Raw genomic sequence first — 288,358 nt, forward strand, 5'->3', positions numbered from 1 at the left:
TTCTACTCTTTTTAATAAATGGCCCAGATCATTGTGTAATGTTGTCATTTCAGTTTTTTAAGATTTTTCTAATGCTGCGAAAATAGCAGCCATTTCTCCCTTTGTGAGCAGTTGTGCGCTTACTGTTTGCTCTGCAGTGTGGTCCAACTCTGAAGCGCTCTCTAAGTCTCGTTCCACTCTTGATTGCCCTGTGGTGTCCATACCTGATGCTGACCTGTTTTGTCCACTTTTTTCCTTTACTTCTGTTTGGGTTCCATGTTGTTTCTCTAGGGTCTGTTTGTCTAGGCCATCTTCTTGTGTCATGTACTTTTTAATTGTTCCAGGGCTTGAACTCACTTTGGGTGATTTTGCAGTCGCTCCACCTCTTGCTGTTTTACCGCTCATATTTTTAAGCTTTGCTATCCAACCCCCTTGAACTCACAGACCCCTGTAATGTTTCTACCTCTCCCATGTAGATGGTCAAAATCAACAGGCATTCAGTCAGTGCAAAACAAGGTCAGCAGTCATAATAAGTAAAGGAAAAAAGAGAAGTAGATTCCACCACTCTGCTGGAGAGGTCTGCGAGGATATGGTTGATGTTCGTTGGGGGGGTGGATATGTTTCCTATTTAGAGGCTATCCAGGGTTCAGATGTACTCCGTTACACTTTTCCAGTTTTGACTCCTTCCCCAAATAAGATCATTTGTCTGTGTGTGACTAGATCAGTCTGTCCCCCAATCTCTCATTCCTTGGGTCTCAACTCCAGCTCTCCTGTGACTCTCAGAGATCCCCCAGCCCTGCCGGACTCTGTCAGCCCCCACTTGTCTCACTCCCCACTCTGCGCCATGGGTCTGCCCAAGACTCAGCAAACAACAAACGGCTGACCCTGGGATCGCTCGGGTGTACTAACCGACTTGCCTTTCAGCTGGTCGGTCTGTGCCTCGCTGCTCTGGCTGCCAGGTCTGGGCTGCCATCGCTGGTCTTGGCAAATTGCCCATCCCTTACTCATACCAGGAAAAGGATAGGGCCGCGCTGGGCTAGATGGGGGGGTTGTTGGGCGGGACCGCTAAGGTAGACAAAACCATGCAGGCTTCTTCGCCCCAGCATGTAGTCAGTGTTTAGACAAACCATATACAGGAAAATCAGTACTGTACATGGAAATTCTCCAACCTACACCTGACCCTAGTTAAGCACTAGGTTTTATTGTGAGATTTGAAAGCTGTTACTGCAACTACTTTTCTTTCTTTTTTCTTAAATGAAGCTGTAGCTTCAGGGCGGTCACGTGACTCCCGGCTGCTTTGCTATTACGATCCATGGCTAGAGCAGGAGGAGCCGAGCTCTCCCTCTGATGTCAGCTCGGCTCCTCCCGCTGTAGCCCTGGATCGTAATAGCAGAGCGGCCGGGAGTCACAAGACCGGCCTGAAACGAACGCAAAAAAAGGTATTTAGAGCCTTTGTTTCTAAAAAAAAAAACACTTTTATAGTGCAGGATGGGAGCTTAAAAGAGAGGGGCTGGCAGTGACATTTTTTTTTTTAATAACAGCAGCGAGGGTGGAGTCAGAGACACAGCTAATAAAGGAGGCACGTAAACTGACCACGATGTCGGGGCTCAGCAGCCATGATATACCGTTCACAGGGGGAGGGCAGAAACTGGCAGGAATAGCCAGGTTTTTTACAGTTTCCAGAGGGGCAGGTTAAAACTGACATAGTGTAAAATTGCTAAACTTTAATATAGTATAAACGCCAAAGAAACACTTACAAGCATCCAATTAACTTAAGGCATGTATACAGAAACAGATGGCATGAATGACGTTCTGACGCGTTTCCTCTAAGCAGACATAATCATAGGAAGTTGCCATTATGGATGCTTAAGTTCATTGGATGCTTGTAAGTGTTTGTTTGGCTTTTATACTATATTAAAGTTTAGCGGTTTTACACTATGTCGGTTTTATCTGGCTTCCTCCATGTATGACTGTGAGAGATCTACGGCTTCCGTTGTGACACTGTGGCTACCTTCCTGATATCTGGTGTTCTTGCCTTATCTTGGGAGTATAAAGCAATATCAGTCCGTATGACCCATATACTATACAGTATTTTGGGTCCATACTGTCCGGTGAACGCAATTATTTGATCCTTGGTGTGGGGTTTCCCGGCACGGTTCAATATCACCTTTGAATTTGCATGCACAACTCTTATTATCACTACCTGGGACTTTCTTCATGAACTTCTTTTTAGTGGCAACACTTTTCATTACCTTGTATCACATTTTTGATTTTATATATCATTCATTGATGTATATATCCTTTATTCGCATATGGTCACATGTTGTTTACATTTTTGGTTTAGCGCTGCAATTTCCTATTTTTCACATAACTCTACTCTTGTTGAGAAAAAAACGTTCCCCTCTGGGTGTTCTATGTAAATTACACGGATTTAAAAAAAAACGTTGTTGCAGATTCCTACTTTTTGTAATTCTGAATAAATCCCTGTGTGTTCCTCTGTGCCCCTGTTCTGAGTGAGTCTAATGGGAGTGGTTTCATAATTATCAACTGGCTGCTGCAGAATTAGAGCTCTAATAAGGAAAGTTACAGGGTCTGCATACCGTTATTTACTATTGCGATATCACAATATTTCCTATTGGGAGTATCTTACCATAAATTTCATTTTTGTTGCAGGGGATGCCAAAAATCTGACTTGTATCTTAGTGCAGACTTCTAGGAAAATCAGTAAGCTAATCATTCACGCAGGAAACTATGTTTCTGGGGGGCATTCTGTACATATTCTGTGTACAGAACATCTCCAGGTAGCCATATTGCATTGCATGTTAGAGAAAGTTACAGCGGGTGCAGATTGAAAAGGAAAAGTAATTGTTAATATCATTCAATTACAATATGACCTGTGTCGAAATTGTATATAGCATTTTTGTTTGCTATTTTTTTCTTATGAAAGTGGTGTTACCCTTTAAACTTAGTACTATTCATTCATATCGTTTAGTAATGTTTACTTTCAGTAATGTGATAAGTTGAGCTTATTAAAATAGAGTACCATAAGGTAAAATAAACAAAGAATGCAGTGTTGATGCTCAGGCATTTTGATGTAGGTGTTATGTTATTAGACAGCATGTGGTCGGTAACCTGAATAGCTATAATTAATTGCTATTAGGAAGTATAATGTTTGCAGCATATCAGTGAGTATGACTCGAAGAGTGTGGGGCATACATTAGCTGTGAGTCATATTTTATGCCAACCCTGCACAGTATGTAATATTCCCCCATCACTTAACACATCAAGCAGTGTTTTCAGGCGTTTAAATTAATGTATAAAGTGTTTGCTAGCAGGGTAAATGGTGTAAATGGTAAGCTCCATGACCATCATGCTGTGAGAGCTTTAGTAAATGCAGCTTCCCTCCCTTTCATTTAGTACCTATCCGACTAATCCTTTGCAGCGGCAAGTGCTTTTATTCCCAAGGTGCCATAAAGGTAATTGTTTCCAAAGGGCTTTAATGTAGCAGAAAGAAGTGAATTCTGAGAGCTCCACTCCAAGTATATTCACCAATTTCTGTATAGAAATATCTCTGCACAGGAGCCTGTGCTGTTTACATCTACAAATGTATTTACCTGATCTAATGCAAGATAAACAGCGGCATCTCAGTGATATATAGAATCCACATGCTTAGAGAGATGAAATATCTAACATGACTGCCACTTGGCCAAAAAGAAAGGCCCTCTAAAATTCAGCAACTCAATATTATGATTTTACCATCACAATTCTTTGGGATGAAAAGGAAAGGGTGTATTTATAGCCAAATGTAAATTCCAAATTTTGGACTGATTTCAATTGAATTTGAGCTTTGTGTGGAGTGAAATATACCTCGTTGATATTGCCTTCAGCTGTCCCTCCCAACTTCTCTGTGTCCCTATTTCAGGCTGAGCTTGTGTAAACCAGCTGGTGTCCTCTACTGAGCATGCTCATGTCACACTACCCCCATGGGGGCTGCTTGGCATTACTTGTTCTCTAATACAGCCTTGACCCTGTGATCTTTCCAGCCCATCTGACACTCTAGGTTGTGACATGGTATTTACCCCTTAAATAAGATACAGACAATGCAAATTGAATTCAACCTTCACAGTTTTACTTACTCAGAAGAGGAAGTTGTATGTGAGAGTCAGTCAGCCAAATCCTATGAAAGGCAGCCCAAAACTCGGTTGAATTAACTCTCAGTAAGACTGTTAACAACAAATGAATAACAATAGCACTCAAAGCAACAAAGCATTAACAGACATTTAGACACATACTATTCAAAGGAACTGTGATGGGAGTCACTTTGGGTGGGGGCCCCTGGAACCCAGCCTTCATTAGAGAGGTTAAGAAACCCCTGCTTCAGCTTCCCAGGTCCCTCTTATGTGTAAGTCACCCTGTGTCTATGATGGACAACTACTTAATGGACACTGAGAATATGGTTTGAATTACTTCAAACGGGACAGTAATATTTATCAACAATACCCCTCAAGAAATATATGAAGATTTAATCCCACTTTACACTGTGAGACTTATAGCCTGTTTTAGACCATTGCCATGAAGTCTGTGACTCCTGAATAATCAAAGCATTGCTTAGATATGGATTCCATGGTTAATTGTGTCACCTATTGTTTGTATGTCTGCTAATATTGTGTGCACTCCACCTTGGCTGGTTTAAATGACTAGTTAATTAGCCCAAGGTAATTAAATCACTGCCAGCTATTAGTTGCTAGAGGGGAAGTAGTATACTGTTTGTGTTGATTGTTCCTTAGTTATGTTAATTTTTTTCTGTATACAAGTTTATCTATATATGATAATGTAATCAGGCACCTGACCTTGGGGAGGTATATATTCTGTGTGAGGTTGTTCAATTCACAGTTCCAGATCTCATACAGGTTAAGTTGTGGGTTAGTCTTGTATGTTATGCGGCTATAATATCTGATATCTATGTTCAAGACTGGAGGAAGCGGTATACTGACTGAAGCACTCAAGCACAGTGAAGGTCAGTTCCATCACATGAACATTAGCTGATTAGGCCACTACTAAAGGGGGGAGCAAGGGCCGGCCTACGGTGACTCTGATCTTAATGAGAGATGGTGCTCTGTAGAAACCAGTTACGCTTCCCTTTAAAGGCAAAAGGAATAGTCATCTGAATAAAAGGCCTTGGATTTATCTTTACTGACACTGTTGGAGCTCGGACAAGAACAAAGGACCCTCAAAGTGTAACAAAGGGGGTCAGTAATTAGCAAAGGGATGCTTGGTGTAGTAAAGTGACAGGTCCTCTAGGCAATCTGGAATCAGTGTCCAAATGTGATTTCCCATTAGCAGGCAAAGAAGAATTTGGGCTTGTGCCCGCTTGCCAGATCCTGATGACAACAGGCGGATACTCTAGAAGCCATACAAGTCTGTTCCTCATTCAGTGGGAGGCCAGATGCAACGAATCGGTGGGTTGATTCAGCAACCTGCGTTGTGTGTCTGCTGTACAACAATAATGCAGGGGATCTCTGGCGTGACGGTGCGTGTCTGATTCTTGTGGGCAGGAACTGCGGGGAAACTGAATATCGTGGTAGGCCGCAATCACTCTGGCTAGGTGGTGGGGCTGGTGCTCGCTCAATGGGTCCCAGGGAAGCAAGAGGCCACAAGCCTGCTGGGCTGATCCTTTTAAAACCTTCCCAATAACTCTCCCCTGGAGAGAGAGGCCTGCTGGAAGTTGTAGTTTGCAGGAAATCCAACAGTTCAATGATGACTGCGCAAGGGACTACAATGCTCCCCTCTGGGCTCAGGATGTGATGAAGATATCCTGAGTCTGGCACTAGAGGGGAACAGGAGCAGTCCGTAGTGGTGAAAATTAAGTCTGCTACATTGGATAATCGTAGTCTGCTCCCAGCTACACTCAGTTTTAGGTTCTTCATTTCCTCCTTTTTCTTATGTGTGCAGCCCATGAGACTAAAGAGTCACATATGTGGGCATATACACTCCCCTCCCTCCTCCTCAATGTTCTTCTAATGTTAAACACAATGGGGGCGGGATATAGTATGCACATTGATTACATTCACTTAAAAAAAAACACAAAAAAGTTCATTTCCTCCTTTTTCTTATGTGTGCAGCCCATGAGACTAAAGAGTCACATATGTGGGCATATACACTCCCCTCCCTCCTCCTCAATGTTCTTCTAATGTTAAACACAATGGGGGCGGGATATAGTATGCACATTGATTACATTCACTTAAAAAAAAAACACAAACAAGTTTAGTTTTAATATAAATCAGTATTAAGTATTTAAAAGTAACAAAAGAGCCTTGGAGGTAGAAGCCGTCTGAACTAAGTGAAAGCTAGTGACAATCATCTTTGACCCTGCCTACACCATATTAATGCACAAAAAATTACACATTTGATGTTCAGTAGAGATTTATAGGTAGAGACAAAAACGAAAAAAAAAATTCCCAGCTCAATTCACCAACCAGTTTGCTGACCAACAAAATTAACCTATCTAACAGTATGCGTTAAAAACAGGGGTTTTGGACTTCCGGTTCCGGCGCCTGATGAGCTAGGCGGGTATAACGGCGGCTCCGGACTAATCTTCTTACAAAGCCGGCTTACCTGCTCCTGCGATCGGTGGCTTCCACCCCTTCCACATCCTAACCCTCGGGGGACATTCCAGGTATGGACCGCTTTGTGACACACGGCGCTCCGAGCCCTGGAGATATCCACTCGGATGCGGACCCTCCCACCGCACATGCAGCCAATATGGCCGCGGCTGCTCTACAACACCTCGCGGGTCCCCCGGCCCCCCCGGCATCTATGGCTGCAGCTCTCCCCTGCACGGAGGACCAATACACCCGCATAGCACAGGCTGTTTCTGCTCTGATGCTACCCACCATCACAGCGGCAGTAGACAAAGCTGTCGCGGATGGCATTACACAGCTCCGCAGGGAGGTGGGGGAACAGGCTCGGAGGCTCACGGACTTGGAGCACAGACTCTCTGAAGTGGAGGATGAGGTTCAATCGAATCTCTCCAACGATCAAAAAACGGCACAGACTCAACAATACATAATGGACAAGCTGGAAGATCTTGAAAATCGTTCACGCAGAAATAACCTGCGAATCATAGGAATCCCTGAGTCTTTCACTGCTGCTGTTCTACCTGACATGTGTTCTAACCGCATCCCTCAGGCGCTGGGGATTACAACGCCATGCATAGTCGAAAGGGCACATAGACTGGGTCAGCCTTCCAACGATAGGTGCACACCGCGCCCGGTGATCGTGCGATTCTTAAATTATGCTGACAGGAACGCCATTTTTAAATCGTAATGCAATGCCAAAGCGTTGCAATTGGAGGGCCACAAACTGCTATTATTTGCGGATTATTCGCAAGACGTCGCAAGGCGACGAAAAGCATTTCAGCCGCTCTGTTCCGCACTGTACCACAAAGGAGTTAAATTCACTTTGGCCTATCCAGCGACCTTGCGTTTCAATACTCCGGCGGGAGATTCCAAGTCCTTCATGCATCCTGATGAGGCATCTGATTTCCTCCAAGCACACATGCAAATTGCTATGGAGACCCAAGATTCATTCCCAGTCTCCCCGTCTTTGGGAGCCAGGGACACACGCACTCCCAGGAAGGATTCCTCTAAAAGGGCAAGATATGCGCACAGATCCAATGGAGACCGCCAGCGCTGATAGCACAAACCAAACTCTCCCGGATGGGTTGTGTCGGTCGCCAGATTTTTGCTTCATTACCCCCCAGGTACATAGCTACTGGTATTGGGAATGTGCCCGGATGAACCCTAATCTACACCGTGGTCCCGTGTTCTCGTTATGAGGGCATTGATATCCTTCCCCATCTGTTCTCTTCCTGGGGTATTACTCATGGTTTATCATAAAGTTTCACTTGGCTTTACTAGGTTCATACCTACTGTGTGATTATGTTAGTGTTTTATTGTTTGCTGTTTTAATATTTTCTTTTCCTACTCTGTTTCTGATTGCAACCAGCATCTCCCCCCACATAGCCTTACCGGTCAAGCCTCATTGAAGCCATCCTCAATTCCAGACGGGATGATGCTAAGGTTCGCTACAGGTCTCATTTTGCAGGAAACCCACCTGCCGGCTTCAGATTTTCACCGTATGAAAAAACTATGGGTAGGACAGGTACGCGGATCTGCGGCGGTAAATCATAAGGCGGGAGTTATCACACTGGTTAATAAAGCCCTACCTTGTGAAATTGTCACAGAACATACTGATACTGACGGCAGGTTGCTCACTTTAATCCTTAAGATTAGGGACACCACTCTAGCTTTAGCAAATGTGTACGCCCCGAATTCCCCATCCAAATCGTACTTTCAGTCTCTTACCGCCTCCCTAGCCCCCATGGTCCACCTCCCTCTTTTGGTGGGGGGGGGACTTTAATTCCGTAATGGATACCCTAGAAGACAGATCTAAGGATAAGGGCAAACCTTCCCCCCAGCAGTCACAGCCGCTTTACCTACCAGATTTTGCGGCATCTTTAGACCTGACTGATATCTGGCGCCAAGCCAACCCATTAGGCAGAGAATATACATTCTTTTCCCACCCTCATGACAGCTTATCACGCATTGACTACTTTTTTTGCAATCACGTCTTCCTCCAGAGGTTCTCCAATCCCCTAATTGGGGATATGGCAATCTCAGACCACGCTCCAGTGTCTCTTATGTACTCCGATCACCACCCACCCAACCCTACTAGAATTTGGCGGTTCCCTTCCTTCCTGGCCAATAATGTTGATTTGCAGTCCCTTCTGAAAAAAGTCTGGACGGACTTTTTGAGCGACAACGCTCAACATGCCCATGACCCGGCGCTCCTGTGGGAAACGGGAAAATCGGTACTGAGAGGTCACATTATCTCCTTTAGTACGGCCCAAAAAACATAAAACCACTGCCCGGTTCCGCCAAGCCAGCGACACTTTAAGACGGGCACAAGCGAACCTTTCTCAGTCTAATACACCTACTCACAGAGCTGAGTGGAAGAAAGCTAAACGTGACTTCGACCACTGGGCAGAAATGTCTGAATGTTTCCGTCATTCTCTTCGGGACCTGGCATTACACAAATTTGGTAATAAATCGGGGAAATTACTAGCACAGCTTTGTAAAACTCAATACACCCCGACGCACATTGCTTCCATCAAAAATTCTAGGGGCGAGCTCTGTTCATCACAGGAGGCCATCTCCCAGACGATGCATGATTTTTACTCCTCTCTGTATGGACAGGAACATATTGACCTACAGAAAGCAAACGCTTTCCTGGAAGGCGTTTCCCTCCCCAGGATAGACATTGCAGCCTTATCAGACCTTAATGCCCCTGTCACAAATGCAGAGGTTTCCGCCACTATTCACACTCTATCCCCTGGCAAAGCACCCGGCCCGGATGGATACACCTCAGATTTCTTTAAACTTACATCAGACCTAATCTCCCCGACCTTAACCTCGGTGTATCAAAATATCTTAAATGGCGGTCCCTACCTGCCCTCTGGCTTTCAAGCCCATATTAAATTAATTCCAAAACCGGGCAAAGATCCTCTGGAACCCGGTTCCTACCGACCCATTTCCCTTTTAAACCTAGACTCCAAGATACTCTCAAAGATCATTGCAAACAGACTGGCGAAAATAATGCCAGGCATTATTCACCCAGCCCAAGCAGGATTCACGAAAGGACGCTCTGCGTCCTCTAACATCAGGAAGGTCCTATCCGTACTAGAGATGGCAAAATCTAACCCACTACATGACATGGCCATTATCACGCTAGATGCAGAGAAGGCCTTCGACAATGTCAATTTCACATGGCTTTTTAAAGTGCTGGGGAGACTGGGTTTCGAAGGGCCTTTTCTGCATCTCATAAAATCTATGTATTCTGCCCCTACTGCCACGGTCATCACGAATGGTCACCAGTCTTCTCCCTTTCCCCTTTTTAAGGGAACCCGCCAGGGCTGCCCCCTCTCCCCCCTGTTATTTAATCTGGCCATCGAGGCGTTATCCCGATTGTTGACGGCCCACCCTGGTCTTCACGGAGTGCGAGTGGGAGATCAGGAGGTGAGGTCGGCAATGTTTGCTGATGATATTCTCATTTTCACCTCGAATCCAGCCAAAGACATCCCTCTGATCCATGACATCTTCACTACCTTTCGCTCCTGCGCGGGGTTGAAAATTAATTTTTCCAAGAGCGAAATACTGCCTCTTGGACGAACAAATCCCCCTTCCTGGGCGTCGGAGTCTGTATTTAAGATTACTAATAGCCACATAAAATATCTGGGAATTAACATAGGTAAAACCCCCTCTTCTATATATACCTTGAATTTTCCACCTGTGCTTAGGGATATTATCAAAAAGATGGAGGCGTGGTCTGGGTTGCCATTGTCTTTGCTGGGTAGGTGTCATCTCTTCAAGATGATGTGCTTCCCAAAACTTCTTTATCCCTTACAAACGATTCCATTGTTATTAAAACACAAAGACACTCAACTCTTATATCGCTCACTTCAAAAGTTCCTCTGGAGGGGGAAACGACCTCGAATATCTCTCAAGAAGTTGTCTCTACCGAGGGGTGAGGGTGGGGCGAACATCCCCGACATCAGACTCTATAATATAGCCTGTCTTCTCCGAATAGGTTTGGATTGGGTGTCGGGCCACTCCCACTTTTCTAATTTTGATATCGAAAAACAAATGGTTGCCCCATTCACCCTGGGAGCCCTCCTGCACTGCTCCCTTTCAGCTTTGCCTGTTACACTCAAAAACAACCTGCTCCTCAGAGACACTATAATTGCTTGGAGAGAAACTTGTAAATTTCTGAACTTGTCTTCCAAAATCACAAAATACCTGCCTATAGTAGGTCACCCTCTGTTCCATCAAACACTCCAATATGCTTCATTCTTGCACTGGCCTTCGCACAACCTAAGGAACTTTGCCCAATTGATCGTTCACCGGGCATATGCTCCCTTTACTTTTTCCCCTACCGCTAATGCTCCGTTACAATGTACATGGTGCTTGACGAATAGACCAACTTTATCTCACAGGTTTTGGTTTTGTCCCGCCACCTCAAAATTCTGGACAGAGGTGGAACTTTTTGCCCGACGGATCACGGGTCTTACACCAACTGGACACCCGCTTATACTGCTATTTGGTTATCTAGATGGCCGTTCACTGGGCTTGGACAAAGCCCAAACCGCAATTCTTGCTGCAAATAAAACATGGCTGTCGACCCTTTACATCCTTATACAGCCCTCCCACCCTGCAAGAGGTTACTTCTGAACTTACGAAGCTTCTCAATAGAGACTCCATCGATGCTCGTATCTTCATTGGCCTTACACACAAATTCTACATGAAATGGAACACCTACATCTCTATTACATACCCGACCTACTCCTGCTCATCCTGGATTGACTCCCTTTTTAACGCAGCTTCCTTCAATTCTTCATCCACCGCCTGGACGCCTACCCAATTCTCTACACCTGCCATTCCGCAGTGCCTTTCGAGATTGATTTGTTATTGCCCTCAAACGCTTCCCCCCTTTGAGTCTGAGATGACCTTTAAATACAACTATCTATTAATGTGAGATACTTTAGCCTGAGTGCCTCAACACTGCCGTGCCCTACGGTATGGGTGCGCCTTCCTCGTGCACCAGTACTACACACGTTTAGGATGCAGAGTCTTATTGGAAGTGTAGTGCATGTCTTTATGTCTATACTTGGTACCCCAGGATTGCCATACTTTGGGCTAGAATTGTTATTCATCGGACATGACTGTGCTTCCCATGAGTATTCTTATAGGTTTCCCACCTGACCCTACCTTACCTCCCCCCACCCTCTTTTTACTCGCCCTACCTGTCACCCTAACCCCTCTCTCTTCCCTTTTCCCCTTCAATAGTCCTTACTCCCATCACCCCTCACCCCCCCTCCTCTCACCTTTACCCCCCACCTGAGGTTATCATACCCAAGCCCCCCCCCCCCCTTGCTATAGGATTTGATACTTCTGGTATTTTAGATCTCTTGTTTCATTGCAGACTATATTCAACCTTTTGAATTGTCGTTACTGTATTCTTTGCTAATTTGTTATTTGGAAAAATTTTCAATAAAAATTTATTTGAAAAAAAAAAAAAAAAAAAAACAGGGGTTTGAGCTGGGCGTCCACTGTGCCCCCAAGTGCCTTTAAGGAGGGTTGGGCACCTCCGGGCTCACCTGTCCCCTATCTATCCATTAGAGTGTATGCGCTTCTACTGTGGAGACTCTCCTAGATTTACAGGAGTTTGGACTGCAGGTAATACAGGGTGCCATGGAGTGGCCCTTCAACTTACACATGCGTTAGCAAATGTGTGCTAACCAGGGGTCAAGTCCTGGGGAAAAAAGTGTGGGAACTCACCCGAGATCCACCCGCGCCCCCCCCCCCCCCCCGAAAAAAAAAAAAAAAATACGCTCCTATATTTCACAGAAAATACAATGCAACATTTACTATGATATATTCATGAAAATATTAATGACTGATGACAATTGTCTGGAATATTTCATATTTTTGCATTTGATTCCCATTGTCAAGAAACAATGGATATTAAACGCATAAACGTTACATGACAATGTGGACTGACACGCCGACAGAATGTTACAGCTGGACATAGCAAACTTACTGACATGTATTATACATGTTTGCCATGTTCAACTGTAACATTCTGTCAGCGTGTCAGTCCACATTGTCATTTCCAGGGGTGTGAGGGTAGCACGAGAATGCAAATGTGCAGTGGACTTACCTGGCACCTCTGAAACCGATGTCCCCGGGCCTGTTTCTTGTGTGTTGGCTGTGTCTGGCTCCTCTGCTACGTGCTGCTGCCTCGCCTTACCGGTGACTCCACTGATGTCGTCCACACGCTCTGGGCCTTCAAATGCATAAACATGAAACATTTGTGACAAATTGGCCAAATAAACACATAAACATGAAATATTCCTAACAAAGGGCATCAGTCACGATTCAAAAATATTTCATGTTTATGCATTTGAAGGCCCAGAGTGTGTGAGAGACAGCATCAGTGGAGGAGCCCGGGGGCCTCGATTTTAGAAGTGGCAGGTAAGGTAAGTGGAGCAGTTCAGCTGTAAAATTCTGTCAGCATGTCAGCCCTGAAAATGACAATGTGGCTGATATGCTGACAGAATTTTATAGTGTGAGGGTGGTATGAGAGGCAAATGTGCAGTGAGTGGATGGTGGACTCACTGCACTGCTCCAGTGACTCACCTCCCAGGCAGGCTCCCACAGTGCCACTTCTAAAATCAGCCTGCTCCTCTGACTGCTGCAGTTTTCTTCTGGCAGTGAGTCCACAGTCCACTCACTACACATTTGCCTCTCATACCACCCTCACACTGTAAAATTCTGTCAGCATGTCAGCCACATTGTCATTTTCAGGGGTGTGTGAAAATGACAATGTGGCTGACATGCTGACAGAATTTTACAGTGCGAGGGACAGTATGAGAGGCAAATGTGCAGTGAGTGGACTGTGGACTCACTGCTCCAGTGACTCACCTCCCAGCCCCAGTGCCACTTCCAAAACCGGCCTGCTCCTCTGACTGCTGTTCTGCAGTTTTCTTCTGGATATGCTGCCAGCTGCCTTCACCTTGCCTTACCGCCTCATCGATCGACTCACTCCACTCCAGTCAGGCCACGTACACGCCTGTCCATTCCGTGCGCGCTCTAGGCCTGCGCAGGGCCTGTGCTGGTGGTGCTTGCTGCGCTCTCTCCCTCTGCTGGCGTGACGTCATGCCGATGTGCACGCCCCCTCCGCCGGTGTCCTGCTGAAATTTTCAATACCAGCCTGTTTGTAGAGGCGGCGCGTGCGGCGAGACGCTGCGGCTTCCTGCACTGTTCTCTCTTCTGGCTACCCTGGTCCTGCAGGAGGACTGGAGCAATGGGAACGGCGTTCCTGCTGTGGAAATAGTGCGGGGACGTCATTCCCATGCGTTCCCACAGGACTCGACCCCTGGTGCTAAATAAACCCTTGTTTTTAATGCATACTGTTAGACAGGTTAATTCCCTTCCATGTGCTCTTTTCTATTTAGGCCAGTTATGGGAGGAGGCAGGGGCCATTTTGTTTGTTATTGATGTATACTGGTGAGTGGACACACTTGATGCCTTTGTTGCCATTGTGCTAAGAGCTGGGCGTCCACTGTGCCCCCAAGTGCCTTTAAGGAGGGTTGGGCACCTCCAGGCTCACCTGCCCCCTATTTTTCTATTAGAATGCATGTGCTTTCACTGAGGAGACTCTCATAAATTTACAGGAGTTAGGACTGAAGATAATACAGGGTGCTGTGAAGTCGCCCTACAGCTTACACATGTATTTGCAAATGTGTGCTAACTAAACCCCCGTTTTAATGCATACTGTTAGACAGGGTAATTTGGTTTGTCAGCAAACTGGTTGGTGAATTGAGCTGGGATTTTTTTTTTTTGTTTTTGTCTCACATGCATTGCCCTTCCATGTCCTCTTTGCTATTTAGGCCAGTTTTAGGTTGCGGCAGGGGCCATTTTGTTTGAGATTTATAGGTAGTCTTTAACCTCCCTGGCGGTATGATTATGTCTGGAAGTTTATACCAAAAGCGGTACAATTATTTTCATGGAAATTTGGTGTTATGTATTATAGGCCTACAATTCTTAGTAATTACTGACTTAAACCTGAGCAAAACACTAGACTAGACTCTAGTAGACATCCCAGATGTGATACATTTTGAAACACAAAATCATGAATTATAATCTCATAAATAATGTAATTTTATTCAATAATGCAGTAAATAAGGAAATTTGTCAAAGAAAGAAAATTCAATACACATGAAATCTTGAAACAAGGAACTACACAAAGTCCAACGTCACAGTCAGGACAATGGAACCTGGTTTCCTTTCGGACTTTCTTTCCATTTCTATCGCGTTTCGAGCAGCAAACAACACACATCTTGGTCGGTGCTGCCTTTTTTGCAGTTGGCGGAATATAGTCTGCAAAGTGACGGCCGGTCAGACGCTCTGGGTTGACCACGTCAACAGCGCGACGTCCAGGTCTATTTTCAACTCCTGATGGTGTCTGGTACTTTACAAAAATCTGCTCAGCCACCTTCCAGACAAACTCGGAATGAGCAAGAGGGTTGTCACTGTTGGCTTTGTGCAGGATGTAAGCGTTCCATAGACATTGTTCCAGAAGATGTCTAAATATTTTTTTATAGTATTTTTTTTGCTTTCGTACAGCGGGATAGAAGGTCATGGCCTGATCGGCTCTGTCGAAACCTCCCATTGTTTTGTTATAGTCAATCACGACCTGTGGTTTCAGCACATCTGTCCCACATTTTGTGTGGACCGTGGCAGTGGAGGTAGTGTGCACAGTGCTCATAAGACACACATCCTTCTTGTCTCGCCATCTCATTGCCATCATCTTATCCTTCTGCCAGGCAACCATTTCTCCGGTTTTTAGTTTTTTTTTGGCAAAAAAAGATGGCATGTCTCGACGGTTAGGCCGAATGGTACCATATGCGTCGGTTCTATTTTGTAGCAAAACATCATATAGTTCCGGGGAGGTATAGAAGTTGTCCGTGGTCAAACAATATCCCTGGTTCAGCAATGGCTCCAGAAGTGTCAGGACGGATGATGTGGCCATCCCATAGCCGCTGTACCTGGGGTTGAATTTAGTGCCTTTGCCGGTGTAAATTACGGAATTCCATATGTACCCTGTGGATGACTCGCAGAGCATATATGATTTGATGCCAAACCGCACTCTTTTGGATGCGATGTACTGAATCCAACTTAGGCAACCCTTGTAGGCCATCAAACTCTCATCCACGCTGACGTCCCTTTCTGGCACGTAGGTCCGCTGGAAATTGCCCACAATAATTTGCCATACCTCCCAGATTTTTTTAAGTTTGGGCGCAGGATGCGTGGCCTCATCAAACTCCTCATTGTTCGTGAAGTGGAAATACTTCATAATCAGGGAGAAGCGATACTCAGACATCACGGTGCCAAAGAACAGAGTGGCCAGTAACCTGTTGGTGGTCCAGTACCATTTTTGGAACGGTTTCCCCACCAACCCCTGAAGAAAGAGGAGCCCCATAAACAGCCACATGTCCTCTTTCGTCACCGGTTCCCACCTTCTGCTTCGGGAAAGCCTGGCATGCAGCGTAGCAGATTGCTGCTCTTGGTAGCGATTCGTCTCCGTGACAATTTTTTCCATTACCTCCTCAGTGAGGAATAATTGCAGGTAGGCCAGAGGATTGTCACGCTCGACATCTACCTTCATCCCAGGTGATCCGGTGAACGGGAATCTTGGGGGCGCTACCTGGTCCACATCGCAATCAATAGCGCACCAAGTGCACACAACGCTCAGGTCAGGTGCAGGGTCATCGCCGTTGTAACTTGCCAGATCCGTGTCAGTGTCAGACGACAAATCACCGCATGACTCGCTATCGCTCACTTCCGCGAGCACCTCCGGGTCGCTGTCGCTGCCGCTGTCACTCAGCTGGTCCAAAAGCACTTTAGACTGGCGCTTTTTTGATGCCTTAATATATATTTTTTTTGGGCACAAATCACAAGTATACTGTAAGAAGGGGCACTGTACTGTCAGATGTGTAATTATCTGTGGTGATACAGTGTAATACTCTCAGATTACAGTGTATCACCTCTTTTATTTGGTTTCACTTTCAAATTTCCCGCCCAGTTCCGCTCCCGTGCGCCGCCTCTGCTCGCAGGGAACGGAACCAGGAAGTCAGACGCCGGTCACCTGGCGATCGGAGCGAAGGACATCGCTGGATCGCCGGGACAAGGTAAGTGCATTGCCTCTGGGAGCCAAGGGGGGCTCCGCTGGCACTCTGCAACTCTACCCCGAGCGTGACTCTGGGTTACCGCTCCTGATAGGAAAAATCAACCCCGAGTCACGCTCGGGATTACCGCCAAGGTGGTTAAAACAGTTTTTGGATATTTAAAATTTAAAGTGAAACTAAAGTGTCATCTTTTTCCCTTAAAAATAACAAACATGTTATACTTACCTGTCCTGTGCAGTGGTTTTGTACAAGGCAGCCCCGATCTTTCTCTTCTCGGGTCCCTCGCCAGTGCTCCTGGCCCCTCCCTCCCGTTGAGTGCCACTACAGCAAGCAGCTTGCTTTGGGGGCACCCAAGCTGGGTTACAGCTCTGTATGTCTAGTTATGAAGGCAAAAAATTTGGGGGAGCATACCCATGTATTTCTAAAGCTGCTGCAACTATGAACCAAAAGACATGTATATTTAAAAAAGAATAGCGCGCAAATGCAAAAGAAATTACTACCAAATCTGAAGACAATCCATAAATAAAAATGTCTAGACACGAAGCCACAGTTCGGCCACGTCCCTTATATCGCCTCATTGGCTAACTGACTTTTATTGACAGCAGCAGGAGCCAATGGCGTCGCTGCTGTGTCTCAGCAAATGAAGAGGGAGAGGCACTTGTGCAACATCGCTGGATAGTTACATAGTTACAGTACATAGTTAGTCAGGTTGAAAAAAGACACAAGTCCATCTGGCTCAACCAATGATAAAAAAAAAAAACATTCATAAAAACCCAACCATACAATCCCATATACACAATCCTATACCCGCAGTTTATCCAGAGGAAGGCGAAAAAAACTCAGCAAAGCATGATCCAATTTGCTACAGCGTGAGAAAAAAAGTTCCTTCCTGATACCCAGAGAGTCAATCAGATATTCCCTGGATCAACTTTACCTATAAATGTTAGTACCCACAGATTTCGTCTCCAAATACGGAAAGATTTCTTCACCGTAAGAGTTGTGAAAATGTGGAATAGACTCCCTCCAGAGGTGGTTTTGGCCAGCTCACTAGATTGCTACAATCTACACCCAGGAAAGAATCCAGGCTTTTTTTAAAGCAATCTGTGAGCTGGCCAGAACCACCTCTGGAGGGAGTCTATTCCACATTTTCACAACTCTTACGGTGAAGAAACCTTTCCGTATTTGGAGACTAAATCTGTTTTCCTCTAGAAGTAAAGAGTGCCTCCTTGTCCTCTGTGTTGACCTTAAAGTGAACAACTCAACACCAAGCTCACTATATGGACCCCTTATGTATTTATGCATGTTGATTATATCCCCCCTGAATTTCCTCTTCTCAAGAGAGAATGAATTCAGTTCGTATAATCTTTTCTCATAGCTGAGCTCCTTCATGCCTCTTATCAGTTTGGTTGCCCTTCTCTGCACTTTCTCCAATTCCCAGATATCCTTTTTAAGAACTGGTGCCCAAAACTGAACTGCATATTTCAGATGAGGTCTTCCTAATGATTTGTACAGGGGCAAAATGATATCTCTCTATCTGGAGTCCATGCCTCTGTTAATACAAGAAAGGACTTTGCTTGCTTTGGAAACCGCAGCTTGGCATTGCATGCTATTATTAAGCTTATGATCTACCAGAACACCCAGATCCTTCTCCGCTATGGATTCCCCAGTTCTACTCCACCTAGTATGCATGATGCATGCATATTCTTCCCCCCAGGTGCATAATTTTACATTTATCAACATTAAACCTCGTTTGCCACATAGTTGCCCAATGAAACCGTGCATTGAGGTCAGCTTGTAAGTTGGAGACATCCTATAAGGAAGTTATTCCACTGCAAGGCTTGGTGTCATCTGCAAAGACTGAAATGGTACTTTTAATCCCAGACCCTATATCATTTATAAAGATAATAAAAAGTAAGGGTCCCAACACTGAACCTTGGGGTACACCACTGATAACCTTAGACCATTCAGAGTAAGAATCATTAACCATTACTCTCTGAATTCTATCTTTTAGCCAATTTTCTATCCATTTACAACTGATCTTTCCAAGCCAGTAGACTTTACCTTCTTACACATTAGCCGTGTGTGGGGAACTGTGTCAAACGTTTTTGCAAAATCCAAATATACTACGTCCACAGCCACCCCTCTGTCCAAGGTTCTACTTACCTCCTCATAAAAAGAAATCAGGTTTGTTTGACAACTTCTGTTTTTCATGAATCCATGCTGTCTGTTGCTTAAAATATTTTTTTCCAGCAAGAACTCATCTATGTGGTCTTTTATTAAACTCTCCAGTATCTTCCCGACTATAGAAGTTAAACTAACAGGTCTATAGTTACTTGGCAAAGACTTTGATCCCTTTTTAAATATAGGCACCACATTGGCCCTACGCCAATCCAGTGGTACTATTCCAGTCCTTAATGTGTCCCTAAAAATTAGAAACAAAGGCTTTGAAATTACAGCACTAAATTATTTTAGGATGCGTGGGTGGATGCCATCTGGTCCAGGCGCTTTATCCACCCTTATTCTGGACCATATCACTTTTGAGCCATTGTGGATCGTTTGGGGCTGTATCAATACCATCCTCATTATGGTCATGAGCTCCCCCCATGCTCCTTTGTATACACAGAGCTGAAGAAAGTATTTAATACATTTGCCTTCTCTTTGTCCCCAGTCACCCACTCCTGATTATTTTGTAAAGGGCCCACATGCTCAGACCTAACCTTTTTACTATTAATATATTTAAAGAATTTTTTTACCTGAGATGGGCTCAGGTAAGTATGAGGGGGGCTAAGGGGGGGGGGGGGGGGGGGCTGCCGCACAGAGAAGGTTTTTTATCTTAATGCACACAATTAGGGTTGAGCGGACACCTAGATGTCCGTGTTCGACGGGTTCGGCCGAACTTTAAAAAAAAGTCCGGGTCCGTGTCCCGGACTTTTACCGAACTTTTCCCGGACACCGAACCCCATTGAAGTCAATGGGGACCCGAACTTTAAGGCACTAAAATGGCTCTAAAACACCAGAGGAAAGGGCTAGAGTGCTGCAAATGGCAGCAAAACGTAATTAAGAGCATGGCAAGTGCTCTGCAAACAAATGTGGATAGGGAAATAACTTAAAACAACAAAAAAAAAACAGAAAAATAAAACAATGTTCTTCTTCATCTCTGAAGGACGAGGCCCATATGGAGTAGGAGGGAGGTTGAGGTGGTGGTGGATGTGGCGGTGACATAGGCATGCGCACAGGGTGTGCCGGGTGTGCGTGGGCACACCCTAATCACCTAGGGCACATAGCATTGCCAGTGAGGAGATGGGAAAGATCTCCCTCGGACCTGCTCTGCTCTATTTCTCTTTGCCTACAGGTACATGGCCCCGATACATTACTCTCCCTGCTGGCAAACACATGCATGTGTATTTCAACTTTGGGGTGCACACCTTAATGCAATAGGCTGCGCACACCTATGGGCGGTGTAGGTGGAAGCGGCGGTGGAGGAGGACCAGGGCCGGATTAAGAGCATCATGGGCTTGGTGCTGAGGATTTTGAAGGGCCTTAAGGGCCGTGCCTTACCATGCACCCAGAGGAGGAAGGGTGCAGCCATGCATGCCTAATTCAACATGGGATGCTGTCTCTGAAGCCCATAAACACATCCATGCATCGGCAACTGTCCCTCCTTGTCCGGCCTTCGCGCTGTGTGGGGAGGTTCTGAGGGTGCTGCCTGGGGAAGCGAGCATAGAAGCCAGACTTCTGTGTTTACAAGTGACAGAAGAGCGGTAACAGTGAATATGGCCAACCCGGGGCCTATATAAAAGGTAGGGGCCTGGAGCTGCAGCTCCAATAGCCTCTACGTTAATCTGGCCCTGAGGAGGAGGATGAGGTAGCCAACACTGCTTCTTTTCACAAATTTTAAATGAGGGTACACCCCAAAAGAGTGAGAAAGAGCAAAAATGGAACAATGGGTGGGTAAGGTCGGTATCCATTGCTATTCTGCATAAGGTACGGAAAAGTCCCGTGGGATCCATGCCTGGTTCATTTTAATGAACGTGAGCTTGTCCACATTGTCTCTGGACAGGCGGCTGCGCTTGTCTGTTATAACGCCCCTAGCCGTGCTAAATACCCGTTCAGATAATACACTGGCTGCAGGGCACGCCAGCACCTCCAAGGCGTAAAGGGCAAGCTCAGGCCATGTGCCCAATTTGGAGACCCAGAAGTTGAAGGGGGCAGACCCCTCATTCACTACATGTAGGCGTGTGCACACATACTGCTCCACCATGTTGGTAAAATGCTGCCTCCTGCTAAGACGTTCCATCTGAGCTTCTGGTGCTGCTGTTTGTTGTGGCGTGCTGACAAAGCTTTTCCACATTTCGGCCATGCTAACCCTGCCTTCTGAGGTGCTGGCGGTGCCCTGGTTGCGTTGGCGACCTCCTCCTCCTCCTCCTCCTCCTCTGCCTTGTGCTTCCACTGCGGCCCCGCTGTCAGATGGGAATGCCAGCAGCATGGCGTCTACCAGCGTGCGCTTGTACTCGCGCATCTTGCGATCGCGCTCCAGTGAGTGAATTAAGGACGGTACGTTGTCCTTGTAACGGGGATCCAGCAGCGTGGCCACCCAGTAATCAGCACAAGTTAGAATGTGGGCAACTCGGCGGTCGTTGTGGAGACACTGCAGCATGTAATCGCTCATGTGTGCCAGGCTGCCCAGAGGCAACGAAAGGCTGTCCTCTGTGGGAGGTGTATCGTCCGTGTCCTCTGTATCCCCCCAGCCACGCACCAGTGATGGCCATAAGCTGGCCTGGGTGCCACCCTGCTGTGAACATGGTTCCATCTCCTCCTCCAGCTCCTCCTCCTCCTCATCCTCCTCATCCTCCAGAACTGTGCCCCTGCTGGACAATTGTGTCCCTGGCGTTTGTGTGTGCAGGAACCCACCCTCGGAGCCCCTTGCGAATGACTGCCCTGAAAGCCTTGGAAATGTTACCTCTTCATCCTCCTCCTCCTCCTCATCCTGTGCCACATCCTCTTCCATCATCGCCCAAATTGTTTTTTCAAGCAGGCTTAGAAGTGGGATAGTTAAGCTGAGAACGGCGTCATTGCCACTGGCCATGTTGGTGGAGTACTCAAAACAGCACAACAAGGCACACAGGTCTCGCATGGAGGCCCAGTTATTGGTGGTGAAGTGGTGCTGTTCCGCAGAGCGACTCACGCGTGCGTGCTGCAGCTGAAACTCCACTATGGCCTGCTGCTGCTCGCACAGTCTTTCCAGCATGTGCAAGGTGGAGTTCCACCTTGTGGGCACGTCACATATGAGGCGGTGAGCGGGAAGGCCGAAGTTACGCTGCAGCGCTGCCAGGCGAGCAGCAGCAGGGTGAGAACGCCGAAAGTGCGCACAAACGGCCCGCACTTTCTGCAGCAGCTCTGACATATCGGGGTAGTTTTTAAGGAACCTCTGCACCACCAAATTCAGCACATGCGCCAGGCAAGGGATGTGCGTCAAACCGGCTAGGCCCAGAGCTGCTATGAGATTTCGCCCAGGCCGGGCATGAGGCTCGCTGGCAGCAACCACTCATTTGTCTGCTGTTCCATGCTCCTCCACAACTCCTGCGCGGTGTGTGGTTTGTCCCCCAAACAGGCAAGTTGTAAAACTGCCTGCTGTCGTTTACCCCTGGCCGTGCTGAAGTTGGTGGTGAAGGTGTTACGCTGTCCGGATGAGGAGGCGGTAGAGGATGAGGAAGCGGAGTAGGAGGAGTTAGGAACAGGAGGCAAACTGAAGCGCCCTGCAATCCTCGGTGGTGGAAGGACATGCGCCAAATTGCTATCCGCCTCAGGCCCATCCGCCACTGCATTTACTCAGTGTGCCGTTAGGGAGATATAACGCCCCTGACCGTGCTTACTGGTCCACGTATCGGTAGTTAGGTGGACCTTGGCACAGATGGCGTTGCGCAGTGCACACCTGATTTTTTCCCCCACTTGGTTGTGCAGGGAAGGGATGGCTTGCCTGGAAAAGTAGTGGCGGCTGGGCACGACGTACTGTGGGACAGCCACCGACATAAGGTTTTTAAAACTGTGCGTCTCCACCAGACGGAATGACAGCATTTCAAAGGCCAATAATTTTGAAATGCTGGCATTCAGGGCCAGGGATCGCGGGTGGGTAGGGGGGTACTTCCTCTTCCTCTCAAGTGTTTGGGAGATGGAAAGCTGAACGCTTCCACGGGACATTGTGGAGATGGTTGTTGGTGACCCAGGTGGTGGTGTTGCTGACAGATCGTCTGTTTGCGGGGTGGCAGGTGCCGGTATCACTACAGATGTGGCTGGAGCGGCCGAGACTGCAGCAGAAGAGGAAGCAGGATGAGCCAGAGACGTTTCTTGGTTTTGAAGGTGTGTACTCCACTGCAGCTCGTGCTTTGCACTTAGATGCCTGATCATGCAGGTTGTGCTCAGGTTGAGAAGGTTTATGCCTCGCTTCAAGCTCTGATTGCACAGGGTGCAAACCACTCGTGTCCTGTCATCAGCACATTTTCTAAAGAACTTCCACGCTAGAGAACTCCTTTGAGCTGACTTTGGTGCGCTCGTTCCCTTGCTGCGTTGGGCAGTAGCGGGCGTAGTGTCTAGGGCACGGCCGCTCCGCTTCTGCACCCTGCTCCCTCTTCTGCTGTGCTGGTGGCTCTGTGCGACCACCGCCTCTTCCTCCAAACTACTCAGGTCACCTGCATGACGTTCATTCCATGTGGGGTCGAGGACCTCATCGTCCTCCACATCATCTTCCACCCAGTCTTCACCCCTGCCCTCCTTGTCGGTCTCCACAATGCTGAATGCCGCAGCAGTTGGCACCTGCGTTTCGTCATCATCGGAGACGTGCTGCGATGATCCTTGCATGTACTCATCTTGAGAAATAAGTGGTTGGGCATCGCTGCACTCAATCTCTTCCACTTCTGGGGCAGGGCTAGGTGGATGGCCCTGGGAAACCCTGCTGACAGAGTCATCAAAAAGAAGAAGAGACTGCTGTATGGCTTGGGGCTCAGACTGCTTGCCTGATTTGCAAGGGGGTGAGGTGAAAGACGGTTGGACATCGGCTGCAGGTGCCAACTGTGACCTTTCTGCAGTAGACTGGGTGGGAGACAATGTGAAGGAACTGGAGGCACTGTCAGCAGCAAACCAATCTACTATCGCCTCCACTTGTTCTGGCCTCATCACTTCTAGGGGCGTATGATGCCCTACCAAATACTGATGCAGGTTCTGTCGCCTACTCACACTTGAGGAAGGTTTTTCACTTGTGCGTGTAGCTGGCACAGATCGACCACATCCTCTCCTTGCAACAGGAGCTCTACCAGCAGCACCACGACCCAGGCCACGGCCCTTATTTGACGGTCTCCTCATATTTCTGTAATTTAAGATCTTGCCCTAGAAAGGTTTTTATTGAATAGCGGGATCTCACACGTACCGACACAGACTATCCCGCAATTCAATTGATCCTCAAAGGTTTTTATTGAATAGCGGAATAGGAAATATGATCAAAAAAAGTGTATGTATCTCGCACGTACACAACCACACTAGGCCCCAATTACTATTGTTTGTACCCCTAAAAGGATGGTTGAGCAGTAGGAGGAGGAGTATGGAACAGGCAGCACCCTCAAATCTTCAGAAGTATGAGATGAACCCCAAAAACTTGGAAAGGTGGATCTCACACATACCGACACAGACTATCACGCAATTTAATTGATCCCCAAAGGATTTAATTGAATAGCGGAATAGAAAATATGATCAAAAAGAAAGTGTATGTATCTCACACGTACACCACCACACTAGGCCCCAATTACTATTGTTTGTACCCCTAAAAGGATGGTTGAGCAGTAGGAGGAGGAGTATGGAACAGGCAGCACCCTCAAATCTTCAGAAGTATGAGATGAACCCCAAAAACTTGGAAAGGTGGATCTCACACGTACCGACACAGACTATCACGCAATTTAATTGATCCCCAAAGGTTTTAATTGAATAGCGGAATATAAAATATGATCAAAAAGAAAGTGTATGTATCTCACACGTACACCACCACACTAGGCCCCAATTACTATTGTTTGTACCCCTAAAAGGATGGTTGAGCAGTAGGAGGAGGAGTATGGAACAGGCAGCACCCTCAAATCTTCAGAAGTATGAGATGAACCCCAAAAACTTGGAAAGGTGGATCTCACACGTACCGACACAGACTATCACGCAATTTAATTGATCCCCAAAGGTTTTAATTGAATAGCGGAATAGAAAATATGATCAAAAAGAAAGTGTATGTATCTCACACGTACACCACCACACTAGGCCCCAATTACTATTGTTTGTACCCCTAAAAGGATGGTTGAGCAGTAGGAGGAGGAGTATGGAACAGGCAGCACCCTCAAATCTTCAGAAGTATGAGATGAACCCCAAAAACTTGGAAAGGTGGATCTCACACGTACCGACACAGACTATCACGCAATTTAATTGATCCCCAAAGGATTTAATTGAATAGCGGAATAGAAAATATGATCAAAAAGAAAGTGTATGTATCTCACACGTACACCACCACACTAGGCCCCAATTACTATTGTTTGTACCCCTAAAAGGATGGTTGAGCAGTAGGAGGAGGAGTATGGAACAGGCAGCACGCTCAAATCTTCAGAAGTATGAGATGAACCCCAAAAACTTGGAAAGGTGGATCTCACACGTACCGACACAGACTATCACGCAATTTAATTGATCCCCAAAGGTTTTAATTGAATAGCGGAATAGAAAATATGATCAAAAAGAAAGTGTATGTATCTCACACGTACACCACCACACTAGGCCCCAATTACTATTGTTTGTACCCCTAAAAGGATGGTTGAGGAGTAGGAGGAGGAGTATGGAACAGGCAGCACCCTCAAATCTTCAGAAGTATGAGATGAACCCCAAAAACTTGGAAAGGTGGATCTCACACGTACCGACACAGACTATCACGCAATTTAATTGATCCCCAAAGGTTTTAATTGAATAGCGGAATAGAAAATATGATCAAAAAGAAAGTGTATGTATCTCACACGTACACCACCACACTAGGCCCCAATTACTATTGTTTGTACCCCTAAAAGGATGGTTGAGCAGTAGGAGGAGGAGTATGGAACAGGCAGCACCCTCAAATCTTCAGAAGTATGAGATGAACCCCAAAAACTTGGAAAGGTGGATCTCACACGTACCGACACAGACTATCACGCAATTTAATTGATCCCCAAAGGTTTTAATTGAATAGCGGAATAGAAAATATGATCAAAAAGAAAGTGTATGTATCTCACACGTACACCACCACACTAGGCCCCAATTACTATTGTTTGTACCCCTAAAAGGATGGTTGAGCAGTAGGAGGAGGAGTATGGAACAGGCAGCACCCTCAAATCTTCAGAAGTATGAGATGAACCCCAAAAACTTGGAAAGGTGGATCTCACACGTACCGACACAGACTATCACGCAATTTAATTGATCCCCAAAGGTTTTAATTGAATAGCGGAATAGAAAATATGATCATAAAGAAAGTGTATGTATCTCACACGTACACCACCACACTAGGCCCCAATTACTATTGTTTGTACCCCTAAAAGGATGGTTGAGCAGTAGGAGGAGGAGTATGGAACAGGCAGCACCCTCAAATCTTCAGAAGTATGAGATGAACCCCAAAAACTTGGAAAGGTGGATCTCACACGTACCGACACAGACTATCACGCAATTTAATTGATCCCCAAAGGATTTAATTGAATAGCGGAATAGAAAATATGATCAAAAAGAAAGTGTATGTATCTCACACGTACACCACCACACTAGGCCCCAATTACTATTGTTTGTACCCCTAAAAGGATGGTTGAGCAGTAGGAGGAGGAGTATGGAACAGGCAGCACCCTCAAATCTTCAGAAGTATGAGATGAACCCCAAAAACTTGGAAAGGTGGATCTCACACGTACCGACACAGACTATCACGCAATTTAATTGATCCCCAAAGGTTTTAATTGAATAGCGGAATAGAAAATATGATCAAAAAGAAAGTGTATGTATCTCACACGTACACCACCACACTAGGCCCCAATTACTATTGTTTGTACCCCTAAAAGGATGGTTGAGCAGTAGGAGGAGGAGTATGGAACAGGCAGCACCCTCAAATCTTCAGAAGTATGAGATGAACCCCAAAAACTTGGAAAGGTGGATCTCACACGTACAGACACAGACTATCACGCAATTTAATTGATCCCCAAAGGTTTTAATTGAATAGCGGAATAGAAAATATGATCAAAGAGAAAGTGTATGTATCTCACACGTACACCACCACACTAGGCCCCAATTACTATTGTTTGTACCCCTAAAAGGATGGTTGAGGAGTAGGAGGAGGAGTATGGAACAGGCAGCACCCTCAAATCTTCAGAAGTATGAGATTGTGTTCACTGTACCCCACAAAGATTGTGTTCACTGCACCCCAAAAAGATTGTGTTCACTGCACCTCAAAAAGGATTTTGTTCACTGCACCCCACAAAGATTGTGTTCACTGCACCCTAAAAGGATTTTGTTCACTGCACCCCAAAAAGATTGTGTTCACTGTACCCCCCAAAGATTGTGTTCACTGCACCCCACAAAGATTCTGTTCACTGTACCCCACAAAGATTGTGTTCACTGCACCCTAAAAGGATTTTGTTCACTGCACCCCAAAAAGGATGTTGTTCACTGCACCCCAAAAAGGATTTTGTTCACTGCACCCCAAAAAGGATTTTGTTCACTCCACCCCAAAAAGATTGTGTTCACTGCACCCCACAAAGATTGTGTTCACTGCACCCCAAAAAGGATTTTGTTCACTGCACCCCAAAAAGATTGTGTTCACTGCACCCCACAAAGGATTTTGTTCACTGCACCCCAAAAAGATTGTGTTCACTGCACCCCACAAAGATTGTGTTCACTGCACCCCACAAAGGATTTTGTTCACTGCACCCCAAAAAGATTGTGTTCACTGTACCCCCCAAAGATTGTGTTCACTGCACCCCACAAAGATTCTGTTCACTGTACCCCACAAAGATTGTGTTCACTGCACCCTAAAAGGATTTTGTTCACTGCACCCCAAAAAGGATGTTGTTCACTGCACCCCAAAAAGGATTTTGTTCACTGCACCCCAAAAAGGATTTTGTTCACTGCACCCCAAAAAGATTGTGTTCACTGCACCCCACAAAGATTGTGTTCACTGCACCCCACAAAGGATTTTGTTCACTACACCCCAAAAAGATTGTGTTCACTGCACCCCAAAAAGGATGTTGTTCACTGCACCCCAAAAAGGATTTTGTTCACTGCACCCCAAAAAGATTTTGTTCACTGCACCCCAAAAAGGACGTTGTTCACTGCACCCCAAAAAGATTGTGTTCACTGCAGCCCAAAAAGATTGTGTTCACTGCAGCTCACACACAGAAAAATGGATGTGGATCACTGACACCTGCCTATCTCCTATCCCACACCACACAGCAATATCGATTGTAGTTTGTAGAACACAGTTTCCCTAAAATTCAGCAGCAGCAGCCTCTCCCTAACAGGATTGAGAAGAGATCGTAGATCAGGATTGAGTGCAGAGTCACCCCACCCCCCACACAGCAATATCGATTGTACTTTGTAGAAGACACTGACCCTATAATTCAGCAGACTCTATCCCTAAAATGCCTACAACTCGCCCTGCCTAAACACTCCGACCTGTCCCTCAATTCTATCCGGACACAAATGGTTTTTTCCTGCCTGTCTTTCCCTAATCAGCAGCCAGCACGTTGATGTGTGCTCTGTCCCTGATCTAAGCAGCAGAATGAAGACGCTGCGGCTGCCTGGAACTTATAAAGACTTGGTCACATGCTTCAGACGGCCAATCACAGCTACTGAGACATTTGCAGGCATGGCTGGGATGGCTTAAGGCACACCAGTTAAACGATTGTTGATTGGCTGTTGAAAGCCCGCCATGAAAAGAGCGCCAAAGCATGCAAAACCTGGAAATAAAACGACCGAACACGGATTTTTACCCGAACATACAGTAAAGTGTCCGTGTCCGTGTTCGGGTACAAAAAATCCAATTATTCGGTACGAACACGAATAATACAGTCCGTGTTCGCTCAACACTACACACAATGCATTAAGATAAAAAACACTTCTGTCTTTACAACCACTTTAATCTGGATTGCTCTTTTGAAACAGTTGTTTTTAGTCATATGACTGGAACAGCACCAGTCAAGACTGTGCTGTACTGTAGTACTAGAAGCCCCTCCCAAAAATATTTCCCTGCAGATGTCAAAGAACAGTGAAAAATCATGTGACCACCCAACAGCACTGCAGGAATAAGGTACTTAGAAGATTTAAAAAACAAAAACAAAATACAGTGGCATGATATATATGATTTATGTGAATTATTTATGGCAATTAACACGCCTCTGTTTAGTATCACTTTAAAGCCTGATACACATGGTGAGATTATCAGACAAATGATCGTCCATTTTTATATGCATGCTAGTCTCCATATCGAAAAAGAAGAGGTTACTAAAGTACGAAAATTCTCATCCAACAGAATAAAAGTGATTTAATTTATTGTATTGCATTTGTATTGTATTTTTAGACAAAAACTATACTGATTAAATGAAAACCATACGATCTGGTATCATACGAGAAAAGTTTTTGTGTTTATCTTCAGATAATTTCAGACGAAAGCTGTGTACTAACGAGTAGATTAAACAATCGCTTAGAAAGCAGTATTTTTCATCCGATTTGTGGATCATGTGTACGGGGCTTAAATTGGATGTAAACACCATTCATGAAATTTGATTTAAGTCCTTTGTCTTTCTGCTGCTCTGTTCCTCTGTTATCAGCATGATAACTTCTGACAAGTTCTCTGCCACAGAAGATAAAAGCATCTGGAAATGTGTGTTGTGGTGGGTGCATAGAGATAGATTAGCAGAGAGCTATTCACAGCACAGCTCTGCAGGTTTCTTCCTTCCTCTGCCTATGAAGGGGGGGGGTGTCTTTCCTCCAATCAGCTGTCACAGAGTGTATGCCAAGACTCCACACCCAGTGCTGGAACAGGAAGATAAAATTCTAACATGATGTTCACTTTCTAAACAGTGTAGAAAGCTAAGGACAGCATATTTACTTATGTAGGGAGATTTGTTTCTTCTCTGTGTATCATCTGAGGCTGTTCATTTCCCTGGGTTAATGTGAGTGTTTACATCCACTTTAAGTCAGCCAGCTTCTCCAGACAGTCTTGATTTTACCATAATGTGGGATACTTTTTGAGGAAATAAATTAAATAATTTTAAATAAATAAAATAAATGAGATATTTTGAGTACAATAAATTGAGATATTGAAAAGCATAGAGTGGTTGAAAAGAATTATTTGATCCCCTGCAGATTTTGTAAGTTTCCCCACTTACAAAGAAATGAAGGGTCTTTAATTGTTATTACAGGTTTTTTTTTTTTTATGATAGAGACAGAATACCAACCAAAAATCCAGAAGAAACACATGATACAAATGGTATAAATTGAGTTGCAGACAGTGAGTAAAATAAGCATTTGATCCCTTACCAACCAACAATAATTCTGGCTCCCACAGACTGGCTACAGTATGTGCTCATGTTGTACACAGATTAGTCCTGTCAATTTACGAAGGTGCTCCTAAGGACAACTCGATATGTGTATAAAAGACAACTGTCCACAGAATCTCTTTCTTCAATTCAAACCTCACCATCATGGGCAAGACCAAAGATCCGCCAAAGGACCTCAGGGACAAGATTGTAGACCTACACAAGGCTGGATTGAGCTACAAGACCATCAGCATGAAGATTGGTGAAAAGAAGACAACTCTTGTAGCGATTATTTGCAAATGGAAGACAAATAACCATCAATTGCCCTCGGTCTGGAGCTCCATGCAAGATTTTGCCTCATGGGGTAAAGATGATTATGAGAAAAGTGAAGGATCAGCCAAGAACTGCACAGGAAGAGCTTGTAAATGATCTTAAAGCAGTTGAAACCACAGTGACCAAACAAATTGGTAACACAATACGCGGTCATTGATTGAAATCGTGCAGCGCCTACAAGGTCCCCCTCCTCAAGAAGGCACATGTACAGGCCCATCTGAAGTTTGCCAATGAACATCTAAATGATTCAGAGGAGAATTGGGAGAAAGTGCTGTGGTTTGATGAGAAAAAAATTTAGGTCTATGGCATTAACTCAACTCGCACTGTTTGGAGAAAGAAAAATGCTGACTAATACCCTAAGAACAGCATCCCTACAGTCAAGCATGGAGGTGGAAACATTATGCTTTGGTGCTGTTTTTCTGCTAAAGGGACTTTGCCGAATTGACTGGGAATGTATTGTAAAATCTTGGATGAGAATCTTCTTCCCTCAGCAAGCACACTGAAGATGGGTCGTGGATGGGTCTTCCAGCATGACAATGACCCAAAACATACCGCCAGGGCAAAAAAGGAGTGGCTCAAGTAGAAGCACATTAAGAACATGGAGTGGCCTACCCAGTCTCCAGACTCGGTGCAGCATTGTGACAGGTGTGGTGGTGAGACTGAGCGTTTCTGCAGCAACACTACACACAGTGACAAAAGCACTTATAATGTATTATAACTGGTGTGATAGACCAATTGCCCCCCCCCCCCCCAATGCCACATATTGAAGCGGGGTGTTATCTGAGTAAACTTTTTCAAGTGTATTTGTGTCATGCAACAATATTGCCTAGTTTGCTGAGTGAAGTCTGGTACACACAGCGCCAAACTCACTGGACAATTTTTTGAACTGGTGTGCTACACCAATGCCCCCCCCCCCCAATGCCACATATTGAAGTGGGGTGTTATTTAACAGTATAATTTTCTAAGAGTGTATTTTAGTCCTGAAAAAATGTGGCCTCTTGCTGTGTAAACAGTGCTACACACAGTGACAACAGTTACTTGCCAATTATTTGTAGAACTGGTATAATAAACCTGTGGCCCCCCAATACCACATATTTAAGTGGGGTGTCATCTGAGTAAACTTTTTCAAGTGTATTTGTGTCATGCAACAATATTGCCTAGTTTGCTGAGTGAAGTCTGGTACACACAGCGCCTAACTCACTGGCCAATTTTTTGAACTGGTGTGCTACACCACCCCCCCCCCATGCCACATATTGAAGTGGGGTGTTATTTAACAGTATAATTTTCTAAGAGTGTATTTTAGTCCTGAAAAAATGTGGCCTCTTGCTGTGTAAACAGTGCTACACACAGTGACAACAGTTACTTGCCAATTATTTGTAGAACTGGTGTAATAAACCTGTGGCCCCCCAATACCACATATTTAAGTGGGGTGTCATCTGAGTAAACTTTTTCAAGTGTATTTGTGTCATGCAACAATATTGCCTAGTTTGCTGAGTGAAGTCTGGTACACACAGCGCCTAACTCACTGGCCAATTTTTTGAACTGGTGTGCTACACCACCCCACCCCCATGCCACATATCGAAGTGGGGTGTTATCTGAGTAAACTTTTTCAAGTGTATTTGTGTCATGCAACAATATTGCCTAGTTTGCTGAGTGAAGTCTGGTACACACAGCGCCAAACTCACTGGCCGATTTTTTTAACTGGTGTGCTACACCAATGCCCCCCCCCCACCCCCATGCCACATATTGAAGTGGGGTGTTATCTGAGTAAACTTTTTCAAGTGTATTTGTGTCATGCAACAATATTGCCTAGTTTGCTGAGTGAAGTCTGGTACACACAGCGCCAAACTCACTGGCCAATTTTTTGAACTGGTGTGCTACACCAATGCCCCCCCACCCCCCAATGCCACATATTGAAGTGGGGTGTTATCTGAGTAAACTTTTTCAAGTGTATTTGTGTCATGCAACAATATTGCCTAGTTTTCTGAGTGAAGTCTGGTACACACAGCGCCAAACTCACTGGCCAATTTTTTGAACTGGTGTGCTACACCAATGCCCCCCCCCCCCCCAATGCCACATATTGAAGTGGGGTGTTATCTGAGTAAACTTTTTCAAGTGTATTTGTGTCATGCAACAATATTGCCTAGTTTGCTGAGTGAAGTCTGGTACACACAGCGCCAAACTCACTGGCCAATTTTTGGAACTGGTGTGCTACACCAATGCCCCCCCCCCCCCAATGCCACATATTGAAGTGGGGTGTTATCTGAGTAAAATTTTTCAAGTGTATTTGTGTCATGCAACAATATTGCCTAGTTTGCTGAGTGAAGTCTGATACACACAGTGCCTAACTCACTGGCCAATTTTTTGAACTGGTGTGCTACACCATTCCCCCTCCCCCCCAATGCCACATATTGAAGTGGGGTGTTATCTGAGTAAACTTTTTCAAGTGTATTTGTGTCATGCAACAGTATTGCCTAGTTTTCTGAGTGAAGTCTGGTGCACAGCGCCAAACTCACTGGCCAATTTTTTGAACTGGTGTACTACACCAATCCCCCCACCCCCCCCCCCAACGCCACATATTGAAGTGGGGTGTTATCTGAGTAAACTTTTTCAAGTGTATTTGTGTCATGCAACAATATTGCCTAGGTTGCTGAGTGAAGTCTGGTACACACAGCGCCAAACTCACTGGCCAATTTTTTGAACTGGTGTGCTACACCAATGCCCCCCCAATGCAACACATTGAAGTGGGGTGTTATTTAACAGTATAATTTTCTAAGAGTGTATTTTAGTCCTGCAAAAATGTGGCCTCTCGCTGTGTAAACAGTGCTACACACAGTGACAACAGTTACTGGCCAATTATTTGTAGAACTGGTGTAATAAACCTGTGCCCCCCCATGCCACATATTGAAGTAGGGTGTTATTTAACAGTATAATTTTCTAAGATTGTATTTTAGTCCTGCAAACATTTGGTCTCTTTTGCTGTGTTAACTGTGCTACACACAGTGACAACAGTTACTGGCCAATTATTTGTAGAACTGGCGGACTGACGGACCGGCAGATAGGGAGGAGAGGCAGGCAGAACTTGCATTGCACAAGAGGTATAGCAGACTGCAAATGTATCAGGAGCGAGCCATCAACCATGTACAGTCACATCTGGCGCTCCCAGGATGCCGGCACATGGCTCCGCAGTGTGTGCTTTTTTTAATGTGTCCGTTGCTGACACCAGTGTTGCCATCTGCAGCCTTTGCAGTCAATGCATAAGTCGCGGTAAGCCCAACACTCACCTAGGGACAACCGCCTTAAGAAGGCACCTGAAATCCCATCACCAAGCCCAGTGGGAGAAAAACTGTCAGAACCCACAAAGCCACACTTCATGCTCTCACCATCCAGCCTCTTCTCCTTCTCCTCCCCCTTCTCCTCACAGTTGTCCAACACTCCACCTTCCATGATGCCGTCGTCACGTTGTTCTGGAAAAAGGCAGGCTTCTGTGGCTCAAATGTTGGAGCATAAAAAAAGGTGTCCGACTACATTGGGTTAACGGCCGATGTGGACGCTCTGAGTAGTGATGAACCCCTGGACTACTGGGTGGGCAGGCTTGACCTCTGGCCAGAGCTTGCACAATTTGCAATGGAAATGTTGGCTTGCCATCCAGTGTCCTGTCCGAAAGGACGTTCAGCACAGCATAGGGGACCGTGACCGATAAGCGCACTCGCCTAGCTCATGACAGTGTAGACTACCTCACATTTATAAAAATTAATGAGGCATGGATCTCTGAGGAATTCAACACGTGACCTCCTGGTCCTTGGCTTTGCTTCATAAAGCGGCTTAAAAGGGATTTCCTGTCCATTGAATGGCAAATTTTTGGGGCCTTTCAGGGCCGACAATTATTTTTTCTGTGAATGCCTAATGTACCTCCAGCCACCAAATACTAAGTTCTTTGCTGTCAGTTCAAACCATGTGAGTTAATTTTTGGAGCCTATACAGGCCGTCACTTACCGTTAAAACAAATTTAGGGCAACTTTTTCAATTGCAATACTTCTGTTATGACATTGTCCATGTGCTGGGACTATTTGTGCACAGCTAGTACGTATTTTGTGGCTGCAAATATGACCTAAAGGTTTTTAAAGTTCGCCTCCCATTAAAGTCAATGGGGCCCGCCACGAACTCGCGGTTCGCGGACTTTTGAGAAAATTTGCGGCGGGCGTTCGCGAACCACCACGGCCGATGTTCGTCCATCATTACTAGTCATTTCTGTGAATGTCGGATTTTTACAATGCCTCATGGGATGTGTAGTTCCGCAACAGCTGGAGGGCCGTAGTTTGAGGATCCCTGCTATAGAAAATGTATGGAGGGAGCTGAAACTTCGAGTTGCCAAGCGACAGCCAAGAAATCCTGAGATGTGTGCAAACCTGGTCACCAACCACAAGAAACGTCTTATCTCTGTGCTTAATATTATAGAAAACCAATGCGCTACCACAATCTAAATAGAAAAGGAAAATCCCAAATGATAACGAGATAAACCCAGCAAACAACAGCTAATCCCTGTAGTGTCATCACATACAATATCAGTGAAAAGAAAAATAATAGATCAGCGCTATCACATAAAGGTCTTCACCCACATAAGATACACTGATAATATGACAATCAATTAAATGCAAATAAATAATGTATAAAAAGAGTGCAAATCATACTAAGAATCACAGTGCAAGTATAATAATAAAAACACATCTGTGATAAGCATGCATACAAATACTTAAACCAATAAATACAATTCAAAAGTCCATAGGTGTAAATCAAACTTTGTGCAAAAAAAAAAAATTCTTGATTAAAAAGCAACAAAATAGTGAATAATAGTGTAAATCAAACTTTGTGCAAAAAATAGTTTTTGAAAAAGCATCAAAATAGTGAATAATAGTGTCCAAAGTTGAAAGTATCCCCAGTGCAGATGCACATTAAGGAGCGAGTGGCCTAGTCAGTCTCCAGACCCTAATCCTATAGAAAAAGTAAAGCTGAAAGTAATAGCTGAAACTTTGAGTTGCCAAGCAACACCCAAGAAATCCTGAGATGTGCGCAAACCTTGTCACCAACCACAAAAAACGTCTTATCTCTGTGCTTGCCAACAAGGGTTTCTCCACCAAGTACTAATTCATGTTTTGCTTGGGGATCAAATACTTATTTTACTCACTGAACTGCAACTCAATTCATAACATTTGTATCATGTGTTTTTTCTGGATTTTTGGTTGATATTCTGTCTCTATCGTTTAAAATACACCTATGATAAAAATTATGGACCCTTCATTTCTTCGTAAGTGGGCCAACTTACAAAATATTCAGGGGATCAAATAATTATTTTCCCCATTATAGATATGACCGTTCTTACTTTAAATATTTTCCTGTATACAAAAAAATGGGATAAATGCATTTAGAACAAACAAAAGAAATTTGAAAATGAGGCATTCTGAAATTTGAAACACCCATGATTAGTGTTGAGCGAACACGGACTGTATTATTCGTGTTCGTACCGAATAATTGGATTTTTGTTACCCGAACACGAACACGGACACTTTACTGTATATTCGGGTAAAAATCCGTGTTCGGTCGTTTTATTTCCGGGTTTTGCATGCTTTGTCGCTCTTTTCATGGCGGGCTTTCAACAGCCAATCAACAATCGTTTAACTGGTGTGCCTTAAGCCATCCCAGCCATGCCTGCAAATGTCTCAGTAGCTGTGATTGGCCGTCTGAAGCATGTGACCAAGTCTTTATAAGTTCGAGGCAGCTGCAGCGGCGTCATTATGCTGCTTAGATCAGGGACAGAGCACACATCAACGTGCTGGCTGCTGATTAGGGAAAGATAGGCAGGAAAAAACCATTTGTGTCCGGATAGAATTGAGGGACAGGTCGGAGTGTTTAGGCAGGGCGAGTTGTAGGCATTTTAGGGATAGAGTCTGCTGAATTATAGGGTCAGTGTGTTCTACAAACTACAATCGATATTGCTGTGTGGGGTGGGGTCTGCACTTAGTTCTCCTGATCTACAATCTCTTCTCAATCCTGTTAGGGACAGAGTCTGCTGAATTTTAGGGAAAGTGTGTTCTACAAACTACAATCGATATTGCTGTGTGGTGTGGGATAGGAGATAGGCAGGTGTCAGTGATCCACATCCATTTTTCTGTGTGTGGGCTGCAGTGAACACAATCTTTTTGGGGTGCAGTGAACACAATCCTTTTGGAGTGCAGTGAACAAAATCTTTGTGGGGTGCAGTGAACAAAACCTTTGTGGGGGTACAGTGAACACAATCTTTGTGGGGTGCAGTGAAGACAATCCTTGTGGGGTGCAGTGAAGACAATCCTTGTGGGGTGCAGTGAACAAAATCTTTGGGGGGTACAGTGAACACAATCTTTGTGGGGTGCAGAGAAGACAATCCTTGTGGGGTGCAGTGAACAAAATCTTTGGGGGGGTACAGTGAACACAATCTTTGTGGGGTGCAGTGAACAAAACCTTTGTGGGGTGCAGTGAACACAATCTTTGTGGGGTGCAGTGAAGACAATCCTTGTGGGGTGCAGTGAAGACAATCCTTGTGGGGTGCAGTGAACAAAATCTTTGGGGGGTACAGTGAACACAATCTTTGTGGGGTGCAGTGAACAAAACCTTTGTGGGGTACAGTGAACACAATCTTTGTGGGGTGCAGTGAACAAAACCTTTGTGGGGTACAGTGAACACAATCTTTGTGGGGTGCAGTGAAGACAATCCTTTTGGAGTGCAGTGAACACAATATTTGTGGGGTACAGTGAACACAATCTTTGTGGGGTGCAGTGAACAAAACCTTTGTGGGATACAGTGAACACAATCTTTGTGGGGTGCAGTGAACAAAACCTTTGTGGGGTGCAGTGAACACAACCTTTGTGGGGTACAGTGAACACAATCTTTGTGGGGTGCAGTGAACAAAACCTTTGTGGGGTACAGTGAACACAATCTTTGTGGGGTACAGTGAACACAATCTTTGTGGGGTGCAGTGAACAAAATCTTTGTGGGGTACAGTGAACACAATCTTTGTGGGGTGCAGTGAAGACAATCCTTGTGGGGTGCAGTGAACAAAATCTTTGGGGGGTACAGTGAACACAATCTTTGTGGGGTGCAGTGAACAAAACCTTTGTGGGGTACAGTGAACACAATCTTTGTGGGGTGCAGTGAACAAAACCTTTGTGGGGTACAGTGAACACAATCTTTGTGGGGTGCAGTGAAGACAATCCTTTTGGAGTGCAGTGAACACAATCTTTGTGGGGTACAGTGAACACAATCTTTGTGGGGTGCAGTGAACAAAACCTTTGTGGGGTACAGTGAACACAATCTTTGTGGGGTGCAGTGAACACAATCTTTGTGGGGTGCAGTGAACAAAACCTTTGTGGGGTGCAGTGAACACAACCTTTGTGGGGTACAGTGAACACAATCTTTGTGGGGTGCAGTGAACAAAACCTTTGTGGGGTACAGTGAACACAATCTTTGTGGGGTACAGTGAACACAATCTTTGTGGGGTGCAGTGAACAAAACCTTTGTGGGGTACAGTGAACACAATCTTTGTGGGGTGCAGTGAACAAAACCTTTGTGGGGTACAGTGAACACAATCTTTGTGGGGTGCAGTGAAGACAATCCTTTTGGAGTGCAGTGAACAAAATCTTTGTGGGGTACAGTGAACACAATCTTTGTGGGGTGCAGTGAACAAAATCTTTGTGGGGTACAGTGAACACAATCTTTGTGGGGTGCAGTGAAGACAATCCTTGTGGGGTGCAGTGAAGACAATCCTTGTGGGGCGCAGTGAACAAAATCTTTGGGGGGTACAGTGAACACAATCTTTGTGGGGTGCAGTGAACACAATCTTTGTGGGGTGCAGTGAACACAATCTTTGTGGGGTGCAGTGAACACAATCTTTGTGGGGTGCAGTGAAGACAATCCTTTTGGAGTGCAGTGAACACAATCTTTGTGGGGTACAGTGAACACAATCTTTGTGGGGTGCAGTGAAGACAATCCTTGTGGGGTGCAGTGAAGACAATCCTTGTGGGGTGCAGTGAACAAAATCTTTGGGGGGTACAGTGAACACAATCTTTGTGGGGTGCAGTGAAGACAATCCTTTTGGAGTGCAGTGAACACAATCTTTGTGGGGTACAGTGAACACAATCTTTGTGGGGTGCAGTGAACAAAACCTTTGTGGGGTGCAGTGAACAAAACCTTTGTGGGGTACAGTGAACACAATCTTTGTGGGGTGCAGTGAACACAATCTTTGTGGGGTGCAGTGAACACAACCTTTGTGGGGTACAGTGAACACAATCTTTGTGGGGTGCAGTGAACAAAACCTTTGTGGGGTACAGTGAACACAATCTTTGTGGGGTACAGTGAACACAATCTTTGTGGGGTGCAGTGAACAAAACCTTTGTGGGGTACAGTGAACACAATCTTTGTGGGGTGCAGTGAACAAAACCTTTGTGGGGTACAGTGAACACAATCTTTGTGGGGTGCAGAGAAGACAATCCTTTTGGGGTGCAGTGAACACAATCTTTGTGGGGTACAGTGAACACAATCTTTGTGGGGTGCAGTGAACACAATCTTTGTGGGGTGCAGTGAAGACAATCCTTGTGGGGTGCAGTGAAGACAAACAATCCTTGTGGGGTGCAGTGAACAAAATCTTTGGGGGGTACAGTGAACACAATCTTTGTGGGGTGCAGTGAACAAAACCTTTGTGGGGTACAGTGAACACAATCTTTGTGGGGTGCAGTGAACAAAACCTTTGTGGGGTACAGTGAACACAATCTTTGTGGGGTGCAGTGAAGACAATCCTTTTGGAGTGCAGTGAACACAATCTTTGTGGGGTACAGTGAACAAAACCTTTGTGGGGTACAGTGAACACAATCTTTGTGGGGTGCAGAGAAGACAATCCTTTTGGGGTGCAGTGAACACAATCTTTGTGAAGTACAGTGAACACAATCTTTGTGGGGTGCAGTGAACAAAACCTTTGTGGGGTACAGTGAACACAATCTTTGTGGGGTGCAGTGAACAAAACCTTTGTGGGGTACAGTGAACACAATCTTTGTGGGGTACAGTGAACACAATCTTTGTGGGGTACAGTGAACACAATCTCATACTTCTGAAGCTTTGAGGGTGCTGCCTGTTCTATACTCCTCCTCCTCCTCCTCATCCATCCTTTTAGGTGTACAAACAATAGTAATTGGGGCCTAGTGTGCTTCTGTACGTGTGAAAAACATACACTTTTTTTGATCATATTTCCTATTCCGTTATTCAATAAAAACCTTTGGGGCTCAATTAAATTGCGGAATAGTCTGTGTCGGTACGTGTGAGATCCACCTTTCCAAGTTTTTGGGGTTCATCTCATACTTCTGAAGCTTTGAGGGTGCTGCCTGTTCTATACTCCTCCTCCTCCTCTTCCTCATCCATCCTTTTAGGTGTACAAACAATAGTAATTGGGGCCTAGTGTGCTTCTGTATGTGTGAAAAACATACACTTTTTTTTGATCATATTTCCTATTCCGCTATTCAATAAAAACCTTTGGGGCTCAATTAAATTGCGGAATAGTCTGTGTCGGTACGTGTGAGATCCGCCTTTCCAAGTTTTTGGGGTTCATCTCATACTTCTGAAGCTTTGAGGGTGCTGCCTGTTCTATACTCCTCCTCCTCCTCCTCCTCATCCATCCTTTTAGGTGTACAAACAATAGTAATTGGGGCCTAGTGTGCTTCTGTACGTGTGAAAAACATACACTTTTTTTGATCATATTTCCTATTCCGCTATTCAATAAAAACCTTTGGGGCTCAATCAAATTGCGGAATAGTCTGTGTCGGTACGTGTGAGATCCACCTTTCCAAGTTTTTGGGGTTCATCTCATACTTCTGAAGCTTTGAGGGTGCTGCCTGTTCTATACTCCTCCTCCTCCTCTTCCTCATCCATCCTTTTAGGTGTACAAACAATAGTAATTGGGGCCTAGTGTGCTTCTGTACGTGTGAAAAACATACACTTTTTTTGATCATATTTCCTATTCCGCTATTCAATAAAAACCTTTGGGGCTCAATTAAATTGCGGAATAGTCTGTGTCGGTACGTGTGAGATCCACCTTTCCAAGTTTTTGGGGTTCATCTCATACTTCTGAAGCTTTGAGGGTGCTGCCTGTTCTATACTCCTCCTCCTCCTCCTCCTCATCCATCCTTTTAGGTGTACAAACAATAGTAATTGGGGCCTAGTGTGCTTCTGTACGTGTGAAAAACATACACTTTTTTTTGATCATATTTCCTATTCCGCTATTCAATAAAAACCTTTGGGGCTCAATTAAATTGCGGAATAGTCTGTGTCGGTACGTGTGAGATCCACCTTTCCAAGTTTTTGGGGTTCATCTCATACTTCTGAAGCTTTGAGGGTGCTGCCTGTTCTATACTCCTCCTCCTCCTCCTCCTCATCCATCCTTTTAGGTGTACAAACAATAGTAATTGGGGCCTAGTGTGCTTCTGTACGTGTGAAAAACATACACTTTTTTTTTATCATATTTCCTATTCCGCTATTCAATAAAAACCTTTGTGGCTCAATTAAATTGCGGAATAGTCTGTGTCGGTACGTGTGAGATCCACCTTTCCAAGTTTTTGGGGTTCATCTCATACTTCTGAAGATTTGAGGGTGCTGCCTGTTCCATACTCCTCTTCCTCATCCTCCCTTTAGGGTAGGAAAAAATTTAATCGGGCCTAGTCTGTGTTTGTACGTGTGAGATACACAGTTTTTTATCCTATTCCGCTATTCAATACACACCCTTTTGGTGTAAAAAACATTAAATTGCGGCATAGTTTGCATACTTGACTGTGAGATACACCCGTGCGATACTGTTGTTCTTTTGTTCCGCTATTCAATAAAGACCTTTCTAGGGCAAGATCTTAAATTTCAGAAATATGAGGAGAGCGTCAAATAGGGGCCGTGGCCTGGGTCGTGGTGGTGCTGCTGCTAGAGCTCCTGTTGCAAGGAGAGGACGTGGTCGATCTGTGCCAGCTACACGCACAAGTGAAACACCTTCCTCAAGTGTGAGTAGGCGACAGAACCTGCATCAGTATTTGGTAGGGCATCATACGCCTCTAGAAGTGATGAGGCCAGAACACAGAGAGGCGATAGTAGATTGGTTTGCTGCTGACAGTGCCTCCAGTTCCTTCACATTGTCTCCCACCCAGTCTACTGCAGAAAGGTCAGAGTTGGCACCTGCAGCCAATGTCCAACCGTCTTTCACCTCACCCCCTTGCAAATCAGGCAAGCAGTCTGAGCCCCAAGCCATAGAGCAGTCTCTTATTCTTTTTGAGGACTCTGTCAGCAGGGTTTCCCAGGGCCATCCACCTAGCCCTGCCCCAGAAGTGGAAGAGATTGAGTGCAGCGATGCCCAACCACTTATTTCTCAAGATGAGTACATGGAAGGACCATCACAGCACGTCTCCGATGATGACGAAACGCAGGTGCCAACTGCTGCGGCGTTCAGCATTGTGGAGACCGACAGGGAGGGCAGGGGTGAAGATTGGGTGGAAGATGATGTGGAGGACAATGAGGTCCTCGACCCCACATGGAATGAACGTCATGCAGGTGACCTGAGTAGTTTGGAGGAAGAGGCGGTGGTCGCACAGAGCCACCAGCACAGCAGAAGAGGGAGCAGGGTGCAGAAGCGGAGCGGCCGTGCCCTAGACACTACGCCTGCTACTGCCCAACGCAGCAAGGGAACGAGCGCACCAAAGTCAGCTCAAAAGAGTTCTCTAGCGTGGAAGTTCTGTAGAAAATGTGCTGATGACAGGACACGAGTGGTTTGCACCCTGTGCAATCAGAGCCTGAAGCGAGGCATAAACCTTCTCAACCTGAGCACAACCTGCATGATCAGGCATCTAAGTGCAAAGCACGAGCTGCAGTGGAGTACACACCTTCAAAACCAAGAAACGTCTCTGGCTCATCCTGCTTCCTCTTCTGCTGCAGTCTCGGCCGCTCCAGCCACCTCTGTAGTCATACCGGCACCTGCCACCCCGCAAACAGACGATCTGTCAGCAACACCACCACCTGGGTCACCAACAACCATCTCCACAATGTCCCGTGGAAGCGTTCAGCTTTCCATCTCCCAAACACTTGAGAGGAAGAGGAAGTACCCCCCTACCCACCCGCGATCCCTGGCCCTGAATGCCAGCATTTCACAATTATTGGCCTTTGAAATGCTGTCATTCCGTCTGGTGGAGACGCCCAGTTTTTAAAAGCTTATGTCGGTGGCTGTCCCACAGTACGTCGTGCCCAGCCGCCACTACTTTTCCAGGCAAGCCATCCCTTCCCTGCACAACCAAGTGGGGGAAAAAATCAGGTGTGCACTGCGCAACGCCATCTGTGCCAAGGTCCACCTAACTACCGATACGTGGACCAGTAAGCACGGTCAGGGGCGTTATATCTCCCTAACGGCACACTGGGTAAATGCCGTGGCGGATGGGCCTGAGGCGGATAGCAATTTGGCACATGTCCTTCCACCACCGAGGATTGCAGGGCGCTTCAGTTTGCCTCCTGTTCCTAACTCATCCTACTCCGCTACCTCATCCTCTACCGCCTCCTCATCCGGACAGCGTAATACCTTCACCACCAACTTCAGCACGGCCAGGGCTAAACGACAGCAGGCAGTTTTACAACTTGCCTGTTTGGGGGACAAACCACACACTGTGCAGGAGTTGTGGAGGAGCATGGAACAGCAGACAAATGAGTGGTTGCTGCCAGCGAGCCTCAAGCCCGGCCTGGTGGTGTGCAATAACGGGCGAAATCTCATAGCAGCTCTGGGCCTAGCCGGTTTGACGCACATCCCTTGCCTGGCGCATGTGCTGAATTTGGTGGTGCAGAGGTTCCTTAAAAACTACCCCGATATGTCAGAGCTGCTGCAGAAAGTGCGGGCCGTCTGTGCGCACTTTCGGCGTTCTCACCCTGCTGTTGCTCGCCTGGCAGGGCTGCAGCGTAACTTCGGCCTTCCCGCTCACCGCCTCATATGTGACGTGCCCACAAGGTGGAACTCCACCTTGCACATGCTGCAAAGACTGTGCGAGCAGCAGCAGGCCATAGTGGAGTTTCAGCTGCAGCACGCACGCGTGAGTCGCTCTGCGGAACAGCACCACTTCACCACCAATAACTGGGCCTCCATGCGAGACCTGTGTGCCTTGTTGCGCTGTTTTGAGTACTCCACCAACATGGCCAGTGGCAATGACGCCGTTCTCAGCTTAACTATCCCACTTCTATGCCTCCTTGAAAAAACAATTCGGGCGATGATGGAAGAGGATGTGGCACAGGATGAGGAGGAGGAGGAGGAGGATGAAGAGGTAACATTTCAAAGGCTTTCAGGGCAGTCATTCGCAAGGGGTTCCGAGGGTGGGTTCCTGCACACACAAACGCCAGGGACACAATTGTCCAGCAGGGGCACAGTTCTGGAGGATGAGGAGGAGGAGGAGCTGGAGGAGGAGATGGAACCATGTTCACAGCAGGGTGGCACCCAGGCCAGCTCATGGCCATCACTGGTGCGTGGCTGGGGGGATACAGAGGACACGGACGATACACCTCCCACAGAGGACAGCCTTTCGTCGCCTCTGGGCAGCCTGGCACACATGAGCGATTACATGCTGCAGTGTCTCCACAACGACCGCCGAGTTGCCCACATTCTAACTTGTGCTGATTACTGGGTGGCCATGCTGCTGGATCCCCGTTACAAGGACAACGTACCGTCCTTAATTCACTCACTGGAGCGCGATCGCAAGATGCGCGAGTACAATCGCACGCTGGTAGACGCGATGCTGCTGGCATTCCCATCTGACAGCGGGGCCACAGTGGAAGCACAAGGCAGAGGAGGAGGAGGTCGCCAACTCAACCAGGGCACCGCCAGCACCTCAGAAGGCAGGGTTAGCATGGCCGAAATGTGGAAAAGCTTTGTCAGCACGCCACAACAAACAGCAGCACCAGCAGCTCAGATGGAACGTCTTAGCAGGAGGCAGCATTTTACCAACATGGTGGAGCAGTATGTGTGCACACGCCTACATGTAGTGAATGAGGGGTCTGCCCCCTTCAACTTCTGGGTCTCCAAATTGGGCACATGGCCTGAGCTTGCCCTTTACGCCTTGGAGGTGCTGGCGTGCCCTGCAGCCAATGTATTATCTGAACGGGTATTTAGCACGGCTGGGGGTGTTATAACAGACAAGCGCAGCCGCCTGTCCAGAGACAATGTGGACAAGCTCATGTTCATTAAAATGAACCAGGCATGGATCCCACGGGACTTTTCCGTACCTTGTGCAGAATAGCAATGGATACCGACCTTACCCAGCCATTGTTCCATTTTTGCTCTTTCTCACTCTTTTGGGGTGTACCCTCATTTAAAATTTGTGAAAAGAAGCAGTGTTGGCTACCTCGTCCTCCTCCTCAGGGCCAGATTAACGTAGGGGCTATTGGAGCTGCAGCTCCATGCAGGCCCCTACCTTTTATATAGGCCCCGGGTTGGCCATATTCACTGTGACCGCTCTTCTGTCACTTGTAAACACAGAAGTCTGGCTTCTATGCTCGCTTCCCCAGGCAGCACCCTCAGAACCTCCCCACACAGCGCGAAGGCCGGACAAGGAGGGACAGTTGCCGATGCATGGATGTGTTTATGGGCTTCAGAGACAGCATCCCATGTTGAATTTTTTTTTTGTTGTTTTAAGTTATTTCCCTATCCACATTTGTTTGCAGAGCACTTGCCATGCTCTTAACTACGTTTTGCTGCCATTTGCAGCACTCTAGCCCTTTCCATTGGTGTTTTAGAGCCATTTTAGTGCCTTAAAGTTCGGGTCCCCATTGACTTCAATGGGGTTCGGTGTCCGGGAAAAGTTCGGTAAAAGTCCGGGACACGGACCCGGACTTTTTTTTAAAGTTCGGCCGAACCCGTCGAACACGGACATCTAGGTGTCCGCTCAACCCTACCCATGATTTTAAAAGTCATTTTGGTGTTTTCATTATACAGAATCCTTCATCTGACCCACTAACTATATATTCTCAGAAGAATCACAGAAAAGGCACAAAATCAAATATTTCTGTGCTCAAGAGATCCAATCATTATTTAAATGCCTCATAGTTTTTGAAAAAGAGTCCAGTCATTCAATAAATAAGACCCGTATTAAGCCTGTAGACCTTCTATTTAGGAATCCTTTGACTTCATTAAATACAGATATAAATCCTACTTTACCCATTCATACATCTAGCAATAACTCTTTGGAGTCCTTCTTTCTATTGCTTCCTCCGCTCCCACCGATTATATCTACAGCCAAGTTACATTCACTTTTATCTTGTGTAAAATTAGAGAAAATTACTTAATTATCTTCCCAGCTGAGTCAGTAAAAGACTACCCATAAACATGGAAAACAAGTATGCAAAAAGGAAAGATTGCGTAGAAGAAAAATGAAATAAACACAAAAAAAACCCCCAAGAATTGGCAAACATTTTCTATTTCTACTGTATTTATTCTATTTCATTTTGAAAAAATAAAAAATATCAGTTGCAATTGTCTTGCAATGAATGGACCTCTCATCCTTGTGGAAGGAGTTGATAATGTTCACTTAAAAAATGATGTGCACATGAATTAAATAAATAAAAAATTGCTGCAAACATAGCTGGATAGCTGAAGTAAATCTCTCTTTTTTCTCTGAACATTCCCAACTCCTACTATTAAATCAACCCTACTGTATTTTGTTAACACATGCAGTTGCACATATTTCAAATCCCCTTCTACAGCCAACCCAGTACTATTCAATTGTCAGCTGCTTGAGATTTTATTAAAATATTCTATGTTTGTGGATTATATATGGTTAAGAAATGCTTTAGAACCAATGTTAAACCCCCCCCCCCCCCTTTAACATCCAATCCAGTTTAGTTCAGAGTAAGGTGACAATGTTAATAGACTGGATTCTTTCTTCAAGCCACGCTTGTAAAAGACTGTAAATGATCATGTTTCCTGCTGCCCTCACTGCTGAACCTGAGAAATTTTCACGTTAATACCACAAATAAACCCTGAGATTGTCAATCTATTGGAACTCCTGCAGCTCTCACTGGTTCCTCCTGCTAACCTCCACACATTACATAATAGAGAGCAATCAAAGTTCTTAAAGTAAACCTGTGGCGAGACTGTGGACATTTGAGTAATTATATAATCCTAACAAGCAGTCAATGTGCATTAAAACAAGCTCTTTCTGCTCTCTGTAGCTGCAGGCACTGTGGAGCAATTCACTCAATGTTCATAACAAAGGCATTGGGGTCAGGTTTTAGTCTGATTAAGGGCTGGTTTACATCAGAATTGTAATGGAACATGTGCTGCTTTCCTGTGCGATTCCTGGTCATTCTATTAATTTGAATGGGCTGAAAATCAACAAAAGAAAAAGTACTGGATGCACTACTATAAAATGTGCCACATCAAAATACATGGCACTGTGTTTGTGGTGCCATTAACAATACAGCAGATTGCAGGGGCAGTGCGTTCGAGCACAGTGTGGGCAATGCACAAGGAATGTGCGCCGTTCCTGCACCACATTCTGGTGTGAACCAGCCCTTACTATGTTCTCTGTCCCAGCAGTAACTTAGCAGCTTTCCAGGCTTCTAATATAAACACAGAACAAGTGTTGTATTTATATTGGAAGGCTAGAAAGTTGCCAAGTCACTGCTTGGGTAAAACTCAAATTACAACCCCATCTGAGTGCCTTGATATAAATTGTGAGGATACATTTCTCCATAGTGCCTGAAGCTACTGAAGTCAGTAAGGGCTTGTTTTAAAGATCATTTACTGCTTTAAAGCTAACATCTAGGCAAAAAAAATAATTTTATCATGTAGTCGGGCTGTGCCTGCACTGCACGGGTTGACTGCTCATTTGTTTCCAGGGGAAAGGACATCTGAGATATACTTACCTAATCCTCATATCCTATCAGCAGAAGACCGGTCTGGCTCCGGTGGTCTTGAATAGTGCACTGCTGGACTATGAGGGAGTAATGTTTTCTGGTTTTCTGGATGTTTGAAGGATGAGTATAAGCATTCCACTCACCCTTAGACAAAATGAGCAGTTGACTCGTGCAGTGTGGGCACAGCCCCACTGAACAGGAAAAACATTTTGGGCTATAAACAAGTATGTAAATGTCCTTATCCTGCATACAGGTTCACTTTAAAGCTATTAAAATCAGATCATATTAGATGATAAGGTAGGCAACATAGTCATCAAAATCAGAGTTAAAATGTTAATGTACCATTCCACTTATTGAACAATAAGTTGAACTAAATGACCCTTAATAAAGACCAAACAATTCACTTTCAAGACTCTTTAAAAATATCTGATTTTATTTGCAAAGAAGGAATCTTTAATTACAAATAAAACTAGACCTAATCTTATTCAAAAATCCAATTGTACTGTTTTACTATCAAAGCAACCCACTGACACATACCCTAAATGTGATCAGGCTATGAAAGTTTAGATATTTACATATACTTAACAAGCAGTAAAGGAATAACAAAAAGGTCTCACTGACCCCTGTACAGCCCCTGCGCCAGCAATAGGCAGGTCAGGCTGCTGCCTAGGGCCCCAGGGTGGGGGGGGCATAAAAATTTGGATCCCCAGCCATTTGCTGGGGATTCTGTTTTTTAATATACCTGTCCCTCTAGCAGGCAAATGAAAACTTCCACCCTGAGCTCCATAGAAGAGAGAGCGCAGCATGGAAGCTTTTGTTTGCCTGATGTTTAGTAGGCAGGCTGCTGTCAGCATGAAAGAGCCGGAGAGCAGAAGGCAGAAAGGGCGGAGAGTGTGTACCACTGCAGAGGAGATCAAATGAGGCAGAGGAAGGCGAAGCAATGGGCAGATTCCTATGTGTGCAGGGAGGAGGTGGGGGAGCGTCTCTCAGGCAGCATAGATGTGTGCTCTGAAGTCAGGCCATCAGAGGAGGAGGTGGGAATGGAGGAAGCTCCCTGTGGCCCCCCAATACCACAGCTTGAAGCGGGGTGTTATCTGAGTATACTTTCATAAGTGTATTTGTGTCCTGAAACAATATTGCCTCTTTTGCTGGGTTAACTCTGATACACACAGTGCCAAACTCCCTGGCCAGTTTTTTGAACAACTGGTGTGATAGACCAGTGGCCCCCCAATACCACATATCGAAGTGGGGTGTTATTTAACAGTATAAATTACTAAGAGTGTATTTTAGTCTTGCAAAAACTTGGCCTCTGTTGCTGTGGTAACTGTGCTACACACAGTGACAACAGTTACTGGCCAATTATTTGCAGAACTGTTATAATAAACCTGTGGCCCCCAATACCACAGATTGAAGCGGGTTGTTATCTGAGTATACTTTCATAAGTGTATTTGTGTCCTGCAACAATATTGCCTCTTTTGCTGGGTTAACTCTGATACACACAGTGCCAAACTCACTGGCCAATTTTTTGAACAACTGGTGTGATAGACCAGTGCCCCCCCCAATACCACATATTGAAGTGGGGTGTTATTTAACAGTATCATTTACTAAGAGTGTATTTTAGTCCTGCAAAAATGTGGTCTCTTTTGCTGTGTTAACTGTGTTACACACAGTGACAACAGTTACTGGCCAATTATTTGTAGAACTGGTGAACTGACGGACCGGCAGATAGGGAGGAGAGGCAGGCAGAACTTGCATTGCACAAGAGGTACAAAGCAGACTGCAAATGTATCAAGAGCGAGCCATCAACCATGTAAAGTCACATCTGGCGCTCCTAGGACGCCAGCACATGGCTCCGCAGTGTGGGCTTTTTTTAATGTGTCCGTTGCTGACAACAGTGTTGTCATCTGCAGCCTTTGCAGTCAACGTATAAGTCGCAGTAAGCCCAACACTCACCTAGGGACAACCGCCTTAAGAAGGCACCTGAAATCCCATCACCGAGCTCAGTAGGAGCAACACCGTCAGGACCCACAAAGCCACACTCCAGGCTCTCACCGTCCTGCCTCTTCTCCTTCTCCTTCTCCTCTCTCCTCACATTTGTCCTCCACTCCACCTTCCATGATGCCGTTGTCACGTTGTTCTGGAAAAAGGCAGGCTTCTGTGGCCCAAATGTTGGAGTGTAAAAAAAGGTGTCTGACTACATCGGGTTAACGGCCGATGTGGAGGCTCTGAGGAGTGATGAACCCCTGGACCACTGGGTGAGCAGGCTTGACCTCTGGCCAGAGCTTGCACAATTTGCAATGGGAATGTTGGCTTGCCCCCGTCCAGTGTCCTGTCCGAAAGGACGTTCAGCGCAGCAGGGGGGATCGTGACCGATAAGCACACTCGCCTAGCTCATGACAGTGTAGACTACCTCAAATTTATAAAAATGAATGAGGCATGGATTCAACACATGTGACCAGCAGACCATGTTTCATTGAAATTCCTCATGCCAGGCCACAAATATCAGCCAGACCGCCATCCACCCACAGCAATTCCTGGTCCTTGGCTTTGCTACATACAGCGGCATAAAAGGCATTTCATGTCCATTGAATGGCTAATTTTTGGGGCCTATACAGGCCGACACTTACTTCTGTATCCTGTGTGAATGCCTAATGTACCTCCAGCCATCAAATACTACGTTCTTAGCTGTCAGTTAAACCCATGTGGGCTAATTTATGGGGCCTATACTGGCCGACACTTACTTCTGTATCCTGTGAATGCCTAATGTACCTTCAGCCACAGAATACTACGTTCTTAGCTGTCAGATAAACCTATGTGGGCTAATTTTTGGGGCCAATACTGGCCAACACTTACTTCTGTATCCTGTGAATTCCTAATGTACCTTCAGCCACAGAATACAACGTTCTTAGCTGTCAGGTAAACGCATGTGGGCTAATTTTTGGGGCCTGGAATGGCCGACACTTACTTCTTTATCCTGTGAATGCCTCATTTTTCAGACTGGAATTGAAAATCAATGGGTCTGTAAAGGTTCCGCCAAATTGTGGAATGGATGCAGACCCATTTTACAGATGTGTGAATTGACCCTATATGTATTTGACATGTATTTACTGGCTGCTGTCAGTTCTGGCTGATTTATGAAAAAAAAAAAATATTTTTTGCTGTAAAAAAAATAAATAATAATTTAAGGGCAAATTTTCCAATTGCAATACTTCTGTTATGACATTGTCCATGTGCTGGGACTATTTGTGCACAGCTAGTACGTATTTTGTGGCTGCAAATATGACCTAAAGGTTTTTAAAGTTCGCCTCCCATTAAAGTCAATGGAGCCCGCCGCGAACTTGCGGTTCGCAGACTTTTGAGAAAATTTGCGGCTGACGTTCGCGAACCGCCCCGGCCGATCTTCGTCCATCATTACTCATTGAGATAGCCCAACATTTTGCCTTGGTTAGCTCGTCACTAACAATAAGTGAAGATATTTTTTTTTCCAGTTTGAATAGAAGAGTTATTCGCTAGGCTGAAAAAGAAAATGTCAATCAAGTTTACTATAAAAAAAAAAAGCTGCACAGGAAAACTGAATTAGACAGATATGCAAAATACAAGCACACTGGTGCTACAAATGCAGCACATAATCACTGCAGCCATAGCTTTAACTGAATGTAAACATATAAAATGTATAACTAGGAATGCATATTTATACCTAATTTGTTAAAATGCCTTTTGTGCACTGTAAGTGACTGCAATGAGTAATGCGCCGAGGAGGCAACAGATGTCACTTTTCATTTCACCAACGCTGTAATAATAAGGGAACATTTCAGACTTCTGCCAGCTTCAAGTAACCACAGCTACTTATTGCAGGATTGTAAAACTTTCTTTAGCAAAATAATTATAAAGAACAGCAGAATTAGATTTTCTACCCATCCGTTCCACTGTGAAAAGTGACTGTGGGTTTTTTGGAAGACAATTTGGATAATAATATGTGACATGTGGAGTTATAATTATTTTTGGAAACAGACAAAATGACAAATGCTGGACATTTTCCTTGCAATACTGTTTATTTATTATTGTATTTAATATTTGTGAAGGAAACGGTCTTCTGGACATTTTCAGCAGATAAACCATAATATTACATAAAAGACAGTCTACAAGACAATGTAATTGTTACTAACAAAGTCATATTTCATATAATTGAGTAAGATAACACAAAAACTTGCTGTAAGTTTTGGTGCAGTGTGGGTAATGTTATACTGAAAAATACCATACATCCTAAATGTGACAATACATAAACCAGGCACTAAATCTTTTTCTCCTTGAAAATATTTTAAATCAGAAAAGCCAATTTAATTGAGAATCCTTTATGGCCCTGATTCATCAAGCTGGAATAATTCCTAAAGAGAATAGAGGTTGTTATCTTGGCAAAGTGAATGTTAGCAAATAAGGTGCAGATTTATTCACTTTGAATTCCCCAGTCATGTGCTGGCTAAAATCCTGTTTTATTTAATACCCTGCTCGTAAAAAAGTATTCAAAGTGAACATAGGTTCATCTTATTTACCAATGTCCACTTTGCAAGGTGAGCACACACTTTCCAACATAAACATTAAAGTTCAACTTCAGGAAGCATGAAAATTCTTCCTTGAAATGGAGCTGCACCCATACTGCAAGAGTTAAAGTGTTATTAAACCCACAACAGTACAATCAGTGTGTATATGCAGGAAAGCATGCTTGTTAAACTCACTGTGGAGCCTAAGCGGTTAATCTTTTGCATTGTGTAAAAAGGCTGTTTGATCCTGTCTTCTCTGTTCTTCCCCTTCTTCCACTGACTCCATAACATGTCCGGATAAGACAGAGCTTTTGGAGTCAAGCTGCACATGCTCAGTTTGGTATGTATTGCTAGAGGCTTTTTTTTTCTTGGGCGAGTGCATGTGATCAGCACAGGGCCAATCAGCACTGTCCAGACAGAGGGTCTGGAGCCCTGCAGCCTGATAGGACAGCTCAGTGCAGTATGAAACCTCCTCCTACAAGCTTCACTAGGAACAGATATAAGTCACAAGACTGCTATATACTGCTGATGAGAAAAGGTATTTATCCGTTTATATTTACTAAAATAATTGCATTTCCATGTTCTGTGTACTGTGGGAGACCAGATATAGTGACTGCAGGGTCTTGGGTTCAGTAACACATTAAGTACTTGTTTAGGTCTAAGGGGTAAAGAAAAGAAGATTTACTTATCCGTTCCTCTGCTCCACTAGACCAGTCTCAGCAGTAACTTCTTCCCCATTTGCTAGCAGTCTAAGGTCCTGATGTCATCAGGACCAATGCAGGATTTAAAGCCCTGCACTGGCATGATGATAGATCTACACCAGGTCAGAACACCACCCCCTTTCTAGGGAAGTGATGATGCTGTGCAGTGGGGAGGTGGTGAGGGAGTGCGGCAGGGTAAGTATCGAAGCTTGGAGAGAGGGGGTGGTCTTTGTGCAGACACATGGTTAATCTATTGTATGTAATTTTAGCACACCTTCAATCGAAACTCCAATTTTGTTGAGAAAAAAAACATTCCCCTCTGGGTGATCTCTGTACATTGCAGGCATTGTAACAAACTTTGTTGCAGATTCTTACCTTTTGTTATTCTGAAGAAATCCCTGTTTGTTCCTCTGTGCTGAGCAGGTCTAATGGGAGCGGTTAATATCTGTCAGTTGTGGCAGCTGCAGGGCTCTAATGAGAAAAGCTGCTGGGCCTGCATCCCTTTAGATGTGTTCCTATTGGCAGTATCTCACCAAAAATGACATTTTTGTTGCAGGGGATGCCAGAAATCTGACTTGTATCTTAGTGCAGACTTCTGGGAAAAATGGTGAGCCAATCACACAAGCAGGAAATTATGTTTCTGGGGTGTGGTCAGTATACATTCTGTGTACAGAACACCTCCAGGTAGCCATATTGCATTGCATTGTCAGAAAATTATAACAGCTGCAGATTTAAAAGGAAAGGTCATTTTTATTAACATTCAATTACAATATGATTTGTGTCGCAATTGTTTACACTAAATTGTTTTTCTTTATTTGCTGATTTTTTTTACACTAAATTGTTTTTCTTTATTTGCTGATTTTTCCCCCCCCACTAAAGTGGAGTTACCCTTTAACATTTATGTACAGTGATTTTATACATAGTCTCTTCATTTAGCATGGTCAGCACTAAAATAATGTATATATATATATATATATATATATATATACATATATTTGGGGGAATTGTTGTCATTTTGCATATTAATATTATACTCATTCAGGGCTTTTTTTTTTCAGGAAATAGGTGCAGGTACTCCCTCCTTCTGAATCACCCCTTGTCTCTGCCCCCTACCCACCTCCGAGCACCGTTCCTTGGTTCCACCCCCTACCCACCTTCCAGTACCACACTTTTTTGAGAATACAGAACAAATTAATTTGTATGGAATTTGATAATGATATGGTAATAGGAAAATAAATAAAATAGATCCCCTACAGTCAACAACAATAGACCTACTTTATCAACAGTACCCTCCCCCCCATAAATAATATCCCACAGTAACAATAGATCCATCCAGCAACAATAGAGCCACCACAAAAAAACACTTACACGCCAGCAACAATAGACCCTAGTAGCAACAATAGGACAAGGACCCCAAAAATACAGCCAATGTCATTAAGAACTATCTGCAGCATAAAGAAGAATAAAAAGTCCTGGAAGTGATTGTTTAGCCCCCACAGAGCCCTGATTTCAACATCATGGAATCAGCCTGGGATTACATGAAGGATTTGAGGCAGCCTAAATCCACAGAAGATCTGTGGTTAGTTCTGCAAGATGTTTGGAACAACCTATCTGACAAGTTTCTTCCCAAACTGTGTGCAAGTGTACCTAGAAAAATTGATGCTGTTTTGAAGGTAAAGGGTGATCACACCAAATATTGGTTTGGTTTAGATTTCTCTTCTGTTCATTTTCTTTCCATTTTGTTAATTGATAAAAATAAACAATTAACATTTCTATTTCTGAAAGCATTCATAATTTACAGCATTTTTTCACACCCGCCTAAAACATTTGCACACATACACATACACACACTCTTCATGGAGTTAATGCTTGGGTTAACACACCAAAAGTCCTGCAAAGCAAAACCGAGCAACGCAGATTTCACACAAGAGTAGGTTAAATAGTTCAGTTTTGTATAAGGCAAGACTGAGTGTCCTTAAATACCCTAATGTCCTACTCCCAACCCTCCACCAGCCTGTTTACATTCCCCTATGTAAAAGCTTCAAACCAAACGTCAGCCAAAACAAACGACAGATAACAAAATGTACCCAGCACATCTAGTCTTGGTTTACCTTGAGAAAGGTGGGCTGTATTCTACTGAAACATTGGACCATAATAAATTAGACCATTACCTACTCCCTTTGTGTGCTTGGTTTAGCTGTGCTGGAATATATACTTATTTAGTTTTTTCTCTTTTTTTGCCATTATAATTTAGTGTATCAATGCCTATTTTTGACAGTTTCTGATTTTCTTTTCATTCTTTTACTTTCAGCACTGTATTCATCCACCTTGTAAAATATTCCATGACACTGGCCATTGCTATTCTCTGGACACACACAGGCAATTTGTTATAGAGTGATTATAGCCCAGTAATCGTTATCGGTTGCTACACATAGGTAATAACAGAATGTAGCATGTAGTAGCATGTAGTAGCAATGAAAGCACTTTCCTCCAGACATTGTGCACCTGCATATATGGTGACTGCTATGGATAAATCGAGGGCAATTTTGTAGCGCATTCACACTAGGAAAAGTCAGCCTTGTGCAGCCAACATAACAATTAATAGTAATAGACCAAAGAATAAATTCCCCTAGAGTGTGGGACTTTAAGTGGCAATAACCAGGACTTGAGTAGTAAGTGTATTTAAATACGTTTATTAGCAAATGATATATAAGAATACATTTCAAAAAGACACAGATAAATAAACAAACACTTTAAAAATAAGTCTATGATCCTCCTAGTGGCGGTGAATTGTATGCAGGTATTGGAATTAAGGGGTCCCTATGGAGAGAGTCCCTGGGTGTCCGGGGAGAGAATGTGCAATGGCGGCCTATACAATTCACCTCCACTAGGAGGATTATAGACGGAGATACGCAATACAACGCCCTTTGTTTTGGACCGATCCCAGGGATCCTTGTGGGAGTTTTTTGGCTAGGTGCGGCCACCCCTGCTGTATAACCATCTTACACTGCTCCACAGTCCCTGTTGACCTCCGGGCCCCCTGTTTGGCCTCTCTTTTTCACAATGAAATAGTAACCTGTACACCCACTTTTGTGGCGGAATGTTAAGTCAAGTTACCAGGAGCACAGCAGTCTTCTGAGATACAGGTTTTTACCTGCTGGTGTTAAAACTCTTGTGGCCCCCTTCTTTACGTCTACGACTCTTCTATGTGTCTGAGATCTGTCCCTATCTGACCGTTGAGAAAGGCGATTGACCGAAACCCGTCTGGTCTCCTTTGGAAGTCTCAGCCACCTCCAGTCCTAGAGACGTAACTAGAGACGTAACTTATGGCCAATCATTTTTAAAGTGTTTGTTTATTTATCTGTGTCTTTTTGAAATGTATTCTTATATATCATTTGTTAATAAACTTATTTAAATACACTTACTACTCAAGTCCTGGTCATTGCCACTTAAAGTCCCACACTCTAGAGGAATTTGTTCTTTGATCCAATGTTGACCTAAATGACTAATGATGATAAATAGAATCCACCTGTGTGTAATCAAGTCTTCGTATAAATGCACCTGCACAGTGATAGTCTCAGAGGTCCGTTTAAAGTGCAAAGAGCATCATGAAGAACAAGGAACACACCAGGCAGGTCCAAGATACTGTTGTGGAGAAGTTTAAAGCCGGATTTGGATACAAAAAGATTTCCCAAGCTTTAAACATCCCAAGGATAATATTGAAATAGAAGGAGTATCAGACCACTGCAAATCTACGAAGACCTGGCCGTCCCTCTAAACTTTCAGCTCATACAAGGAGAAGACTGATCAGAGATGCAGCCAACAGGCCCATGATCACTCTGGATGAACTGCAGAGATCTACAGCTGAGGTGGGAGACTCTGTCCATAGGACAACAATCAGTCGTATACTACACAAATCTGTCCTTTATGGAAGAGTGGCAAGAAGAAAGCCATTTCTTATAGATATCCATAAAAAGTGTAGTTTAAAGTTTGCCACAAGCCACCTGGGAGACACACCAAACATGTGGAAGAAGGTGCTCTGGTCAGATGAAACCAAAATCGAACTTTTTGGCAACAATGCAACACGTTATGTTTGGCGTAAAAGCAACACAGCTCATCACCCTGAACACACCATGCCCACTGTCAAACATGGTGGTGGCAGCATCATGGTTTGGGACTGCTTTTCTTCAGCAGGGACAGGGAAGATGGTTAAAATTGATGGGAAGATGGATGGAGCCAAATACAGGACCATTCTGGAAGAAAACCTGATGGAGTCTGCAAAAGACCTGAGACTGGGACGGAGATTTGTCTTCCAACAAGACAATGATCCAAAACATAAAGCAAAATCTACAATGGAATGATTCACAAATAAACATATCCAGGTGTTAGAATGGCCAAGTCAAAGTCCAGACCTGAATCCAATCGAGAATCTGTGGAAAGAACTGAAAACTACTGTTCACAAACGCTCTCCATCCAACCTCACTGAGCTTGAGCTGTTTTGCAAGGAGGAATGGGCAAAAATTTCAGTCTCTCAATGTGCAAAACTGATAGAGACATACCCCAAGCGACTTACAGCTGTAATCGCAGCAAAAGGTGGCGCTACAAAGTATTAACTTAAGGGGACTAAATAATTATGAAAACCTAATTTTTCAGTTTTTTATTTCTTAAAAAAGTTTGAAATATCCAATAAATTTCGTTCCACTTCATGATTGTGTCCAACTTGTTGTTGATTCTTCATAAAAAATTACAGTTTTATATCTTTATGTTTGAAGCCTGAAATGTGGCAAAAGTTCGCAAAGTTCAAGGGGGCCGAATACTTTCGCAAGACACTGTATGTGTCTGCTTGATCTGCATTTTAAAAATAAAAAAACTTTTTCCTTCATATTTTACTGTGACTTAAAGCGTTTAGACAGACACTGCATTTCAAATCTGCTATTTAACAAGCACCAATTAAGGGGACAATTATTTTTCCGTTTTTCATTCATACGTTACAGTGCGATACACCCATTGCATACTGTTGTATTGCGCGTTGCAATAAAAAAAAAAACATTTAGGGGCAAATAAAAAAGTTGATTGCGGCCCTGTCTGCATATGTTACAGTGACATACACACATTGCATACTGTTGTATTGCGCTTTGCAATAAAAAAAAAACATTTAGGGGACAAAAGAGTTGATTGCGGCCCTGTCTGCATATGTTACAGTGAGATACACCCATTGCATACTGTTGTATTGCGCGTTGCAATAAAAAAAAACATATAGGGGCAAAAAAAGTTGATTGCAGCCCTGTCTGCATATGTTACAGTGACATACACCCATTGCATACTGTTGTATTGCGCGTTGCAATAAAAACCCATTTCGGGGAAGATCCAAAATTCGATAAATATGAGGAGAAGGTCAAATAAGGGACGTGGCCTGGGTCGTGGTGTTGCTGGTGGAGCTTCTGTTGCAAGGAGAGGACGTGGTCGACCTGTGCCAGCTACACGCACAGGTGAAACACCTTCCTCAGCTGCGAGTAGGCGACAGAACCTAATGTGCCTCTACAAATGTTGAGGCCCGAACAAGTACAGGCTATAGTAGATTGGGTTACTGACAGTGCCTCCAGTTCCTTCACATTGTCTCCCTACCAGTCTTCTGTTGAAAGGTCAGAGTTGGCACCTGCAGCCGATGTCCATCAATCTTTGACCGCACCCCCTTGCAAATCAACCAATCAGTCTGAGCCCCAAGTCATGCAGCAGTCTCTTCTTCTTTTTGATGACTCTGTTAGCATGGTTTCCCAGGGCCATCCACCTAGCCCTGCCCCAGAAGTGGAAGAGATTGAGTGCACCGATGCCCAACTACTTATGTCTCCAGATGAGTACATGGGAGGACCATCGCAGCATGTCTCGGATGATGACGAAACACAGGTGCCAACTGCTGCGGAATTCCGAATTGTGGAGACCGACAATTGTTGCAGGGGTGAAGACTGGGTGGAAGACGATGTGGAGGACAATGAGGTCCTCAACCCCACATGGAATGAACGTCATGCAGGTGACCTGAGTGGTTTGGAGGAAGAGGCGGTGGTCGCACAGAGCCACCAGCACAGCAGAAGAGGGAGCAGGGTGCAAAAGCGGAGCGGCCGTGCCCTAGACACTACGCCTGCTACTGCCCAACGCAGCAAGGGACCGAGCACACCAAAGCCAGCTCACAGGAGTTACCTAGCGTGGCAGTTCTTCAGACAATGTGATGATGACAGGACAAGAGTGGTTTGCACGCTGTGCAATCAGAGCCTGAAGCGAGGCATAAACGTTCTCAACCTGAGCACAACCTGCATGACCAGGCATCTGAGTGCAAAGCACGAGCTGCAGTGGAGTACACACCTCAAAAACCAAGAAAGGTCTCTGGCTCCTCCTGCTTCCTCTTCTGTTGCTGCAGTCTGGGCCTCTTCATCCACCTCTGTAGTGACAGTGGCACCTGCCACCCCGCAAACAGAGGATCCACCAGCAACACCACCCCCTGGGTCACCAACAACCATCTCCACAATGTCCCGTGGAAGCGTTCAGCTTTCTATCTCCCAAACACTGGAGCTGAAGAGGAAGTACCCCCCTACCCACCCGCGATCCCTTTCCCTGAATGCCAGCATTTCAAAATTCCTGGCCTTTGAAATTATGTCATTTCGGCTGGTGGAGACGCAGAGTTTTAAAAGCCTTATGGTGGTGGCTGTCCCACAGTACGTCGTGCCCAGCCGCGACTACTTTTCCAGGCAAGCCATCACTTCCCTGCACAACCAAGTGGGTGACAAAATCAGGTGTGCACTGCGCAACGCCATCTGTGGCAAGGTCCACCTAACTACGGATACATGGACCAGTAAGCACGGTCAGGGACGTTATATCTCCCTAACAGCACACTGGGTAAATGCAGTGGCGGCTGGGCCTGAGGCAGATAGCAGTTTGGTGCATGTCCTTCCACCACCGAGGATTGCAGGGCGCTTCAGTTTGCCTCCTATTCCTAACTCCTCCTACTCCGCTTCCTCATCCTCTACCGCCTCCTCTTCTGGTCATCGTAACACCTTCACCACCAACTTCAGCACAGCCAGGGGTAAACGACAGCAGGCAGTTTTAAAACTTGCATGTTTGGGTGAAAAACCACACACCATGCAGGAGTTGTGGAGGAGCATTGAACAGCAGACCGATGAGTGGTTGCTGCCAGTGAGTCTCAAGCCCGGCCTGGTGGTGTGCGATAACGGGCGAAATCTCGTAGCAGCTCTGGGCCTAGCCGGTTTGACACACATCCCTTGCTTGGCGCATGTGCTGAATTTGGTGGTGCAGAGGTGCCTTAGAAATTACCCCGATATGTCAGAGCTGCTGCAGATAGTGCGGGCCGTCTGTGCACACTTTCGGCTTTCTCACCCTGCTGCTGCTCGCCTGTCAGCGCTGCAACGTAACTTTGGCCTTCCCGCTCACCGCCTCATATGTGACGTGCCCACAAGGTGGAACTCCACCTTGCACATGCTGGCCAGACTGTGCGAGCAGCAGCAGGCCATAGTGGAGTTTCAGCTGCAGCACGCACGCGTGAGTCGCTCTGCGAAACAGCACCACTTCACCACCAATAACTGGGCCACCATGCGAGACCTGTGTGCCTTGTTGCGCTGTTTCGAGTACTCCCCCAACATGGCCAGTGCCGATGACGCCGTTCTCAGCCTAACTATCCCACTTCTATGCCTTCTTGAAAAAACACTTTGGGCGATGATGGAAGAGGATGTGGCACAGGATGAGGAGGAGGAGGAGGAGGAGGAGGATGAAGAGGTAACATTTCCAAGGCTTTCAGGGCAGTCATTCGCAAGTGGCTCCGAGGGTGGGTTCCTGCACACACAAACGCCAGGGACACAATTGTCCAGCGGGGGCACAGTTCTGGAGGATGAGGAGGAGATGGAGGAGGAGATGGAGGAGGATATGGAACCATGTTCACAGCAGGGTGGCACCCAGGCCAGCTCATGGCCATCACTGGTGCGTGGTTGGGGGGATATGGAGGACACAGAGGATACACCTCCCACAGAGGACAGCTTTTCGTTGCCTCTGGGCAGCCTGGCACACATGAGCGATTACATGCTGCAGTGTCTCCGCAACGACCGCCGAGTTTCCCACATAGTAACTTGTGCTGATTACTGGGTGGCCACCCTGCTGGATCCCCATTACAAGGAGAACGTACCGTCCTTAATTCCCTCACTGGAGTGTGATCGGAAGATGCACGGGTACAAGCGCACGCTGGTAGACGCGCTGCTGGTGGCATTCCCACCTGACAGCGGGGGCACAGTGGAAGCACAAAGCCAAGGCAGGCGAGGAGGAGGAAGAGGTCGTCAACGCTGCCAGGGCACCGCCAGCACCTCAGAAGGCAGGGTTAGCATGGCCAAAATGTGGAAAAGCTTTGTCAGCAAGCCACAACAAGCAGCTGTACCAGCAGCTGATATGGAACATCTTCACAGGAGGCAGCATTTCACCAACGTGGTGGAGCAGTATGTGTGCACACGCCTAGACATACTGAATGACGGGTCTGCCCCCTTCAACTTCTGGGTGTCCAAGTTGGGCACATGGCCTGAGCTTGCCCTTTACGCCTTGGAGGTGCTGGCCTGCCCTGCAGCCAGTGTATTATCTGAACGGGTATTTAGCAAGGCAGGGGGCGTTATCACAGACAAACGCTGCCGCCTGTCCAGAGCCAATGTGGACAAGCTCACGTTCATTAAAATTAACCAGGCATGGATCCCACAGGGCTTGTCCGTACCTTGTGCAGAATATACATGTATACCTGCCCTACCCAGCCATTGCTGGATTTGATTTTTCTTACTCTTTTGGGGTGTACCCGAATTTAAAAATTTTTTTAATTAAAAACCAAAACCAGTGTTGGCTACCTCGTCCTCCTCCTCCACTAACGCCGCCTCTTCCACCTACACCGCCATATCCTCTGCCACCTCAACCTCCTACTCCATATGGGCCTCGTCGTCCTCCTACATCATTCAAGATGATTATTTTTTATTTTTCTGTTTTTTATGTTATTTTAAATTATTTCCCTATCCACATTTGTTTGCAGAGCATTTTCCATGCTCTTAAGATGATTATGCTGCCATTTTCAGCCCTCTAGCCCTTTCCATGTTTGTTTTAGAGGCATTTTAGTGCTCAAAAGTTCGGGTCTCCATTGACTTCGATGGGGTTCGGGATCGGGGCAAAGTTCGGGTTAAGTCCAGTTCACGAACCCGGACTTTTTTTTCAAGTTTGGCCGAACACGGACATCCAGGTGTTTGCTCAACTCTAGAGGTGAGCAGTTTACTCAACTGAGTCAACTTTAAGCAGCTGCTCCCCTTGTGTAGCCTTTTATCTCTGGTTTGTCAGAAAGGATCATTTCTAATAAAAACTAAAACATCAACTTAGGAGTAACATTATTAGGTGATTTGAAAAGTCATACTTCCAAAAAACCGAATCCTCTCAAAAGCCAGCAAGGTTTTCTGATATTAACCACTTTAGCCCCGGAAGGTTTTACCCCCTTAATGACCAGGCCATTTTTTGCGATTCGTCACTAAGTTATTTTAACCAAAAATTGCGCGGTCGTGCAACCCTATACCCAAATACAATTGATGTCCTTTTTTCCCCACAAATAGAGCTTTCTTTTGGTGGTATTTGATCACCTCTGCGGTTTTTAGATTTTGCGCTATAAACACAAAAAGACGACAATTTTGAAAAAAACGCCATATTTTTTACTTTCTGCTATAAAACATTCCCAATAAAAAAAATTAAAAAATCATTTTTTTTAATCAGTTTAGGTCAATTTGTATTCTGCTACATATTTTTGGTAAAAGTAATCCCAAAAAGCATATTTTAATTGGTTTGTGCAAAAGTTATAGTGTTTACAAACTACAGGATAGATTTTTGGAATTTTTATTTATTTTTTGTTTTTATTAGTAATGGCGGCGATCAGCGTTTTTTTAGCTGGATTGCGACATTGCGACGGACAGATTGGGCCCCTAACTGACATTTTTTACACTTTTTGAGGACCAGTGACATTAATACAGTAATCAGTGCTAAATATTATGCACTGTTACTGCATGACACTGGCAGGGAAGGGGTTAACAATGGGAATGATCAAAGGGGTTAATGTATGCCTAAATATGCTTGCTGACTGTGTGGGGGAGGGGTTCTGTGACAGGCACAGAGAGATCAGGGTTTCAGCTTAAACTTCTGATCTCTCCCTGCCTGTCTGACAGAAGACTCACCTGCTTTGTTTACATAAGCAGGCGGGTCTTCTGTCAGTTTATCTGCTGATGGCGGGAGGCCGGCGGCAATCGCCGGCGCTCCTGCCACGGCCCGCCTCCCACTGTGTCTAAACACAGCGGGAGTGCGGCTCCAGTGGTGCACGTGTGTGCTGCCGAGACCTCGCGCACGAGATCATGTAGTTCTATGTGATTTTGCACAGCCGAGCTGCCCTGCCGCAGTAATACTACGGTGGGCGGTCGGCAAGACGTTAAAATAAGTGCACACTTACTTTTTACTCACTTATACTCATACTTACAATTTATTCACAATATATACATATTTATTTTTTCTAATAGTTAATTTTAAAGAAATGAAGAACTTTTTTGACAGCTCCTCATAAGCCACGTTATCTTCATGATACCCATATGGCAGTCCCTTTTGTGTTGTCTAATTTGTAATGAAGAGTTCCCAAATTTGCGGCAGCTGTTTTGTTCGAGTTAAAATGAGATTAAACTTTACCAGTTTTTTTTTAATTAAAATAACAAACATGTTATACTTACCTGCTCTGTGCAAAATTTTTGCATAGAACAGCCCAATCCTCCTCTTCTCAGGTCCTCCACAAGGGCTCCTCCTATTTAGCGAGTGCCCCCAAAGAAAGCCGCTTTCTATGTGGCTCTCATGCCACCTCGTTTTCAAGCCACCCTGTCTGTGACAAAGACAGGGTGGCTCAGCCCCCCCGGTCACAAAGTTTGATTGACAGCAGCAGGAGCTCCCACTGCTATCAATCTTACCGGTGAGGAGGAACAGAGCCGGTAGAGCTGCCGCTCTTGCACACTGCGCTGGATCAAGAATGGCCTCAGGTAAGTATAGATGGTAAACAAGCAAAAAATTGGGGGAGCAAACCCTGAACATGTATATCTAAAGCCGGTGCAGCTATGGACCAAGCGACATGTATATTAAAAAAGAATAGCGCACACATGCAAAAGAAATGACTATTAAATATGGAGACAATCCATAAATAAAAATGGGGGTTTAGTCCCACCATATGGCCATATCGTGCTCAAGCCCACCACTGCGTCAAAGTACCCCATTATCAGTGGGTCCTACACTATCCATAAAAAAGGGGTGAATCCAGCCTCTCTAACCCTTGGAGACAACACTCCTTGCTGGGAGAGATGTGCTAATGCACTACAAGGGACTCCTCCTATATCTACTTGATAGTGGACACTGATAGAGTACAGGTGTGTGTGGGGGGTGGGGTGCTCAACCTCAGAAGTCTGGTCAGACCGAATACATAATAAACAAGCAAAAAATTGGGGGAGCAAACCCTGAACATGTATATCTAAAGCCGGTGCAGCTATGGACCAAGCGACATGTATATTAAAAAAGAATAGCAGACACATGCAAAAGAAATGACTATCAAATATGGAGACAATCCATAAATAAAAATGGGGATTTAGTCCCACCATATGGCCATATCGTGCTCAAGCCCACCACTGCGTCAAAGTACCCCATTATCAGTGGGTCCTACACTATCCATAAAAAAGGGGTGAATCCAGCCTATCTAACCCTTGGAGACAACACTCCTTGCTGGGAGAGATGTGCTAATGCACTACAAGGAACTCCTCCTATATCTACTTGATAGTGGACACTGATAGAGTACAGGTGTGTGTGGGGGGTGGGGTGCTCAACCACAGAAGTCTGGTCAGACCGAATACATAATAAACAAGCAAAAAATTGGGGGAGCAAACCCTGAACATGTATATCTAAAGCCGGTGCAGCTATGGACCAAGCGACATGTATATTAAAAAAGAATAGCGCACACATGCAAAAGAAATGACTATCAAATATGGAGACAATCCATAAATAAAAATGGGGATTTAGTCCCACCATATGGCCATATCGTGCTCAAGCCCACCACTGCGTCAAAGTACCCCATTATCAGTGGGTCCTACACTATCCATAAAAAAGGGGTGAATCCAGCCTATCTAACCCTTGGAGACAACACTCCTTGCTGGGAGAGATGTGCTAATGCACTACAAGGGACTCCTCCTATATCTACTTGATAGTGGACACTGATAGAGTACAGGTGTGTATGGGGGGTGGGGTGCTCAACCTCAGAAGTCTGGTCAGACCGAATACATAATAAACAAGCAAGAAATTGGGGGAGCAAACCCTGAACATGTATATCTAAAGCCGGTGCAGCTATGGACCAAGCGACATGTATATTAAAAAAGAATAGCGCACACATGCAAAATAAATGACTATCAAATATGGAGACAATCCATAAATTAAAATGGGGATTTAGTCCCACCATATGGCCATATCGTGCTCAAGCCCACCACTGCGTCAAAGTACCCCATTAGTCAGCACATCTCTCCCATTAAGGAGTGTTGTCTCCAAGGGTTAGAGAGGCTGGATTCACCCCTTTTTTATGGATAGTTTCGGACCCACTGATAATGGGGTACTTTGACGCAGTGGTGGGCTTGAGCACGATATGGCCATATGGTGGGACTAAATCCCCATTTTTATTTATGGATTGTCTCCATATTTGATAGTCATTTATTTTGCATGTGTGCGCTATTCTTTTTTAGTATACATGTCGCTTGGTCCATAGCTGCACCGGCTTTAGATATACATGTTCAGGGTTTGCTCCCCCAATTTTTTGCTTATTTATTAAGTATACATGGTGAGCTGGGAGGATTCTGTGACACAGAAGGTTTTGCTTACCTTAATGCATAGAATTCAAAACAGGCAAAAATTTTTGGCTGAAGCTAGTTGTATATAAATAGGACAGAGATAAGCATTTTTAAACACTTTATTTTATCCAGATCACACATGTTCTCACTAGAGCTTATAAAACTAAACGTATAATTGGTTTTGAGTGGTTGTGATGATTACAACATTATGAAATCCTGACCACTTAACCATGGCTGGAAATGACTAAAGGAGTGAACATTTCACTGGGAGTGGTTGGTCCTGTATAATGGGGGCCGCCAAAATCCTGTGGTTGTACTTCTATCACCACTTTCTTTTTTAATCTTCTAAAAACATGTAAGATTGGTGATTCATCCAGTGATTTCCAGGGATTACTGACTCATTACAATTTGGTGAACTGTTATGAAATAAAAGGACATTCTTTTGTGATATATTTTTATCACATTTAGTTGTGTTAAATTATTGAGAGGCAAATACATTGGGGTTCATGTCTTAAAGGAGTCAAGAATTTTCACTTTGCAAAGTGAATATTTACAAAGCTTTGTGAAAAAAGTGAAGCTGGCTAACCTAATCCAGTCATGTGCAAGCAAAAAAACATATATATTTTTTATTTCTCTTGCACATGATAACTACATACTTAATCAGGTTAAAAATGGTAAATGTCCCTCTAGTTCAACCAATACAGAAAAAAAAATTACAAAAAAGGAAAATAGATTAAAAATCTACCTTCATAGAACCATAAATCTGTAGCTGATCCATAGGGAGGTAAAAACCCTTATAAATCATGATCCAGTTGGAGTTAGCAGGGAAAAAATAATTTCTGATCCCCTGAGGCAATCAGAAACTCCCTGGATCAAAAGTCCACATTTTACGAAGATTGGGTTTTCAAAGTAAAAAAAAAACACTTTACATTATTCATTAAGCTTATTGAGCATCATCTACGTCTTTAGTAAATTATCCCTTTTGATTGACATTTAGCATGCAGTGAATTTGTTTGGTTCAGTCAGAACTGAATAGGTCCAGTTTGTTCTGAAAATAGGTTTGGTTTTTCATCCTAGCCCATCAGGTGTGCAAACGGTCCCAAAGCCTGGTATCCCATGCACCAGGGGAACCAGGACTTTCCAACTCCTGGTAATATCCTATTCACTAATCACTACCCTAATAAGGCTGTCCTTTACTTAGGGTGGCACCTAATACATACATTTCCAACTTTCTTATTCAATTATTGATGTAACTTGGGATGGAGTTTCCAAAGCTTCTTAAGCTGGGTATACACTAGTAGAATTTCAAATGAAAGTTCGTACATAAATTCATAGGATAATTCATCCAAAAATACTTGGCACATTCGAATGTCGTTTAAAAGTAATTAAAGATTTTGTTTGCTTTTAAAGCGGTTGTATCCCGCTTTTTGACACTTTTACCTACAGGTAAGCCTATAATAAGGCTTACCTGTAGGTACAAATAATATCTCCTAAACTGGCACGGTTTAGGAGATATTTACAGTGCATGCAGCCGCTCGCGCGAGCGGCGCATGCGCTCTGAAGGTCCGGGGGGACCTTCAATTAACTTGCCGGGAGCTTGCCGGAAAAATCACTCCCGCGCGCATGCGCGGGAGTGACGTCATCGCCGCTCCGGCCAATCAGCGCGCTGGAGCCGTCTCTTCCGGCCAATCAGCGCGCCGGAGCCGCCGAACCCGGAAGAGACGACGAGGGATCATGGCAGCGCCCGCATCGATGTCCGGGGGTCCATGTCGGGGCTTCGTTTTAAGGTAAGTTAAACATAATGGGCTAGTATGCGATGCATACTAGCTCATTATGCCTTTGTCTTGCAGGTTTTTTTTTTTTATTTTTTTTTTATAGGGTTTACAACCGCTTTAACATTCAATTATGGAATAAACGGATTTTACCAAACCAAAACCATCTACTGTACATTATTAGAAATTTTTACATTTTAAAAAATTTCCATCCATTGAATTTTCTTATTAATGCACTCAAAAATGAATGCCAATTTGATCACATTAATGATTAGAAACATGAATGAATACTCTTTGAACATTCTCACAATGATAAATGTCTCACACTAAAAGAGTTTACCCAGCTTCAAGCTGTTAAAAGGGAATCCCCTATGCATCCCAGCAGGAGGGAGCTATTAAATAAGGGTCTTCTTTTGTGAAGGGACCCACTGCACACACTACTGTTTTATAACTGGTCCTTTGGACCACTTTTTACTAGTCCTGTATTAGATATTGTCTTTGTTCTGCTTTCACTTTGCCACTGAGAAAATCTGCCTCATCAGAAGTCCTTCCTCAGTGCCATGACACCTCCAACACACACACTGGTGTTTCTCCTCTATTCCTCCTCCAGCACACACTCTCCAGTTTCTCCTCCAGAGACTCCTCCATATGTGATCACACACTCCAACCACACAAACTGCATATTGAACATTGTTCATGGCCTTCCCATAGACATTGCATCCTGAGTTAAGACACCCTGGGGTTGATTTACTAAAACTGGAGAGTGCAAAATCTGGTGCAGCTGTGCATGGTAGCCAATCATCTTCTAACTTCAGCATGTAAATTAAGTATTGACAAAAAATACTGGAAGCTGACTGGTTTCTATCAGATTTTGCACTCTCCAGTTTTAGTAAATCAACCCAAAATTCTGCAGGTTTAGCACTCTGATCAGTGTCTTTGCACCTTCACCATCTGCAGAAATAAAGATTATTGTTACTTCTCAGTGTGTAGTCCAGAATTGGGTTTGTATGTTTAGACACACATTGGTCTCTCACCTGTATTTTGCCCTTACCACACACATCCCTCATTAGTATACATACAATCAGTGAGATGCCCTTCCACTACACAGAGCTCTCTAGCCAAATTTACATTAGCAGAATATGGGAACTAACCCATCAGTGACCAGTTTCCAGTGTATGTGAATTAATTTCTCAGTGATTAGCCAACACTGTACATATGTAATAATAACCCCTCAACTTTCATTCCTTAAACCATGTGCATAATCTCCACAGTGCTCAGTCCTAGACATGTACTGTATGTTAACCTTTTAGCATCCAGTACCCAACTCAAGCAGGTTAACCCCCTTAGCACTCAGTACTCAATGTATATAAGCCTATTCTTCTGCTTATGTCTTCTGCATTCAACTCTTAGATAAATGTATCTGGTCCGGCCACATCTGGAGTATGCTGTCCAGTTCTGGGCACCGGTCCTCAGGAAGGATGTGCTGGAATTGGAGAAAGTCCAGAGAAGGGCAACAAAAATAATCAGGGGAATGGAGGACATCAGCTATGAGGAAAGACTACAAGCACTGAACCTTTTCTCTCTGGAGAAAAGACGATTGAGGGGGGATATGATATCAATGTACAAATACTGTACTGGTGACCCGAGCATAAGGAACAAACTATTCAGAGAAAGGAGATACAATAAGACACGTGGCCACTCACTAAAACTTGAGGAAAGGCGGTTTAACCTTAAAGTGCGTAAGGGGTTCTTCACTGTAAGAACGGTAAGGATGTGGAATTCTCTTCCACAAGCAGTCGTATCAGCAGGGAGCATTGATATTTTCAAAAAACTATTAGATGAACACCTTAAAGACCACAACATACAGGGGTATACAATGTACGGTTAACAGCAAACACACACACACGCATCATAGGTTGAACTGGATGGACTGATGTCTTTTTTCAACCTCACTAACTATGTAACTATGTAACTATGTAACCAGCACATGTGCAATTTAGCCCCCAGCAAACAGCATCCAGCATATGTATAATAATACCTCCTTGTCAGGTTTTATTTTAAAATAAAATTAGAGTGTATTACCTGAGAGGCAATAGCCAAAAATTGTTTGAGTGACAGGATGAAACCAAAGCACGGGAATAGACCACAAACTTTGAGGCATAATGTAGGATTTATGCTGCACCAAACATGAGATATTTAGAAGTTATAATCAAATCGTAGAAACATTATATAGTATCTTTATAAGGCCAGAGCACTGAAACAGGCTACACACCTTGAGGCACAAAGCAGTATTTACCCTAAACAAACATTAGAAAGTTCCAGAGCATCAGAATAGGTTACAAAATTTGAGACACAAAGCAATGTTTACCCTGAAGCAAACATTGGAAATTTTGCAGCAGAAATAAAGCTATAGAAACATTGTAGGGCTTCTACACATTACCAGTGCACCAGGCTAGGCTGCATACTTTGAGACACAAAGCAAGATTTATCTTGCAGCTAAGATCATGGGCCTGGCTGCTTTGGCTTAAAAAGCTTTGTGACAGCGTCCTTTTCTGAGACTGTCTTTGCAACTGTTGCTCTTTTTTTAAGGATCAGTGGGCTGGAAGCATTTTGGTCATCAGATGGTACCATGCCACCATTAGGAAATGCGGCAACAAGTTCCCTATGCAGCAGCTCCTCAAAGTGAGTATTTAGGCTCCCTCTGGGATGGTAGCAGTGGACGTATTTTATTTCTGCTCCAGCAACTGCAGAAAAGACATCTGCCATGGAAAAATGCGGCTGGTGGTAGTGAGGTGATATACAAGGAGATTAACAATAAAAATGCTAAGAAGGATAGAAGAGAGAAAGTGGAGGAAAAAGGAGGAGAAAAAGAAAGGAGGAGGAGACTTGTAGGAAGGAGGGGGAGGAGAAATAAAGGGGTATTGGGTATAGAGTGAGGCCCATAGATCCCAGAGAGTGAGGCCCAGCTGTCCAACCCTCAGAAATGAGGCTATTCAATTCATAAAATTTAAGATTGTCAGAGAGTCCCCATAAAAAGTAGAAGAAGGTTAGGACTTGACCCACAGTTCCCAACCCTTTAGAAATGTTGTCATAGTGTCAGTTTGTAAGTTTTTCAAAGAACATAACTTAAGAAACCCAATCCTTGACTTCCACAAAAGGTATTGCAGGGGACTTCCAGGCCCTGGCTATCTGTCTTCTGGCATCCTTGAGAATATGGATAATCAACTTAAATTGCTTATTGGTACAGGACTCAGTTTTTTTTTTATTCAAAAGATACACAGTTAACCGTGTATAACAGTTGGTAAACTGTGGTCCAAAAGTGTTTGAACTTTGGAAAGTTCCACCAGATGTGCTGAAGCAAGCCATCGGTTCGGCGTCCACAAAAATAAAAAACAATGAATAGGCGGGGACCACAAAAGAGATCCTCAAGCAAAGCAGGAAGCAATGGAGAAAGATTTTCAGATTGAGCTCTATAGCCAGCACATGAGCCAAGCTCTTAGCCACAGTAGACCAGATCTGGTTCCAGGTCTCTGGCGAGATAGTAGCACCATGATCAAATTCCCATTTTGGCACACAGGGAGGGGAATTGGTCCTGTGATAAGAGTGAGGAGTATGCTAATGAGATAAGACCAGGACATTAGAGGTAGAATGGCAGGGTCTTTTCGAAGCATGTGAGCAATTTAATAGTTGTGGCATGTGCTGAAATAGTGAAATTTACCAATAGCGACTGAAAATGCTGCTGGTTCAGTGTCAGTGGGAAGAAAAACTTCCACTGCATCAATATCAGTGGGTAGAAAAATTCTGTTGCATTGGTGTCAGTGGGAGGAAAAAATTCTGCTGCAACAGTGGTGTCAGTTGAAGTAACCATGTTAGTGAGTTGAAGGAGGGCAGCTAGGAGGCTTAGGTCGGGGTTATTTTTGGGGCGCACTTAACTAAGGGGCTTTGTGTGGCTCTAGGGGAGCAAAGCAAGGCTGAAGGACTCTGAGGGAGAGAAGGGGGGAGGTTGGCTAAAGGACATTTTTGGGCTTTTTATAGGTAAAAGGGAGCTCTGGGGCTGAGTTGTTCCATCCACCCTATATGTACACACAGTTCTCACAGGCCTCCTCTTAGTACAGCACCCACTTGAAAATGAAGGCAATTTTCATGTTATTCGGAAGAAAGGCAGTCTGACCTAATTTCCCAGCAGGTGCATGTACTAAGCTGATCTGCTTTGAGTGGGAGCTCACTCTTCCTGCTCCACTGACAGTAGATAAGATAGTAGAGCATAGTACAGACAGTAGTAGACAGTAGCCGTTGGAGGAAAAATGGATCAGAATCCCAGCACCTATGCTTGCTCTGCCTGACAGAAATGAGCCTGAAGTTACTCCTGTCAATTAGTAAAAAGCCAGAGAACTGAGCAAAGTTGGAACTTTAGTCTCTCAATCATTTTTTTACTTATTTAAATTCTTATGATGCTAGCCTTACTAAGTAGACAGAAGGTTATTTTATATTTACTTGTTTCAAACTTCAGTTGCTTCCTGGTTTCTGGCCTAGGCCAAAATGTTGCCATACATTGGGAGGAGGGGCTTTTTCAGTTAAGCATGTCCTCCTTTCAGCATGCCTGAGCTAAGAGCAGATGGATTTCAGAAAGTAAGTGCTACTCAAATCATTTGCCCTTACTGAGGATGGCCACAGCTAGAAATACTAGGGGGTGTTTTTCAAAGTGATCTCCCAATAAAATAAAGCATAGAGACATAAATGTATGGATTGAGTTTCCATTGAATATTAAAAATGAATTAAATAGCGTTTTCGGTTTGTGGTTCTCAGATGCGGGTAAATTCTGCTTTAAGGCAGCAACGCAAGCAACAAGATTGATAATTTGCTTAATTGTTAAGGTAAACAAAACCATATTCTCTTTCAAAGGTCAATAGGGTTAAAACAGAAAGAAAACAAGGAACATTTTCTAGTAAGTTGAACCTCTATGTACCTCCTATATGCACTTTTCAGATTTTATTACAAATAAAAAAATAATATTGGCCTAATTTTCTGGCATGATACCATTTTTTAGAATCCTTCTTTCAATACTTCCAAAATTATTTCAATACACAATTTTGATATTTTGCCCACGCTATCCACTTTGGTTTTTCTCAAATGTTGTATAATGGCATTGGTAGCCAAGTGGGAGAAAAATGTCTACCATCAGTGGTCAATGGAAGGAAAAAATGCCCAGTGTTGGTTTTTGTGAGGGAAGAAGGGTGCAAGAAGGGAGAAACCTGGTACACTGTGTGAGAAGATGAGAGGAGGGGAAATGAAGGAAGCTCTTTGGAGGGCGAGAGAGAGGAGAGAGAATTGTGTACAGGCAGGTAGGTTTATTTTACTTAAGACATTTTGAATAGAGGAGAAAGGGAAAAAACAACTCTCGGGTTTTTATTGTCATCTGTGCTCCCTCTCTATTTGTCATGGTAACCATCAGGGCTTTTTTCAGCTGGAACTTGGTGGAACTCAGTTCCACCACCTCTGGTTCAGACTCTCTCCAAAAAATCCAGCTTTTGTGTTTACAATTGACAGCTTGTCTCCCAACTGGCTCCCATAGATCTGATCTAGTGAGGTGCTCCCACTAAGTGCAGGATGGGGACAAGGGAGATGCAGGTGCCTTTGGTGCAGTGCGGATGCCAACACCCCCACTGGATGATCTCCCTGCAAGTGAGAGAGGTCGAGCCACCTACAGTGTGCGGGGAGGTACTAAAGCTGGCTGGGTGCTTCGGCTTCATACAACAACAAAAGTAAGGTGGAAGATGGTGGAGCTTTTAGGGAGGGGGGAGAATATGGGGCAGTGGAGGGGGGTTGCGTGCAGAGGTCATAGCTTAAGAGGGGTAAAAGTGAGATGTGGTTAGGGAATGCAGAGGTAAGCAGCTATGGAAGAAGACTCTGTGCATAGTGCACCCCTGAACCATACAATCTGTTTGCAGCGAACAACTGAACTCTGCACTCTGTATGTAATGCACTCCTAGTATTTAATGCCCCTAAAGAACCTTCCACTGTTAGTGAAATTTGACCACAGCCACTATTTGATGCGGCTTTTAAGGTGTGTGTGTGTGTGGGGGGGGGGGTCATGGTTGAGTTCCTGCACCTATTTTCTGAGAAAAAAAGCCCTGGTTACCATTATCACTAGAGTAGAGGTGAAGAAAATCTGAAATTTTGGGTTGTTACCAGAATAGGAATAGCAGGAAAACCTTCAAATGGGAACACTAATTCTGTTGACCCTGGTGACAACCAGAAACTGCCTCATTTTGGAGAGATTTCCTACCATTTCTAGTTTTGGCTATGGGGCTGAAAATGAAGGAAGTCTCCGCAATGGGAGGACACAAATGGCAAAAAAGACTGACAGGGACTATAACCCTCCCTTATTCTATCCACAATGACAAAAACATTTTTGTCTTTAGTTCTACCACTTGCTGACCAGGTCTTTTCTGGAACTTTCTGTTTACAAGTTTAGATTAGTATATTTTATGAGAAAATTATTTATAACCCCCAAGAATTATATATATTTTTTTAGCAGAATAAAATGGTGATTGTTGCAATATTTTACACGCTATTTGTGCAGCAGCTTTCAAAAGCATTTTTTTGGGGGGAAAAATACACTTTAATGAATTAAAAAAAAAAAAATCACCAAAATTAGCCCAATATTTTTGCATAATGTGAAAGATGATGTTACACAGAGTAAATAGATACCTAACATGTCATGCTTTAAAATTGTGCACACTCGTGGAATGGCAACAAATTTAATAATTTTTACAGGTTACCTGTTTAGAGTTACAGAGGAGGTCTAGTGCTAGAATTATCACTCTTGCTCTAGTGATCACGGCGATATCTCACATGTGTGCTTTAAACACCATTTACCTATGCAGGCTCGACTTACAAATGCGTTTGCTTCTGTGCGCGAGCACGGAGGGATGGGGCGCTTTCAATTTTTTTATTTTTTTATTATTTTACCTTTTTTTTTTACACTCTTCCTTTATTTTATTTTTTTTAATTACTTTTATTCCTATTACAAGGAATGTAAACATCCCCTGCAATACTAATAAGCATGAGGTCAAAAATACCCCAGATCATTACCTCATTTACCTTTAACCACTTACCGACCACCCGCCGTCGATTTACATCGGTCCTTTGACGCTAAATACCGGGGTTATGGCAGCAGATAGCTGCCATAACCCCGGTATTTTTTTCAATGGCGGGCGATTGGCTTTCAGATGAGGGTGGTCCCAGCGGTGGATTAATTGCGGGATCACCCTTACGGTGCAGCGGAACAGGTGCCCCCCCCCCCCATCCCGCCGCGTCACGGTCCTTTTCCCCGCTTACTGGACCCGCCGGCAGCGGGCAAAACGATTCGGGTCCCGGATCCTCTAAGACAGGAAATCAAGTGAGGGCAAGATGGCCCTCATTCGACTCTATGGTCTTTGAGGACCGGAGTGGCATCAAACATCGTTGCCTAGCAACCGGCTTAAACAGCCAATTTTTTTTTAATCGTTTTTTTTTTTTTCTTTTTAGTGTAATTGTGAGATCTGAGGACTTTTTGACCCCAGATCTCACAATATAGAGGTCCTGTCATGGCTATTTCTATTACAAGAAATGTTTACATTCCTTGTAATAGGAATAAAAATGATCAATTTTTTTTTTAAAACTTTGTAAAAATAAAAAATAATAAATAAAATAAATAGGAAAAAAAAAATTAAAGCGCCCTGTCCCTGTTAGCTCGCGCGCAGAAGCGAACGCATACAGAGGCCCGCCCACATATGTAAAATAAAGACATTTTTATACTTTGACTTTAAAAAAAAAAATAATTTAAGCTTAAGAACCGGAAGTGACGTCAAAGGTTGTTATGGTCCTCCAAGGGCATAGAGCCAAGTGGGAGCCATCTTGCCCTCACTTGACTTACCGCCTATCCATCAAATGGATCTCAGATCACTTCTGGGTTTACCACTGACTCTGGTAAACCCAGAAGTGACTGGAAATCAGCTGGGGGGTCAGGGGCACTTCCCGCCACCTTTAAAAGTTATCCTGTGGCGAATCCGTCGCCAGGATTACTTTCAGGCTCCATTCACATATAGGTGTCTTGGATCGCGGGCAGAATTGCCGCAATTATGCCAGTGATCCCGAACCATTGCAAGTCGCAGGATGCCCGTGACTTGCAATGGAATCGCGGTAAAATCGTGCAAACAGAATCGCAGGGCGCCTGTCGCCCAAAAGAAGTTCTTGGGTGACAGTTGCGGCAAAATTGCGCCACGTTTGGGGTGCCATTGTAAGTCACGGGAATCACATGGGTGTCCCGCGACTTGTAATGGTTCCTATATGTCAATAGAGCCTCAGCAGATGTCGAATCACGGACAGTAAAAAGTTATATCAGGGTTATGACAGCTAGCTGCTGCCATAACCTCAGTATTAAATGTCAAAGTAAAGACGTATATACTGTGGGCAGTCGGCAAGTTATAAGATACATTTATTGTATAGTAGAAAACCCTTTAATTCAAACGTATAAAGCCCTTTAATTAGGGAAAAAACTAAAGACAGTCTCCCAGGTATCTTTATTATGCAGACAGATAAAAAAAAGTGTAAGGAAAGATTCTAAAAGGAAAGGAAAACCATCAAAGGTAAGAAATACAGTTTTATTACTGCAAGCTAGGCTGCATTTCTTTACATTTATCTCTGAACATTTCCTGAAATGTGGAGCTGCACATAGAGAGTCATTCATGTCTCATGCAGGTATGTCATCAGAATCCATTATATCCTTACTCTTTATTGCTCTGTGCAGAGTCACAAGATATTTCTCTAGTGCTCTACAAAAGTCCAAATGGAAGAGCGCAGTAAAACGAAAATAAGACCTACTATATACCGTAAATAAGTGTCCATTCACATCAAGATGTTAGAGGATCTATTTGTGTCCTCATAACTAATTACTGGTTTTAGCTTTATAAATAGCCAGTAAAGTGGGTGCCCATTTCTATAATGCTTTTCAGAGAATTAATACACTCGTACACTAATGCATTATTTTGACATATCTCAAACTGTTAATGCAGTGTTTGCATTTGGTCCTGCTCTTTACAGCTTGACTTAACAAGAGCTTGGATGGACTGTAGACTTATTAACTATAATAGAAGTAATTATTTCAAGCTTTTACTTGGCCAGTGTCGTGTCTAGTTCAAATGTAATATTAGATAGATGAGTAAGTAGACAAGTAAGTCTTACAAACATGTTTTCACAGGCTAAAAGAACGTCTTTTTTAAGAAAGCCAAGGTACAAGTTGGTTGAAATTGGCTAAATTAATGATTCATACAGCCTGTCATGCAGTACAGGCAACTCTAAAAGGAAATTATTTCCTGATACATATATCTGAAGTTCGACTGGGGGGGTCACTGGCCCAGGGGGAGGAAATGAGTGTGAGGACCCACTGTGAAATCAAATCAAACCAGCAAAGCTGAACAGAAAGCTATAATTGTTTAAACTCCTTTATTTTTACCAAGGGGTAGGTGAAGGCAATGCCATTTGTCTGAAGGGGAACAAAAACAACCATGCCTACTGATGTCCCTTCTGAAAACAGCTGGGTGATGAACATCTACATTCTGGTCTGTGAATGTACCATAGCATTTCATTGTATTTGTTTGATAAGTGCAAAAAAAAATACCTATTGATCCTACCAGAAATTTAGCAGGCTTATAACTTCCTGCACTCTGTGGACTGTCATCAGTTAGCATTGTCCCAGTTATCTCTTTTTTTTTTTTTTTTGAGCCTACGGTGCAGTATGCAAAAACAAAACACCAAAGTGAACCAAAAAAGGCCTAGTAAACCCCACTCCTCCTATTTTGCTGAAGCCAACCCATGAGTACTGGGTGGGAGGCTTTTTGGAAGAGAGACCCTCCAAGGCAGGGGAGGAAGGAGCCTGATGTCTACACTTCCTCCCCCCAGACTGCAGGTTAGGCCTAAAGACCCACACCCTACAATCTGATAAGAATAGCTACTATACTCTAGGGCACATGTATCAAACACAAGGCCTGAGGGCCAAACTCAGCCTGCCAGGTCATTTCATGTGGCCCTCACACCTCTCCTGCAGCTGCGGAACCCCTCATCTCTGCCTGCACCTTGTCTCAGCAGTTGGCTGCAGAGAGGAGGACAGAACTACTCTTCCAGATCATGTGCCTCTCTATGCAGCCACAGCACCCCCTCGTCTCCACCTCCCCTGGTCTCAGCATTCAGCAGACTCTGGCAGCTGACTCTAGTCCTCCTCTGGTTCTCCTCCAGACCCTGTACTTTCTGCTGCCTAGCTCTGCCTCCAGCTTCTTCACAACAGTAGACAGGGTAAGGGGGTGCACTGTGTTGGTGGGGGACTCTTGACATCTTATGTAAGGAGGGGTAGGGTGCTCTTGACATTTAGTCTTACAGATAAAACTTGCCCTTTGAAGGCAACCACAATGCAAAAGCAAATATAAAACAGGAAATCATTTGCGCTAGGTCAAGCAAAAAGAACGAGAAGGTAAGCAGACACTTAACGAACTATGATACCAGCTGTAAATTATCAATAAAAATAAGAAGCGGTGCTAAATCCTAATAGTGCAATCATGAATAATATGGTAAATAATGTGGCATGAAAACAACTAAACATGCAGTGAATAAATTATAATATAAAAAAATCAATCATATGAAAATGATATAATGAAATAGGTGCAAAATCCAGTGTTAGGTGAACATGAAAAAGTCCTTTTCAATATTAAACAAGAGTGTCTATAAAGTGCAAAGAAGTGTATAAGTAACATTGATTGATGAAATCCACCACCAAGAACCAACACTTAGCATACACTTCTTACCAGATAGCATAGACCATAAATTAAAATGGTCATAAAAGCACAAAATAACCCAGCATCTGAGATAGGCGTTGCGATTGGCTGTTACTGAAGATATCACGCTTGCTTAGCCGTCACACACGACTGTATTTTCAATACATCACTGCATATACTTGTACCATTCTCTCTTGCCTTATTTTTTCCATATTTAATAGGAGTCCTAATTATGCTCTCTTATGCTCTTAGCCAGAAGAAAGGAGCCCTTCAGTAGTTGAACTAGCCAGGAGTCTGTATGGGCAGCCTTTATTGGCTAGGTGGTTCTGCGTGTTATACCAGAGCGACATGTTTTTTTCATATATTTAGATTTCATTATCAGTGCATTGCTGGCCATACACTGTTTGTTTTTTTTGGTTTTTTATTGAGCCAGCGGGCTGAAAAAAAAACTAAAAGATTCCGCTAGCCACACAAACGAAGTGGATTTAGGAATTTCCCCCTGCCTGGATGACTAGCTGCAACCGCTGATCAAGAAAAAATTTCCAACTTGTCCCTTCAACAGAAATCGATCAAACGATTGACTTCTGTCGAGCAGGGACAGTTTCACTCTAGTCAAAATTCATCTGGTCCCTGCTGAACTATATAAATTTGATCAGTGTATGGCCAGCTTTAGTTTCAATGCCAGAATCATTAAACCCACTTCCTCTAAGTCCAGGTCACCCTGGACCTGCACCAGCCTATGACTGGATAGTGAAAAGATAGGTAGTACAGTAATGAGCTTATCTCTTTCTCTCTCTGCTTTCTCTTACTATCAGCATGTTTTGCTATTGGTACTGCTTCTTCCTCTCACATCCCAGCTCTATTGTACAGGGATTGCAAGAGGCAGATGCAAGATCAAATTCTGGTACTAACACCTGAATGATGTATTGATGATTACAGAGCAGCGTTCATTTGGATATTTTATAGGTGACTAGAGTTCAACAATAAAATCTCTTAGGATTTCATTTGGAAGAGATTTCACGTTTAATCATTAAAAAAATAGGGAAAAAAACACTTCTACAATTAGGGCAAATGGCTATTCTCTATAAAATCACTATGATAATATTACCCATGAAGTTATTTGAAGTGTGTTTTAAAGCAGTAGCTTGATCTCTTGATCATTCGTGTAATTATAGCCCAGTGGTTTCCAAACTGCTGACCACAGGCCCGGATGTGGCCCTTTGCTTGCCTTTATCTAGCATTTCAAGCACTATTACTCCCAATACTATGAAGCTCTATTCCTCCTACAGGACACCAGCAGTGGGACCTAAATCCTGTCACTGACACCAACACTAGGCCACTATTCCTCGAACCTATTGATGTGGTATTGTTCCTACAACTAATATAAATGATGTGGTACTATTCCTCCAACTAATATTAATGATATGGCACTATTCCTCCAACTAATATCAATGATGTGACACTATTCCTCCAACTAATACCAATGATTTGATTCACCAATACAAGGAATCTAACAAGAAATGTAAAAACGGAATCAGGACGGCTAAAAATAACTTTGAGAGACACAAAGCAGAGGAGAGTAAAAAAACCCCTAGGAAATTCATTAACTACATTAATAGCAAAAAAGCGAGGTCAGAGCATGTTGCATACATAATTAACAATGATGGGAGGATGGTTACAGAGGACACAGAGAAGGCAACTGTACCAATTACTTTCTTCTCCTTGGTTTTTACACACGAAAAGGAGGGGTATACTGACCAGGAATGTATGGTTAGCAAATCATCACAAGACCTGCGGCAGTGGCTATCAGAGGCCGAAATCAAGGAAAGACTTGATAACATTAACACTAATAAATCGCCCGGACCAGATGGCTTGCGCCCGCGAGTACTCAGGGAACTTAGTAGGGTTATATCTAGACCGTTGTTCCTAATTTTTACAGACATTATATTGACAAGAACTGTACCAGGTGACTGGAGGAAAGCTAATGTGATACCAATATTCAAAAAAGGGAGGAGGGATAGTCCGGGAAACTATAGGCTGGTCAGCCTGACATCAATTGTATGTCAATTATTGGAAGGGATGATAAGGGACTATATTCAAGAATTTGCTAAGGTCAACAGCATCATCAGCAGCAATCAGCACGGGTTCACAAAAGGACGTTCTTGGCAAACCAATCTTTTAGGATTTTACGAGGAGGTGGGCTAGGAGCTAGATAGGGGGAGACCTGTGGATGTGGTGTATCTGGATTTTGCTAAGGCATTCGACACAGTTCCCCACAAACGCTTAATCTACAAACTAAGGCCTGCAGGCATTGACCTCAAGGTTTGTTCTCGGATAGAAAACTGGTTACATGGGCGTGTCCAAAGGGTGGTGATAAATAACGCATACTCAGACTGGTCTAGAGTGGAAAGTAGGTTCCCCCGAGGCTTAGACCTGGGGCCAATTTTGTTAAATTTATTCATCAATAACATAGAGGACAGAATCAGTAGCTCAATCTCAGTTTTCGTGGATGACACAAAAATAAGCAGGGCAATAACTTCTCATCAAGATATAGAAATCTTACAGAATTACCTGAACAAAATAACAGTGGGCAACTACGTTGCAAATGAGATTTAATGCAGAGAAATGTAAGGTATTGCATTTGGGGGCAAAAAACATAAATGCAAATTATGCTCTGGGGGGGGGGGGGGAACCTCTGGGGGAATCCAGGATGGAGAAGGATTTGGGGGTTTTAGTAGAAGATAGACTAAGCAATAGCATGCAATGTTAAGCTGTAACTGTCAAAGCAAGCAGAATATTAGCATGCATAAGGAAGGGGATATATTCCAGAGATAAAGCTATAATCTTACCACTTTATAAAACCCTGGTCCGCCCAGATCTGGAGTATTCTGTCCAGTTCTGGTCGCCAATCCTCAGAAGGGATATGCTGGAACTGGAGAGAGTCCAAAGAAGGGCAACTAAACTAATTGGGGGATTGGAGGACCTCAATTACGAGGAGCGATTACAAGTGAGAGGGGACATGATAGCCATTTACTACTACCTCAATGGTGATCCCAGCATAGGAAAAAAACTATTTAGTCTCAAGGAGTGCTAGAGGACACGTGGCCACACAATGAGATTAGAGGAGAGGCAGTTTAACCTTAAGCTGCAAAAGGGGTTCTTCACTGTAAGGGCAGTGAGAATGTGGAACTCTCTTCCACAATTGGTGGTAGCTGCAGGGAGTATGGCTACTTTTAAAAGATTCTTGGACGTACATCTCACAGATCACAACATTCAGGATATGGGAAATGATCAAGCCACTGACACACACACTATACAGGTTGAACTGAATGGACTGTTGTTTTTATTCAACCTCAACTACTATGTAACTATGATTTGGTACTATTCCTCCAACTAATATCAATGATGTGGCACTATTCCTCCAACTAATACCAATGATGTGGTACTATTCCTTCAACTAAGATAAATGATGTGGCACTATTCCTCCAACTAATATCAATGATGGGGCATGATTTCTCCTCCTATTGACCTCCTAAAGTCTGAAGGCCCTTCGTTTAGAAAACTTTTTCTAACCTCATAGGAAAATACCAACTGTTGCACAGGAAAACAGAATTCTACCTCTTTTAGCTATATGAAGATGTCTATCTCTTTCATTGTCATTAGTTCAGTCATTGACACAACAGCAAAGAAATATTAGCTTATATATGATAAAAAGTGTTTTGAAAGACTATCCACAATGATGAATGGTTTACTGCCTAGTCTTTAAATGCAGAATAAATAAAAAGACTTCATAAACAGTAGTTGTCCTTAAATGCTTTTTTAGATGTACATGTGAAAGACATTTTCTTAAAGGAAATGATCTTATCAGCGTGTGCTAGCATTCTAAAAATCTCCACACAATTTGTAATTATATATTTAGGGAGACAGCTGTATTTGTTCATTGCATACACATGCTTTGATCCCTAATTGCTTTTAGCTGATCCACATCTTGCTGAAAGCCTACCAAAGTCTGCATACAAATATTAGATTTCTAATGACATTAATGACTAGTACAGTTTGGGCAAAAAATAAAAAATAAAAATTCATTTCCCAGCAGTAGTTAAAAATATATTTACTCATCCAATTACCAAATCCCAGTGCTAACCCCAATACAGCTGTGTGGCAGGTTAAATGAATTCCTATCAGTCCGGGTGTCAACGGGACTCACCTTTAATAAATGCTGTTTTTGACACTTTTTTTTACTTTTAAAAAGATACAGCGGGATGCAGCAAGGAAGCAATTTCAAGAATGGACTTTGATCAACAAGTGACTGCTGTACACTAATCACCCCATACTAATAGAGAAAAAAACCCTCTCACCACAAAAAAAAAAAGTCAACAGCAACCCTCAAAAATACACAACCATTACACCACTAAAAGAAAAACACAAGTCACTGCTGCCCTCAAATACACCCCATACCCAAAGGATCTGTCTCAAGAAGTCATATTAGGAACGAAAGGGGACCTTGGAAATGCATTGCCACCCCCAGTTTTGACATGCAGCCACTCCATGAGGATACATTGAAACTGTAGACACTGCTCCTTTTCAGCTTACTGAGTGGGTCCCCTGCCGCTGCCACAGGAACAAGGGCTTACCAGCTCCTGCTGCACACAGGGAATGCTGGTCTCCATGTTTTACCTTCCTGTATACTGCTGCTGGATGTGCACTGCCTAAACTGTAACTGTGCTATTGGTTTTATGGAAATAAATGTATACAAGCTTTTAATTTGGATCCCGTGCCCTTATCGCCTTCCTATTCTGCATTAGTTCTGCTCACCCGGGATCAAGCAGAAGGAGCAGCAGGATCCAATCTAGCTTTATTTATGGACCTTGCCTATTGATGGCTGTTATTTTACTTTTCATCTTGAATCACATGCAGGTTTTTTTTTTTATGTGTGCTTGTTAGTTTCATTATTTGTCTGCCACGTGCAACTTTAAGGTACCCCCCAAACCTATGAATGAAAGGATTTGTACATTTTCCATGTTGCCCTAGAAACTGTAAGAAAAACTCCTTCTCCTCACTGTATACATTTATTTTTATCATTTTTTGTTGAGTTAGCTAAGGTAACTGTGGGGGACTTCTCATGCCATTTAGATTGCAACAGCTTTTCCAGCAGTCCTCCAAAGGGCCAACAGTAAACATTAAAAATGGTCCTCCATTGACTTTAATGCAATTCAGGTTTGCTTATTGATTTTCTTTTTTTTTGTTTTTTATTCTTTAAAAATTTGGTTTAAACCAAATGTTGGTCAGTTTCCTCATCACTACTCAGAAAGCACTGAAACTATTAGGTCAAGATGAATGCAAAGTAATCAGATTTAAAAAAAGAAAAAAAAAAAGATTAAGACAACCTATTTATTTCTTTGAAAAAACGTAGATGGCTTGCTGTGTCTGCAGGTACTGTTAGAGAAGCTCCCCTAGACAATGTGGCCTGGTTGGGAGGCTTTAAAATATTAAGGACAAGCACATGTATTGTTTTGATACCATGTAGTCTTACAAAAACCTTTATCTCTGCTTATAGCTGGTATTATTATTAACAAGGTAGATAGTGTATTGTAAGTTGTCTGGCATGTAGTTTTTCATACAGTTCATAATCTAAAAGGCTGCTATGGCCAACAAAATTCAGACTGATCTTAAACAGAAACAATCAAAGTTGGACATTTGAAGGAACCTGAATTAGACATGTGCACTGCAGAAAAATTAGTTTTGTTTCTTTTTAATTTCATTCGTTCTTTGTTTTTGTTTTTTTCATTTATCGGATCATTCATTATGATCGGTATTCATTACTTTGGATCATTCATAATTTCAGATGCATTTGTATTCATTCCGTTCCATCCATTTAGATGCGGCATTCGTTACTTTGGATAATTCGTAACTTCAGATGTATTCGTATTCGTTACGTTCCATTCATTTAGATGCGGAATTCATTACTTCGGATAATTTGAAACATCTGATGCATTCGTAATAATTTATCTCTCACTCTCTGTGTCACAAGAGACTCACAAATCCAACAAAACAGTGCCATCATCCCACCACACCCTGTCTATACTCTAGATGGAATGCAGTCTGACACAGAAAAACACACAAGGGCATAAGGGACAAGTTCATTGGCCAGAGATAACACTCTAACACTGCCCACCTGAAAATCGAATGAATCCAAATATATCCAAAAGCAATAGGAATACGAATGCATTCATCAACTATTTCTTTATATTCAGCAAAAACGTACAGTTGGAAAGAAAGAGAATACAAAAAAGGAAATTATCCGAATGTAATCAATTTGTCAAACTTGCAGGGTTAATCGTTTCTTGTTCTTTTGGATTTTTGTATTTTTGGATTTTCCTTCTTTCAGATTTTCCTTCTTTCTGACAATTTGTTTTCATACGCATTCATCAAAAGAGTCTTTCGTTCATTTGGATGCTCCCGAATGAACGAATATGCTGAATTTTGTCCGGAAACCAATTCGTAATGAAACAAATTGCCCATGTCTAGCCTGATGGATGGGTGTATGTGCTATTATTCACTTGTATTCCCTAACTGTCAGATTATAAATGTCAACCCAGTCTACTGTAGAATGGAAGGAAAGAGGAATTGATGGGCGCTCCTGCTTAAAGATGAGTCTTCAATTCAAGCAGTTTTGATTGGGGAAGTGCAGCCATACTGGTAGTAGATGTCACAAATGCACAGATACGGCGCTATCATCAAGGGCAGCTCTTTAAGGGCCAAAGCAAAATCCCATGAACAGGCAGAGAAGAAGAAAAGGTGCCTCTCAGTAAAGCAGATGTAATATATTTATTGACACACATAAAAACTTACATGAAGGCAGAAGTCTATCGTCATGGCTTGGCGTCCTTCTAGATCCACGGAGTACCCATCCTAAAAAACTGCCAGCAGCCGGGGGTTGACCCTTGGAACTAACCAGTCAGAAGGACTTGGACCATGTCCTTCTGATTGGTTCGTTCCAAGGGTCATCCCCCGGCTGCTGGCAGCTTTTGAGGACGGGTACACCGTGGATCCAGAAGGACGCAGAGCCATGACAATAGACTTCTGCCTTCATGTAAGTTTTTATGTGTGTCAATAAATACATTACATCTGCTTCACTGAGAGGTGCCTTTTCTTCTTCTCAGTCTACTGTAGAAAGGCATCAAAGAAGGCTGATCTGTCTCCTTGTCACCAAAGTATTTGTTTGTTATCATAATTGAGCTCAGACAAAAAAAAATACTTCAACCCCCAATAAATACATAATCACTAAACCAACGAAAGAAATCACTAAATCACCTAAAGAGAAACCCACTAAGTTACTGCCACCCTCAAACACATGCTACACACAGGAAATACTGAAGGCCTAACAGGCTGACTGTCAGGTGGACACTTGTGATATAACAGGGAGAGAATACAAGTATAATCAAACAACATTCTGTGAGAGGTAATGCTACTCTGTTAAATCATTGGCGACAAAACTAAAGTGAATAACTAAATGTATTTCTTTAAAAGCTCAGAATTTGTGGGTACTGTATAGATAAGTAAAAAGAATGTATGTTGCCTAGGTTAATACATTATCCAGGTATGCAAGCAATGCACACAAAGTATGTACACCAACACAGATTTAAATGATCTGCTGTTTCATAATATGTCTTTGAACAATCTAAGCTACTTTGCTTCAGAAATAAAAAAAAGCTCAGTTTACACACTGCACATTATACCCTCCGTGCTGCTGACCAAACCAGCTGCCTTGTACAGTTCTTTTCAAGTTGCCGACTGGCTTCAGGCAGTAACAGGCACCAGTTTCCTAAGCCCATAATAATGAGTCACATTGCTTTTGTCTGATATTGAAGACATAGAACGTTTTTATTTGCAGCTCTGACCTCTTTCATATTAAGCCAAAATAAAAGTAGCATAAAAGTAAGATTATCCAATATTTATCTTTTATGCTATCGGCCTGTTCACTAATAACTAGCAATATTAAAGGAACCCCACTGCAGAGATTATTAGGAATAAATAAGTCATTCAATTGGAAGTAAAATGTTTGGATGAACTTCCACCTTTAAACATTGAAAGAAGATCTCCATGTATTGCTTGTATCATAGCGCCACTTATCTTTGCATGTCATTTATGGTCTTGGGGAAACTAATAAGGGAACACAGAACAGCACTGCAGCATCTTCTTTAGGGAGGTGCAAAGCCAAGCAAGAATTTCACCTGTAAAAATTGAGCTTTACCACTGCAAAAATGTTAGGACATCCAATATAGTAACATGAACCTGGGACTTAGGTCAGTCCATGCCCAGAGAGATGCCAAGGTTCTAGTACCAGCGAGTGGACATAATAGAGTGAATCTGCCACTGTATTAAACCTTGAAAACCAAGAAATACATGAAAAGGAAGAGAGTATAGGCTTACCTTTCCTACTGACCTTCAAATATTACAGAATACAAAAGTGATAAGGAGGTCAGAAGGAGAAAACGATGAGAGCAACAGGGTTGAAGTAATATTCAGTGGCACAGCAGTAGGAGAGGTAAATATATACTTTCTTGATTTATAGGAATTACAGGGTTATGATTAGGCACATTATCGCTGTTTGAAACGCGTCAACCTGCTGTCACCTCTGTCGTCTGGTGTGTGTCATTTGGAATTTGCAAATAAACGAACTCTGTCTCCAATCGGTGTGCAGCCACTTCCTTTATTCATATTGTTTCTCAGAGGCAAGCCGGGGCTAGCACCTACACGTGGAGCAAGCAACCTGATTGATGCGTTCACCGGGAGCAGCATTTCTTTCTGTTCCTTGATTTACAGGAATGTCTTATTTTGCAATTTTTAACATAGTAACAGGATCATTTTAAATAGTAGTTCCAGCCAATCAGTGAACTTCTAATGCTATCAAGTAGACACTTTTTAATATGACTTATTTATAATAACTTAGCCTATCCCACCCTTTTCCACTTTACTGCCATCCACCTGGGTCAGCACCCTTTCTCTAAGGGCCCATTTACATTTGTCCAGTACACTCTTAACATGTGTTACAGTAAGCAAGCCCATTTGAATCTTTGTGCTGTCAATGACCCAAAATCTCTCAAAAATTGGACATGCCCAAAAAAATGTAATGCAATACACCTTGATGCACTATGGTGCATTGCCATGCATTGCCATGAATGAAGCTTGCGACAGTGTGTTGGGATGCCATTCAAAATGTAGCATACATTGCAGTGCTTTTTGGTTTATGCGCAAATTCCAACAACGCATAGATTTAAATAGGCCCTAAGTATTTGTGGGAAGACTTTACAATTGAAGGATTATTTTAAAATATTTGCACTATGTGAACCTTTTTAAAATCACATCTATTAAACTTGTTGAATTTTATTGGTGTTTTTTTAGTTTGGCATTGTATTTACTTAACTATAAGGTTAATCTTGAGTGAGTATATAGGGGGTTTACAATATACAGTAAATGTAGTGACACAGACATAGGTAGATGGATTATAAATGTAATCACAGAATAAATAAATAAAGATAAAATGCTGTGAATTTAAGGTAATATAAGCTTAGAAATGGGACCGCAATCATACCCAGTGCCAACCACAATAATAAACAGACCTCCCTTAACTATAGAGATAAAGATAAAAAGGTATAAAACAATAAGGTCTTTGGTTTGAATCCCAACCAGAGCACTTACCTGCATGGAATTTGCATGTTCTCCCTGTCCCAGACATGCTGGTAGGTAATTGCCTTCATTGAGTGGTGGCTGCCTCACCTCCTAGGTGCTTTGAGCCCCCAGGGAGAAAAGTAAGAAAAAAAAATAAGAAAAACATGGGATACAGCTCACTGTGCAAAACTGTACCCATGCGTGAAAATTGTATGAAGGGTTCGCTGATATGTTTAAAGCTGCAACCAAAGGTCCTAATTACCAATAATGTGGAATATAAATGTGAATGAAAAGTCTTGTGCGCTAAAAATTAAATGGAACTCTAGTATAAACAAACTAGTGTGTGTATATAAGTGACGTGACACTAAATAAAATCAAAGCAATTATCAATTATACATATAAAACGTGTCTAGTGTCCATAAATCCATATAGTCCAAAGTGCAAACTGCAAAATAAGTGATGGATCCGAGATGGGAACCAAATACAATTCCAAAAGGAGTGTCTGTGAATCCCACCACCTGTAGGGTTCCCTCCTTACCAGACGGATGAAAGTAAGTGCAAAAAATTCCCCAAAAATAAATCTCTGTGGAGAAAATCATCCAGTGCTTTAAATCACCACGTGCTAGGAACAAATGATCCAATATATAAAGATTAAGATAAGTATACCAATGCGCATGGATGTGTCACTTTAAGACTCCCTTCCTCCAAAACCAGCAGATCACTATGGGTATCCTTATATACGGACACCTTTGGCTCCTGCACTCTTCCGTTGTATTCCACCAAAGTTCACCATAGATGTAATAAAGAATGTGGCCAATAGTGCATTACCTCCAAAAACTTTATTATAATAAAAACATATGCACTTACATGTACGTAATGGAATGAATACAGTTGCTGAATCCCCTATAGCTACCCGTGGCCGGCTGCAGCACGGACCGCGGATGATATGTGTGACAGCACGCCTCCTCTCTGACGCGTTACCCCTGAGCGGACTTCTACTGAGATATCTTTGGCTATAAGATATTAGTATAATAAAACCTACTTAAAATTAAACAATGACATTTTGGGTCTTAAAGATGTCATTGTTAAATTTTAAACAGGTTTTATTATACTAATTGGTGTGTATGTTATATTATATAATTTAAGATATATTATGCGGTTTTAATCTGGCTGCCTAATGCAATATATCATGCGGTTTCAATCTGGCTGCTTAATACAAATACAGCCTGTGTTTCTTGTATCCGGGTATACGTACGCTATTGTAAACAGGAAGTGAGCTACATCCCATTCGGATCAGCAAACTGTTTGGTGCTATAACCATTAAAGCAATTTGATTGGCGCCCCAGTAACCATGGTATCCCGGGGGGCACTATAAATTTTTCCTGGATTCTGTGGAACGCACGCCGGCTGCGTTCCTGGAAGGAGCTGTGATCGCTGTTTAAGTGGATGTTGTATCTCCTATATGCCCAATATCTTTTATTGCTTGTGAGTATTTTTAACCTTTTGAATAAATAAACCTTTTGCGGGCTTCACTATGTCGGCCTATTCCTTTTTTGAGTGACACCGGAGAGATTTCCTGGTTGGAGAACTACATGTCCATACAATTCTCATGCTCATTTCATCCATTGGCTCTGTGATACCAGAGAGAGTTTCCTGATTGGAGAACTATAGGTCCATACAATTCTCTTTCGCATTTCATCCATTGGCTCTGTGATACCGGAGAGAGTTTCCTGGTTGGAGAACTATAGGTCCATACAATTCTCATGCTCATTTCATCCATTGGCTCTGTGATACCAGAGAGAGTTTCCTGGTTGGAGAACTATAGGTCCATACAATTCTCATGCTCATTTCATCCATTGGCTCTGTGATACCGGAGAGAGTTTCCTGGTTGGAGAACTATAGGTCCATACAATTCTCATGCTCATTTCATCCATTGGCTCTGTGATACCGGAGAGAGTTTCCTGGTTGGAGAACTATAGGTCCATACAATTCTCATGCTAATTTGACCCATTGGCTCTGGTAAGTGGATTCTCTTAGGGGGACTCGAGGCACCTTCCACTGTGTGAAGCACCATAGCACCTTTGGCATCAGCACCTTACTGAGCACAATTGCACTCTATTAAGGGACCGTTAATTTGAGCAATTCTTTGAATTGTGACACTTTGGACATTGATTATTGCATTTGCACTTTTGCACTTATATTATGCACCTTAATAATTTTTGCTTATTTCCATTGCATTCAATATTTTTGGAATTAGTACAATTGCACTCTATGCACTTATCTGTGATTACGTTTATATTCAATACTATTGCACTTTATGATTTCTATTTTATATGAATTTATGTCATTTATACCTAACTATTTATATTGTATTATTTACGTTATTGCAAGCGCTGCTTTTTGACACATTTAATTGGCAACTACTGTCATGTTGTGCAGAGACTCTCACTTTAAACCTAGGAATAAGAGAGTTGTATGTTAGCATGCTGTTTATATAGGTGCAACAACCATTCTCATAGGAGTAGTGTTATTCCAAATGTGTTATTTTTTCTAGTAAAACTATTTGGTTATGATATAATTTTCTTGTCTCTGAGTGTTCCTGTTGTTCCCAATAAAAATAGGAAGGGCACAGCCATGTGTCCCGCAACATCTTGCCTGTTAATACCAATTTCTATAGCGGCTTTTCAGGTTATGGGGCCAGCTACAGCCAAAGTATTAAATACACCTGCAGATACAGATACAGCTCAGAGGTACAGCAAGATTGTCTGTTATAAAGATGTCAGAAAGGATATTTGTTTAATCAACATTTTCAGTTGCTAATCTGACAAACCAAAGCTATCAGTCCTGGAAACCCTAAAATTAAGATGTTGCTGATACGAATGTGCACATGGAAATGTATACAAGAGCCCAGATGAAATCAACCTAAAAATTAGTGTATAGAGGAAATGTATACAAGAACCCAGATGAAATCAACCTAAAAATGAGTGTATAGAGAATAATTAAATAGCCCAAAGTACAATATCCCTTAGCCATAACCATAGATGATGATTAGATTGGGCAAGTGTGAAACTGCATAAAGCAAGACCTACAGAAAGTTAATGAGAGATCAGTCTAAACTGTACTTATTTAGAAAGCTATATCAAACTAAGGGGATAGTGGCCAGCACATGGGGGCAAGATGCCTGGTGGGGGAGGGGCTTTGTGCCCCTCCTCCCCTCCACCACAAGCTGCTATTCTAATGTCGAGGGTATGTGGCCTTGTTTGGTTCCGGTGAGGGGAAGCCGATTGCTTGTTACCCCTTTCCTGGCCAGTCTGGCTACATGTGAAAATAAGTGTCTGTTTATATGTTTGTAACATAAAGAATGAAGCTGGCTGTGAACTGTCATTTAGTGGCAAGTTTTTCTCTTGTAAATATACTTTTGCGGGGGGGGGGCGGACATCATGCAGGTGGGTAATTTCACATGCAGGCTATGTCATCCCCAAGCACGCTATTTAAAAAAAAAATAAAAATTTAATGTAGCCCCAAATCCACATTTAAAGACCCGCTTTCAGCAGTGTCTATAGTTATGTTCATTTTATCATTATCCATCAGTGATCTGAATGTATAGAACACCCATCTGAAAGTTGGTAGCACTCCTCCATTTGTAACAGATCCACTAGACAGCTGTAACCATTTTTTTATGCCAGGCTGAGCCAGTTTTTTAAATACCAATAAAAAAACATTACAGCATTGAAAAATCAAATTTAAAAAATCTAATTACTACAGAGGTACCTGATGTTTATATGTGAATAGAGCTTCTTCTGTGTCCATCCATGGATCTAGCTAGAGTGTGTGTATGTTTTACACATGTATGTACTTATGTGTGTCCTTCATTTACACTTTTTGCTGTCACAAGAGGGCAGACATGCCTCCTACAAAAAGTTTACATTGACTGCATTTAGTTATCGTTTGTAGATGATTCCCTGATTTCTGTTTGGTAAGCTGAAATTCGAGCAGTAAATGGTTCTGCAGGCACCACTCCCTTTGACAAAAGATGATCTATCAATCGACTTTTGTTGAAGGAGCCTCTTGAAAAATTGTTTGCTAAACAGTGACTGCAGCCAATACAATAGCCCAGTGGGGAGCATTCACCCATCTGTGCTGTTAAAGTGGATGGAGGAATCTGTTTTTGTAAAGACATTTATTGGTGTATGGCCAGCTTTAGAGTGATCAGATGTAAGTTCGTGTGATCGCTCCCAATAAATTAAATGTATCTACTTCCTCTGTTAAAAAATGAACCATAGCAAATGATGTGGGATTACAGCTGAGCTTATTGTTAGCTAGGAGTAATCTTTTACAGTCAAACTCCCTTTTAGTTCCCCAAGCCCGCCTTCCTCTTCAAATTGGCTTGTGTCTTGCATTAAACAAATACTGTTGTAAATTTCTATCTCAGTGGAAATAAATCACAAATGCAATTTGAAACGGGGTAATCATTGAAGATCGAGGTGTTTTAGGAAATCAGGTGCATTGTTCTCTTCAAGTGATTTTTTTTGAAAAGGTGTCTTTCCTGCTTGGAGGAATTCAGTTTGGCTTTGAGGTTCTACTATTTTCTGGTACAGTATGTAAATGGTGGATATTTTGGGTAAATTTTATCTCCTTTTTCAAGGTTGAGGGAACAAAATCAAAAGACAATTGAAGGCTGGATGGCAACCTCATTTGTCTCCCCTGTATTCGCTAATTTTCGATTTTATACTTTGGAATTCTTTCCCAAAAAGGAGCCTAGTTCTTATCCCATACTTGTTATTTCCTTCAGTTGATTTGCCAAATGATGAGAATGATAGAAATCTGGCATCTGTTTCATTTTCCTCCTTTGATGATCCTTTGGTGTTGCTAAGGAAGCTTGGTATTGGTGCACTCCCGTCTAAGGCAGATATTAAATCTGCTTTCCGTATTCCTTTTCTATGTCCTTAGGATTGTAGCTCATTGGGCTTTCAATTTAACAATGTATTTTTCTTCGACAAATACATTTACCCATGATGCTTTCCCTTTTTTGTTTTTATAATATATATATATATATATATATATATATATATATATATATATATATATATATATATATATATGTATTATATATTTTTATTCTTTTATAGAACAGGTGGTCTAACAGAAGGGTGGTTACATATTACTGGTTCTTAAATGTGTTTTGGTTTGATTAAAGTGTTCATTGATACCTACGAGTTATTTGGCATTCTTTGGGCTTGAAAGAAAAAAACCTTTCCAAAATCTTTGCAATTTTTAAGACTTTTGACAGTTATTATTAGTTATTATTAGCTATACATAGTGTTTAACATGTCTTTGCACCAGGTAAGCATTGATTTCTTCCTTCCTTAAAAAGAAAGTTATTTTATTGTTTAGCTTTTGCTAGGGTTATTATCTTTTCCTCCAGGGTTATCTCTATGGGTGGAGTTTTTTGTAGAAGACTGGTGTTGACTACTAGAGGTTTGAAATCACCCTATCTGTCCTATCTGTTTGTTGAGGAAAATTATGACATTAGACATTTCCATAACAAACGCATACTACTTCATACAGACAATAAAGGGGACCTTTACTGTATCAAGTGTCTGTCCTCTAATGGCACTTTTCCACTGCAAGTACCGGCTAGTACCGGCTCGGCTCTACTCGGCCCTGCTTGGCCCGGTTTGCTTTTCCACTGCGGTACCGCATGGTATAGTGTTGGAACGGTTCGGTACGGTACGGTATAGGTTTGCTTTTCCACTAAAGTAGTACTAAAGTTAAGTGGGTGGGATAACAACGGGGTGGGTGTGATTCTCTGACCAATCAGTGGCTAGTAGTGACTGCATGCAAAGGATTGTGGGATATGGTACCAGTTTAGTACCTGTTGGAACCACAATCGAGTAGGTACTCTTTTTTCAGAGCCGTACCGTACCGTTCGGTTCCATGCAGTGGAAAAGCAAACCTATACCGTACCGAACCGTTCCGACCCTATACCATGCGGTACCGCAGTGGAAAAGCACAAAAGCGGGCCGAACCGGTACGGTTCCATGCAGTGGAAAAGCGCCATAAGTCAAATTTGGTTTCAATTCTTCTTAGATGTTTTTTTTTTTACACTTTATGTGTTTAAATCTTTGGCTTAGGGGGGCTTATGTTCTGAATGCTTCTAATGGCATTGCTGAATCTTTGTCTCAAAATTGCAACACCCACCATTTTGTTCTGTAGGGCCTCTGCTTTAAAAAAATATAATATTTGGGGGTTCAAAGTCATTTTCTAGTAAAAAAAAAATATTTTTTTATGTAAACAAAAAGTGTCGGAAAGGGCTTGGTCTTAAAATGGTTTGAAGAGTGGGTGATGTGTGGCATAAGCTTCTAATATTGGACAAGGCAGTTCAAAAAAACCCAAATAACCCCTTTTTGGAAAGTAGACACCCCAATCTATTTGCTGAGAGGCATGTTGATTCCATTGAATATATTTTTCCACAAGTTTCAGGAAAATATAAAATTTGTTTTTTTGTTTTTTCTTTTTTACACAAAGTTGTCACTAAATGATACAGTATATTGCTCACACATGCCATGGGTATATGTGGAATGACACCCCAAAGTCTGAGTACAGGAATACCACATGTGTGAGACTTTTTGGGAGCCTAGCTGTGTACGGGACCCCAAAAACCAATCATGCCTTCAGGTTTTTAAGGGCGTAAATTGCTTAATTTGCTTCCTCATTACCTATCACAGTTTCAGAGGCCCTGAAATGTCAAGCTAGCACAAAACAACCCCCTCCCCCCAAATAACCTCATTTTGGAAAGTAGACACTCCAAACTTTTTGCTGAGAGGCATGGTGAGTTCATTGAATATTTTATAATTTGCCACAAGTTTCTGGAAAATGACAAAGATGTTTTTTTTTTTTTTTACACAAAGTTGTTATTTAAATGATATATTGCTCAAACGTGCCATGGCTATATGTAAAATAACACCCCAAAATACATTCTGCTGCTTCTCCTGAGTATGGGGCTACCACATGTGTGAGACATTTTGGCAGTCTAGCTACGTACAGGACCTTGAAATCCAATCACCGCCTTCAGGCTTTCTAAGGGCGTAAAATTGTTGATTTCACTCCTCACTACCTATCAGTTTCGTAGGCCATGAAATGCCAAGGTAGCACAAAAAAACCCAAATTACCCCATTTCTGAAAGTAGACACCTCAAGGTATTTGCTAAGATGCATGGTGAGTATTTTGCAGCTCTCATTTGTTTTGAAAAATTAAGAAAGAAAAGGAAAATGTATTATCTTTCTTTTTTTTTAATTTTCAAAACTTTGTGACAAAAAGCGAGATCTGCAAAACACTCAACATGCCTCTCAGTCAGATGCACAAATTCGGTGTGACATAAAGTATTTCAATGATCTCTGTTTTATTCTCTAGGGTCTCTACTGAAAAAAATATATAATGTTTGGGGGTTCTAAGTCATTTTCTAGCAAAAAATACTGATTTTAACTTGTAAACAACAAGTGTCAGAAATAGGCCTGGTCTTTAAGTGGTTAACTGACTAGACCTCAAATGACAATATTTTGTTCTTAATAAAACCAAGCAGTGCATGTGGCATGTTTTGCTTCACAACGTCACCTTGGAGTACACAGGCCAGGGGCGTAACTACAGGGGTTGCAGGGGTTGCAGTTGCAACCAGGCCCCATGCTCCAGGGGGCCTGTGCGGCTCCCCTGTACACATGGATAGGAGGGGTGGCAGGGGCAGCATGTAGAGAAACCACTGTCCTCCTTTTTCCTCCTGTAGCTGCAGGAGGAAAATGGAGGAGATTGGTTCCTCTGTATGCTGCCCCCCCCCCCCCCACTGTGCTCCCTTCCCTTTCCTGCTGCAGGGGATATGTCACAATAGAGAACCAGGAAGGGGTTGGTAAATATGTAATTTACCAGCTCCTTTCTTTTCTGACTCTAGACAGAGTCATAGTCAGTGACATTGTAAAAAAATAAAATAAAATGATAAAAAATAATACAATTAAAATACCAAAAAATAAAAACGACTGACACCAGTGGGTGAGCTTCCAGGATCGTAAAGGTCACACTTGCGACTGGGCCCGGGCATTCCACCACGGTGGGGAGGCCCCAAGATGGCAGGAAGGGGGCCCACTGCAGAACTTGTGAAAGGGTCCCGTTGCGGGACCGCAATACAGGGCCTTGGAACAAGAGTAAAGGGCCCCAGGATGAGTGGGAAGAGCCACAGGCTTGAAGGGAAGGGCCCGGCCAGGGGACCAGGGGGGCTTCATGGTTTCTTGCACCAGGGCCCTGAAGGTTCTAGTTACACCTTTGACACAGGCTATTCTCTTCATAAGGTAACAGTTCTGCTCTTATTTAGGCAGCTACTCAGGGAGCAATGTCACTAGGGTCTGAAGGTAAGAAACTGGCAGGATCAGGATTAAAGAAGACAAAGACAAAAAATTACCCTGCAGAAATGAGTGGATGTCATGCTACTATTGTATGTGTTTTTATGTGTTTTTAGGTGCAGGTATAATTTAAAGAGTATGTAATAGCAAAACTTTAGCATAGAGTAAAGAAGAGTTTAAACCGCTACCATGGTATTATTTTGCTGTCTGTTTCCTGCTAGGGAGCTATTATTTCACTTTCTGTCTTGGAGATGCAACAAGAGGTCTTTCCAAGTGAGAAGAATTTCCCTCTTAAACACTTTAGCCCCGGAAGATTTGCTGCTCAAAGACCAGGCCCTATTTTGCGATTCGGCACTGCATGACTTTAACGGACAATTACGCGGTCGTGCGACGCTGTACCTAAAGGAAATTGATGTCCTTTTTTTCCCACAAACAGAGCTTTCTTTTGGTGGTATTTGATCACCTGTGTGATTTTTATTTTTTGCGCTATAAACAAAGAAAGAGCAACAATTTTGAAAAAATTACAATATTTTTCACATTTTTTTTATATGAAATTCTCAAAAAATAAAATAAAAATAAAAATGTTTTAACATTTGAGGCCAATTTGTTTTCTGCTACATATTTTTGGTAAAAAAAATCGCAATAAGCGTATTTTGATTGGTTTGCGAAAAGTTATTGCGTTTACTAACTATGGGAAAGATTCATGTCATTTTTATATATTTTTTTTTAAAACTAGTAATGGCGGCGACCTGCAATTTTTTTTTGCAGGACTGCGACATTGCGGTGGACAGATCGGACCCCTGACTGACATTTTTGACACTTTTGGGAGTACCAGTGACATTACTACAGTAATCAGTGCTATAAATATGCACTGTTACTGTAAAAATGACACTGGCAGGGAAGGGGTTAACGTGTGCCCCTAGGGGCATGATTCTAACTGTGGAGGGGTGTGGCTTGTGATGTAATCACAGAGACATGCGATCCTACATAGCAGGATTGCATAGCCTTTGTGATTACTTTAGGGAGAATGACAGACGGCTGTGTTTACATCAGCCGTCTGTCCTTCTCTCACTGTAGCGGGAGATCGCGAGTGGCCGGCGGCCATCGGAGCCGCCGGTCACAAGCACTGACTCCCCAGCCGATGAGCGGAAGGCGGGATCGCGCCTCCAGCGGTGCGCGATCGCCCCCCTAGCTCCTCCCAGGCTAGCACTGTACATGTATGGCACTTTGCCTTGGAGCGCCAGACTGCCGCCGTATAACTGCAGCGGGCAGCCGGCAAGCAGTTAAGCAGCTATCACCTGAACATTTGTCCATTTCTAAAGATTTGCCCTTACCGCCTGGTTTCATGACAACACTAACATTTTGGATTTCCCTTATTTTTTGTGTTAGTGAAAATGGTCACCAAGAGGATCAGCGGGGTGAACCTCCCCAGTGGGCACATAGTGGGCTACAATAAAAATATTAAATCTTACGATGCATGAAAAGAAAAAAACTGCACTCGGTGCCAAATGAATCAATAAATAAATTCAAACACTTGACAGCTGTACTCAAAAATACAAGTGTAAAAACTAAATGAATCAATAATGTTGCTCTGTCCCTTTAAATCCACATAGATGTAAATGCAATTATAGGTGAGGGCATAAATCACTATACAACACCAATTGTGAATAAAGATTCAAAAGAAAACAAATAAACATCAAAATCTTTTCATACCACATGCAAATAATACATACATATATAATACAAGTCCATCCCAAAAAATATGTGCAACTTGAAATGCCGCAAGTGAGTTCCACTACCATGCCACACACAACCTCTTACCAAATCATAGGACCCCAAATAATAGGTGATCTACAAGCGCTTAAAGGTGAGTGGATCTTGTTGCCAGTACTGGGACAAGGGCCTCTAGAGCCCAGGGTGAACATGTCAAACTGCGCCCCCCCCAAGAAAAATGAGCATTATGTGTCAGTGCACCCCCCCCCCCCAAAAAAAAAAAAAATTAGTACTAAACTGCATACTTATCCTATAAGCATAAATTCTCCCTACTTCCAGAACAAAAATCAGCTTCCCCTGCTAAAATCCTTCCAACATGAATGCCCAAAATGAAAAAAGCGTCCCTTTTGGCACAAATTCTCTATCCTTTAAATATCCAAAATCCCCCCCCACACTCCAACACCCTCCTCCCAGAACAAATCCCCCCTCTATCTTCCTCCTAGTTCAAACCCCCCTCTCCCCCAAAAAAACATCCCCTCCTAGCACAACCCCCCCCCCCACTCATTCCCACTACCACAAACCGCACATCCCCCCTCTACCATATCACCTCCCCTACCACAAATCTCCCCTCCCAACATAAATCCCACTAAATCACCACTACCTAGCACACATCTCTCCCCCCCCCCCCATGTCTCCTCGTAGAACAATTCTTATTCCCTGCTACCCTCAAATTTCCCCTACTAACACATATCCGCTCCCCCCATCTTCTCCTGGTGCCCCCCACCACACATGATATCACAGTGCCAAGGGCAGCCTCCCCTCATGCCCACCCCTTTTCCCAGCCCTGCTTGTGCAGTGAATAATCTGACCAATAGGAAGCCACAAAGCAACCCAGCATGGAAAGTTATAACATCACATCTTTCACTTCATATATGTCAATCTGGCAAAAGAAAGCCAGCCTCCTATAGTGTAAAACCTCTTATTTAATGTTAAAATACTGTTAATATACTCACAATCTTTCCAATGAGACAAGTGTGTCAAACAAACCTTCAGCATCGCTGGTTCTGGATCCAGTATGTGTGATGATGTCAGCACAGGCTGGCTCTACCAATGCAAATTTTCTCCAAAAAGGCCCTTCTCAAGGGGCCACCCACTCCAAATATGGAGCGAAAGATGTGATGTTATAACTCTCCCTGCTGGTGTGCCCTGTGGTTCCATATCGGTCAGATTATTCACTGCAAAAAGATCCATGCACCTCTAAGCACCTTAAGACCACCTATAAAATGGGGTCCTGTGATTTGGTAAGAGGCTGTGTGGGGCATAGTGGTGAAACTCACTGGTGGCATTTCCATAGTTACATAGTTACATAATTACATAGTAGTTGAGGTTCAATAAAGACAATAGTCCATCCAGTTAAACCTGTGTAGGTGTGTGTGGACATAATCATCTCTCATACCCCTGAATGTTTTGATTCTTGAGATGTACGTCCAAGAGTCTTTTAAACGTAGCCATACTGCCCGCAGTTACTACAAATTTTGGAAGAGAGTTCCACAGTCTTGTAGCCCTTACTGTAAAGAACCCCCTGCGTAACCTAAGGTTAAAATGCTTCTCTTCTAATCGCATTGTATGGTCTCGAGTCCTCATGCATTCCTTGCGACTGAATAGCTTTTTTTCTATGCTGAGATCACAATTGAGGTATTTGTAAATTGCTATCATGTCCCCTCTCAGGCGTCTCTTCTCCAGGGAGAATAAATCAAGCTCTTGTAAGAGCTCTTCATAATTAAGGTCCTCCAATCCCCTAATCAGTTTAGTTGCCCTTCTCTGGACTGTCTCCAGCTCCAACACATCCCTCCTGAGGACTGGCGACCAGAACTGGACAGAATACTCCAGATGGGGTCGGACCAGAGTTTTATAAAGTGGTAGGATTATAGTTTTATCTCTGGAATACATCCCCTTCCTTATGCATGCTAATATTCTGCCGGCTTTGGCAGCTGCAGCTTGACATTGCATGCTATTGCTAAGTCTATCTTTCACTAAGACTCTCAGATCTTTCTCCATTTTTGATTCCCCCAGAGGTTCCCCCCAAAAAGTGTTTTGTGCTTTTATGTTTTTAGTCCCCAAGTGCAAAACCTTACACTTCTCCACATTAAACCCTTTTGCCATGTAGTTGCCCACTCTGTTATTTTGTTTCCAGTTAGATATATCCTTTTGGATGGGCTTTTTCATTTATTATTCACATATGGTGTGAAAAGATTTCTGATTATGTTGAATCTTTATGCATTATTCACAATTGGTGTTTTATGGTGATTTATACACTCATTTATAATTGCACTTATACTGATGTGGATTTAAAGGGACAGCACTACAATATTTATTAATTTACAATAAAAATTCTGTGGTGGTTCTAATCCTATCCAACCTATTTAAATCTCAAAAACGTTTTGCTTTTATGTACACTGTAAATCTTGGCATCTAACCATCTTGGCATCTAATAAAACATGATGTTGCTTTCAGTGCTGCAATAGGTGGAGGGACAAGGAATCTTTTATCAGGATTGTAGTGCCAGAAACACTCACGCAGCCAAAAGCCCTGCATTGGTTAGCTATCTGCACTTAGCTTTTTCAGTTTCCTAAACATTACAGGTTGTGTGCCTATAACCTTCACTTCAGCTAATCCAGCCTTGAAATGTGTATTGCATTGTTTCCTAAATGATCCATCATTGACTTAAAACAAAGGCAAAGCACAGCAGTTCCAAGAAATGACCTCTATTTACTTGATAAGCCTATTGATAGATACCTACAAATAGAGCAACATCAAGCTGTTAAATGTGTCATACTTCCTTCTGTATGTGTGCATATATACAGAAACCTGGCCTGATATCAATAAAATACATATATTTGCTACCTTTATTAACATTAATTATACATTCAATGACGCATTGCAGGAAATCAGGAAAGCCATGAAAAAAAAATATATTGGGCCAGGAGCCTGCAGGATCAGTCATTGAGTGAACTAATGAATCAATTAGCCATCCTGTGCTTTATTACGGCTATGCATTCAGTATATTCATATAATAGCATAAAATAAATGATTTCATTCTGATGATATAGTAATGGGGTGAGGGTCAGGGGGGAAGGATATGTCTTGAACTCCTGTTAAAACTCATCCATTGTCCATCTTTTGCAATTATTTAGTAAATGTGGCAGCCTTGATAAATTTGAAAAATGTGCATTTGCTAACTGTTTGCATTGAGGCCTGCAGAGCATTGCAACAGTGATTGGTGTGTCATGGGTGCGATGCATAGGCCGCTGCATTGTTTACCATTTACCTCAGGTCTGTTTGGAGGTACTGTACATACTTTCTATTTTGTGCCTGGATGAAGTGCTGGTTTAACTACAATTGTGTAGACAAGCGCGACCTGCTGCCGACACCTTCTGCTTAGTTTCTCTCTTGTGGTGGAAGAAGGGACCTGTAGTATCTTCATCCTTGTGAGTGGAGGATGTCCTTGTATGGGCAGAGCTACATTCAGCAGTGCTGAGTTAAAAAGCAGAATTAGGGAACAAGAAATGCCTCATAATTCTGGTAAGGAAAGAATGGTGTTTTGTTTTTGTGATGGTACATGCTGCCAGGCTTCATGCCACACTCTAATTATGTGTGTAACATTAACCACTTCAATACTGTGCACTTTCACCTCCTTCCTGCCCAGGCCAATTTTCAGCTTTCAGCTCTGTCACATTTCGAATGACCATTGCGCGGTGATGCTACACTGATACCCATATGAAATTTTTATCATTTTTTCACACAAATAGAGCTTTATTTTGGTGATATTTAATCACTGCTGGGTTTTTTATTTCTTACAAAAAAAAAAAAGAAGAAAACTGAGGCAGCACATCTTCCCCTGATGGCAGGCTATTATTGCTGGAGCCTGAGCAAAGCTTGCCTTACTTGTGAGTGTCTGTAAGAACTCTTCAAGGGATTCTTCACTCTGGCATCCCTGTCTCTGAAGAGGCAATGAGTCACTACCCTTCTCTCACAAGGTAGCAACTCGCACAAAGTTTCCTCCAACATCCCTCTGGCCCAAAGGAATCTTCGCAAAGTGTCCTTTAAACAAATTATCTTCACAGTGTCCTTTCTCAGTACTTATCTTAGCAACAGTGGTAGCACATGGCCAAAAAGATCTTTACAATGTCCTTTAGCAGGGTGTCTCTATGAACTAAGGGTGTACTCCCTCCAGGTAGCAGCCCCTAGCTTGAACAGGAGAAGTCCTTTGTGGCAAAAGTTCTTTCTCCCAGATGAGAAACTATAGCAGTGTCGCTGATCCCCATCTTCTTTTTCAAGGATAGAATCGAAAGGGGATTTGGGAAAAGGGCCCCTAGCCCTAACAGCAACATAGAAGCAAAGGAACTGTCAGAGAAATGGCCGTGCTGCAACTGACAACCCCGCTAGTACTTCTAATGGGCGCAATTAACTCAGGAGCGCGCATGCACAATGGCGGTGGTTTGGCGCATAGTGGCACGTGCGATCCACGTGGCATGTATGTGAACGCGCATGCACACGCGCATCGCGCCATAAACTTAATCACTGTCCTATATAAGGACTCTGCTTAGCCCATCAAAGTGCTGGATTGTCTTCAGCTCCTCCTGTGTCCTGAGCGTTTGCTATCTTCTTGGATTCCCAGTTTGACCTGGCTTGTTCCTGACCTGTCTGCTCTACTCTCCTGGCTTGACCCTTGGCTTCGTCTGACCTTCCCTGCTCCAGTTTGACTCTCCTGTTACCTGACCTCGGCTTGGCCCATGGACTTGCTACCTGTCTGCCTGCCCTCCAGTACCTGATCTCGGCTTCCCCACAGACTTGTCTGCTCTTCCTGCTTTACCTTGGCTTGCACCTGTTGCTGCTTCCTGCTCAGCCCTGTGTTTGACCCCCGGCCAGTCTTACCCCTACTGCCTGGTTGTTCCTGGTCTTTCCTCAGACTGTCCGGTGAATTCCTGCCCAACACTCTGCTGGAGACCACCTGTCAACCCCCAGGACCATGCTGGCAACCAGTGCTTCTGTGGGCGCTACACTCTCTGTCTCAACCCCAGATGTGTGCCGCACTCAGCCGTAAGAGGAGCACTCTCTGCATCTTGGCCTCGGATCAGGTAGATGACAGCAACTCTTCAGGAACGCTAGCCCCTTTGTAATTCAACACTTTTTCAACAGCAACAACAAATTCTTCAGGCTTACTTGGCCCTTTATATTCCAGACTTTCTCAGCTGAAACAAGAACTCGGCACACCTCAGTAGTAATGGTCAGGATGAGGTATGTGGACGATCTTGCCTTCCAGACTCAGGATACTGATGGTCCAGGCTTGGCCTTTTCCATCTGGGTGGTTGACCTCTACTCAGTCAATGTAGATGGACCACCCCAGATTCCAATTCGCCTTGATGGACAGGAAGGTGTCCCACAGCTGAGGTTTGGATTCGTTCTGATGTGGCTTAGAGACGTATAGAATGTCCCAAACGGCTTCTTCACACCAGGCCCCTGACTTACTCTCAATTTCTTCCATTAGCTCCAGGGAGCGTATAAATAACCGTATCCGCACTCCATGGCCACCTTCTTTCTGACAAGGCTTTGAAAATGTGAGAACCTGGGGAGTTTTTTCCTGTCTCCTCTCCCAGGTTGGGTGTAAGGGGTCTTCACTTTCTTGATCAGGTTGGAGTAGGTGTCATTCTGTGCCCGAGCCCAGGCATAAGTGCGAGGTGGGGTTAGATCTGGGACCTTAGTGGCATAGGCCTCCACAGAACCCCAAGTTCCATGGACACTTCATTCAAACAATGGCTGCCTCTGTCTCTTCACTTGCAGGACTTTTTTTTCCTTCTGTTCCCCAGTCCCACTCAGCCTCCATTCCTTTTTCCAGGGATCCATAGCAATACTGGAAAACTGGGTGACCCAACATCCATGGCCCCTGCCTTCCCCTCACTGGACGAACTGGAGGACTTCAACTTCTGGGCCCATTGACTCCCCTCTGCCTCTTTAAGAGATGGACTGTTAGTTGCTGTAACCTTCACCAATGCACCTTTTAACCAGTGATCAGCTCTTACAACTTGTGTGCATTGCACCTCTGAGATGTGGGTCTCCCTGGTTTGGCAGATGGTTGTGCAGGTTTGCATCACTGGTCCTGGACCCAGCGGTACTTTCGGCACTGTCCCTCAGCACCCTCACATGCAATGCATTGGTCTTGATGACACCAAAGAACATTTGAATGCCAGAGTGCAATAGAGAAGAGGCTGCTGGACCCTGCCTGGCAAAGTGGAGGAGAACATAGGATTGAAAGTTTGTGTGTAAAGTAAAAAGTGCTTTTACAATCCCTTAGACCTAAACGAGCAGTTAACTCTGCAAGACAGGAGTTTTAGTTATCTTGGAGTTCAACTTTAAAGCCGAACTCCAGGCAAATGATCCAAATTAATGCAGCTCTGTATTCATTAATACATCACTACATATGTTTATTTAAATGCAACTAGTTTAAGTAGTTTATTTTTGTCTTGGGATCAGTATCTTGCAGTCCCATTCTAAGCAATGCTTAGAATGGGAGTGGGAGAACCAGCACAAGTATCCATCAGTTGAACTTCAGTGCTCATGTGCTTACTGCTGCTGGTGATAGGAGAGAGCAGGAGTGACAGAGAGATTAGCTCATCAGTCTGCTGCTTTTACTATCCAGTTACAGAAAAGGGGCTCGGCCTGTCAGTGTTACTCAGTGGCGGCAGAGCAATAATCAGAACCAGGGCTTTTTTTCAGTGGGAGCTTGGGGCAATGCAGTTACTGCACCTTCAGTACTGAATGGTACTGTATGAAATGGCAAGGGGTGTGCTGGACGGTTTATTGATGCAGGCTTCTGGGGGATCTATTGTTGCTAGAGGGGATCTATTTTTGCATGGCTGTTTATTGTTGCTGGTTTGCTGGAAGGGAGCTTATATTGCTGGGGGGTCAATCGTTGCTTGATTGGATCTGCTGTTGAGGTAGGCTTCTATTGGTTCTGGCTGCTGGGGGATCTGTGGTTGCTGGGGAGGGTCTATTGCTGCTGGCTGCAGGGGATATATTTTATTGCTTTTCTTGTTATCAATACCAAATTCTATACAAATTACATAGCACCACAAATGGATATTTGGCTTTGTATTCTCTAAAAGGGGCGGTACTGAGAGGTGGGTGGGGGGTGGAATCAAGAAAAGGTGCTCAGAGATGGGTAGGGGGCAGAGACAAGAATTGACTCAGAAAGGGGGACTTCCTGCACCTATTCTCTGAGAAAAAAAAGCCCTGATCAGGACCTATGTCCTGTCAGACAGGACTGAGCTGTGTGACAGAGCTGTGAAAATCTCAGGACTGGATGGACAGGAATACAAGTCCTTTGTTGTAAAACAGTGCCCAAATATATATGTTATGTATTTAACTATTTGTCTGTTTTTCAGCTTTAACATTCAGTCTTAATAATTCCAGACATTTATTGTCCTAAAATAAGTAAGAGCTTGGGTTTATTTTGATTATGAATTTGAGTTCTTTCCTGTTTTGTCTTTCCTAAGGAATGTGACAAGAATCATGGTGTTTCTACATTTTCTGCGCATGATTTTATTTCCTTTCACAGGTAAGTCAGAAATTCTTAACCAGACTGCAGCTATTCAGTGTGACCATAAATCCTGTTTTCATGCTGAAAACATGCTGAGCCAAAAGCATCTTGCAGCCAACACTGAAAATATTTTATCGTGTCTTTTAACCACTTTAGGACCGGAGGATTTTCCTTCTTTACGTCCAGGCCACTTTTTGCAACTTGGCACTGTGTGACTTTAACTGACAATTGCGCGGTCATGCAATGCCGTACCCAAACGAAATTTACGTCCTTTTTTTCTCCCAAACAGAGCTTTCTTTTTGTGGTATTTGATCACCTCTGCGCTTTTCATTTTTTGCGATATTAATAAAAAAAGAGCGACAATTTTGAAAAAATAACAATATTTTTCTACTTTGACAGGTAAAAAATATCCAATATATTCAATTTTTGTCATATATTTAGGCCAAAATGTATTTAGCTACATTCTCAATGAGCGTATTTTTACCCGCTTTAAGACCGGAAGATTTTACCCCATTCCTGACCAGGCCATATTTTGCGATTCGGCACTGCGTTACTTTAACGGACAATTGCGTGGTCGTGCGATACTGTACCCAAATTAAATTGATGTCCTTTTTTTTTCCACAAATAGAGCTTTCTTTTGGTGGTATTTGATCACCTGTGCGATTTTTAATTTTTGCGCTATAAACAAAAAAAGAGCGACAATTTTGAAAAAATAATATTTTTCACATTTTTTTATATGAAATCCCCCCCCCCCCCCCAAAAAAAAATGTAAAAATCAAAATTTTTTAACATTTTAGGCCAATTTGTTTTCTGCTACATATGTTTGGTAAAAAAAATTGCAATAAGCGTATTTTGATTGGTTTGTGCAAAAGTTAGTGCAGCTACTAACTACTGGAAATGTAACCATTTTTATTGTTTTTTTTTTTAACTAGTAATGGCGGCGATCTGGCGGCGATCTGGCGGCGACCTGCAATTTTTTTTCCGGGACTGCATCATTGCGGCGGACGGATCGGACCCCTAACTGACATTTTTGAAACTTTTGGGGGTACCAGTGACATTACTACAGTAATCATTGCTATAAATATGCACTTTTACTGTAATAATGACACTGGCAGGGAAGGGGTTAACTTTATTGGTGATCAAGGGGTTAAATACATGCCTGGTGCTTACTGACGTGTGTGGGGGGAGGGGACTGTGTGACACAGGCACAGATCGCAGGTTCAGCTATGCTGAATCCTGTAATCTGTCCCTGCCTGTCACATAGGAGATCCGCCCGCTTTTTTTACACAAGCGGGCAGATCTCCTCACTCGATCCCCGACGATCGGGGAAGAGCGGCGGTGATCACCGCCTCTCCTCCCCTGGCCTGACTCCCGCTGTGTCTGAATACAGCAGGAGCGAGACTCCGGCGGCACGCGTGCCGCCCACAAGGGGAGGAGTCCAGCGACGTAGGTTTTCGTCGCTGGACGATATCGAGCCACTTTGCCGCAGTACGCTCAATGTGAGCGGTCGGCAAGTGGTTAATATGAACAATTTTTGCTGTAATAGCTTATTGTTAATATAAAATGCTGATGGGAATACAATTCTTTCCCTAACTTGAGGTGCAATAATGGGAGCTCCTTTATCAATGAACCACTCTGACTTGTGGTGCATTTATGCAAGTTCCTTTATCTTTAAACTTGTTGATAAAAACAGCCTGTTAATTAACTGTTTAAGGAATATTTCCACTTTTGCAGTCATATTTGAGAAAACCATTCTATGTGTTTGTTTTGTGTTCCCATTCACACAGCACGACAAAAGAAAATTAAAAAAAAAGTTTTTTTTCAAAAAATATTTTTTACCTTTTAGATGTTTCTCAGGAGGAGGTGTCATGGCTGACTGCAATGTTTTTCAAACAATGTTAGATTGAGCCTGCCCTAAGTCTGTTCTCATTAACATACACTGAAAGAAGCCTAACCTCTACACCTTTAACCCTATGTTAGGACAGACAGTATTCAAATCTAGTTATGATATTATCTAGATCAGGGGTCTCCATACTATGGCCCTCCAGTTGTTCAGGAACTACAATTCCCATCATGCCTAGTCATGGCTGTGAATGTCAGAGTTTTACTATGCCTCATGGGATGTGTAGTTCCGCAACAGCTGGAGGGCCGTAGTTTGAGGATCCCTGATCTAGATAATGATATTGAAAATCTGCCTGCATTCTACATCCTTGGATTACCGAGAGAGAGGGAGACGGGTTTCTCTAGCATTAAAATTGCATTATTTGACCGTCTTCTCCTACTTTTTGACTATCTTTAGAGAGGTGAGATGTGACAGGATTGGATATTGCGTATTCTTACCACTTACATAGTTACATAGTTACATCGTAGTTGAGGTTGAATAAAGACAATAGTCCATCCAATTCAACCTGTGCAGGTGTGTGTGTCAGTGGAGTGATCATTTCCCATAACCCTGAATGTTGTGATCTGTGAGATGCACGTCCAAGAGTCTTTTAAAGGTAGCCATACTCCCTGCAGCTACCACCAATTGTGGAAGAGAGTTCCACATTCTCACCGCCCTTACAGTGAAGAACCCCTTTCGCAGCTTAATGTTAAACTGCCTCTCCTCTAATCTCATTGTGTGGCCACGTGTCCTTTTACACTCCTTGAGACTAAATAGTTTTTTTCCTATGCTGGGATCATCATTGAGGTATTTGTAAATCGCTATCATGTCCCCTCTCAGGCGACTCCTCTCCAAGGAGAATAAATTAAGCGCTTGTAATCGCTCCTCATAATTAAGGTCCTTCAATCCGCCAATTAGTTTAGTTGCCCTTCTTTGGTCTCCAGTTCCAGCATATCCCTTCTGAGGATTGGTGACCAGAACTGGACAGAATACTCCAGATGTGGGCGGACCAGGGCTTTATAAAGTGGAAGGATTATAGCTTTATCTCTGGAATATATCCCCTTCCTTATGCATGCTAATATTCTGCTGGTTTTGGCAGCTGGAGCTTGACATTGCATGCTATTGCTTAGTCTATCTTCTACTAGAACCCCCAAATCCTTCTCTATCCTGGATTCCCCCTGAGGTCCCCCCCCCCGAGCATAATTTGCATATATGTTTTTTGCCCCCAAGTGCATTACCTTACATTTCTCTATATTAAACCTCATTTGCCGTGTAGTTGCCCACTCTGTTGTTTTGTTCAGGTCATTCTGTAAGATTTCTATGTTATATCTTGATGTCTATTTCTTTTGTTTTACTGTTCTCTTTTTTATTTTTTATCTTATTTCATATTTCTGAAATGTGGATGATGATATACCAGGTTTATTGACAAAATTGTACTTTTCTGTGTTGCAAAATATTTGTACCCTGGTTTATAACCAGCGACTGTTACTTGATACAATGGCAAATGCTGGATTCATATACCTACAAAAATTGAGTGAAAATCATTGGAAACTAAAATCTGCCTGTATCGTATAAACAGGGTTTATTATGGCAAATGCAGCTAACCAGTCTTCGTATCAATAACAAAGAGAAGTATGTAGGATTTTTCCTTACTAGATGGTCTAAAAAAGAGCATCTAAAAAGGTAAACTGCAGTTTTAAAATATTTTTTAAGTTAAGTTATGCTATTTTTGTATTTAAAGTGATTGCAAATGTTCATTCTTTTTTTAATAACAAACATGTTATACTTTCCACATCTTAGATTAGTGTTTTTCATAAACATGGGAATGTGGACAGCTACCAGGGACATGACAATGAGTATGTTAATTAACCCTTTATATGTTGGCCTGGAATTGATTTTCAAATATCTAATTTTACTGGATGGAGGAGGTGACAAGGGTTGGAGCCAGCTAAACAGGTTCTGAGATTTCATAGCAAATTGGTATTTAATTCAACTATATCTCTTAACTACATTGTTTAATTTACATATGTATTGCAGCCTGTTCATTTTGGCAGATTTTTATTGTTTGAAAAATAACATGATAAAAGCCGAAATCATTTTTGGAACTGTCATCTACACAATACAGCAACTACACCTATGAATGAATAGACCAAGCGCCTAGATGTGATTCAAATTGCTTTATAATCCCCTTCCATATTCAGGATTTCTTCTGCATAAAGTTATCATTATCTATACAAATATACAGGGCTTTTTTCTCAGAAAATAGGTGCAAGAACTCAAGCACGACCCCCCCAAAACCCCCTCCCCTCGACACATACACCATTCAAACTGCATAAAAAAGTGGGTATGGTCAAATTTCAATAACAGTGGAAGGGTCTTAAAGGAGCATTAAAGTGGAGTTCCAGCCATTCACTCACCTGTCGAACGGTCCAGCGATGCGGCCGCTCGAAGCCTCGATCCTCTCCCTCGGCGCCGGCATCACTGCTGTGGGCACCCAGCTGTTACAGTTTGCGGCTTCACAGCCGGGTACCCACTGCGCATGCGCGAGTCGCGCTGCTCACCGTGATTGGCCGGCAATTTTCTGGGCCCTCTGACGTGTCCCAGAAGATTGCAGGGAGGGAGGGGGAGAGGAGAACTTCCGTTCAGGGCGCCGTGGCGCTCCGAGCGGAAGTGGGAGCGGGTACCTGTCAAAACTAGGTACCCGCTCCCCCCCCAAACAAATGACATGCCAAATGTGGCATGTCAGGGGGTCAGGACTCCCTAAAGCGGAAGTTCCACTTTTGGGTGGAACTCCGCTTTAAATACCAGGAGTGCATTATGTACAGACTGCAGAGTTTGGTGGGATTACACACAAGGGCCAGAGTTCAGGGGTGCTCCATGTGCAGAGTTGGGGAGTGCGCTACACACAGAGTGCAGAGTTCAGAGGTGCTCATTGTGCAGAGTTTGGGAGTGCGCTACACATAGAGTGCAGAGCTCAGCCTTCTTCCACAGCTTCTTACCTCTGCATCCCCCATCTATATCTCACTTTCACCCCTTTTCTTCTCTAGTACCTCTCCACATGCTGTGGGTGGCTCTGTCTCTCTCGCTTGCAGGGAGATCATCCAGTGGGGGTGTCCTCATCCCCACTGTTCCTCGGGCACCTGCATCTCCCTTGCCCCCATTCTACAGTCAGTGGGAGCCACTCAGGAGATCAGATCTATGGAAGCGTTTGGGAGACAAGCTGTCACTTGTAAACACAGAAGCCAGACCACTGTGTTTACAAGTGTTTACTAGTGGTGAGCAGGGGGCAGGGAGCCTGAGCCAAAGGTGGTAGAACTGAGTTCCACCAAGTTCCAGCTGAAAAAAAGCCCTGAATATTAATGAGTATTAATGACACTACCATACTTCTATAGAGCATATACACTTGTGTTTTTTTCTTTTTTTTCCTTGCATAATTTATTAACACACAGCAAATCCTACTGATTGGCTGTAAATCTCCATGTGCTGGGCAGTGTCTCACTGCATATTATGGTATTTCATGCTTAGAGGAGAAGGAAACGTCTGTCACAAATGTCATGAAAAATACTTTTATGGCATGCTTTAAAACATACAAATATAGTAATTATACAAGCTATTAATTTTCTGCTAAAACTAAACTTCAGGTAAAAGCTAAAAAAAAAAAAAAAAAAAATGTGATGAAATACATAGAGTATGTAGGAGTGGTTTTGCCTAATGTAGCACTACTTCCTTGGGCGCTGCTGGTTACGGATTCCCCTGGGTTACCCATAGCAACAACTTCACAATATAGCATATTCAAAGTGCTCGGCTCAGTCAGAAAACAGTCTAGGGGTTTTGTTTTTTTTGTTGTTTTATTTGAGAACTTAGATAGGAGAAGGGATGAGTGGGATACTCCAACTGTATAAACTATGCACAATTGCTGGGACTTCTATATAACGCTGAGTGCGGCAAGGCCGCTGCTTCACTTTGCCACTTTAGCAAAGAAGAAATACTGAACTGTACTGCACTGTGAGTCACTCTTCAGGGTCCTACTTGGCACCCCCTTTGTCCCTACTCTCCAGGGTTCTGAAACTGGCACCCCCTTTACTCCGACACTCTGTGTGAGCTGGCCCCTTGATCCTCTGACTTCACTGGAGTGGTCTCCCTTCCTGGGCAGACCCTTTGGCAAGTCCCTTGGTACTCACGCTTTTTCCCCGGAAGACTCTGCCAGCAGCTCCACTGTCAGCTGTACTGGATCCTCTGCGACTCAGCTCCACACCTGGTTCACTAGGCTGACTGCCTAAGATCACCTTCCTCATACAGCAGGAGGAGAGACAAGCCATCAGCCTCCTCCTGGGACTCTGCTTCCCACCAAAGACGCCCTGTCACGTGCATCCCCCCCTCCCCCGGTTTTTATGAGCAATTCTAGGATGCATTGCAAGAGTGCCCTCCCACTGGGACTCCCACAAAAGCCAATGTGTCACTGGTCAGGTTTCCTCCACTGTCGAACAGGCTCCCCTATTGGATTCAGTGAGGACACTCCCTCAGACCCAGTAAATCACACCTGGGAATATGCAACAGGCAACCTAATAGATCAATCTCCCCTGATAGGCAGATGGAGCATACAATGCTTTGAACCTAGCACCTAACTAGGAGGGTGCTACACTAAGAAAGGATTTGAGTTTCTTTTCATCCAGTTCTGAGAGTTATGCAGCTCTGTCACACAGCACAGCTCTGTCTGGCAGGACAAGAGACCTGATTTTGATCTGCTGCAGTTATATAACACTCACCGGTCTTGTCCCTCTACAAATCTGTAACTGGGCAGTGAAAGAAGAAGCAGCAGACTGGTGAGTTTGCCTGTCTTTCACTCTGCTCTCTTTCCTCCTACCAGCATGCTCTTTGTTAGCAGGTGAGCATTGCAAAACATCTGATTAAGCTCCACGTGCTGCGTCTCCCAGTTTGAGTTCTGCTGTATAGTGGATTTGCAAGAGGCTGATGAGCAGGTCAAATTCAGGTACTTACATTGCTTATTTTTGACAAAATTATTTTAAAGTGTAGCACCCTCCTAGGTAATTGCTAGGAGAGAGTATCGTTTTTGGGTCTTTTCTGCTTACCAGGAATATTGCCAGGTAAATTTAGAGTGATCTCTGCCTACCAGGGAGCAGAATCTATTGATAGGATCTGCTCAGGGTGCTCAGGTGCAGCTCAGCTTGTCTGAATGTTTCACGCTGGTCCAATAAGGAGGCATATTGGACAGTAGGAGGAAACCTGACAAGCGAGGGCATAGGAATTGTTACAGCCCTGGCGATTGGCAGAGGAAAGTGCCTCATTGAATGCTGGGTGACTACATAAATGCCAGGGGCACATGTGCTCAGGGTCTTCAGGCTGGAGAGAGGGGTCCCGGAGGGAGCGGGCGGTGGCCCCTCCTTTGTCGAAGTTTCCATGCGGCCTTGGGTAGTCAACCTGAGGGCCTGAAAGTCACTTAAAAGTTGAACCCAGAGGTCCTGCAGAGCTGACTGTAAGGGAGACACCAGAAAGGATCTGATTCTGCCTATTGTAAGTACAGATCTGTGTCATGGGGCCTGTCTTGTGAGGGCTATCCATTCAACTAGAAGAGTCAGTGGACGGGAGTCAGTCAAGGGGATGCTAGAGAGAGTCCTGAAGATAAAGTAGTTGCATCAAGCCTGCTGCTAGAGAGAGCAAGAAGACTTAATTCTTCCATACAAGTGGCAGTATGGTTAAAGCAGTGTGTCTTCTTCAACAAGCAATCGGGTGAGGCCAAGTAAGAGTTGTCCTTATCTACTGTGAATAGTCCAGTTGGAGTATCCCACTATTACCTTCTCCCATCCAAGTTCCACAATAAATACAAAACCAAATACCCTGGACTGTTTATTGAGTAACGAGAAAACGGGAGTAAGGATGGATGTGTGAAAAATCCCCAAGGGACTGTCTGCAGGTAATCAGAGGGAGGCCCAAGAAGTCACCACACAGTAAGCCCTACGGGGAAAGTGCTTACAAAAGTGATACTAAACACACATTGTTGAATTTACATTGCCCCTTCTATTTCTGTATGTGGATGATGACACTGTAATTATTTTATAAAAAAAAAAAAAAAAACGGAAATATCTTTTTCCTTATCAATATGCAGCTGTCACATGACCCAGCTCTTTCCCAGCCTGTCTGTAGGGAAACATAAGCAGGAAGTGGTGGCGTCGGGAGGGGGGGGGGTGGGGGCTGACCGGGGCCATAGCCCAGAGTGGGCCCCCAAAAAGCCCCGGGTCTTGTGTGGATTTTTTATAATTATTAGCCCTGAGTGTCCAATATGATCCTCCTCCGCTCCTCCTCTCCGTTCGGCCTCTCCTGCCTGGCCTGCCGCTGCCGCCATACTGGTTGCTAGTATCGCCTGGCGTCTAGCAACCAGTGATGTCACTCGTCACATGACAGCAGCAGCCAGCAGGAGAGGCTCTGAGCGTTCAGAGCAGAGGAGGATTTCAAATTCCTCCTCTGCGCCTAGAATTGGCTCTGCCTCCACCCACCTCCCTCTTCTCGGGGTGGCAGCACGGCTCATCTCAGAGCCCAGCTGAGGGAAGTGCAGCCGCCCAGTCAAGCACAGGAGGGCAGACCAGAGAGACACAGATGGCTGTGGGTGAGTGTGCATCTATACCTCCTAAGAACACAGGAACAGATACTCATAGGCTGCTCTGTTCAGTTAAATTCAAGGCAGGAGGCTGAGAAGATCCAACAATGGTGAAGTGAAAGTGGAAATTATGCATTGTATTATATAGGATTAGGAAAAGAATGACATAGGGTGGCATTCATATTAGGGTTGCACCAATTTTTTTTTTTTTCTCACCGGCAAGTACAGTACTGATACTTTCGGTCAAGTACTCGCCGATACCGAGTACAGATACTTTTTGCAGTGCGATTTGAGTCCATACAAAATGAATGAGCTCAAATCGCACTGTAAAGAATCGCATGCAATTTGAACAGGAATGTGATGCGATTCCTGTCCGAATTGCATGCGGTTTCCTGCACTGCAAAGGTACCAATTTGGGTATCGGAGCATTTGCGCGTATACATGCTTAGTATCGGCAGCGGTACCCGTGCAACCCTAAGTTATGTATTAGAACATAATTTGTGTATGCATATTTTTTTACTTGAGTCTGACTTTTCTCTTCTGCCAGTGTATGTTTGATGTGTGCACAAAGGTGTGTGTGTGTGCACAGATATATTCTATTCTGCTCCCTGCATGAGATTACTGCCGTCTTAAATATAGGTTTATATAATACTACTAATTAATTGCTAATTTGTACAATTCCAAGATTTGGTGTCATAATGGGTTCATAGAGCATTTTATGGTGGGGAATTGGGCAGGGGTGGGGGGAGGGGCATTGGGTGGAGCTTGGGTGGGACTTACTTCAAAATGTGGAAGGGGTTATCAAATTTACCTGAGGCCTCTGGTCTTTTTCTCACCTAGCCATGCCCCTCCCAGGAAGAGCTTCTATCCTCTGCTGTGGTGGTCACATGTTCAAACACATGTTTAAAATAAAAAAACAGCCTTTGAAATCCAGAGTAAAAATAAATAAATAATATTCAGTTTTAAATTGTCATAGAAATATATATTTGAAATCAAATCTTTATTATTTTGTGGCAATAACATGGTGTGGTCGGATTTCTTCCAGTCACAGGCTGTGTCATGCCCCTCCAGCCTGTGTCTTAGAATAATAGGGAGGTGAAGTCCCCATCAATCTACATGCAATATCCCATCCCCATTGTGTCTAGCTGGTTAATGGGCATGGAGGAGGAGGGAGGGAGCCGGATGTAATTTACCACTGTGTATACGCCCACATGTCTGACTCTATAGTCAAATGGGCTGCTATTCAGCATAGAAAGTCACTGAAAACTGAACATGTGCAGAACTGCCACCATATCTACAAGATCCCTAGCTGAATTGGGGACATGGACAGAAGGTGGACCTTGAGAACAGCAAGATCAACCAGGATTTTTGCAGAATACAGAAAACAAATGCCACAGTGACTGAGTGAGTATGAACAGCATGTAATAAACCATTTATTGATCATTTTTTATGATGTAGGTTTAGTGACACTTTATTGCTCTATCTATACAAAATACAAAGAACTAGGTAACAAATGAAGGAATAATTCATGGATAACCAGCAAATCTGCAAAAAGCATATTGGCAAAATCATTTATTTAAAAAAATCTTTATCGTATACTGTATACAGAACTATTTTAAAAATAACATAAAACAAGACAAAACAAAACTCATGGTTCTACTAAAAGTCAAGACAACAAAAAGGTTTAAAAGCACTTAAAACTGGAAAGCCTATAACTAAGATGGAACATGCTTAAAGGAGAAGTATAGACAAAGCTCGTTTGGCTGTACTTTTTCTATGGATCACAGGAGTGATCAATTCTGTGAACCGTTTCGGGCAGAAGTCCGCTGAAGTCCGCTGAAGTCCGCTCTCTGCTGACGTCACAGAAGTCAGTCCAGGCAGCACGTCATCATGACAATGGAAGTCGGGATCCGCCAGGTGCCTGGACCGCCACCCGGCTCAGCCTTGTAGTGAGCCGCTGGGAGTCTGAGCCGACCGCTCCGCCCCCTCCACAGCCCAGCGCTCCAGTGAGCGGGGAGGTGGCAGAGCAGAGTGCTGACTGACAGCATTCGACAGCTCGGTTCTCGGTGCAGATGCTGCATCCACCTAGGTAAGTATAAATTAGCAACATACAATAAACCCATACTTTACATTTAAGCTTAGGTCCACTAGTTGTATGGATCTTGGATGACATATAAGTACATTTGATTTTTAATGTGTTCGCCCCAGCACTAGATCTGTTATAGATTTACGGAGCTACAATAATGTGTGTCTTTTATGTGTGCCTGGAGTCTAGCTTTAAGGCTACAGTACTAATGGTGGCTCCAAATGAAAGGTTTCTGCAGCTGAAGAACCTTTGTGTATACCTTTCCAGCAGCCCATGTCTCCTACCTAATCACCATTCCCTCATTCCATTAGAATTCCATTAGAATTCTTCAGCATATAACATTTTCAGTAGTGCTCCATGGTTCCACCCTCTAACCACTATGCCACTTCAAGATGAAGCCGTTGTCTAAGGGCTGGATGTAGGAACCCAATAAGACTCTTTGGTGTCAACCATTTAGGGCTGACACCAAAGAGTCTTATTGAGGGAAAGGTAGGAAACACAGACCACTGGAGAAGTGAGTATAAATATTCTTCGATTGCAGAGACCTTTAATTTAAACCTGACAGGGTCGCTCCAAGCTATACTACTCTTTTTCCACATGGGACTTTTGTGACCTGACAGTAAAAGCAGGATGTGACACCAGGTCATTCAATGGTTGACTAGTCAGATGACAAGCAAGATGGCTTTTCCTGTTCAGTAAGGGTTTCTTGCTTGTTGGAAAAGTCTTGCTAATGATAGGAAGTCATAGTTCACTTTTAGGTTGAGAAACAACACAGTGGGACTGGATAGGCTCTGAAAGCTAAAACTTAATTTTTCCATTTGTACTGGTTAGTTTTTTTTAGCCACATAACAATATATCATTGACAGATACATCTTTTTTTTTTTGCTATTTTTTTATTTTATTTAGGCTTCATTCACATCTTGGCATCCCCTATCGTGGGCAGAGTTGCCGCGATTTTGACCGCGATCCTGAATCACTGCAAGTCGCGGGACGCCTGTGCGATCCCTGTCACTTCCAATGGCGATTGTCGTCCAACGAATCGTGGTGAAATCGAGCAAACAGAATTGCAGGACACCTGTTGCCCAAAAGAAGTACTTCTTTTGGGCGACAGGCATCCTGCGATTCTCTTTGGGCGATTTTACCACAATTCGTTGGGTGACAATTGTGGCAAAATTGCATTGCTATCTGAGTGCTATTGGAAGTGACGAGGATCGTACGGGCATCCTGTGATTTCCTGTGATTCGGGACGCCAAGATGTGAACAGAGCCTTACCTTTGTTTTTTGGTAGATGATGGAAAATGCAACCACTGACCATTTATTAAAGTAGTTATAAAGGCAAAATGTTTTTTTTTTTTAACCTTAAAGTATAACTAAAGACAAAACTTTTTTTTTTAGCTTAGTAGCACACCACTCAAAGTATATGCTATGATTAAGCACCGAGTATGGTGTGAAATGCGTTAGCTGTATTGTATGCTGTATCTCCTTCCTTCGTTTGCTGTATGGAAAGTCGTATGTTTTTGACTCAATAAATGGGATTTTTTTGAAGTGCGGCCATCCAGACGTTTCTTCATACCAAAACTTTTTTTTAGATTTGGATAGAGGGGCGAGGGATTAGAACAACTGTCAGTTTTAATTGCTGTCAGCGGCCCCGTTTCTTCTCATTTCTTGTTTTGGCTATGGGGCAAGAAATGAAGGTAAATCTCCACAATGGGACAAAGATAGCAAAAAATACCTTTTAGGCATGGGTGTGCACAGCCTACTGTATTAGGGTGTGCACCCTAAAGTTCAAACACATGTGTGTGTCTACAAATATATGACACCAGCACATTGATCTCTCTGCCGACACAGTGAAAGAGAAGCGTGTACACACTTCTCTTATGGCAAAGCCATTAAAAGAGTGATAATGCTAATGCACATGGGGTGATTAGGGTGTGCCCAGGTACAACCACTACACCCTGTGCACATGCCTATGCTTATAGGGGTTATAATCAAAAGGGTCAAAATGAAAAAAAAAAAGTTTTGCCTATAGTTCTTCTTTAATGCATTCTTTGCATCAAGTTAAAAAAAAAAACTTTCAAAAGCTGCTCCCCTCATACCCCTCTTTAAACACCTACCCAAGCCCGATCTCGATGCAGTGTTGTGTCTGCCTGCAGCAGTTCTTCTCCCCTCTCTCTCTTCTCACATGGGACTTGGCAGCAGTGGGAGTCATTGGCTTTGAGGAGAGAGCAGGTGCCACACAGAGATCAACCCCACACGAGTGCCCCCATATCATGCCGCTTATTATGGGGGGCTATCGGAGAAGAAGAGAAGCCAAGATCGCAGGCAGGGGTCCTCCTTGGGTTGCTCTGTGCAAAAGCATTGCACACATTAGGTAAATATAACGTGTTTATTATTATTATTTTTTTTTTAAATTAACATTTTACGACCACATACAACCACTTTAAATCTTAAGGGCTCACTGCATGAATCTAGCCGTATAAGAAGAAATAGTTTGACTCTCATAAAGTTTAGCCTAGAACTAAAATACTACTTATTTTGTAAAAAGATCTTTTATGCAATACAGCGTTGTGCATGGTTATTTAGTCATATATTGTTCAACGCAATTCTTTTTTAAATAATCATTTCCGCTGTGTTGATATTTTACCAAATAGCTTTTAGAGTATGGTAAGCATGTGTGTCCTCAAATGATGATTCACAAAATCTCTTCTCATTTAAAGTGGTTGTAAACGTAGAAGGTTTTTTTACTTTAATGCGTTCCCTGCATTGAGGTAAAAAAAAACCTTTTATGTGCAGCTCCCCCAGCTGTTCAGCTGTCGGATAATTGTCAGCACTCATTGCTTCCTCAGTGGCTCACCTGGTTATCATTATCTGCTCGTCAGTCCCACCTACAGTTAGCCCCTTCTGGCTACCTTGTTCATTCCTTTTGCTGCCTTTGCCTGGTCAACATATCTGGAGTTTCTCTGCTGTCTTCCTGTGTAAGACTTTGCCCGGTTGATGTCCCTTCTGGTTCCTGATCCTGTTCCTCTGCCTCCAACTATGCTGATTTCTGGTTTTCCCGATAACTGGCTCGTCTTACTTCCCGTTTTGGCTTCCAACCCTTGCCTTATGTTTTGACTATGTTTACTGTTCTGTACCATTTTTTACCATTACATTAAAGGTGTGATTCTTACTGCATTTTCTGTCTTAGTCTGATTCATGGTTCTTGTCCTGACAGTAAGCGAAGGCCATGAATTCAGAAGATGCAGGCAATCCACCTAGTGGTAATATTTTTTCCAGATTGAATGAGCAGGAGCACCGCATGGATCAGTTTGCCACAGCGTTAGACAGTGCCGTCATAAGAGCATTAAAGAGCCCCGGGCAATAAAGTGCACTGGGACCCTGCCTACACAATCATCCACGAGAAAAAAAAATGCAAATTATCGATAAGGCGATATTTATTGGTACAGCAGTGCCAGGCTAAAGACAGCTTCCAAGTTCGGCGGCTGGGTCCGGTGAACACACACACACAGACAGGAGTCAGACTCGACTGTCCTGTGTGGGCCTGTTCTGTGGAGGCAGACAGGCATTCCTACAGCTGTTGGCTCGCCTTCCATGGCCCAAGTGGCCTGACAGAAGCACAGGGCCGACAGGCCCTTGCCACCTGCTGAGTTCAGCGACGGGATGCACACAGGATTCAGAACTAATGCTTGGCTGGGTCGATGGGCAGGTGGGGCCCCCCTGGGCAACTGGGGCCCCCGGGCAACTGCCCGGTGTGCCCATTAGGTAAGATGGCCCTGATTACAGACACTTCTGATTCCTACTGCTCACCTGGATCCTCCCACTGTGGCTCTTCCATTACAACCAGTGTTGCAGGCCATCCCGGCTGCTGCTCCAGTCTCTGTGCAGGCACCCGCCTCAAATATTACCTCTGTAAGAAGTATATCTGTTCTGCCCCGCTTCCCCAGCGTTTTGGGGGTGATCCAGTTCAATGCAGAGGGTTTCTCAACCAGTTAGGGATACATTTTGAGATGCTGCCCCAGGCAATCCACACGGACAGAAGCAAAGTAGGCTTCATTATTTCTTTGCTTTCTGATAGAGCCTTGGCCTGGACAAACCCTCTATGGGAGATTCAGCTACCCTAAGTTTGTGGCTTCCTTTAAAAGGGTGTTTGACGTTCCTGCTTGTTCCACTTCTGCTGCCAAGTGCCTCATATCCATCAAACAGTGTACCAGAACTGTTGCAGAGCACACCATTGAATTCTGTACCCTCTTCGGTGCAGTGGAAATTAATAAAGCTATTAATTGATAGGCGCACATCAAGAGAGCCTGACTATGCTTGTCCTTTCCACGCTTGTCCTTCCACGCAGCTCCTCCATTCATAGAAGCCATTACTGCAGCTTTGATTATTGAAACACAATCTATGAATTGAGGACAGGCAGGTGATTGATAACTCTGCCCCCTCCATTCTTGGATCCTGTTTCATTCTATGAATAGAGGAGCTGGGTGGAAAGGGTGGGCATTGTCAGGCTCTCCTGAATGCCTGTCATTGCCCCTTAGTTCTTTTAACCTCTTCTGCACCAGAAGATTTTGGTGGCTGGGGGGGGGGGGTGAGCTTCGAAGGAAGGCACAGGAGCACAGGGGGCACATCTCACTGAAGGTCAGTAATGTCCGCTGTGCCAATATTTTTGGTTTTAGGTAAATTTAGGCTTTATTGTGAGCCTGTTGCCAGGCTATGGACATCAAACGAATTACAAACATTAAAATACTTCTCAAGCAAGCAGTAGTAGGTAAAATTTCTCCTTGATTACAAACCATGCAGACGCTAAGTAGAATTTATTCTGAACTTTAACAGCCAGAGCAACTGCTTTAAGGTCACTCTGCCTGCTTGACTTGCTTGAACTTGAACTTAGCTTAGGAAGAACCAGGGACAGATTATAAGTATATGCAGAAAATCTAGGGAGAATAGGTGGTACTTGCTATTACCTATCCCTGCTTTCCTGGAGGAATGCAAGATTATGGCACCCATGGCAGTGTAACAGCCCTACACAGAGTCCAAGGAAAAACTTTTAGTCAGCACACTACAATGACCAGGGTACCTGTGTTCTATCATCACAAACAAAAATTTCCCTACACACTTACAGCTAGCCTGCAAAGAAAAAAAAAAAAAAATTTGACCCTGTCTAACAATTCATGGTAAAAAAAGAGGGTTTTGTTTGCACACATTTGCAAATATATGGACAAGTCGCAGTACCTACATCAAGACTCCTCTATGTACAGCAGTCCTAAGGCCCTTTTCACACAGGTGCCTCCATCTTGTGTGATCCCTGCCGAGCAGGCGGATGACAGGTCCGTGTCCGCTCACTGTGCAGAAACAAACCGCCTGTCTGTTTTCATTCAATCTTATCTGAACCGATCTGCCAGACGGAGGGAAAAAAGGACCACCATCCATCTGGATTTTGTGGACAGGATCGGATCAGATGGCAGAGGGTGATACATGACCGCTGACATCCGCAGCTCTATAGTGGAGACTGGAGGATCTGATGAGGTCTGCCTGAAAAACTGACAGGGGAACCTGATCAGAAAGCCCGTGTGAAAGGACCCTTACATTATAATTTTCAAAGTCTCCCAAGATGGAGCACATATAGCAGTGAATAGATTAAGGGCAGGTGTGTTGCAGGGAGCCCACCCCTCCTTAACCACTTAAGGACCGCCTCAAATACATTTACTGCGGCAGGGTGGCCCTTAAGCGCAAAATCGCGTACCTGTATGTGATTTTGTAAAAGGGCTCTAGGGGGCGCACGCGCACTACCGGAGCAGCGTTCCCGCTGTGATTGGACATAGTGGGAGCCAATCAGCGAGTGTGGCGGCCGCTCACAATCGTTCAGGAGAATAACAGAACATTGGTCTGCCAATGTTCTGTAAACTAGGCAGACTGCGTTCTGTCAGACAGGAAGAGAGAGATCTTGTGTTCCTACTTACAAGGAACACAGATCTCTCTCTTTCTGCAGGCAGTCCATTCCCCCTACAGTTAGAAAGCACTCCCTAGGAGCACACTTAACCCCTTCATCACCTTGATGTTAACCCCTTCCCTGCCTGTGTCATTTATACAGTAACTGTGCATATTTTTAACACTGATCACTGTATTGGTGTCACTGGTCCCCAAAAAGTGTTACTTGGTGTCAGATTTGTCCCCCACAATGTCGTAGTCCCGCTAAAAATTATAATAAACGAATAAAAACAATAAAAACAAAAAGTCCATGAATTTATCCCATAGTTTGTAAATGCTATAACCTTTGCGCAAACCAATCAATATACGCTTTTTTTACTCTTTTTTTTTTTTATCAAATATATGTAGCAGAGTACAAATTGGCCTAAACTGATCAAGAAATTAGATTTTTTAAATGTTTGTATTGGATGTGTTTAATAGCAGAAAGTAAAAAATATATATTTTTTTCAAAATTGTCAGTCTTTTTTTGTTTACAGTGCAAAAAATAAAAAACGCAGAGGTGCTCAAATACTGCCAAAAGAAAGCTATTTGTGGGGAAAAAAGGACATCAATTTTATTTGGGTACAACGTCGCATGACCGCGCAATTGTCAGCTAAACAATGTAGTACCGTAACGCAAAAAATGGCCTGGTTATTAAGGGGGTAAAACCTTTCCGGAGCTGAAGTGGTTAAAGGCACAGGGATGAAGAGGATGCCCAGCAAGAGCACAATGGCATCCAGTGCGTCGGTGCATCAAATTTAACCAACTGTCAATCCCCCCAACCTGTACCCTATTATTCCTTAGTGACTGGTGTTTCCCCACTGCCTGGGCAGAACTTTGATTGAAAAAAAAAACAAAACTTTTTTCCTTTCCCAAGCAGTTACTGTTTACCAAAAATGTATGAATATGGATAAATGAATGTGAATGTGATCTTATACACCCGTTTGTTAAAATTCTATATACAACAGAACTTCTTCAGGAATCTTTTCTTGGAGGGCTTAAAAATATTTCCATCCTGATGTGCGCTGTTTGAGAACCATGTTTTGCTCACTTATTGGCACTTCCTACGAGCTGATTTACAGCGTTTCCTCTCATTCTTGTATGGCTTGTTCTAGCAGGGAAGCCCATTGATAAAACGTCTCTTATCGCTGATTCACTTGTCACAGTCATGTAGAGAAACATTCCCCTGTCCTCTGATGCATTATTACACTGCGGAGCAGGAGGATGAACAGTGCATTATAAGACCTGCTCACACCCCTACAATTTAGTTTAGTTAGTAACTTCTCGCAGTATTCTTCTTATTCTCTGTCTGCAGAGCCCTTTCTTCACATTCGTTTCCTTTCTCACTTCATGCGTCATCCATCCTGGCCTATTGTTCTGCTTCCCCCATTTCCTTTTCAAAGGAATGTGCTTACTGACTAGTTAACCCTTATCGCTTTGGAGTTGTAGGTTGTCCACTTGTGTAGGCATAGTGTTTTTGACCACTGAATGACTATAGTGCCTCCTGCTCGAAAGGAAGTAAGATGCTGATTACAAAACGTATACACAGATGCAATATCTTTTGATGTGTTTTTGACATCGTAAATTCTAAGTTAGAAGATCTACAGGCATCTATAAATTCTTATGTTAGCGGGAAATGTGTTCTGCAGTTGGACTGTTCACCAACAGGGAGCTGATTTACTAAGCTGTATGAGATGCTTTTACGTATCTGATAATTTTACCATCAAAATGTTCAGTTCATAGTTACATAATAGGCAAGGTTGAATAAAGACAACAGTCCATCCAGTTCAACCTGTGTAGGTGTACGTGTGTCAGTGTTTATAATGATTTCCCATATCCCTGTATATTGTTCTCTTTAGGATGCATGTCCAAGAGTCTTTTAAAAATATGAATACTCCCGGCTGACACCGCCACTTGTGGAAGAGAGTTTCACATTCTTACCTCCCTAACAGTGAAAAAACCCCTGCACAGCTTAAGGTTAAACCACTTCCCCTCCAATCTCATTGTGTGGCCCTGTGTCCTCTTAACCCCCTGAGAGTTAATAGCTGGGATCACCATTGAGGTATTTGTAAATAGCTATCATGTCCCCTTCCAAGCGTCTTTTCTCCAGTGAGAGTAAATTTAGTGCTTGTAGTCACTCCACGTATTTGAGGTCTACCAGTCCCCTTATTAATTTAGTTGCCCTTCTTTGGACTATCTCCAGCTCCAGCACATCTCTTCTGAGGACTGGTGACGAGAATTGGATGGAATACACCAGATGTGGTCGGACCAGAGTTTTATAAAGTGGCAAGACTATAGTTTTATCTCTGGAGTATATCCACTTTTTTATGCATGCTAATATTCTGCCGACTTTGGTAGCTGCAGCTTAACATTGCATGCTTTTGCACAGTCTGTCTTCCACTAGGACCCCCAGATATTTCTCTATCCTTGACTCCCTCAGGGGTTCTCCCCCACATTGAGTAGTTTGCCTTAATGTTCTTCACCCCCAAGTGCATTATTTTACATTTCTCCTCATTAAACCTCATTTGATATGTAGTTGCTCACTCCATTATTTAGTTTAGGTCTTTCTGTAAAATTTCTATATCCTGCTGTGAAGTTATTGCCCTGCTTATTTTTGTATCGTCTGCAAATACTGAGATTGAGCTATGTGTCCCTATGTCATTTATGAATAAATTAAACAGAATTGGTCCCAAGACAGAACCTTGTGGTACCCCACTTACCACTCCAGACCAGTCTGAGTACACATTATTAATCACTCCCCTTTGGAGGCGCTCCTGTAACCAGTTTTCTATCTAAGGACAAACCTTATGGTCTATGTCTGTAGATCACAGCTTGTAGAATAAGCGTTTATGGGGAAATGTATAGAGTGCTTTTGCAAAATCCAGATATACCACATCCACAGGCCTTCCCCTATCAAGATGGCAGCTCACTTATTTGTAGAATGTTAACAGATTGGTCTGGCAAGAACGACCCTTCATAAACCCATGCTAATAACTATTAATGATACTGTTTTCATCAGCACATTCTTGGTTTAAATCCCTTATCAACCAATCCAATAATTTACCTACTCTTGATGTTAAACTGACTGGCCTGTAGTTCCCCGGGATATGTCTATGCTCTTTTTTTAAAATTGGTACCATATTGGCTTTTCTTCAATCAGTTGGTACAATTCCTGTCAGCATGCTGTCCACAAAGATTAGGAACAATGGTCTAGCTATAACCCGACTAAGTTATTTGAGGACTCTCAGGTGTAAGCCATCTGCTCCTGGTGATTTATTTGTGTTAAGCTTATTTAGTCTTTCCTTGACTCCAGCCTCTGTTAGTCACAAGGGTATATCATGTTATGTGTTTCCAACAATACTGTTGTGGTCAATACACCCCACCTTTTCCTGTGTAAAAAACTGGGGAGAAGAAAGCATTTAGTATTGTTGCCTTCTCTGTGTCATCGGAAACCATCCTCCCTTCAACGTCTTTTATGTGGGCAATGTGCTCTGATTTTGCTTTTTTACTGTTAAAATATCGAAAGAATTCCTTGGGATTTTTTTACTCTTCTCTGCAATGTGTCGCTCGTAGTTTTCTTAGCTGATTTTGTTCTTAAACTTCTTATTGCATTCCTTGTAGTGTTGGAATGCTGACAATGCCCCCTCCACTTTATATTTTTTAGAGGGCCATTTTTTTTCTCTCTAATAAGAATTTTTACGTTACTTTTTAGCCACTCAGGTTTAACCTTTGCTCTTTTATATTTGTTTCCCATTGGAATGCACTATGTGATACATTTGTTTAATATGTTCCTAAAACATTCCCATTTTTCCTTGGTGTTCAATGTTTCAGGATTAGGTCCCAATTGATGTCTTGTAGTATTGAGCACAGTTCAGAAAAGTTGGCTCTTTTAAAATTTAAAGTTCTTGTGCTACCCTCATGCCTCCTTTTTCTATGATTTACGTTAAATATGATCATCCTGTGATTGCTAGATCCCAAGTTGTCCTGGACTGCCACATCTGGGATTAGACTTGGATCATGCCCAGTTGATATGGGGATAATTAAAGTGCCCCATTATGATGACATTTCCCTGCCTTGCTGCCATTTCTAACTGTGATAGGAGGTCCAGCTCCTCCTCCTCCTTTAGGTTGGGCGCCTGTAACATACCCCCACTATCAATTTCCCTCCTACTTCTTCTCTTTGGAGTTCTACCCACACTGATTTCACCTCCCCCTCATCCCATTTACGATGTCACTCCTCTTTACCATCCTTACATTGTTATTGATATGTAGACACACCCCTCCCCCTCTTATACTTTCCCTGTCCTTCCGATACAAGGACTACCCTTGAATATTTGCCAGTCGTGTGAGCTGTCAAACCAAGTTTCTGTTATTCTCACAAAGTCTAAGTCCTCCTTGTGTACTAGCAGCTCCATTTACTCCATTTTGTTAGCTAGGCTCCTGGCATTTGTGTATACTCATCTCAGTGTTGTATGAGTGCATATTAATTTCTCCTTAAGTTTTCTCATGCTTTGTTTTTGATTTGACAACTCATTCAGCTCTGGATTAGACATTAAGGCTATATTATCACTACTGGCTCCACTATTACCCTCTGTCCTTTGCTCACTGCTGGCTGTCACTTTCTTAGAACCCTCCCCCCTTAACACCTACTTTGGAGTAGTAGGTTGTCCACTTGTGTAGGCATGGTGTTCTGATAATTTTACCATCAAAATGTTCAGTTCACAAACATATATCACATCATTGGGCAATTGTTACTTTTTCACACTTTAAACTTTAAAGACCTTTATTGCTGATGGATACTAATTCCTTTTTTTAAAGCAGAACTCCACAATTGTCTTTTTTACAAACTTAGATTGGTTCAGATTGACTCAAAGTAAATATTCATATCTGATATCTGGAGGGTCTCTGATGATGCTGAGAATCACTGGAGTCTGCGTTACATACAGTGATAGTCAGTATCTTTTTTTTTCTTTATTTTTTTTTTCTTTTCTAGCAATTAGGAAAAAATAGCATAGTTTACAAATTAGGAAATAAAAACATGCTTTAAAACTCAGCTGCTTTTCAAACAAAAGAAGACTAAACACTCAAATCAAATAGTCAGTATCTTTAATGTACTACTCCAGTTATTCGTTCGTTCAATGTAACATCAGTCAAGTAAGCCAATGTGTATGGGCCACGCAGGGACACTTCCTCAAGGTGACATAGTGCTGGTGAGGTTTCATTGTTTTACTTTGATTCGCGTGGCACCATCCACTACAGTCACTAAGAGCACCCATCTTTTGCCAAGGCCTATAACAAGGTCTACATTTTTTCCATGGGATTTTAGAGGTAGTAGTACAAACATACATAATAAAATATAACAAAACTTTATTTACAGTGTATATTGAAAAATATATAAAAATGTCCCTAAAAAAGAGTAGAAAGAAATACCTTAAACCCATTGGGTGCATCCCTGATTGCGAACCACACAAGCACCATATGACAATATGATATCCCCTAACTGTTGGGTATTTATTTTTAACATGATATACTGTACAGATATATGTGATATACCAGCTGATACAATTTTATATATTATACAATTTTATATATATATATATATATATATATATATATATATATATATATTTCAATTTACATTGTAAATAAAGTTTTGCTATATTTTATTATATATTTATGTGCTACTGCCTTTAAAGTCCCATGGGAAAATGTAAATCTTGTTAGATGCCTAAAGGGGGGATGTTGGCATTGTGTAGGTTTGGCTACCTTACCATTGTTGTTCTATTACCAAGGCCAGACACTGAGGGGTATGGTCCTCTTTCTTTGATTCACAATATGCAGCTCCTCTAATCAAGTATACAAGTGTAGCACCCTCTTGGTATAGGTGCTAGGATGTTTATAGTTAGGTTAGTGTAATTTGCTCCTTCGCCTAATGGGGGGAGCTAGAAGCAAATTTATCTTATAGCATTCTGCCTAACAGAGGGCTGCAATTTACTAGTCAAGACTGCTCATGATGCTCTGGGGCTGTTAAGTTTGCCTGGGCTACTCCTGCCTTCTGGAAACAACTGGATCTTTTCAGAACATAGGTAGACCAATTATAGGGGAGGGTGCCTCTGAGCGTATTGGGTGCTGGTATATATATTCTGGGAACACATGAGCTAGGAGTCCTTACCATAGTGGATTGCACCAGCTGGGGGAGAGCCTGCTGCCTCCCTTGGCACCTGCTACCAAGGGGCCTCAGGTGGGGGACCTGAGGGCCTGAAACTGGAACTAAGGAATGGCCCTGGTTCTTCTAAAAGCTCCCCTACCCTATTCAAGTTCAAATAAAGCCACAAAACAAACACCCCTAGACTTGTCCTTGACTCCAACAAGCTGAAGTGTGTGTGCACTTGGCTGCGGAAATACCTTGTCCCTGGCTGTCAGTACAGAAGTGGGGAATACCTGGGCAATACTCTAGCAACTCCTACAGGGGTAGTGCTACACAAGCAATCTCTGAATGGCTGCAGTTTCAAGTGAGCAAACCACTGTGTTCAGAGAGAAGAGGGGAAGCCGCTAGAGTAGCACATGAAAAATTACAACTATCACTGTATGTAGCATGGACTACTACAATGATTTTCATCCCCAGTAGCCCCGCAGATCCCAGATATGGATATTTACACTGAGCCAAGCTGGACTAATTTAGATTTGCCAAAGAGATCATTCCTGGAGTTGCACTTTAAACTTTGTTGCTTCTCCATCTGGAAAACCTCCATTGTATACTTTTGTCAGTGTGAATGGACTTTTACATACAAAATATCATTAACTATATGCACGCATCTGCAAAAAATAAACTCTTTGGGACTGTAACACAACTTTATAAGTCTAAACTTAAAATACCCCTTGCCATGAGCATCTTATTTATTTAACCAAGCACCTATATTATTGAACCAAAAAACTAGGAATGTTACAACTGTGTGTGTGTGTTCCTCATTCGCAGACCTGCGATCCTTTAGAAAAACTAGTCATAGAGTTATTGTCAAGCTAACTGAAGCAAATCAATGCTGTTAAATATTGGTCTTGGTGGCTAAGTTTCAAAAACTCTAAAGAAAGGATTAAAGTGGAACTCTGGGCTAAAAGCTAACAACTCCTAAAATTTCTCCCACCCTTTTTCTAATACCTATACTAACTATCCTGTGTAAGAAAGATCTATATAGTTACCTAATTTTTGACTGCTCCAGTCCGAACACATGATCTCCTCTGTGTCAGCCAGCGCTGGCTATAGGGCAGTGGTCCTCAACTCTGGCCTACAGGGCCCACTAACAGGCCAGGTTTGCAAGATAACTGAAATACATCCCAGGTGATATCATTTGCTGCTCAGTGATTGCAGTAATCTAGTCTGCATCTCCCCAAGGTGATACCTAAAATCTGGCCTGTTAGTGGGCCCTGTAGGCCAGGGTTGAGGACCACTGCAGGGGACAGAAGAGAGCACAAGACAACAGCTTGAATGCCAAATCAATGCTATCACCCAAAGACTTACTATGGCCCATCGGATGTAAGCGCTCCCATCTCTCTCCCCTGCAGCTGCTGTTGGATGACAAAGGGCAGATCATGTGACAGGAACAGGGCGGCCTGTAAATATTTAAGTATATAGATCTTTCTTCCGCAGGTTAGTTAGTATAGGTGTTATAAGGAAGATGGGAGGAGTTTTAAGAATTGTTAGCTTTGGCCCATAATTCCACTTTAAGCAAATAATTCACATTATTGAAAATATAGCACGTGTTAAGCTTTAGTGAGCTGACTTGGTGATTTTTATAAACTTCACTTCAAACCCGATGTTAAAACAGAAAAAAAAAAAAAAAAAAAACCCCTTAACAAAACAATAAATCCAGAGACATATACAGGCACCTGATATTACATACTTAACCACCTCCCTCCCACCATTATCATTCTCTAGGTTCCCTCTTTATTAAATCAGGGGTTATGAAACTGTTACTGGCAGCATTCTAAATAACTGCAATCTCTCAAAGGGTTTTGACTGCTGTGCTGTCCCTCATCTCCTATTGGTACAAGGGAGTAGATTTGCTAAAGGCAAATAGGCTGTTTACAAAGAAATTTGCACTTTGCAAGAGGATTTTCCCTAGAGCTCAGTAAATAAGGTAACACTCTGCTAATTTTCATTAATCAATCATGTGCAAGCAAAAACATTTTTCTTTTTAATTTTCTTTGCCCGTGATTGGGTAGTCATTGCAAAGTGAATTGTCACTGTATTCACTAACTCAAGGGAAACTCCCCTTTCAAAGTGAAATTTTGAAATTTGTCTTAAGTAAATCAACCTGAAAATCTCCAGAGACATACGAAGACTTTGTTTTGGCAAGGACACTCAGTGACCTCATGGGGGGGTGCAATTTGTGTTTATGACAGAAGTACATAAAGGTAGTTGGATCATGCCCATTGAGTCTCTCTGGCATGTCTATGGACATATATGTAATTATGTTTGCTTAGGAAATAAACTAACTGTATTTCTATCATCCTGATTTATCAGGATTTATCAGGGTTTTAAGAATGTTAGACATTTAGGCACCAGTAACGCTACTGAAAAACATTTATTTATTTTTCAAGTGAAACTATTCTAAGACTATGCTGTAATCATTTCTTGTGTCTAAACAATCATCACCATAAATTATCACCAGCAGACTTTTTGAGTTCCTGTCTTGCAAGTCGTAGCCATTCAGTGTAGACTACGGTCAGGACTCACCACTAGCTAGTTATCTTCATTAACTGAGGTTTTCAGAGTGTTCCTGGCAAGTTTTCAGACTGCATTGTGGTCTGGTTTGTGGTGTTACTCAAGGCTGACTTCTGCACTGTGAACCTCTGCCCTGGTCTGTTTCTTATGGATTCCCTACGTCAGTGTCTTTGGATAATAACTGAGATTCAGTGTGACTCGGCTGAACAAATAAGAGCTGTTCCTCATTTGTAATGGTCTTATTTTTTGAATATACAGATAAATGAATGTTTTACTTGTGTGCTTGCTTTAAATACAATCATGCAAACAGTAATGATCACAATGTATCCATCGCAACCAACTGTCCGTGATTTGGAGGGACTGTCCCTGATTTGGAACAAAGTCCATCTTTCCTCCTCATTTGTCCATCATTTTGGTCTGGTCTATATAGCTGGATATAAAATGCACTATTTCTTTCAAAAAGTGTTTCCCAGTACTAAAGCTTTCATTCAATTTCTAAATTTCTGCATTTGTAAATGTCACATGCCAGTATAAAGGAATAGAAGTGGTAAAAAAAAGCACTTGTGGGTTTAACTAATAGTTTTCTTATATAATTCTCCTTTAACCACTTCAATACTGGGCACTTTCACCCCCTTCCTGCCCAGGCCAATTTCCAGCTTTCAGTGCTGTTGCACTTTGAATGATAATTACTCAGTCATGCAACACTGTACCCTTATGAATTTGTTACCATTTTTTTCACACACACAAATAGAGCTTTCTTTTGGTGGTATTTAAAAACATTTAAAATGTATTTTCTCTAGCAATGGATAGTACTTTACATATGAGTCAACAGGGAATCATCAAAAAAAAAAAAATCTTCATCCTATCAGAATACATTTTGGGAATCATGATAATTGCTTAGCCAAAATATTCATCAGAGCTGTCAAATTCATCCTGACGTATGGATAAAAAGATTGTGTGCGTGTACATTTGGTTTCCGAGCCTTTGTATGGACTACAACACATCTTGACTTTACAGAAAGGGACAATTAAAATGCAGGTAGGGAGTCACCGGAATTATTGGTCATCCATATTTTTAAAAGCTCTGTATTTTTCTTTGAAAGAGCTATTTAATTTTGTATGCATATGTCAGTCACTGGTCTGGTAAGAATGTTGACAAATACATCTTTGTTGAAAACACTGTATTGTTATGTAGATGAGACTCTCTATGAGCAAATCAAGCCATTCTGACAATAGCACATGTAAACGTATTGTGCATAATGCCACTTGTCGTTGCCCTACATGTAAACATAATGGGTTGTAGGTTTTCAAATCTTCCTGTTTTGACAAGTGATATCAATAATTATAATACTCTGTATAAGGCATACAGAGGCCCATTTATTAAAACTTGCAGGAAAAAATTCTTTGCTACTTTAGAAAAATTCAAACTGTCATTTTTCCAGTCCAGAAACTTTTCTCGTTATAAGGATAGTTTTATACGGAGAGAAAACACAGAACAGAAAGTCTCACCATACACACTAAGACCACCCACCTTGGGTCAGCGTCCAGACACATCTAAATACTCAGTACCCGAATACAAAGAAATAGGCAACCAATCTGAAGCAATCTGCAGGGCTTTTTAGGTACATATGCACTACACATACGCTAAATTACCAAAAGTATTGGGACACCTGCCTTTACACGTACATGAACTTTAATAAAATCCCAGTCTTAGTCCATAGGGTTCAATATTGAGTTGGCCCACCCTTTGCAGCTATATCAGCTTCAACTCTTCTGGGAAGGTTTAGCAGTGTGTCTATGGGAATGTTTGACCATTCTTCCAGAAGTACATTTGTGAGGTCGGGCACTGATGTTGAACAAGAAGGCCTGGCTCGCAGTCTGCGCTATAATTCATCCCAAGGGTGTTCTATCTGGTTGGGGTCGGCAGGCCAGTCAAATTCCTCCACCCCAAACTCACTCATCCAAGTCTTTATGGACCTTGCTTTGTGCACTGGTCCAAATCATTTGGTGGAGGGGGGATTATGGTGTAGGGATGTTTTTCAGAGGTTGGGCTTGGCCCCTTAGTTCCAGTGAAGGGAAATCTAAAGGTGTCAGCATACCAAGACATTTTGGACAATTTCATGTTCTCAACTTTGTGGGAACAATTTGGGGATGGCCACTTCCTGTTCCAACATGACAGCACACCAGTGCACAAAGAAAGCCTTCCCAGAGTTAGAGCTGCAAAGGGTGTGCCAACTCAATATTGAATCCTACAGACTATGACTGGGATGCCATGTAAAGGCAGGTGTTCCAATACTTTTGACAATTTAATGTACGTATATGCAAAAAACACTTGACCACTGGAACGTTTTACCCCCTCCATGACCAGGCCATTTTTTGCTATTCAGCACTGTGCTACTTTAACCACTTCATCCCCGGAAGGTTTTACCCCTAATGACCAAGCCATTTTTTTGCGATATGGCACTGCGATATTTTAACTGACAATTGCGCGGATGTGCAATGCTGTACCCAAATACAATTTATATCCTTTGTTGACCACAAATAGAGCTTTCTTTTGGTGGTATTTGATGCGGTTTTTATTTTTTGTGCTATAAACTAAAAAAGACCGACAATTTTGAAGAAAAAAAAAAAAAAAAACAATATTTTTTACTTTCTGCTGTAAAACATATCCAATAAAGAAAATGTAAAAAATCTAATTTCTTCATAAATTATGGCCAAAATGTATTCTGCTGCATATTTTTGGTAAAAAAGAAAAACTTCCAATAAGCGTATATTGATTGGTATGCGTAAAAGTTAGCGTCTACAAATGATGGGATATTTTTATGGAATTTTTTTTTAATTTTTTCTTTTTTTACTAGTAATGATCAGCGACTTATAGTGGGACTGCGACAAATCAGTCACCTAACTGACACTTTTGACACTTTTTTGGGGACCAGTGACATTATTACAGTGATCAGTGTTAAAAAAAACATGCACTGTCACTGTATTAAAGACACTGGCAGGGAAGGGGTTAACATCAGGGGCGATCAAAAGGTTAAATGTGTTCCCTGGGAGTGTTTTTTAACTGTGTGGGGGATGCTCTGACTGGGGAAACACAGATATCGATGTTCAAGATCTCTGTCTTCCTCCTTGTCAGAACGGCGATCTGCCTTGTTTACATAGACAGACTGCTGTTCTGTCTTTCTTGGGAACAATCGTGGGTGGCCAGCAGACATTGAGTTGGCCGGACTCACTGATTGGCTCCCCCTCTAGCCAATCAGCATGCGATCGAGTCTCCGGCGGTGTACGCGTGCACCCTGAAGCGACTACAGGTACGTGATTTCGCGCAGGGGAGCCGACTTGCCGCAGTAAAAGTACGTTAAGCAGTTGGCAAGTGGTTAACTAGTAATTGTGCCCATTGTACCAAAACAAAATTTATATCATTTTCTTCACACTGTAGCACCCTCTTAGGTAGATGCTAGAGAGAGAGTATAGTTTTGGATATTTTCAGCTTACCAGCAGGATTGCCAGGTAAATCCATATTGTTCTCTGCCTACCAGAGAGCAGGATCTGCCAGTGAGGTCTGCTTATGGTGCTCGGGTGTAGCTCAGTTTGTCTGCAGCGTTTTATACTGGTCCAATAGGGAGGCATATTGGACAGTGGGAGGAAACCTGGCAAATGAGTCCACAGGCATTTAGTACAAAAATGACTTAGTGCATGCTGGGTGACTGTATAAATGCCAAGAGCACGTGTGCTCAGGGTCTTTCAGCTGGATAGCAGAGTCCCCTAGGGAGGGGCAGCTGCCTCCTCCTCTGTAGAGGTTGCCATGCGGACTCAGGTGGTCGATCTGAGAGCCTAAAGAGTAGAGAGGAACTGAACCTGGAGGTCTTGTAGCGCTGACTGGAAGGAAGACACTGGAGAGGATCTGATTCTCCTTACAGTAAGTACAGATCTGTGTCACGGGGCCTGTCCTGAGAGGGGCCATCCCTTCAGCCAGAGGGGTCAGTAAAGGGGACGCTAGAGAATATCCTAAAGATAATGTAATTCATCAAGTCTGTTGCTGGAGAAAGAGCAAGGAGACTTAACCCTTTCCATACCCGTGGCAGTATGGCTAAAGCAGTGTGGCTGCTTCCACAAGTATCCTGGTGAGGCCAAGTGAGAGTTGTCCTTATCAATTGTAAATAATTTAAGTTGGAGTATCCCACTATTCCCTTCTCCCATCCAAGTTCCACGATAAAGACCAAAACCAAAAGCCCTGGATTGTTTATTGAGTAATGAGCCATTGGGAGTAAGGATGAATGTGTGAACTACCCCTAAGCGACTGTCTGCAGATAATCAGAAGAGGCCCCAGAAGTCATCACACAGCAAGCCCCTATGGGGACAGAGCTACAACACAAATAGAGCTTTCTTTTGGTGGTATTTGATCACCACTGAGTTTTTATTTTTTATTATAGAAAACAAAAAGGCCAAATACTGAAAAAAAAAAACAATATTTCCTCATTTCTGTTATAAAACATATGCAATAAAAAAAAAAAAAAAACAAGAAAAAACAACAAATTTCTTTGTAAATTGAGGCCAAAATGTATTCTGCTACCTGTTTTTGGTAAAAAAAAATCCCAATAATATAATATATTTATACACACTACTAATTATATTTTAGTTTATATTTGTGCAAAAGTTATAGCGCTGACAAACGATGGTATATATAGTGGAATTTATACAGTTATAGATGCTATACTGTAATGCCATTGATGAGTGATTTATAGTGGGACTGTGATAGTGTGGCGGCGAATCTGGCGATAACAGACACTCGCTGGAAGGGTCACTAATTGACATTGATGTTGCTAGTGACACTAATACAGTGATCGGTGATAAAACTGTACAATGACATTGTATTAATGACACTGGCTGGAATGGGGTTAACATTTAGGAGCAAACAAGGGGTTAACTGTGTGCCTAACTATGTGTAATGCCTGTAATGTGCACTCCTTTTACTTTCTAATCTGGACACAGCCGATCAGCAGGCTTCAGCCAAAATCACTGGCTAAAATCTGCTGCCAAATTCGTGCTGTGTACAATCACAGCACAGGTGGGCAGGGGGCGTGCGCATGCGTACCCCAAACCAGGAAGAAGGCCTGGAATAAACAGGTATGTGACCGTGGCTGTATGCCGCTTGCAGTATATTTACTGTGAGCGGTAAGAAGGTGGTTAAAATATAATTTCATTAACTACTTCTGGACGAAGATTTTTCCTCTTAATGACCAGGCGATATTTTGCGATTCGGCACTGCGTTACTTTAATGGACAATTGCGCGGTCATGCGACTCTGTACCCAAATAAAATTGATGTCCTTTTTCTCCCACAAATAGAGCTTTCTTATGGTGGTATTTGATCATCTGTGCGATTTTTATTTTTTGCGCTAAAAAAAAAAAGAGCGACAATTCTGGAAAAAAAAAACAATATTTTTCACTTTCTGCTATATAACATTCCCAAAAAAAAACGTAAAAATCAATTTTTTTTAACATTTTAGGCCAATTTGTTTTCTGCTACATATTTTTGGTAAAAAAAAATTGCAATAAGCGTATTTTGATTGGTTTGTGCAAAAGTTATCGCGTCTACTAACTACGGGAAAGATTTATGTAATTTTTTTTTTTTTTACTAGTAATGGCAGCAATCTGCAATTTTTAGTGGGACTGCCACATTGCAGATCAAACCCCTAAATGGCAGTTTTGACACTTTTGGGGGGACCAGTGACAATACTACAGTAATCAGTGCTAAAAATATGCACTGTTACTGTAATAATGACACTGACAGGGAAGGGGTTAACACTGTGGGTGATCAAGAGGTTAAATGTGAGCCTAGGGGAGTAATTGTAACTGCGGTGGGGGGGGGCGTGGCTTGTGAAGGATCACAGGCCGTATGTGATCATTTCAGAGAGAAGAATGGTCAGCTGTGTTTACAACAGCCGACCGTTCTTCTCTCTCAGCGGGGAAAGATCGCGGGTGTCCAGCTGCAATTGGAGCCTCCTGCCCCATGCATCAGAGTCCCCGCTGTTGAGTGGGGCGCTCGCTCGCCCCCTAGCTGCAGGTGTGCAACCGATGTATACCTACGTCGGTTTGCGCAGGAGGGCCATCCTGCCGCAGTATAACTGCGGCCGGCGGGCGGTCGGAAAGTGGTTAAAGCGGAGTTCCACCCGGAATTTATACTTACCTCCATCTTCTCGCTCCCGGTCACCTGAAAAACAAATGGATAATCGCAATTTTTTTTTTTTCACTTACCTTTTAGAGAAAATATACTCACCTTACTTCCTTCTTCCTCCCCTCGGCGGCCACGGCGATTCGTCACTTCCTGGCTTTTGCAATGATTCCTGGGAGCTGAACGTCGTCACTCCCAGGAATCATTGCGCCTGCACCGGCCCTGACGTCAGTTCCGGGGCGCGCGTGTCTATCCCTTCTAAACAGCTTCTGGGCATGCCCAGAAGCTGTGGAGGGATGACGCGCGCGACCCGGAAGTGAGGTCGGGGCCAGTGCAGTGCATCGTGGGACCGAAGAGGACGCGGAAGGGGATCGCGCTGGCTTCAAGCTGCCCACACCTGAGATGGCAGCGCTGGACAAGACAATTTCAAGGTAAGTATTTCTCCTGAAAGGTAAGTGCAACCCAGGACAGATCAGAGGCTAGCCATTGTGGAATGTGCTAGCCCTGACTGTCCCGGGGGTATTTTTATAAAAAAATGTATAACTAGGGTGGAACTCCGCTTTAATATATAAGCCTAAAAGGCACATTATTAAAGGAGAAGTATGGAAATAGAAAAACATAAACATACATATCCACCTAGTTGCTGCAGCATTAGTGTGATGCTGCAACTGTCCCTGCCAGTTTTCAACCTGAGAACTGAGTGATCATATGACCACTGATTGCTCAATTCCCAGTCCGCTCGTTGCTAAGGGCAGTGATCAGTCACTGTTCTCTGCGCTGCCCCTCTGGTGTTCACTAAAGCGTTGGGCTGGGATGACGTGGGTTCCACTGGCTCAGGCTCTCAGCCACACACTGAGAGGCAGAGCCAACTGCCATTAAGGTATCTAGGTGGATCCCGACATTATTGGGCTTTGCCCATACGTCTCTGTTAAAAAACATTCTAGAAAATGGCTGAATAAATTGTACATCCTTAAATATTGCCTCCCATACTAAATTCAAATATAAATCCATTATTAAAAACATAAGATCCCATTGGTAATTACTTTGATCCACCAGGCAGATAGGAACTTGTATCAACTGTAGTCCACCAGGTGGATGAAAATTTCTCACCACATTTCGTGAAGTCCACTTCTTCAGGAGGACTTGTGTAAGGAATACCGAATGTAGACATCCAACAGCAGCAGGGATGGCCAGACCAGTGTAGCTATACTTAGGAAACTGGAACCAGACAAGGTATAATTAATGTAAAATGTTTTAATAGTGAAACAAAACCCCACCCAACAACAACAAACAGTATCCAAGGCAAACATGAAAATGTATGTGAACAGTTTATGTACAGAAAGTGACTAAAAAACCAAACTAGCAGACTAACCATACTAAAATATGTACAAGTGTAGGGGAAGCATGGATAAACAGCATAGCTCCCAACTCTTCCTGATTTGGAGAGACTGTCCCTGATTTTAAACAAAGTCCCTCTGTCCCTCTTTCCTCCTCATTTGTCCCTCATTTTGGTCTGATCTTTGTAGTTGTATGTAAAATGCACTATTTATCTTTGGAAAAGTGTTTCCCAGTGCTAAACCTTTCATCCAGTTTCAAATTTGCTGCATTTTTATATTTCGAAAGCCAATATAAAGGAATAGCAGCGGTAAAAAAAAAAGCATTTGTGGGTTTAACTAATTATTTTTTTTGTAAAATTCTCCTTTAAGGGGGCATGCCAGGGTGTGTGTCCTATGCCTACATATTTTTGCTAATAGATGTCCCTCATTCCCATCTCAAAAAGTTACCTGGACTGGGACTGGGAACGAGTGGAGGAGAGATGGGGTAACAGGATGCAAGGTACAAGATAAGGCAGGGATATGGATAATCAGCAAGGAAGGTATATGGCTAACGGGCAAAACACTAAAGCACTGATGCAAATCAAGGGAAGAGTTATATGCCTTCCCAGCCTAATTAATGGGATCTGCTGGCTTCTAGGAGACACACGTTGGTGGTCACCGGAACTGCACCCTTCAGCTCTGGTAACCACAGTGCCACCAGCAGGTGATCCAGCTCCTGGAAACTTGAGAAGAATGATGTATTTATAATTATATGAACATATTTTCACAAGCAGTACAAAAAGTGTGGTCTATCTTTATATCTCACTGTATTTTTGTAGGTGTGTCACAAACCTGTCTTATGGAGCTTGAGATGACGAGGGTAGCCTCTTGCACAATTTCCATTCAAGCACCCATGGTATTGGAGACAGGGACTGCTACTGAAGCGAAAAGGCACCGGTGCCAGGAAGTTGGACCAGAGAACTTGAGCTTGGAAGAACTGAGGTCAAATGAGCAGAAGCGTGGAATCAGGTCACAAGCCGAGCTCAGTAACTGCAAGGCAGATAGGTACAAAATTACAAACAGAATCCAGGTCGGAGACAGGCAAGAGTTGGCAACATGCTGGCAGCAAAGTACAAAATCAGAAGGAATCTGGATCAAAAATCTAGGCCAAGTTCGGTAAAACAGGTGAGCAGTAGACGTGAACAGGCAGGTGTAATCCAGACAATAGTCAGACGTAGCCGGGATTTGTAATTTTGATATGTGAAGGGTGACAGTGAACATGCTCACCTTTCTAAGCAGCAAGTCTCTATTAATGTCTTGTTTTGTGGTTAGGAGATTTTCAGCTAAAATTAAAGCTCAAAGATTTCTTCTGCGTTGTGATTATCATTAATGTTTCACAAATTAAAGTTCACTTCTGAGACTCTTCCATTCACTTGAGACTTTGCTAATTATTCCTGTGAGTAATCCTAACCAAATGTCTTCAGAAACAGAATCATTTCCAAACATCCTAATTAAAATGATCGGGTAGTGTGTCACCTGGGCTACTTATTTATCAGATTATGTAACAAACAAAATAATAACAGGATTTGGAATAATTGAAGATACTGTTTGCAGTATGCTAAAAAGATCATCTTTAGAGCCCAGACAAACAGAGGTGTGAAAATCTGATTAATATCTTCCCAGTTCTTCAGAAGTGTACAGTCTCTATTAAAGATCATATCTTGGCCTTTTCTTCTTTCCATTAAAACTTTTAACATGCCAAAGAATTTGAAGTGGGCCTATGCTCAATACATACAGTATCCCACAAAAGTGAGTACACCCCTCACATTTTTGTAAATATTTTATTATGTCTTTTCATGGGACAACACTGAAGAAATGACACTTTGCTACAATGTAAAGTAGTGAGTGTACAGCTTGTATAAGGCCTATTTCACAGTGGCGTTCCGTATGTCCGTATATCACCCCATCCGTTTGCGGGTGATATACGGACATAATGCATGTCAATGGGATTGCGGATGTCAGAGGGTGACCATCCGCTGACATCCGATTGGCGTCCTTTCAGTTCTGTTCCGTTTTTTGGAACGGTAGAGAACCCTATTTTTCTTCCATTTAAAAAACGGAAAGGACGCCAAATCGGATGTCAGCGGTGTCATCCGCTGACATCCGCAATCCCATAGACATGCATTATGTCCGTATATCATCCGCAAATGGATGGGATGATATGCGGACATACGGACCGGATGACACAAGTGTCATCCGTGTCCGTAAAAAAAAAAAAGTGCTCCGTATGAAAGAGACCTAACAGTGTAAATTTGCTGTTAGTTCAAAATAAGTCAATGCACAGCTATTAATGTCTAAACCGCTGGCAACAAAGGTGAGTACACCCCTAAGTGAAAATGTCCAGATTTGGTTCAATTACCCATTCTCCCTCCCTGGTGTCATGTGACTCATTAGTGTTACAAAGTCTCAGGTGTGAATGGGGAGCAGGTGTGTTAAGTTTGGTGTTATCGCTCTCACTCTCATACTGGTCACTGGAAATTCAACATGGCACCTCATGGCAAAGGTCATATCAATATAAGGTCATGAAAAAAAGAATTGAATACATAAAAATGGTCTAGGCTATAAGAAGATTGCCAATACCTTGAAACCGAGCTGCAGAAAGATGGCAAAGACCATACAGCAGTTTAATAGGACAGGTTCCACTCAGAACAGGCCTCCCCATGGCCCACCAAAGCAGTTGAGAGCACGTGCTCAGCGTCATATCCAGAGGTTGTCTTTAGGAAATAGACGTATGAGTGCTGCCAGCATTGCTGCAGAGGTTGAAGGGGTGGGGTGGGGGGTCAGCCTGTCAGTGCTCAGACCACACGCCGCACACTGCATCAAATTGGTCTGCATGGCTGTCATCCCGGAAGGAAGCCTCTTCTAAAGATGATGCACAAGAGAGCCCACAAACAGTTTACTGAAGACAAGCAGACTAAGGACATGAATTACTGGAACCATGTCCTGTGGTCTGATGAAACCAAGATAAACTTATTTGGTTCAGATGGTGTCAAGAGTGTGTGGCAGCAACCAGGTGAGGAGTACAAAGACAAGTGTGAGCAGAGCATAATGCCCTCCCTTTGGAGAGTGGGCCGCAGGGTAGTATTCCAACATGATAACGACCCCAAACACACCTCCAAGATGACCACTGCCTTGCTAAAGAAGCTAAGGGTAAAGGTGATGGACTGGCCAAGCATGTCTCCAGACCTAAACCCTATTGAGCATCTGTGGAGCATCCTCAAATGGAAGGCGGAGGAGCGCAAGGTCTCTAACATCCACCAGCTCTGTGATTTCATCATGGAGGAGTGGAAGAGGACTCCAGTAGAAACCTGTGAAGCTCTGGTGAACTCCATGCCCAAGAGGGTTAAGACAGTGCTGGGAAATAATGGTGGCCACACAAAATATTGACATTTTGGGACCAATTTGGACATTTCTACTTAGGGGTGTACTCACTTTTGTTGCCAGCAGTTTAGATATTATCGTCTGTGTGTTGAGTAATTTTGAGAGGACAGCAAATTTACACTATTATACAAGCTGTACACTCACTACTTTACATTGTAGCAAAGTGTAATTTCTTCAGAGTTGTCACATGAAAAGATATAATAAATTATTTACAAAAATGTGAGTTTTGTGAGATACTGTAGATAGATAAAAGCCAACAGAAGTCCTGAAACACAACCTTACCTTTTCTGGAGATGCTCTTGTTTCAGGCTCACTCCAGGGCTGATAAGATGACCAAGCCTAGACCTTTTGGTAACATTATTTACTGATGGACAGCATCAGCCAACCTTATCTCTGATTTAATTTCCCTCCAGTAGTATCAAAGACTTCTTTCGTCATACAATTTCTACGGAAGGGTAGGGTAATTTGGTAGAGATCATATGACCAAAGACCTAAGCCAAGGATGCTCAACCTCAAACCAAGTGCATGGCCATGCTCTGGTATGGCAGATCGGGGTCTGTGCTTGTTCTGAAAGATGTAATAGAATTCTGTGGCAAAACGCAGCTAACTCACAGGAAAGCCACAGATACAGTGCGTTGCATCCATGGTGCGGGTAACCTGCAGCTCATGATTGTGACAGCAGCCTTATAAGGGGATTAGGACAGTAAGGGCTCATTTACATTTGTGATTTGAGGGGCAGTAAAACATCATAGTTCATTGTGGCCCTCGCTGCTAAAAAGGTTGAGCAACCCCTGACCTAGGCTCTTGTCCTTTGAACAGCACTAAAGGAAGAATATCTTTGTCAGGAATGGTAAGTATATCAACACTTAGCAAGACTGCTACCCTTGCTTTATATAAAAAGTAAACTCCAGGCAAACAAATAAAAATACACTTATGTAAGCACCTCACCACAAGTAACAAAATAGTGTGAAGTTTGCCTAAAAAATACATACCAGATCTGTATCCTTAATGAGTGTCTGGCATAGATGTCAAGGCAAACCCCAAGCAAAAAAAAGAACAAGGCACTAGACCCCTTCCTTTCCTCTCTCTATTGCTTTTTTTTTTTTTTCCTTTTCTTACCCGATACCTGGATGAGTAAATCGTGTAGTTTGTTCATTATACATTTTTTACTTATTTTTGAAACATATTCTGTAATGTATGTCATCTATACCAATTTCCTTTGTTTGCATACATGTTACATTTGATTGTATTTGCACTCATATTTGTACGTGCTCTTTGTTGAAAACCTAATAAAAAATGTAAGATAGAAAAAAAAAAAACAATGTCCCCCTCAAAATCCATACCAGCTTGCAGCCTGTAAGGCCAGGAGAGGGGAGAGGAATGAATGTAAGGCTCCCTCCTTTTGAACCATACCAGGCCACATGCCTACTACATGGGGGAGGACCTTGGCAAAGGAGATTCTCTTTGCAAAGCACCTTGTCCCCATGTTGATGAAGACAAGGGTCCATTGCCCACAACCCTGGCCTGGTGTTTGAGGGGGTATGCAGACGGGGGCTTATCAGAATCTGAAAGTCCCTTTAAAAATGAGGGGCTTCCAGATACTGCCCCCCCCCCCCTCATGTGAATGAGTACCTCTACTTATAGTAATTCTACTAATTCACACAAAAAAAGTGAAAAGTGTAAATAAAGCCACATTTTGACAAGTCCCTTACTAAAAAGTAAAAAAATAAGTAAATCCATCATTAATCTCTTCCTCCAACAGTGAAGATCCTTGTCAATCGCGATGAATGGCGCCCGCTGACCGGTAAAGGAAAAAACACACCAACCAATGGACATGTTCAACCCTGTTGCTAGATTCATTGCAAATTACATCGCCCGGTCCCTGCCTTTGAATGCAAGCAAAACGAGTCTTGGCAATGTCATGTGATTCCATTTTGAATAGATATTTCAATTATTGATACATACTACAATATGGGAGTTTCTTCTATATACATTGGAGCTTATCACAGCGGGCAAGCAGGATCCCAACCCATTAATACATTCAATTTAATTGCTGAGTGTCCAAAGAGAAGTGAGTGACATCTGACACATCTGGTATCCTCGGAATTGTTCCTATTTGCAGTATGACCTATGTGGTGTGGGTCATAGGTTTGAAGGTGAGAGCACTGAGGCGTGGGCATGTGTGAATTTCAACTTTAACATGCTGCTCCGGAGTTATGGTTAAACATTTATCAAAGAATTGAATAATGCAAGAGTAAGAGTTATAATTACGTTATTTGGACTCTTTTTCACTAGTTTAACATCTCTGCGGACATTGATTGATAGTGTTTGAATCCAAGGTTCACCTTTTCATGGCTGTTTTGTGCACAATTGCAATGCTGGATGGTTGATTAAGGAAATTAGCTGGGACTCTATCTGGTTATTATTTTTTCAGCAAATTTATATTTATACACAATAACAATAAGCTTATCATACACAGTGTTTATAGAAAAGGATCAACCCCCCACCCCCTTTAAAATAATCAAATGATGTTGCTTTGCTCCCTGACATGAAGAAAACCACAATTTTTGTTTTATCCAGCTGTATTTATTAGTGCAACTTATAACATCCAAGTGAAAGGTATAACACCAACATGTCAGAAAAAAAAAACTATAAAACAGAATCACTGAGTTGGAAAAAGGATCACTCCCTTGTGTCAGTATTTTGTTGAACCACCTTTTGATTTAATTACAGCCTTTAGTCTGGTGGGATATGTCACTACTAACTTTGCACATCTAGACTTTACAATATTTGTCAACTCTTCTTTGCAGAACTGCTCAAGTTGAGTTAAATGTGATGGTGACTGTTTGTGGACTGCAGTCTTCAAGTCATTCTACAGATGTGCAATGTAGTTTAAGCCTGGGCTCTGACTAAGCAGAACAAGGACATTCATCTTTTTCTCCTTTAACCACTGAGTGGGTATCTTTGCTGTGTGTTTTGGGCAATTTTCATGTTGGAAGGTAAACCTTCTTCCCATTGACAACTTTCTGGCAGAGGGCAGCAGATTTTCCTCAAGAATTTGACAATATTTTACCCCATCCATTTTTCTTCTATCCCGACAAGTGCTTCAGTCCCTGCTGCAGAGAAGCACCCCCATAACAGGATATTACCACCTCCATGCTTTACTGTAGGAATGGTGTTATTTGGATGGTGAGCTGTATTGGATTTCTGCTAAACATCATTTGGTATTGAGACCAATAATTCAATTTTAGTCTTACCTGACCATAACACCTTTTTTCCATGTGGCCTCAGAATCTTTGAGGTTGCGTTTAAGGGGGTCAGATGATTCTAACATTTAATTATTTGGCCTCAAAACCAAACACTACAGTATGTCTGGTGGAAATCCATTCAAATAACACAATTCTTAAAGTAAAGCATGGGGGTGATAATATCCTGTTATAGAGGTGTATTTCTGCAGCAGGGACTGGAGCACTTGTCAGGATAGAAGGAAAAATGAATGGGGCAAAATATCATCTCCTTCTTGATGGAGATCGGGGGGGGGGGGGGGAATATTTTTTCCAACTGTTTTTGAATTTTTTTTCTGACATGTTTGTTATATAGCTTTTATTTGCATGTTATTAGTTGCACTAGTAAAAACAACTGTGTCTGTCGTAATTTTAGGCTGCAAAGCAACAAAATGTGATTATTTTAAAGGGGGTGATTCTTTTCTATTGCCACTGTAACAACACTGTGTTATTGTGTACTATAGGTTTATCTGTTTATCTAGCAGTGCAACAGTCTAGCTGCCATGACCAAAAATGGCCTTATTTGGATTCCAGTAAATTAATAGGGTCAGGTGATGTCACTGGTTGCTAAGGAAAGCTTTCTTAACAATCAATGACATGAATACAAAACATTTGGTTAAACACACAAACAGGCAAAATTCAGCCTGCAGACACATAGCAGGTGAAACGCGTCATTAGCAGTTTACTTGGATGGGGATCCTGAACTCTCGACCTAACCCCATGCTTATTTCCCACCACGAGATGTGAAACTGCCTTGATATCTGGCTTAAATACACCACCAGAGGCTTTAACAGGCTTTTGCAGTTTGGAGTCAATCACTACTACACAAGTGAGAGCCTGGAACAGCACACCTGAGTGACTTGGATGGATGTCTGCCACAGCTGCCGCTAAGTGGATCTGAACAAGTTTGACCAGAGACAGGTGAACAGCATGGACACAACGGCCTGGATATACAGCTTCAACTGGCAAGAACAAGATCGTTGACACAGAGCAGTGAGTACATACTGCCCTAGATTTGAGCTCCACATACGGAGACTGTACCTCGGTCTGACCCTTTGTCCCTCATTCAGTTACACTTCATCTTCCACAGCCAAGATGGTTCTGATGAACCTATAAGCTGTGATTTCTGTCCGCCATCCATATTCATGCCCGACTCTCTACTATTTTGGAATACTATCACCTGGATTCCATGAACCGCATCTTAATCTTACCTCCCTCCGTTCCACCAAGGCTGCCATCCACTAGTGATCTCCATACACCTTTACAGGCTTTGCAGTCTATGATTATTTCATAACTGTATTATTAATTCACTCCACTGACTTTGCTCCAATATTCATTGGATACATTGTCATTACCTGTCAATAAATGCCTCATCTCAGCTACTTCACTTCATTCATAAAAAGCATCCTCTCAAGAGGTAACTCACAGCTCACTAACCCATTGTAGGCTAACATAGGGAATCTTTTCATCTTTCATGAGGGTTTTTGTGTTATCCCACACACAGCATGCATATCACACTTCTTGGTCTGCATCTCCTCTGTAATGCTCGAGATTTCCTTCTTACATATTACAATCTGTCATAGCCACTGAGCAGAGGTAGTTGATACCGAGAACGGCTATACGAGAGCTGACCAAGTAGTTTTTCTATATACTTATGGTCTAGAGTCTGGACTTTTCTTTTATATGTGACAACATTGCCAATTTTTATTCATGGTGTCTGGTGGAGGTAGTGTTTTTGCAACAGAACCTATTTTAATAAATTCATTTCAGACTACATTAGTGAGCTGACTCTCAGATTCTAATACTACAAAGACACCTCATAAGTAAATACATCATAGGCTTATTTTCTTTCCAAAGAAACGTGTCCAGCATACAATTATTTTCTGATCCAAGGACTTTCCCTGTTTGAAGCTATTGAAGTTTTTTAAATGTTTCTCTATACCACTTAGATTTGCAATTCCAGATAACAAACATTAGCTTCTGTAGAATTTAAAATGTATTCTCCATACTCTTCTTTCCCCTTTCTCTATCTCTCTTTTTCTTACTCTCTTCTTTCGTGATCCTATTGAAAACCCAACACAAAGGCATTTACCATCTTAACTAAGAGACAGCATTCCATCTTGTCCATCAGAATAAGTGATATAAGCTCTTATCTACGCCTTCAAGGTTTGTTAAGCTAAAGAAATAAGCTCCCAATACGGAAATATTAGGTTATAAATTGGGTAGAATATTACAAATACTGTATAGAGCTAACTACTACCCAATTTGGATGGATACTACTTCATAAAACGTTTGTTGAAACCGTTAACTGTTATGTTTCCTAACACGCAAAGCTTTGTATGATGTCTTACTACACTCTTTGTACTGTTAATCTTTGTGAAACCTTTGTATCAGAAGCTGATGTTTACCTTGTAATATTGATTTCTTATATATAAAAACTTTCTTGTTGGAAAAAAATGTATTCTCCAGACATCACAGATGACTGCATACGATGGAAAAATCTGTTGTTTAGATTCCTCATTTACAATATGAAATATAATCCAGGAACCTATACACCACCACGCTCTCACAGCCACTGTTACAACATTGGTGGTCCCTGAGCCAGGGTTGTACGAGAGGCCTTCCCTCTGCACATCAGGTTCAGCCGTCAGGTACGTGACAGCTGCTGTCTAAAGGTGCCTCAATTACTCCTCCATCCACAGTGGAGACACACTAAGGCAGGAAGTGTGTTACTGGTAGGATCAACAAGTGAAAATAGGAAAAAGGAAAAAAAGCCTAAAAAAAATTCCAATGCAGCCATTACATTTAACCACTTCCCGCCCGCCCTATTACAGATTGACGGCGGGAATGTGGTTGTGTTATCCTGACCGGACGTCATATGATGGCGGCAGGATAACACAGCTCTGGGCGCCCCCCGGGGGCGCGCAGAGCGGCGATCGGTGATGCGAGGTGTCAGTCTGACACCCTGCATCTCCGATCTCGGTAAAGAGCCTCTGACGGAGGCTCTTTACCATGTGATCAGCCGTGTCCAATCACGGCTGGTCACATAGTAAAACAGGAACAGCCGTTGATCGGCTTTCCTTAGTTCGTGCCTGACAGGCACGAGTAAAGGAGCGCCGATCGGCGGCTCCCCTGACAGGGGGGGGGTCGGCACTGGTAATCAGATCATTGATTACCAGTGCAGACCCTCAGGGGGGGGGATGCCACTAGATCCACCAGGGATGCCCACTATGACCCCAGGGATGCCCACTATGACCCCAGGGATGCCCACTATGGCCACCAGGGATGGCAATCAGGGCTCAGGGAGCCCCCCATTGCTCTCCCCATCAGTGCTGCCCACCAGTGCCCTCCCTATCAGTGCTGCCCACAAGTGCCCATCATTGCCATCCTTTAGTGTCGCCCACAAGTGCCCATTATTGCCCACCGGTGCCGCCTATCAGTGCCCATTAGTGCCCATCAGTGCCGCCCGTCAGTGCCGATCAGTGCCGCCTATCAGTGCCCATCAGTGCCCACCAGTGCCGCCTATCAGTGCCCATTAGTGCCCGTCAGTGCCACCTATCAGTGCCCGTCAGTGCCACCTATCAGTGTCCATCAATGCCACCTATCAGTGCCCAGCAGTGCCGCCTATCAGTGCCCACCAATGCTGCATATCAGTGCTACCTATCAGTGGCACATATCAGTGCCTATCAGTGCCGCCTATCAGTGCCGCCTATCAGTGCCACCCCATCAGTGCCACCCCATCAGTGCCACCCCATCAGTGCCTCCTCATCAGTGCCTGTCAGTGCAGTCTCATCAGTGCTCATCAGTGCAGGAAAAAACGTATTTATTTACAAAATTGTATAACATAAACAAAAGAACTTTTTTTTTTTTCAAACTTTTCGGTCTTTTTTTATTTGTTTAGCAAAAAGTAAAAATCGCACAGGTGATCAAATACCACCAAAAGAAAGCTCTATTTGTGGGGGGAAAATGACATAAATTTGGTGTAGGTACAGTGTTGCATGACCACGCAATTGTCATTCAAAATGCAACAGCGCTAAAAGGGGAAAATTGGCCTGGGCGGGAAGGGAGGGAAGTGCCCTGTATTAAAGTGGTTAAGGATTAGTAAATTGCAATATATCACATTTTTGTTTGTTTTTAATATTGCTTTATGTGTTGGGGCTCAATTTAGGGGTTAGGCTAAGTTGTAGAATTTAGGCTGAAAGGGTTAAAGTATATCTAAACCATTTACGGAATGGTTACAAACTTTGACAGCAATGTTCTGATGAAGAGGGTTCATCCCTTGAAATGTGTTAGCTGGCAAGTCTAGGTGATGGCAGGGTCATGGTGATACTCATCCTTATGAGGGCTACCCTGTAACTTGGGGCTGGTTCATATTGCCTTTCTAACCTTTGGCTATTGTGAGTATGCATTTAATACTTTTTCCTTTTTAATAAAGTTTTATCTGGTAATGCATTAGACCTTTGTAACCTTTATTTTTTTTTATATATCTGCTTTCAATATTTCCCAGTCGGAAGAGGGCAGCATTGACACAGCTCACCAGTTATTGATTAGAAGAGTAATTTGGATGGTCTACATTACAGTTCCTCTTGTCGTTACAAAGTCCTTAGCGCTAAGATATCATTTGGAAATATACCAGTGGTAGGAGTGTTAGCAGCCTCTTAATAGCTACAAAAGTTGGGTGGTCTGGAGTAGTCAGCAGTAGAGATCCTGAGGTGGATATTCTAAAATACAAATCAATGCCTGGTAAAAACACATTGGTTCTCACATCCAAAGAATATTCATTTTAGCCGGGCTTGACCTCTTATGGTGAACTTATGTGACACACAATTTGTAACTATCGGGATTGTTGGGATTTATGTTGGGACTTTTGAGTGCTGGTAAAGCCAAGTCATTTTTCTGATGGGTGTTTAGCATTCTTTGTTCTGTCTCCACAGAATACATACAACACTCCCCTTTCACTCCTTTCTCTTTTTGCTCATGCCTTCTATCATTCTCCTTTTGATTCCCTTTTCTTTTTTTCAAATATTATCTTTTTATTTAGGAATTCATAAGATTATACAAAACTTTTCTGATATCATATACATTTCCATCTTAATATATAATATAATATATGACATCTCTTTCTGCTGTTTCCCTAAATTCTCTTTTTCCTTTTTCTTTTCCATCCCTTCCCTCCCTCCCTTCCCACCCTTTCTCCCAAAAAAAAAAAAAAATTATAATTTTGCGGACAGAGATGGGGGAGTCAACTCTCTTTCCCTATCTTACTTTTCCCTCATTTTATTTTGCCAAGAATTGTTTCCCTTCTTCAGAGCATATAAAGTGATTCCATAATTCCCAAGTTTTCCTGTATTTCTCCTGTCTATTTTGTGCCGTGGCGATTAATTCTTCCAATCTCCTATTATCTTCTATCCTTCGTATCCAATCGGACACCAAGGGGGGTTGTGTTTTTTTCCAGACACCTGGAATGCATGCCTTTGCCGCATTTATCAGATGGGGAATTATCGATCTTTCATATTTTTTTGCTGGCATATCCGATAAGTTTAACAAGAAAAAAATCGAATTCTCCTCTATTTCATATTCCACAAATTTCTGGACTATAGACTTCACTCCTGCCCAGTATGTTTTTATCTTAGAACAGGTCCAGAAGATATGATACAATGTGCCCACTTCTTTTCCACATCTCCAGCATAAATTAGATTCATTTGGGTACCAATTATGTAATTTCTTGGGCGTGACGTACCATCTCGTTACAAGCTTATAGTTCATCTCCTGTATTCCCTTTTCACCCCTATCCCACACTTACTTGATTTCCCCCTGCTACCTATCTAGTTCCATGCCTATACTTGGATAATACAGGACTCTCACAACCCCTCCTTTTTTGAGATGTTGAGTTCTTCAGTTTATTTTAGATCAGATAATTAGGAGGTGGTGGTTTTTGAGATGACAGAACAGTTGGCTCTCAAACAAACTCTTTTCTTACAAATTTGGTTGGTAGTACCCTTTAGTGCCACTGCTTGTTGTACCAAAATTTGTATGTCTTTGTTCTTATGACCTTTGTACTAAAATGATATAGGAAGTGTATAATGGTTTCTTTTGAGCTCTGATATCTGTACTTATTCTTTGTCAATTGACGTTATAAATAATTGAATAAAAAAATAAATAAAGAGAAAATACATAAATTATTATACAACACATTACAACATTAAGTCTGCTAACATTCATCTAATAATTACTGTGGAACTTTAGTCAGAAAAGTCCTTATAGATCATTTCATGCCGGCCTTTTTTGCAAGTATAGCTATGAAAGCAATAAAAATAAGTGCCCATACTGTTTAATATCGAATAGGACAGTGGTTTATCCTGTTCTGCACAGCCTCAGTTGCTGTTCTAATTTTCATTTTTTTAAATACACTTTAATTGATTTTAGTGAACACAAACACAATATAATATCCATTTTGGTAAAATATTAGAGATGATGTTATGCTGAATAAATAGATACCAAACATGTCACGCTTTAAAATTGCACGTGCTTTTGGAATGGCGACAAAACGCAGTACAATAAATTATCCATAGGTGACGCATTAAAAGCCTTCATAGGCTTTAGAGTTACACAGGAGGACTGGCACTGGAAGTATTGCTCTGACTACCTCACATGTGTGGTGCGAATGTCATTTACATATGTGTGTAGGACCTACTTGCACAGTTGCCTTTGGCCGTGAAACATGGGGGGACAGGGGTGCTTTAGAATTTTTTTTTTATTATATTATTTGTTTTATTTCAATTTATTTTTTACGCTGTACCTTCAATTTTTTTTTTTTTTTTTATCAGCCCTATTGCTATAATAAGGAATGAACAGCATCCCTTGTGATAGTATGGGCCTTGACAGGTCCTCTTTTTCCTCTGGCCTTCACATCATCTCATTCAACCGAGATCGGTACAAAAAAAGGTACACTCTTAATACTATTTCTTTGTGTTCTTTTCTAAAAAAAAAAATAAATGTAATCAAAAATATTATAAATGCAATAAATGCATTAATGGTTCCATATATATCATGTTGATTTCTTTCATGTTTTATTGTTAGTAATTCATCAGAATAAATTGAACAAGCTTTATTTTTTTTATTTATTTATTTCATTCAGTACACATCTGTATACCAAAGATACTGGTGTATCTCTAAATTGTCAGATATTTAAAATAATAAAGCTTTTTATCTTACTCTGTAGAAAAGTTCCCCATGGAAACAAGGTAATAGGCTCAAAAGGGTCCCTAATTGTTCATCCTCTATTGCCATTTGCTTCTATTCATTTGCTTTTCTCCCAAGCCCCATTCATGTAATCGTCAGGCTTGGCTCATTCTAAACCACCTACTTTTACTTTTATTAGCTGACAAGCAAAACAACATGCCTTGCTCGGGTACTGCTGCGAGAACACTGAGCATTTTAAAAAGGTTAACAGCAAGGATACAAATTCAATTTCTTCAAGACATGCTTCACTTCTAGATATTCAACTCATCCAGCAGAAGCTAGTATACTTGAAATCTAAAAAATATTCCTCTTTTAAAAATTTCCACTTTAGAATTTTTATTTAATATTTTTTCAATTGATTTTTGTGGCAGGATTAAATAATGGTGTTAATAAACTGTGGTTTTGTATGTATGTTTTATGTTTGATTTAATATGATAAAAAAATAATATATTTTTTAATTAGCTAAAGAAGAACATCAGAACTCTGGCTATCCTTCTCTGCTTTGTTGAAAAATGCCTGTTATTTACAAAGCTCAGTAGCTTAAGCTTACAGTTACACACCCAAATGAATAAGTCAGAGTAATAACCCATACACCCATACATCTCTCTTCCCCTCCTGTCGGATCTCTCCATAGGGAAGCTGATTGGCTTCCATGCACAGCTGCACCAGATTCTGATTCAGAGTGCTCCAGTTTTAGTAAATCTCCCCCATATCGTTTTGGGGATCCTTTATTATGGGTGCATTCTGTACTAAAATTTTAGGCTTTATGCCGTCTAGAAAACTAAAAGAAAAAAAAAACTGGATAAAAAACAGTAATATTTTAGGGTTTTTTGCTGGCGTTTAGCAGTATTTAGCACAGTAGGGCAGGGTCACAAGTGGTCCACACACCATTTAAAAAAAATAATTTTGGCATGGGAAATCCATAGCAGACCCGAAGGGTCTTTATTCATAATTTTTTATGGCCAACACTTGTTTTTTTTACATTCAGCTGTCAGCCGGAAACTCAGTTGACAGCTGATGACTCGTCCATTTTTAGTCCCGGTTCACACTGAGGCGACCTGTGAGGCGACCTGGTCGCCTCACAGGTCGCCTCCCATAGGGAACAAACAAAGATAAAATTCCCAGTTCAATTTGCCAACCAGTCTGCTTACCAACCAAATTGGCCTGTCTAACAGTTTGCGTCAATACAGGGGTTTAGTTAGCACACATTTGCAAACGCATGTGAAAGCTGCAGGGCCACGTCAAGGCTCCCTGTTACCTGCAGTCCTAACTCTAATGAATTTTAAAGAGTCTCCACAGTGGGAGCACATGCAAGCTAATGGATAGATAGGGGGCAGGTGAGCCTGGAGGTGGCCCATCCCTCCTGAAAGGTAATTGGGGGCATAATGGAAGCCCAGCTGATAGTATTACAGCAAAGGCACCCAGTATGTCCACTCACCAGTACACATATACAACAAAGAAAATGGCCTCTGCCCCCACCTATAACTGGCCATAGGGAAGCTGCGGACCCGTTCTAATAGGAGCGACACAAGTCGCTCTGACTTAGAAAAAGGGTCCGGAGCTTCTTTGGGGCGACCAGGAGGCGACCGCCATAGACTTCAATGTTATGAAGTCCGTGGCGGCCGCTCCGAGGTCGCGGCGCGCTGCTCGCACCACGACCTCGGAGGTCGCGGTGCGAAGTAACGTCGCCCCTATGTGAACGGGGCCTTAGGGACTCGGCGGCCAGCTTTTTAACAGCCAGCTATTCACTGGTTATTTAGGATGCCGGCTGCCTTGCTCCTTAATGCTAATGCTGCAAACTGTAGCTTACACACTGTGCTAAACACTGGCAAAAAATGCTAAAATATACGTTTTTTTTATCCAGCACTATTTTTTACCTTTCTAGTGTGCATGAACCAATATTGTTAAAAGTTTGAGAAAAATATTTTTGAGCATAAAATCACAGATTTTGCTTTCACTGTTTTCAGAAGCAAGGTAGCTGAATTTAAATCTGTATTGTAATCGTACTGTCCCCCTTTATATTGTAAAGCGCTGTGTAAACTGTTGGCCCTATATAAATCTGGTATAATAATAATAATAATAATAAATCTGCTTTTTTTACTCATATTACACATTATCGACTTGTAATTTATTTTTTCTGTGCGGATAAGGAGGTAGGACAACGTGTTTTATACTAATGGCTTCTTATGCCGGCTCCCCAGATGTCAGATTCTGCATCAAAGGTGGCCCACCACTGAGTGGGAGCACCAGGGCCAGTTCAGGAAGTAGCGCTATTTTCCAAGTCTGGAAGGAAATGCTACTCACCCAAAAAGCAGATATGTGGAAAATACAGGAGGATTCGTTGGTCATCTGATGGGCCAGTCTGACCCTTTTCATTATAAATAAAGAGATGTGGTGGGAAGGTTAAATGCCCCAGTCCATTACTTCCCTGCTAAGGACATTCTGTTCTCTGTGTAGGCTCTCAGATAACTGATAGGCTTTGACATAACTAGGTTCATATCTCGCCCACACTCAATTCTGAATACTGGACATTATTGATGGTTTCATCAGGGGGCTGGTATAGGAATAGGAAGGTCTGCATTGTAGACATAGTGACAATGTGGGCAAATGGAACAACTGCAAAAAAAAGCCTGTTGTCAGTTTTATTTTATTTACAACTGATTTGTTTCCCTTTTTTGAAGAATAAGGTTGCCTGAGTCTAGCTCTGTTGTAAAACAAAATAGGCTTAATTTACACTGCTTTCGACAAGGTCAAGGATCCTTAATTTCAGCCACTAGACTGTCATTTTTAAATCACATTGAACACATTGGATTGGGTTGAAAATCACTGTCACTTTTTTGAAAACAGGAATCCTGGCATTTAAGCTTTGTGACTTGACCTAATAAGTTCTTTTTATTATGTCCATTCATGCCAAGCAGCTTCCATATATAACCTCCTACCTCAAATTTTGCTTTCTTAATGCATTGAGAAATGTCATCAGAGACCTGTGGGCTTACACTACTGCAAAATAGTTATGTGGTTATTTCCATCCCTGGAGTGGAGTGGTGGCGGAAACTTTAGTCACAGCTAGTGCTGTGTGGTGGGGTGGTCCGGATCACAGGTCATTCTTGAAGTTTGGGTATGTGCATTGCCTCACATGTGTGAGTGGAGTGGAGGGACTGCTTGAGATCAACCTAGTTATCTTTTTTTTCTAATCAGAGAAAAGGCGAGTCATCTTTGCTTCCAATGATTTTAATCGGGCGCTAGTTGGTGTCCCATGTAAAACGAAACTGCGACCCACACTGTACTTGTGGACTTCCATTAGTATACCGATATCAAATCCTAGCGCCCCCCCCCCATTAAGCTAGCCGGCAACTTAGCTTGTACAAATTTTTGAACCTTCTCCTTTATTGAACAGTCACATTTACAGTGGGTACGGAAAGTATTCAGACCCCCTTAAATTTTTCACTCTTTGTTATATTGCAGCCATTTGCTAAAATCATTTAAGTTCATTCTTCTTCCTCATGAATGTACACGAAGCACCCCATACTGACAGAAAAACACAGAATTGTTGACATTGTTGCAGATTTATTAAAAAAGAAAAACTGAAATATCACATGGTCCTAAGTATTCAGACCCTTTGCTCAGTATTTAGTAGAAGCCCCCTTTTGATCTAATACAGCCAGGAGTCTTTTTGGGAAAGATGCAACAAGTCTTTCACACCTGGATTTGGGGATCCTCTGCCATTCCTCCTTGCAGATCCTCTCCAGTTCTGTCAGGTTGGATGGTAAACGTTGGTGGACAGCCATTTTTAGGTCTCTCCAGAGATGCTCAATTGGGTTTAAGTCAGGGCTCTGGCTGGGCCATTCAAGAACAGTCACGGAGTTGTTGTGAAGCCACTCCTTCGTTATTTTAGCTGTGTGCTTAGGGTCATTGTCTTGTTGGAAGGTAAACCTTCGGCCCAGTCTGAGGTCCAGAGCACTCTGGAGAAGGTTTTTGTCCAGAATATCCCTGTACTTGGCCGCATTCATCTTTCCCTCGATTGCAACCAGTCGTCCTGTCCCTGCAGCTGAAAAACACCCCCACAGCATGATGCTGCCACCACCATGCTTCACTGTTGGGACTGTATTGGACAGGTGATGAGCAGTGCCTGGTTTTCTCCACACATACCACTTAGAATTAAGGCCAAAAAGTTCTATTTTGGTCTCATCAGAGCAGAGAATCTTATTTCTCACCATCTTGGAGTCCTTCAGGTGTTTTTTAGCAAACTCCATGCGGTCTTTCATGTGTCTTACATTGAGGAGAGGCTTCCGTCAGGCCACTCTGCAATAAAGCCCCGACTGGTGGAGGGCTGCAGTGATGGTTGACTTTCTACAACTTTCTCCCATCTCCTGACTGCATCTCTGGAGCTCAGCCACAGTGATCTTTGGGTTCTTCTTTACCTCTCTCACCAAGGTTCTTCTCCCCCGATAGCTCAGTTTGGCCGGACGGCCAGCTCTAGGAAGGGTTCTGGTCATCCCAAACGTCTTCCATTTGAGGATTATGGAGGCCACTGTGCTCTTAGGAACCTTAAGTGCAGCAGAAATCTTTTTGTAACCTTGGCCAGATCTGTGCCTTGCCACAATTCTGTCTCTGAGCTCTTCAGGCAGTTCCTTTGACCTCATGATTCTCATTTGCTCTGACATGCATTGTGATCTGGAAGGTCTTATATAGACAGGTGTGTGGCTTTCCTAATCAAGTCCAATCAGTATAATCAAACACAGCTGGACTCAAATGAAGATGTAGAACCATCTCAAGGATGATCAGAAGAAATGGAAAGCACCTGAGTTAAATATATGAGTGTCACAGCAAAGGGTCTGAATACTTAGGACCATGTGATATTTCAGTTTTTCTTTTTTAATAAATCTGCAACAATGTCAACAATTCTGTGTTTTTCTGTCAGTATGGGGTGCTATGTGTACATTCATGAGGAAGAAGAATGAACTTAAATGATTTTAGCAAATGGCTGCAATATAACAAAGAGTGAAAAATTTAAGGGGGTCTGAATACTTTCCTTACCCACTGTATATACAGCATGGACATCCCCCTCCTGATCAAATTACCCCATCAGGTCACGTGCCTGATTACATTATCCTATGCAAATGAAATCGTATACAGAAATATAATTAACACATCTACAGAACAACCAACACAAGCAGAATACTATTTCCACTCAGCAACTAACAGATGACAGTGATTCAATCAACTTGAGCCAATTAACTAGCAGACGGCCGTCCTCGAGCTCCTGAAATACAATATACATTATAATAAGTGTAAACACAGAACCCATTGTAGATAACAGGTGAGTAAATCAGCATAATAAACGATGTGTGGAAGACAGGGGGTTGAGCTAATGATAATAGCATCTGCTATGAGTCTGACTGTGTGAAGCAGTCTTCACATGTTTCTTGAGATACATGGTTAACAAATATCACTGTCCCATTTGAAGCAATTCAAACCATATTCTCAGTGTCCATTAAGTATCTGTCTTTCACTCCCTGTGACGGTGAGTACCGTCACACCATGTATTGACAGTTGTATGGATTTCCATTGTTGTCAGAGTGTACAGACAGCTCCCCTCTTTTTGACATTGTTAGGGCTTCTGTTTGGAGGGATATCTGCTTCCTGCTATATGTTCAAACCCAGAACCAAGGCTTTTATGAGTATTGTTATCTGTTTCAAAGAAGCACTGGGGCACCAGGGTTGGTAGGGTGTGTCCAGGTGTGGCTGCTTTCTGCCCCTTTGGGGACCCTATAAGGTGCTGGCGTTGAGTAAAGTTTAGCAGTTTTAGTCTCTCTGGTGGGTGGCAGGGCAGCAACACTTTCTCATTTCATGTTGTTCTTTGGAGTATGACAGCACTGTCAAAGCAGCAGGTGGCTGTTGGGGGGTTGTGCTGCACCGGTGACGGCTAGTCAATTTGCGTTGTATCAAAGAGCAGAAATGGTGTGGCCTCACTGGTTCCTCAATTGCTGGAATGGACATTGTATAGTGTGTGCAGAGCTAAATGTGTTTTTCTTTCTTTTTAAACGGTTTTTATTGAAGGCAAAAGAAACATGGTACAGTAACATGCAGTAGAGAGATTAGGTACATGCCGTGATATAACAAGTCACAGTAAATATAGAACTACGGCATATAACATTCAAGGAATAGGTAACAAAGTGATGCGCATAATAGATCGATCCAGCATCCCGACTGAGAAGCAATAATGGCACGTACAAACTGAAGGTGTGGCCGAGGTCACAATGCGTGGATGGTCCCCCTCATAGAAGGGGTCTCAACCAAAACAAAGGTATAACACTTAATGAGATATGCCAGGGGCCGAGTGGGGAGAGGGGGCTGGGAAGGCAGGGTTGGGATGAAATCAGGGTAGGTAGGAGAGGGTTATGGGGGGGAGGTAACAGCAGGTAACCGGAGGAAGCCTCGAACCCCCAGGGGCCCAAGTGGGGAAAGAGGGTCGGTAAGGAGGACTTCCCAATCAGGTGAGTACAAGGCTGTCGTCAATGCCTGGTGGTAGGCAATGGTCAATCCAGGGCCGCCAAAGCCGTTCGTAGGGGGTCAGTTTATCCAACAAAATTGCTTCCGTTTTAGCATGTAGCATGGCTTGGGTAACTCTGTGTAGCATGGCCAGATGACAGAGCGTGGGGGTTTTCCATGCTTTCGCGATGGTTTGCTTAGCAGCAGTTGTGACATAGAGGTAGAGTTTGAATTGACGGTGTGTGAGGTTAGGTGGCTTGCGATTCAGGAGAGCTGATGCCGAGTCAGGGGCAAGAGAGGTGCCAAACATGGTAGACAGGGTATCGTGTACTTTGGACCAGAAGGTTCGCACCACAGAGCATTCCCACCAGATATGTGCGTGGGTACCTGGGAAGTCGCATCCCTGGAAGCAACGGGGGGAGTACTGAGTTTTTGAGTGCTACAATATTCGGGGATGCCGATTTGGTAGCCTGCCAAATTTGTATCCAGTCCTCATCATCAAGCGTGATATGCAGGTCTCGTTCCCATTTGGCTGTGTATGTGGGCGGGGTGGTCTCCTGAGCAGACAGGAGGTGGGCATAGAGGTCAGAGAGGAGCCCTCGTCTGTGAGGGTCAGTATTGCATGCGCGTTCAAATGTCGAGAAGGTGGTGGTGTTCTCTCTAACCGGAGTAGCTTGTGTAAAGAAATGTTTGAGTTGTAGTAGGTAGCGGATTATTTCCCCAGATGGGAGATTGTGAGTTTCTCGCAGGGTAGGGAATGGGTAGAAGGTGCGCGGAGTGAAGAATTGATGGGCCCGTATCAGACCAGCACTAGTCCAGGTGGAGAAGGAGGTCCGAGAGGACCAGGCCGGGTAGAAGGATGGATTGCGGAGAAAAGAGAGTAGGGGGTTATGAGGAGATTGCAGGTGGAAGCGTCGGCTAAGTCTATCCCAGATAGTCAAGCTATGTTTCGTGATTGGGTTAGTAATACTCCTCCGTTGCGAGGGCAGTAGCCAGAGCAGGTTGACCACAGATAACGGATCGCTTTCCTCTGCTTCAAGGGACACCCACAGCAGAATTTCCTTTGTGGCGTGGTATTTAGGGAGCTGAGCCAGTTGTGCTGCGTAATAATATTTGGCGAAATGTGGTACACCCAGCCCGCAGCGAATACGTGGGCAGTATAGCGTCTGTCTCGGTAGGCGAGGCTTAGAGTTGCTCCAAATGAAGTCCAAGGCCCGTTTCTGTAAGATGCGTAAGTAGTAGGCCGGCACCTGTATGGGGAGTACCCGAAAGAGGTACAAGATTTTGGGTAAAATTGACTTCTTAAGCACTGTGATTTTCCCCATCCAAGATAGAGGCAGGGAGGACCATTTAGATATGAGGTTTGATAGTGTAGACAGCATGTGGGGGTAATTAGTGGAATAGAGTACAGCAGGGTCTGCTGTGAGTTTAACTCCCAGATACGGGATATACGAAGTCGCCCAAGGGAACGGGAGTGAGGACCTAAGGTGGTCGTGGACATCGGTTGGGAGAGATACATTTAAAGCTAGTGATTTTCGAGGATTAACTACAAGGCCTGAGACTGAGCCAAAGTTCGCAAGGGTGGGTAGGAGGCTAGGAACCGACAATAGGGGGGCAGTGAGAAAAACGAGGACATCGTCCGCAAAGAGGCAGAGTTTATGGTGATGCCCACCAAGCTCAAGTCCCTTAATATTGGGATCAGCGCAAATAAGCATAGCAAGGGGTTCAATAGCTAGGGCGAATAGAAGGGGGGAGAGGGGGCAGCCTTGTCGCGTGCCCCTTTCAATGGGGAAGGAGTCAGATCGAAAGCCTGAATAGTGAACATATGCTCTAGGGTTCCGATATAGGGCATTTACCCATTGCATAAAATGCGAGCCGAATCCCCAACGACCGAGGATCGAGGTGAGGTAAGGCCAGGATAAGGAGTCGAAGGCTTTGCAAATGTCGAGGGAGAGGAAGCAGGAGGGAATTTCGGCGTTGTCTAGCGATGTGGGCTAGAAGAGTAGCTCATCTGACATTATCACCAGCTTGGCGAGACGGAATGAAGCCCGTTTGGTCAGCGTGAACTAAAGTTTTGATAACGGTATTGAGACGGGTAGAAAGGGCTTTGGCTAGTAGCTTAATGTCTATATTCAGTATGGAGATGGGTCTAAAGTTAGACCAGGAAGTGTGGTCGGAGTTGGGTTTAGGAATCATAGATATCGTAGCCGTAAGTGACTCCTCTCGGAAGGGGTGTCCATCGAGCAAGGAACAGAATGGGTGCAAAGCGTTTATAATAAGTAGCGGAGAAGCCGTCTGGGCCTGGGCGCTTACGTGGTTTCAAAGACTTTATAGCCTGATGCAGTTCTTCAGCTGTGAGGTGCTGTTCCAGCATTTCCCTATGGGCGGATTACAGAGAAGGGAGTTGGACGGAAGACAGGAGAGCGTCCAGCTGTGATTGATCGAACCCAGAGGGATTCTTGTAGAGTGTTGAGAGTTTGTCGCGAAATTTGCGTAGGATTTTAAGGGGATTGCTGGAGTAGGTGTCCTTGGATAGTTTGTCAGAGCCAGGAACGTATCAGGTTTATTTGCTTTCATATAAAGAGTGTGTTTAGATTTTCGTAGCGTTTGTTCCGCCGATTCTGACAGGAGGAGGTCTAATTCCAGACGTGCTTTGTCAAGAGCCTGTTTAGTGGAAGGCTTGGGTGTCTCCTGAAAGTCGCTGAGGCCTTGTAAAAGGCTGCTTCAAGCTTGTGGAGCAGAAGACGCTTTTCCTTGCGTATGTAGGAGGCTCTGCTAATGCAAACCCCTCTAATAACGGGTTTGTGGGCTTCCCACAAGGTCAATGGGGATGTGTCTGGTTGAGAGTTAGTAGTCAGGTAGTCGGTGATGGCTCGCTCAATTTCCTGGCGGTGAGTAGGGTCGGCCAGCATGCTGCCATTGATTTGCCAAGTGCGAAGGTTAGGTTTCGGCACCATGGAAGAGAAGGAGGTGATCCCCGCATCATGGTCAGACCACGAGCACGGTATAATGGTAGAAGCGGTGATAAGTGGAGACGTGCCCATGTGGGTAAGAATGTGGTCAATTCGGGAAAATACTTTATGTGGATGAGAGTAGTGACTGTATTGCCGCCGCATGGGGTTGTGCTCGCGCCATGTGTCTAAGAGAGAGTGTTGGTTCAGGAGCTGTTGAAAAGAGTCGTTGTGGAGTCGTCGGGGTAGGGGATTTGTCGAGCAGGGGATAGAGCGTTTGGTTCGTGTCGCTGCAGAGTAATAGCGTACCGCTCTTGTGCGTGTCAGTGACGGACAATAGGTGGGAAAGAAAGGTCTGGGGATTTTTGTTAGGGGCATAGTAAGATACGACCGTGACCTCAGAGTAAAGAAGTTGACCAACCAGGAGGAGGTACCGACCCTCTGGGTCTTTAATCTCTTTCCGAGGCGTGAAAGGAGCAGTTCTATGAAAGGCTATCAGTACCCCGCGTTGCTTCGTGGGAGCAGAGGCCGTATAGACCTGTGGATACTGGTGATCGAAGTGTTTGGGAGTAGATTGCGATGAGAAATGCGTCTCCTGAAGGCAAGCCACATGAATGGATAGTGAAGAAAACGACCGGAAAGCTTTTACTCGTTTAGAAGGGGAATTGAAGCCTTGTACATTTAAGGTAAGCACATTCAAGGTTGACATGGTGAAGATTGGAGATCGTGAGAGGGACGTAGGAGTCGGATTCCAGGGGTAGGAGGCTCCCCCGGGGGGGGGGGAAGGAGGACGGGAAGGGAAGGTAGACCGGAAGGAGAGGGGGGGTAGGGAAGCTGGGAAAGAGAAGCTTAGGGAGCGTTTAAAGGTTAAGTAAACCTACAGGGGTCCTCCGGAAGGAACTGTGGTTCCTGCCGGTAGGAATCAAAGGGTCCAATAGATGCCAATCCAGACAAGACTGGCTCTAGTGGACAAAAAGTGGGGTGCAGTGAGCAGTCCCTGGGACTAGGACAGCCTAATAATGTAATGATGTAAATAATTCAAGTCATTTATACAGTAAACTAATTAGGGTGGACAAATATACCCAACTATATCAACATAAGTAGGCAACCAGGGTATCTAGCCCCGAGTGCCTACAGCATACCAATGCACTCTGAACAGGCAGTGATGGTGTTGGGGGAAGAGAAGATGGCATGGCCGACTGTTAGTAAGCTTGCTTAGCAGGCATAGCGAGAATCACTACGACCCATCCGTGGGTAATGTACGACCAGTATAAGTGCCTGCTATGAGTGCACCGAGCAGCATAACTGGGTGAGAAAAAAAAATGGGGTCTTAGTTACTGTGTCTAGGGGACACCAGAACCGTGGTACCCAAAGGGGTCGGCAGAGCTGCAAAGCGCTTGCCGAGGCATTGGAATGCTGGTGAACGGCACGGTGTCCCATCAGTCCATGGAGTCTTCTGGAGCTTGAGCAGGACGTGGAGTTGGTGAAGAATAGCGGCCTCTCTTGTGGATTCCTGGTTGGGCGACTTGACCAGCGTGGGCTTACGATTTCTGTGGTGAGGAGGATGTAGCTCAGCGTTTAGAGCCTTCTGGCGAATGTTCTGGGGGCGTCAAGTGGAGTTCCCGGAAAACGTGTTGCAGGTCTTCTGATGTTTTACATTGGTAGGAGGTACCTTTGTAAGAAAAACGTGCCGCAAAGGGAAAGATCCAGCGGTAGATGATCTTATGGTGTTAGCAAGTGAGGTTTCATAGCTTTGCGTTTAGCAAGGGTGGCTTGTGATAGGTCTTGAAAAAACTGGTAGCGATGACCTTGAAAGATTAAGGCTTTCCGGTTGCAGGCGGCAGCCATGAGTTGTTCCTTGGAGCAGAAATAATGAAGTTTCACTATTATGTCCCTTGGGGGTCCTTCGTCTGAGCGAGGGGCTAGGGATCTATGAATCCTGTCCATTTCCAAGCGTTCAATTGGTATAGAGGGGGCTAGTTCCTGAAAAAGCGCTGTTATGGTGGATTGAAGGTCCTCAACCGATTCCGGGATAACCCTGATCCGTATATTGGATCTCCTGGCCCTGTTTTCAAAGTCCTCCAAGCGGGATTGCAGGGTCAGGTTCTCCTCTCTGAGAGTCTCAAGCTCCTCAGCATGGTTACCTGTCGCTACCTCTAGCTCATCAGTACGCTGTTCCAGTACAGTCGTGCGGTGGCCCACTTCTCGGATTTCATGTGTGAGCCTGTCAGTTATGGTATCTGAGGTAGTTTTCAGGGCCCGGGTGAGCATCCGCTCGAATTGCTGGAGGAGGTCAGTTTGTGAAGCGTCGCCCTGAGCATAAGTGGGGTCAGTCCAAAGTCAGGGTCAAGGTCCCCCTCCTGTGGATGGGCAGAGGAATGCGCACGGGAGGGAGTGTGAGGTGATCTGGAAGATGGCGGGCCCGCCATCTTGGAAGATGATTTGATTAGCACGTCCCGGATGGATTTAGTCTTTATCTTTGACTTGGTGCCTCCGTATACTATCGCAGGTAGGTCAGACAGTTGGGTTTGTTAGTGGTAAGGTAGGTATCGATGACTCGAAGCGGCTTGGCTGTCCTATCCCCAGAGATGCGAAGCTCTAGGCTGTCATGTCTTGCCTAGAAGGCTCCGCACATGCCGCCATAGGAACGGTGGAGTTGGTAGCTGAGGGGGATATGATACGTTGAGCGTGGAAATAGCTGTATAGGACCAAAAAGTAAACGTCCTGAGGCAGAGAGTTAGTGCTGGGGTGAAGGGCTATTGTCGTGACTCCTTAAGCAGCCAAGATGGCGGGTGGCTCCCTAAGAACCTGAAGGAGTGATAGGTCCCAGAGTGGGGTGTGCCGCTGGGTGGTATGGCAGAGGAGCGGAGGGTGGAAACATAGGGCTCCTGAAGGGGATCACTGCCGCTTATCAGATCTCCGGGTTCCAGATCGCGCTGCCCATGAAGAAAGGCTGCGGCTGCGGCTGCTGTGTAGGCCCTGAATCCGGTCCAGGGGCACCCGAGCGTCTGCCGCCACCAGAGGGGTCTGTGACCAACGTAGGTGGCACTGATGGGTCTCTGGGGGAGTGTTGATGACTGTGGATGGCTGGGGGTACTGTATTGACACTAAGTGCTCCCCCGCCGCGATCGCGGCGTTTTCAGGCAAGGCCGCGGCTTATTTGCAGGCCTCAGAGGTATTTCAGGGAGTAATCTCCCATTACACACTCAGGCGTATGGTCCGTTGCTTGGATCGATCGGTTCCCGCTCCAGGGGGTGCCCGTAGCGGTCCGGATGGTCTGGCGAGGCCGCGGGCTTCGCAGGCGAGTCCGTGGCTTCCGGCCGTTAGTAGGCCGCACCGTCCGGAGAAAATCGGGCCGCCGTTTTCGCTGAAAAGCCTCAATATGTGTAGGGGGCACTCGGGAGAGTCTGTCTGTGTTGATTAAAATGCCTTTTAGTGTCCAAAACTCGTGGATGGCTATAGATTGAATAGCCTGTCACGGAGCTCTCTCACAGGCATCCTCCTCGGATGGCTTCCGGTCACGCCCCCCGCTAAATGTGTTTTTATGGGGTACAAGGACAGTTCTACGCACTCTAAAGCCTCCCCTGACTAGTAACCTCAGTGAAACTGTTACCTAAATACATTGATCCATCATGCCCTACAGCATAGGCCTAATTTGTAGAGAACTAAAGAAGAATGTAAGAATGTAATGTAAAAATGTAAGAACAGATTAGACCATATAGCTATGGGGTGATACTAATGTGTGTAGTGGGGGGGGGGGAGCAGTTTAGAAGTTTACTAAGTATTTTTCATGTTTTGCTTATACACTCACCGGCCACTTTATTAGGTACACCTATTCAACTTCTTAGTAACACAAATTTCTAATCAGCCAATCACATGGCAGCAACACAAAGTATTTAGGCATCTAGACGTGGTATAGACAACTTGCTGAAGTTCAAACCAAGCATCAGAATAGGGAAGAAAAGGGATTTAAGTGACTTTGAATGTGGCATGGCTGTTGGTGCCAGATCGGCTGATCTGAGTATTTCAAAAACGTTTGATCTACTGGGATTTTCCTGCACAACCATCTCTAGGGTTTACAAAAAATGGTCCGAAAAAAGAGAAAATATCCAGTGAGCCTCAGTTGTGTGGACAAAAATGCCTTGTTGATGTCAGAGGTCAGAGGAGAATGGGCAGACTGGTTGGAGATGATAGAAAGGCAACAGTAACTCAAATAACCATTAGTTACAAGAAAGGTATGCAGAATAAAATCTCTGAATGCACAACACATCAAACCTTGAAGCAGATGGGCTACAGCAGCAAGGACCACACCAGGTGCCACTCCTGTCAGCTAAGATAAAAAAAACTGAGGCTACAATTTGCACAGGCCCACCAAAATTGGACAATATAAGATTAGAAAAATGTTGCCTGATCTGATGAGTCTCAATTTCAGCTGCAACATTCAGGTGGTAGGGTCAGAATTTGGCGTAAACAACATAAAAGCATGGATCCATCCTGCCTTGTATCAACGGTTCAGGCTGATGGTGTAATGGTGTGGGGGATATTTTCTTGGCACACTTTGGGCCCTTTAGAATGAATTGTGCAATGTTTAAACACCGCGGCCTACCTGAGTATTGTTGCTGACAATGTCCATCTCTTTATGACTCCATTGTACCCATCTTCTGATGGCTCCTTCCAGCAGGATAATGCACCATGTCACAAAGCTCAAATCATCTCAAACTGTTTTTTTGAACATGAAAATTAGATCACTGTACTCCAATGGCCTCCATACTCACCAGATCTCAATCCAATAGAGCACCTTTGGGATGTGGTGGACTAGGAGATTCGCATCATGGATGGGCAGCCAAAAAATCTGCAGCAACTGTGTGATGCTTTCATGTCAATATGGACCAAAATCTCTGAGGAATGTTTCCAACACCTTGTTGAATCTATGCAACCAGGAGTTAAGGCAGTTCCAAAGGCAAAAGGGGGTTCAACCCGGTACTAGCAAGGTGTGCATAATAAAGTGGCTGGTGAGTGTATAGCCCTTTAAGGTAAGGGACTGTGCTGTTAACTGATACTAATTAGCTATGTTGGATAGCAAGAGCTTTAAATATGAGCACAGCATTTTATAATAGGTGGTATATCATTGCCTAGCCCTAGACTGACAAGTGTCAAACCACCCCACTTCTACACCACTGCAAGTTTATGAATCCATGCAGACATGCATTATAAAATACCTCTTTATTCAAAGCAAGCGAATTATAAACTTGCTAAAAAAAAAAAAAAGACAATTGTAAATGCTAATTACATGCTTTATTTTAGTGCATTGTATTTGATCACAAAAGATTGTGCACTTTGATCATGTATGTAGAATTTGCATGAAATGATGTTGGTTCTTAACAGCTCTGCAAAAGGAAAAAGCTACATGAGGAGGGGCGAACTGAGCTGATTGCAATACTGGAAATGTCAAGAATTGTCCAGAACAAAAGAATCTCTTTATTGAAGGTAATCTCAAATTAGTCATGTACTTTCCAGATAATCACTAAAATTTAGCGTGGAATACAAATCCATTAATTCATTATACCAGGGGTTCTGAAGGGCCATTGAATGGGTGAGCTGAAATTCTACTTAGATAAATAAGAACTGATGATTGTTCAAGTTTTAACTCTCTCCATCCCGATGTGATGGCAAACTGCATACTTTATTTCCACTCCAGTTTAATAAAAACGTTCATGCCTTGGACTGCTTTTTTACATCTATCGGTACTCTAGGGCCAAATCTGTTTAAGAGGACCTCCAATAATGGTAAATGTTTACAAATGTGGGCAGTAAGCATCAGTTTCATGCACCTTAGACCACAGTGGCGGCTGGTGAATAAATATTTTTTTTGGGGGGGGGGCCGCGGCAAAACCAACACCCCCTCCGCGCACGGAAATGGCTAGCCGGCCGGCCATCTGCTCTACCACCTCCTCCCTCCTTCCTCCCCCCTCCTGGGACTGATGGCTGGCTGCCCAGCCGGACAGCCAGCATCCTTACCTGCTCCTTTTCCGAGCGCCGATGTGAATCTCCTCGGCCGTATGTCCTCTCCCACTTCCTGGCCAATGGCCAGTAAAATCACATCTCTTTTTAGCCAATCAGAAAAGGGGGTCTTACAACCCGCTTCCTGATTGGCTGGGAGGAGAGTCAGTGTGATAATAGCGAATATTCATTCGCTATTGTCATACAACTGGGTGGGCTCAGGGTGCAGTGCTCTGCGCCCCAAGCCCACCCTTTTTTGAAGCCTATTAGAGCCTCTGGCTCTAATCACGTGCCTCAAAAAAAAAAAATCCCCCATTGGAATCCATGCATCCGGTGTCCTGCATGTAGATTAGGGGGCCCGGACGCCCCCAATGGACGGGCCGCCCCTGTTAGACCTTCTTCACACCGTTTTTCAGCTCGTAAAACGCTCATCTCTAAAATCTCAAAAACGCCCAGCAAGCAAAATCCTATTCATTTTAATGGCCCCTGTTCACATATGAGCATTTTATCACCTGGAGCAAAACATCTGAAGCTCAAAAAAGTACGAGCTTCTTTTTTGGCAGATTACCGGCGTTTTTGTTAGATGTCAATGCCTGCCTCCCAACACCTGCAAAAAACGCCTGAAAAATGCCAGAAAACAAACGCCTGAAAAAAAGCCCCAAAAAAAGGTCTGGGGAAAAAAAAAGCCCAAAAAAGCCTGAAAAGGTGCGAAAGGAGCCTGAGTGGCATTCTTCATATTATCTGGCACTTTGAAAACTATGATTTCTTTTTTGTGTTTTCTGTTCTTGCACTCCAATCTGGATAGTTGAGAAACTCTAGACTTTTCATAGGATTGAAAAGTTATGAATAGCAGAGCAGCGTGCAAGTATACAGGCAGTGGGAACACAATAATGGCGCTTTTCCACTGCATAGAACCGTACCGGCTCGGCACGCTTTTGTGCTTTTCCACTGCGGTACCGCATGGTATAGGGTCGGAACGGTTCGGTACGGTACGGTATAGGTTTGCTTTTCCACTGCATGGAACCGAACGGTACGGTACGGCCCTGAAAAAACAGTACCTACTCGATTGTGGTTCCAACAGGTACCAAACTGGTACCATATCCCACAATCCTTTGAATGCAGTCACTACTAGCCACTGATTGGTCAGAGAATCACACCCACCCCGTTGTTATCCCACCCACTTAACTTAAGTACTACTTTAGTGGAAAAGCAAACCTATACCGTACCGTACCGAACCGTTCCGACACTATACCATGCGGTACCGCAGTGGAAAAGCAAACCGGGCCAAGCAGGGCCGAGTAGAGCCGAGCCGGTACTAGCCGGTACTTGCAGTGGAAAAGTGCCATAAGTTTAGTCTTCAAAGCTGCAGCTCTAATGTAGTAAATCTAGCTTCCACATTACATTTTTCTCCCATATTTGTACTCAGGGTTCTTCTTTTTTCACTGGGTAGCAAAATGTAAGCCAGGTAAGGGAGTGGTCGTTTTATTTCTTTAGTATTTTATGGCCGTGTTTAATAAAATATTTCCTAAAAATAATGTTATCCTTCAATGATTCCAGTGCTCTCTACAATTTTGTTGAGGGGGATGTAAGGAAATCAAAACTTTGAGTATTATGTTCTTTTACATAATTAATCATAGTTAGAAAGGTCCATCTAGTTCAACCAATAAAATGAAAAAAAAAAAGGATAAAAAAAAAAAATCATAAATACCATATACACAATTCTATACCCACAGTTGGCAAAAAACCCCAGCAAAGCATCCAATCCAATTTGCTCCAGCAGGGGGAAAAAATTAAATTCAGATATTCCCTGGATCAGCTTTACCTATTCAACTTTTTCTATTGAAAGTTCATTTGGATTGAGGTCTGGCGATATGGCAGGCAGTCATGTTTTAATATTTTTTTCTTGGTGAATCCTTCCCTTGCTGCATGTTTAATTACCATAAAAAAACACAATTTTTATAAAGACTACCAGTCTACTTTGCAAGGGATGTTTGTCCACAGGTGCATACAACCACGAGATCTTCCTCAAAACAGAATAGAAAATATCGGGTCAGTCCTTCAGAGAAGATCATTAACTTATCGTAATGGTAGTTGATTGTTTTCAGCTGAAAGAGATCAACTATTATATGACATTGTCCTGTCCTGAAACAGTGTGGTAATCTGTGCAGTATGCCTTACAGGTCCACTTGTTTGCTGTTCTATCAGATGACTAATAAAATCTATATTTTATCAATAAAAAAATACAGTTTACATTGCGTCTAATCCTCCTCTGTAGGTTGATTTTTATTTATTTTTTATTATCCCATTCACAGACACAATGCATGCAGTGCTTGATGCCTGAACAACCAATGGCCAGGCAGAAACACTGTCACAGAAGAAGGAGATAGGTGCCCATTCTATGCAAAATCTTCAGGAAGTCATAATTTGCAAAGGATCATCGGTGGAATCCAGTGGTTCAACTGGGAGGCAAGCAAGCATTTTAAAGGTATGATGAAGCACCTTGGAACAATTGATTCATAGCATCAACCTTACTTGATTACTTTGCTGATTTTACATGTTTGTCTAAAAGCTGAAGTCCAGGCAGATACAAAAAACACATTTTTTTTTTTAAATTTCTGTTTATTAAAGTTTTTCAAGGAAATACAACATACAAACACAACACAATGCCACACAGGACAACACATAAAAGGAAACAAGTGACAACAGGTCACCCAGACCCCCCCCCCAGGCTCCACCCACCCCCCAGGCTCAACCCAGTGGTCCCATTATGCAGAAACAAAGCCCCCCAAGGAGGCAAGACAACCCCTCAAGGTCGGTTCAACACAGCATTAGCAGGCCTATACTGCGGAATGACATCAAAAAGCAAGCGAGCAACAAATATCAGCATCAGTCCCCAATTATAAAAATGAGAATCAAGTGAAAAGGCAGACAATGAGAAATGGATATAGCAATGCATCAGACAGGCGACACAGTCATTCAGCAACATGCCCCCCAGCCACCCCAGGCCAGAAAAACAGTAGGACCCCTAAGACTGTTCAGCAGAGGTCGAGGTCGGAGAATCTATCCACAGCTTCCACACTTTATCAAACTTGCGAGGGCACCCCCTGCTGAGATATGTAGCCTTATAGAGCGGAGTCACCTTATTTACCAGACCCTTCCAAAAGAGGACGGTGGGGGCCAACTGGCTTTTCCAGTGTAGGAGCAGGGCCTTACGGGCATAAAAAAGGAGCAAGCTGACCAGCGTACGAAGGACCCTTGCAGGGGCCAATCCATCAACCAGTCCCAGAAGACAGACCTCAACAGAATTAGGAACCGGAATATTAACCACCTCTGTGATGCAGGCCAGCACAGTAGTCCAGTAATCCCGGACCACCAGGCAACGCCAGAAAATATGGCCAAAATCCGCCGGAGAGTGGGAGCAACGCCAGCACTCCACAGAGGATGTTGGATAAATACGGGCCAGTCGTGTCGGCATATAATAGATCCTATGCAGGAACTTAAAATGGATCAGACGATCCTGTGCAGAGACCAAGTAAGCAAAGGGAGAACACCACATATCGTCCCAATCATCACCATCTAAGTCCGGTACCTCCTCCACCCAGCGTTCTCTACATCTACGCACCACCAACGGGGTAGTGACAAGACAAACAGTTCCTTATATAATTCAGATAGGGGCTTCCGCATATCCTCAACTAGCATAACAGTCTCTAACGCAGATATTTTGACCTCCACGCGGGAAGTACCAAACAATTGAATCCAGTTATTATTTCATGAAAAACCTTTGAATGTGCTTTTTCATGGATGTACCATAAGTACCTAAAGTAATCTTGGTATCAGCTTCTAGTAAGCAGCAATGGCAGTGGTCACACCGGATTTGGAAGCTTCAACACCATGAAAAAATCAGGCTCTCGTGTTGTGCATAGTGTTATCGGTAAACAGACTAAACATACTGACAGGAAAAGGGAGTGTTTAAGGAGTGCTTACAGCATTTCCTCCCACTGTAGTGTGTAGTCAAGGTTATTTTATGTGATTTGAGAAGCTTTCATGTACCTGATCAAAGACTGAAGTGGTGTGTCTGGCTCAGGTGAGCCTGGTACAGACAATAAGTGGTCTCAAGAGTGGCAAAGGGGCATGAGTGCTGAAGGTACAGCATTTGTTCTGAGGCAGGGACAGTGTCACATTTAGGAGTATAGGTAGCTGGTGACACCAGGTGTAATTGACACCAAAGGAAGGCAGAAACGGGTAGAATCAAGCATGCTAAGAAGAAAAAGTTCAGCAGACAGAAGCAGAGTCACCCATAGTTGGAGTTGGTAACTGGCGGGCAGCAATGTGCAAATGTGATAGACAAAAGTGAGGTCCAGAGGTCAGGTCAGGCTTAACATCAAAAATCATAGCAGAAGGTCAATCCAGAAGGGCAAGTTAGGAATGGGAGCCGGGTCAATAACATTTATCAACAAATCAAGGCAGGCAATAGCTGAGGCTAGCAAAGACAGACCTTTGGGTAACCATTTGGCAGCAGCACTGTATATGTGCACACACGCCTGTGCCATGAAGCATGCACACACACACCAGGCCCCATATGCAGAGGTGAACACCTAGCCACAGCCCTATGTTGACAGCAGTCAGTGTACACTTGAACGCATATGTGCAGGTGCTTGAGCTCTTACCAGCAGGACCTTTCTTACAGGAGATCTTCCTCCAATCAAGAGACAGGGCACAGGCTGCTGGGTGGAGGGGTTGTTCTACAGAGTCCATCAGAGACAGAATATTATTCTCTAGAGCTGTGTAACAACGAGGCCCACCATGTGAGTTTACCTTAGATTCTCTCTTACCTGAAAGAATAATGAGTGGTACGCCTGTCCCCCAAAGAAGTATTTGAGAGATGAAAGAACAAAGCAAAGAGAGAGAGAAATTATGGGTAGTTACAAGCCTGTGAAAATGTTATTGAAGCCCCGTATTATTTTATAATGCAATGTTCAAGCTTATGTCTAAACCTTGGATAAGAACGTTATTTATTTCAAATATACTTTTTCAAGTCACACTAAAATGTAAAGCAAAGAGAGGTGGATCTGGTTCCTTGTGTCCAGTGGTGCAATATAAAAAAAAAAACCCTGTGTGCAGAGAGATAAAGTGAGCATTCAACAGAGGATGGAAGATGGGCCATTCAACATAATGAGGTTTCTACCCAGAAAAAGGTAAAAGAGGAGGCTTTCTGTTTTTTTGCAGTATGCTACATTTATATACTGTATACATTGGTAAATGAAATTTTTCAGTTCACATTAATGCCCTCTTGGCTGACTTTCTAAACAGAGGTATCTTCCACGGTGTAAATAGTGATGACCTTTTCATTGTGCTATTTCTCATCCATTGTCTAGTTGCAGACTTAGGACCTGGTTGGTGACAAGTTGTATTGCTTAGCTGCAGTAGGGAAAAGTAGGGTAAGGAAAACATCATTGATCTGACTGATCACGAAAACCAACATTTTGACAGATAAAACATTTTAAACATTTGTCAACTATGTATTTAGCCATCCATCTTTAAAGCCCCACTGCAGCCAAAATGCTTTTTTTTTTTCTTAGCATGGGGAAGGGGCGATAACCTTAATCAGGTTTTTATTGCTATCTTTATTTCTGCTTGGAAGATTTCACTTTCTCAGGTCTCCCCTGTGGGAATACAGACTGCAATAAAAAGCCAGCAGTGGTTCATGCTTCTCCTTTATTGTCTGTGCCCCTGCTAAACGGGTTTTGCTCACTTACTGCCTCAGCGCCTGTTTTTCAGCTTTTCCTACAGATTCACAGGTTAAATGATTAGCATGGCCTTTTAACTGTGACTCATTTTTATAACTGCATATCTACTTGGAGATCTTGGCGAGCAAGCTTCAGAAACATCAATTTGTATATTGATGGCAATGCTTACCACTATTATATGCATATTTGTAGTCTGCATATACTGCAGATCAGGGTAGTCTATAGGGTCTATACCAGGGGTGAAACAAACAAATGGCCACTGCCCCCTCCTATAACTGGCCTTCACGGCAAGGAGCACATGGAAGGGCAACACATGCAAAACAAAACCAAACAAAATTCCCAGCTCAACCAGCCAGCCAGCCTGCAACCAATCGAATTATCCTGTCTAACAATTTACGTTACAAACAGGGGTTTAGTTTGCACTCATTTGCAAATACATGTGTAAGCTGCAAAACCACTCCACGGCATCGCAGTATTATCTACAGTCCTATACATTTTTTAGAGCCTTCAAAGTAGAAGCACATGCATTATAATAGATAGGCAGAGGGCAGGTGAGCATGAAGGGAGCCCACCCCTCCTTAAAGGCACAGGGGCACACAGGACACCCAGGGTAAAGGTGTGCAGTGCATCCCCTCACCAGTATTCCAACAGTACAAACATATGGCCACTGCCCCCAACTACAACTGGCCTTCACAGCAAGGAGCACATGGAAGGGCAACGCATATAAAACAAAACAAAAGAAAATTCCCAGCTCAACTTACCAGCAAGCCTGCAACCAACCAAATTATCCTGTTCAACAGTTTGCATTAAAAACACATCTGCAAAAGCATGCATAAGCTGCAGAGCCACTCCAGGGCACCCCAGTATTGCACACTACACCAGGGGTGCCCAACCTTTTGACCTTCCTCAGCCACATTGGAAAAAGAGGAATTGTCTTGGGCCACACATAAAATACACTAACTGTAAGGATAGCTGCGGAGCCGAAAAAGTCAGGCAGATAACAAATAGACAATCATTAATATAGATAATGTACCTAAATAATAGTAATAAACTTAATTTCTTGTATTTTTTTTTCTTTAAAAGTAAAAGAGGGCAGCATAAAACTGGTGCAATATTTGACTCTGTTTTTGATAAACTAACGAATGAATATTTGGTTGGATGGTTGTAGTAGCAATTCTCAATGAATTCTCAAGGTGCTCATCAGATATTTTGGTTCTAATTTTGCCCTTCATGTGCTTCATCCTTGAAAATAGTTCCTCATTAATATAGGTGCTGCCGAAAACTGATGACATGAATAAGGTGTAATTGTGAAGAGTGGGAGATTTTTCTTTGGGAAGATAAAACGTAAAAAAAGTCCAGGAAAGAGACACTGTCAAATATTTATTTTGCCGTACGTGTTCACTAAGTGCTAACGCATTTTTACAAAACATTTTTAAAAAATCAACATTTTTAAGTTTACGATTTTGTGTTGGGCCGCATTCATAGCCATCTTGGGTTGTAGGTTGGATGCCCCTAGTTTATACAGTATGTGCAACCTGGATGTTAGTCTCATAATAAACAAGTGACTCTGTGGTTGGTGACACATTGGCAGCAGAAGAATCACCCAGGAGAAGCTTCCAATTGTTCCCTTGTTGGCCCAGTAAGCTGATAAATCCTCCCTAGTACGGGAGCGACATCTCCCTGGTCCAGCTAAAGAGGGGGTGACTCCATTAACCTCCCTGGCGGTGATCCCGAGCGTGACTCTGGGTTAATTTTTTCTATCAGGAGCGGTAACCCCGAGTCACGCTCGGGGTAGTATTGCAGAGTGCCAGCGGAGCCCCCTTAGCTCCCCGGGTAATGCACTTACCTTGTCCCGGTGATCCAGCGATGTCCTTCGCTCCGATCGCCGGGTGACCGGCGTCTGACTTCCTGGTTCCGTTCCCTGCGAGCAGAGGCGGCGCACGGGAGTGGAACTGGGCGGGAGTTTCAAATAGTAAAAATAAATAAAAGAGGTGATACAATGTAATCTGAGAGGATTACACTGTATCACCACAGATTACCTCAGATCTGACAGTACAGTGCCCCTTCTGATATTATACTTGTGATTTGTGCCCCAAAAAAATATATATTATGGCATCAAAAAAGCACCAGTTTACTAAAGCGCTTTTTGACCAGCTGAGTGACAGCGGCAGCGACCCGGAGGTGCTCGCGGAAGTGAGCGATAGCGAGTCGTGGGGTGATTTGTCGTCTGACACTGACACGGATCTGGCAAGTGACAACGGCGATGACCCTGCACCTGACCTGGGCGATGTGCGCACTTGGTGCGCTATTGATTGCGATGCGGACCAGGTAGCGCCCCCAAGATTCCCGTTCACTGGATCACCTGGGATGAAGGTAGATGTCGAGCGTGACAACCCTCTGGCATACCTGCAATTATTCCTCACTGAGGAGGTAATTGAAAAAATTGTCACAGAGACGAATCGCTACCAAGAGCAGCAATCCGCTACGCTGCATGCCAGGCTTTCCAGAAGCAGAAAGTGGGAACCGGTGACGAAAGAGGACATGTGGCAGTTTCTGGGACTCCTCTTTCTTCAGGGGATGGTGGGGAAACCGTTCCAGAAATGGTACTGGACCACCAACAGGTTACTGGCCACTCCGTTTTTTTGGCACCGTGATGTCTGAGTATCGCTTCTCCCTGATCATGAAGTATTTCCACTTCACAAACAATGAGGAGTTTGATGAGGCCACGCATCCTGCGCCCAAACTGAAAAAAATCTGGGAGGTATGGCAAATTATTGTGGCCAATTTCCAGCAGACCTACGTGCCAGAAAGGGACGTCAGCGTGGATGAGAGTTTGATGGCCTACAAGGGACGGCTAAGCTGGATTCAGTACATTGCATCCAAAAGAGTTAGGTTTGGCATCAAATCATATATGCTCTGCGAGTCATCCACGGGGTACATCTGGAATTCGGTAATTTACACTGGTAAAGGCACTAAATTCAACCCCAGGTACAGCGGCTCTGGGATGGCCACATCATCCGTCCTTACACTTCTGGAGCCATTGCTGAACACGTCCCCGGAACTATATGATGTTTTGCTACAAAATAAAACCGACGCATATGGTACCGTTAGGCCTAACCGACGAGACCTGCCATCTTTGTTTGCCAAAAAAAAACTAAAAACCGGAGAAATGGTTGCCTGGCAGAAGGGTAAGATGATGGCAATGAGATGGCGAGACAAGAAGGATGTGTGTCTCATGAGCACTGTGCACAATACCTCCACTGCCATGGTCCACACAAAATGTGGGACAGATGTGCTGAAGCCGCAGGTCGTGATAGACTATAACAAAACAATGGGAGGTGTCGACAGAGCTGATCAGGCCATGACCTTCTATCCGGCTATGCGAAAACAGCAAAAGAAATATTATAAAAAAATATTCAGACATCTTCTGGAACAATGTCTTTGGAACGCTTACATCCTGCACAGAGCAAACAGTGACAAGCCTCTTGCTCATTCCGAGTTTGTCTGGAAGGTGGCTGAGCAGATTTTTGTAAAGCACCAGACACCATCAGGAGTTGTAAATAGACCTGGACGTCGCGCTGTTGACGTTGTCAACCCAGAACGTCTGACCGGCCGTCACTTTGCAGACTATATCCCGCCAACCGCAAAAAAGGCAGCACCGACCAGGATGTGCGTAGTTTGCTGCTCAAAACGCGATAGCAATGGAAAGAAAGTCCGAAAGGAAACCAGGTTCCATTGTCCTGATTGTGACGTCGGACTTTGTGTAGTTCCTTGTTTCAAAATTTATCACACGCAGGATGTTTATTGAATTTTCTTTGTTTGACAAATTTCCTTATTTACTACATTATTGAATAAAATTACATTATTTATCAGATTATAATTCATGATTTTGTGTTTCAAAGTTTATCACATCTGGGATGTCTACTAGAGTCTTGTTTGGTCAGGTTTAAGTCAGTAATTACTAAGAATTGTAGGCCTATAATACATAACACCAAATTTCCATGCAAAAAATTGTACCGCTTTTGGTATAAAATTCCAGACATAATCATACCGCCAGGGAGGTTAAAACAGGTAATAGTAGCAAGTAGTTTGTTGGTCATCATGCCACTAGCAAATGGTTCATTATTCTGACATGGCCATTAGTTTATTTAAAAAAACAAACCAAAATGAACAGGTGCAACTAAAAACTCTTGACTCTGGATGCTCTTTAAAAGGAAACATATGAATATAGGAATACATTTTCTAAAGCAACAATACGCATTTATCCCTTATTTACCTCTCCGGGAAACCTATCCTCTGTTGTCATAAAAATGCAAAATCAACGTCCTTGGATTCAACTAACTGCTCCTAGTAATTGACATTTATTCACCTGTAGGGAAATTCTGTAAATACAGAGTAATTTACCTCCACTGACAGGCTCTGCTTACATACCACGGTATAATGTTGTTTATAGTACAGGAAGGGTGAGTAATTGTGACAGAAAGCTTATCCTCACTTGCAAAAATCATTAATATGCTCATCCAATAAAGCACATGATACACTGAATGCTGACTTATTCATATAGACTGCAAATGTCATGGGTGAAATGCTGTGTTTAACAGATCATCTTTCATGTTCTTGTGAGCACAAAAACACAATGGAATAGCAAACTGTTCCCATTTAAATATCTCCAATAATAAAGCATTAATAATGTAAACAATCACCTATAAAAAAGTATATCGCATTATAAACATCTTACAATGAATAGACAAGATCAAAAACTGACTGAATTTACATTTTATTACATTTTCAGGAACAAAGGTGAAGGATAATTGATTTGGGCATTTGAGGATGTCTTCACAACTACAGTTTTGATGCAACAACCTCTGTTGACCATAGAGGTGATGAAATTCTAACACTCCATGCACACTGGCTTAAAAATTACTGCTTCTACTGGAGTTTGTGGGGTTTTTTTTTAAACAAACTCTTTATTTGAGAAGCGCATAGATGAGCCAGCATGACATATGTACAATATGGCATATGCAGTAACAAAAAAGATTTAAATAAAAAGCAATCAAAAGTAATAGTAAACAGAGGAGCATATGGAAAGCATAACGTACAATGCATAAGTATCCAACCACATCAGTAGACCTAAGGCTGAAAGGCACAAGTGAAAAGAATCCCCTGGGATTCACTGACTGGTGCAGTCCCCCAGAGCATAACAACAATAATAACTATAACAGAACCATGGGTACCACACATTTCCTGTAGTAAACAAGACTCACAGCAGTTGGTTTACACATCAGCACTATCCTTGACATCACAGGTAGAAGCATTTTCCAGCCATTTGTCCCACATTTTATTATACTTGGCAGGGCACCATCTTTGAGCGTACAGTACTTTCTTGTAAGATAGGGTGGCATTAACATTCACGGATAGTCTCGGGCAACGCCTCAAGCCACTTTCAGGCAATTACCATGCTGGTCATAAATAGGGACTCTTGCAGGAAGATGTGAAGGGATGTGTCAGTATCAGGGTCAGGAAACAAACCCAATAGGCATTGCTTAGGGCATAACATGGGAGGAGAACCCATTTGGTCATGCAAGAATCTAACCACCTGGAGCCAGTAGCCCTGTATTACTGGGTAGGACCAAATTAAACATTAGAAGGTACTGCTAGATTCCCCACATCTAGGACATAGAGAGCTGTAGTTTGTGCAATATCTGGCTAGGCGGGATGGGGTCAGGTAGGTTCTGTGTAGAATAAATAATTGAGTTAGGCAATCTGAGAGTTTAGGGGAAACCAGCTTGCAAGATTCAAGCACATCTTCCCATTCCACGTCCTCTAGCTCCCCTACTTCTGCCACCCATGGGTTTGTCGGCATTTTGTGTTTTGCCTGTAGAAGCAGTTCATTGTTATCTTATGTGCCCATACACATTGGGACAATTACAGGCATATTTTAGTGTTTAAATTGACTTTATTAATTTTAAAGAAAAAGTAACAAAGACAGTACATCACAATCGAAAACCCTGACAACATTCATAAAACAGAGAAGCAATAAACCTAATTTCACATTTCGAATGTCAAACAAACCAGATATCTTTTTATGAGTAGGTAAGAAAAACCTTGGACAGAGGGGTGGCTGTGGATGTAGTAAACTTGGATTTTGCAAAAGTGTTTGACACAGTTCCCCACACATGGCTAATCTAATGGCTAGTCTACAGCCTTGGAAAGATCAGTTTGTAAATGGATAGAAAACTGGCTAAAAGACAGAATTCCGAGAGTAGTGATTAATGATTCTTACTCGGAATGGTCTAAGGTTATTAGTGGTGTACCCCAAGGTTCAGTGTTGAGACCCTTACTTTTTAATATCTTTATAAAAGATATAGGGTCTGGGATAAAAAGTACCATGTCAGTCTTTGCAGACGACACCAAGCTTTGCAGTGGAATAATGTCCTTACAGGATGTCTCCGACTTACAAGCAGACCTCAATGCACTGTTTTATTGGGCAACTATGTGGAAACGAGGTTTAATGTTGATAAATGTAAAGTTATGCATTTGGGGGCTAAGAATATGCATGCATCATACATACTAGGGGGAGTACAACCAGGGGAATTTATAGTGGAGAAGGATCTAGTGGTTTTGGTAGATCATAAGCTAAATAATTGCTTGCAATGCCAAGCTGCAGTTTCTAAAGCGAGCAAAATCTTTTTCTTGTATTAAGAGAGGTATGGACTCCAGAGAGACAGATAACATTTTGCCTCTGTACAAATCATTAGTAAGACTTCTTCTGGAATATGCAGTTCAGTTTTGGGCACCAGTTCACAAAAAGGATATTAGGGAACTGGAGAAAGTGCAGAGAAGGGCAACCAAACTGATAAGAGGTATGGAGGAGCTCAGCAATTAAGAAAGATTAGAGGAACTGAATTTATTCTCTCTCGAGTGAACTCGGTGTTGAATTGTTTACTTTAAGATCATCAGAGTGGACAAGGGGGCACTCTGTATGTCTAGAGATAAGAGAGTTCATCTCCAAATATGGAAAGGTTTATTCACATTAAGATCTGTGAAAATGTGGAATAGACTCCATCCAGAGGTGGTTCTGGCCAGTAGATTGCTTTAAAAGGCCTGGATTATTTCTTAAATGTACATAATATAACTGGGTACTAACACTTATAGGTAAAGTTAATCCAGAGAATATCTAACTGCCTCTTGGGGGATCAGGAAGGAATTGTTCCCCTGCTGTAGCAAATTGGATTATGATTTGCTGGGGTTTTTCACCTTCCTCTGGAATAACTGTGGGTATAGATTTGTGTATGTGGGATTGTATGCTTTTTCTTTATATAGTTACAAACATATGAAAAAAAGTGTATCCCCTAGGACCTTATCCTAGCAACCATATATTTAATATTTCTTACCCAAAAAAGGAGGCAAGAGACATGTGAGAGGTGGAGGCATTCCTCATCTAAGTGCAAAAACTCCCCTTTCAAATTATCCTTAAGTCTCAAACAATCTGATGTTGTCCATTTTTAATAAGTATTATTCTCCTTCCCTGGAAGGATGTAGTTTGTACCTAAGAGAGGCCTTAGAGGACTATTATACTGCCATTTCATATTTTTATAATACTTTAATAAGTATTATTCTCCTTCCCTGGAAGGATGTAGTTTGTACCTAAGAGAGGCCTTAGAGGACTATTATACTGCCATTTCATATTTTTATAGAGGTTGCCCCAGGCTCCTAAAGTTTCTACTGTAATAGAGGCTAAGTCCTTAGATAACCCATTAGGCTGCCTCAGAAACCAAATGGTCTGGCCTAAGGATGAATCGTTTATAATTGTTTCCAGTTGTACCCAGTTTTTGAAAGGGGCACTATGCGTCCAATCAATTATTCTCGCAAGAACTTCTGCTTTATGGTATTTCTCAAGGTCTGGTAGAGACAATCTCCCAGTTGACTTAGATCTTGTAAGTATTTTATAAGACAAAACCAGAAAAGTTCCCAGCTCAACTCACCAACCAGTCTGCTTACCAATCGAATTAACCTGTCTAACAGTATGCATTAAAAATAGGGGTTTAGTTAGCACACATTTGCAAATTCACGCATTAGCTGCAAGGCCACTTCACAGCACCCTGTATTACCGGCAGCAAAGGCGTCCAGTCCCTCACCAGTATACATCAATAACAAACAAAATGGCCCCTGCCCCCACCTATAACTGGCCTTTACAGCAAGGAGAATATAGAAGGGTAACCTATGCAAGACAAAACCAGAAAATTTCCCAGCTCAACTCACCAACCAGTCTGCTTACCAACCAAATTAACCTGTCTAACATTATGCGTTAAAAACAGGGGTTTAGCTAGCACACATTTGCAAATGCATGCATAAGCTGCAGGGCCACTTCATGGCACCCTGTATTACCTTCAGTCCTAACTCCTGTAAATCTATGAGAGTCTCCATGGTGGGAGCACATGCATTCTAATGGATAGATAAGTGGTAGGTGGGCCGTGAAGTGGCCCTGCAGCTTATGCATGCTTTTGCAAATATGTGCTAACTAAACCCCGGTTTTTAACGCATACTGTTAGACAGGTTAATTCGGTTGGTGAGTTGAGCTGGGAATTTTTCTGGTTTTGTCCTTGTCTTTAATAAACCTTTTTAGTGGTAATGCACAAGGTCGGTGCGCCCCTCTCTTGTTGTTGTGTTTTAGTGTTTTTGGATACCCTTGGTCCTGAGGGGGCGGCAAGACCATAAGTGATGCCAACCAAGGACATTTAATAATATTTTTTCCCCCCGTCATACACCACTTGAGCGCAGGAGAATGTTTAAGCTTTGCAGTTATAGGTGGGGGCAGGGGCCATTTTGTTTGTTATTTAAGTATTTTATAAGCAACGCAGGGGCCTTTATGTTTCCAGATAAATCTCTTTAACAATAAGATTACAGGTATATTTTGAGCTCAGCGTTTAGAGGCAAAAAAAAAAAAACCCTTCTGGTTTGCATTTCTGGTTGCAGCTTTCTGGCAGAAAAAAAAAACTGTAAACTCATATAAACTCTGTACAAAAATGCTCTATATGAGCATTTTTTTTTTTCTGGCAAGGGAACTGACATTTTTTTTAAGCCCGGTGTACATGGAGACTTACAGTATGCAAACATTAATATGCAGCTGTGTACTGGTATGGTATTTAACAGCCATAACAGTTGATGTCTAAATTAACCGCAAGGCCTATTTTACAAGGGCAGTCTTCATAATCAAATGTGTATGCCATGTCTCTGAAAATGACTGTTGATCACAAATTCCTGGGATCATTTGTACACTCTTTGTTTGACTTGCACTGTGATTGGCCATTAACATGTAACTGACAATCATCATGTGTTGCCACTGTCATCCCATGATCATTCACAACTGGTAGCGTGTTTTTTGTGGTAATATGCAATGATCGCAGTATAAATCATTGAAATGCTGGTTGGTGTTGTTTGATTAGGGGATAAAGCATATATTTTGTCAGTACACCACAGGTCTTCAAGATGATATCAAATTTTTTATTAGAGTGATCACATCACTGGAGATAAGGTACAACGTTTTGCGGCCACACAGGACCCCTTCATCAGGCATGAGATAATGGTCCTGCATGGCCCCAAAACGTTGCACTTTATCGCTTTGATGTGACCACTTTAAAAAGATATTTGGACATATAAAGAAGAGGAAAATTGGCTATTGTAAGTATACCACATCTATATTATTTACCATCCCTTCGGATGTGACTTTTTCTTTTACCAAAATTTGCCTTTTCATATTTTTTACCAATTCAAAAGAACCCATATGTTGTTGGACTTTACTGGTACCAAGAAGGGACACAAAGAAAAATATTAAAACAATGATATAGTTTATTAAAAAAGACATTTGGACGTTATCTTAAAGCTCTGTGGTGTGCTAGCAATATATGCTTTGATGACATTGCCAGCCTCAAGCTGGTGGTTGCTACAGCACCCATTTAATTCTTGCCTACTTTAGGGAAGTGAGATAGGGCAATGTTACATATTTATGTGGGGAATTCACAATCAATCACAGGCAATTTTTGGAGGTATGTTGTAAATAACTTTAAACCACACTAAAATCACCCATGCAGTTTACGCCTACTATTGGCCAGCCAGAAGAGATCATTTAATATGACCAAATGGACAGTGTCTGTCTCTGGCTAGCCAGCATGTTATGCCCACTTATCCTTTACGTAAGAGTAGTGACACAGGAAGCATTAACAATGTACTCACCTGGTGTATTACAAGGCACAGTTTATAAAGTGACCAAGTATTATTGAGCTTTTGAAAGGTGGCCCAGCATTGTGAGGCACAAATGGGTCATATCTATGTGCGGTAGTGAGCTAAAAGGTGTGTTGTGTTGCCTTTCAAAATGAATGACACTGCACTTAGTCCCATGCATCAATGTATGGTGCATTAATGTGTGTTGAAAAGTGTTTAGCTTTTAAAGGGAGGCGTCCTCAGGCATCCCACTGTACACAATCATTATCCTCCATGCCTTCAGTTCTCTTCAGTCTTCCCACCTTCTAGATGTTGCAAACCTTGGTCTGGTACCCAGACAGTTTCCATAGTAGACAGGCAGGACAGCAAGTTTCCATCTCTCACACAGTGATTGATGAGTTCTCCAGTCACAGCACTCCAGCTGTACTGCCAACTTGCAATGAATGATGCCATTGCAAAATAGGAGATGGGGGTGGGATCAGGGGAGGATCAATGGCTTCAGTGGCTCAAAGTAGACACTGTACATGTTTTTTTTCTCTGTGAAAGCCTTAGTATACAATACTGTGCAAAACTTTTAGGCAGGTGTGAAAAATGCTGTAAAGAAGGAGTGCTTTTAAAAAATATCTTTTAATTGTTTGTTTCGTTTTAAGAAATGCCAAGTGAGTGATTGATTTACAATATGCCAAGTGAGCGAACAGAATACAAAACCTAAATCAAATCAATCTTTGGTGTGACTACCCTTTGGCTTCAAACCAGCATCAATTCTTCTAGGTACACTTGCCCACAGTTTTTGAAGGAACTTGGCAGGTAGGTTGTTCCAAACATCTTGGACAGCTTGGAGAACATCTTGGACAACTAACCACTGATTTTCTGTGAATGAGAGCTACATCAAATCCTTCTGTCTCTTCATGTATTCAAAGACAGACTTGATGATGTTTAGATCAGGGCTCTGTGGGGGGCCAAACCATCACTTTCAGGACTCCTTGTTCTTCTTTAATCTGAAGATAGCTCCTAATGACATTGGCAGTATGTTTGGGGCTGTTGTCCTGCTGCAGGATAAATTTGGGGCCAATCACACACCTCCCTAAAGGTATGGCATGATGGATAAATATCTGCCTGTATTTCTCAGCATTGAGGACACCGTTGATTGGGCAATATTGAGGTCCAAAGATGCAGAGGTCGGCCAATGAAATGTAATGCATCAGATGGCGGAAACCAGTGGGACCCAGGTACACCTATCTACTGTCCACAGAAGTCTGGCCAGAGGTAGTCTTCATTGAAGAATTATGGCCGAAAAACCATACCTCCGACATGGAAACAAAGCTAAGCGACTCAAATATGCATGAAAACATAGGAAATGGGGTGCAGAAAAAATGACAGCAGGTGCTCTTTGCCTGATGAGTCAAAATTTGAAATATTTGCCTGTAGCAGGAGGCAGTTTGTTGCCCGAAAGGCAGGAAAGTGGTACAATAATGACTGTGTTAAGACAACAGTGAATTATGGTGAAGGTTCCTTGCAAGTCTGTGGCTGCATTTCTACAAATGGAGTTTGAGATTTGGTCAGGATCAATGGTGTCCTCAGTGTTGAGAAATACAGGCAGATACTTATCCATCATGCCATGCCTTCAGGGAGGCATGTGATTAGCCCCAAATTTATTCTGCGGAAGGACAAATTCTCAAAACATATATCCAAGGTCATTAGGAACTATTTTCAGCATATAAAAGAGCAAGGAGTCCTGGAAGTGATTGTTTGTCTCTTGCAGAGCCCTGATCTCATTGAGTCTGTTTGGGATTCCAGGAAGACAGAAGGATTTGAGGCAGGCTACAACCACAGAAGATCTGTGGTTACTTCTCTAAGATGTTTGGAATGATCTACCCACGAGTTCCTTCAAAAACTGTGTTGCAAGTGTACCTAGAAGAATCATTGCTGTTTTGAAGGCAAAGGGTGGCCACACCAAATATTGATTTGATTTGGATTTCTTTTCTGTTCATTTATTTTCCATTTTGTTAATTGATAAAAATAAACTATTAACACTTTATTCAGGAAGAACTATATTTACAACATTTTTTCACACCTGCCTAAAACTTGTGCACAGTACTGTATGTTTGCCTTTTATAGTGTCCTTTGACCTTATGAATAAGGCTGTGATGTATTACAGGTTAACTAACGTAAGTCACATTTGACCTAGGGATATAAACATTTAAGCATGTACATAAGCATGTTTGCCAGGCACTTCCAAGGCTAAAGGCATAAAATTCAAAAAGTACCTGTTAGCTTGTCTGCTCAAAATGCTAAACGTTCAATTTAAAAGATGTGTCCTGTTCTTTCTACAGGAAGACTTACTGCCCTGTAACTAAATCATCTCTTAACAAGGTTTAATGAAAATCACTCACAGTGAGTGTGAATATAGATGCATGAGCAATTAAAAATTAACATTACCTCCACTTTGCACGATCAGCTTCTACGATTCAAAATCTGTTGGTAAATCTCCTTTTCTTTATTGGATATTTGACATATTTTTAATTTATTTCAAAGCTGATTCCAACCCTATTACACTGTTTCACTGAGTCAGGACAAGTACATTCCACAATATCGACCCCAGATACTTGGACCTCCTTTTTGGGCCACCAAATGTGAGATAGAGACTTCAGTCGATTTGCTCCAAGTGACACTAAACTCTGTCTTTAAAAAAATCTATTCAAGTATGAATTCTTAACTCAAACAATTTCCATCTATTGCTCCCAGCCTCCTCCAAATTCCCTTTTTTGGTTTCCTTTGCTTCTGTGATCAGTCTTCCCGTTAGGGGGTGACTACATGAGTTCTCCATGCTCCCACTGTATGTAGGAACAGAGTCACCCTCTCTTGCTCACTCCTGGGGTGGATTAAGGACAATGGACTATGGGATTGGTATTGTGCATAGAACAGTACACTGCTCATTCCAAACAAATGAGGGTGAAATGGAGAGTTTAAGGAGCTCACAGAGGATATTCCAAAGGTGCTGCAAAACACAGTAAGAAACAATTTAATGAAAAATAGATTACAGGGCCATTAAATAGTAGATGTGTATGGCTTGGTGTCACTTTAACCCTTTTACTGCCCAATTTTTGCACCCTCATGTACAAATTCACATTTTTCATGAAAATGCACTTAAAACCCCCAAACATCAAATATTATATCAAGGAGATAACCCATAGAATGAAAAGACACAAATTGCAACATTTTATGTTGCACAATATTAGCACACCTTTTTATCAAAAAAATATTTTCAGCAAAAAATACATTAAAATTTGTTTTAGTGTACACAAACACAATAAAATGTCTTCATTTTCTGTAAGTCGAGAAAATAAATAACAAATATATTAAGATTTAAAATTGCATGTGTCCATGAAATAGCGTCAATCTACAATACTCAAAATTTTCCAAGAGCGACACTTTAAAAACCCTTACAGCTCATTAGCCTAAAGTGGTTTTAAAGCCTAAACATTTTTACCCTAATGCATTCCAAAATGTTTAGGCATCAGTAGCCCCCCCTCCCATTCCCGCCCTAATTCGATTCAGCACAGTGCACATCTGTAGTTCTTCTCTCCCCTCCTTGCCCTTCCTGGTCTCTCGGGCTTTGCTGAGGCACCAGGATCCATTGGCTCCCACTGCTGTCAATCAAAGCCAGCGAGGCTTGGGAGCAAGCCCGCATGAGTCCCCCATAGAAAACGGCTTTCTATAGGGGTACTTGCTGGAGGGGAGGAGCCAGGAGTGCCAACAGGGGACCCCAGAAAAGGAGGTTTGGGGCCCCTCTGTGCAATTTCATTGCACAGAGCAGGTAAATATAAAACTGTTTGTTATTTTTTTTTTTTTTTTAATTAAGCTTTGCAATCACTTTACCATAAATATTGGCCCTAGAATTATCGCTCTCTCTCTAGCATGTGTTTCAATATCTAATATGTGTTGCACAACTATCACTTATGTACCCATGTGCATTGCATGCATGCATTTGTGTCTGTATGTGCATGCATGTGGGGATGAGGGGGCTTTAATTTTTTGACCCTTTTTCATTAGTTCACTCAACATTATTGCTATCACAAGAGGGCAAAAAAAAAAAAACCCTATGGTATAGTGGTTTTGAAGTGACAGGTACTCTTTATGCAGTCTCTTGGACCCCTAATGACTCCTCTACACTTGCCCAAGCATAAATTGTGGTCAATCAACTGTTTTTCCAGACCCACTGGCTGAACTCGAAAGTGCTCAGAGCTGAGCATTTCTGGGTTCATAACTTCTAGGGAAATTGAAGAATGGATGGGTTTGCTCTTGAATACGGAACTGGCTAAAAGGGCGTGTCCAAAGGGTAGTAATAAACAGCGCGTACTCAGACTGGTCTGAGGTAGTAAGCGGGGTGCCCCAGGGCTCAGTCCTAGGACCAACCTTGTTCAATTTATTCATAAACAGCATTGAGGACGGGATCAGTAGTTCAATATCAGTTTTTGCAGATGACACAAAATTAGGCAGGGCAATAACAGCACAGCATGAAGCAGATATCCTACAGAATGACCTGGACAAAATAACGGAGTGGGCAAAGACATGGCAAATGAGGTTTAACGTGGAGAAATGTAAGGTTTTACACTTGGGGACTAGAAACATAAAAGCACAATACACGTTAGGAGGGGAACCCTTGGGAAAATCAAAAATGGAGAAGGATCTGGGAGTCTTGGTTGATGATAGACTAGGCAACAGCATGCAATGTCAAGTGGCAGCTGCCAAGGCTAGCAGAATATTAGCATGCATAAAGAAAGGGATGTATTCCAGAGATAAGACTGTAATCCTTCCACTTTATAAAACTCTGGTCCGACCTCATCTGGAGTATTCGGTCCAGTTCTGGTCACCAGTCCTCAGAAGGGATGTGTTGGAGCTGGAGAGAGTCCAGAGAAGGGCAACTAAACTAATTAGGGGATTGGAGGACCTTGATTATGAGGAGCGTCTGCAATCGCTTGATTTATTCTCCCTGGAGAAGAGACGCCTGAGGGGGGACATGATAGCAATTATTAAATATCTAAATGGGGATCTAGGCTTAGAAAAAAAGCTGTTCAGTCGAAGGGATTGCATGAGAACTCGGGGGCATACAATGCGATTAGAGGAGAAGCGTTTTAACCTCAGGCAACGTGGGGGGTTCTTTACTGTTAGGGCTACAAGATTGTGGAATTCTCTACCACATGAGGTGGTTTCTGCGGGTAGTATGGTGGCTTTCAAAAGACTCTTAGACGTACATCTCAAGGATCAGAACATTCAGGGGTATGTAAGATGATTACAGCCACACACATCTACACAGGTTGAACTGGATGGACTTTTGTCTTTATTCAACCTCACCAACTATGTAACTATGTAACTATGTAACTATGATGTTTCTCCCCTTCGCTCTGCATCCTGACAATGCTGATGGATGACCCAGGCTCTCGGAGGGCATTGCCCAGGACATACAGGGGGGTGGCACTGGCAGCATTTTTCACATATAGAAGTAATCAGACAAAAAGAGACTAAGCCCTGCTCTGCTTTATCAAAAGAGCAAAAAATCTATTTTGCTTTGGCTTGCCTTTAAAAGGAATTTTTTTGGGACCAAATCGCTCTGTCCCTTTTTTCTACTCATGTGTTCCTCCTCTTCCTCTTTTTGACCTGATGCATACCTCTTTAGAAAAAGAAAAGTACTCTGGGAAGCTTTAAATGAAGGTATACAATAATATTTTAGGTGGTATTATTATAGATGTGAGTCTTATTCCAACATTTGCTTTCCATCTGTCCATTGGAATACAATCTCAAATGAATTTACTACCGTACCATTGCAAACTTAAATGATGAAACCTCACATCTACATTGGACCATAAAGTGATTTGTAAAATTTAACATATTCTATCTCTAGTATATTTTATGCTGTCTCTATTTTTATACAATACATTTATGTACTCTATCATGACCATGTAATGCTTTCCCTTACAGTAAAAATAATGTTGAGGAAAAAAATGTGTTATTTAAATGTTTACTGCACTAAACATTTTGTCCAGCCTCTAAATCTATCAATGTGCTATTTTGAAAAAGCTGTATAAAGGAAATGAGTGGTTTTTATTTTATTAATATAAATATGAAGTTATATTCCCTTCTAATTTTCCTTTATTTGTTTATATTTTTGTAGATTTTTATTTTTGGGTATCTGTATCTGTTTTGCTTTGATGGAATGTTTTTTTATTTTTTCCTTTTGGCCCATTTAAATGCTTTGCAAGATTAATTTTCCATTCTTTATAAAGGCTTTTTTGAGGTCTTAGCACCTTTAGCTGTTTTTTCACTTTCCCTTTCCCCATATGTTGTTCTTATTCATTTTTTTTTTTTTTTTGGAAGTTCCCTTTAAGATGCAATATCACATGTAGGAAGGTCTTTGTTATCAACTCTCTGATTAATCTTTCAGTTATTTGGCCTTCAACTACCACAGTATTTTGCTGTTATATTTTATTATTGGATGCATTTATATGTATATATTTTCATTTATGCTGATTGTTGCGATGAACACCCACTCATAATGTTTTTTTTTTTTTTTTTTTTTTTGCAGAATCTTTTACACAATTGCATTCTGGAGCATTATGAGTGCTCATCCAGTAATTTAATAGTGGTTTGTTGCATTAATCCCAAACATCCCCGATTTCTTTATTTTAATAATCTGTCTGGAGATCCTTTTGGGTCTACTCAAAAATGGCTGAATCGCCATTTTCGGCTTCAGCACTATAGCCGTATTATTTTACACTGGGTGACTGGGTGGACTAGGCAAGGCTAATTAAAGATGGCTGATGTCACCACTAGAGGTTGCCCTTGATAACGTCCTATTGGACGAAACGTGTCAGATGGAGTTTCTGGTGCTGATGTCACAGTGCTGTGCAATCCCGGCTTTGTATGTGAGTGTATCATACTATGCATAATATAATATGCATACTTGATCATATTATGCATTATTGTGCTTTTAACTGGATTTAAATAAAATATTACTCTATTGGAGGCTTTACTTGGCTCATGGTGAGCTTTGTATGCCCTAGATGGAGTATATCAGAAGGTGCTATTGAATGCGGGTTGCTGCACGGACTCCAGAAAGATTTTTCATCTGTTACAGGCGTGAAAGCTGTTGTATTGGTAGCGATTGTTTCTGGTGAGTGTTGAATTCACTAAGAGCTGGTGGCTGGTCTCCTGAGCACTTTTAGAAGAGTCAACACATGTGTTTGGCCATGGATTTCTGATTTCACTATTCACCTTTCAGAATCACTGTAAAATGAATTTACTTTAGGACTTTGCATGTTTATTATTATTATTATTTTTTATGGACTTTTACACTTTATTTAAGATTGGAGCTACACATTATTTGTTTATAGTGATAAAAAAACTTGAGGGTTTAACCTCTTATTTTTGTGTATTAATTCTTCAAACTCTTCTTAACTTGGAAGGGTCCTTTACTACACACTCTGTGCTATAATATGCCCATGACAGATTACAGATTTACAAATTATCACAATATTCTAAAATGGGTTATGGCCAATAAAACAGGGAAAGACTGTGTATACAAAGGCGTAAAAAAAAAAGACAAAAAAAAAGCACATTGCGTGCCTACAAGCTCTAGTTGTGGAAATCCAGCCCAGATCGAGTTAAATAGACATTTGTGCCTAGTTGATTTTAAAGCCACATGAAGTATTCTGTTTATCTGTTTCTCCTGTGGAAAGCTCCTTATTGCATTAGGGCAAGACAAAAATCTATCTCCCAGGGTGTGGATACAGCAAGGTGAGAATGAAGTTTTGACAGCAGTGGTGGAAAAGTTTTCACGCGGTTTGTGTTATCCAACAGAGCGAGCACAGATTATAAACTTCACCAGAAGCTACAGAACAAGAAGACATGAGTCATGATGAGGACAGAGGCAGTTCTAACGCACATACTAAAGAAGCACTAGACTATGTCATAAGTCAAGTCACATCCAACTTTATTAAATGACATTACTTGTCTGAAATGATGCTTATGTCACAGAAATTTATATCCTATGTTTTGGAATATTTTTATGTGCTCTAGGAGTCCTACAAGTTAACTTTTCATAACATTCATAGGTTTTTTTTCTTGAAAGAAAACTGGTCATGAGTGATTTTACACAGCATGATGTCTCAAAAAAAATACATTTATAGGCAATATGAATAATAATTTCCAAGCGCCCCTCTATTGAGATTATTTGGTGACATGTTGGTCACCTGTGGGCCATCTTTCATGTATCTTGATTAAATATTACATTTTTATTAAGTATTTTGTAAAGGTTACATTTAGACAGCACATACTTGGGGACAACATGATCCCGTACATCCTTATGTAGCACTGCCCCCTAGAGGACTGCTGAGAATTGCACTTTCTGGATTCCCCTGGGTTACCCTTAGCAACTGACAGCAGATAAACAGCAATGAAAGTTCTTGGCTCAGTCAATAATCAATCCAGAGGATGGTGTTTCTGTGTTTTTATTGAGAACTTGGATAGGAGAAGGCATGGGAGGGATATTCCAACTATTCACATTCTTGAGGACAGCTAACTATAGAATGTGGCAAGGCCGCTGCTTCACTCTGTCACTGAAGTGAAGATGCTTTAAATGTTCCTGCTTGAATATTTTCTTCAGGGTTCTAAACTTGGCACCCCTTTATTCTCACTGCTTGTGTGCTGACACCCGTTCGCTGACTCTAGCCTCTGGAGTGGTCCCCTTCCTGGCAGACCCCTGGGTAAGTTCCTCTGTACTCACAGACACTGTTTTTCCAGAGTCACCATTGCTTCCAAACTCTACCAGTCAGCATCCACCAGACCTCTGGGTTCAGCAACACTTTCTGGTTCACCAGGCCGACTGCCTGTAACCACCTTCCACAGCTTCAGAAGGGGAGACAGCCGTCACCCTCCTTCTGGGACTTGGCTTCCCGCCCAAAGACCCCCTGCCACATATGCCCTTGGCTTTATATACCCTGCCCCATAATGCACCGAGACAGCAGTCTGTGCCAATCCCTTAGGCAGTAACAAAGCTTGTGTGTCACTGGCTGGGTTTCCTCCAATGTCCAATGTGCCTGCTCCCTGACAAGCAGAAAGAGTAACTAAAAACAAAGTAACTGCCCAGAACAGTGAGAGAAGAAGAGAAAAAACAAACAAACAACAAACACACACATCTGGGAAGTTCTTTCCTGACCAAGGAGGATCCCACCGTAGTACTAACAATTTAGATCCAAACCAAGCTTGAAGGTAAAAGTCATTCACAAAAATGATCTCAGAAGGTCAGAGCTTGAGAATTCAATCCAAGATGACCACCCAGCCATATACTTGGGGTAGCATTTCTGTACACTCACCGTTAGTTCCTCTATTCTCTTTAAGTGGGTAATTTAAGTATTAAGTATTCATGCAGCGGAGAGGTGAAAAGGAAGCAGTCCTTTTTTAGCCTCTCGCATGGAGCCAGGATAAATAGAAAGTAAAGCTATTTCCGGAGACTTCTCGTGAGGCATGCCAGTAACCAGGGAGAAAATTTGGAACACAGACTCTCAAAATGCTTTAATCTGGGGAAAAGTCCACCATATGTGGATCATTGTCTCTACGTCTCCCCCGCAGCACCAATACTTTTTAGGGTAAATCGAGAATATTCTTTGCAGCCTCACAGGGCATCTACACCATCTAGTTAGTATTTTATAGTTCTTCTCTAGTATATAAGTTGGTAGACTTGATTTAAAAATTAGAAAGAAGAATTTCTTCTATTCAGTTCTCTCTCCCAGTCTCTGGTGTAATAGGGGCAAAAAGGAAATGCATGGGATAAGAGTATACCATATATAGTAGAGACCTGCTACAGACAGACTCAAATGGAGTTAGCCCATTGAAGTGAGTTAACCCATTGAAGTCACTATGAAGTGAGCACTTTTAAGATAGATGTATATAAAAATGCTGAAGCTGAAAGTAATGAAACCATTGACCCGGATAGTTACACACTGTAGTGATTTTTGTACTAAATGCTTGAAGTCCTTTAGGCACAAGAGCTTGTGAAGGAGCAAAAGATGTCCATTGTAGGAACCTATCCGATGACAGACTCAGTGGAAATTCTGGGTTGCCCATAATTGGGTAAGTGGACCTGGTATTGAAGAGATACCCAGCTTTCAAACAGTCTGGTCCCAAACTTTTAAAAGAGATTGGATCAAAGGTGAAAGTGTTTGTCTAGATGAATGAGATTTAGGCGCAATTAATGGAAGAGAGGTCAAGGGGACAAATTTTATTTGCTGTTCAATAGCTACCCACTATTTTACTTGACCATGATGACACCAGTCCAGAATTCTGGTCAATACTGATGCTATATGATAAACTTCCATATGCGGTAAACCTGCTCCCCCCCTCTGTCTTTCACTTTACTAAAGTATCGTGTCAAAGTCTGGCCGAAGAATTTGGCAAAAGATACTGAAGTAAGCTAGATCTTAAAGACTGGAAGAAGGCCCGTGGAAGGGCTATGGATAGCATTTGATATATTGTACAGTAGATACAAGAAATTAGGTTAAATATCCATACTGTATGTTTCCATTCTCCCTAACCAAGAGTGTTTCCCTTTGGCCCTAGACTGCAGTCTACTAATCGTGGAGCTCAGCATGGGAAGATAATTAAATTCATAAATTTTTTTCTTCTGAGGGGACAATATTCACCCCTAAGTATTTAAAAGATTGCAGTTCCCATTGGAATGGTAAATTAATTTCTAGCATTTCTTTTTCGATTATTGGTAAAGTAATATTAGGAAACCGAGATTTTGCGACATTTACTTTAAAGTTACTAGAACGACCAAATTGTTTCAATTCATGAAGACTGCCCTGAAAGGCTAAATAATGGGGGGAATACTGCGCTTCAAGGGTATTACATATATATTCAATATAATTAAATATATGTACTATTACTAATGTGTAGACAAAAGATAAATAGATAAATTAATTATTTCTATCAAATAAATCTTCAGTACCACTCTGTGTAAAAATGAACCTTCAGTACAGTGGGGATCGAAAGTTTGGGCACCCCAGGTAAAAATTTGTATTAATATGCATAAAGAAGCCAAGGAAAGATGGAAAAATCTCTAAAAGGCTTTAAATTACAGATTAGACATTCTTATAATATGTCAACAAAAGTTAGATTTTATTTCCATCATTTACACTTTCAAAATAACAGAAAACAAAAAAATAGCGTCTGCAAAAGTTTGGGCACCCTGCAGAATTTATAGCACTGCCCCCTTTGCAAGGCTAAGACCTGCCAGTGTCATGGATTGTTCTAAATCATCGTCTGGGAAGACCAGGTGATGTCAATCTCAAAGGTTTTAAATGCCCAGACTCATCTGACCTTGCCCCAACATTCAGCACCATGGGATCTTCTAAGCAGTTGTCTAGAAAACCAAAACTGAAAATAGTTGATGCTCACAAAGCTGGAGAAGGCTATAAGAAGATAGCAAAGCGTTTTCAGATGTCAATATCCTCTGTTCGGAATGTAAAAAAGAAATAGCAGTCATCAGGAACAGTGGAAGTTAAAGCATCATCTGGAAGACCAAGAAAAATATCAGACAGAACAGCTCGCAGGATTGTGAGAAAAACAATTCAAAACCCACGTTTGACTGCACGATCCCTTCAGAAAGATCTGCCAGACACTGGAATTGTGGTACACTATTCCACTATAAAGAGCTACTTGTACAAATATGATCTTCATGGAAGAGTCATCAGAAGAAAACCTCTTCTACGTCCTCACCACAAAAATCAGCGTTTGAACTTTGCAAATGAACATATAGACAAGCCTGATGCATTTTGGAAACAAGTTCTGTGGACCGATGAGGTTAAAATGGAACTTTTTGGCCAGAATGAGCAAAGGTACGTTTGGAGAAGAAGGGGCACAGAATTTAATGAGAAGAACCTCTGTCCAACTGATAAGCATGGGGGTGGATCAATCATGCTTTGGGGTTGTATTGCAGCCAGTGGCACAGGGAACATCTCACGAGAAGAAGGAAAAATGGATTCATCAAAAATTTCAGCAAATTTTGGATGGTATTTTGATGCTATTTGTGAAAAAGCTGAAGTTTAAGAGAGGATGGCTTCTACAAATGGATAATGATCCTAAACACACCTCGAAATCCAAGGGGGATTACATCAAGAGGCGTAAACTGAAGGTTTTGCCATGGCCTTCACAATCTCCTGACCTCAACATAATTGAAAATCTATGGATAGACCTTAAAAGAGCAGTGCATGACAGACAGCCCAGAAATCTCAAAGAACTGGAAGACTTTTGTAAGGAATAATGGGCAAAGATACCTCAAACAATAATTGAAAGACTCTTGGCTGGCTACAAAAAGCGTTTACAAGCTGTGATACTTGCCAAAGGGGGCAGTACCAGATATTAACTCTGCAGGGTGCCCAAACTTTTGCAGACGCCATTTTTTTGTTTTCTGTTATTTTGAAAGTGTAAATGATGGAAATAAAATCTAACTTTTGTTGACATATTATAAGAATGTCTAATCTGTAATTTGATGCCTTTTTGGGGATTTCCATCTTTCCTTGGCTTCTTTATGCACATTAATGCAAATTTTTACCTGGGGTGCCCAAACTTTCGATCCCCACTGTACCTCATTGGAGAGGGAGCAACTTAAAGAGATCAATATCCAGAAGAGAAACCTTCTGGATATATGAACTTAGGTGTTTCCATCCATTGGGACATAAGATTGAATGGGACATTAATACCCATATCAATAATGGCTTATTTACAATTAACTCCTTGATTTTGCTTTTAAATACTGTATTTTTATCAATTTAACTTTAATTTATCTTATTTTAATGGTTTTAGTTTTAATTGATTAATATTATAATTAATTTCCAATTCCATTATAAAGTTTCCTATATACTGTAATCTTATATACATAATAGGGAGGAATGGAAAATAAATGTTGAATGTTTACTATCAGTTCAGATAAAGTATAATATATGCATAGAATTGTAGGATTTAAGTAGGAGATTTGTTCTCCAATCACGAAAAAGGTGTACCTACCTGCATTCACTCTTTAAGGTGTTCATGTGGGAAATAAGGGAAGAAAGGAAAGAAAGATACTTCCGGTGTCAACATGAGAGGAGATAACACATACATACTTTAGAATCTAAAGGAATCTAGAACTGATGCTAAACAATTCTTTGCAAATAATTTTAATTAGAGACACACTTCATATGGTTATATTGAATTAACATAAGAGTTACCTTCAAGTTCATCATATACAAGATCAAAGTATTTTTACATTCATATCCGGTATTTCATTGCGGACACCGGAAGGATTGTGTCTCCCTTTGTGCATAAAAAGGCGGATGTGACGGCGCGGACATCCCTACTATCTCAGTAGAAGTCCGCTCAGAGGAAACGCGTCAGAGAGGAGGCGTGCCGTCACACACGTCATCCGCGGTCCGTGCTGCAGTCGGCCACGGATAGCTACAGGGTATTCAGCGATTGCTTGCATCAAGATGCACGAATGTCAGTGCATTTGCCTTATTGTTTTAATACAATTTGGGGGTAATGCACTATCGGCTGCATTTCTTTATTACATATGTCACACATTGGTGAAGCCATACGGAAACGTGCAGCAGTTGCAGGGGTTCGTGTATAGAGATCATCCAATATTGAATCTGCTGGTGTTGGAGGAAAGGAAACCCCTAGGGGGATATATCTCAAGCGCAGTGGTATTTTCATCCGGTAAGAGGCTTAGACATTTGTCCTCAGTACGTGGTGAACTTGCAACACTGGAGATCCTCTTTCACGCAGGGAATTGATTTGGGAGTTTTTTGCACCTTACTTTTATCTGTCGGGTAAGAAGGAAGCCCTACAGGTGGTGGGATTCACATACACTTCCTTTGAATTGAACAGAGCACTGTTTTGGTTTTTATATTTGGATCCTACAATTAATTTGCGGTGAAGCACTGTGGATGAATATGGACTTTAAGGACACTTGTTTCAGCACATTTTATCCAGTTTAATTCACCATTGATTTATTCACCTGTTTATTTTGTTCATATGCACAATCTTTTGTTTGTGTTTTTTATATGAGTTTATTTTTGTGTTTTGTGATTTTATACACATCATTCGTTTGGGAATTTAAACGAGACACACACACATCAGTTTTAGTGCACCAAAATATTGTATTTAAATTGTGTTTTAAGAAGCTTGTCTTTAGGATATTGTCACAGACTATTAAAAAGGGGATCACAGTTTGTAAATGCATGGCCAAAGTTTAGCAAAGATTTTTAGGTCCACATTTATCAAGGAAATTGGCCTATAGCTGGAGCATTGAGTAGGATCCTTTTCTGCTTTTGCTGAAGAGATGAAAAGGTAGAGGCCTCTCTTTTTTGTTTATGTTTCAATTCCAGTTCACAAATCTCCTCAAGAAGAAGGCCATAGTAGAGGCCTTTTCTCTCTTCAGTCTCGTGCTATAAGAAATAAAAATTCCCCTCAACACACACTTCAGTGTCTCCCACTTTATGGGAAACGCCATTGTGTCATCTATGTGGTCATTGAAAAAAGCTGAGATTGTCTCCGCTATAGCCCTCCTTGTCAAGGGATCCTTAGGAGATTCTCATTTTATCTCCAAGTAGATTTCAATTTCAATTTTAAGTATTAGGAAGTTTCACTGAGAAGTATAGTGGAAAAAGATCTAACCACATTTGCATACCTATCTAGTTTATCCAGTTAACCTCCAGAAGATTTACCCCCTTCCTGACCAGGGCGTTTTTTGTGATACGGCACTGCATTTTAACCACTTTACCACCGGAGGATTTTGCTGTCTTCCGTCCAGGCCACTTTTTGCGATTCGGCGCTGTGCGACTTCAACTGACAATTGCGCGGTCGTGCGACGCCGTACCCAAACGAAATTTACGTCCTTTTTTTCCCATAAACAGAGCTTTCTTTTGGTGGTATTTGATCACCTGTGCGATTTTTACTTTTTGCGCTATAAACAAAAAAAGATCGTTTATTTTGAAAAAATAACAATATTTTTAACATTTTTTTATATGAAATTCCCCCCCAAAAAAGATGTAAAAACCAATTTTTTTAAAAATTTTTGGCTAATTTGTTTTCTGCTACCTATGTTTGGTAAAAAAAATCGCAATAAGCGTATTTTGATTGGTTTGCGCAAAAGTTATTGCGTTTACTAACAAAGGGAAAGATTTCTGTCATTTTTGGTGTTTTTTTTTTAAACGCGTAATGGCGGCGATCTGCGATTTTTTTTGCGGGACTGCGACATTGCGGCGGACAGATCGGACCCTTGACTGACATTTTTGACACTTTTGGGGGATCCAGTGACTTTACTGCAGTAATCAGTGCTATATATATGCACTGTTACTGTAAAAATGACACTGGCAGGGAAGGGGTTAATTTTATTGGAGAGGGAGGGGTTAATTTATGCCTGGTGCTTACTGACGTGTAGGGGGGGAGGTGACTGAGTGAGTCATGGACAGATCGGATGTCCAGCTATGCTGAACAGTCCGATCTGTCACTCCCTGTCACTATGGAGATCCGCCCGCTGTGTTTACACACAGCGGGCGGATCTCCAGACTCGATCCCCGACGATCGGGTAAGAGCAGCGGCGATCGCCGCTGCTCCTCCCCTGGCCCGACTCCCGCTGTGAATGAAAACAGCGGGAGCGAGCCTCCGGCAGCGCGCAAGCGCCGCCCAGAAGGGGGAGTGTCTGACGACGTAGTACTACGTCATCAGACGATAACGAGCCACTTTGCCGCAGTAATATTACTGTGAGCAGTCTTAAAGTGGTTAACTGACAATTGTGCGGTCATTATTGGTGGCAATCAGTGACATATAGTGGGATTGTGACATTGTGGTGGACAATTTGGACACTAATTGACACGTTTGGCACTTTTTGGGGACCAGTGACATTATTTCAGTGATCAGTGCTAAAAAAATATGCACTGTCACTGAACTAATGACACTGACTGGGAAGGGGTTAACATCAGGGGCGCTCAAAAGAGTTAAATGTGTTTCTAGCCAGTGCTTGTGTACTGTGGGGTGGTGATTTTAATAAGAGAAGGCAGAGATTCGTGTCCTGCTTTGCAGGGACACAGGATCAATGCCTTCCCTTTTTGCAAAACGGCAACCTGCCTTGTTTACATAGGCAGATTGCCGCTCTGCTTGTGTGATAAACAACTGGTGGTTGCCGGCGGACATCGAGTCCATGGTACCCATCGCTGTGCTCCCCCTGGCTGTGATCACAGCGGTAGCAAGCAACCGGAGGTCCGCATTCCTACTCTAGAGAGCCAAATCACGTATATATAAGTGATCCGGTGCACAGCTGCTGCCCTGTAGCAGTAAAACTGCTATAGGACACTCAGCAAGCTGTTAAATAATAAGTTCACTTTTACAAAAAAAATAATAAATGAATAAATGCACATTTTTTTGCATGTAAAAAATATGCATTTCTTATTTTTTTGTATTGGACCTGTAAAACATTGCACCAATGATTAGCAGATCGTAGGTGTAATGCAACAGTCCTGCAGGCTGTCTATGTATCTGTCTGGTCATACCTTTATTATGGCCAGGCAGTTACACTGTGACAGGAAGACTTAAAGTGATTGTAAGGTCTCGTTTTTTTCTTTAAAAATAAAAACATCTTAGACTTACCTGCTATTTGCAGTGGTTTTGTACAAAGCAGCCCAGATCCTCCTCTTCTTGAGTCCCTCTTCAGCTCTCCTGGCCCCTCCCTCCTGTTGAGTGCCCTCATAGCAAGCAGCTTGCCATCAGGGCACCCTAACTGAGCCACATCTCTCTGTGTCTATTCAGACATGGAGCCGTGGTTCGTCCCTGCTCCCCTCTCTCCTGATTGGTTAACTGACTTCGATTGACAGCAGCGGGAAACAATGGCGCCTGGACAGCTGAGGCACTTACACACATTGCTGAAGGAAGATCAGGCTCAGATAAGTATTAGGGGGGCTGCTACACACAGAAGGCTTTTTATCTTAATGCATACAATGCATTAAGATAAAAAAAAAAACCTTTCTGACTTTACAACCATGTAATGAACTACTACAGCATCAAACTACAGTCAAAATGGGGGGATCGGGAGGCGCATGGTCAAATACATCTGTAACATGTTACACCCTGAATATGAGCCATAAATCCTACCATATGGGTTATATAGCCACCTAAAGGTGAAGGACACTGGCAACCAATCAGAAAGGATGTCCCTCTATAAAACCTCTCCAACACAGGAAGTACCTCAGTTTTTTTCGCCAGTGTCTAAAGGTGATGGTCACAGTGGAGAGTCTCTCCACATATTATTCAAAGAAGAAGAAAGAAGATTATGCTATATACCCAGATCAAAGATCACTGAATCTAAGGGGTTAGCTATAAGATCCATCTAAAAAAAGTCAGTAGACTAAAAAGATGGTATCTGTACCTCGGGAAGCAGTTACGAGGTTTTGCCTGTAATGTTGTCCTTTTTTTAGGAGCTGGACCCTGGGATCCAGGCACTTGGTAATACCAAACCCCAAAGGCTCTGTGCAGGGAACTCTACAGGTCCAAGGCCTTAAGGTCCCCTCTAAAAACAAGGGGACCCAGTCCTTGAAGGTCGGCAAGACAAAGCTCAAAGTAATGGGTAAAGATTGGATTCCTGTTTTAAGTAAGTCCAATTTAAAATATTTGCACATACAGCAAATGTAAATATTTTATGCACTGTTCCCTTTAAAAGATAACAGAGACTGAGTGCCATGTGGGTCTCTGCATGAGACTATGAATGTTAAGCCTAAGCAAAATACATCTTGTTAAAAGCTCTGGTTTTTCCTCAGGGATTAAATGTGCCAATTGTATCAATTGTGATTATATGAGCTTGTACAGTTGTGGGATTGATGCAAAGTTTGTTTAAACATTATTTCTTTGCTTATTTGTTTACACACTGTTTTCACCCTTGGCTGATCACCTGAAAGGTATGAGCTGTGACAAACAAAATTTGGCCTAACCTGCTCTCATCCCATGTTGTTGTGTTCGCCTTGGCGCGAAAGCGCCCGCGTGTTCGTCTCCTCCCTCGATAGCGTGTCTGTGGCGAAGGCCCATTCACACGCGCAAATCTTCGCCTTTTAAAATGGGCGTACGCCACATGGAGGGCATGTTTGAAAGCGTTTGGCATGCACGTGGGCACTACGTAGCACGCCATGCATACGCAGTACAGCATAAATAGGCGCGTTTTATAAGGAACTGTTTCCAACGCGCAAGTCCTTTGGGATAATCAGTGCTGTGTGTAATAAGCTGTACAAGCTTGGCACAAGTCTTGAGTACACTGAAGTTAGTACCTCAAGTTTGTCTTGCTATAAAAAAATGTCTGCCTGAAAGAGGGCTGGGAGGGGGCACAGTTGGAAGGGGCACTGTGATGCCACCGTCAGGCCTTGAAGGTCTAGCCATGCTTCCTCTGTGTCTACTTTCTCGTGCTTCCTCTGTGTCTACTTTTCTGAAGAGCCAGAGGCGACTAGCCAATCTGAGCCATTACAGTTGTCAGGCATAGTAGCTACTCCAGGTGTTTCTGCTGCAACCTACGTCACTAGGGACAATTGGGCATCGGCATTAGCCAGCATGATTGCAGCATCTCAAGGTGGGAGGAAACATGATAGAGCCCCCTCACCTGAGCCACCCCCTGAATCAGTTTAGGATTGGGCAGAGGATGTGGAAGAAGTAGCTGATGATGACCCTATAGAAGGTCAAGCTGAGGTTTCCACTTCTGGGAAGTCAGGGTCAGAGGAGTCTTTATCAGCCTCTCAAACCCAGAGATTGTTGGTTCAGTCTCTTACTGAAATGGTCTGGTATTGATACAAATTTTCTCCCTTAGAGACGGCCGAAGTCTCTTTTTCCTTTCTAGGCTCATTGTGCCCTCCCCATTATCCTTGGACGTTTCCCATATATCTGCTCTTGAAGCAAGAAATGTATAATGTTTGGGATCATCCTGATAGGATTTTTGTTCCTCCTAAAAGGTTTTTTTCTACTGTATCCTATGGAGGAAAAGTTTACTAAGAAATGGAATATGCCCACTGTGGATGCCGCCATTTCTTCAGTTAACAAGAGTTTAACCTGCCCTGTGGATAATGCCCAGGTATTTAAAGATCCAGCAGAAAAAAAGTTGGAATCTTTACTGAAAGCCTCCTTTGAAGTTGCAGGATCTGCGATACAAGCAGCAGTAGCGGCCATAGGAGTTTGTCAGTCTTTAAAAGACCGTATGAAGTGAGTGTTCAAGACAGTTTCTTCTCAAGAAGAGTCTGTGGAAGATCTGTCAGATCTGCCTCGCACTTTATGTTTCACGGCTGATGCTCTTACAGACTCCATAAGGCAAATGTCATGGTTTGCTCTGATGACAGGGCATATGCACAGAATCCTTTGGGTAAAGAGCTGGTCTGCTGAATTACCATGTAAAAAGTGGCTGGCTGGCTTCCCTTTTCAGGGAGAATGCCTTTTTGGTGATGATCTGGATAAGTATATCCAAAAGACTTCGGGGGGAAGAGTACGTTGCTACCTGTAAAAAGTAAGAGCAAGCATCCCTTTTAAGATCCCCAGCATTCATACTACCAGTGCTTCTAATTCCAGATGGTGGCGACGGCTTCAGCCATCCAGGTCCAGAACCATGCCTTCAGGGTAGGGGCAGAAAAAGCCCTGGGCCCACAGATCAGCCAAGTCTTCTTCTAAGCCTACTCTGTGAAGGGGCACCCCCAATCACTTGGGTGGGGGGGGGGGGGGAGGCTGCTTCGGTTCTTGAAGGTTTGGGTGGAAATGATCCAAGACAACTGGGTTATCTCCACCGTCTCGCAGGGCTACAAACTGGAATTTTGGGTGTTCCCGCATCCTCAGTTTGTAAGGTCAAGTATACCGATAGATCCCTTAAAAGAAGATCTCTCTTTCTGGTGTTGGTCCAGCTGAGGGCTCAAAGAGTGATAACGGAGGTTCCGGAGAATGAAAGGTTCAGGGGTTTTTACTCAAACCTGTTCATAATCCCCAAACCAAAAGAGGATGTGAGACCTATTCTGGATCTCAAAGCTCTAAACCAGTTTCTGAACATTCGTACTTTCTGTATGGAGTCAATTCGTTCAGTCATAGCCTCCCTGCAGGGAGAGGAATTTCTAGCATCCATAGACATCAAGGATGCATATCTTCACGTGCCTATGTTCCAGGCCCATCAAGGGTTTCTACGCTTTGCAGTAGAAAAACGTAATTTTTTAGTTTGTGACCCTGCCCTTCGGGTTAGTCACGGCTCCAAGAGTGTTCACAAAGATCCTAGCTCAAGATTTGGCCGTTCTAAGGTCCCGAGGGATATCTCTAATAGGATATCTGGATGATCTATTACTTATGGATCGATCGGCCTTGGCTCTAAGCCGAAATGTCCTCCAGACAACACAGGTCCTAGAATGTCTGGGTTGGATGCTGAACTTGGCAAAGTCAGCATTACAGCCAGTCCAGCGTCTGGAATATCTGGGTTTCCTTGTCGATACAGTACAGGCAAAAGTATTCTTGCCAACAAGAAAGGTCACAGACCTGAAGGATCTGGTTCGGTCTGTAGTAAGGCTGAGAGATCCTTCGGTATGTCTTTGCATGAAGTTATTGTGAAAAATGGTGTCCACATTCAAAACAATTCCCTAGGCTCAATTGCATGCCAGACCCTTGCAGAACAACATTCTGTCTACATGGACCCGAAGGGTTTAGTCTCTGGACTGGTCCATGTCTCTGGTACCAAGAGTACCTCAGAGTCTGAATTGGTGGTTGGTCACCAGAAATCTGGAGAAGGGGAAATCCTTTCTTTTAGTAACCTGGAAGGTGGTGACCACGGATGCCAGTCTCTCCAGCTGGGGAGCAGTTCTGGAGAAAGCCACTGTACAGGGGAATTGGTCTTGAGTAGAGAAAGGTCTTCCCATCAACATTCTGGAAATCCGAGCAGTCAGTCGAGCTTTGCAATACTGGACGCCCAGACTTCGGGTTCACCCTGTCAGGGTGCAATCTGACAATGCCGCAGCTGTGGCTCATATCAACCATCAAGGTGGCACAAAGAGTCAGTAAGCCCAGAAAGAGGAGGATGTCATCCTGTCCTGGGCAGAGAAGTTTGTGCCATGCCTGACAGCAGTTTTTATTCCAGGAATAGAGGACTGGAAGGCAGATTTTCTGAGATTACAAGAGATGTTTCCGGGGGAATGGTCCTTACATCCCGAGATTTTTCAATTAATCTGCCTACGCTGGGGGGGGGGGGGGGCATCCAGGTTCAACAGGTTGAAGACATTTGTGTCCAGGACCAGGGATCCACTCGCAGTCGGAATGGATGCTTTAGTGACTCCTTGGGCGGAGTATTCCCTGATTTACCCCTTTCCTCTGGTGCAGCTGATACGTCTGTTGCGCAGGATCCAGATAGAGGGGAAACCAGCAATCCTGTTAGCTCTGGCATGGCCGAGGAGGGATGGGTTTGCACGAATCCAAAGGTTGGCAGTGACAAGGCCTTGGACCCTTCCACTGCGTCTGGAGCTACTCTCTCAAGGTCCGATATTCCACCCTGCTTTACAGTCTCTAAATTTCATGGCTTGGCTATTGAAGCCTTAATCTTGAAGGAGCAGGGTGTATCTGACCCTGCAGTTTATACCCTGATTAATGCTAGGAAACCAGTCTCTAAAAGCATTTATTACAAGGTCTGAAAATCTTAAATTTTCCTGGTGTGAAGCCAGGAAATGGCATCCCCGCAAATACATCATTGGGAGAATTCTAGCTTTCTTTCATGCAGGGGTAGATGTGAAATTAGCCTTGAGCACTATTAGGGGCAAACTTCAGCCTTATCGGTTTTCTTCCAAGAACTGATCACTTCCCATTCATTGGTTCAGACCTTCATCTGGGGAATGGTACGTTTGCTTCCACCTGTGAAGCCACCATTATCTCCTTGGGATTTAAATTTGGCGCTGGCAGTTTTACAAAAACAGCCTTCTGAGCTCATTGGACAGGTTCCCCTGGTTCTTCTGATCAGGAAACTGGTCTTTTTGATTGGGATAACTTCAGCTAGAAGAGTATCGGAACTAGCAGCTCTTTCTTGTAAAGAGCCATTCTTGATTTTTCATCATCCAGGCTTTCATTTGAATCAGGACATTATACTACCTTCCTTTTTTCCAGATCCTGACTCAGAGGAGGAAAACTCATTGCATTCTCTTGATGTAATGCGTGCACTTAAGTTTTACTTGGAAATATCAGCTCAGATTCGTAAGACAGATCTCTTGTTTGTGCTGCCAGAAGGGTCCAGGAAAGGGTTGGCAGCATCTAAGTCTACGATTTCTCATTGGATTCACCAGGTTATTACCCAGGCGTATGATTTAGAAGGGAAGATTCCACCTTTTCCTGTAAAGGCACATTCTATTAGAGGAGTAGGCACTTCACCATCAGGCCTCTATGGCTTAGATTTGCAAGGCTGGGACCTGGTCATCGGTGCATAGGTTCACTCATTTCTATCGATTGGATGTTGGGACCCAGGAGGAATTTACATTTGGCCACAGTGTTCTGCAGGCAGTGGTGTAGTCCTTTTTGTGGCGGTATTTTTGGTGTCCCCCCTCCCCTCAGATGCATTTCTTTGGGATATCCCATATGCTATGATTTATGGCTCTGTGTCCCGTGCTGTACGAAAAAAAAAATTGATTTTTAATACATACTTACCTGTAAAATTAATTTCTTGAAGTACATTACGGGACACAGTGGTCCATCCCCTCTTTTATGGGGCCTTTATTGCTTGCTACAAAACTGAGGTACTTCCTGTGCGGGAGGGGTTATATGGGGGGACATCCTTTTTGATTGGTTGCCAGTGTTCTTCACCTGTAAGTGGCTATATAACCAATACATATGTTATGATTCATGGCTCTGTGTCCCGTGATATACTTCAAGAAATTGATTTTGCAGGTAAGTATCTTATTATTATTGCAGGTAAGGTTACTTATCTAGTGTGGTGTTATATAACCTATATATACACACACAAGGCAATTGCCATATCAAGATTGTGAAAATGGGTTACATGCAAAAACAGCGTCCATAGAACAAACAAAACTAAATATAAAGTTCTTCTCAAAGTCCATCAGTGTCACTGACAAAAATATAAAAATATCAATATTGAGTGTCCACACAAAATTCCCAATGCTAGTTCTCAATAAACATAAGTGTTCATGAATAGTGTTGAGCGAACACGGACTGTATTATTCGTGTTCGTACCGAATAATTGGATTTTTTGTACCCGAACACGGACACGGACACTTTACTGTATGTTCGGGTAAAAATCCGTGTTCGGTCGTTTTATTTCCGGGTTTTGCATGCTTTGGCGCTCTTTTCATGGCGGGCTTTCAACAGCCAATCAACAATCGTTTAACTGGTGTGCCTTAAGCCATCCCAGCCATGCCTGCAAATGTCTCAGTAGCTGTGATTGGCCGTCTGAAGCATGTGACCAAGTCTTTATAAGTTCGAGGCAGCCGCAGCGGCGTCATTATGCTGCTTAGATTCAGGGACAGAGCACACATCAACGTGCTGGCTGCTGATTAGGGAAAGATAGGCAGGAAAAAACCATTTGTGTCCGGATAGAATTGAGGGACAGGTCGGAGTGTTTAGGCAGGGCGAGTTGTAGGCATTTTAGGGATAGAGTCTGCTGAATTATATAGGGTCAGTGTCTTCTACAAACTACAATCGATATTGCTGTGTGGGGGGTGGGGTCTGCACTCAATCCTGATCTACGATCTCTTCTCAATCCTGTTAGGGACAGAGTCTGCTGAATTTTAGGGAAACTGTGTTCTACAAACTACAATCGATATTGCTGTGTGGTGTGGGATTGGAGATAGGCAGGTGTCAGTGATCCACATCCATTTTTCTGTGTGTGAGCTGCAGTGAACACAATCTTTTTGGGCTGCAGTGAACACAATCTTTTTGGGCTGCAGTGAACACAATCTTTTTGGGCTGCAGTGAACACAATCTTTTTGGGCTGCAGTGAACACAATCTTTTTGGGCTGCAGTGAACACAATCTTTTTGGGGTGCAGTGAACAAAATCTTTTTGGGGTGCAGTGAACACAATCCTTTTTGGTGTGCAGTGAACACAATCTTTGTGGGGTGCAGTGAACAAAATCCTTTGTGGGGTGCAGTGAACACAATCTTTTTGGGGTGCAGTGAACAAAATCCTTTTTGGGGTGCAGTGAACAACATCCTTTTTGGGGTGCAGTGAACACAATCTTTTTGGGGTGCAGTGAACAAAATCCTTTGTGGGGTGCAGTGAACACAATCTTTTTGGGGTGCAGTGAACACAATCTTTTTGGGGTGGAGTGAACAACATCCTTTTTGGGGTGCAGTGAACAAAATCCTTTTTGGGGTGCAGTGAACAAAATCATTTTTGGGGTGCAGTGAACACAATCTTTTTGGGGTGCAGTGAACACAATCTTTGTGGGGTGCAGTGAACACAATCTTTTTGGGGTGGAGTGAACAACATCCTTTTTGGGGTGCAGTGAACAACATCCTTTTTGGGGTGCAGTGAACACAATCTTTTTGGGGTGCAGTGAACACAATCTTTGTGGGGTACAGTGAACAGAATCTTTGTGGGGTGCAGTGAACACAATCTTTGGGGGGTACAGTGAACACAATCTTTGTGAGGTGCAGTGAACACAATCTTTGTGGGGTGCAGTGAACACAATCATTGTGGGGTGCAGTGAACTCAATCTTTGTGGGGTACAGTGAACACAATCTCATACTGAAGGTTTGAGGGTGCTGCCTGTTCCATACTCCCCCTACTCCTCATCTAGCCTTTTAGGGGTACAAACAATAGTAATTGGGGCCTAGTGTGGTTGTGTACGTGTGATATACATACACTTTTTTGGGATCATATTTTCTATTCCGCTATTTAATCAAAAACCTTTGGGGATCAGTTAAATTGGGGGATAGTCTGTGTTGGTACGTGTGAGAGAGATCCACCTTTCCAAGTTGTTGGGGTTCATCTCATACTTCTGAAGGTTTGAGGGTGCTGCCTGTTCCATACTCCCCCTACTCCTAGCCTTTTAGGGGTACAAACAATAGTAATTGGGGCCTAGTGTGGTTGTGTACGTGTGATATACATACACTTTTTTGGGATCATATTTTCTATTCCGCTATTTAATCAAAAACCTTTGGGGATCAGTTAAATTGGGGGATAGTCTGTGTTGGTACGTGTGAGAGAGATCCACCTTTCCAAGTTGTTGAGGTTCATCTCATACTTCTGAAGGTTTGAGGGTGCTGCCTGTTCCATACTCCCCCTACTCCTAGCCTTTTAGGGGTACAAACAATAGTAATTGGGGCCTAGTGTGGTTGTGTACGTGTGATATACATACACTTTTTTGGGATCATATTTTCTATTCCGCTATTTAATCAAAAACCTTTGGGGATCAGTTAAATTGGGGGATAGTCTGTGTTGGTACGTGTGAGAGAGATCCACCTTTCCAAGTTGTTGGGGTTCATCTCATACTTCTGAAGGTTTGAGGGTGCTGCCTGTTCCATACTCCCCCTACTCCTAGCCTTTTAGGGGTACAAACAATAGTAATTGGGGCCTAGTGTGGTTGTGTACGTGTGATATACATACACTTTTTTGGGATCATATTTTCTATTCCGCTATTTAATCAAAAACCTTTGGGGATCAGTTAAATTGGGGGATAGTCTGTGTTGGTACGTGTGAGAGAGATCCACCTTTCCAAGTTGTTGGGGTTCATCTCATACTTCTGAAGGTTTGAGGGTGCTGCCTGTTCCATACTCCCCCTACTCCTAGCCTTTTAGGGGTACAAACAATAGTAATTGGGGCCTAGTGTGGTTGTGTACGTGTGATATACATACACTTTTTTGGGATCATATTTTCTATTCCGCTATTTAATCAAAAACCTTTGGGGATCAGTTAAATTGGGGGATAGTCTGTGTTGGTACGTGTGAGAGAGATCCACCTTTCCAAGTTGTTGGGGTTCATCTCATACTTCTGAAGGTTTGAGAGTGCTGCCTGTTCCATACTCCCCCTACTCCTCATCTAGCCTTTTAGGGGTACAAACAATAGTAATTGGGGCCTAGTGTGGTTGTGTACGTGCGAGATACATACACTTTTTTTGATCATATTTCCTATTCCGCTATTCAATAAAAACCTTTGAGGATCAATTGAATTGCGGGATAGTCTGTGTCGGTACGTGTGAGAGAGATCCACCTTTCCAAGTTGTTGGGGTTCATCTCATACTTCTGAAGGTTTGAGGGTGCTGCCTGTTCCATACCCCCCCTACTCCTCATCTAGCCTTTTAGGGGTACAAACAATAGTAATTGGGGCCTAGTGTGGTTGTGTACGTGTGATATACATACACTTTTTTTGGATCATATTTTCTATTCCGCTATTCAATAAAAACCTTTCTAGGGCAAGATCTTAAATTACAGAAATATGAGGAGACCGTCAAATAAGGGCCGTGGCCTGGGTCGTGGTGCTGCTGGTAGAGCTCCTGTTGCAAGGAGAGGACATGGTCGATCTGTGCCAGCTACACGCACAAGTGAAACACCTTCCTCAAGTGTGAGTAGGCGACAGAACCTGCATCAGTATTTGGTAGGGCATCAAACGCCCCTAGAAGTGATGAGGCCAGAACAAGTTGAGGCGATAGTAGATTGGTTTGCTGCTGACAGTGCCTCCAGTTCCTTCACATTGTCTCCCACCCAGTCTACTGCAGAAAGGTCAGAGTTGGCACCTGCAGCCAATGTCCAACCGTCTTTCACCTCACCCCCTTGCAAATCAGGCCAGCAGTCTGAGCCCCAAGCCATACAGCAGTCTCTTATTCTTTTTGAGGACTCTGTCAGCAGGGTTTCCCAGGGCCATCCACCTAGCCCTGCCCCAGAAGTGGAAGAGATTGAGTGCAGCGATGCCCAACCACTTATTTCTCAAGATGAGTACATGCAAGGATCATCGCAGCACGTCTCCGATGATGACGAAACGCAGGTGCCAACTGCTGCGGCGTTCAGCATTGTGGAGACCGACAAGGAGGGCAGGGGTGAAGACTGGGTGGAAGATGATGTGGAGGACGATGAGGTCCTCGACCCCACATGGAATGAACGTCATGCAGGTGAACTGAGTAGTTTGGAGGAAGAGGCGGTGGTCGCACAGAGCCACCAGCACAGCAGAAGAGGGAGCAGGGTGCAGAAGCGGAGCGGCCGTGCCCTAGACACTACGCCCGCTACTGCCCAACGCAGCAAGGGAACGAGCGCACCAAAGTCAGCTCAAAGGAGTTCTCTAGCGTGGAAGTTCTTTAGAAAATGTGCTGATGACAGGACACGAGTGGTTTGCACCCTGTGCAATCAGAGCTTGAAGCGAGGCATGAACCTTCTCAACCTGAGCACAACCTGCATGATCAGGCATCTAAGTGCAAAGCACGAGCTGCAGTGGAGTACACACCTTCAAAACCAAGAAACGTCTCTGGCTCATCCTGCTTCCTCTTCTGCTGCAGTCTCGGCCGCTCCAGCCACATCTGTAGTGATACCGGCACCTGCCACCCCGCAAACAGACGATCTGTCAGCAACACCACCACCTGGGTCACCAACAACCATCTCCACAATGTCCCGTGGAAGCGTTCAGCTTTCCATCTCCCAAACACTTGAGAGGAAGAGGAAGTACCCCCCTACCCACCCGCGATCCCTGGCCCTGAATGCCAGCATTTCAAAATTATTGGCCTTTGAAATGCTGTCATTCCGTCTGGTGGAGACGCACAGTTTTAAAAACCTTATGTCGGTGGCTGTCCCACAGTACGTCGTGCCCAGCCGCCACTACTTTTCCAGGCAAGCCATCCCTTCCCTGCACAACCAAGTGGGGGAAAAAATCAGGTGTGCACTGCGCAACGCCATCTGTGCCAAGGTCCACCTAACTACGGATACGTGGACCAGTAAGCACGGTCAGGGGCGTTATATCTCCCTAACGGCACACTGGGTAAATGCAGTGGCGGATGGGCCTGAGGCGGATAGCAATTTGGCGCATGTCCTTCCACCACCGAGGATTGCAGGGCGCTTCAGTTTGCCTCCTGTTCCTAACTCCTCCTACTCCGCTTCCTCATCCTCTACCGCCTCCTCATCCGGACAGCGTAACACCTTCACCACCAACTTCAGCACGGCCAGGGGTAAACGACAGCAGGCAGTTTTACAACTTGCCTGTTTGGGGGACAAACCACACACCGCGCAGGAGTTGTGGAGGAGCATGGAACAGCAGACAAATGAGTGGTTGCTGCCAGCGAGCCTCAAGCCCGGCCTGGTGGTGTGCGATAACGGGCGAAATCTCATAGCAGCTCTGGGCCTAGCCGGTTTGACGCACATCCCTTGCCTGGCGCATGTGCTGAATTTGGTGGTGCAGAGGTTCCTTAAAAACTACCCCGATATGTCAGAGCTGCTGCAGAAAGTGCGGGCCGTTTGTGCGCACTTTCGGCGTTCTCACCCTGCTGCTGCTCGCCTGGCAGCGCTGCAGCGTAACTTCGGCCTTCCCGCTCACCGCCTCATATGTGACGTGCCCACAAGGTGGAACTCCACCTTGCACATGCTGGAAAGACTGTGCGAGCAGCAGCAGGCCATAGTGGAGTTTCAGCTGCAGCACGCACGCGTGAGTCGCTCTGCGGAACAGCACCACTTCACCACCAATAACTGGGCCTCCATGCGAGACCTGTGTGCCTTGTTGCGCTGTTTTGAGTACTCCACCAACATGGCCAGTGGCAATGACGCCGTTCTCAGCTTAACTATCCCACTTCTATGCCTCCTTGAAAAAACAATTCGGGCGATGATGGAAGAGGATGTGGCACAGGATGAGGAGGAGGAGGAGGATGAAGAGGTAACATTTCCAAGGCTTTCAGGGCAGTCATTCGCAAGGGGCTCCGAGGGTGGGTTCCTGCACACGCAAACGCCAGGGACGCAATTGTCCAGCAGGGGCACAGTTCTGGAGGATGAGGAGGATGAGGAGGAGGAGGAGCTGGAGGAGGAGATGGAACCATGTTCACAGCAGGGTGGCACCCAGGCCAGCTCATGGCCATCACTGGTGCGTGGCTGGGGGGATACAGAGGACACGGACCATACACCTCCCACAGAGGACAGCCTTTCGTTGCCTCTGGGCAGCCTGGCACACATGAGCGATTACATGCTGCAGTGTCTCCACAACGACCGCCGAGTTGCCCACATTCTAACTTGTGCTGATTACTGGGTGGCCACGCTGCTGGATCCCCGTTACAAGGACAACGTACCGTCCTTAATTCACTCACTGGAGCGCGATCGCAAGATGCGCGAGTACAAGCGCACGCTGGTAGACGCCATGCTGCTGGCATTCCCATCTGACAGCGGGGCCACAGTGGAAGCACAAGGCAGAGGAGGAGGAGGAGGAGGTCGCCAACGCAACCAGGGCACCGCCAGCACCTCAGAAGGCAGGGTTAGCATGGCCGAAATGTGGAAAAGCTTTGTCAGCACGCCACAACAAACAGCAGCACCAGCAGCTCAGATGGAACGTCTTAGCAGGAGGCAGCATTTTACCAACATGGTGGAGCAGTATGTGTGCACACGCCTACATGTAGTGAATGACGGGTCTGCCCCCTTCAACTTCTGGGTCTCCAAATTGGGCACATGGCCTGAGCTTGCCCTTTACGCCTTGGAGGTGCTGGCGTGCCCTGCAGCCAGTGTATTATCTGAACGGGTATTTAGCACGGCTGGGGGCGTTATAACAGACAAGCGCAGCCGCCTGTCCAGAGACAATGTGGACAAGCTCACGTTCATTAAAATGAACCAGGCATGGATCCCACGGGACTTTTCCGTACCTTATGCAGAATAGCAATGGATACCGACCTTACCCACCCATTGTTCCATTTTTGCTCTTTCTCACTCTTTTGGGGTGTACCCTCATTTAAAATTTGTGAAAAGAAGCAGTGTTGGCTACCTCGTCCTCCTCCTCAGGGCCAGATTAATGTAGGGGCTATTGGAGCTGCAGCTCCAGGCCCCTACCTTTTATATAGGCCCCGGGTTGGCCATATTCACTGTTACCGCTCTTCTGTCACTTGTAAACACAGAAGTCTGGCTTCTATGCTCGCTTCCAGGGCCAGATTAACGTAGGGGCTATTGGAGCTGCAGCTCCAGGCCCCTACCTTTATATAGGCCCCGGGTTGGCCATATTCACTGTTACCGCTCTTCTGTCACTTGTAAACACAGAAGTCTGGCTTCTATGCTCGCTTCCCCAGGCAGCTCCCTCAGAACCTCCCCACACAGCACGAAGGCCGGACAAGGTGGGACAGTTGCCGATGCATGGATGTGTTTATGGGCTTCAGAGACAGCATCCCATGTTGAATTAGGCATGCATGGCTGTACCCTTCCTCCTCTGGGTGCATGCCAAGGCACGGCCCTTAAGGCCCTTCAAAATCCTCAGCACCAAGCCCATGATGCTCTTAATCCAGCCCTGCTCGCTTCCCCAGGCAGCACCCTCAGAACCTCCCCACACAGCGTGAAGGCCGGACAAGGAGGGACAGTTGGCGATGCATGGATGTGTTTATGGGCTTCAGAGACAGCATCCCATGTTGAATTAGGCATGCATGGCTGCACCCTTCCTCCTCTGGGTGCATGGCAAGGCACGGCCCTAAGGCCCTTCAAAATCCTCAGCACCAAGCCCATGATGCTGTTAATCCGGCCCTGGTCCTCCTCCACCGCCGCTTCCACCTACACCGCCCATAGGTGTGCGCAGCCTATTGCATTAAGGTGTGCACCCCAAAGTTGAAATACACATGCATGTGTTTGCCAGCAGGGAGAGTAATGTATCGGGGCCATGTACCTGTAGGCAAGGAGAAATAGAGCAGAGCAGGTCCCAGGGAGATCTTTCCCATCTCCTCACTGGCAATGCTATGTGCCCTAGGTGATTAGGGTGTGCCCAGGCACACCCAGCACACCCTGTGCGCACGCCTATGTCACCGCCACATCCACCACCACCTCAACCTCCCTCCTACTCCATATGGGCCTCGTCCTTCAGAGATGAAGAAGAACATTGTTTTATTTTTCTGTTTTTTTTTGTTGTTTTAAGTTATTTCCCTATCCACATTTGTTTGCAGAGCACTTGCCATGCTCTTAATTACGTTTTGCTGCCATTTGCAGCACTCTAGCCCTTTCCTTTGGTGTTTTAGAGCCATTTTAGTGCCTTAAAGTTCGGGTCCCCATTGACTTCAATGGGGTTCGGTGTCCGGGAAAAGTTCGGTAAAAGTCCGGGACACGGACCCGGACTTTTTTTAAAGTTCGGCCGAACCCGTCGAACACGGACATCTAGGTGTCCGCTCAACCCTATTCATGAACAAACTTCATCCAAGTGTAAAAACACCCTTGTGTAGTCCCGCTAACATAGACTCACCTTCTATCTATGACATAAGCTACCATATACAGTATTATATACTGTAGGTCATTCACTGGTTGGTTTACTAAAATCAACTTCCAGGTTTTTTGTCAAAGCTTAACCACTTGCCCCCTGGAAGATTTACCCCCCTTCATGACCAGGTCATATGTTGCGATATGGTACTGCGTTACTTTAACTGACAATTGCGCATTCGGGCAGCACTGTACCCAAACAAAATTTATGTCCCACAAATAGAGCTTTCTTTTGGTGGTATTTGATCACCTCTGCATTTTTTTTTTCTCTATAAACAAAAAATGAGCAACAATTTTGAAAAAAAAACCCAATATTTTTTACTCTCTGCTATAAACATATCCAAAAATGCTGGATAAAAACGCTGGTAATAGCTTTTTGTAGTAGCATTTTAGTAACATTTTAGGAGCATTTAGAGAGCTTAAGAGCGCTTAGGAGTGTTAGCGTTTTATTAGCATTTTGGAAAGCAAAGCACAAAAACGGGCTCACAACAGGGAACACACCTCAAAGTTTAAGGGTGGAGTCCTTCACTGGGTGTTCTGACTCAGATATCCTCCAGCCACTGAAAATGCAGCTCCAAGAAAGATGTAGCCGGCAACTCCAGAATCCCTTGAAAATCTTTGTTAACTACATAAGGGTCAATATTAAAAACAGCTGACGCATTTTGGCATACAGCCTTGTTCACAGCATTAGCATTTTTGCAGTTCCTTTAACCGCTTTCTGACTGCCCGCCACATATATACTGCAGCAGGCTGGCTCAGCTGCGTGAATCGCCAAACCTGTATGGCGGTTCGCGTGTCTGCCCCCACTAGACAGCGGGAAGCCGATTCACGGTACCGTTGGCACCGATTGCCGCTGGCCATCCACGATTGCTCCCTGATGATAGAGAGACGGTCTGCTGAGGTAAACACAGCTGACCGTTGTTCTCTCTGAAATGATCACAGAGCACCTATGATCCTCCTATATAGGATCACAGGTCTCCAAGTTCATTTCACAAATCCCTCCCCCACACAGTTAGAAAACACCCCCTAGACTCACACTAAACCCTTTGATCCCCACTGGGTTAACCCCTTCCCTGCCAGTGTCATTATTACAGTAACAGTATATACAGTGCCTTGCAAAAGTATTCGGCCCCCTTGAACTTTTCAACCTTTTGCCACATTTCAGGCTTCAAACATAAAGATATAAAACTGTAATTTTTTGTGAAGAATCAACAACAAGTGGGACACAATCATGAAGTGGAACGAAATTTATTGGATATTTCAAACTTTGTTAACAAATAAAAAACTGAAAAATTGGGCGTGCAAAATTATTCAGCTTCTTTACTTTCAGTGCAGCAAACTCTCTCCAGAAGTTCAGTGAGGATCTCTGAATGATCCAATGTTCACCTAAATGACTAATGATGATAAATAGAATCCACCTGTGTGTAATCAAGTCTCCGTATAAATGCACCTGCGCTGTGATAGTCTCAGAGGTCCGTTTAAAGCGCAGAGAGCATCATGAAGAACAAGGAACACACCAGGCAGGTCCGAGATACTGTTGTGGAGAAGTTTAAAGCCGGATTTGGATACAAAAAGATTTCCCGAGCTTTAAACATCCCAAGGAGCACTGTGCAAGCGATAATATTAAAATGGAAGGAGTATCAGACCACTGCAAATCTACGAAGACCTGGCCATCCCTCTAAACTTTCAGCTCATACAAGGAGAAGACTGATCAGAGATGCAGCCAAGAGGCCCATGAACACTTGTTGTTGATTCTTCACAAAAAATTACAGTTTTATATCTTTGTTTGAAGCCTGAAATGTGGCAAAAGGTCGAAAAGTTCAAGGGGGCCGAATACTTTCGCAAGGCACTGTATATTAAGCACTGATTACTGTAGTAAAGTCACTGGTCCCCCGAAAACTGTCAAAAATGTCAGTTAGGGGTCCAATCTGTCCACCGCAATGTCGCAACCCCGCTAAAACTTGCAGATCGCTGCCATTACTAGAAAAAAATAAATACATAAATAAAAATTACATAAATCTTTCCCCTTTCTTTTTTACCACAAATATGTAGCAGAATACAAATTGGCCTAAAATTAAAAAAATATATATTTTTTATTTTTTTAGGGAATGTTATATAGCGGAATGTGAAAAACATTGTTGTTTTTTATTAGAATTAAATAAAGTGATGCAGCGCCACTGATCCCAATATAGTGCAAATAGCAATGAAATGTGTGCAAAATGTGCAAAGTGTGCCCAAAGTGCTATAAAAAAAAATTCAAATAATGACTGAATAAATCAATATAAAGTGCTCACATCAATAATCAATATCTAATTTACATATACGCATCAAAAATTGTGCAAATGTGCAAATACTATTGTATGTCTTGCGTGAGCACATCCACTAAGAAGTACAAATTAGCAAAATCCACATATATTAAATGACATAAAATTCCATAAAAAGGAGGATAAGGTGCTCAGTGCTTATCCAGTGACTAGAGTATGGATAATATACTGTATATCACTGTTAATAAGTGCAAACACACTTCAATGACCATAAAGTGCACACGTGCCAAAGTGGATGCCCTAGGTGCTCGTGATCCCACAACCAGTAATAGACGACCTCAGGTTTTGACCTGTGTTACACCACTGGGTCAAAAAAGCGCTAAATATCCTGAGGGAGGTATGCCAGGTCATGTCACCTAATCCGGAAATCCTTGGACACTGTGCAGGCTGATAAGTGACTCTGTCTTCCCAATTAATAATCCAGGTCTCAGCGTATGGTCAGAGAATAAAAGAATAGTGAAATCTAGTGCTCTCTGTTTGAATGTTTTATTAAAGGATAAAACAAGAGTACACTCACATTATATTGCACATTAGTTGTGCGGGCTGGAGAAGGCACTGTATTGATAGTAGGGAGACACAGGAAACTCTCCTGTACTGCTGCCAGGTCTCGTCCATCTGGAGTCCCCACCCCGCTTAGCTGCGTGTCGTCATGCGCTGATGGGCGTGTGACATCCTCCGTTTTTTTAGAATTGTCGCTCTTTTTTTGTTTATAGCACAAAAAATAAAAATCGCAGAGGTGATTAAATACTACCAAAAGAAAGCTCTATTTGTGGGGAAAAAAAAAACAGACATCATTATTTAGGTACAGCGTCGCATGACCATGCAATTGACTGTTAAAATAACTCGGTGTCGAATCCAGGGCCGGATTAAGAGCATCATGGGCTTGGTGCTGAGGATTTTGAAGGGCCTTAAGGGCCATGACTTGCCATGCACCCAGAGGAGGAAGGGTGCAGCCATGCATGCCTAATTCAACATGGGATGCTGTCTCTGAAGCCCATAAACACATCCATGCATCGGCAACTGTCCCTCCTTGTCCAGCCTTCGTGCTGTGTGGGGAGGTTCTGAGGGAGCTGCCTGGGGAAGCGAGCATAGAAGCCAGACTTCTGTGTTTACAAGTGACAGAAGAGCGGTAACAGTGAATATGGCCAACCCGGGGCCTATATTAAGGTAGGGGCCTGGAACTGCAGCTCCAATAGCCCCTATGTTAATCTGGCCCTGGTCGAATCGCAAAAAACGGCCTGGTCATTAAGGGGGCAAATCCTTCCGGCAGGCCGTCTTAATGTGGTTAAGGGGGCAAATCCTTCCAGTCCAGAAGTTCAAAGAATGCTATTTGTAGCTTTTAAGAGTGTTTAGGAGAGTTTGGGACCATTTCTGCTGGAGAAACGCTCCAAGAAACTCTTTCTTTTCTCCTCCTAGATGCTAGAGCTCAAAAAAATGCTAATGGCCAAAAGTAGTGTGCATGAACACGTAGGATAACACTATATAGCTTCTAGGAGAAAAAAAACCCCCAAAAAACGAGTGTGCATGGAGCCTGAATCCTTCTCCTTCTCCGTTTAGGGTCCCAGTCAGCTATCAGTTTGCAATAAGCATTGCTGGCTGGTATCTTGAATGGGGAGCAGCATGGCACCAGATTAGCTCAGCAGACACATGTATTTCTTAGAAACATTTAGTGTAAAAATCATTGATAACATGTTCTCTTCAAAGGACCCTCCTCAACAGGAGGGGTTGGATGCTTTAGGGCAGGGAGGGCTTTGCCCCTCCACCCCAAAGCACCTTGTCCCCGTTGATGGGGACAAGAATCTCTTCCTGCTAACCCTGTGCTGTGATTGTGAGGGTCTGCGGGTGGGGGGCTTATCAGAATCTGGAAGCCCCCTTTAACAAGGGGGCCCCAAGATCCCGCCCCCCCCCCCCATGTGAATGGGTATTGGGTACATCGTACCCGTACCTATTCACCAAAAAAGTGTAAAAAAGTAAAAACCACAGAACACAGTTTTTGACAAGTCCTTTATTAAAAAGAAAAAAAATTGTGTCCCGCAATGTAAATCCATCATCACTCACGACGCCCGCCTGACCCGAAAAATACAAAAAAAATTAAAAACGCTTCGCTTCTTAAGAGACTACCTACCATATGCTCGATCCTCAGCTTTCAAAGTTCTTTCATAGGCAAAGGGCCGGGCCTAGAATGAACTGGCATTTTTAAACTTTTATATGACATATTGCTATAACCATTACCCAAATATAGTAAAGAAACAATATTGCTGTAAACACCCGATGATACTAGGGCCCATAGCTCTGACCTAAGCATTTTATTTGAACAGAGGTCCTCAGGGACTGCAGGCACTGACTTACAATGCAGGTATTTCTCTACAGAGGGAAATTTGTCCAAACAAAGTGATAAACTTAAACGTAGACGTACGGAATGCAGAGTTCAGGAGGCAACTACATACATATTGCAGGGTTCAGGAGGGTGCTATGTACAGAGTGCAGGGTTTAGGAGGGTGCTACGTACAGAATGCAGTTTTCAGGAGGGTGCTACGTACAGTGCATAGATTTCTGGAGTGCACTTTGTACAGAGTGCAGGGTTCTAGAGAGTGCTACACACAGAGTGCAGAGTTCAGGAGTGCATTTTGTACAGAGTGCAGGGTTAAGGAGCTTGCTAGGCATAGAGTGCAGGGTTAAGGAGCTTGCTAGGCATAGAGTGCGGGGTTCAGGAGTGTGCTACATACAAATTGCAGAGTTCAGAAGTGCGCTTTGTACAGAGTGCAGGGTTCTAGAGAGTGCTACATACAGAGTGCAGAGTTCAGAAGTGTGCTTTTTACAGAGTGTAGGGTTCAGGAGTGCGCTTTATACAGAGTGCAGGGTTCAGGATGTTGCTACGTACAGAGTACAGAGTTCCTTCCCCAAATCCTCATCCTTGATAGGATCATCTTCCCTCTAGAACAAGTCCCCTCATGGCTCGATGCAGTGGGGAGATGTTCTTTCTCCCTGGCTCCTCCTCATAATCTGTCATAAGAGACATAAGAATCGAGGAGGATCCTACCGGAAGGTACTGCGACTCTAGTGTGACAGGCAGGTGGCGGTGAGAAAAGCTGCCGGTGCCGACAATCACAGAGGGACAACGCCTGCATTAGTGATGCCATTGGCACCCCCCTGTACATAACAGCTGCACCCGGGGAGGATTCAGAGCGCTGTCACTTCTAAATACAGAAGTGGGGCTTCTGAGTTTGGAAGTGACAATAGTGATTGGAACGCACAGGGCAGCGCTGGAGCCCTGGAGATGACTGAACAGCTTTCTGTCCACATTACTGCTGAAAAAAAGCCCTGCATATAACATGCTTTTTGCAAGGGAAGAAACCATTTTGTCTCCAAAAAAGCATCTGAAGGTGTTGCTCAATGACATTTGGAAGAGAGAGAGAGGAGAGAGAGAGAGAGAGAGAGAGAGAGAGAGAGGGGAGAGAGGAGAGAGAGAGAGAGAGAGAGAGAGAGAGAGAGAGGGAGAGAGAGGAGAGAGGAGAGAGAGAGAGAGGGAGAGAGAGGAGAGAGAGAGGAGAGAGGAGAGAGAGAGGGGAGAGAGGAGAGAGAGGAGAGAGAGAGGAGAGAGAGAGGAGAGAGGAGAGAGAGAGGGGAGAGAGGAGAGAGAGGGGAGAGAGAGAGAGAGAGAGAGAGAGAGAGAGAGGAGAGAGAGAGAGAGAGAGAGAGGGAGAGAGAGGAGAGAGGAGAGAGAGAGAGAGGGAGAGAGAGGAGAGAGGAGAGAGAGAGGGGAGAGAGGAGAGAGAGGAGAGAGAGAGGAGAGAGGAGAGAGAGAGGGGAGAGAGGAGAGAGAGGAGAGAGAGAGGGGAGAGAGAGAGAGAGAGAGAGAGAGAGGAGAGAGAGAGAGAGAGAGGAGAGAGGAGAGAGAGGAGAGAGGAGAGGAGAGGAGAGAGAGAGAGAGAGAGAGATACCTGTGCTCAGATCCCAATACCTTGTTCATGTATTTGAACTATCAGGTGCTAAGGGTGTGTGACCACATAGTAACACTACAAATTCTGGATGGGCCCTCTGCACACTGGTACACCCTTTCCAGCAAACTATGCAATGAAAAAAAGGGTTATTTAGTTCACATATATTGTAATGCATGTTTAAGCTGACCAACTGCATCAAAGTAATCCCTCTTCTGGCCAGTCCTACACTGCCTTGCCTTGACTTTGATGCAGTTGGTCCGCTTAAACATGTATTGCAATATACTGTATGTGAACTAAATATCCCTGTTTTTCATTACATAGTTTGCCTGAAAGGGTATATGCAGTGTGCAGAGAGTCCATCCAGAATTTTTAGTATATATATATATATATATATATATATATAGTCGGAGCCCTCCAACCGAGATAGACTTGAAACCATAAAGATGCCACAAGACTCACAGCATAACATAGGCCTGAGGTGTGTCCTGGTCAGCTGGTGGGTACACCAAAAAGGGGCATACTCAAGATAAGTAATGGTTGCTTGTAGAAGAGGAATGTGAAAGAAGTGCCCTGTAAAGGGGATGTAAAGGGAGGGTATCGTGCACTGGAATCGACAAGGAACAACCACTTGCCGACCAGCCGCCGCAGATATATGTTAGCAGGTTCCCGCAAATCATCATACCTGTACTCTGGTTCATGGGAGCGCTCCTCTGGGCATGTGCTGCACCCAATCACCAGCGGGGAGGCCGAGGCGCGGGGCCGGCGGCCGCGATTGCTCCCCGTGAAGAGAGAACAGCGGTCTGCTGTTGTAAACACAGCAGACCATTGTTCTCTCTGGTATCAACACAGAGCCCCTGTGTTCCTGCTATTTAAGAACACAGGTCTCTGTGTTGATATTACAAGCCCATACTCCTTACAGTTAGAAAACACCCCCTAGGCCCACACTTAACCCTTTTATCGCCCCTGGGTTAACGCCTTCCCTGCCAGTGTCATTATCACAATAAAAGTGCATATTTTTAGCCCAAAAGTGTAAAAAATGTCAGTGAGGGGTCCGATCTATCCGCTGCAATGTCGCAATCCCGCTAAAAATAACTTATCACCGCCATTACTAGTAAAAAAAACAAAATTAATAAAAATGACATAAATCTTTCCCCTAGTTTGTAGACGCGATAACTTTTGCGCAAACCAAATAAAATACGCTTATTGGGATTTTTTTTACCAAAAAAATTGTTTTTTTTTTTTTTTTTTCAGAATTGTCACTATTTTTTTTGTTTATAGCGCAAAAAATAAAAATCGAACAGGTGATTAAATACCACCAAAAGAAAGCTCTATTTGTGGAGAAAAAAAGGACATCAATTTATTTGGGTACAGTGTCGCACGACCATGCAATTGTCAGTAAAACTAACGCAGTGCCGAATCGCAAAAAATGGCCTGGTCATTACGGGGGAAAATCTTCGGGTCCAGAAGTGGTTAAATACCCCCCTCCCCGGGCTCCTCCCATAAATCCAGGTCACCATACTGGCCTTCTAATTCATGGTCAGAGCCCTCCAATCGAGATAGACGTGAAACCACACGACAAGACTCACAACATAACATAGACCTGAGGTGTGCCCTGGTCAGCTGGTCGGTACACTAAAAAGGGGGCAAAAATACCAGGATAGGGTAAACTGTTTTATTGGTATACATGAGATTTATTGGGCAAGCTTGGTGAAGGCTTGCATCATCTGAACCTGGGGATTCTTTTTTTTTTTTAAATTTGATAATTTTTATTAATTTTTTACATATACCAGACAGATTAACATACACAAACATCAAATCAATACACAAAAGTACCGACACATTTCATACCCTCCCGAAAAAAAAAAAAAAAAAAAAATATACCCCCCCCCAAGGGGAGGGATAGAGGAGGGCCCGTATCTGGAACCTTCACCCTACTCATTAAGTAACCCACCACCAATCACACTAATCGCATTCCAATCAATTAAGAATATACCTGTGTTAAGAGAGGGAAAAAAAAAAAAAAAAAAAAGAAAACAATTGTGTATGCGTTTATCCCCCAAATAATCAATATATACATATATATTTACACTCGTGAAAATAAACCAACGTGCAGAAGAAGGGGCGAACGCCCCTACAAACTTGTGAATACATTATCAGCAATGAATCAATGTGCAAAGCTTTAAACTCATTAACTTCTCACACACACAAAAAAAAAAAAAGGGGGAGGGGGACTCCCCCATCCCTTTAGCCCCCTGTGAAAACTAACCCCCACTATCCCCGTGTATCAGTAAGGGAGAGTTAGTAACAGTCAGATCCTCCATTATCCCTTCCCAAAAAAAAAAAATTTTAAAACATAGAGGGGAGAGAGGAGAGGAGACCACGTGACACTTCTTATATTGTCACCGCGTCCATAAAATGAACCCATGGTAGCCATCTAGCTCTAATTTCTTCCTCTGTGTTTTTCAAGGAGGATGTAAGTTCCTCCATCTTATAGATTTCTCTTACTTTAGAGTACCATAATTCCACCGTGGGCGACTGGGTTTGTCTCCACAGAGCAGGTATACACGCCTTTGCAGCATTCAAAAGTCTAATTGTCAGTGATTTTCGATATCTTTTTAAAGAAATTTTTGTAAGATGTAATAAACAAAAAGCTGGGTCCCCCTGTATTTCTACCGCTGTTAATTGTTTAATAACTGAAGCGATTTTTGTCCAGAACTCCTCTATTCGAGGACATGACCAAAAAATATGCATCATGGACCCTACCTCCGATCCACAACGCCAACAGTTTTCCGAGATATTCTCGTCCATTTTGTGTAACACCTCCGGGACCCTATACCACCGCGTTAATATTTTGTAACCCGTTTCCTGCGTTTTGCACTCCATTGAGGATTTGTGTACTGTAGATAGTATCCGATTTACCTGGCCAGAAGTAAAAGACACTGCCAATTCCCGTTCCCATTGGCGCATAAATGGTAACTGCTGGTTATCTTGTTCTTCTATTAACCATGAATAGAATAAAGATATCATATGTTTAGGTGGTGTATTTGAAATACATATCTTTTCAAAGGGTGTTAAGTTCCGAGGAACGTACCCCCTTTGATGATATGTCTTAAGAAAGTGTCTCAGTTGCTGTATACTAAGATAGTCAAGACTACTATCTGGCCATGATTTTATTTCTTCCTGGGAAGGAATTTGTTCTCTCTGCCATACGTCATGTAAGCGTGTCTTTCCCATCTGTGCCAGGCGTCTGATTTTACCATTCATACAACCCGGGGGGAATTCCGGGTTGCCTATGATGGGTATCAATGGAGAAGGGGCTGGGGCTATTTTCCCGTACTGCTGAATATGTCGGGTTTCTCTTAATGTCGTCCCTATAACCTGATGAGAGAAAATCCTATCCGTAGGTGAGTAAATTGACCACGGTGCTGGGGGGGTCAACTGACCCGCCTCAACAACTTCCAACCCAACCCAACGCTTATTGGCCTTGTTACAGTTCCAGTCCACTACCCGAGTTAAGGGGATAGCCCTGTAATACCGGAATACATCTGGTAGCCCTATCCCGCCCTGTGATTTTGGCAAGGATAGGGTCTGTAGTCGTATTCGAGGTGTCCTAGAGGCCCAGATAAACGAACGGAACAAACCCTTCATCTGACGAAAAAAAGTCGGTGGTAAAGTTATTGGAAGAGTCTGCATTACATACAGAATCCTGGGCAATATATTCATTTTTAATGCATTACACCTACCGAACCAGGTTAGTTGCTGCCAAGCCCTCAGATCATTTTTGATCTTTCCAAGTAAAGGAATATAATTTTTCCTATATATTTCTAGCGGGTCCGCAGTAATTTGAATCCCCAGATATTTTAACGAGCCCTCGGCCCAATGGAATGGAAAAGCGGACCGTAATTGTAATTCTTCTTGCAATGGCATAGCAATGCTCATCGCGGCTGACTTCGTCAAATTGATCTTATAGTTAGCAAGCATTCCATATATTCTGAGTGTCTCCAATATATTTGGAAGTGACACGGTGGGATTTGTGACGAAAAACACTAGGTCGTCTGCAAATGCAGCGACCCTGTGCTGTTCGCCCCCTACCCTTAATCCAGTAACATCTGGTGCCCTTCGTATTGTACATAACAGGGGTTCAAGTGTTAAGATAAAAATAAGTGGGGATAATGGACAACCTTGCCTAGTCCCGTTTGATAACGTAAAAAAGTCTGATCTCCATTCATTAACGCGTACTGCTGCTGAGGGATTAGCATAAAGTGATAGAATATATGTCAACATCTGTGGCCCCACTCCAATATGTGACAGGGTGGCCTGGATAAAATGCCAAGACACCCTGTCAAATGCTTTCTCCGCATCTGTGGAAAGCAACACCATCTTATTATGGGATTCGTGTGCCGAATAGATGATATCCACGACCCGCGTCGTGTTGTCCCTTGCTTCACGTGATGGGACAAAGCCCACCTGGTCGAAATGTATCAGATCGGGAATATACGGCAAGAGACGATTAGCCAGTATTTTAGCCATAAGTTTAGTATCACAGTTCAGGAGTGAGATGGGGCGGTAACTACCACACAATAGGGGGTCTTTCCCCTCTTTAGGTATAAGGGAAATGTATGCCCTTAGAGAATCTATAGGTAGTGCCGCCCCATTCAAAACTGAATTCATGTGCCTCAGGAAAGGTTGTACCAAAGGTGTTCTAAAATTTTGATAATAAGGCAATGTAAAACCATCTGGTCCTGGTGCTTTATGTATTTTAGTCTGAGCCATTGCCTCCGCTAACTCCTTCTCTGTAATCTCCCCTTCTATTGCTAATGATTGTTCCTTTGATAGGACAGGCAGGCCGGAGTCCTGTAGATAACTCGCTATCTTTTCTAACTTTTTTTTTTCCCTGTCCAAATTTCCTCCCTCCACGGGCTGCAAATTGTACAGAGAACGATAAAAAGTGCAGAACTCATCTGCAATCGCCGATGAGGTATACACTTCTCCCCCACCTGCCTTCTTTATGCGGGGGATATGTGTTTGTTTCCTAGGGCCCCTGAGTGTCCTTGCCAGCATCACTCCTGGTTTGTTCGCATACTCAAAAAAGTATCTTTTTGACCATGTCAGTTTCTTGTTTATTTTTAAGAAGAGGAGATCATTTAGTTCCTCTCTCAACCGTGTAAGAGGGATCAAATGCTCCATGGCCAATAATCTTTTATGTTGTCTACTAAGAGTCTCTACTTGTGATAACAGCTCATTGACTTTTTTCTCCTGTAATTTTTTCCGTTGGGAGGCTAAACGCATTATCTCTCCCCGCACCACACACTTGTGTGCTTCCCAAATTATTGAAGGAGACAAGGCTTCATCTCTGTTATCCAGAAAATAATTCCTTAACACCTCTTCAATTTTCGTCCTAATCTCAGGAAATTGTAATAAGGACTCGTTAAGGCGCCACGAAGAAGGTCTAGGGAGCATAGAGTCCCAGTCCATAGATACATGTACCGGTGCATGATCTGACATGGAGAAATCATCAATATTGGATGACATAACTAACGGAATGTCTGACTGCGGGATCAGAATACGGTCTATTCGAGTGTAGGCGTTATGGATCGGGGAATAGTACGTAAAATCCCGTTCCTTCGGGTGCATTAATCGCCATGGATCTACCAAATTTAAAATCGCTAATTCGCGCTGAAAACGTCGTATCCGTGTGTATGAAATACAGGAGGACTTCTTTGACGTATCTATGAGTGGTTCTGGGACAAAATTGAAATCCCCCCCTACTACTAGATGGCCTTCCCTGAATCCCAATATAGCCGGTGTTAATTGCTGCAGGAATGTCAGATGGTCTGAATTGGGTAGATATACATTTACTAATGTTAGTTCTGTTTGGCCAATACTCCCTTTCCCTGTCCACTTAATCGTCTTAGAGATAAGGATACTAACTCCCTTTGACCTAGCAATAGGGGAAGGGGCATGATATGCCCAAGGGAAATCCCTATTGCCTAATTTAGGCAAAGAGTCTTTCCTAAAATATGTCTCTTGCAAGAATGCTATTTGTGTATGCCACCGTTTCAGATCCTGCAACAGGCGTGTACGTTTCTGTGGGGTGGATAAACCTCTGACATTAAATGTCGATATTCTACATCCAAATTTCGCGTGTCTAAGCTGATTCGTCCTTTTAGGTGTCCCCTTTGCCTCCTCTCCCTCTCTCCCCATCTTAGACCCGTACAGGGCCAAGGGTGCTGACAGCGCCCACCAGCACACAAAAAAAAAAAAAAAAAACAGAAAAGTTGCACCCAACTAACTGTCTGGCCTTACAAGTAACCCCCCACCCACAACCCAACCCAGATAAATGTACAATTGTCCTAAAATCAGGAAAGTTTTGCGCAACCAGGCGTGTCCTATTATGGGGTAGGTGTGCTTGACTGGCACCGTGAGAATGATAATAAATGAGAATTTATGTAGACAATGGGACCCAAGGGTTGGTATACGTCAAGCAAAAAATTAAAACACAAAAAAACACAAATTCTTCTATTGAAGACATGGAGCAATGGAGAGAGCGTGCCCTCCCCGCTTTATATTACCTAGAGAAAGGGGAAAGGGGCACAATACCCATCCCCCATCCCAGATACCGATTGGCAGGGGGGTAGGTCTGTGAGGGTGGAGCCGGAGAAACCCCAAAAAGAGGGAAACAACAGGCTCAGCCCTTTCCCCAACCCCAAACCCCACACACTCCCCCACCCTCCCCTTACCCAAAGCCCCATTTTTTGCAGCTAGGGCTCACCCCGCACAAAAAAGAAAAAACAACTGGGAGAAAGAAAAAAAAAAAAAAGTCTTTCCCCTTCTCCGCCCCTTTATAAATTCAAAGCCCTCCGTCCCCCTCTTCAACTAGGAGGGGGAGGGAGAGGATTTAAAAAAAAAAAAAAAGGGAAAAAACCGTCCACAGGTTCATGTAATTAAAGCTATTTTTCACACGTCATAGAAGTTCCCATGACCTAAAGTAAGGCAGGTATTTCATCCGTCGTTATCTCTGGAGGGATCCTCTGCCGATGTTGAGACTGCGATGTACTGTATGTAGATAGAGGCCCACCGTTTCCGATCACACTTAACCAGTCCTGGATTGGCACTGGGGCTATTTCAAGGAAGGCAAATAGGTCTAAAAGTTGGTCATGCCACCTTAACACAAACGATTTTTTATTTCTCGTAATCACTAGATGGAACGGATAACCCCAATGATATGTAACTTTTATCCTGTGTAATTCTTCTAGTAAAGGTTTCAGCAGGGTTCTCATCTTAAGGGTGTTATAAGAAAGGTCCGGTAAAAAACGGATTTGATTCAAAGTCCCATGGACCCTGAGTCCAGGACCGCCTAACAACCTCCTCTTTAAATGAGTAATAATGGATTCTAATTAGAACGTCCCTTGGGCGATCCAGACCACGGGTATGTGGGGTCTTGACCCTATGAACCCTATCTATTTCGATATGTTCTGTGAGTGGGCGTTCCATTACACCATTCATAATCTTCACCGCACATTCTTTGAGTTCAGGGCCAGTAACTGACTCCGGCAAACCTCTAAGTCTAACATTATTTCTGCGGTTGCGGTTTTCATTGTCATCTTGCTTAAGTTGTAGGATGAGAATCTGTTTTTGTAACATTTGTTGATAGTGCTCCAATTCATTAATTCTAACATCAATTTGGGACTGCACCTCCTCCATCTGACCCACCCTGTTGTCCACCTTATCCACTTTAACCTTAATCGAATTAATTTCGTCTTTCAAGTTACTCACGATTGTAGTTGCCATGTCGCTTATGTCCTGTTTCGTAGGAATACGGGACACGAATTCTCTCCACTCTGTGACGGGCAAATATTGGTGCTTTGTGGTTGGTGGTATCTGTATTGCTCCCTGGTCTTCTGGGGCAGGGTCATGAAGGGGAAGATCTTGAACACTAAGAAGAGATTCTCCCAACTGTTCCATATTGGTTTTTGAGGTCTTTTTGTGCTGAGGGATGGGGCCCGTGGATACCGCGGTCGGTGGTCGTGTCGGCGCCATCTTAACCGCCACTGCACAGCTTTGTGTGACTGCAGGTCTTCTTAGGAAGTAAGTAGTGATATCCGTTCGTCTGCCAATGGCCTCTGCTTCTGTCACACTTTGTACGGCAGGCATATATGCTGCACCTGCAGGTACATAAAGCGCCAACTGGCTAAAAACACAGCTTGCAGGGACCTGGAGAAACTATCCCCGTCTAGCAGACACACACCAGTACCTCCCCTCCTCACGGGGCTCCAGGCTGTTGCGCACGAATGGCGCCAAAAGCTCCGATCTCCACGGGCATACACCGCGCGCTGACCCCCGGACGTAGCCCAAGCCGTTCCGGGACACCGACAGGTATGTAGCTATACTGTTCCTTGGAGGGTGCCTAGGAGAGCCACGGGCTCCGGCCCGCTGATCCCGCTAACAGGGGCTGGGAACGCTGGCTGGCGAGGACAGGCTCCGCTTCTACTCACAGAGCTCCATGCTGCTGCGTGCTCACGGCGCCATCATCTGGTCACGCCCCCCCCTGGGGATTCTGAATATACCGGGTAAAGCAGGCGGATTTCCATCTGCCCAATCTTCTGATGACATGATCTGCCCCCCGTGTCGGGAAGTGGCTGAGGCCACTCTGATCCGGAAGAAGTGCCCGAAAAACTGGTTAGGGTTGAGGCCAGTTCATCATGTCTGATAAACTGGTTAGCTGTTAGTGGGCTGGAAGGAAAAGGCAACAATGGACTGGAGCTAGACTGGCTCGGCAGGTGTGATAACAGCTGGCCCAGAACCGCTACTGGACACCATTCGTTGTGGGTCTCGAAGAATTTGATGTCGACCCCGGTGCCGGACTGATGAGATTTGGACACTGCCAGATGTAGGACGAAATGGTCTTGAAGGCTGGCCAGATGGCACCTGCGTAGCACCTGGCAACTGTGGCTACTGTAAGTGAATTCACCGGGCCATAGGAAGCTGTAGAAGGCCAGGTAGATAGCTGCTTGGATGACCAGGCTGGGGAGCAACCCAAAAGGGGACCATGACAGGATGGTTGACATGTCCCGGAACGTGGAACTTGATATGGGCAAGCTTTTGCTACTGGTTACGGGCAGATCTTTCTAGATGCCACACAGCAATGCTTTGACCGAATAGGTTGCTTATAGGGAGAGGAAATGCTGGATGCCAGCTAGGTACAGTCTGACAGTGTTATGATACAGGCTCAGATGAGTATGGCAGTAAGACACGAAGGCCAGGATGTGATTGATGTGACCTGTGCCCGTCCCGGGGCATGTGGCTAGAAACTAGCCGTAGGCGTTCCAGGCAGTGCGGTAGGCCTTCAGCGTGTTGGGCGACAGTGACCGGTTTATGAGCTGCGTAGCATTGTTAGCTGCAACCAAGGTGGGAAAGAAATGAGGTCGGGTCAGCTTGGGGTCTCTGTAAAAAATACAAAGGAAAATTGAGGCGGGACAGTGCATCTGCTGCGAGATTGCACTTGCCAGGTATGTAAGTACAGTGCATATTAGTGTAGTGAAGGGATATCTGCACCAGCCTGAGTAGGAAGGACATGATGACCAGGGACTTGGACCTGCCTCTGTTGATAATCTCAGCCGTGGCTAAGTTGTCAGTGTAGAAGACCACGGTATGCCCCGCCCAGTTGTGTCCTCAGACCTAAGCTGCCATGACGATAGGGTACATCTCGAACAATAAGGATGTCTGGCTGAATGCGGGGACCAGGAGGATTTCCTGTGGCCATGGACCTGCAAACCAATGGGTGCCAAAAATGGCAGTGAAGCCTGTGGAGGCTGCTGCATCTGTTACTATATGAGGTGAGGAGGCTGAAACTGCTGGGATGAACATAGATACGCCGTTCCAGTTCTCAAGGAAGTTGTCCCACATTGCTAGATCTGCAGCAGCCACCTGGTCTAGACTGATGGTTTTGATTGGGGTCCTGTTTGTGGGAAAGGAAGACCAGGAGGCGAGAAATGAAGGAACACCCCTGAGGGACAATCCTCATAGCAAAGTTCAGCATGCCTAACAGGGACTGCAGCTGTCTCTTGTTACTACTTCATGAGGTGGTGGAGGTGTGAATGACCGCCTTAATCCAGGACAGCTTGTCAGGTGGTAGGCTGGCCTGCATAGAGCAGGTGTCAAGGATGATTCCTAGGAAGGTGATGGACTGCACAGGGCCTTCCACTTTATGCTCCGCTTTGGGCACGTTGAGGTTGCCGAACACTACCCTTAATTTGTCTAAATCTGAGGGGGGCTCGTCAGCCATTCGATCAGCAGGAAGTCGTCCAGATAATGGATGACTTTCTGGTGCTGTGCCTAGTGAGTTAGGATCCAGATGAGGGACTGAACGTATAGAAGAGCCATGGACTGCTCTTTGGCCGAAGGTCAGTTTGTTAGCGAAGTAGTATGAGTCTCTCCATATGATGCCGTGCTGCTGCCACATAGAATGGGTAAGAGCTTAAAAGCATACACTAATGATGGACTGTATAGCTAAGTCAATGGACGCATGCTTGAGAAAGAACTCTTCAGAAGGAATAAGTGAGTTAAGACTGGGGATGTGGGAGGAATGAGGCATGGACAAGTCGTACACCAAACCTAGTTTATTTGAGAATTTGCCCTTGACAAGCCCAAAAGGGCTAACCCTCATGTCTCAAATGGTGACTCAGGGAAGGGGCCGATAATAAATCCCTGATCCAGCTCAGTCTGCAACAGAGGTTCCTACACTAATGGGTGGTGTGGGGTAGGGTGTTGAGCCCCCGTGTGTAATCCAGAGATAAACCTGCATATCAGGATAAGTGCGTATGCGGGTGATGGGTGAGAGGAAAGGTAGAACCCCAGCAATCGTACATTCACCCGGCTCAGTCAGGATGAGTTGGGACGCTTGAAGGTGGATGTGCTCTTGGGATGAGCTCTATGACAGTTGACACAAATGTGGAGCAGTCGGCAGTGCTTGAAGCTGCAAGTGCCAAAGTTGAAGTTATTGCAGATTGGCCTCTTGCCTAGTAACTGGACAGGCTGTCCCAACTTGACCACCTGAGGATGTTGCATAGGGGCAAGCATGCCTTGAGCAGCACTTGGGGTAAAAGGGAAGGTCAAGGAACGTCTGGTGCCCGTGTTGGAGCACCAGTTTGCTGTGTGCGTGAGGAACTGGCAAATGGCCCAAAGTGGGGAATGCAGACCAGCAAAGTGGCGGCAGAAAAACTCCAACATGCTCCAATTTGTGCTGGTTTGGAACTGGGCGAGTTTGGATGTGGCTCTGTCTGCGTATGAGTGGTGGTAGCCTTAAAATGTAGAGCTTCCGTATTTGTACCCTAAGTCAACCACGGCATGGAGGTACAAATCCATCTCTTCCCTCCTGCCGGGTTTGGCCGAGCACAATATGTCCTTAAACATGCTGAAGGCCAGCACAAACTCTGTGATTGACAGTTTGAGATTGAGCCTGGAGTCTTAGGCCTTCAGAACCATGGACATGTCTCCCCAGGCATAGGACTTATTCTCGGCCAGATCGTGGACCGAGATGAGCGGGGAGTCGAGGTTAACATACTTTCCCTCCAGAAAGTCCTTCCTAATGCAGGCAGGGCAAGGTGTGCAGGAAAAATAGTAGAACTAATGTCTGGCGTCCCTGTTGGTGGTAGTGCCAAGACGGGCGCTGCAACCGTGTCTAGGGGGGTCACCACTGGGCGCATCTTTAGAACACCCACTCTCGCCTGCACCTCGGGGACTGCTGCGGTCAGCATGCCGATCATGGTGTGCAGCTGAGCGAGAGCTGAGGAGATGGATTGTAGGGATGCCTGTTGGGTGCCGGGTGCAGCTCTTGCTGGTGTTGGGAACAGTAGCCTGAATAATTGGGCTTTGCTTGCTGTGGCGGGGTGGGGAATGGCACTGCGCCACAGCTCTACCATAGGCTTAGGGATAGTACATCCCTTGAGGGACTGATTGCTGCCTGGCTTTGAACCTGTGGTGGGTGACAGAGGGGCGGAGGCAAGGTCCTCACTACCGGACCGTGACATGACTCCAGCTATAATGAGAAAAGAGTGGAGGTGGGGAGGTTGTATGTTTAAGAAGAGTTTTGGAAAATGAGAACAGCGGAGGAGAGACGGAGTAGGTAAGAATAAGTAAGAAACAAGGGGGAGGAAGAACAGAAAAAGGACAGGCATAGAGAACACAATGTGTTCCGGCGAACACTGAAGAGTGAAAATTTAGAAAACTCGAAGAGTGAGGGGCAACCGAGGATAGCCAGGAGGTGACTGGCCAAATAACCAACAGCTCGGGTGCCTGGTCAGCGTCATGCACGGACCTTTGAACCAGAGCCCCAGGACGTACTGGGGTGGGAAGCTGCAGTCTGGTTAATACTTATTTTGTCTGCCACACTCTTTGCTGTCTTAAAGGAGAAGGACAGCCAAAGCTTGTTTGACTGTACTTCTCCTGTGGATCACAGGAGTGCAGCTGAAGCCTGCTGTCAGCATACGTCACAGAGCCGACTCAGGCTCAGGAAAGATCGCAACCATATGACTGAAATCCGCCCACATGCCTGAACTGCCTGGAGGAGGCAGGAGGGGCCGGGACCCAGGCAAGAGTCTGAGCCGGCCACTCCTGCCTCCTCCACAGCCCAGCGCTCAACTGAGCGTGGAGGGGGGGGCATGGAGCTCTGAGAACCAAGCGATCAGCGGTGTTAGATCACTCGGTTTTCAGTGTTAGAGCTAGCTAGCTCTAGTATGATTCACATTTTTCCCATACTTCTCTTTTAATTAACTATACTGGTTAAAACTTCTTTAGCATTCAGCACACCTGGAAGTCTGTGAGATGCAACATATGTTTAAGCCAGCGTACCTCAGTCCCTCGCTGTGCTCTGTGGGTCCTTTTTCTGGTCCCTGCATCACTAAAGTGTCCTGTAAAGAACCATAGCATGCTAGGGGCCCAGGTATCTGACACTCCCTGAGGGCATTTTAGCCAGGGTAGTTCATACAGACAGTGGACATTAGTAGCACACCTCCCAACTTTTTGAGATGGGAACAAGGGACACTTATTAGAAAAAGTGTGTAGACATAGGACACACCCCCGTGCCACGCCCCCTTAAAGGAGAAATATACCAAAAAAAATATTAGTTAAACCCACAAGTGCTTTTTTTATCACTAGTATCTCTTTATTCTGGCTTTTGAAATGTACAAATGCTGCAATTTAGAAAACAGATGAAAGGTTTAGCACTGGGAAACACTTTTTGAAAGATTATTAGTGCATTTTATTTACAACTATTTAGATCAGACCACAATTAGGGACAATTGAGGAGGAAAGGGGGACAGAGGGACTTTGTTCCAAATCAGGGACAGTTCCTCAAATTCAGGGACAGTTGGGACCTGTGTAGAAGCACGAGCAGCAGGAGAGGTTAGTATTATATTTTTTCTTGCTGGACTGCCTTTGATTTGTAAGAAAAAGTAGTAATTTTAAGGTTTTTTTGTAACATATACTGTATGTAGCATAATGTATTGGTGTTTGAAGTTCAGCTTTAATCTATTGTCAGTTTTCTATATTATTGGTATAGCTGTAAAGTATTTCTAAATGGTATGGTTAATCAGACAGCACCAAGCAGTTTGAACACCTACATTTACCTTGTAAAATACACCCAAGGGATTGGTTCTCTTATCTTTTAAAATGAAAGTCTATTTTGCACTTTGCTAAATGTCAAGTGACTAAAAGAATACCGCAGTCAATGGTTTGTGAGGTTTTACTTCCTGTCCTTTGCACAAGGAAACCTGTAATACTGTATTCATAGATCTGTATCATTTTAACAACTAGTACTATAGAAGCGTACATTTTCTTTAAGGTTTGTGGTATTATAATTTTCATATCTATTTGACACCCTGAACTCAAGAGGAGTCATTTTTACCAGTACTTTGAACAATTTTCCATCAAGGTAGGGGAAATGTACACGTATAGAGACGTCAAAGCTGGAGACCAAATATTATCAGCAAACACTTAATTAGTTAAAATCCAAACAATTGAAGATAGAGACAAAAGGCTAAAAGGTTTGGCTGTACAAAACATTAATCAGCTATATTCTTACAAAGAACTAGATGATCATATTTGGTCTCCAGCTATGATGTTTCTGGACTGATTTTGGCAGGCTGACAAGAGCTCTGCTGCAAGACCAACATCCCAGCATGTCCTAATGGTTCAAAGGTAGAACATACTCTTGTGGGAGTTGTGGACTGAAACAAAATGTGCACGTATACAGTGCAGTATTTTGGCCTAGGCCAACAAAGCCAAGGCCTAGGGTGGCACTTTGCAGGGGGGCAGCAAAAAAGCTGCCTCCCCTTCCACCTGAGACTATATTGGCCACTGGTTGCTAGAGCCGCCTCTCTCACCCCCTCACCCCTCCCCCTCTCTCTCTCACCCCTACTCTCTCTCTCCCTCTCGCTCACCTCTCTCTTTTTCTCTCAGCCCCCTCTCTCTAAACCCTCTCTCTCTCTCATCCCCCCTCTCTCTCTCTCACCCCCCTCTCATCCCCCTCTCTTATCCCCCTCTCTCTCTTATCTCCCCCCTCTCTTTCATCCCCTTTCTCTCTATCCCCCCTCCCTCTCTCTCTTTCTCTCTCATCCCCCTCTCTCTCATCCCTCTCTCTCTCTCTCTCTCACCCCCCTCTCTCTCTCTCTCTCTCTCATCCCCCTCTCTCTCTCTATTCCAGCCTCTCTATCGCTCTCTCTCTCTATCGCCCCTCTTTCTCATCCCCCACTCTCTCCCCCCCTCTCTCAGCCCCCTCTCTCTCTTTCATCCCCCCTCTCTCTCTCTCTCATCCCTCTCTCTCTTACCCCCCCCTCTCTCTCTCACCCCCGTCTCTCTTTCATCCCCCTCTCTCTCTCCCTCACCCCCTCTCACCCCCCCCTCTTGTGAGATCTCAGGGGTTCATGCTGAGACTTGTAGTCCTTCAATTTTGGAGGGAGTCACATCTGTTAAAAAAGTAGTGGGGCAAATTTACATAGGATGGGGGGGGGGGGGGGCGCCTAATTTTAGTCTTTTTAGTCTTGCCTAGGGCAAAATACACCACTGCACGTATATCCAACTAGTTATATAAATGTATCTAACATATAAATAATTATTTTCACGAGGTGAGTTTATTTGTACAGTGTGTGTAATCCAACATTTCTTAGGCAGAGGGTAATAGATAAGTCACTAGCATTATCTATGGTCTTCTTGCAGCTGATCTTTTCCCATTACTGATTTAGCATGCCTGATTCTGAACACTGGGGTCAATTTACTAAAGGCAAAGACTGTGTGCCACGGAAGTTGCATTTTGCAAAGGAATTTTCCCCAGAGCTTACTGAGTAAGGTGAACGTTTGCTGGCCTCCATCATCTGATTATATGCAATCAAAAATTATGTTTTTTTTGTGATTGTGTGTGTGTGATAGAATATTCTTTGCAAAGGTAAACTTCACCACATTCACTAAGCTCTGGAGAAAATTCCCTTGCAATGTGCAGTTTCCCTTGTAAAATGAACAGCCTGGAGGCGACCATTTTGGTAGATTCAGGGTTTCGCTTTGCCAAGCTTCCACTAAAAAGAACAGTAAGCAACACAGTGGTGGCATTACCAAATCACACTCCAGAAGCTGTGTAAATACAGCAGCTATTCCAGCAGCTGCCATCAAAAAAGGATCATGGGATAGAGAAGAAAAAGTCACTTTGTTACTTTTCTTACTCATTTTCATTCATCTGCAGGGATGAGCTTTGATCTGCATATGACATCAGGTAAAGCAACCTGACAAGTAAAAGAAAATGTTTAAATAACATTTTTTCCTATTTATGATTCTAAAGGGAGAAAGGTTTTTTTTTACCTTAATGCCTTCTATGCATTAAGGGTTAAAAAACTTTCTGCATGCAGCTCCCAGCCTCCCCCCCTCCCCCATACTTACCTGAGCCCCATCTCAATCCAGGAACGTGCAAGTGAGCAGAGGTGTTCTTGGCTCTCCCCCTCCTCATTGCAGCTTGCTATGGGGTCACTCGGCGGGGGGGGGGGAATCCAGGAGCACCAGTGGGGGTCCCCAGAAGAGAGGATTGTGACAGAACCTCTTTGGCACCCTGCTTAGGTGCTTCCTTCCGCCAAACAGTGCCTCCTGACCTCCAAACCCTTCTGAGCAGACCGAGAGCGAATACCAGCCTTTTACTTCAAGCATCATACACATACAAGATGTTGGGATAGAACCAAAGGAATGACTGTTTATGGAAACTCAGACACATACTTTATACCCCACAGGATGACATTCCCCTCTTGAGGATATTAGCATAACAATGCAAACTTCAAACACCAATCCAATTAACAGCTAACAACTAACAGTGATCTTAATTAACCAGCAAGTTCATCAACAAACATATAACATCCCACAATTATTTGGTTATAAGGTGAAGTGGACACAATACTAACAGACAGACAGAAACAATAGGTGACCCAATTAACAATGGGAAGGCAAGCAATGGGGGAGACCTACTTAAAGGGGTTTGTTAAGGCTGTGCTCCCAATCACTGCAAGCCCCTCTGCTAGGATAACATGTAGTAGTGTACACTGAATGCAGTTTTGTAAAATTCATCTTCCAAATACCTTATTTCTTCTCCCCAATGAACTGTCATATGACTGCCCGTTGCTCTCTTACCCTGATATATGTACTACGGAGGGAGGGGCCGAGATCTGCTTCTGATGTTTGCTGGGCTTTCATGTGACCTCCCTCTGTACTCTATACATCGGAGGAAGTGAGCGATGGGTGTTCACGTGACCGGGGAGAAGAAATAAGGTATTTAGAAGATTATTTTACAAAACGGCATACAGTGTATACTAAATGTTATCCTAGGAGAGGGGCTGGCAGTGATTGCAAACAGTAATGTTTGCACTGCTTAGGACAGTGCTAGAAGGGGAGGGAAGGGGCAGATCACACACAGAGCATAAAGGCAGGAAGGGGATGGGGGATGAGGACAGAGGAGGACACAGGAGACAGAGAGGAGAGCTTCAAATGACAGAGGCACGTAAACTGACCACAGTGTCAGGGCTAAGCAGCCATGATATGCCATAGTCAGTTTACAGGGAGGAGGGCAAAACCAGGCAGGATGAGCCCGGTATTGCAGGTGATAGAAGAGGCCAATTGACACAGCACAAGCACTGCGCTGTTATTCGTGCTTTAGAGGATCAGGATCCTTTTTTTTTTTCTTTTTTTTTTAGGGTAACAAATGCTTTAATAAAACACATAACACCTTGATAAACAGACTATAGCAGGAGATCTCCAGCACCAGGTTGCTCGAGCTGATTATATTAATATCTGAAGCAGTCATTTCTGGTTTGGGCCTAGAGACCCCAAATATGTATATGGGTCCTCCAGTTCCCAGGGTCTGTGTGTTTTGGGGAAACATGGACTTGAATCTTAAGCAAGACCACTCCAAGAGTCCCCCAGCCACACACCTCCAAAATATTAGCGTTTCCTTAAAGGCAAGGGCTCATAAGTAATGGATAGGAAGTTTTGACCTAGTCCTCTTTCAAAAGCCTCCGTCCCAGTTTGGCCTGTCACAAGGATCTGTCACAAGGATCTGTCACAAGGATCTAGGCTGCTCTGGGCAAAACCATTGCACAGAGCAGGTAAGTATAACATATTTGTTACTTTTTACAAAATAAAAGCTAAACCTTTACAATCATCTCATTCTACACCTTCTCCCCTAAGTCATTAATTTCCTGCTCCTTTTTTTCTGTTTATTTGTGTAGCACCCTCCTAGTTAGGTAGGTGCTAGGTAAATGCATCTATGCTCCTTCTGCTTATCAGTAGGGATGATCGAACGGTTCGGGTCGACCATCGGTTCGGCCCGAACATTGGGTGTTCGAGGTTCGGCCGAATTTAGAACTTTTTGCCCAAAAAGTTTGGAATTCGGCAACCAGAACCGCCCAAAATGCAATGCTTCAGGAAATGGGCTTTAAAAGCCCGTGATTGGACCAGAACCATTAGCAAAAGCCAATTGAGGGGGCAGGAGAATGCTAGGAATGTGATTGGAGTGACTAGGGGGTCCCTAGACCAATCATTAGTGAATACGCCCCCCAGTATATAAGATCGCCCCCGCCATATTCCTAGCATTGTTATACTGGACATGGAAGAGAGTGGAAGCAGTTCTGTTAATTTTACTTTAAAAGTGTCATTTAGCTATTTTTAGTAAGAGGAAAGGGATATCTAGTGTAGTTAGAGTGCTCCTTTACACTTAAGTTAGCTTCAAAAATTTAGTTCCTGTAGGGAAAGTGTTAAGTGTAAGGGGACCGTAGTGTAGTGTAGGGTTAACTGGCAGTGACTGCTATGGCAGGGTGACAAAACCCTTCCATAGCAGGGTGACCGCTATAGAGAAATTATCATTTCTATGAATTGCTTCGGCACACCCATATGGCTTCTCACCAGCCAAGCATTTTTTATGCTGCAGGGGCTGCCACTGCCAGTGCTTTTTTGAGGACATGTTTGATGTCAGACATGACATCTGAACATGTGTATAGGGGGTATATATACACATATATGTCTGAATATATACCCCTAGACATATATAGGTGTGATAGTAGCAGAAATAAATGCTTGCGCTAATGAAATCATTTACAGTAATATATTTCTGCTACTATCACACCTATATATGTCTAGGGGTATATATTCAGACATATATGTGTATATATACCCCCTATACACAGATGTTTTGCCTGCCTCAAAAGAACCCCAAAAAATGCCAAAAAAATGCTAGCGTCAAAAAAAAAAAATGCCCAGGTGTGTTTTTGCTGGCATTTTTTGGGGGGTTTTGGAGGCAGGCAAAACATCTGAACTTGTGTATAGTGGTGTATATACACACATCCATATATTTATATACACACCTAGACATATATAGGTGTGATAGTAGCAGAAATATATGCTTGCGCTAATGAAATCATTTACAGTATAGTGAACCAGGTGTGGAGCTTGGCTGCAGAGGATCCAGAGTGCTGACAGTGGAGTTGCTGGCAGAGTCTCTCAGGAAAAACAGTGTCCGTGAGTACTCGGGGACTTGCCAAAGGGTCTGGCCCAGGAAGGGAGAACACTCCAGTGAAGTCAGAGGATCAAGGAGCTAGTTCACACGGAGAGTATCATAGTAAAGGGGGTGCCGTGTAGTAAAAGCCCTGAAGAGTAGGAACAAAATGGGGTGTCAGGAAGGGCCCTGAAGATTGTTATGCAGTACAGTCAAGTTTACCTTCATTCACTACCTCTTTGCCGCTACTGACAAGGTGAAGCAGTGGCCTTGCCGCATTCAGCAATATTCAGTCGTCCCAGCAGATTGTGCATAGTTATATAAGTTGGAGTATCCCACTCATTCCCTTCTCCTACCCAAGTTCTCAAAAACACAAAGACCAAAGCTGCTGGACTGTTTCCTGACTGAGCTAAAACACTTGGGAAAATGTTGAACTGTCATGTTGTTGCAAATAGTAACCCAGGGGAACCGTAACCAGCAGCTCCTAAAGAAGTAGTGCTACATTTGATTTTTTCTAATCATTAATATTTAAACTTTCTTTATATTTATTTACCTTATTATTATTATTATTATTTTTTTTTTTTGGTAAAATAAAAAATAACTTTGCAATGCTTTGTACCAGAATCATAATTTTAGTGTCATTTTAAGAAGGACCATTATAAAATGTATCACTTTTTAACACTGATCAAAGTAAAAATAATTTTTTTTTTAGTTTTTAGTTTTGTTTTTTAAATATGCATTATATAAAAAAAGCACAGACAATACCACCAAATGCACGCCTCATTTGTCCTAAAAAAAGTGATATTAGTATTTTTTTGTTATCGTAGGTATTAAACTATTGCTGAATAAACGGGCCCATAACAGAAATTTTAAATTGCTCTGGTGGTGTACAGGTGTTAAACATGTGGCAGCTCCTGTCCTCTAACACATTTTTACCTTGTATGGGCGCTTAATGCATCAGGGGAGAAGAGCGCGTGAAATGTCTCTTCTACTTGATCTATAAAACATTCTGAATACTAGGTGGTTATAATTTGTGTGTAGCTTTACATTTCTACATCTAGGTGTGGTTTACATAGTATTTTATAATATTTCAGTGTGAAACATAGGGATGTGAATATAAAATTATGGGTTCACCAATTACACAGCGGTATGATAGGTAGTTGAATTCACTTTACAAATGTGGAACATGTTTGCTCATTTACAGATAATAATTTAACATGGGTATCTGGGCTGCAACATTATTTTTTGAAAGGTGGGCTGCAACATATTATCACAGCAGACATGGCTGACTTGCTATGAATACAGCAGCCTCATTGTTAGATTGCTGCTTTTCACAATTTCAAAAGCTAACATTCATAACTCCATATACCTGAATTAGTATATAATGCATTATGTAATGTGCTCAAAACAACCTCCATATTTATAAGAACTAAATGTACCCATGGTGTTAAATACTTTTATTATGGTCTCTGAATGCAAGGGATCAATGCTGCTGCAATGCTCCATTAGTAGAAATTCAGTGACCAAGACAGCATACCCTTGTACACATATAGCAATCAAATGGGCATTTAAATAGCATCCAAATGTCTGCATGCCAAACCACAAGAGACATTTTCAGTAGAGGGTGCAATACTTGAGGTAAAAGGAGATATGGAGATGGGTGATGGGATTTTAAAGCTAAAAAGGTGAAGAAACCGCCAGTGCCCTTCCATTTTCATGCTACCTAACATATAAGAAGGATATCTCTATGTTTTGGAGGAGCCATGCCACTGTTGGCATGGATACTGGGAAGTGTGTGCTTCTGCTAGGGAAAGAATATAAAGAAAGGAATAACTGGTTTGTTGGAAAAGGATTTGCGCTGCTAGAGTTTACTCTGAATTGATTAGACACAGGGGTTGATTTACTAAAGGCAAATCAACTGTGCACTACAAGTGCACTGCAAGTGCACTTAGAAGTGCACTTGGAAGTGCAGTCAATGTAGATCTGAGGGGAAGATCTGAAATGAGAGGAAGCTCTGCTAATTTCTATCATCCAATCATGTGCAAGCAAAAATGCTGTTTTTTAATTTCCTTGCATGTCCCCCTCAGATCTACAGCGACTGTATTTCCAAGTGCACTTTCAAGTGTAGTGCAGTGTACATGTAGTGCAAAGTGGATTCTACTTTAGTAAATAAACCCCACTGTCTGTAAAGGGCTATACCTCCCCAACTTCCAGCAGGCACACACCTCACTGATATTCTCTTCTCCAGTCATCCTCCATTGTTTCTTCCTCTATCCTAGCCAGTGCAAGACATCTGCAACTTCTCGGTATGGGGAAACGCGCCCTCCTCCCACTTGACAATGTTTAAGTCTAGCAGACAGTCAAAGTCTAGGCACTGTCACATGATGGAAGAGGTTATGTCACCGCTCCTTCTAGGCTCCCATACCAGCCAACAGTGGGGATTATATATATATATATATATATATATACATATATATATATATATATATATATATATATATATATATACACAGTATCTCACAAAAGTATATACACCCCTCACATTTTTGTAAATATTTTATTATATCTTTTCATGTGACAACACTAAAGACAACACTAAAGAATATTCACTTTGCTACAATGTAAAGTAGTTAATGTACAGCTTGTATAACAATGTAAACTTGCTGTCCCCTCAAAATAACTCAACACACAGTTGTTAATGTCTAAACAAAAGTGAGTACACCCCTATGTTAAAATGTCCAAATTGGGCCGAAAGTGTCAATATTTTGTGGGCCACCATTATTTCCAGCACTACCTTAACCCTCTTGGGCATGGAGTTCACCAGAGCTTCACAGGTTTCTACTGGAGTCCTCTTCCTCTCCTCCAGGGCTGGTGGATGTTAGAGACCTTGCGCTCCTCCACCTTCCGTTTGAGGATGTCCCACAGATGCTCAATAGGGTTTAGGTCTGGGGACATGCTTGGCCAGTCCATCACCTTTACCCTCAGCTTTTTTAGCAAGGCAGTGGTCATCTTGGAGGTGTGTTTGGGGTCATTATCATACTGACCTGTGGCCCAGTCTTCGAAGTGAGGGGATCATGCTCTTCTTCAGTAGGTCACAGTACATGTTGGCATTCATGGTTCCCTCAATGAACTGGAGCACCCCAGTGCCGGCAGCGCTCATGTAGCCCCAGACCATGACACTCCCACCTACTTCCTTGACTGTAGGCAATACACACTTGTCTTTGTACTCCTCACCTGGTTGCTGCCATACACGCTTGACACCATCTGAACCAAATAAGTTTATCTTGGTCTGATCAGACCACAGGACATGGTTCCAGTAATCCACGTCCTTAAGCCCCGTACACATGTACCGATCGTCGGCCGACCGATCGGCCGTCTTTTGTCCCCGGGCTGTCGTGTCCGCTGAAAAGTGCAAAAGACTGCACACGAATTTTGTCCGCCGACTGCAGAAGTGATGGCATGTGATGGTTAACTTTGCCTGTGTTCTTTCTTTTCTGAGCATGCCCAGTCTTGCAAATCTGCTGTCTGTCGGCCGAATTCTGTACTGACTGGCGAACAATCGGCCGTTCTGGTGTCGGCATACAAAAATTTTAATGCTTGCACGACAGATTCTGTTCGGCCGAAAGTGCGCTGTCGGCTGTCGGAAGCATCATACTAACAAGCCGAAAATCGGCCGATCGGTCGTCGGCCGAATCTTTTCGGCCGACAATCTGCACGTGTGTACGGGCCTTTAGTCTGCTTGTCTTCAGCAAACTGTTTGCGGGCTTTCATGTGTATCATCTTTAGAGGAGGCTTTCTTCTGGGACGATAGCCATGCAGACCAATTTGATGCAGTGTGTGGTGTATGGTCTGAGCACTGACAGGCTGACCCCCCACCCCTTCAACCTCTGCAGCAATGCTGGCAGCACTCATACATCTATTTCCAAAAGACAACCTCTGAATATGATGTTGAGCATGTGCACTCAACTTCTTTGGTCGACCATGGCGAGGCCTGTTCTGAGTGGAACCTGTCCTGTTAAACCGCTGTATGGTTTTGGTCACCATGCTGCAGATCAGTTTCAGGGTCTTGGCAATCTTCTTATACCCTAGGCCATCTTTATGTAGAACAATTCTTTTTTTCAGATCCTCAGAGAATTCTTTGCCATGAGGTGCCATGTTGAACTTCCAGTAACCAGTATGAGAGAGTGAGAGCGGTAACACCAAATTTAACACACCTGATCCCCATTCACACCTGAGACATTGTAACACTAATGAGTCACATGACATCGGGGAGGGAAAATGGCTAATTGGGCCCAATTTAGACATTTCCACTTAGGGATGTATTCACTTTTGTTGCCAGTGGTTTAGACATTAATGGCTGTGTGTTGAGTTTTTTGAGGGGACAGCAAATTTACACTGTTCTACAAGCTGTACACTCACTACTTTACATTGTAGCAAAGTGTAATTTCTTCAGTGTTGTCACATGAAAAGGTATAATAAAATATTTACAAAAATGTGAGGGGTTTACTCACTTTTGTGAGATACTGTATATTGTATGTGGCCGGTTTTGGGCTACAGCAATATGGAGAATATGATTGCCTTTTACTATTCTCTCCAATCACTGAGATCTCAATGTTATGCTGCACTGTTCTCCTCCGGCCAGCAAGCCAAGCAAGCCCATAGACTTTGATGCAGAGAACTGAGAATCCTGGAATTTGAAATTTGAGACAGCAGCCATGTAATGGAGCCAATTGACTCGTTACACTACAGATCCCAATAGGCACTATGCAGTAGTAGGAGTGAGAGATGATTTTTAATAAACTCCCTGGGAAAGTTCTTCCTCCTGGCACCAAGGGAGTTTGAGAGACACCACCTTTGTCTGAATATTTGCCTGCCAGCGGGTGATCATGCCAATGCAGATCCAAGCCTGAGACTGGGAGTGAGGACACCCAGGGGCAGTGCAGCATCACAGCACCTGCACAGCTGCCATAGTGAGACTGGAGCATCCACTCACCCTCTGCTTCCAACCCCTGATCACTGGAGGCCTTCGGAGAGAGACCGAGGGGGCCCCAGCAGATACAGTGAAAGGTTTCTGCAGAGAACTGGTGAGAGGGCTTTTGCCCATTGTTGATACTGCTAGCAGGGATTCAGCTGCTGAAAGCAGGACACCAAGTGTACCCAATCCATACCATATCCATACTGCATTCTATACTGCACTTATTCCAAACCTAGACTGCACCTATACTAACCCTATAACATAATATCAAACTTTTACTGCATTTCAATTAGATCTGTCTTGCACTTGTGCCAAGACTACACTGTATTATACTGCATGCAGGTTAACTGGGACTATCGTTAAGTGCACCAATGCTCTTAAAGGGCCCCAATGATAGCCGTCAGGAGACTATCTCAAAGGACTGTTCCTTCTGCAATATTTATTCTGCAAGTCCCCTTTGTTCCCCTGAACCCCCCCCCCCATGTTCCTTTTCTTTTGTACAGTGCATATCTAGTCAGTCTAGGACTAGCATCGCCGCTGCCATAAATGCCTTCTGGCAGTATAGTTCCAGCACTTGGTAGATTACACTTTACTACCTAGAATGGATAAAAAATAATCTCGGAATGGAGAAAAGGTTGATGAATGAGAGATTCACCTCCCCATTCAGAGATTGTCTTTTTATTTATAGAAGCTTTACTACAGCTTTTATGAATGAAGGAGGTGGGGGCAGAAAGAGTGGGTAAAGTGGCCACTCTTGATGGGTGCAAATGACAGGTCTTGTGACTAAGGGTTTTACCTAAAAAAAAAAGTACTTTTTTTTGCTCTCATCTGCCTCCAATTCTCAAAATTAATTTTTTGCTGTTGTGATCCAACTTTCTGTTTCCTTCATTCTCCATGGTTCCACTGTATGTGGGAAGGTAGTCACTCTCTCTTGCTCGCTCCTGAGTTGGACTATGGCCTATGAGATGTGTACTGAGCATAGAGCAGTGCACATGACCAAAATTAACATGCACTGCTCGTTCCAAACATTGGCTTGGGAGCTCATGGAGGACATTACAAGAAAGCAGAAAAACAAAGTAAAAAAACATTTTATGAAAAGAAGATTAGAGGGCCATTAAGTATTGGGAGTATGGTTTAGTTTTGAAGAATAAGGATAGCATTATTTTTACTTTAATAAAAACAAAGAAGAGGAAAAAAGAAGAGGGAGAAGTGTTCTATAGTCCTAACACACTTCCAGTTCTAGGGTGACATCTCTCCATAATAGATAATATATAGTGAGTGAGCATTGCCACCCTAGGGCAGAAAGTGTGTTGGTGGCCTGATCACCAGCTGAAAATACAGGAAAAAAAGTCTGAAAATAGGAGAAAAATGCAGCCACCACATCTATGGACTAGGAAGCTACAAAATATTACAATTTTGTTTCTGGGTTTTGATACACTTTAACTGTAAAGAATCAACTGACAAGTGTCAATGTGTCATTGTTCCTGTACAATACAATATGAGGTTCCCAGTAGAACACGAGAAGATCTTATCTAATACACTTTGAACTGAGGACTTATCTTACAGGGCTGTGTACCTATGATCTACAAAACGGAAAGCATAAATTTAGCACAAGGCGAATATTTTCCCACAAGAGCAAAGTTCCCCTTTATATCAAAGTTGCCGTTTTAAAAAGTGCATCAAATATACTTAAGGGTTACTTTTCCTCATCAAGAAGTTTTAAAAATGCTGCTAAAATTTCTTACAAACTGGTTCAATGCCCTTTGAAACTCTTTACTGGTACCTGAAATTAATGGAACCATGTTCAATATTCTTACTGTTACATGTCATTCTGTATACATTCCCGGGTAGGACAGCACTTTAAAAACAATAGAAAGTAATATGAAAATGCCCCGTTATGAGCGGTTGCTCTAAGTAGTCTTTGGTGTCTTGAGAATGCATTAGACAGAGTTTCCTTGACAAAAAAAAGCCTCTTTACAACCCTCCTATTAGAGCTACATTATTCAGTGCTGCTGTGATAAATGCTATTAGCATAATTGTTTTCCATCAAGATGTGCTCTTTTATTTAATTTCATCATGACACTGGCTGCTTGTAAGCACAAGTAACTACTTCTGATAAATATGCAATGAGCTGCTCGTGTTTCACGGCAGGAAGATACTTGAGATTATATCCTATGAAGCAACGTTAAGCATTCTTGACAGTTTATAGACGATTTAGCAAAGGATAGATAGATCTGAGCACTCGTCAGAAATAAATAACTCTCTTGGCAATATCATCACTAAACATAAGGAACTGTGGAGCTGTGCAGTTAGTTTATCATATGAAGAAAACTGGAAAACTTATTTGGGTCCAGAAGCATATCTTTTTAGACCGAGGTACAGGTATCCAAACCTTCTGAGATGAGACACACCAATCTCTCAACCTTCTGAGATGAGGGACACCTTGTAGTACACAGTAAAAGGCCCCATATACACTTGCGACTGGCGCCATTACCCATGGCATAGACCCTGCACGGTTTCCCAGCAAATAGTTTTGGGCAGCAACCCCGTAATCACGGCTACTCACATGAGGCTCATGGAGCAATTACCTGCAATGATCGACCCTAGACAAAGACAGTCTGCTCCATGAGTGAATACATGCAAGTATCCAGGAAACCCCCCCGCTGGGTCTCCCACATCTAATTGGATATGGCCTCATTCACAAGTGTGAATGGGGCCTAAAGGCAAATGATAATACCCCACCACACCCCAAATTATGCAAATCATGAAAAAAAGAGGGGCACAGGGTGATTTGGCTCTAAATGAGGGACTGTTCCTCTATGGACGGGCACTTGGGTGCTACAAGTGAACTACCAGAACCTAGGAGGGAGTAAACAGTGTAAATGAGGGCTGGCATGGAAGTAAACAGGAAGAAACACTTTGCCAGGCCACTCCAATAATGCTAAGCAAAGACCATCTCTAAAGTTCACTGCAAACTTTACAATCTGACTGCACAATTTTCCTTAGATCTACCAACAACTATATAGTGCAAAGGCCTGCCTGACTGGATACAGATTGATTAGATAGTTTAGGTAGGTTTCATATAACAAAAGTTAGTAAACCTAAAGAAGGTTGTAGACGATCATACAAAGACTATTGTGTACTGTAAACTAAGTGTACTGTAAAGTGAGTTACAGAGGATCTCCTGCAAATAGAACTCCAACAAAAAAAAAATTTATGTACAGGATTAGGGCTATGCCACCCATGAGGCAAGCTGAGGCGGCTTGCTCAGGCAGCACTCATTGAGGCACAGTGCCATTGGTTTTTATATGACAGATAGCCACCTGCATCATAACAACAAACTATGTTATGTGGCTTGCTGCCTGCAACCTAGCAACCTGCGAAAATGTGCAGCCCAACCACCGGTGTCCAAGCAACCAACAATGGAGGCCAGCCTCCTATGGCACAGTCACTGACAGAGTTCAAACTTGTTTTATTGCTGTCTGTGACCCCACTGAAAATATTCCCCATCATTTCATGATGCAAGTTGTCATTTCATTTTGGCTGGAGTTACATCTTCAGTACTACATTTTTGTATAGCACAGTACAAGTCCATGCTGTTCACCAATGCAATTTATGATATTGCATTTTACAACAATTTTTCAAGATAAAGGTGCTGAACCACCAAGTAATTGTGTCTTTAATTTGTCCTTACATTTCTTCCTGTGTAACAATACAAAGACAGAGCTTGCTCTCCGTACCTATAGGCCATTTAACTCTGGCAACTCACCTAAGCTCAAAGTACAAAACCTTTTACTGTGATGAGACCCTCTTAGGACAAGGAAAACATTCCATAACAGCTTTCTGTTTTCCCAACTGTATCTTTCGGTGACTGAGTAACCACAGGGCTTCATAGTTTTTACACTAGATAATGAGCACAATTCTTCTACTTAGGGTGTTAATTAGAGAGGTTTATAGGCAGGGAGATAATTCTCTGCATTTGTAAGTCCCCCCTCAGGGAGTGTCGGGGGTGGGTCACCCTTTGTATATATACTCCCTCTGCAGGAACCGAGGAGACTCTCATGGGAGAATACTGACCTGGTGTCGGCAGCATGTGAGGTGCAGGGGATTTGGAAAAATACTCCTCTTTGGTAGGTCCCTAGGCCTTAATGGAAGAAAGACATTAGAGACAAGGAGATCTGTTGAATTTCTAAGCCTGTGAAGCAGTACTCCCTAGTTGCCAATGATTATGGAAAACTATGGAAGGAAGAAATGTTGAAATTGCTTTGTATCACTTTATTTGTTTTAAAGAATGATCGTGTGGACAATCGTTTATTTAAAGTATCAATGGGGTTTAGCCAAGGAGTATTAAGCCAGGAGTATGTGAGAGGCTAAAGAGGCAGGGTTCCCCCTAATCAAGGTATGTGGTAACCCTTCTCGTTCCTGTCCTAAGAAGATGAAGGGAGGGGCCCTGGGCCAGCATGGTCTTTGCTGGTGGTCAACCAGGGACCTTCTTATAGGTTACCAGGTACAGGATAAAGTTCTATGCCAGAAATATGAGGGGTATTGTGATTCTTTTTTCAACTAAACTAGCCAGTCCTGTGCAATTTATTTTTTTAATAAGCACTAAACACCTGCTCTATCTTAAAAGGGCAAAACAATTTGTCTGTACGTAGAGTAAATGTAATAAGTCATTACCCAACTTTGAAATTTGCCAATATGGAGTATTCCAAGCACTGCCTGGTATTAGGCAAATATAGTCTGCTCCTACACTCAAAACTAGCTGGTGTTCATGATAGGAACTATAGTCTGCTCCTACAACCAAAACACTGGCTGGTACTCATGATAGTAACTATAGTCTGCTCCTACAGTCCAAACACTGGCTGATACTCATGATAGTAACTATAGTCTGCTCCTACAGCCCAAACATTGTTTAGTATACTCAGGACTGTAACTATAGTCTGCTTCTACAGTCCAAACACTGATTGGTATACTCAGGACAGTAACTATAGTCTGCTCCTACAGTCCAAACACTGTTTAGTATACTCAGGACTGTAACTATAGTCTGCTCCTACAGTCCAAACACTGATTGGTATACTCGGGACAGTAACTATAGTCTGCTCCTACAGCCCAAACACTGGTTGGCAGCCAGGACAGTAACTATAGTCTGCTCCTACAGTACAAACACTGGCTGATGCTCTTGATAGGAATTATAATGTGCTCCGACAGCCCAGCCACCGGTTGGCACTCAAGATAGGAACTACAGTTTGCTCCTACAGTCCAAACACTGGATGGTGGTTATGACAGGAACTATAGTCTACTCCTCTCCAAACTGGCTGATACTCATGATACAAACTATCTGCCCCTTTAGTCCAAACACTAGCTGGTACTTATAATAGTAAATATAGGCTGCTTCTACAGCCCAGATACTTGCTGCCACTTAGGATAATAATTATAGCCTTCTCCCAAACACCAAACAGCCTGCTCCTCAAAACACTGGCTATTGCCCGATGCACACTACGGCAATCCTCCTTCTGTAGCATCCCCCTGCATTCTCTGCACACAGGGCATTCTGATTGCACTCACAAGTACACTTCCTAAGTAGAAGGTAGTTGAGCATGGTAGACAGGTATCTTTTATCTAGCTGGCAACTCTACCACTAAGTGTCTCTTTCTCTCCATAATAAAAAAAATATATCATTGTTAAAAGCCCTACAGGCGGTCCCCAGGTTACAAACATCCGACTTACAAACGACTCCTACTTACAAACGGAGGGAGACAACAGGAAGTGAGAGGAAATCTACCCCTAGGAAGGGAAATTCACTCCTGTAAGAGTTATCATGGGAAAAAGGTGTCTCCATTGATACTTTATCACCAATCATTGTTTCCACCAAATTTTTCAAAATCCAATTGTCATAGAGACAGAAATGAAGGTGAAATCTTCTGAACAGGGGTACAGACAGCAAAACAAATGGTACAGGGGTGTTAACCCTTCCCTATGCTATCCAAAAAGCTTAAAAATTATTCTTTAGGCTGGAGCTGCATTTAAAAAATGTACCTGTACCAACTTACAAACAAATTCAACTTAAGAACAAACCTAAAGTCCCTATCTTATTTGTAACCCGGGGACCGCCTATATTTGGAATTACTGATAATCAAGCTTTACTTCAAATCCTCATCAGGATCTACACACTAAATATAACTTCAAATCTGAAAAGAACACAAGCGACTGATAAAGGTCCTATAGAGACGTATTTACTTCTCTCTTGTCCTCGTGTTTCTTGTATTGGGAGTGGGTGGACAGGGTGTAAGGAGGCTAAACTGAGGCCCACAAGGATATAATTGCATTTAAGGAAGGGAACACTCACCCTTAGACTAAAGGAAGATGTTGCATGAAAAACACACAAAAAAGATGGGCCATAGCAAAAGATAAAAGACTTTGTAGGATATACAACAGTCATTATAACTGTTGGAAATGTATCATTATGGGCTGAAGTGCTTGTAGTAAATTCAGTGCTGTGTACAATGTCTAGATTATGAATAATGTAAATACAATCAACTAATCTCCCTAGGGCAATTACTTTGAAGTAGCAGATATCATAATCCAGTGTAAATATAACTATGTAAGGTTATTTTGATGGCTTGGCTTTAAAGTACAATGAAACCACTGCCTGATAGCAGGTCAAAGTTGGGTTGACAGATAGCTGTTGCTGCCTGGGAAAGATAAATGTGGCCAATGTGGATGTTATGACTTCAGTAATTACGTCTTTTGAGGCACAGACAGGAAATAGAATCTTGAACATCCTGTGTTAGGAAAGAATGCAGAGAGGCAGAACAAGTAATTATGAAAGTGTATCAATCAGAATGTGCAGCAAGTAACAAATAGTGACAAAACAGCTCGGCAGTGCTAGTTTTTTGACATTTGCATCAGTGATTCCAACAGCTCATGAGTTAACAGAAGCAAAGTCTGTTTTGGAGGACGTGAACAGTAAAGCAAAATCAGACCGCAGCTGCATGGTAGCCCGCATTGCTCCATTAGTGTTCCTGCTGCTTGCCTACCCCAATCTACCATTACAAAATTCCACCCATCTTTCTGAAATGATAAAGAGGGAAACTTTTAAGCACAGAGTATGAAGGCAAAGGACACGTCCCTGCCACAGCCCTGGCTACACGGACCGCAAAATCTAAAAAACAAAACATGTTTTACTAACACATAAGTGCTTTTTTACCTCTATTTTTCCTTTACTGTATATTGGCCTTTTTTAAAATTCCAAATGTAATGTCGCTGAAAACAGCAGAGGTGATCAAATACCCCCAAAAGAAAGCTCTATTTGTGGGGAAAAAAAGGACATCAATTTTAAATGGGGTACAGCATCGCACAACCGCGCAATTGTCAGTTAAAATAACACAGTGCCGTATCACAAAAAAAGGCCTGTCATTAAAGGGGTAAAACCTTCCGGTCCAGAAGTGGTTAATAATTAAGAAACCACTCCCATTAGACTCACTTTTTCACATGGGCACAGACAAACACACATGGATTTCTAAAGAATAACAAAAGGTAGGAATCTTCAACAAAGTTTGTCAAAATCCTTGCAATGTACATAGATCACCCAGAGGGGAATGTTTTTTTCTCAACAAAAGTGGAATTACTCTTTAACCACTTGCCGACCAGTCACGTTGACTGTACTGCGGCAAAGTGGCTCGTTCCCGTCCAGCGACATAGACCTACGTCGCTGGACTCCTCCCCTTGTGGGCAGCGCGCGCGCGGCGCCGGAGGCACGCTCCCGCTCTTCCCCGATCGTCGGGGAATCAAGTCTGGAGATCCGCCCGCTTGTGTAAACAAAGCGGGCGGATCTCCTAAGTGACAGACAGGGTCAGATTGTAGGGTACAGCATAGCTGAACCTGCGATCTGTCCCTGTGTCACTCAGTCACCTCCCCCCACACACGTTAGTAAGCACCAGGCATACATTAACCCCTCCCTCTCCAATAAAATTAACCCCTTCCCTGCCAGTGTCATTTCTACAGTAACAGTGCATATGTATAGCACTGATTACTGTAGAAATGTCACTGGTACCCCCAAAAGTGTAAAAAATGTCAGTCAAGGGTCCGATCTGTCCGCCGCAATGTCGCAGCCCCGCAAAAAAAATCGCAGATCGCCGTCATTACTCGTTAAAAAAAAACACCAAAAATGACAGAAATCTTTCCCTTAGTTAGTAAACGCAGAAACTTTTGCGCAAACCAATCAAAATACGCTTATTGTGATTTTTTTTTACCAAACGTAGGTAGCAGAAAACAAATTGGCCAAAAATGTAAAAAAATTTTGATTTTTACATTTTTTGGGGGGGGGGGGGGTTTCGTATAAAAAAATGTGAAAAATATTGTTATTTTTTCAAAATTTACGCTCTTTTTTTGTTTATAGCGCAAAAAGTAAAAATTGCACAGGTGATCAAATACCACCAAAAGAAAGCTCTATTTGTGGGGAAAAAAGGACGTAAATTTTGTTTCGGTACGGCGTTGCATGACCGCACAATTGTCAGGTAAATTCGCAAAGCGCCAAATCGCAAAAAATGGCCTGGACGTAAGACAGCAAAATCCTCCGGTCGGAAAGTGGTTAAAGTAAGATCCCCATATATTCCAAATAAAAGCTAGAGAAACATAGGGGTTGATTTACTACAGGCAAAGAGACTGTGCACTTTTGCAAGTTCAGTTGCTCCAGAGCTCAGTAAATAAGGTAAAGTTTCACTTTAAAAAGAATACCCAAAAAGGAAAAAAACAGCAGTTTTGCTTGCGCATGATTGGATGATGGAAGTCAGCAGAGCTCTCCATCATTGACTGAGGCCTGCAGCTACTACAGTTACTACTTGCAGAGTGCAACCTCATTTGCAAAAGTGCAGTCGTTTTGTTTTTAGTAAACCTACCCTCTATAGCAGGCATCAATAAATGGCAGACCGCGGTCCAGATCCGGACCCAGTTAATGTCTTATCTGGACCCCTGTGGTCCCACTCTTTAGAGTCGTTCTGCCCACAGCCATCACCACTGCCAGTCTCACAGAGCCAACAGCTGGAGGCAGGACAGCTATAGACAGAGGGCGGGGCTACCCAAGTTAACAAGCAGGTGATTGGTTGCAAGGATACAGGGCGGTCATCGCACAAACATGTGATTTGGACCTCTGCTGGAAGAATATTTTACTGACTGGACCTTTGTAAATTTTAATTCAATACCCCTGCACAATAGTGACTCAATTCCCCCATCCACACTAGGCAGCATGTATAGACGATTCTCCCTTGTAGGCTATTGTATTCTGAAACTTGGCACCTGCAGCTATCAGAATACTAGAACCATGGCTACATCTGATTGGATGTACCTGCTTTTTGGTCAATAATTTTTCTGTCTTTCTCAAGCGATTTTCATCAAGAACCAGCCAAAATTTCCTCTGTGTATGGCCAGCTTTAACCAGCAAGGACTGGCTGAATTTCAATCAGTGTGTGTTTTTCCCCACTTGGCAGAAGTCAATTAAGGCCTGTACACACGTACCGATCGTCCTCATACAAACGTCGGCGGACGAAAGATCTGCCGATTGTACGCTTGTTAGTATGGTGTCTCCGACAGCTGTCTGCGCACATTCTGCGGACAAGAGTCTTTCTTGCAAACATAAAAATTTTTGTATGCCGACACCAGAACGGACGATTGTTCGCCAGTCAGTACAGAAATCAGCCGACAGACCGCAGATTTGCAAGACTGGGCATGCTCAGAAAAGAAAAAACACAGGGAAAGTTAACCATTACATGACATCACTTCTGCAGTCAGCTGAAGTCGGCGGACAAAATTCTTGTGCTGTCTTTGCACTTTTCAACAGACATCGACATCCCGGGGAGAAAAGACGAACGTTTGTATGACGACAATCGGTACATGTGTACGGGGCTTTAATGAATAACTTTTTTAAAAGGACATAGCAGCTGTAGCCAATCCGAACATAACATCCCAATGAGGAGAGAATTCCTCTATCCACATTGTTTGTGTGGATGGAGGAATCTGTAAGTGCTTTTGTTGGACATGTTAGATCATTTCTGGACTGCAGTCAATCAGCTGCACACATGGATCAATGTATTTTGATATGGCCACCAGTATGACCTGCCTTACTTTTGTTAGTCAGAAAATTGAACAATGAGAGCAGAGCACCATTACTAGCCACTAAGACTGAACAATGGGATGGTAAGTGGGTAAGGTTTAGCTCTAAGGGGTAGTGCCCTTGTTACCAGAGTTAAAACGTTATCAGAGAGGTGCAAAAAAGAGGCTGTTTTGGCACACAGAGATATTAGCAGGCACTGTGCAGTATTTTTCATCAGGCAATGAATCTGCTTCTGTCATTGATGGGGGAAGAGCAAGACCTGTAAGTGTTACCCAACTGTAGCAGAGAGAAATCGGGACATGACAGGCTGTTTGGCAGAGCTTTGTAATTCTCAGAACTGGATAGACAGGAATTCCAATCCTTTGACAGATAAAACAGCTCCCATATATGTATTTCATTTGTGTATTGAGCTGCTTGCATGGAGTTCAGTTTTAAAGATATTGCCATGCAAGAAAAAGCCTGAATGATGAGTTCTTATATAATAGAAAAGCCATTTCTAACGTTTCACTAATTTACATCTGTAAAGAGTTTTGTTTGCAGCCCATTGTCTAAAAACAGTTCTTTCTCTTAAGGCAATTGCCGTTAAAGAGCATATTTATGCGTGTGATACTGTTAAAGATATCTGCATTTGCAAAGATTGAATGGTTAGTCCAGTGTTATTACTGCACATGCATAGATAATGTTTGTTATGCAGACTCCCTAGGGAGCCACTGGAAATAACTGGGCTCTCCTACCTGTCCTGTGGCTACCTGCCCTGCACCTGGATCAAACAGCTCACTGCCAAAGCTTAGACAATATTCAGCCTCCAGTGTCATTTTTACCATTTACTGCAGTTCATAAACTGGAGAGAGGGTTTAGGGGAGCAGGATATCCAAGAAGCACAAATTGAAGGACAGATATACTGAATCAGCAGTAGTTCCTAACTGAGCGACCTCCAGAAATAGATGCTGATAGGCAAGGGACAGTTAGATAATTCTGTGACACTTTGAGAGCAGTCACAAGGTGGTCTTGCTCCTGAATCTGACTTCTGTCCTTCTGTAAACAGACAAAAATACCTGAGTTTATGGGAAAAGATCCATCTACCTAGGTTCAGATGTCTACCCAGCTCCTACATGACCCTCTTCAAGCAAGAGTATCTCTATTCAGATCAGCTCCCTTCAGACATGCACTTCAGCAAGTGTTTTGGGATCCAGGGCCCTCAGCACATGGCTCATGCTGGTTGCAGACCCTGACAGCAGTTCTTCACAAATGCCTATGCCCAGGAAAAAGCCCCAGGGGAGAGAGAGCTCTGAAGAGATGTTCCAAAACATTTGTCATCCATACATCCCTACCTCTGACCAACACCATCAAGGATTGGCTGAGTCAGATAAATATTCATGAGCTAGTAGTAAAGATGTTCAAAAGTAAAAATGTCCTTTTTTATCCTAAGTTGTTGTAAAATCTCATTCTATGCATTAAGGTATAAAAACCTTCTGTGTGCATCAGCCCCCCCCCCCCCCCAATACTTACCTGATCTTGATCCAGCAATGGGCATGAGAGCAGGTGGCACATTGTATTTGGTATCAGCCTCTTGCAATCCCCTGCACAGCAAAGCTCAGTCTGGGAAAGAGAGAAGATCAATGAACTAGTCAATTGTGCTGCAGTGCTTACATGCAGTGCTGGGACAAGGTCATCCAGCGCCCAGGGCGAAGATGCCAAACTGCGCCCTCCCTTAGGGTTAGGGTAAGGGCACCCCATCCCTGCAATAAACCATTGCACCCAGGACAGCTGTCCCTCCTGCCCACCCCTTGTCCCGGCCCTGCTTACGTGCTTAAAGTGGTTCTAAGGCTGAATGCTTTTATTCTAAGTGCATTTTTTGCCCCCAAATACTTACCTGAGCTCGATCTGTATCCAGCGATGTACCTGAGAGCAGCGACGCTGCTTTCGCTCTCCCTCCTCCATTGACTCCTACTGTATTCAATAAAATCCAGTGATGATAAGTGGTGGGTGGGGCCAAGCTGCACTGTGTGTGTCAATAGACACACACAGTGTGGCTCAGGATCGAGCCTCCATGTGTGCCACCATAGAAAGATTCTCCTTATGGTTATGGAGAAGAGGTGGAGCCGGAAGTGCTGGCCAGGGACCCCAGAAAAGGACAATGGGGGCTGCTCTGTGCAAAGCCATTGCACAATGCAGAACAGCATAAAAAGTTTGTTATTAAGAAAAAAGTAACAACTTTACAATCACTTTAACCTTCTTAGCGGTATTCCCGAGCGTGGCTCGGGGTTAAATTTCAGAGCCAAAAGCGGTAACCCCGAGCCACACTCGGGGGTACCACCAGAAGCATCGCTGGATCCTGTAAAAGAGGTTACTTACCTTGTCACCGGGATCCAGCGATGTGTCCCGGCGGTGTCTCGCGGCGGATCTTCCTCCCGATCGTCTCCGTGCCCCGGCTTCCGTCTCCTGCGACGTGACGTTCGCAGGGGGGTGGAACCGGCGGCAAATTCAAATGTAAAACACACCAAACACACTGATACCATTCAAAATAAAAAAAAATCACAGTTTGCCCCCCAGTGCCCTTTCCTGCAGTTTTACTGTACTTTTTATGTATATATATATACACTATATATATGTATATATATATATATATATATATATATATATACATGTATATATATATATATATATATATATATATATATATATATATATATATATATATATATATATATATATATATATATACATATATATTATATATATATATATATATATATATATACATATATATATATATTTCCTGACAGACTCCATGGCAGCACACGTATGGGTAGGCTCCGCCTCCTCTCCTACCCTATAGGACCCCACTCCCATGAATCTTTGCTCCATACCAGGAGCCGTGTTCCTTTTTTGTCCTCCTCCTGCAAGAAGGAAGTCTTACCTTATAGGATATCTATCGGTTTCAGGCGATCTGGTGGCGTGTGGACTTTCCTGATGTCGGATGCCTCCTGTTTTATGTCCAGCAATCTCGATATTTACCGGGCAATATTATTTTAAATGCTGAAGATGCCGTAAATCCTGAATGAGAGGTGGGCTGCATTGATGGCCAATACGTCCTTGCTATTGAGCAGATAGGCCCTGATGCCCTGTCACACACGCATGAATTCATCCAGGCCTGAGACTGTTCGGTTATCATCATGGTGGTAAAGTATAAAACTTTCTTTGGTTTCATTGCATTTCCTGTTTGTGCGGTGGAGCGCTCCTGCGTTCCAGATCGTCGCTTAGGCTCCTCCCCCTGCCTCACTGGACCTTCTATTGGTTGTCCAGGATGAGGCTTGGCTCTGGTTTCCTCTGCGCATGCGCGCGCATCGCTCCCGATCTCCTATGACGTCATTGCGTCGTTTGGGGCGTGGCCTTGCAGCGCCCGGGAGATTTAAGCAGCTGTCAATCCTGTTTACAATGGGATGTCTGCGGGCGTTGCAGTGGCTTCCCCGTGCTGTTTCTCTGCTCCTCAGCGGTGAGTCATGCTTTGAACCAGGGGCCATTTGGGGTAAAAGGGATGGTGTGGAGACGAAAGTTAGTACATGTATGCTTACTTTCTTCCTGTGCAGGCTTTTGCTTCTATCTGCAAATGGATGCTTCACCACCCCCCGATGGCCAGTCCCTGCGCAACAGGTAAGCTAGTTATCTTAACCCTTATCTGCTTGCTTTGGCTGGTGGGAATGGAGCCTAAGTGTGTCTATTTTTCCCTATTCAGCCCTTTTAGGTCTGACCAACGCCCCATTTCTGGATCAAAGGATCGTTCTCCTTCAGCCCATCGGCATTCTTCATCAAAGTCTGGTCATAGGTCTAGCTCCAGATCTAAACGACATGAGAACACTTCCAGTTCAGGCGCACCGCGACAATCCCGCCATTCTGACCGCAGTTCAGGGAAGTCATGCTGGGGCTGTCGAGCCCGTATCCCTGAGGATAGATCCTTATGTGATACCTGTTATTCCAGGGTTCTAAGGGAGAAGCAAGACACTGTACAACCAGTGGAGGCTATGGTCAGGCGGATTGTACAAGAATCCCTCAGAGACTGGGATCCCAGCAGGCTGTCTGGTCACTCTTCAGAGGCTCCTGGACTTCTCCCGAGGGATGAATTGGAGCCAGGTACTTCACAACCAAGTCGTCTGTCAGAAGATTCTACAGACAGCGAGGATAATTTGGGAGACCAGAATGTAGGTTTTGAACTTGCTATCGTCCCACCACTAGTTAAGGCGGTTAAGGAGGCATTGAAATGGGAAGATCCAGCCGAGTCCCCAGCCAAACAGAAGAAATACTTCAAACATCTCAAAAAAGAGCGTTCCCATTTTCCGCTCCTAGGGGAGTTGGGAGAAATTATTACAGACGAGTGGCAGGGAGTTGAAAAGAGAAACTCTTTGTCATATAAGGTTTCCAGAATGTATCCCTTTAAGGATGATAAGGTGAAACATCTAAATTCCGCTCCCACGGTGGACGCGGCCTTGATGAGGTTGGTCAAACACGTGACCTTGCCATTAGAAGACTCAGTCTCATTCAAAGGCGCTCTTGACAGGGGGATTGACACAGATCTTAAAAAGATTTATCTCTCCGCAGGTATGGCGTGTAAGCCGGCTCTGGCTTTGGCAGCCACATCCAAGGCAATGGAAGCCTGGGTGGACAGCTTGGAAGCTACACTTAAGAGTGTCTCTAAAGAGGTGGCCAGGAGTTCGGCCATTCAAGAGTTGAGGCTGGCAACGGCTTTCTTGGGTGAGGCATCCATTGATATCATCCGCTTGGCGGCACGGGTCATGCTGTCCTCTGTCACGGCCAAGCGCGCCTTGTGGTTGCGTCCCTGGTTGGCCGACCCTGCCTCTAAACAGGCCTGGTGCAAAATTCCTTTTGAGGGTTCCTCCCTTTTTGGTAATAAACTGGACAGTGCTATTACCCGTGCCACTGGTGGTAAATCAGGGTTCCTTCCCCAGGATCGCCGGTTGATAGACCAGAGAAGACCTCGAAACAGGCAAAATCCTGATCATGTCAGAGAGGCCCGTTTTTACAGGCCCGGTCGTGAGTTCAGGAAGAACTGGAAGCGCCCTCAGTCTACGGGGCAGAAGTTCTCCAAAGGAAAATCTTCAGGAAGCTGAGAGGCAACGAAGTCTTTTTGATATCGAGCCTGTCCAGACGGTGCGGGTAGGCGCACGCTTGCTTCAATTTGCGCACGTCTGGGCAGCCTCGGTCGAAGATCAGTGGGCTGTCAGAACCGTATCACACGGGCATGTGTGGATTTTCGACAAAAGTCCCATTCTTCACTTCATTCCTACGGCCTTACCCCGTTCAGAAGAAAAGAAGTCAACTCTTCTATCATTTGTAGAATCCCTGGTTGCCCAGGGTGCGGCAGTGCCTGTCCCAACCGAGGAAAGGTTCCAAGGCATCTACTCTCCGCTCTTCATGGTCTTGAAGAAAAGCAGCTCTTGGAGGCCGGTTATAGACCTAACACACCTAAACACCTTCATCAAGAAAGAGAGGTTCAGGATGGAAACACTTTTTACGATTCGACAAGTGGTACAGCCAGAGGATTGGATGATATCCATAGACTTGAAAGATGCCTACTTTCACGTCCCAGTCGCAGCAGAAATTCAGAAATGTCTTCGATTCGCAGTGGGTCAGGTACATCTTCAGTTTACCTGTCTCCCTTTCGGGCTTACCACATCACCTCGAATCTTTTCAAAGATCTTACTGGCTGTAGTAGCCCTGATCAGAGCAAAAGGGATTCGTCTTTACCATTACTTGGATGACTTGCTCCTTCTGTCAAAGCACCAGGATCAAATTCTGCTCCACGGATCTCAAGTAATTTCCACCCTTCAAGAGTTCGGGTGGCTCCTGAATTTGGAAAAAAGCCATCTGGATCCCGCAAAGTCGTTGGTCTTCCTAGGGGCCCTCTTCAACACTTCCAGAGGCACTATCTCCCTTCCATTAGAGAAGATTCCGATAATTCGCAACAGGATTCGTCCGGCATTATCAGCCTCTCATCTCCGGGCGTCCCAGTGCATGAAGATAATTGGGACCATGGTTTCCACGGCTCCCATGGTGAAGTGGGCACAGTGGAGGATGAGGCCCTTTCAGATGGGTTTTCTCCAACAGTGGAGTTTCGAGAATCCGGAAGTCCTCATTCGGATAACAACGTCCATGAGGGAAAGCTTAACCTGGTGGCTTCAGCGGAAAAATCTATTAAACTGCCATTCAATCATTCCAGCGTCCTGGTTGGTCGTGACCTCGGACGCCAGCAGGACGGGATGGGCAGCGCACTGCCTGTCGGAGGTGGCCCAGGGCAGTTGGGATTTCCCTACATGCGGGGTGGTCTCGAATGTGCTGGAGCTTCGGGCAGCGTTCTGTGCTCTCCAGGCCTTTCAGCATCTGGCGACCGATGCCTCGGTCCTCCTAAGACTGGACAATACGACAACCGTCGCCTAGATCAAGAGACAAGGGGGCACCCGCAGTTCTTCTCTTCTGAAAGAAGTGAAACCGATTATGGATTGGGCTCAAAGACATCTGTCCAACTTGTCGGCCGCCTATCTTCCAGGTGCCCAGAACATCCAGGCAGACTTCCTTTCAAGGTCTGTTCTGGACAACAACGAGTGGTCACTCCATCCAGAGACCTTCAAATGGGTCATGTCTCTAGGTTACCGTCCAGAGGTAGATCTATTTCCATCTCCAAGCAATGCCAAACTGGAGAGATTCTACACGAGGTGGCGTTTTCCCCAGGCCTACGGGGTAGATGCCCTGACGGATCATTGGAATTTTCGGACAGCTTATGCGTTTCCTCCAGTGCCAGTCATATTCAAGTTTCTTCACAGACTCAGAACAGAGAGAGTGCAGATCATAGCGATTCTTCCCTTTTGGCCAAAGAGACCAAGGTTTCCTCTGTTGCTCCAGCTGAGCTGTCGGGACCCGGTACCTCTACCAGTCAGGCCGGACCTTCTGTCCCAAGGGCCTATTCTTCACCCCTGCCCAGCACAGCTTCATCTCATGGCATGGCTGTTGAGAGGGAAAGATTGAATGCGCTCGGTTGTCCAAATGAGGCAATCGCTACAATGATGAGTGCCAGAAGACCCGGCACGAACAAGGTCTACGAAAAAATCTGGTCCAAGTTCAAGGATTATGTGGATAGCAGATCTGGCTCTGTCTCTGACCCAGGAATCCAGGATATTTTGGGCTTCCTCCAGTCAGGGCTGGACCTGTCATTGGCAGTAAGTTCCCTTCGAGTCCAAATTTCAGCCATTTCGGCCTTCACTGGGACTGCATGGGCGAAACACTCCCTGGTTCGCCAGTTCTTCAGAGGCGCTACTAGGCTAAGACCTCCTAGAAAGCCCAGGTTTCCTAAGTGGGATCTTCCTATGGTCTTGAAGTTTCTTTCCTCAGTCACCTTGAATCAGGAGGATTATAAAAATTATAAATTATTTAAAAGTCTTGTCTGTTGACGGTGCAAATTAAACCTTTTTCTGTTAAACCAGCAGTTACCCGCCCGGGTGTGTATGGCTAGTTATTTCCCATACGTTTGCTGCCATGGAGTCTGTCAGGAAAACGGGAAATTTATATCAATACTTACCGTAATTTTCCTTTCCTGATGGACTCCATGGCAGCAGGAGTCCCCTCCCATCTGCTGGAGTAGTTCTAGTTATGGAACACGGCTCCTGGTATGGAGCAAAGATTTATGGGAGTGGGGTCCTATAGGGTAGGAGAGGAGGCGGAGCCTACCCATACGTGTGCTGCCATGGAGTCCATCAGGAAAGGAAAATTACGGTAAGTATTGATATAAATTTTCCGTTATATGTACATATATATATATATATATATATACTGTGTGTATATATATATATATATATATATATATAAAATAAATGTATACAGTTGGTTTGGGCTGCTCATTCACAAGAATTACACGCAAAATAATGGTACCGCTTTCAGCACCTAAAATCCGAAAGAATCATACCGCCATGGAGGTTAAAAGCATGGTGAGGGAGAGAGAAGAATGACACAGAGATAAGCCTATCCATCTACTTGAATTGCAAATGTACAATGCTGCTACTTATGAACAGCATAGCCCAGTGAGGGGAAAGCAGAAGAAGCACAAGGGCCAATCAGGTGTGAGCAGTGCAAGAAGACTGACCAGTCACAGGTTGGGGATGGAGAAGGTAATTCTGAAATGATTTCTGTAAAAAAACAGGTCCTCTCCCCTGCCTGGCAAGAGTGTGCTGTTTTGGAGAGCTGTTTAAATCTCAGGGCTAAATTACAGAAATACAAATACTTGACAGGTAACACAACTCCCATATATGTGTAACCCCCGCATGAGCCGCTTGATATTGAGTCCCTTATTCCTGCAGTGCACAGCATCCCCCCCTTGCATCCAGACACAAGTAATCAGTCTATGGGTTTGTTTTTGTTGTTTTATTGGGGAAACAACTTGAATAGGGTATAGGGATCATGGGATGCCCAACCTGACTTAAAGAAACATCAGATGAGGACAAACGTCCTTCTCTATTTACAAAAAAATGTAGACCCTGGACTGTACACCATCCAGAATAATCACAGTCTCTATGGATTAGTGGCAAAGTTCTTTACAAGCCAGGAGCTCTCAGTCCCCTGTAGTGAAGTATAAAATCCAAAACTGTATACAGGAGTATAGTGTCTCCTCCATAGAACCTCACACAGTTCTGATGCTTGTAGATACTACCAGCCCACCTGGCTGCTCTGAAGAATGCCCCAGGAAAGGGGTTGGAATTTAGCACAACGCTGTCCCTGGAAATTATGCTACATCTGACAGTCTCTCCCCATGTATGCCCCTGGGTGTGTTGAGGTACTTACACTGTCCTTTGTTACCTGCTGCAATGGGCAAGAATCCTGTTGAGGCCTCCAACTGATCAGATCCTCCTATGCTAGCTCGAATGGCTTCTGTACAAGACTCAAAGGTAATGGAGATTCCTCTCTTAGGCTTCCTCTACTTCCTTTACTCAGCTCCAGCCTGGAGGCAGAGCCTCCATATATGGGGTCCCCTCCCAGATCACACAACAGCAACCTCAGAACTCCATCTTCCACCCAACCCTTCTGCTGCTCAGGCTCCACCATATTTAAGCGCTGACCCTGCCACTCTTCCAGTGCCATCTGTCTTAGAATAGGCTAGATTCCCTCTAGTATGCAGATTAGGACCTCTTACCCTCCACCCACTAACTTCCAGAAGTTTCTCCAAGCTTCTAGAACCAGGGGGAGCCTTCCATCCTGATCTGGAGTAACCCGACCCAATTACAGATTCACACAAATAACATGCATCAACAAAATACATTTACCTACACTAGTTGCACACTAGAGGGTGCTACATATGTATTGTATAAATCTATGTATGTAGCTGTTTGCCTACAGTTCAGCTGACTAAACTCCAGGCAAAGAGAAAAAACTGCTGCATTTTTTAACATGTAACAACTGATAACCCATGGCTTGGGCCCAGGAACAGGTACCCACCTGTAGTTATGCCTTAGGCATGCCAAGTACTGCAGTTATTTGAGGTAAATTCCCTTGAGTCAGAAATTGATTTCTCAGTTTGGGCCCCTATACAAAATTAGAGATTAAAGGATAAGTTCACCTTTTATAACATGTAATATGTTACATCCGTATTTAGGGTATAATATGTAACATGCTACTGCTGCAGCTGCCCCCGTGACATCCCCCCAGGGCCTTTCTGTGACATTGATCTATCCCTTTCTAGGAAGGGGGCTTGCCCCTGAAACGCGTCAGCCCAGCCATAGCAGCCCCATGCGGCACACTGCATGCCATTCAGCTTTGTGTGGGACTTTGGCTACCTTGGAGATTTTATGTGCAATATTGATGTGTTTATTATCACACCTGCCTTGTGAGTATACTGTATACTTTTTAATATTTTAATAAATGGTTTTAGTGGTGATGCACTAGGTCGGTGCGCCCCTTTTCTTTTGTCTTCTATCCCTTTCTCAGTCAGGGTTCCATGCAACCCTAGGGTTCCTTCAGAGGTTGTCAGGAGTTCCTAGAGCAATGAACACTTTCTGCCTCTCAGATATGTAACCACTGATACTAATGGTTTTTTTTTTTTTTTTTTTTAGCTATCTGTAAAGGTAGCGTCCTTCGTTTTGACCACCAGTATAAGAAGCATACTTTATATTGTCCTTCAGGCTAATGGACTGTGAGCTAGAGATATAGTAATTATTCAAGGGTTCTTCCATGATAAAATGGTAGTGAAAGGCCTATCTATCTATCTATCTATCTATCTATCTATCTATCTATCTATCTATCTATCTATCTATCTATCTATCTATCTATCTATCTATCTATCTATCTATCTATCTATCTATCTATCTATCTATCTATCTATCTATCTATCTATCTATCTATCTATCTATCTATCTATCTATCTATCTATCTATCTATCTATCTATCTATCTATCTATCTATCTATCTATCTATCTATCTATCTATCTATCTATATCTATCACTGCCTGCTAGCTTTTCCTTATGTTTATTCCTCTAAAACAAATCCCCAATATGTTGTTACAAGTAGCTATTTCTGCATGCATGTTATACTAATCTGGGTTATAAAACAAATTGTTTCATGGTTTGGCATGTGGGAAAGCTTAATAAGCCAAGAACTGCAATAAAACTATTGGCATCTAACTACTTAAACTGATATTAGCATATCTTGAAGTAAACTAGTACAATATTATGTAATGCTGACACATTGTTACATTACCTTTAACATTTTAACTTTTTCCAGTCTGAACTAAAAACTGACCACTGAGAAGGAGCCCTAGAAGTATTGGATGAGTAAGGGTGGACCATCTTCTTTACCAGATATTATCTTTAGATGATGTTAGAGATAAAGTATACATTTATAACACGCACTTCCAATGACATAGGGAAAGTAAGGGAGAATAGAATGATACTATTTTAATTCACAAAATGATGTTGAACGTAGGATGGCAGGTGATACTGTTTCCCTCACCAGCGACTGAGGAAGCACAATATTTAGCCCGCTGAGATGTATTGATCCGGTAAGGATCACTAAAATTCTGTCTAGGATCAAGCTGTTATAAGTTCTAGTTGTAAACACAGGCTGCATGATCCTGATGGACAGACCAATTCTAAAGAGACAGGACCTTTATTTTTGGCAGCAACTAGCAGTTTCGGAAACAGAGAAAACATCTGTATAAACAAGCTGATGGAAAGCTGCACCACCACTCCCCCACCGTGATGACTCTGCCGCAGATATGGAAGGAAATAAATACCACCCCAGATAATAAGTGTCAAACAGCTCATGTAAAATCACTGTGATACGCAGAGATCACAACCTTTGGAGAAATTGCAATAAATATTGCAGTTTTCTGTGTAATATCTACATCACATTTTTAAACGTTCTTTTCTTTGTTTTAAAATAATATTTTGTATATTTATATATTTTATGGGGAATTTCTACAGTTCTATGTAAGTAGAAAACTATACAAATTATGTAGGTTATTTTGTAAAGCAGAGCAGAAAACACACTTTAAAGTAGAACTACAGTCAAAACTTTTTTTTTTTCATTTTGGATAGAGTAAGGGAGGGTTATAACCCCTGTTAGGTTTTTTTTTCCATCTGTGTCTTATTGCGAAGATTTGCCTTCACTTCCTGTCCCATAGCCAAGACAGGAGATTAAGGGAATCCCTTGGGGCCCCCAGGTCACCAGAACTAGTGTCCCTTTTGGAAGATTTCCCCTCTATTACTTTTCTGGGGACAACCCAAAATTTGTGATTTTCTTTTACTGTCACATTCAAGTGATAATGGTAAACAGGACAAATAGAGACATTTAACAGTCTATCAGTACATAAAGTCCAAAATAAAATCCAAAGTTTGTATAAAAATGCGCACTCACCACAATGAAATTACCTCTAGGCAAATAAAGGTCATATAGCACTTATTAGCCGATTAGAGATCTCATCATTACTGTAGATCAGGGGTGGGGAACCTTTTTTCTGCCAAGGGCCATTTGGGTATTTATAAAATCTTTTGGGGGCCATACAAAATTATCAACTTAAAAATGTGCCTGTTATATTTGGTCAAAAATGTAATTAACTCACCCCTAATGTGATGTCTGCAACTGCTTCTCTTTGGTGAGGTGAGTGATGTTAGCTGGTATTGATGATGTTGCTACTCGCAACTGGTTTTCCAGGTTTGCGTCGGTCAGTCTGAAGGGCAGTTGACTTTGTGGTGGTAAGTTTTGAAAAGAACTGCTGCCGGGTAATGCTGGTGGGTATAGCTGGCTGGTACTGCTGGTGAGTACAGCTGGCTGGTACTGCTGTGGGTACTGCTGGCTCAGGCTGGTACTTCTGGCTTGTACTGTGCTGTGGGTACTGCTGGCTCAGGCTGGTACTGTTGGCTTGTACTGTGCTGTGGGTACTGCTGGCTGGTAGTGGTACTGCTGTCTCAGGCTGGTACTGCTGTGGGTATTGCTGATTCTGGCTGGTACTCTGCTGTAGGTACTGCCTTGGGTACTGCTGGCTCAGGCTGGTACTGCTGGCTGGTACTGTGCTGTGGGTACTGCTGGCTAGTACTGCTGGCTGGTACTGCTGGCTCAGGCTGGTACTGCTGGCTAGTACTGCTGTGGGTACTGCTGGCTGGTATTGCTGTGGGTACTGCTAGCTGGTACTGTGCTGTAGGTACTGCTGGCTGGTTCTTTTGTGGGTACTGCTGACTCTGGCTGGTACTGCTCTGGGTACTACTGGCTCCGGCTGGTACTGCTGTGGGTACTGCTGGTTCTGCTGTGGGTACTGCTGGCTCTGGCTGGTACTGCTGTGGGTACTGCTGGCTCTGGCTGGTACTGCTGTGGGTACTGCTGGCTCTGGCTTATACTGCTGTGAGTACTGCTGGCTCTGGCTGATACTGCTGTGAGTACTGCTGGCTCTGGCTGGTACTGCTGGCTCTGGCTGGTACTGCTGGTTCTGGCTGGTACTGCTGTGTGTGCTGCTGGCGGGAAATGCTGGCTAGCAGCGGCGCCGTGCTGGAGGAAGAGACGATGTTTCCTGTATTGGTCACAGACGGAGTGCATTTGATATCACTCCCCCTGTGACTCACTCAGACTGTCAGAACGGAGCCGGAACTATACAGGAAGCATTGGCTCCGTTCTGACAGATCAGCTGAGAGACACAGACTCAGCTGCATGGGGGGCCGGACCAAATTACTTAGAGGGCCGCATACGGCCCCCGGGACGTAGGTTCCCCACTAGTGTTGAGCGAACACGGACTGTATTATTTGTGTTCGTACCGAATAATTGGATTTTTTGTACCCGAACACGGACACGGACACTTTACTGTATGTTCGGGTAAAAATCCGTGTTCGGTCGTTTTATTTCCGGGTTTTGCATGCTTTGGCGCTCTTTTCATGGCGGGCTTTCAACAGCCAATCAACAATCGTTTAACTGGTGTGCCTTAAGCCATCCCAGCCATGCCTGCAAATGTCTCAGTAGCTGTGATTGGCCGTCTGAAGCATGTGACCAAGTCATTATAAGTTCCAGGCAGCCGCAGCGTCTTCATTCTGCTGCTTAGATCAGGGACAGAGCACACATCAACGTGCTGGCTGCTGATTAGGGAAAGACAGGCAGGAAAAAACCATTTGTGTCCGGATAGAATTGAGGGACAGGTCGGAGTGTTTAGGCAGGGCGAGTTGTAGGCATTTTAGGGATAGAGTCTGCTGAATTATAGGGTCAGTGTCTTCTACAAAGTACAATCGATATTGCTGTGTGGGGGGTGGGGTGACTCTGCACTCAATCCTGATCTACGATCTCTTCTCAATCCTGTTAGGGAGAGGCTGCTGCTGCTGAATTTTAGGGAAACTGTGTTCTACAAACTACAATCGATATTGCTGTGTGGTGTGGGATAGGAGATAGGCAGGTGTCAGTGATCCACATCCATTTTTCTGTGTGTGAGCTGCAGTGAACACAATCTTTTTGGGCTGCAGTGAACAACATCCTTTTTGGGGTGCAATGAACACAATCTTTTTGGGGTGCAATGAACACAATCTTTTTGGGGTGCAGTGAACAAAATCCTTTGTGGGGTGCAGTGAACACAATCTTTGTGGGGTGCAGTGAACACAATCTTTTTGGGGTGCAGTGAACAACATCCTTTTTGGGGTGCAGTGAACAAAATCCTTTTTGGGGTGCAGTGAACACAATCTTTTTGGGGTGCAGTGAACAAAATCCTTTGTGGGGTGCAGTGAACACAATCTTTGTGGGGTGCAGTGAACACAATCTTTTTGGGGTGCAGTGAACAAAATCCTTTTTGGGGTGCAGTGAACAACATCTTTTTTTGGGTGCAGTGAACAAAATCCTTTTTGGGGTGCAGTGAACAACATCCTTTTTGGGGTGCAGTGAACAAAATCCTTTTAGGGTGCAGTGAACACAATCTTTGTGGGGTACAGTGAACAGAATCTTTGTGGGGTGCAGTGAACACAATCTTTGGGGGGTACAGTGAACACAATCTTTTTGGGGTGCAGTGAACAAAATCCTTTGTGGGGTGCAGTGAACACAATCTTTGTGGGGTGCAGTGAACACAATCTTTTTGGGGTGCAGTGAACAAAATCCTTTGTGGGGTGCAGTGAACACAATCTTTGTGGGGTGCAGTGAACACAATCTTTTTGGGGTGCAGTGAACAAAATCCTTTTTGGGGTGCAGTGAACACAATCTTTGTGGGGTGCAGTGAACACAATCTTTTTGGGGTGGAGTGAACAAAATCCTTTTTGGGGTGCAGTGAACAACATCCTTTTTGGGGTGCAGTGAACAAAATCCTTTTTGGGGTGGAGTGAACACAATCTTTTTGGGGTGCAGTGAACAAAATCCTTTGTGGGGTGCAGTGAACACAATCTTTGTGGGGTGCAGTGAACAAAATCCTTTTTGGGGTGCAGTGAACAACATCCTTTTTGGGGTGCAGTGAACAAAATCCTTTTTGGGGTGCAGTGAACACAATCTTTTTGGGGTGCAGTGAACAAAATCCTTTGTGGGGTGCAGTGAACACAATCTTTGTGGGGTACAGTGAACAGAATCTTTGTGGGGTGCAGTGAACACAATCTTTGGGGGGTACAGTGAACACAATCTTTTTGGGGTGCAGTGAACAAAATCCTTTGTGGGGTGCAGTGAACACAATCTTTGGGGGGTACAGTGAACACAATCTTTTTGGGGTGCAGTGAACAAAATCCTTTGTGGGGTGCAGTGAACACAATCTTTGTGGGGTGCAGTGAACACAATCTTTTTGGGGTGCAGTGAACAAAATCCTTTTTGGGGTGCAGTGAACAACATCCTTTTTGGGGTGCAGTGAACACAATCTTTTTGGGGTGCAGTGAACAAAATCCTTTGTGGGGTGCAGTGAACACAATCTTTGTGGGGTACAGGGAACAGAATCTTTGTGGGGTGCAGTGAACACAATCTTTGGGGGGTACAGTAAACACAATCTTTGTGGGGTGCAGTGAACAAAATCCTTTTAGGGTGCAGTGAACACAATCTTTGTGGGGTGCAGTGAACAAAATCCTTTTTGAGGTGCAGTGAACACAATCTTTGTGGGGTGCAGTGAACACAATCTTTGTGGGGTACAGTGAACACAATCTCATACTTCTGAACATTTGAGGGTGCTGCCTGTTCCATACTCCTCCTCCTACTGCTCAACCATCCTTTTAGGGGTACAAACAATAGTAATTGGGGCCTAGTGTGGTGGTGTACGTGTGAGATACATACACTTTCTTTTTGATCATATTTTCTATTCCGCTATTCAATTAAATCCTTTGGGGATCGATTAAATTGCGTGATAGTCTGTGTCGGTATGTGTGAGATCCACCTTTCCAAGTTTTTGGGGTTCATCTCATACTTCTGAAGATTTGAGGGTGCTGCCTGTTCCATACTCCTCCTCCTACTGCTCAACCATCCTTTTAGGGGTACAAACAATAGTAATTGGGGCCTAGTGTGGTGGTGTACGTGTGAGATACATACACTTTCTTTTTGATCATATTTTCTATTCCGCTATTCAATTAAAACCTTTGGGGATCAATTAAATTGCATGATAGTCTATGTCGGTACGTGTGAGATCCACCTTTCCAAGTTTTTGGGGTTCATCTCATACTTCTGAAGATTTGAGGGTGCTGCCTGTTCCATACTCCTCCTCCTACTGCTCAACCATCCTTTTAGGGGTACAAATAATAGTAATTGGGGCCTAGTGTGGTGGTGTACGTGTGAGATACATACACTTTCTTTTTGATCATATTTTCTATTCCGCTATTCAATTAAAACCTTTGGGGATCAATTAAATTGCGTGATAGTCTGTGTCGGTACGTGTGAGATCCACCTTTCCAAGTTTTTGGGGTTCATCTCATACTTCTGAAGATTTGAGGGTGCTGCCTGTTCCATACTCCTCCTCCTACTGCTCAACCATCTTTTTAGGGGTACAAACAATAGTAATTGGGGCCTAGTGTGGTGGTGTACGTGTGAGATACATACACTTTCTTTATGATCATATTTTCTATTCCGCTATTCAATTAAAACCTTTGGGGATCAATTAAATTGCGTGATAGTCTGTGTCGGTACGTGTGAGATCCACCTTTCCAAGTTTTTGGGGTTCATCTCATACTTCTGAAGATTTGAGGGTGCTGCCTGTTCCATACTCCTCCTCCTACTGCTCAACCATCCTTTTAGGGGTACAAACAATAGTAATTGGGGCCTAGTGTGGTGGTGTACGTGTGAGATACATACACTTTCTTTTTGATCATATTTTCTATTCCGCTATTCAATTAAAACCTTTGGGGATCAATTAAATTGCGTGATAGTCTGTGTCGGTACGTGTGAGATCCACCTTTCCAAGTTTTTGGGGTTCATCTCATACTTCTGAAGATTTGAGGGTGCTGCCTGTTCCATACTCCTCCTCCTACTGCTCAACCATCCTTTTAGGGGTACAAACAATAGTAATTGGGGCCTAGTGTGGTGGTGTACGTGTGAGATACATACACTTTCTTTTTGATCATATTTTCTATTCCGCTATTCAATTAAAACCTTTGGGGATCAATTAAATTGCGTGATAGTCTGTGTCGGTACGTGTGAGATCCACCTTTCCAAGTTTTTGGGGTTCATCTCATACTTCTGAAGATTTGAGGGTGCTGCCTGTTCCATACTCCTCCTCCTACTGCTCAACCATCCTTTTAGGGGTACAAACAATAGTAATTGGGGCCTAGTGTGGTGGTGTACGTGTGAGATACATACACTTTCTTTTTGATCATATTTTCTATTCCGCTATTCAATTAAAACCTTTGGGGATCAATTAAATTGCGTGATAGTCTGTGTCGGTACGTGTGAGATCCACCTTTCCAAGTTTTTGGGGTTCATCTCATACTTCTGAAGATTTGAGGGTGCTGCCTGTTCCATACTCCTCCTCCTACTGCTCAACCATCCTTTTAGGGGTACAAACAATAGTAATTGGGGCCTAGTGTGGTGGTGTACGTGTGAGATACATACACTTTCTTTTTGATCATATTTTCTATTCCGCTATTCAATTAAAACCTTTGGGGATCAATTAAATTGCGTGATAGTCTGTGTCGGTACGTGTGAGATCCACCTTTCCAAGTTTTTGGGGTTCATCTCATACTTCTGAAGATTTGAGGGTGCTGCCTGTTCCATACTCCTCCTCCTACTCCTCAACCATCCTTTTAGGGGTACAAACAATAGTAATTGGGGCCTAGTGTGGTGGTGTACGTGTGAGATACATACACTTTCTTTTTGATCATATTTTCTATTCCGCTATTCAATTAAAACCTTTGGGGATCAATTAAATTGCGTGATAGTCTGTGTCGGTACGTGTGAGATCCACCTTTCCAAGTTTTTGGGGTTCATCTCATACTTCTGAATATTTGAGGGTGCTGCCTGTTCCATACTCCTCCTCCTACTCCTCAACCATCCTTTTAGGGGTACAAACAATAGTAATTGGGGCCTAGTGTGGTGGTGTACGTGTGAGATACATACACTTTCTTTTTGATCATATTTTCTATTCCGCTATTCAATTAAAACCTTTGGGGATCAATTAAATTGCGTGATAGTCTGTGTCGGTACGTGTGAGATCCACCTTTCCAAGTTTTTGGGGTTCATCTCATACTTCTGAAGATTTGAGGGTGCTGCCTGTTCCATACTCCTCCTCCTACTGCTCAACCATCCTTTTAGGGGTACAAACAATAGTAATTGGGGCCTAGTGTGGTGGTGTACGTGTGAGATACATACACTTTCTTTTTGATCATATTTTCTATTCCGCTATTCAATTAAAACCTTTGGGGATCAATTAAATTGCGTGATAGTCTGTGTCGGTACGTGTGAGATCCACCTTTCCAAGTTTTTGGGGTTCATCTCATACTTCTGAAGATTTGAGGGTGCTGCCTGTTCCATACTCCTCCTCCTACTGCTCAACCATCCTTTTAGGGGTACAAACAATAGTAATTGGGGCCTAGTGTGGTGGTGTACGTGTGAGATACATACACTTTCTTTTTGATCATATTTTCTATTCCGCTATTCAATTAAAACCTTTGGGGATCAATTAAATTGCGTGATAGTCTGTGTCGGTACGTGTGAGATCCACCTTTCCAAGTTTTTGGGGTTCATCTCATACTTCTGAAGATTTGAGGGTGCTGCCTGTTCCATACTCCTCCTCCTACTGCTCAACCATCCTTTTAGGGGTACAAACAATAGTAATTGGGGCCTAGTGTGGTGGTATACGTGTGAGATACATACACTTTCTTTTTGATCATATTTTCTATTCCGCTATTCAATTAAATCCTTTGGGGATCAATTAAATTGCGTGATAGTCTGTGTCGGTACGTGTGAGATCCACCTTTCCAAGTTTTTGGGGTTCATCTCATACTTCTGAAGATTTGAGGGTGCTGCCTGTTCCATACTCCTCCTCCTACTGCTCAACCATCCTTTTAGGGGTACAAACAATAGTAATTGGGGCCTAGTGTGGTGGTGTACGTGTGAGATACATACACTTTCTTTTTGATCATATTTTCTATTCCGCTATTCAATTAAAACCTTTGGGGATCAATTAAATTGCGTGATAGTCTGTGTCGGTACGTGTGAGATCCACCTTTCCAAGTTTTTGGGGTTCATCTCATACTTCTGAAGATTTGAGGGTGCTGCCTGTTCCATACTCCTCCTCCTACTGCTCAACCATCCTTTTAGGGGTACAAACAATAGTAATTGGGGCCTAGTGTGGTGGTGTACGTGCGAGATACATACACTTTTTTTGATCATATTTCCTATTCCGCTATTCAATAAAAACCTTTGAGGATCAATTGAATTGCGGGATAGTCTGTGTCGGTACGTGTGAGATCCACCTTTCCAAGTTTTTGAGGTTCATCTCATACTTCTGAAGATTTGAGGGTGCTGTCTGTTCCATACTCCTCCTACTCCTCATCCATTCTTTTAGGGGTAGAAACAATAGTAATTGGGGCCTAGTGTGGTTTTGTACGTGCGAGATACATACACTTTTTTGGATCATATTTCCTATTCCGCTATTCAATAAAAACCTTTCTAGGGCAAGATCTTAAATTACAGAAATATGAGGAGACCATCAAATAAGGGCCGTGGCCTGGGTCGTGGTGCTGCTGGTAGAGCTCCTGTTGCAAGGAGAGGACGTGGTCGATCTGTGCCAGCTACACGCACAAGTGAAACACCTTCCTCAAGTGTGAGTAGGCGACAGAACCTGCATCAGTATTTGGTAGGGCATCATACGCCCCTAGAAGTGATGAGGCCAGAACAAGTGGAGGCGATAGTAGATTGGTTTGCTGCTGACAGTGCCTCCAGTTCCTTCACATTGTTTCCCACCCAGTCTACTGCAGAAAGGTCACAGTTGGCACCTGCAGCCGATGTCCAACCGTCTTTCACCTCACCCCCTTGCAAATCAGGCAAGCAGTCTGAGCCCCAAGCCATACAGCAGTCTCTTCTTCTTTTTGATGACTCTGTCAGCAGGGTTTCCCAGGGCCATCCACCTAGCCCTGCCCCAGAAGTGGAAGAGATTGAGTGCAGCGATGCCCAACCACTTATTTCTCAAGATGAGTACATGCAAGGATCATCGCAGCACGTCTCCGATGATGACGAAACGCAGGTGCCAACTGCTGTGGCGTTCAGCATTGTGGAGACCGACAAGGAGGGCAGGGGTGAAGACTGGGTGGAAGATGATGTGGAGGACGATGAGGTCCTCGACCCCACATGGAATGAACGTCATGCAGGTGACCTGAGTAGTTTGGAGGAAGAGGCGGTGGTCGCACAGAGCCACCAGCACAGCAGAAGAGGGAGCAGGGTGCAGAAGCGGAGCGGCCGTGCCCTAGACACTACGCCCGCTACTGCCCAACGCAGCAAGGGAACGAGCGCACCAAAGTCAGCTCAAAGGAGTTCTCTAGCGTGGAAGTTCTTTAGAAAATGTGCTGATGACAGGACACGAGTGGTTTGCACCCTGTGCAATCAGAGCTTGAAGCGAGGCATAAACCTTCTCAACCTGAGCACAACCTGCATGATCAGGCATCTAAGTGCAAAGCACGAGCTGCAGTGGAGTACACACCTTCAAAACCAAGAAACGTCTCTGGCTCATCCTGCTTCCTCTTCTGCTGCAGTCTCGGCCGCTCCAGCCACATCTGTAGTGATACCGGCACCTGCCACCCCGCAAACAGACGATCTGTCAGCAACACCACCACCTGGGTCACCAACAACCATCTCCACAATGTCCCGTGGAAGCGTTCAGCTTTCCATCTCCCAAACACTTGAGAGGAAGAGGAAGTACCCCCCTACCCACCCGCGATCCCTGGCCCTGAATGCCAGCATTTCAAAATTATTGGCCTTTGAAATGCTGTCATTCCGTCTGGTGGAGACGCACAGTTTTAAAAACCTTATGTCGGTGGCTGTCCCACAGTACGTCGTGCCCAGCCGCCACTACTTTTCCAGGCAAGCCATCCCTTCCCTGCACAACCAAGTGGGGGAAAAAATCAGGTGTGCACTGCGCAACGCCATCTGTGCCAAGGTCCACCTAACTACCGATACGTGGACCAGTAAGCACGGTCAGGGGCATTATATCTCCCTAACGGCACACTGGGTAAATGCAGTGGCGGATGGGCCTGAGGCGGATAGCAATTTGGCGCATGTCCTTCCACCACCGAGGATTGCAGGGCGCTTCAGTTTGCCTCCTGTTCCTAACTCATCCTACTCCGCTACCTCATCCTCTACCGCCTCCTCATCCGGACAGCGTAATACCTTCACCACCAACTTCAGCACGGCCAGGGCTAAACGACAGCAGGCAGTTTTACAACTTGCCTGTTTGGGGGACAAACCACACACCGCGCAGGAGTTGTGGAGGAGCATGGAACAGCAGACAAATGAGTGGTTGCTGCCAGCGAGCCTCAAGCCCGGCCTGGTGGTGTGCGATAATGGGCGAAATCTCATAGCAGCTCTGGGCCTAGCCGGTTTGATGCACATCCCTTGCCTGGCACATGTGCTGAATTTGGTGGTGCAGAGGTTCCTTAAAAACTACCCCGATATGTCAGAGCTGCTGCAGAAAGTGCGGCCTTCTGTGCGCACTTTCGGCGTTCATTTCAAAGGCTTTCAGGGCAGTCATTCGCAAGGGGCTCCGAGGGTGGGTTCCTGCACACACAAATGCCAGGGACACAATTGTCCAGCAGGGGCACAGTTCTGGAGGATGAGGAGGAGGAGGAGCTGGAGGAGGAGCTGGAGGAGGAGATGGAACCATGTTCACAGCAGGGTGGCACCCAGGCCAGCTCATGGCCATCACTGGTGCGTGGCTGGGGGGATACAAAGGACACGGACGATACACCTCCCACAGAGGACAGCCTTTCGTCGCCTCTGGGCAGCCTGGCACACATGAGCGATTACATGCTGCAGTGTCTCCACAACGACCGCCGAGTTGCCCACATTCTAACTTGTGCTGATTACTGGGTGGCCACGCTGCTGGATCCCCGTTACAAGGACAACGTACCGTCCTTAATTCACTCACTGGAGCGCGATCGCAAGATGCGCGAGTACAAGCGCACGCTGGTAGATGCGATGCTGCTGGCATTCCCATCTGACAGCTGGGCCACAGTGGAAGCACAAGGCAGAGGAGGAGGAGGAGGAGGAGGTCGCCAACGCAACCAGGGCACCGCCAGCACCTCAGAAGGCAGGGTTAGCATGGCCGAAATGTGGAAAAGCTTTGTCAGCACGCCACAACAAACAGCAGCACCAGCAGCTCAGATGGAACGTCTTAGCAGGAGGCAGCATTTTACCAACATGGTGGAGCAGTATGTGTGCACACGCCTACATGTAGTGAATGAGGGGTCTGCCCCCTTCAACTTCTGGGTCTCCAAATTGGGCACATGGCCTGAGCTTGCCCTTTACGCCTTGGAGGTGCTGGCGTGCCCTGCAGCCAGTGTATTATCTGAACGGGTATTTAGCACGGCTGGGGGCGTTATAACAGACAAGCGCAGCCGCCTGTCCAGAGACAATGTGGACAAGCTCACGTTCATTAAAATGAACCAGGCATGGATCCCACGGGACTTTTCCGTACCTTGTGCAGAATAGCAATGGATACCGACCTTACCCACCCATTGTTCCATTTTTGCTCTTTCTCACTCTTTTGGGGTGTACCCTCATTTAAAATTTGTGAAAAGAAGCAGTGTTGGCTACCTTGTCCTCCTCCTCAGGGCCAGATTAACGTAGGGGCTATTGGAGCTGCAGCTCCAGGCCCCTACCTTTTATATAGGCCCCGGGTTGGCCATATTCACTGTGACCGCTCTTCTGTCACTTGTAAACACAGAAGTCTGGCTTCTATGCTCGCTTCCCCAGGCAGCACCCTCAGAACCTCCCCACACAGCGCGAAGGCCTGACAAGGAGGGACAGTTGCCGATGCATGGATGTGTTTATGGGCTTCAGAGACAGCATCCCATGTTGAATTAGGCATGCATGGCTGCACCCTTCCTCCTCTGGGTGCATGCCAAGGCACGGCCCTTAAGGCCCTTCAAAATCCTCAGCACCAAGACCATGATGCTCTTAATCCGGCCCTGGTTCTCCTCCACCGCTGCTTCCACCTACACCGCCCATAGGTGTGCGCAGCCTATTGCATTAGGGTGTGCACCCCAAAGTTGAAATACACATGCATGTGTTTGCCTACATGTACATGGCCCCGATACATTACTCTCCCTGCTGGCAAAGAGAAATAGAGCAGAGCAGGTCCGAGGGAGATCTTTCCCATCTCCTCACTGGCAAACAGAGCGATAATGCTATGTGCCCTAGGTGATTAGGGTGTGCCCAGGTACACCCGGCACACCCTGTGCGCACGCCTATGACACCGCCACATCCACCACCACCTCAACCTTCCTCCTACTCCATATGGGCCTCGTCCTTCAGAGATGAAGAACATTGTTTTATTTTTCTGTTTTTTTTTTGTTGCTTTAAGTTATTTCCCTATCCACATTTGTTTGCAGAGCACTTGCCATGCTCTTAACTACGTTTTTCTGCCATTTGCAGCACTCTAGCCCTTTCCATTGGTGTTTTAGAGCCATTTTAGTGCCTTAAAGTTCGGGTCCCCATTGACTTCAATGGGGTTCGGTGTCCGGGAAAAGTTCGGTAAAAGTCCGGGACACGGACCCGGACTTTTTTTTAAAGTTCGGCCGAACCCGTCGAACACGGACATCTAGGTGTCCGCTCAACCCTATTCCCCACCCCTGCTGTAGATACATTAGATTCCCTATAGCAGCTGGTTCCTCACTGTTAGGCTTTAACTTCTCTCCCATGCATCACCCACACATGCCAAAAAAAAATTCTTTATATTGTAGTATTTATTGAATAAAACATGCCCATAAATATAAAAAAAAAATGCTAACTTACATTTTAGTGTGCCACAGATTGGCATTAAAACAAAAAGCCTTCTCCTATATGAACCGCTCCACTGCTCTGATTACTGGAGCCGGAGTACATTCCAAATACTGGAAGTTTGGGCCTGCATGTGACGTCACTGAAAGACCAGACAGCTATGGTTCTGCCATAACGTATTTTACCGATACAGCGTCCTCTGGACATTATTCTGATCAATCTGGATGGAAAATCCAGATGCAGGAAAGTAGATAGATAGATATCATATGTACGGCACTCAAGCAATCTTTTTGATCTTCAATGTGTATTTTTCTCCCAGACAGCAAATTGATTGACAATTTGATCATATATAAAATCGTTCTATTCCATTGGAAACAAGAGTGGCAGATCTTATCCAGTACAGTATGAAACAGGATGGTCTTTCAGCCCTGAAGTGACCTATCATTCAGGGGAATAAAGTCGAGGGAGGAAGCTTCATTGGCATTGTTTGATTTGACTTAAGATTTGCTATCTATGAAAATATTTTAACAAAATAGGCAAATCTGTGCTTGTTAATGAATGGGTTGATAAGGCTGAATGGTTTGTGGCCTCTGGGTAATTTGTAACACGATGGTTTGCATTGGTGCCCAATCAAGACAAAATTTTAGTTGGATAAATATTAAGAAGAGCAGTGATTGTTTAGTCTGGTCTGTTCAGAGCTTCATAGGCTGGGAGTTTGATTGCTCCCCCTTGCCTCTAGAAGAAGTTGCTAGAGTTTGGGGAGGGAGAATTCAAATGATCAGCCTGAATACTTAGCAGAGCCTAGCCAATCCCTGAGAGGTGTGCCCAGATGGTGGCTGGGAGAACTGGTAAATAATCTGTAGTCCTAGAGACTATCTTCGCCTGGGAGGGAATTGATCGTTGGGTATAAGAGAGCTGCACCTACAGACTGATTCTATTCCTGGATTTTGTGAGTAGAGCCTCTATTGTGTGCTGCAATTTAATTCATGGTCTCCAGCCATGAATCTACAGACTGGTCCAGTCTGCCACTACTTTCCTGTTTCAAGTTTCTAAATACAATAAATACTAAAAAGACATCCCCTAGACTGTTTAATGAGCCAGAGTGAATGGACAGCTGCCGTGTGACTGGCTGCCTCTGCACTAACTTGGGAAAGAACCAAGAACCTGGTAAACTACAGCGGCCCCATTGCAGCGCTGCACATAGGCTACATTTCTCTTACCCAGATATCAGAGCAATCTGCTTCCAATATGGAACTATTGCGGCTTTTTCTATTCCTTCTCCCTTCTGTAATAAGTTATTTGCAATATATACATTAATTACTAACTAGTGCCTGGATAATTTATTACAGTGTCATATACTAGGTTACCATGTACAATATTGTCGTAATTATACCACAACCATTTCAGTAACTTTTACTTTGATGATATCCTGTAGACCTTCAAAAATCAATAAAAACTTTGTAAAACCTTTGTAAAATGAACATAGAGCAGGGGTCTCCAAACTTTCTAAATAAAGGGCAGTTTACTGTGCTTCTGGCTAGTGGGAGTAGAAAATGTCCTGGCATTATTGCCCTATTGTTGGTGTCATTGCCAGTGGTAGGAATAGTGCCACATTGTTGGTGTCAGTAGAAAGAATAGTGCCCCATCCATCATTGGTTTCAGTGGAAGGAATAGTGCCCCATCATTTGGTATAAGTGAGAGGATTAGTGCCCTATCATTGCTATAAGTGGGAGGAATACTGTCCCATTGTTAGTGTCAGTAGGTAGAATAGTGCCCCATTCATCATTGGTGTCAGTGGAAGGAATAGTGCCCCATCATTGGTATAAGTAGAAGGAATAGTGCCCCATCATTGGTGCCAGCGGGAGGAATAGTGCTACATCTTTAGTGTCAGTGGGAGGAGTAGAGCCCCATAGTTAGTATCAGTAGAACGAATAGTGCCCCATCCATAATTGGTGTCAGTGGAAGGAATAGTGCCCAATCATTGGTATAAGTGATAGGAATAGTGCCTCATCATTGGTACCAGTGGGAGGAATAGTGCCCCATCTTAAGTGTCAGTGGGAGGAGTAGTGCCCCCATTGTTAGTATCAGTAGGAAGAATAGTGTCCCATCCAGCATTGGTGTCAGTGGAAGGAAAAGTGCCCCATCATTGGTGCCAGTGGGAGGAATAGTGCCCCATCTTCAGTGTCAGTGGGAGAAGTAGTGCTCTATTGTTGGTGTCAGCGAAGGGAATGGTTCTCTATCAATGGTGCCAGTGGGAGGAATCGTTAGTTTCAACATGAGGAATAGTGCTCTACTATTGGTGTCAGTGCAGGAATTATTATCCCATTGTTGGTGTCAGTGGAAGGAATAGTGCCTCAGATCATTGAGAGGAATAGTGCCCCAAGCAGCCGGATAAGGGTATGCAAAAGGCTGCATTCAGTCCTTGGGCTTCAATTTGGAGACCACTGACATAGACCAAAGAAGTCGGTAGAGGGGACAGGGTAAATCTGGTCATGTCAAAGGATGGAGGGGAGAGAGAAGAGACAGCTGATCATGGAATGCTGGTAGAGGCAAAGAAAGCAAAGTAAGAGCTGACGAAGATTAAAGCGAGGGGAGGCAGTTTATGAGCTTATAAAGTGCCAGGGAATGTAAGAAAGAAACATAAATGATCATGGATTGGGGAAGACACAGCAATCAGTGGGATCTAACCACAGACAGATGATACAGGAGGCTAACTGTGATATGATCATGGTCTATTATAAGAAAACAGCAGAAGAGAAGACATTTGTGGCTGGGTGGAAAAGGGGGTGCGGGGGGGAGTGGGGAGATAGCACAGAAGCTGCACATGGAAAGTGTAAATAACAAGGCAAGAACTTGTGTTGCTGGAGAAGGAAGGGAGAGAGGAGCTGTAACTAATAAAGTTCCATTGGGAGAGAATACAGAGTAGGAACTGGTCACTGGAGGGTGAAGAGGTAGAAGGCTGAGAGGGGGATGATCAAGTAGTAGGAGAGGGCAATAAATATGCATAAACTGTTGATGCTACACAAATCCTGTATTATAATTATAATATAAAGAGCAATTTATACCCTTGCTCCTGATGTGTGAAGTCATGATATCCATCTGTTTTCACCAACCATGACACAGCTTTAGTAAATGTTTAGACTGAGCCATAGGGGTAGGGTTGTAGTGGAAATGGGGCAGGATCTAGACTTAGCAGATGCCGGACTCCTGCATATTTATCAAATGTGTGGTGCATTGCTGAATACAGCATAAGGTGAAAGATGCAGCAGAAAGTGAAGAGTGCTTACTGTTGTGGAAAATCTGGTTAGGGCTGGTAACCAGATGTGAGCTCTGCTCTATTGAACAACAGTGAAGTAACTGGAAACACTGGATGAATCCGCAGAGAAAAAGGACATTTTAGTCCCTTTAAGCCCTGTAGTATAGGTAGAATGTAGAATTGGATTTACTTCCACACTTGGCTGAGAAAGGTTTTAATGGAATATAAGATATATTTATAAGTATATACTATATACAGTATATTGTTATTTGTCAAAAAGTCTCACAATGGATTTACCCACTGAAAAAAATAATGAAAATATTCAGAAAGAATATACAAACCGAGAACGTATGTGGTTAATAAACAGAGGCCTTAATAATATATAAAGATTGCAAACTCAACTGACCATGAAGTACATAATTACATAGAGTGGGCATATGTGTATAACTATGAAATGACAACTAGTTAAACTAATAAGAAAAATTAAAGAGGTAAAATAAGGTTAGCCAAATTAAACAGAATTCTTATGTACTGCACAAAAGACTAGAAAATGTTCTTGTATTTCTCAGGACGGAATATACTGTATGAGAAAAAGGCATAGGGAGACAGAGAAAAATAAGAGGAAAGAAAAAAATTTTTGGTTTTTTAGAGTTTCTTTTTGAGAACAATGAACTTAGGTAGGGATTGGGATGCGTGGGAGAGTCAGAACTTGAAGAACTGTAAACTCCGAACACCAAATGTTGACCTCCTAATCTCTCTGGCTACTCTAATCCAAACTGTGAACTGAGCCGCAACAGTCGGAGAAATAATACAGCAATAGCAAAGTTTCAAACAAAAGTACATTGAAGAAACAGAACCTGGCTGTATTGCACGGCACCTGGCAGCTCTAGGCCCAAAGTAAAGATATGGCAGGGTGCTCCTAGCTGACTTGCTCTGCACTTAAGCTTTCCCCTGGTCCCCGACATGTGAGGTTTTGCACTTCACTGTCCTCTCTGTAGCTTTGGATGTGATGCAGGTTTGTACTCACTCAGCCCCCTTTATGGGGTTTCTCAAAACCAGAAAACTGGCCTCTCTGCTGGGCAGGCTGTTCCTGGCTTGGCTTGGAGTCTTCTGCTAAGCCTAGCTAAATGAAGAACTGAGACCTTCCACTTCTCTCTATCTCTTTTGCTTTTTCATCTGCCCTAGGGGCAGAGCCATCAGCCCTGGGGTCTCCTCCAACAACTGGACCCCGGATTCTGCTCCCAGACTGCCAGGCTCCTGAGCATTTATGGCTTGTTTCAACACTTTCTGGGTCCTGCTTGGTGGAAACTCCATAAATATTCAGGCCACAGCCTCTGTCCCTCCACCTACTAATTTCTGGAACTATCCAGTCAATGTTTAAAGAAAACTTTATTTATTGCTTTGTGTGTCCCCATAGCAAGCCGTTTTCTATGGGGACAAGAAGTGTTTGCTCGCTCCAGAGCTGTGTGTCTATGTATAGAGTCTTGCTCCATAGCAGAGTTGTATAAAGTACTCGAAACCCATACTTGAGTAAAAGTACAAGTGCTCGATCAAAAAGTGACTTGAGTAGAAGTGGATGTGCTCGATCAAAAAGTGACTTGAGTAGAAGTACTAAAGTATTCAACATTTTTTGTACTTAAGTATTGCAAGTAGTTTTGAAAAAAAAAATGCTACTCAAGTACTGAAAGTAAAAGTACAAGTACTGTGTTATGTAGTTATTAAAGAAAGAAGTCAAAAGTTTGAACATCATATTGTTTTTTATTAGTAGCATTTATTTTCCTTTGCGCTGTTAATACACACATTTTGAGCTTCATGAAACCTGCCATCTACTGTTCTGGCAGTGGTAATTTTTATAATTGTAACGAGTAACTATGCAGCACAAAAAAAAATATCGGAGTAGAAGTATTGAAATCATCGAAAAAATGTAGTGAAGTAAAAGTGGAAGTAGGAGAAAAAAATTCTACTCTAGGAAAGTACAGATACCGCATTTCGGTACTTAAGTACAGTAGTGAAGTAGTACTACTTAGTTACTATACAACTCTGCTCCATAGACACACACAGTGGGGCTTAGCCCTACCCCCCACTTCTTGCTCACTGCATCTGATTGCCCTGTGTGAAAAGGAAGAGAGGGGAGAACAGATGCGTCTGTGCACAGCGTTGGATCTCTTCTCCCCTCTCTTTCCCTTCACACAGAGAAGGGGGAGGACAGAGAAATATAAAACATTTTTTTCAAAGAATGCATTAAGGTCAAAAACATTTTTAGCTTTAGTATCAATTTAACTTAGTACCTGCATAAACCTTTAATGTAGGCCTCCATCGACACATCACTGACTCAGAGAAAATTGCCCATTAACCGCAGATACAACCGTGAATAACCCCAGGTCACTGTCACTGAACTTTAAAAAATAAAGGGAGAAATACTTAAGATGGGTTTCTTCCAATTTACATTGGACCATATTGAACTACCTTCAATGACCTAGTGCCCCACCAGCTGCTATGGCATATACAAGCCAAACCTGTACTATCTCCAGCCTAATGCAACAACCATCAACTTAAACTTCTAGAGGGGGGAAAGGAGTGGGAAGTTTTCCTAATGCAAGCTCTCTTCTAACTGAAGACTTCCTGGAACCCTTTCCCAACTATCCCAAAAAGCCCCTCCTCTTCCTGTTTGGACCACCAATAAGGTAGGTAAACCTTAATACTTTATTTACTTTTAACTTACAAACCCCTCCTATGCTAAAACCCTTTTCCATTCAGTCATGTAGGCCCTATGTCTATGTTTCTCTTTACTCCTAACTAAAATGCACAACCTCAATTCCAAAAAATATTGGAACGCCATGCAAAATCTAAAAAGAAAAAAAATGCAATGATTTGCACATTTCATAAACTTATATTTTATTCACAACAGAAAATAGAAAACATTTGATATATTTAAACTCATAAAATATATCACGTTAAGAAAAAATAAGGTAATTGTGAAATTGATGGCAGCAACATGTCTCAAAAAAGTTGGGACAGGGCCATGTTTACCACGGTGTAGCATCCCCTCTTTGTTTACCAACACTCTGTAAACATCTGGGAACTGAGGAGACCAGTTGCTGGAGTTTTGTCCCATTCTTGCCGGATATATGATTCCAACTGCACCATAGTCCCGGTCCTCTTTGTTGTATTTTTCCTTTCAATTCACCAAATATTTTAAATTGGTGAAAGGTCTGGACTACAGGCAAGCCAGTTAGACACCAAAACTCTTCTACTATGAAGCCATGCTTTTGTCATAGATGCAGAATGTAATTTAGCAATGTCCTGAAATATGCAAGGCCTTTCTTGAAAAAGACATTGTCTAGATGGGAGTATATGCTGCTCCTAAACCTAGATACTTCTTTCTTTCTTTCTTTTTTTCTTTCTTTCTTTCTTTCTTTCTTTCTTTCTTTCTTTCTTTCTTTCTTTCTTTCTTTCTTTCTTTCTTTCTTTCTTTCTTTCTTTCTTTCTTTCTTTCTTTCTTTCGTTGCCAAAAAAGAATGTAAAATTTTGATTTGTCTTGACCACAGAACAGTGTTGAACTTTGCAACAGACCATTTAAAATTTTCTTTGGCCCAAAGTAGATAATGGCGTTTCTGGATCATGTTCAGATATGGCTTCCTCTTTGCATGATAGAGTTTTAACTTACATTTTTGGATGGCACAGTAAACAGTGTTCACATACAGTGATTTTTGAAAGCTTTTCTGAGCCCATGCAGTGATGTCCATCACAGAACTATGCCTGTGTTTAATGCAGTGCCGTCTGGGGGCCCGAAGATCATGGGCATCCAATATTGCATTTCGGCCTTATCCCTTACACACAGAGATTTTCCCAGATTTTCAGAACCTTTTGATGATAATATGTACTGTAGATGATGATATAATTAAAGTCTTTGCAATTTTACATTGAGGAACATTATTCTGAAACTGTTCGACAATCTTTTGACGCAGCTTTTCACAGATTGGTGAACCTCTGCCTATCTTTACTTTTGAAACACTCTGACTCTGTAAGATGCTCTTTTTATACCCAGTCATGTTACTGACATGTTGCCAAATAATCTGACTCGTTGCAAAATATTCTTCCAGCTCTTCCTTGTTAGTATCACTTACTTTGCCAGCTTTTTATTGCTCTGTCCCAACTTTTTTGACATGTGTTGCTGCCATCAATTTCAAAATGACTTTCATTTTTTTTTTTTTTTTTAAATGGTACATTTTCTGAGTTTAAACATTTGATATGTTTTTCATTTTCTATTGTGAATAAAATATGGATTCATGAGATGTGCTAAATATTACAATCTGTTTTTATTAAGGTTTTACACAGTATCCCAAATTTTAGACTGAACCTTCCCTAGTATTTTTATACCAACATTATTGGCTGTACAGTGGCACAAGGTGTGCGACTGCAACCTTGCCTCATGTAGAAAGGGGCATTCCAACACAACTGAAACACATGCACACCATTTCCCTTTCACCTTCCAAAGTGCACAATATATAGACAATACAGTGCACACCCTTGTGTCCCATAATTCGTCATCTTTACTTAAAAAGGATTAGGAGTTATGGTTTACTACCCTTTTCCCATTATCGTTGCCCCTTGCAATGCCTTTTTAAATGAACCCAAAAGTCTGATGCATGGGCTGGTATTACATAAGCCCCAAAATGTTTCTATTTCTCAAATGTGAAATGAAGGAAGCAAATACAGCAAGGCCCTGTGATTCTCTTGGCTGCACTACTCAACAATGTACAAAGAACCGTTTCATTCAGTTCTGGATTTCACACAAATATTGCCGGTATGCACTGCCTAAATCATTTACCAGAATGTGGTTTGGTAAAAGTTTTGCCTATGAAGGAAATGACTTGGTTTTCTTGGAAAAACATTTGCTTACTAATTCCGATTATACTGTCCTTTTTCACTTCTGCTTGAGGAGTTCATAGTTATATAATAATTGATATAGTCACTTATATAAGGGGGTTTCCAGAATTCTACAACTTTACCAGTGTAAAATATATAAACAAGCATTTTTCAATTTTAATGCAACCAGGAAGATTGTGTAAAATTAAAATGGTAATAAACCCCAAAGCAAATAATTATTATATTGCAGTAATATAATATATATATATATATATATATATATATATATATATATATATATAATATATATAACCAATTCTTAGATGTCATGGCTGTATTCATTTAGGCTTTTTTCCTCATTTTTTCTCCTAGTGATCTAGCCAGTAAGTCTTTTCTTTTTCTAAAGAACAAACTCTCTTGCAGATGTAACAGTTAAAGGGATGAAATAAACCATTTTAAACTGTCAGAGTGCTTACAATGATCACATTTTATTTATTTATGTAAAAAACGTATCCCAATTAGAAAAAAAAACTGTTGATGTAACTGCTTTCAACGTGTGAGCTGGAGTTTGGCTTCAATTTGTTATATCTAAAACTGCTAGCACATCTATCAGTCCCCTCCCTTCAGACTGACAATGTTGCTGTACGAAGGTGCTCCTGTGCTCCTTCATCCAGTGGAGGCATTCCAATATTGGAA

This window comes from Pelophylax lessonae (genome assembly GCF_965119305.1).
Source record: "Pelophylax lessonae genome assembly, chromosome: 2".
In the NCBI taxonomy this organism is placed as follows: domain Eukaryota; kingdom Metazoa; phylum Chordata; class Amphibia; order Anura; family Ranidae; genus Pelophylax; species Pelophylax lessonae.